This window comes from Xiphophorus maculatus, chromosome 5 (genome assembly GCF_002775205.1).
Source record: "Xiphophorus maculatus strain JP 163 A chromosome 5, X_maculatus-5.0-male, whole genome shotgun sequence".
NCBI classification, from domain to species: Eukaryota; Metazoa; Chordata; class Actinopteri; order Cyprinodontiformes; family Poeciliidae; genus Xiphophorus; species Xiphophorus maculatus.
Window position 1 is genome coordinate 7036037 of NC_036447.1, and position 224910 is coordinate 7260946.

The 224910-nt window shown below is 37.1% G+C and overlaps 11 protein-coding genes across 16 annotated transcripts in view; 5 read left to right on the plus strand and 6 right to left on the minus strand.

Moving 5' to 3' along the window:
* Positions 1 to 8618, minus strand: part of LOC102231045 (aspartate aminotransferase, cytoplasmic-like) — a 10262-nt gene extending 1644 nt beyond the window's left edge. The window contains exons 1-8 of the mRNA XM_005797463.2: positions 8395 to 8618; positions 4984 to 5165; positions 3667 to 3790; positions 2654 to 2766; positions 1559 to 1663; positions 1325 to 1475; positions 1083 to 1248; positions 238 to 380 (exon numbers count right to left, since the gene is read on the minus strand). Coding sequence (XP_005797520.1) covers positions 238 to 380; positions 1083 to 1248; positions 1325 to 1475; positions 1559 to 1663; positions 2654 to 2766; positions 3667 to 3790; positions 4984 to 5165; positions 8395 to 8503 — 1093 coding nt within the window. The 5' untranslated portion in view covers positions 8504 to 8618. The remainder of the gene's footprint in view (positions 1 to 237; positions 381 to 1082; positions 1249 to 1324; positions 1476 to 1558; positions 1664 to 2653; positions 2767 to 3666; positions 3791 to 4983; positions 5166 to 8394) is intronic.
* Positions 8619 to 49600: 40982 nt separating this feature from the next.
* LOC102231304 (homeobox protein Nkx-2.5-like) lies at positions 49601 to 53827 on the plus strand. Its single transcript, XM_005797464.2, has 2 exons — positions 49601 to 50262; positions 52777 to 53827. Exons 1-2 carry the CDS (start codon positions 49821 to 49823, stop codon positions 53427 to 53429), a joined length of 1095 nt encoding a protein of 364 aa, XP_005797521.1. The 5' UTR covers positions 49601 to 49820; the 3' UTR covers positions 53430 to 53827.
* A 16139-nt stretch (positions 53828 to 69966) lies between these two features.
* LOC102224648 (mitoferrin-2-like) lies at positions 69967 to 79967 on the minus strand. The gene is made up of 4 exons (XM_014476148.2): positions 79629 to 79967; positions 73545 to 73773; positions 73346 to 73402; positions 69967 to 72467 (listed from the first exon to the last, which is right to left on the minus strand). The coding sequence occupies exons 1-4, from the start codon at positions 79965 to 79967 to the stop codon at positions 71890 to 71892; spliced, it is 1203 nt and encodes a 400-aa protein (XP_014331634.1). The 3' UTR covers positions 69967 to 71889.
* Positions 79968 to 85650: 5683 nt separating this feature from the next.
* LOC102224913 (ectonucleoside triphosphate diphosphohydrolase 7-like) lies at positions 85651 to 101263 on the plus strand. Its single transcript, XM_023334628.1, has 14 exons — positions 85651 to 85807; positions 87766 to 87843; positions 87936 to 88118; positions 89621 to 89826; positions 91672 to 91822; positions 92833 to 92936; positions 93085 to 93144; positions 93221 to 93369; positions 93459 to 93625; positions 94429 to 94630; positions 95398 to 95517; positions 95598 to 95683; positions 96840 to 97001; positions 98929 to 101263. The coding sequence occupies exons 2-14, from the start codon at positions 87836 to 87838 to the stop codon at positions 99143 to 99145; spliced, it is 1815 nt and encodes a 604-aa protein (XP_023190396.1). The 5' UTR covers positions 85651 to 85807; positions 87766 to 87835; the 3' UTR covers positions 99146 to 101263.
* A 6929-nt stretch (positions 101264 to 108192) lies between these two features.
* LOC111608665 (CREB3 regulatory factor-like) lies at positions 108193 to 145366 on the minus strand. 6 transcript variants are annotated; one of them, XM_023334250.1, is made up of 11 exons: positions 145142 to 145366; positions 144436 to 144650; positions 134737 to 134806; positions 131658 to 131713; positions 131458 to 131574; positions 129542 to 130337; positions 124669 to 124842; positions 122437 to 122626; positions 119955 to 120028; positions 113223 to 113351; positions 108193 to 111896 (listed from the first exon to the last, which is right to left on the minus strand). In XM_023334250.1, exons 4-11 carry the CDS (start codon positions 131664 to 131666, stop codon positions 111781 to 111783), a joined length of 1605 nt encoding a protein of 534 aa, XP_023190018.1. In that variant the 5' UTR covers positions 131667 to 131713; positions 134737 to 134806; positions 144436 to 144650; positions 145142 to 145366; the 3' UTR covers positions 108193 to 111780. The 6 variants fall into 6 exon arrangements, with proteins under 6 accessions (XP_023190018.1, XP_023190013.1, XP_023190014.1 ...); XM_023334245.1 differs by having other exon boundaries at positions 131658 to 131716; XM_023334246.1 differs by lacking the exon at positions 145142 to 145366 and adding an exon at positions 144924 to 145135 and having other exon boundaries at positions 131658 to 131716.
* A 10296-nt stretch (positions 145367 to 155662) lies between these two features.
* LOC102231567 (V-type proton ATPase subunit e 2-like) lies at positions 155663 to 163649 on the minus strand. Its single transcript, XM_005797465.2, has 4 exons — positions 163441 to 163649; positions 162051 to 162098; positions 157942 to 158040; positions 155663 to 156847 (listed from the first exon to the last, which is right to left on the minus strand). Exons 1-3 carry the CDS (start codon positions 163542 to 163544, stop codon positions 157947 to 157949), a joined length of 246 nt encoding a protein of 81 aa, XP_005797522.1. The 5' UTR covers positions 163545 to 163649; the 3' UTR covers positions 155663 to 156847; positions 157942 to 157946.
* A 1487-nt stretch (positions 163650 to 165136) lies between these two features.
* LOC111608534 (B-cell receptor CD22-like) lies at positions 165137 to 176713 on the plus strand. The gene is made up of 12 exons (XM_023333312.1): positions 165137 to 165288; positions 167872 to 168216; positions 168307 to 168519; positions 168732 to 169079; positions 169165 to 169386; positions 170706 to 170975; positions 171954 to 172211; positions 173193 to 173453; positions 174530 to 174611; positions 174710 to 174782; positions 174915 to 175126; positions 175250 to 176713. Exons 1-12 carry the CDS (start codon positions 165192 to 165194, stop codon positions 175320 to 175322), a joined length of 2454 nt encoding a protein of 817 aa, XP_023189080.1. The 5' UTR covers positions 165137 to 165191; the 3' UTR covers positions 175323 to 176713.
* A 403-nt stretch (positions 176714 to 177116) lies between these two features.
* ltv1 (LTV1 ribosome biogenesis factor) lies at positions 177117 to 185613 on the plus strand. The gene is made up of 11 exons (XM_023334141.1): positions 177117 to 177302; positions 177772 to 177903; positions 178667 to 178870; positions 179743 to 179830; positions 179999 to 180131; positions 180601 to 180823; positions 181033 to 181160; positions 181244 to 181377; positions 183289 to 183341; positions 183674 to 183874; positions 185162 to 185613. The coding sequence occupies exons 1-11, from the start codon at positions 177300 to 177302 to the stop codon at positions 185270 to 185272; spliced, it is 1410 nt and encodes a 469-aa protein (XP_023189909.1). The 5' UTR covers positions 177117 to 177299; the 3' UTR covers positions 185273 to 185613.
* Positions 185465 to 197357, minus strand: LOC102225433. Its single transcript, XM_023334142.1, has 7 exons — positions 197055 to 197357; positions 191152 to 191275; positions 190868 to 191049; positions 190225 to 190382; positions 188780 to 188930; positions 188058 to 188191; positions 185465 to 187485 (listed from the first exon to the last, which is right to left on the minus strand). The coding sequence occupies exons 1-7, from the start codon at positions 197113 to 197115 to the stop codon at positions 187069 to 187071; spliced, it is 1227 nt and encodes a 408-aa protein (XP_023189910.1). The 5' UTR covers positions 197116 to 197357; the 3' UTR covers positions 185465 to 187068.
* Positions 197358 to 205790: 8433 nt separating this feature from the next.
* On the plus strand, positions 205791 to 208961 carry LOC102232086 (alpha-lactalbumin-like). Its single transcript, XM_005797467.2, has 5 exons — positions 205791 to 205979; positions 206123 to 206413; positions 208181 to 208244; positions 208645 to 208689; positions 208807 to 208961. Exons 1-5 carry the CDS (start codon positions 205799 to 205801, stop codon positions 208865 to 208867), a joined length of 642 nt encoding a protein of 213 aa, XP_005797524.1. The 5' UTR covers positions 205791 to 205798; the 3' UTR covers positions 208868 to 208961.
* A 9851-nt stretch (positions 208962 to 218812) lies between these two features.
* LOC102221702 (hepatoma-derived growth factor-related protein 2-like) lies at positions 218813 to 223936 on the minus strand. The gene is made up of 5 exons (XM_023333205.1): positions 223893 to 223936; positions 222765 to 222931; positions 220286 to 222037; positions 220128 to 220188; positions 218813 to 219273 (listed from the first exon to the last, which is right to left on the minus strand). Exons 2-5 carry the CDS (start codon positions 222922 to 222924, stop codon positions 219204 to 219206), a joined length of 2043 nt encoding a protein of 680 aa, XP_023188973.1. The 5' UTR covers positions 222925 to 222931; positions 223893 to 223936; the 3' UTR covers positions 218813 to 219203.
* Between the last annotated feature and the right edge of the window lie 974 nt (positions 223937 to 224910).

Here is a 224910-nt window from a genome sequence, read left to right on the forward strand (position 1 = left end):
GTCTCTATAGGACCTGGCTTTGCCGTGACGTGTACATTAGTGGCTGATGTTCCACACCCTTTTTAAAAACCCATTTACACACACAGAGTTATGTAAATACCTTAACGCTGATTCATGGAGTGAAGCTGTTCCAGATTTTTTGCTAGCATGTTAGTGCAGTGCACAGGTGTTGCTTATCCACACTGAGGACCAAGAAAGACGCTGTTGTGTTGGTGTGTGTGTGTTTCTTCTACTCACGGTTGAGGCCAGTAAAGCTGAACATCCCGATCTGCTGAGTGATGTGGTCCCAGGTTCCTGGAGTGCCCAGAGCTATCAGCTTGCTCTTCAGCTGATCCCTCATCAGCAGGACCCGGTCTGCCATCGTCTTCACGTTGTCCTTCCTGGAGGGACGGGGACACAAGAAAAATAAGTCAACAGAAAATTTAAAGATGACCTTCCTTGATGCTTCCTTGGACAAGTTAGGATGGGTCTGTGGGCTAAACAAAACATGCTCATTATATTTTTTGCACAGAATAATTCTTAGGCAATGAGATTTTAGTCTGCTGTTTTAGGGTGTCCTGGCTCTTTAAATCCAAATACGCTGCAGCTGGCCACGCCACCCCCCAACTCAACGTTTACATTAGAACGTGACAATAGCTGCTAACAAATAAACAACTGTACATCTTTGAAAAATCAACAAGAAAGCAGCCAGATGGATGGTAAGTCAACAACAAAATTGTTGTCTTTTCCAGCAGCCATTGTACAGTTCATACAGCGGTAAAACCAGCTAACCAAATGAGCTGGAACTCAGTTTGGGTTGCATAGGTAACTGGGCGGGTTCGACTGGGGTTGCTAGGTAACGGCAAAGTCCACACTGAATATGATTTATTGGGAGGCTTTTTCATTCTCCACACACCAAAAAACATTAACCTATTGCCAAAATATGGCTGGGTGGGTTTTCCTTAAGCAGTAGAGCCCCAAATGGACATATGTAACCTGGGAAATGTGAATTTTGGTTAAAAGGTTCCCTTTAATTCTGATTTCTATTCATGTGGAGAACAGCTGAATGTCTCAAAAACACATCAACAGTGACGCCAACGAACCATTCTGCAAACAGCTCAGGACTGTTGAGGGTCTTGCTGACGATTCGCGCTCCCTGAGACGGAGGATTGGACCAGGTCGTCCTCACAATCTTCTCCATCTGTGACAGAACGCGGGTCAGGTTCTCGTTGTCCTTGGAAACCACCGTCAGGTTCCCCACCCTCTCATCTAGGAGAACCAGGCACAAATATTAGCTTTCTAAACTTACAGATCTGAATAAATGCTGTTCATGACGTCTACTGACTGTAGAGGCCAAAGTTTTTGGAGAAAGACTGAGCGATGAAGAGTTCAAAGCCCTGCGAGACGAAGAAGCGGATCGCCCAGGCGTCTTTTTCCAGGTTACCAGAGGCAAAACCTTGGTAAGCTGAATCAAAGAACGGAAACAACTTCCTCCTCTGGAAAACAAAGAAAGAGAGGAATAATAACAGTGAAACTGCGACTTTAACATACAAACTAAATCAGCAGCTCCATGTTTTACCTTCATGACCTCTGCGATGGTCTTCCACTCCTCCTGGGTCGGGTCGGTGCCGGTCGGGTTGTGAGCACAAGCATGGAGGACGAAGATGGAGTGTTCTGGAGCTTTCTGTTCAGACAAAATTAATAAAATTTATGGTGTATTTTTGTTGCTTTTTACCGAATTTCTTGAGTTGATGTAACAATATGATAAAAGATTAAGCTGCACAAAGGTTTTATTACTGCAAAAACAAAATTCCATCAAGTTTATCTGGTGTAGTTTCTAGTGGAAATATCCTGAAATAAGGCAAAACTAACTTGCAAGTAAAGAGAGATATGAAAATTTCTTTCAGTTTTTGTTTGGGACTTGTTTTTATTGCATGAAATTAATATGATATGATTAGGCCTGTCACAATTACAAATTTTATTGAATGATAAATTGTCCCAGAAGTTTTTGCGATAAACTATAATATTGCTGTTTTGAGACCATTTTCAAATAATATAATGATAGAAATAGCACAATAACACAAAAACACATTCTGAAAGCTCGATCAACTTTAAATTCTAATGAACATTTAACACTGGAACTGGAAGAAATGTTAAAATATCCTAAATGAATAAACAAAACAACAGAAACAATCAAATTAATTATGAAGTCTCTGTAAACAAAATCATCCTTCAAAAAACGGGCTAGTTGAGACCAAAACTAGCTTTTGTCATCTAGTTTTTAATAGAAAGAGAGAAAAACATTAAATCAGGCAAATGGAAATTATTGACTTCATTGTAATTAATCATGTGATTAATTGCTTATGCAACAGGCCTAGACATGATGTGTTAAAATAGAAGCTCCTCTGCATTTATGTCTCTAAGGACTGACACAGACTGAGTTTGTACCAAATGAAAACAAAGCCGTTCACCACATTAGAAAATTCTGCAACAGTGATAATGTTAAATGTTGTGATAATAATACCAGGTGTGATATGAGCCTATTTTCAAACAAAATAATCAGTAATTATTGATATCGACTGATATGAAACGCTTGTATCGTGATATTTTTTTAACAGTGAACGGCCGTTATGATGGCAGCCGATGTGACAAACAAACGTCAGTTCCTGCTCACCTCCAAGTCATCCAGAAGTCCAGTCAGATCCAAACCCCGTTTGGCAGCATCCCAGTAGTGGTATGGACGGATGTCCTTGAACCCAGCGTCCGTGAACACACCGTTGTGATTCTCTAGATTCCAACGAGAACATAGAGAAAAGACACGACTTCCTTTAACCTACATGTTGATTGTGAAGTTATTTTAAAAACAGAGGAAGGGAAAAAAAGAGATTCAAGAGAAAAAATGCCCTCAAGAGATGGAAATTAGGTCGATATGGAAGTAGTATTATTCTGTAGTGTTATTTTGAGAATAATAAAAGTGACAATAAGAATTTTTATTTCTTCTTTATTGACTTTGACTGTGTGTCACAGCAACAGTAGCATCACAAACAAAAATACTGCTCCTGAAAAACATTCCCATTTGTATAGCATTCCATTAGTCATTAAAAGAATTGTGATTTATATCATTAAACTGCAAATTGTAGCTGCAAATAATCATATTTTCACATTTGTTTATGGTTTCATTGAACAAACAGTGGAGAAATTAGTAAAACTAACAATCCCAGCAATACGGACAGCTTTAATTAGAATTTATTATGACAATGATAAATCTGAATTATTTATCGTGATGACATATTTATCATGATAAATGATAAAACGATACGATAAATGTCCATCCTAGGAGAATAGAAACAGCCTTTATTGTACTGCAAGGGGAAAATTTGTGCGCAAAAGCAGCATCGGGTATAAATGTTCACACAAAAAAAGTTCTTAAATATATAAAAATCAAGATTGTAACAATGATAATAACAATAATAATATTAAAAATATCAGACTTGCGATCCAAGAGATGTATAAATTGCTTTTCCAAAAATTTGCATAATGTTAAAGTGTAATGAACAAGTACTAGTTCTCCTGGCAGAAAAAGACAAACCGTTCATAATGCAGAATATCAGTGCAGAAAAACAAATGTTCAGTAAAATTATTTAACAATGAGTGAACTAAATAGAGCCGATGTGTAATGAAACTCACCCCAGGTTGGTGCTGACACATAAACAGGTGTGCCTGCGTTGTTGACGCCGTTGTACCACCGGCGCAAGAAATCTGCCCCGATCCTCAAGGCTCCTGTTCCGCCCAGAGCCTGGACAGCCCCGACCTGGAAGAGGACAAAACTTAGTAAAGCAAAGCTTGGTTTCTGTTCTGAAAATCCTTTGTGTGCGCAACCACATCATGTTTAATAGCAAATGTGACCCTAAACACCCTGGAGAGAACGCTTTTATCGTGCCAGTGTTGAGAAACTCTGGATTATTGTTAACTGTGAAAGTGCAGATATGACCTGATGCGCCGGTCTGTCAGTCAAATCTCCCAGAAGAGGAAAGAGGCTAATTTTTAAACATTTACTGAGGTAGATAAGATCAGTGGATAAGATCGACTTCACATGTAAATATTGACCAACTTCTCAACATTTAGAAAATCGAAGCACCCCTAGTCTAAAGCGGCTTAAGATGCATTAATAACACTGGGTTAAAGAAATATATTTTTTGGAAGTTGTCTATGCTTTTTCAGCTGAATTAAGACTATTTTTTTTCTTTTTTTCTCTCCCCTCCAGGGGGTCTTTTTGTGGGCTCTAGTGTCCCTTATATGAAAGTAGGCTGACAGGAAAGGAGGAAGGAGAGAAGACAAGCGGCAAATGTCGCCGGGTCCGGGAATCGAACCCGTGTCGAGGACTCCAGGCCTCCAAACCTGGGTCGCGCCATCCCCTACGTCACCACACCACGCCCCGAATTAAGACTATTTTTCACCACTGAATCCAAAAATGACATCCATTTTTCTAAATCAGGCCAGGTTTTTATTCCAATTTGATTTAGAGAAATCCGATCGTGTGACTAAATTGATTACATTTTTTGATTGCATTTCCGTTAATATTTCTCACCCAAAAAATGTTTTCTAACAGAGGGTATTAGTTAAATATTACAAACTTGGATTTCTGTAACTTGAATAATAAAGACTGATAAGGGTAAGTCCATGTAAATTGGACATTACGTCTTCATTGTGTAAAATTCTCCATCTCTTTTCTGTCCTGCTGGAATCTCTCCTCCTGCTCATCACTCATTGATTCCAGATTCTCAGGAAACCGATCCACATGTGAGAACAAGTCATTCATTTTGATGCTCATGTTGCCTCCATAGTTCAGGAAGTTGGCCTGATTGAGCAAAAGCAATGTGATTTTTGGATTCAGCACATCAAAATGACCCTAAAACAGTTGAAAAACCCCAGACAGGTTTTTGGCTGTTGACCAGGACAATAGGTCAGATCAGACATTTCGTAACACAAACATATCAAACTCACCCTGTTCTCCTTGATGGCGGGATTGTCGTCTCCCAGGGCGACCTTGGAGGCAGAAGAGCGAAACTCTGGCAGGCCGAGGATGGGCAGGTACTCGTGGTTCAGGCTGTTATCCTCCACAAGCAGCCGCTCCACCTTCTTCACTACAGGCAGCACCCAGGGCTGGCAGTCATCAGTACGGTACGCTGGACGGGACACAAGCACAGTGACATTTAGGAAAGCCTCAGTTTACCTGCTTCATATTTGTCCCAACTCATGTAAAGGGCACGGAAAATGCAAAAATGCTCTCCTGGGAGGAAATCCGACACTTCTGAGATCACACCTATTTTAGTAATCTGTTACTCTGATGATTTATTGGATGAGAAAAATGGCACATTCTGAGGATTTTTAATTTTAACCCCTTAAAGCTTATTTTATAGAATATTAGAAATACATAAGAAAATACAAATTCAACTATTTTTTTTAAATAAAAAAAACCAAAACATTTTGCCACCTAATATGCAAAATCACAAACGTCTTTAGTGAAAACCTGATTATTTGTAGCAGAGGATGCATCTGCAGATAAATATTTCTAACATGAACATGTGAAAAGCTCAGCCCTTTCTACTCAACTTAACAATAAAGTTTTTGATAAATTGATTAATAATTGGATTGCAGAAGGTGCTTAATGGAACATTTTTAACTGAATTTGAACAAGATGAAGCTAAAATTATGCCACTTAAAGAGTTTTGGGTAAAAGATTTTGAAACAAAGAAGGTTTTTCCATTTTAAACTCAAAATGTATGTAATTTTTGTACAGTTTTGGTTTAATCCTGCTGCTTTGAGGGTGCTACTCTTTCAATAAATGGCTTGCTTTTGAGTCTGTATACTCCAGTTTATGACTGATTGTTAAATTAGTTGAAAGTTATTCCAATAGTGAATTAATTCTATTATTTATTTCAGCTCTAAAGTTTTCAGGATGCTTTTCATCAGGAGAAAATGGAAGCTACTGGGCTAAATGCAGGACAATCCTGGACAGAAATCTCGTAATAGGCTGCAAAAGACTTCAAAATTGAGCGAGAGTTTATCTTCATAAAGATCAACAATGTTTAACATACAGCCTTACGAGGCAGAATGACCCAGTCAAAGCACAGACCTTAATCCAACTGAGAAATACAGCTTGAAAAGTGATGCTTACAGGTGTTCTCCATCCAACCTGACAGAGCTCGAGCTATTTAAACCTCTACATGCATAGAGTTCTACAATAACTGTAAATGCATGTCACACTTTTCAGATTTTGACTTGTAAAAACTTTAAAAACCATGTTTAATTAAACCCTTACCAACTGCGCACTAAATACACTGATAGTAACGTGAGACTAAATGAAACAGGGCAAGTAACTTCTCCAAGGCTCTCATTAACTCTGTATGAACTCCTGCTGCTGCTTCATGCCGGACTGTGGAGCGGCATCAAGTATCAGGAGCAGAGGGCAAATAGACCGGAAAGGTCAGCTGCCAGTTGGTGGATCTGAATAGATTCAGGAAGAAGCACAATAAGAAAGGCCATGGGTACATCAAAGTTAAACTCAACGAGCACTTAATTTAGACTTTTGTGGTTTTATGGGAAAAATTACAAGATGTCTTAACATAAAATATGATAAATGTGAATCAGGTGACACCTGAAGGTGTTTTAAAAGCACCTTTAGGAATGATTTCAGAGTGTCTGTGTTCACCAAACCAGTCTGGTGAACACAGATGTGTTTTGGCAACAACATGAAAAAGTTCATTTAATTGGATCAGGTGATCCAGTCAGATCACAAAAGCAACAACAACAAAAAAAACCCTAATGATAGACCATACACAAAATAATATTTATGCTATCGCTAGCCCTGTCACACTAACAAAATGTGCTGGACGATAAATTGTCCCAGAAGTTATTGCAATAAACGATAATATGTTTTGAGATCATTTTCAATAACATAGTGGTAAGTCTCAACGATCAATAAACTATAATTCCTAATGAACATGTAACACTTGAACTGGAAGACATTTTAAATATCTAAAATAAATAAAGAAAACAACAGAAAAAAACAAATAAAATTGTCCATTGAAAAAAGGGTTGGTTGAGACCAAAACACCAGACTGAAGAGTTTTATCATCCAGTTTTTGGTGGAGAGAGAAAGAGAAAAATGAAAAATCATTCAAATGAAAATGACTGAGCTCACTTTAATTATTCATGCAATTAAATGATTTATCGCTTCTTATGACTGGACTAGACATCATACAAAAGATTAGAACAGATTTCATAGTTTATTGTAGGAATGTCCCAATTACTGGTGTCAAAGTTAACAGTTACATAACTGCTAAACATTTTCCATCTTTTTGGTCTCCTGCTTTAAAGTCAGATCACTATTTTCTCCATCACAGAGCTGCTGAATATAGACTGCCACACTTATCAGTCGCTTAAAAAAAATAGAAATTTGGCCTGTATGAACAAACAATGTGTACCCATGACTTTCAAAATAAAGGATTATGACTACAGTTAAGAGTGGGATGCCAATACATGTTCAGATGAGGCCTGTCAGATTAAAAGTACCTTAAAAAAACCTTGAAGCAATAATTGAACATGCTTTTCATTAAGTCCACATTTCAGTAATAAAAGTGTTTTTTATATTTTAACTTTAAGTATCATGTTTTCATTACCTGTAAGTGGAAAATCACCATAATTATCAGAAATAAAGGCTTTCAAACATCCACTTGTGGTCATAATCTATGTAAGTTGTCTCATATAGTAATAAGGTTTCTGAAATAAATTGGCTTTTCAAGAATATTCTAATTTATAAAATGGATTTGTACATGGATAAATGGTTGAATGAACATGTCGAGTTTTGCTATTTTCGTTAAACTGTTGTTAAGTTTGTTTAATTCAGTAAATAATTCATTTAAACAGCAAATGTGCAGCACTGACACGATAAAGAGTTGAATGCGTTCATGAATTAGAAAAAGTTTAGACTCATTAAGCAAATACTCTTCAGAAATATTTCTGTACTTTCTTAAACTCGGGAGACTGACTGCTGGTTTGTTGGGAAATGAACGAGTCACGAGACGAGGCTAAGAGAACGTTCTTCCAGCATTAGACAGATTCAGATTTATAATGACCTAACAGCATAACATACCGAAGAGTATATTAACTTCAGCTCAGCAGCAGCTCGCTAGCTAGTTAGCTTGTAGTGAAGGTACAGACTGTAGCTAGTTAGCTTGTAGTGAAGGTACAGACTGTTCCAAAGAAGGTCAACGCGAGGAGAAATGATGCTTATATATGCTAGCATCATCGCTCGAGCTCAATTTTGAAGTTTCTGCTCGGCTCCCTCACTGACAGCAATGCCGAGGGAGGTTATGCTAGCTTTACCGCTAGCCGACAGCTGCCTGCTCTTACCTCCAACTCCCAGATTCACCTTCTGGGGGTGGCTGTCCTCTCTGAAATCGGCAGTAAGTTTAAAGACAGCTACAGGCGGGGCCTGAGGGACGTCGCTGAACAAGGACATGGCTCAGGTTGAAGCGAATGATGCCGATAAGAGACGGGAAAAAGGTGCTTCCTGGGACGGCAATGACAGACACAAGCCGGGTTCACCTTCACCCGTCTGGTACAGGACGTAGGCGTCAATCCAACCACCAATAGGAAGGCGCGTACTTACGTAAGTCACCTGAAGCAGCCAATGAGAGCGAAGTAATACAGTCGGTTAAAGTAAACAATGCTTTAGGTTTTGTTGATACTTGCTTTGTGAATAAATAATTTTGATTAAGTTTCATATTGTCAGTTTATTGATTTAATCAATTTATTTTACTAGAAATTAAATGTACTGCTTCACATTCATTAATTAAATAAACAGTCCAGTCACATACATGTTCAAATTGAATTACCTGCATTTTGTTTCAAACTTATTTATAATACAATGCACTTTAAATGTTAACCAGTATACAGTTATACAGTCAATTATCATAGGGAGACTGCATTGAGACTTTGACCTTGTTGCAATCCATGATCTTGGGCCAGCATGTGGTGACTGCGGAAAGGAAGTGCTCCCTTCCCAGAGGAAGAAACCTCTTAAAGAACCCATAGACTCACTTATAGCTTTTAAATGTATTAATACTTATTAAAATTTGACAAACAAAACCATTTCTCACATATTAGGACCTAAAACTGTATAATGCATTGAAAAGTTTTCAAATTAGAAGCATTTTGTTGTTTTTTCTCACAAATCCCTTAAGTTTCTCTTTTATGTTTACTTGGTTTTACAGAAAAGCTAAAACTTCTGAGAAGTCCTTTTAAACTAAAGAAATATTCACCCTGCTAATATGTTAACAATTTAATGGTTTCTCGTGTTGCATGTTCATTGGAATCTGCAAGTTCTATTGATGGAAACATTTACTATATAATCCACAGTAGCCTACCTCACTGGATGGATGGATGGATGGATGGATGGATGGATGGAAGGATGGGTGGATGGATGGATGGATGGATGGATGGATGGAAGGATGGATGGATGGATGGATGAATGGAAGGATGGATGGATGGATGGATGGATGGATGTAGCAGTCTTAAATGTGACAGAAAAATAACATGTCAGAGCTGTACCACCATTTGGCCACAAGGGGTCAGTGTCAGCATAGGAAGAAACTATTGTGTTTCTTTTTTGTTTTCAAAGTAGCTATAAGATGGCACAGTTACAAACCAGTCACACTTTTAATGCTTTCTATAGTCCATTCATCAAGAGTTACTTAATGTACAAAAGGCTCTAGGATGTATGGACTTAATGTACATACATCCAAATGTCTTCTGTCTCAGGCAGGGGCACCACCAGGAATCTTGGGCCCCCTGACAAAAAATCAAATTAGGCCCCCCCACACAGCTCCTGTTACAAATTCTTGAGTCTATCTGACCAATCAAAAGCATCACAATTTTAAAGGCTTGCAACTGCCTTGCTTTCTTTGGTCCAATACTGATTGTAACACAATATTTACTGCTCATGACTTTTACATCCAACAGTCCACATACAGTGTGCAAGTAGGTAGCTTAAATTTTTTCTATTAGTTTTAGTTTACTGAAATGTCTCTCCCCACGAGCAACAGTCATAGGCAAAGTGCAAAATATACATGAAGCAATCCAGACTTCTCAAAACGTATTATGTAGTTGCATTTTATTCAAGCTTCAGTATATAACTTTAATTAAAAAATATGTTTTCTCCATATTTGTTAAAGCTGTCACCATGTGGTGACAGTTTGTTATGAGACAGATAATCTGTGAAAACAATCAATCTCCTCCACCTGCTCCCTGAGCTGCTATTACTGGCTAATGTAATGCAACGTTCTGACCAAAACAACCAATCAGAACCAGTAGGAGGGTCTTAGTGCCGTCAATCAACCTCATTCACTCACTGCTAAATGTGCTAATGGTGGAGAAACAACTTATCATTACAGGAAAATTGTTTATTTGCTGTCATTGGTGGCTTTGCTAACTATGCTAAATGGTTGATAATCTCACACAGTCTACCCTCCTCTCTTGGAGAAAAACTGGGTTATAAATCGACACTCTTGCCTTTTGCTCTCTCTCCGTCTCTCTATTTAAAAAAAAAAATTAAATCTGATTTTATACTTTTTCTTAGTAGCATAGTTTTCTACTGACTGCTGCTGAACACTGTTACAGTAAAGCGCTCCAAGCAGGAACAACCATTTCATGCAGATCCAGGGGGCTTCAGGGCAAATGTGGATGTGTGTTTTTTGGTCTGGGAGGGTAACATTTAATTTTTACTGCTAAAAACAATCTTCGAAAATACAATATGATTAATTTTGTAATTGACAGGGCCCCAATTTTTTTTATTTTATTTTTATGAACAAAAAATAAATAAATAAATTGTGGCGGGCCCCCTGCTGGTCAGGGACCCTTGGAATTGTCATAACCTTTCCCCACTTATAGGGGCCCCTGGTCTCAGGTGATCAGATAGCATTAAAATCCTGAAAGGTTGAGACAGGATTCGTTTCATTTTAGTGCAACACAAACTCTTACCAAGTATTTTTTTAAATCCAGTTTGTGGCACAAATATCTTAGCAAACTTGGAATAAGACAAAGCAAAATTACTTAAGTAACTTTTCAGTAAGATATAGAAGCTTGCTTTAAGGCACATGTCAAACTCAAGGCCCGGGGGCCAAATCCAACCGTAGCTTTTTATATGACCCTCTAGACTCATAAATATAATCGTCAAGATAACAGTGTGCTTAAATATAATTTTATCAATCAATTCAAAGCTGTTTTTATCTGTTTACTGCCAAACTGCATCAATTTCTCCAGTTTCTCTGGAATTATTGTGGAAATTCACTCAAAATTAATAAATCCTTACATTTTTTTTTTGCGCTAATCATAAATGTGAGTTTATTGCTGATTTTTTGCAAAAATTGTGAAAAACATTGGCTCTAATTGACAGTTTCTTACTTCTACTAAACAGTTGCTTCAGCCCTACTTGATGTTGAGTTATAATCCATAATGATATGGCGATTCATAAAAAATCACATTTACCATCAAACTTAAGCGCAAATATTTCTAAATTACTACCACAAACACTTTTTTATTGCAAAAACAATCATATTTTAGAAAAATCATTCTGTATTATTTAAGTTGAAGAATTTATTTATATTTTAATAGTTTAACTGGTTTTATCAATACGTTCTGGCAGAACCGGCCGTTTAAGAACATTCATGATCTTGATTTGGCCCAAAAGCAAAATGAGTTTCACACCCCTGATTTAAGGCAATAATTCCTTAATATTGATTAAAAAAATAACCAGTTCCATTGGCAGATTATTTCACTTATAATATGGGAAAAATGTCTGGTTGTAAGTGAAATAATCTGCCAGCAGAACAAGTGCTTTTAAAAAAAATTAATGTTAAGAAATTATTTACTTAAAACAAGCTCCTATATATTGCTAAAATGTTACTTGTAGGTTAGTTTTATCTTTTTTTTTCAAGTGTATTAATATATTTGCACTAGAAACTAAACCAAAAATACTTTGTAAGACTGTGTGCCTCAGCTCTGTGTTGCTAAACAGCCCTCCATTCATATCGATTAAGTCCTTGTACTATTATATAAACTGTTAGACTCAGACATAAGCACACACGCCCTCTCTCTGTTTGCTATTAATAGGTGTAGACACTTGCAGGGATGCTGTTGTTACTTGCCTTCTCTCTGTCCTGTTTCTTTTCTGCATTCGGTTGGAAAACTTTGATGTATAGCCTTGGTCTTACTTCGGTGCAGCATCCACTTCAAACCTACTTTACACGTTTTCATGGAGCGACCTCACATCTGTTAAAGGTAGGTTGGTAAATAAAGCAAATAATAATTATAAACGTCATGATTTGAAAGTTATTTTTCCTAAAATGAGAACACAGGTTCTTCACCCGTCAAACTAAACCTGATTTTGGTCAGGATAACAAATGCACTTGCACCACTTGCCACCCATCATTCTGTCATTGGCATGGATGACAAACAAGACGTCCATTTTTTTCCCTCTTCCGTCTGCCTCTCCAGACACACTCCGCTGAATCATCAACAGTGTTGGGTTTCAAAGGGCTGAGAGGCTCACGCTCCTGCATGTAGCCGATTGAGTCAATTTGTCGACATGATGGATGTTTTGTGGCCTCGGCTGCTGCTCTCCTGCAGACTGCGGGGTGTGGAAGAATCAAAAGCAATTTCGTAGATTGATTTATAATCCTGAGAACAGGTACTGAAACATTTTGGACATTTCCCAGTATATTTTGACAGTAAATCATGTTTTTTTTTAACTCTCCTAAAAAAAAAGAGAGAAAAGGTTTTTCTATGATGAAGTTGGCGAAAGCACAAAGATGTTTCCCAGAAGCTGCAACAGTAGAAGAACAAGACAACCTACATGAATTTAGTCATAACAGGCAGAAGCACATGCTTCATCCTGCAGTCTGTGTAAATGACACTGTACAAGCAGCTAAACAGGTGGAGCCATCACACTGTCTTTACTATGATTATCAAGAGTGATAAATTGCTCATTGTTTTAAGCTCCACTGCATTTCCCACTGAAAGTAATTGAAAACTAAGAGCTGTCCACACACGGAAGTGATAATAATAATTAGTTAAAGCCAAGCAGTTAGATTATCTGACTTCCAGCAGCTGGAGAAACAGGAGATGGTGCAGTTGTGAATTCTCAGTCAGCAGCTGTTATCCTGCTCCAAGGATAGGAGAGGCGGATGGTGTGTTTGAGGCAAATGCAGGGACTGGGATGTTTCCAACACATACACACACACCCGCACACCCACACACCCCCACACACACTCCCTGTCTCTCTTCAACATATTTCAGAATGCACTGGATCAGAGCTGCTTAAAAAAAGAGCTGAAGAAATGAACCGAACGGGAACGCTGGAGGGTTTTTAACCAGCCTCAACCTCAAATTTCAACATGGCCGCCTCGCATAAAACTTTGTTATACAGCTCTGGAAAAAAAATAAGAGACCACTTAAAATGATCAGCTTCTCTGATTTTACTTTTTATAAATACATGTTTGAGTAAAATGAACATTGTTCTTTTATGAACTACTGACAACATCTCTATGAAATTCCAAACAAAGATTTAGGCTTTATAAGCAGAAAATGAGAAATGGTCAAAATAATTAAAAAGAATTTTGCAGTGCTTTCAGACTTCCTATGGTGTTTTCTTGTCTTCTCTTATCTAATTCCAAAAAAGTTTAAACTGTCGGGCTTAAAACAGAAATAATGAACCAAAAGGTCCCAAGACGTCAGAACAGAAATGATGGAGGGTTTTTAACCTCAAATTACAACATGGCCGCCTCACATAAGACTTCGAAAGAGACACATCTAATTTGCACTCTAGTATGTGTATCGCAATTAATCTTTTACACAATCCTCTACTGCCTCCTTTTATGACCATGTTGACATGGATAAGTGAACTTGGGACACTTTTGGAACTCAGTTAACTTGATGTCTTTCCTACTAGATCCAACATCCTTTTGAGGTTAACAGTTTTTAAAATGTTCCCAACTGCACTTCTTTCTTGTTAAACTCTACATGCCATTTAGCTTCTTCACATCCACCTATGATGCACAACTAAAGGCTGGCCAAGAATCCTCTAGAATAACGGCTGTAGATTAATCCTCAGTAGGTTTCACGTGGGAAAATATCTAATGAGCGGTGAAAATATTCTGGTTTGGTGCGAGTGTGTGTGTGTTCAGGTGAGGTTTAATGTGAGATTCATCCTCTATATGTCTTACTGGGCAATGAGTGGTTGCCTGTAGGGGAGGTCTGGGACAGGAGAGACACTGTTTGGGGGATCAGGGAGATTCCTTGTCAGGTCAGTAATTATCAGATTTGTCTAGCCCCCAGCAAGAGCAGGATACACACACTCACACACCCCCACACATCTTAAACACCCCTGGTTCTGGCAGTGTGAGTCCGAGAGAGGAGAGCGGCCGGTGGAAAGAGCTGACAGGCAGACCCCCCGGGGAAGACGAAACCCAGAGCTCCTCTTGACAGCTGATTAGAGCTTCATTCTTCCTGCTCATGCTCAGAAATGCACGCTGGAACAGGTTCTGATGTGTTCATGTGTAAACACATCACAGGGCAGTTAAACAGGTCCACAGAATCTGCAGAAATGTGAAGAGACAAATGCACCCATTAAGAAAGCGCTTAAATCCACGGACTGCTGCATTTCTGGACACCTCTAATGTGGCTCGTCAGACTAGCATGAGGAAGCAGAAACAGGGGAGGAAACCGGCATCAATAAAGGAGATTAGATTCTGATTCATCCCACGATGGTTGGCTTGTTTTACAGTTAATCCGCTGATTAAGAAACTAAAAACATCCAGCAGGGAGATTCAGTGGACCCCAAACAAACAAACAGACAGGTGTGTTACATAGAAAAACATCACTGAACGTTAGAAGCTGAACAAAATTAGCCTGAAAATTAGTATTGCTACATGACTTGCATGAGGGAATCAACCTCAGGGCAGCGATTCCCAACCTGGGGGGCCTTGGAGCGCGCAGGGTGGGGCCTGGAGTTTAATGGCACACAGATTACTACCATGTTTTGCACATAATAAAATAATAACATTAAGATGATCAAAAGGAACAATTCAACTTTACTTCAACATATGCTACTTTTACACATACCTGCACTGTAAAACATTTGAGCCGCATTTAGTTGTGTCTCCTATCTTCTAGTCTTTACGTCAAATAAATTGATCCATTTTTAGATTTTGAACCTAAATGTGAGTTTGTGAAAGATAAACTTAGTTCTGTTAACTTTTTATTAATTTTGTCAAACCTCCAAGAGTTGAATAAACTGGAGTTTTTAGGTTAGCACTTAAAAAACTGAAAGAAGAAAAAGACAGGAGTGGGAACTATTTCCCAGAATGCTTAGCGGCTTGTTTCTGTATCCTGAGATGGAAGAGCGTTACATTGATCTGACTCTTGTGTTTTATTAAGGCAAATGTTTATTTTAAAGCTTGAGGATAATGTCCTGTTCACACTAAATGTTTCTGAGCTGAATTCATTCTGATGTTTAATAAAATTCATTATCAGATCAGAAATTTTGTTCATGCAATTTGAAACAAGAATTTTAATTATTCTAAAGTAAAATAAGTATTTATTTAACTTTGATATTGTGAGTGAAATGATAGTTTGTTAAATCAACTTAATGAACTTTAATTTCTTAATTAAAACCAAAACGATTTTCTTGTTGACTTAAATTGCATTTTCCAGGCAGCAGGTGGACTTTCATTTTCAAGTTAAAACAACTTCAAATGTTTACAGTGTGCCTCTTAAAGGGGAATTTATTAAATTTAAATCAATAAAAATACTTATAAATACATTTCATGGAGTATTTTTAAAATTTGCACACATATTGACTCTTTACACTGAGAACAACAGAAGCCTGAATCGAATATCTCCCACCTTTATGGTTATTAACATGGTACATCACAGACAGGTCATCCATTGAACACATCGACAGAAACCACACTTTCAGGAGGACAGGGCCGGCCAAAGCCTTTGTGGGGCCCGAAGCAGAGTTTCATTCGGGGCCCCATACATTAAAAACTGTGCAAACAACAAATTTTTTCAAGTAATGAAATTTCTAATTTCATTACTTGAAATGAGAAAAATTTGAATGTCTTTGCTCATACACTAAATACAAGACAAGTAATCATTTTCATATTCAAAAACCAAAACTTTTTATTGTCTATTGTGAGTCACTAAATGTTGTTGGATAAGTATCTTAAGTACATTGCAAAGCCACAAAATCTTACCACGTATTTCTGGTCTAGTTTCTAATATTTAGTATATTTGAAAGAAGACAAAACTAGCAAGAAACTTTTTTTAGCAAAATATAGAAGCTTATTTTAAGGAAATAATTCCTTAATATTTATGATAAAGCACTTGTTCCATTGGCAGATTATTTCACTTATGGGAAACATGTCTTGGTACAAGGGAAATAATCTGGCAATTTATCAATATTAAGGAATTATTTACTTCAAGCAAACTACTATATTTTATTAAGAAGTTATTTGTATTTTAGTTTTGTCTTATTTCAAGTGTACTATGATATTTAAACTAGAAACAAGACCAAAACTGTCTAGTAAGATTTTATGTTTTGAAAATTAGCAAACAATAAAATACGATTAAAACAACTGAAAGTCAAACATTTTTTATGCTTCAGCTGCCACACGTCTCATTTTAGCTGCTTGTTGACCAGAGCAGCTGATAAAGTTGCTTTCCATGGATCCTGAACACTTAAAACCAAGACAGTGGAGTTCTTGAGATGAGTTGGAGGTGAAAAGGAAATGAAACTATTCCTTCTTAATTGAGCATTTAGTGGGTATACTTCTATAACAGCTGGTCTGAACATGTTTTTAAAATAAATTCGGACCCAGAAGGTGCGTCAGGCCCTCCTGGATGTCTAAAAATGTGTTTTGCCTTTGACACCTAATGGAGCTTGGTACATCTGCAATCTGCAGGTCTTGTTTCCTCTGCTGTCAGCGCGGTAATTTACCCCGCTAAGCAGGGATCAGGACCTTTACTTACTGAAAGTGTAGGCTGAGGTTCGCGTTGTGCACTGTATCACTTAAGTTTGCATTTCCACTACCCCTGTTTTCTGACTTTGTGTCTGTGTTGAGTCTCACTGATCTCTGACAGGAAGTGATCCGTGTCGCTGCGTACACATCAACAAACAGGACCCGAGTCTGTGGGGAGCCGGAGGAACAGAAGACGGCGGCGGTTCAGGCAGGCGAGGGAGGTCAAAGGTCGATGTGGGAGGGGGCTGCTGACTGACGGACTATACAAGCAGTGTGTCTGCTGTTTGTTTGACCAGAGGCCTGTCCTGACATCAGACCTTAGAGAGGAGAGGAGAGGAAAAAAGACGAGATGGTGCTGGATTAATGGGTGGAAGCACTAAAAGATACATCTACAGCGAGTGACGATGGTATTGTAGTATTTTTCCTCCTTTTTAATATACTTTAATATACTTTATTGCAAATTCTTGTGATAGACAAGTGGTGGATGTCACAAAAAACTACATGAAGTATACCTTGGTATTCAACCCCCTTTGCTCTGATACCCATAAATAAAATATCCTTCAAGTATCAGGGCCACTCTAAGAAAATAAAACAAATAAAATTACAAGAATAAAGTCATAAAATTAGGAGAATAAAGTCTGAAACGATTACTCGGATTAATAGTGATGAATCGATTATTGAAATAATCACCAACTAATTTAGTATTAGCATTGATTAATTGTTAATTGGAGTACACAGACTCAAAAGGAAAAACAATTTCTGAAGTTTAATGTGTTTCCAGCCATTTTAGTAACTATGTTACCTTCAATTGTCATAAAAAGCTACATCCAAAACGACTAAAGAAATTTGACTTAGTAATTTAAAAACGTGACATTGGGTCTCTGTCTCTTTAAAAACGCCTCTTTCTGAAAGTCTGTATTCAGAAAGTCATCACATCGCTCTTCTATTAACCCGTTAACAACGTTTTTACCAGAATTGCACTGAGAAGTAGCTCCTATAATGAGCTGCAGTTGTTTGCTAATTGCTGCTGGCTAGTTTGAAGGAGTTGAGTGGGGAGGGCTGCTTTGTAATGCAGAACAATTCAGCTTCCAGCTACCACCTAAGTCTCTCCTCTTAGACCGACAACTATTGCAGATTTGCAAGATTTGCTAGCTTAACAGAAATTCTCAACCTGCGCTGCACGTTACGCTGCTTTTGTCAGTGCTGCCTTCAAAGAATGTGGGAAATTTCAGTACCAAAGAGCCGCACGGGATCCGCCGAAGTGGGAGCCACAGGTTCACCACCTCTGATCTATAACATACTATCTATTACATTAAGATTTTTTTCTGCAAAGAAACACAAGCCCATGTTTTTATGGTTACTGGTCTCGCTCTGCTCTCACCAGCTGGCTGCTATCATCAAAGTTCCTACAGTTCAAGATGGCTGAAGTCTGGAAACAGCCAGCTGCTGTTCCTGGATGTTCAGGGTTCCTTCTGGGAACAAACGCCTCTCACTGTAATGGATGGGAACTGACCCAAATCTGGGTGAGTTTGAAAAACGTGTTGTCCAGCTACAAAGTTGTCAGTATAAATATATGTAAAAGCACCAAATGTGTCATAATTGTTAAGAAAAATTACAAACAAACAAAAAATAACAAATCTAACAGAATTTTTGTCAAACAAGCAAAAAAAGTCAGCCATATTTTTTCTTTTGTCTATTTTTTTATTTTGGAAAACTTTAAGAACTTTCTTCCAGCTGCTTTCTTATATTATTTAGTTAAATGGTGAATAAAAGTTCAAGAAAGTTTGATTATTTCTTGACTAAAGAACAAATAAAACTTTCTTTATTCAACTTCCAACATTCTGCTGGATGAAACGGAAACTGAAGGGAAAACCAAACAATATCTAGCTTATTCCACTGAACAGTGACAGGAGGGTAAAGTTACTGGAGTAAGAGCAAAAGATTGACAAATAAAAACAGAAAAAATAATACATTGTAAAAATCTTACCAAGTGTTTTTGGTAAATATCTACACTTGAAATAAGACAATTGCACTGCTGCAATTTAAATCAAATAATTAATTAAATAGCACATTTCTCTATTATTTTCATTGACAATATCGGCAGAAATAATCCTGTAAATCCACAGTAAGACACTGTCATTTTACTGTCAATTTAACTTTTTTGACAGCAGATTACTGTTAAAGTAAATACAGTGGTGAACTAAATATAATACAAAACACTGGTGTCTGTAGCTGCCAGGATCTTACTGTACGTTTATTTCTACTGCAGTAGTAAATTACAGTGTTAGAACTGAAGAAAAATACTGGGAAAAAAATGAAGAAAAATGTTTACTCTAGAAACAAATACTGTATGGTAATTTTTCCAGCTGAAAAATTACCAGGTTCGCTTAAAATAAGGTATTATTTTAAGTCAGTAATGCCTTAACACTGATGAAAAGTACTAATTCCACAACATAACATTTGTCCTATACGGAAAACTGTTTGTATTTTCTTTGCCTAAAAGATATTTTGGAAAGAAAGAGGTGGTGGTTTATTTATTCTATCAAAAACATTATTTTAGGAAGGCAGTGACATCAAATTGTATATGGTATTGAGCATTTTTTTAGGATTTTTTTTGTATTGAATTAAATCACATTTGAAATGATTCAAATAAAAGAAAAGTCTTGATTTATTTCTTTAAAAATAAAATAGACTAATTTTTCCAGGGGTGGTCGAGGCCCCCCTGAGCCCCCTTTGTGGATGTCACTGTGAACAAATCAGCTTACATGTGGCTGTGTGTATGAAAACGTAACACTAAAAACATATAGATGTAAAACCTCTGAGGTTTGATGTAAAACTTTAATAAAGAGTCAAAAAGACAGCAAACCGCCTGCACATTCTAGAACACAGTGGACTGAAACTCCATTTTTTTATGTATAATTTACTTTCCCCTAAATATCACCAGGAAAGACATCTGCTGTCTAAAAGCTGTGGCGCCGCGGGCCAAAAGCTTGGCTCTCGCAGCGTTTTATTTACAGCACTAGCGTGTGACGGGGGATCGGCGTGGTCCGTCCCAATAACAGATTGTCAGTTTGACGCTGACGCCACACGGAGAGACACGGCAGCCTGAGTTCATCTCACTGAAACGCTGTTTACATCCGGGAAGGTCTCAGGGCCACAAATACACACACAGCACATGCAACGAAGTAAACACTCATATAATCCCTTTTTCTCTTGCTTTTTGCATGGAATGACTTAGGATTACGTTGGAGTTAAACTGTTTCTCTTTAGAATAAAAACAGATTTTATTGCTATTAATTAATCCGGCCTAAACATGATAAATGTTGAGATCCATCTTTCTGTTATGTTTTGTTTTGTCTCAGCTAATAGTTTTGAATATTTCAGTCTGCTGTGAGGACATTTGGGATTTTAAATGGTCTCTGCAGCACAATAAATCAAAACCAACATGGAGTCTATAGATAGACTTGTTTAAACATACTGTCACTACAACATGCAGATGGACACATATACACAACAAGACAACTTCCTTTCACATAATTAACAGCCCCTCCACAATAGCACCAATAATAGTTTCCCATCTCTAAGCTGGTGACAGCGGTGACCTCTCCCTGACCTTTGGTTCCTGGTCACAGGAGCGCCGAACAACTGTTCTGGATTCATTCACATAATCTAGGCAGGCTGAAGACATCTTTGAAACTGAAACAGACGACATCTGTCCTGTTTAATCAGTGTTCAGGAGAAAGGTCTCACATCATTAAGATAAGGTAGTTCTACGCTAGTTCTATGCATTATGATAAGCTAGAACTATCTACCTTATCTAGCTTATCTAGAACTAGCTAACATGTGGCTGTGTGTATGAAAACGTAACACTAAAAACATATAGATGTAAAAACTCTGAGGTGCTAGCTAACTAGATAGCTAGCAAGTTCTAAGCTAGTTCTAAGCATTAGGATATGCTAGAACTAGCTAGCTTATCTAGCTTATCTAGAACCAGCTAGATAATGTTGGAGATAGATAGTTGCAGATAGTTCTAATAAGCTAATAAGCTAGCTTATCACTTTATACTTTTACAATAGTAAAAGTACAATAGTAAAAGTAAAAAGTACAAGAAATTATTCACATCATTTGTTTAATATTTTAAAATTACATCATCAGACAGACCAAAATATAATGTGTATTTAAAAAAAATAAAATAATTTACATAAATAACATACCTATAAAATAAACTCAGGCAAAAGAAATTTTTTTCCAAAGCTGTTAATCTGATAAACTAGTTCTAAATTAGCTCATCTGGCTAGCTACTTCTAAGCTAGCTTAGAACTTTTCTAAGCATTAAAATAAGATAGAACCACCTATCTTATCTAGCTTATCTATAGCCTTTCATTTTTTTTTTTTTAATTTTATTTATTATTAGTTCTTTAAGTTAGTTTTTTTTTACAAGCAGTGAGGCAGGAAGTTTGACTTTATTTGCTATGTCAGAAAACCTCTGTTATGTCAGGATGAGGCTTTGTTTGAATTAATTATTTTATTACAACTCTTAATTACAAATATTTACGGAAAACCTTGAATATCATCATAACTATTGAAGCTAAATTTAAACAGCTTCGGGACAAAGCGATGCAGCAGACATCCTGACGTGTGTCACTGATCGCTGCTGTTTATGTTCTCACATCCCAAAACAAGCTGGAGGTGGCCCAGTCTAATCACAGCTGCGGCACGATCAGCCTCGTCTCTCCTCACTGCAGAAATCTCCACTGACAGAAACAAGGAGCCACAGATTTAATCATAAAGTAGGGCAGATTTAGTTTTGTGTGAAATAATTACTATATTCGGCTCATCTTGACTCATAGCAAACAGGCTAATCTGAAACCACAAGTGGAAATCGCTTAATATGCTTCCTGAATATGACAGAAAATCTCTTCATTCTCTTCACCTGATCTGCCTGATTATTAGATATACAAAAAAAAAAAATCTCCAGGTTTCATCATCTCTGTGCAACAAATTTAAAAAACTGCTCTGTGTTTTAGTTCTAAGTTGGTAGAGTTCCCAAAAATTGCACTAAAGTAAGAGTAGCACTGCTTCAACATATTTTTATTCAAGCAATAGTAAAATGTAAGAGAAAAAAAGTATTTGGTAAAAAAGCCACTAAAATACTGAGTAACTAATCAAATTATCAGTCATTTAAATGTTACATCATCAGATGGACCAAAATGTAAAGTTACGTGGAAACTTTAAAGAACAAGATGAAAATAATTGATATAAGTAACAAAAAAGTAACAAAATTAGACAAAAGAAAGATTTTCCTAATCAGTTTCTTTCAATAAAAAATGTACGAAACTTTAAAATCCAGACATTTTATTCAAGTAAGAGTAGAAATACTTCATAATAAAATTACTCAAGTAAAACTAAAAAGTACAGCATAGTAAAAATACTACCAAAAGTACTATTTTAAAAAACTTTACTCAAGTAATGTAATTGAGTAAATATAGTTACCCAACATTGGTTATAGTATTAAGAAATTTTATTCAAGTAAGAGTAGTGATATTTCGTAACTAAATGACTCAAGTAAAAAGTACAGCAAAGTAAAAATGTTTTTTTCTTTTTCTTAAAAGATTATTCAACTAAAGGTAACTGAGTTGATGAGAGTTATTTTTATTTTTATTTTATTTAATTTTTTTGCACCTTAAACACATTGAACTCTGATCTGGTATCAGGCCCAGATCAGAGTTTTGACTATGAGGTAAAGAGATAAACAACATTTTCTTCATTCAGTACCTTTTCTTGTGTGATTTGTGGCTTTTATTTATGTTTTTAAACTTCAGTCGTTATTTTTTCTCTTCTGTTAGGAACTGAGACACATTAAAAGAAAGAGCTCAAATAAAATCAAACATTAATGTCACCAGATGCATCTATTTACCATTCCTGTGAATCAGTTTATTAAATTTCTCTTGCGCAGCAGGAAGTGCGTGTGAAACTCTGTGTGGGGGGAATTTAATTGCTTCCGCGATCCCAGGAGCTGCAGCACAAACACCCTGGATCCTATCAACGCTGCGGCCCACCTGCTGGCCCAGAGTCTGCTGGTCCTCTGGGAAACAGGCTCTCTGTTTCACACATCCTGCAACAGCTGAGCTCTCAGGTGCTGTGGCAACAGGAAGCAGCGCCGCAGTTTCTCCTCGGCTGGTCAGTTGGTGAGGAAATGATCTGTGGTTAAGGGTCTGATTTAATTTTCATATGTGGAGTTTCCAGACGGAGATAAGTCGGTGGGAGGAGTTCGACGTCCAACTCAAGGATGATGCTGCTTCAGCAGCTGCAGGACTGAGTCCTTCCTCATCTTTCTGCTGCAGACAGAAACCTTGACTTTCTGACTTAAAGGAAAACATTTTCCTTTGAATTCATTCCACTTGCTTTTTCAACATAAACTGTAAACTTTTTTTTACTTTACATTTGCTTTATATGCAACCAAACACACACTGTAAAACATTTGAAGGTGGATTAACCTGAAAATGAAAGTCCACCTGCTGCCTTGAAAATGGAATTTATGTCGACAAGAAAATTATTTTGTCTTTGACTCAGAAATTAAAGTTCATGAAGTTGATTTAACAAGAGACAAGTTGTCTAAACATCAATTTTTAAGTTCATTAGTCTTGAATTGTGAGTTTTAACTTAATGCTGCAATTTAAATCAAATAATTAATTAAAGAGCCCACGTTTCTCTATTATTCTCACTGACAATATCAGCTACTGTAAGAAATAATCCTGTAAATCTACAGTAAGACACTGTCATTTTACTGTAAATGTAACTTATTTGTATTATATTTTTTGACAGCAGATTACTGTTAAAGTAAATACAATGGTGAACTAAATATAATGCAAACACTGGTGTGTGTAGCTGCCAGGATTTTACTGTAATTTTAGTTCTACTGCAGTAGTAAATTACAGTGTTAGAACTGAAGAAAAATACTGGAAAAAAATGAAGAAAAATGTTTACTCTAGAAAAAAATACTGTGTTGCACTATTTTAGTCACAATTCTTGAGAAAAAGGCAGAAAAAGGCATTAAATAATAGTATTCAACTGTACTTTATAATAACAATATGTTAGATTCCTGCAATACATTTACTGAAATTTCTAAGAGTATATCTTTTTATCCTCAAACTGATGCTAAATAAAGATGCTAATTATTAATTTCCTGATTTTACGAGCTTCATCATCATTCCTTCATAGCAAAATATAGTTTTTCATCCTCAGCTGCTCACAGGACTTTACAAACAGCACCGCAACTTTTCTTTTTCCAAAAAAAGATGAAACAATATATTTTTCATTCAGGATCTGAACCCAGGATGGCAAGATGCACCAGTCCTCAGAAATCTATAAATATATGAAAATTATTTCTGTAAAACCGTTTATTGTGTAATATTTCACATCCCACCATGTAAAGCTTTGGCCTTCTCTTCTTTCCCTCATGTTTTTATCTTTCATAATGGATGCTCATCCATTCTCTGCAGTTACTAAGGTGTGCACACTCATTCCCATTAGGCAGCTGGTTGGACGTGTGACCTGGTTGACCTGAACTGGATTAACCAGCTAATGTATCTGTGGCTTGATTCTGCAGGTCTAATCATAGCAGAGGTAAAGTATCTGCTTTTATCACACACACACATGCACACACAGTTGTGTTTTCATCACTTGTGGGGACTTCATGTTGACTTCCATTAAATTTCTACATCCTAACCCTTACCTTGACCTTTACCCTTAACCTAACCATCACAGACCTAACCACTAACCCAAAAACAATAATTTCCCTCGTGGGGACCAAGAAAATGTCCCCACAAGGAGCAATGGTCCCCATAACCACATTGTAGACAGAAATAGGTTCCCATAAGGATATAAAAACCTGGTACACCCACACACACACACACACACACACACCGAGGGAGAGAGAGCTTAAACCCACTGCAGCTCTTATGAATGTCAGAGTCAGTCTGCCAGGTTCTGATGCTGCAGTTTAATGTTGAGCTGAGTCTTCATGTTTTGTTGTTCCACTGAAGTGAACAGATGTGAGATGTAACGACCATGAAGCTGAATGCCAGAAGAAGGAAAACATGTCCAGATCGTTTCTGTTTTTCTCTCTAAAAGCTGTTCTGAAGCCACTTTAATGTTTAAGTTTCACTGAGAAGGAGAAAGAACCCGGTCCTCAACAGGACATGGCATTGTAGTAAAAACAAACTTTTAAAGCTTAAAGCTCAAAGCTGCCACGTGTAGCTTTTATTTAAAAGCTTTTTTTCTTTTCTTTGGGCGTGCCGTGGTGGCGGAGGGGTTAGCGCGACCCACATTCAGGCAAACGTAGCCTCGACGCGGCCGACGCGGGTTTGACTCCAGGACCCGACGACGTTTACCGCATGTCTTCCCCCCTCTCCTTCCCCCTTTCCTGTCAGCCTGCTTTGAAAAAAGGGACACTAGAGCCCACAAAAAGACCCCCTGTGGGGTTAGAAACAAAAAACTTTTTTCTTTTTTTCTTTTTACATATTTGTTAAAATTGTCACTATGTCGAGACAAAATAAAATAAATCTGTGGAAAAAAATTATGCTCCTCTACACTCTTAGAAATTTCAGTAAATTTATTGCAGAAATCTAACATAATATTATTATAAAGTTCAATCCTATTATTTGACATCTTTTTCTGCTGTTAGAATCAAAAATGATGACTATTAAAATAGTGGTGCAATACAATATTTTTTCTAGTGTTTTTCTTCATTTTGTTCAATATTTTTATTCAGTTTTACAATAATTTACAGTAATTTACTACTAATACAGTATTTCTACTGTATTTTAGTATTACCACTGTATTTACTTTAACAGCAAATTACTTAAAAATTAATTACAGTGTTGAACATGTACATTTTACTGTAATTTACTGGCAGCTAAATTCACCAGTATTTAACTTTTTCGTTTTACAGAGTCTATACTCTCTATACTATACTGTATACTGTTTTTAGGGTAATCTTCTGTCAGGTACAGAAAATGTACATTTATTGTAAAATGCCAGCGTCTGTAGCTGCCAGCATCTTGCTGTAGATCTACAGGATTATTTCTTAGACTGTACAAGCAGAAAGTCACAGCGTTCAACATTCCTCATGACCATAACAGGAAAAATCCAAACTGGAAATGCCAAATTATTTATGATTTCAAATGACTTATTTTGGTTTCCTTCCCTGTTTTATTACATTAATGTGATTTGTTTCATTGTAACGCCATGTCTAATGTTGAAATTGCGCTTTTTATCTTGTTTTGCTGCTAATTGCTCTTCTCAATTAGTTATTTTTCTGGTTAAATAAAGGTTAAACAAACAATATAAAACTTGTAAAACACATAAATAATATTTGAAATTCTGTCAAATGTTTCAGATGAAGAAATCACTTTTGTTTTTCTCTCACTGCAAAGGTGCATTTGCATGTTTTATATATTCAAACATCAGCCATTTTGAAAGATGCTAACATTGTCCAGGCATACACACACTTACACACATGATAAGTGAGATGGAGATCTGCCAGTGTCCTTACTTCTCTCCAAAGCTAATTACATGCCTAACAAGCTAATTAGTTGATTTGCTGTACTAAGTTTCAGCATCAATTTCAGCTCAGAGGAAACCCGACTCTGCGTTAACCTGACAAACACATGCTGCTTCTCAAGGGAACACAATGCATGCTTAGCACAGGCCGAGGCGCCGAGCCGCACAGTTTAACCGTTTCTTTTGATCGAGATGTTTGACTGCCTCTCATTACCATCAATCATCCATCCTTTGTCTAAACTTCATGGGCAGGGCGGCTGGGCCGGGCGAGAGGAAGGCTACACAGAGACACACAGGATGAATAACCATAGAGAGGCTAATTTACCTAAGAATAATAAACAAGCTTTATCAATGGAGCAAAACGTTTTATGAACAACAGCTAAACATCACAACGTGACATCATTTATTTGGTGGTAATACTTTATGTGACGCATAAGAATAACATGACACTCTCATAAACATGACATAACATTTATTATGAACATGAAGGAGTCTTTATGAATGTCTATGACTCTTGCCATGAAGCGTGATTGGGTAAATAATTACATTTTTGTTGCAAAGTTGCTCTAAACGTTGGTTTAAAAGTTTATTACCAGTGCCAACTTTGTGTTATTTAGTAAATTTTGACACTTTAATGGAAAAGGTCGCACTTTTAATGGACTTTCAATGCAAATTTTAAAGCAACTTTGCATTAAAAATGTCATTACTTTCTGAATGGCACTTGATGACAATAGTCATAGACATTCATCAAGACTCCTTCATGTTCATGACAGTGTCATGTCAGTCTTATGCTCATTCTGCCAAATAAAGTGTTACCTATTTGGTTAAGCATAATCCAAAGGCTGAAGCGGTGATTGTGTCTTGATGTTTTCAAGACACAATCAAGTAACTACTGTATGTTAACTTCGGTTGTTATAAAAATGCTATATATAAAAATATGACTTAAAAGAAATGTGACTTTGTAAATTTACCCTCTGAAATTGGGACTCTGTCTCTTTAAAAACTCCTGCTCTCTCTGAAACTTCACCTTGAGGAAGTCATCACAATGTGGTTCCTCTATTTACCCTTCATTAGTGTTTTTTTTCTACCAGTGTTGCACTGAGAAGTAGCTCCTATAATGAGTTCAGCTGGTGTTTGCTAATTGTTGCTGGCTAGTCTAAAGGGTCTAAAGGAGCTGAGTCTTGCACTGCTGAATGGTTGCCACGGGAAACTGAAGGATTTCTCAAACATGCATGAAAAAAATCAAAGCAACACCCCATGTTTGTTCTGCATGAGAGAATAACTATATAATATGATGTAAAGATTTTTTTTTAAAAAGTGGATTTTGCATCATACGGTTTTGCCTGGGTGGACTTTTCTACGCAGCTCCTCTATGGAGTTGCAATCTCCAAGCCAAGTTTCCAGATTATAAAGCATTCCTCCCCTCACTCAGCTCCTTCAGACTAGCAGCAGCAGTTAGCAAACACACGGTGGAACTGAACATCTGCTGAGCTCATCGTAGGAGCTACTTCTCAGTGAAACGCTGGTTAAAAAAAAACGCCGTTAAAGGGTCAATAGAGGAGCGATGTCAAAAATCTGGTCCTAGACTTCCTGAGTGCCGGACAGTAACAGGAGCTTCTTAAAGAGACAGAAGCACAATTTCAAGTCAATTTTTTTGAGTCATGTTTGAGATACACAGCAATTGTATAACAATTTTAAACATTTTAAAACTATTCTTAAAATTATTTTTTATTTGTTGGCATTTTTGATACTGTTACTTTTCTGTTGGGATGTTTTATTTTTATTTAATTTACTTATTATTATTATCATTATCATTAATTTTTCCTTTTTTATTTTTTTTTCATTTCATCGTCTTAATCTTTGGTGCAGTTTTAAGCCTGTCTTAAAGTACTATGTAGATAAATTTGACATTGGCAACAGCCAGTTATTGTCAATGTCAATCTGGTGACTTAATTGTGCTATAAATTGTCACCATGTTTCTTGAAAATGTATTCAACTCCACCTTCCTTCTCATTTTTCTCCTTATTGTGTCTTTCTCTCATCACAATCTGGATGATTGGATGGAGATTTACATGATGTGTCAGAGAAACTTAAAGGTTTTAATGGTTAAGATCCTGCTAATGTGTCTGTGGAAGTGAAAGCGAAAGGAAGTTTCCCTGAGGAACACCAATAAACATCCTCTGTTCCTCCACCCTGCTGCTGTCATGCTGGGGAATCTGAAACATGACAAACTCCCAGGCAGCAGGGGTGCAGGCAGATTGGGGTTGTGGCCACAGTGAGGCCTCTCTCACTATGGCTCTGTATCCAGGGGCCTCAGTGGTTGGAATGATCTATAGCCGGTGTCCGTCCGGCCGGCCGGGAGCGGGTCCGTCCCGTCGGAGGGCGCAGCCCGGAGAGGCCCGTGTTTAGGCTGGTTCAGGAAACAGACCCCTTCCTCCGACTAAACAGCAAAAGGCTGCTGGGAATTCAGTCTTTCGCCATGAGAGAGGTCACCGGCAGGTCAGGCGCTGCAGGGCTGGCCTGAGGCTGAATGGGGCCCCGAGCAGAATTAGATTCTGCTGACACCACAGCGCCACCCTAGTTAAATGTTTCACACCTGCTGCATTCATGGTAAAACACTGAGGAGTTAACAGTAAATTCCTTAAAGATGGCCCATTATGATTCATTGAACAGGTTACAATAGCTCTGTAGGTTATACAAAACATGTTGCACAAAATCATTCTTAGATAATGAGATTTTAACTTGCTCACTTTTGCCTGTTTTGAATTTCTTTCACAATGAGCTGTTTTAGGGCGTCCTGTCACTTTAAATCAAAATGAGCTGCTGCTGGCCACGTCCCCAACTCAACATTTACACTCGCACATGAAAATGGCTGCAAACAGATGCACCACTGTACAATTATACATCTTTGAAAAGCAGAAGTGGAGCCTCCTGCACAACAAACAAGAATGCAACAAGTGGTTTCTGGACGGTAAGTCAACAATAAAACAATGGTCTTTTCCAGCAGCCATTGTACAGTGGTAAAACGAGATGACCTAAGCTTTGCTAAGGTTGCTAGGCTAAGGGCCGTGTCTGCTGATTTGTGACATAAAGTCCAAAAATCTTTTAAACGACTCATTTTTCAGACATCAAAAAACATTTACTCATTGCCAAAAAATGATCCAAATGGAAGTACAAAAACCTGCAAAAAAGGAATTTTACATAATAGAACCCTTTTAAATCAAATATGTAACATCAATTTATTTTTATTTATCCAATAAACAGCAACTGTGATGAAGCATTTTAGATGGCAGAAGCTGTGACTATACAGCGGATGTTGGTTTATTTCTCTGATTTACTTATTAGCTGTTGCTGCCGCATCTAATCGCAAAGTAGAAGTGAGCAATTTGTTGTGTTTATGTCCATTAATGGGAAAATGTGAAAGTGTTAAATATATTTGAAACCATTTACAGTGTGCATGAGAGGTAATAAGCAATTAGCAAACACCTGGTGGAAATACTAGGGCTCATTATAGGAGCTACTTCTTAGTGAAACGCTGGTAAAAATGTTGTTAAAGGGTTAATAGAGGAAGATGAAAGCGGAGCTCCAGGAAAGGCTTTAAAGAGACAGAGGCCCAATTTCCAGGTATTAAACTACAAAGTCAAATTTCTTTTAAGTTATATTTGATATATACATAATTTTTAAAATAACTGAAGGCAACACAATTACTCGATTGTGCTATAAAATTACACCATGTACCTGGAAAACACGAAATACTGCCCCTTTAAGAATCTAACATTTTTGTGAGTTGTCTGTTTTGAGTGAATACAAAAGTCACTTCATTCTTGATAAAAAATTAGACACAAACAACAACAGAAATTTATTCTGTGGAAAATTACCACCTCACCTCTGAGCCTGCACATAAAAACAACTTCACTTAAATAAAATAAATGGTGATAAACCAGAAAAACTGAAATCTGTTGGTTAGTCTCTGCATTTTCCAAACATTTTGACGGAGCTCAGCCTGACGTTTGGATCTTTAGACATCTTTTCTCCAGCCTGTGGCAGAACTGATGTACTCATATCTGTGTGCTTTTTATATCCAGGAGCGGTGAGATGGATGCAGGCTGAGAAGCTGCAGGGAACAGTCGCGTCTTCATGTGGACGTCATTCATCAGCGCCGACAGAGGTCGTGTGAGTGGGAACTTTCCCTGCATCGTCTAAACAAGTGGGCTCCTGCAGGACAGCAGGGAGTTTTTAGAGGCCAGATCCAGATCCTCATCCTGATTTTTATCTGCGATCTGTTTGTTTTCGCTTGAAATAAATGTACAAAAAATGATTTGGGGTCACAGTAAAGGAAAGTCACATAAAAAAGGTTTGCTCTTTTAATTTTGTTCTTTAAAGAGAAAAATTATTGATGCATTAAACATCAGGAGGGGCTCAGCTCTCCATATGTTGTTTTTAAAAAAGGCAAAACATTTGTGTTTGCTTATTCGATGATCAGAATCATCCCAAAAACTTGCCAAATATTTAAAAAATATATTCAAATACTTGTGGGATTTCTGCAGTGTGAACATTTGCAGCAAAAAATATATTTACAATGTTGAAATTCAGGCTCTTGTTTTCATAAATTAAACTGAAAAAAGTGGAAAAACATGTAAAAATTAAATAAGTTACACTGTAAAAATGACTTTTAGATCATTTTAAACACTAGCCATTAAATTAAAAACATTACCAGGCATATTAATTTTAAAAGTGAAATGAATAATAATGGTTTTATTCCAGCTTTCCCTACTTTATTTAATTGAACATTTTGGTTTACTTATTGTGAATCAGAGGTTAAATTTTCACTTCATTTCATTTTTCTTTCCTGAGAAATATAATACATAAACGCCACTGTAAAACCTGACAAACTGTTCATTTAATAATAACAATGTTCCTTTGTCAGCACAGAGTTAGATTATAAAATAATATGTTTAAAAACACGGAATAATTCAGAATTAAAAACATAATTGATATGCGTTGAGTGAAATAAAAATATTTGATGCTTTGACCTGTTGCATGTGAATTACACTATAAAAATGGGGAATGAAATTAAATACATGTTATTTTCTGTTCTGTTTTATTTTAAATTACCATCATATGAACAGATCTGTACAGTGAAGAAGAAGGAGACAGAAACCTCTGACTGTAAATGTTTTAGGATTTTTTGTTTTCCATTTAAATTGTAATCAGAAATATTAATATTTATATTGTAGGTATTTAATAGATTCATTAAATACATACATGTGCCAATGGCAGAGGTGGATGGAGAACCCAAAAGTGTCCTTTAATACGATTTCAACATATTTTTACTCAAGATATTACGCAAGAGTAACATGTTTGGTAAAAGTGAGTAACTGATCAAAAATATATTTATAAATAACAAAATCGGATAAACACTAAAGTGTAAATTCTGTGGAACTTTTGGTATTTTAAGCATCAAAATGAAAATAATTCATATTAGACAAAATAAACATTTTTGAAATCAGTTTCTGATGTAATTAGTTACTCTGGCCAATCGTAACGCAGCTTTAATTGGTTAAATTGTAATATTTTGTCTTCTCAGTTTTGGTTTTAAATACAGGAGATTTTTTTATTATTATTTTATTTTAGTTTTGTATTTTTTACTTTTACTTGAGTGATTTTATTATGAAGTATTTCTGCTCTTACTTGAGTAAAACTTCTGGATTTTCTGCCCACTGAATGAAAAACAAACACGCTTAAGCAAAAATTCACCAGACACAGAGACACACCTGCAGTTTTTATTAAAGTTTACAAAGTTTCTTATCGAAAGAAAATTATTTGGAAAATTTGTATTTTGCCTGATTTATTTTATTTATTGTTACTTATACAACTTGTTGTCATTTTGGTTTTTAAAATACCAAAATTTCCACTTAACTTGATATTTTGTTCAGTCTGATGATGTAATTATTAAATATTAAATAATTGATACCTTGATCAGTTACTCACTTGAGTAAACCTTTTACCAAATATTTTTTTTACTCTTACTTGAGTGGTTTTGGCTGCTTTATCTCTAGGGATGTCTGACAGAAATGACTCCCTGCAGCGTGATTTTTCTCTTTCCATCAGATCAAGCAGCCTCTCTGGAAACTTCTACTTAAGCAACAACAAGATCATAAATCGCAGCCCCTCAACAAGATGTTTCCTCCTGGAGTAAAACAATGGAAGTGGGGGATTAGGGGCCGATGATGGTCCCTCTGCATGCAGGCATGGCCGCGCTAATATGAGCAACAGAAACAACAAAACACACATCCATCACGGCTCCGTGTTCTCCGGCGCGTTTATATACAAACCCCCCCGGTCCTAATGCTTGCGCCTTGGAGATAATTTACTTTATATGCATGCTGCAGAAGAAGAAACAGAGAAAAGGAGGAGGAGGAGGAGGGGAGGAGGAGGAGGAGGAGGAGGAGGAGGAGGAGGAGGAGGAGGAGGAGGAGAGGAGGAGAGGAGGGAGGAGGAGGAGGAGGAGGAGGAGGAGGAGGAAGAGGAGAGTCGCTCTGCTTTAATTTCCCACATAAATCCGGAATTCCTCGGGCGGTAAAAGTCGGCCGTTTGTCAGCGGAGTCCGGCGTGGCGGCTGACAGAAAACGAGAAACAGAAGTCCTATTAGGTAAACCATTCAGCGCCGCAATTTATACACAGCGGGCCGGGAGGCTTCATAAACACAGCCGGCGCGGCTGAGTCACGCCGTGGACGTGCGTGGGCTCGGTGGGGGAGAGAGAGAGAGAGAGAGAGAGAGAGAGAGAGAGAGAGAGAGAGAGAGAGAGAGAGAGAGAGAGAGAGAGAGAGAGAGAGAGAGAGAGAGAGAGAGAGAGAGAGAGAGAGAGAGAGAGAGACATCCATACACGATTAGAAATAAAATCATTAGTCAAATTGTCTGTTAGCTGTTAAACACAAACGTACAGAATCAGAAATACCAACTGAAATCTGACCAAATTAACATGCACGTTGTTACAGTTGGTTGTTTTTATCTAGTTTTGGCAGCTTGTTGCACATGTACAGCTGCTCAACTCTCAGCTGCATCGATCCAGATGAAGTTTCACAGCTGCAGTCTGGATGCAGTGGGTCCTCTGCATGAAGCATTCACTGAGCTTTTTATTTATGATTAGGGCATGAACACTTACTGGAAAAGTAATTACATTTTAAACTCTGCTCTATGTTAACCATTTTCCTCCGACAAAGACGTGCAGGTCTTTGGAAAGGGGAAGAGGTAAAGAAACTACTGCAGGAGTTTCTCAACCGAAAGTCTGATAACTTTTACTAAATTAATGCATTTAATCAGTTAAAAAAACCTCATTAGCAACTCACCAAAAGTTCAGATGACTAAACCATCCTGTGGTCAAAGTTCATTAAAGTTTGGATTTGTCACCAATTTAAAGTAGTTCATGTTGAACGGCGCCTATAAATTCTGTTATATTTTCATTTAAATGTCTAATATTTAACATCTTTGTCGTTCTGTTTTTGGAGCCTGACGTCAGGTGATAGTGGCCGCTGTTTGACCACTGACGTCACTGCTCTCGTCCAATGAACCTGCAAAGGTGGGACCGCCTGAGCACGCGCGCGAAGTAACCTTTGTGTTGACAATGAATGACTTGCTTTCAGCAGCAGCTGCTGGAGGCGCGTTTTGTTTGAGTTTTAACTTTAACGCTGCCGTGTAAAACCCGAGTCCGCCTGAAATGAGCGGTGCGGCTTTCACAGGCTTTGTGTTTGCGCAGAAAGAGCGAGATCGGCGCACAGGAATGCGCAGCTTCTCGGCCAGTTTGAATGATCTGCTCGCTCCCACGAGTGTTAACGGAAGCACAGAGGATATTTTCACAGTTTCTACATTTCTGTGTCATGGCCACTGAAAATGTGTTGATGTGATAAAGTATGAAGTCAAAACACAACAGGGTCTTTATTTTCTTGTTCATTTTCCTTTATTCATGTCTGGATAAAAAAAGATTCTAACGCAGGAAGAGCAACACAAATTTATTTCCCACAGATTTACAAATAGATGAAAAAACCTACAACATTCGAGATAGTAGTTATATATATATATATATATATATATATATATATATATATATATATATATATATATATATATATATATATATTTACAGTGAACTCAAAACAGAGCGGAAAGCTTTATTTAGTCGTTTCTGGATTTTTAAGATTAATTCACAGCAGTATTACTGTATATTGCATGAAAAACAATATGATAATGTTCTTTTTGTAGTTTCATAAATGTAAACAACAACAAATTGTGATGTTTTGCTCTGATAAGGAGTCTGTTGGTAATAACTGGTCAGCTGCGTTGAAAAGGAAATTATTCGAAGGTGGATCGACTTGAACAACAAACAAAGTAAATAAATAAATATTGTACATTTTCTGAAGAATGTAATCCTTGAAGCAGATTATTAGAAAACAATAAAATGATATTATTTATAGAGAACACACCAGACCGCCGTCAGTGGTGAGTCCACAGGCCTGCAGGTTTTACGGACTCCTCCTTTAAAAGAAAAGTTCTGCTTCAGCATATTTGCACTAAAGTAAAGGTAAACAGTCCAAGAAATCACTCAGTTAAGTTAAAAAAAAAGTTTTAATATTTACAAGTGATGTTATGAAACAAAATGTAAAAAAATAAAAAGAAGAAGAAGAAACAACATTATTACAAAATAAAACTCGCTTCCGCCACGGGGGAGATTCAGATGTTTCTGGAGCAAACGTTTATTTATTATATCCACTAATGTGCGTCACGCGTTTTTAGATAAATATGTGGTCATACAGATTAATTATAGTGATTGAGTCTGATTCTTTTGGTGCCTTATGCACTTTTTGCACGTTTGTATTGCTGTTCTAGAGAAGTAAATAAATAAATTATATACACAAAATGTTAAAAACGAACAAACAAAAACTCGAATCTCCCCTGTAATTTATTTTTCTCACATATCTATTTCAATTTAATTTGGTTTTCATGCCACTCGGTCCAGTTTAGTTCTATGAAACATCTCAGATTATGAATCCAGGCAGATAATTATAATTTAGTAATATCTACTTTGAGTAGAATTGAAGAAATTTCTTTGTAATAATCGACAGCATAAGGAGGCACGAAACTTCCCGAAGCATTTCGTACAGAACAAAACACATCAAACGAAACAAAATGATTGCTTAGTTTCATTAAATGATCAAATGTTGTCATTTTATTGACCCCATAATTCATGAAAATACTTAACTGCAAAAGAAAGTCAACAGTTTAAGAAGATGGTTTCAAAATGGTTTGATTTTCAGGTAGGAAATGGAGATAAGACTTGGGCAAAAAGGGCAACGAAACGGGGGAAACCACTTAGTGTGGGTGAAATGACCCGGAGCGAAGCGTTCAGATATGTTCAGGAAATGTTGCCCTTTATGACGAAGTGAAGAAGCTGGTGTCCTTTACGGTGATTTAACAAAAACACAAAACAAGAAGGTCACAAAGCAACACGATTAAATGACGGAACATCACGCTTTGTGTTTTAAACTGGAATCAATAAGTCTTCTTATTGTTTCACATGTTCACTGTCACTGCACGTAACAAATGTTACACACACACACACATGCACACACACACACACGCACACATGCACGCACACATGCACACACACACCCACGTCCAAATGGAGCACATTAAAAGAGGCCGGCTGAGATTATCTTCTCCTCTCTTCTCTCCAGCCAACCATTCAGAGCCGCCTGGCGCCTCCGCTGGCCTGCAAATGACAGCAGACAAGAAGGTGTAGCATTTCCTATTGTCACCTCCACCATCCATTACACACACACACACACACGCACACACACACACACACGCCCACACACACACACACACCCACACCCACACACACACACACACACACACACACGAAGAGAGGAGACTGGCTTCAAGTGTTTGTCTAACCTTTGGTTTATTTGGATGATGAGGATATTTTCCCCGTAAATAAGCTGAACAAGTTACGTAACGGGATGCGGCATTAAGTTGCGGTCAAAACCAAAGCAGGTGAGCGCAGAATAACCTGACTGAAGGAAGTGACGGTGAATTTTGCAGGTAGACCTTCATGAATGTGACCTGAGCATCAGCTGCTCATTCCAACAGAATCCTATCTGTCTTTGTACAGAATCAAATAAACCTGAAAAGAAGTGCTAAAGGGAACCTGTTGTGAAAAATTCACTATCTGTGCGTTTTTTTTGTGCTTCCATTTTTGCTTCTAAAAACAAACCAAGTTTTTTTTCGGTGTCTGGAAAATAAGTCTTATAAAAAATTAAAAAATAAAAAAACCCTCCCGATTAGCAATCCCAGACCAGCCCACCCGTCACCTAGCAACAATAGCTGAGCGCTAGCACGTTTGGTCAGCTGGTTTTCTGCCTTGTTTGGATTTAAAGTGACAGAGACCCTAAAACATTCTGAAAGTATCTCAAAAGATGCGGAACCTATCAGACTAAAATTTAATTATCTAAGAATTAGTTTATGCAAAAATATGTAATGTACATGTTTTGAATAGAGCCAGTGGCTCCAGGGCCGGCATCCATGTTTTCATTCTCTCTCTGGTGGTAACAAGCTTTCAGCATGTCAGTGTTCTTCTTAGGCCTTCTGACGAGCTGTTATTGGATCCAGGTGCGTTAACCCAGGGAGAAAACTGAAACATGCAGGATGCCGGCCCTCCAGGACCAACTTTGGGCATCCCTGCCATAGACCTATAGCCTGTTCAAGGGAGCACAGGTCACCTTTAATGTCTTGCTTGCTATTTTTTTTTATTACTTTTTTTTTGCGTAAAACAGGAAGTCCAGCAGGGCTCTGTTTTAATCAGTTTAACATGTTAACTTCATTGTATTTAATTGAAATGTTTTGCTAGCAAAACGCAAAGCAGTACATGACTGTGAAGTGGAAATTAAATGAAAAACGACTTAAATGATTTTTAAATAACAATAACAAAGTGATTAGTTCCCCACTTTTTTCACCTTTTTTATACCAGCTTCATACTCTGGAAATGTTGCCTATCTTCGTCTTGCTAAAGTTTAGGCGTCCATGAAAATAACATTTAATGTTTTCACAGAGACTCAGTCAGATTTCAGGTCTGGGCCTGTTCATCTGGTTGTTTCTCTCTTTCTGCAGGTGTAGAAGCAGATCAATAGTGCGTATGTTTTTTGTATTCTCTCACTCCTTCTTCCTCTCCTCTTATCTCTTTTTTATCTTTTCACACAAGCTCTCTTTCCCGTCTCCAGATCTATTGCATTAGAAATAAACCCAAAGCAGTTTCTAATAAAGTTTTATAAATGTCAAGTGGTGCATCACAGCGTAAGTTGTAATGTAAATATAATTGGTTTCTCGTTGGCACTCAGACATCATCTGAATGCTACAAGTAAACAAAAAACGGATTTGGGTTTAGCCTTTGACTAGGCCAGGGAGTATACTTGGAGCCAAATCGTCCCATCGCAGCTCAAGTTGTATGTTTAATATTTTTGCTCCACTCCGTCCTTAAGTCTTTTGACTTTCTTCTAGAATGATTTGTTTTTAGTTTCATCTTATCACCTTTCATCTACTAAACTACTTACATGACCCTGCTTGAGTAAAGCCTCCCCACAGCATGACCCTGCACCACCGTGTTTCCCTGTGGGCAGAGTGATCAAGGTGATGTTCTGCCTTATTATTACTATTTTTAGTTTTGCCTCTTGTAAGCCAAAAAGTTACATTTTCGTCTTAACTACTCAGAATACCTTCTTCACAGTGCTTGTTGTGTTTCCTACATGTCTGGTGGCAAAACTTAGCAGAATTTTGTCTGGATTTTGTTCAACAAAGGCTTTTCTTTTGTCAATCTTCCATAAATCATCTATTTAGACTCCGCTTTCCAGTCATTTCTGTGTTTACCAAGATAAATAGATAGAGATAGATAATGAAAGTTCAGCAGCAGCATCTCCAGATGGGACAATGGACCACTGTTTGACTCCCAACTGAATTCAGTGAAGAAAAAACAAATATTACCAAGTATTATTGTCTGGTTTCTGGTGAAAATATCTTGATAAGCTTGAAATAAGACTAAACTAACTTACAAGTAATTTTTCAGCAAGATATCGGAGCTTGTTTTTAATGAGCAGTTCTTGAATATTGATTATTTTTAAAAAGTACTAGTTCCACAGGCAGATTATTTCCTTTATGACATGGGAAAAATGTCTCGTTATAAGTTAAATAATATTACAGTGGAACTAGTACATTTTTAAAATCAAAATTAAGGAATTATTTACTTAAAATAAGCTCCTATATCTTGCTGAAACGTTACTTGTAAGTTTGTTTTGTCTCATTTCAAGTGGACTAAGATATTTACACTAGAAAATAGGCCAAAATTACCTGGTAAGATTTGATGTTTTTGCAAATCACACATTACTATTATCACCACAGTATTATCTTTCTTTAGTTAGTTATTTTTACAATTCCTTTTCAAATCTTAATCAAGCTTCCAGGATTATTTCTGATTTGACAAACCCTTGCTCTTTTGAGACTTTTGCAACTTTACCCTTTTTTGTTTAGTAAAACCACTTAGCTCGGTAAAACCCCGGGGACATTGCTTGTTTTTATGTCGGAGAGTTATTTGAACAGCCTTTCCATATAGCCCACCTTCTCCATGACACGTTCTCCCACTGACTCAGTCAGCAGTGGCTTCACTGGAGCTGAAGACAGCTGTCTGCCAAAACAAGCAGTCAGGAGAGGCTAAAAGGTTCCCTAAAGCTGCCGGATTGGGAGAAACAAAGATAAAATCAGGATCTGCTTCATTGCCAGACGTTAAGTTTACCATCACAGTCTGGTTATTTGTTTCCTGTCAACATGCATCCAGTTTGCAGAATTGTTACAATGTTAATAAGTCTCTATTGGTGACTTTTCAGAATTGAAGATGGTGTTGATGCAGGTTCTTCCAAAACCAATGAAAGCAGGAGTGTAACAAGATCTTGTCGTAAATGATCTTGTGATATTGACTCATCACAATGTTTCTTGAGTTGAATGGTGCATAGCAAACTAAAGCCAATTGAAATCGTCATGATGAAGTAGTAATAGGCGATGCACCAAAAACTCTGCAACTATCCATTTGGAAGCATTTTGTGTTTCCAATAGGAATAAAAAACAGCGGCAGAGTGAAAGACGAGACACAAACGATATGTAAAAACAGAAAGTTGTTGCTGAAAGATGTATAACAACCAGTGGCTTACCCCAGCCAATACAAATGCAGAAAAAAAAACAGTTTGAACAAATTTGATCTTTCTATCATGACACCCTTACCTAAAGGTTTTAGAAATGGTTTTCTTGTAAAAATGTCGGATTTCTTTAAAACTTTGGTTAATTTTCACTGATCTGACCTGTAGGAAGAAGAAATCACTTATTTCCAAAAACTCACTTCAATTGGAGTCAAATATATAAATTTTTTATTGTTTCATTATAACTGTGTAACACTCACGATGTGTTTACAGTCAATAGAACAGACAATAAGACCAGTGCTAGGTTCGGCTACAGGACTAGAGAAATGTGTAAGTGTATTAATGACCAAGGACCAGAAAGTACGTTTAAACTACCGGCTTATTATTTGTTGAAAAGAAAAGAAACAACAATATTACAAATGACACAAAATTTAATCCAAAATAGCTTCACTGTTTCTTTCAGAATATTTTATTTAATCCCTGTTTGAAATTTAAACCTAATGTTAGGTTTAATTAGGTTTAAACCTGGCCCTCCTAGTGTTAAAGGATACTATTTATTTAAACCTAGGTTATAGTTCTGTTCAAGTTGACACTGTCAATATATTTAGTTTACAGTTTGTTTGTTTTTAATCTTTTTAAATCTATTTTAGTCATTTAGTGTTCTTTTTAAGAAGTTAAGGTTTTTTAATTTCCCGTTTTAACCATTTCTTGTTTCTATTGTAACACAACAGACAATTTTACATTCCACACACTAACAATGGATATTGAATGTGGTTCGAGAAAATAAAAATAAAAAAACAATAAAACACAACAGAAACAATCCAGCAAAAAACCGAATAACCCGTACTTCAAATCAATGTATTTTCTCTCTGATGATCCTGAAGGGTTAATCCCGTTTCTCTGAATCCACTGCTTTTTTTCAGCAGGAAAACATGGGCAGGTCATACCAGTTTGGGTGAACTGCAATGTCCAGCAGAGGGCGCAGCTCCTGCTAGACGGCCGTTACAAAGCCGGAAGATGGGTTACGGCTCGCCATCTTGTTTCTCACTAGCGGAATCCAACTCAGCAATCGACTCGGAATTTCCCGGTCCAATTTCCAGCAGAACCTCAAAGACCTGGTTTTATAACCAACAAAGCATAACAGAAGTTCTTTTAACTTTGCTTTGTACTAAATAAAATAATATACTCGCCGATTTGGCGGCTGAACATCGTGTGTGGGGGTTGGTGGGGTGAAGAGGGGGAGAGGAGAGCATGCTTCACCCACACCAGCTCATCCGTTACTTCCACGGTTTTTAAACATAAAACAACATAAATGCGCTACTTTAGCTTTCCGTTTCAATTAAATAAAATTATCTTACAAATAACATCCTTCACAGAAAATAAAACACACTTTTTAACTCACCAAGTCCAGTTCTGTGACATATAACACTCTCGAACGCAGTCAGTTTAAAAAAATGCGGAAAGCTCCTACTCCAAAAATGGAAAAAGGTTTCCAGACAGCAGGTAGACTTTTAATCGTCGATTTTCTCTTATTTTTCTCTCTTTTACAGCACAACTTATTTAGCTTCTTCGTTCTCTCTGCTTCTTGTTTGCTCTCTCTGCTTCTTCTTCTAGCGCGAGAGAGAACGTAGCAATCCGATTGGCTGGAGCAAGTCACATGGGCTACACATCAGTGTGACCCTTCAGAATAAGAGCTTTTTCTCACACTTGACGGTTTTAGCTGCTGACAAAATAATTAAACTCTTTTTTGTACGGTTTTAAACTAAATAAAATATCATAACATGAAATACATCATTTATAATGTCTATAATTATAATTTTCCTATTTTAACTATTTTAAGACCTATTTATTTATTTATTTCCTATTTATGCATTTTATAGCTATTTCTATGAAAAGGCTTATATTTATTGAGGGCTATGTTAATCTGGGTTACAACTGGATTTTAAAAAAATCAATGTCTGTATTTTTAACGAATTTAAAAAAAACAAGCTGTTTAAACATGTAAAAATAAGTTTAGTAAGTTTAGTAAGTAAAAACTAAATAAATCTTCAGTTTTGTAAATGTGGCAACTTGTGGCAGTGTGTGCCAAAGTCAAAATGCCGAGGTATTTTTAAAAGCTGCATCAATCTTTGATTTCCATAGGTGGATCAATGGCCTCCAAAAGTTTGTAGCCTTATTTTTAATACTACTAAAAGGTTTATTTTCTGTATAATGTAGTAAAAAATTCTGGCAAACGACAACAAAATCCAAATTGTTTTATGTTCCATCCACATTTTCTCTGAAACTATAAGAGCTGCTGTCATACTTACACTTCAAATGGAGTCTCTTAAGAGTCAGCTTTATTTTGATTCCAGGATTATTGAGGCAGAGCTTGTGGAGCTTATGTTAAGCTGCTGGGTTACGCAGCAGGACAATGATTAAAAAAAATATCAGAAAGTACCGATGTGAATGGTCAACATCAGTGACGTGTGGTCAGGGGAGGCAAGTGAGGCATAATGGAAAAATATGATAAAATAATTTATATTGCTATTTTAACCCTGTGGTTTGTACTGTGAAGTATTTATTTTTTATTTAGCTTCACCAATATTGATTATTTTTTCTTCAAAATCGCTGAACTTTTGCATTTTCCCATCCCAGGTGAGGCAGCAGGAGCTGAGCCTCACCTGGGATTGCGCAACCTCTGGCTAACTGCACTGGCTGCCATTTGAGGAGAGCGTGCTAATCCTGTCTGTATGTCGCCAATAAAATGGTTAAAATACATTTAATGTATGAACTGATTTTCCATAATTTAGCTTATGCATATAATGCACAGTGTTTTTTGTCACCAAGTGTGTGTGTAATGTGTTTCGTGTGCTGAGGAGCGATCATAAACAGCAGAGAACAGATTCGAGGTGAGGCAGGCAGTTCTCCTGCCTCATGGCAGGGGGCGCTCATGATCCCAGACATTGTGACTCCACAACCACAGAGAAAGAAACAGTAACAGCGAGCTAGCCATACAGTAAAGGTGTGTAAATAACTCGAAATGCCTCCAGTTGTAGAAGTGGTAGTTCATGGTTTCATGGTGGCCAGACACATTTGTTGCCTTTAGAAACAACAGCAGACTTCACATTAGGGTGAGCAAAGACAATCAGAAATAGACTAATATTTTAATTCCAGGCTGTATATATTAAGGTGTGGTCTGTGAGTGTTTTTTAAATGGATTGAGCCTGAAACAACTAGACTCACCACTGGTCGTTTCAACAGCTTGATGACAGGAAATAGAATCCGAACCAGTTCTTAGAAATAAGGGGAAAATACTTTTTTTCCCCAGATGATTAAGTAGGTTTGGATAGTTTTTTCTTTCATAAATGAAATGATTTAAAAACTGTTTTTTGTATTCACTCAGGTTATCGTTCATTTTGAAAAAAAATAACTGATGAAAAAAAAAGAAGAAGAAATGTGTAACTGTTGTATATATTTTCTGTTTGGAGCGATCGCTCATCTGGGCGTCAGAAACCGGCGCTCAGACTGGCGTCTTTGGATTTAATGCTTATTTAAAATGACTGAAGGTGACTGTGTGCCAGTCTAAACACTACCAGGCCTTTCTCTTTTTTAACAGGGATGAGTTGATGATGATGTGGCTTGAATTGGACAGAGTCGCCGTGGAGTCTATGCAGAGACATCCACATATATCAGACTGTTTCCAGCTCCCTGGAAGGAGCTGCATGCTGGGATATTGACAACCTGCAGGCCTGCACGCTGAGACACAAAGGCAGCAGAGACCTGCATCAGCTTTTACACTCACATCTATGTTTTCTATGCTTAATGAGAGACTGTGCACAAATGAGAAATGTTTTACATTTCAAAATATGTTTCACTGCTTACATGTAACATCTGCATCTTCAATTCATCTTTGTTTGGATTTGAGTTTTGTCCTTTCAAACCTTCACAAGATGTCTTATTTGTGTAAAATGTGTAAGTTTACGTTTCAGTCATTCATTGCACAATTTTACTGCCATATCTCTGAGACTGAGAAGCAATAAATACCAGTGCAAAAGTATTCATACCCCTGGGCGAATAAATATTTTGTCGTGTTACAAACAGAAGCTTTAAGGTATTTTCTAGGGGACAGTAAAAAATTTGCTTCCATGTAGATGAACTCTGTTTAATGCTGAAGGACATTGGTTACACTGGATGCTAAAATAATTTACCATCCTTCTTCATAGTTGTATTACACATTTCAGCAGCAAAAACAGTCAAAAGAGGTTTACATCATAAAAACATCATAAACATATCTTACAGTCACCAAATGCTATCGTTAAAATTAGCGTTACACATTAAAATGTTGGTTCATTTTCCATTTATGATGTTTCAAAATCAACTCCAATCAGCTGGGTTTTTAGTCTGGATTTAAAGGAACTCAGTGTTTTGGCTGTTTTGCAGTTTTCTGGAAGTTTGTTCCAGATTTGTGGTGCATAAAAGCTGAAAGCTGCTTCTCCATGTTTGGCTCTGGTTCTGGGGATGCAGAGCAGAACCAGAACCAGAAGACGTGAGAGGTCTGGAAGGTTGCTATGACAACAGCAAATCTTTAATCTATTGTGTTGCTAAGCCGTTCAGTGATTTATAAACTAAAAACAGCATTTTAAAGTCTATTCTTTGAGCTACAGGGAACCAGTGCAGGGACTTTAGAACTGGGTGATGTGATTTAACTTCCTGGTTTTAGTCAGAACTCCAGCAGCAGCGTTCTGGATCAGCTGCAGCTGGAGGATTTTTTAGGCAGACCTGAGAAGACACTGTTGTAGTAATCGATGTGACTAAAGAGAAACGCATGTGTTACCGGTAGACTGCCGCGTTGCGATCAGATAAACCACCAGACACCAAGTTTGAATTCGGAGGCGGTTTCTGTTTATTCAACCTGACAATCGGGAGATGTTAGCGTTAGCTCATAGGATGTACTGCAGATCTCCAGCATGATCTATTGCAAAAATAATACTGTTAGCATGTTTTGATAACGCCATAAGTGAAACAATGTGTCAGTTAAACTAAAACTGGCATCATGGTCAAAATAAAATGAAACGTTTAGCACCATTAAATGTTATGAAGGTGTAATAATGACTTAAGTGAACATACACCTATCATTAGTACACGCAAAAAAATAAACCCTTGAAATATATTAATAAAAGGATTGCAGTGGATTGTGAAATGTGCCTCTTCCCAGTGAAACAAACAACAAAAGATAAGAGGAAATGAAGAACTTACATTGACAACAGTCCTGGAGGACAAAAGGAGAAAAAAGTGAGGTGGAGCAGGAGGACCAAACCCAGTCAGATATGAACAGACAAATGCATCAAAAAACACATTTTGTGTGATTATACTAATATTAACATGGACCCAGTTACACATGGATGAGTTTCTCTAGATCACACATGTCAAACTCAAATTCGGTCCACCATAGCCTTTTATGTGGCCCTCTATTCTATACTAAACACTGCGTGTGCTTAAATATTATTTTATCAATCAAATCAATGCAGTTTCACACAAAATTAACAAATCCCCACACTTTTTGAGCTAATAATTGGAAGTTTACAGCAGATTTTTCTCAAAAGTTGTCAGAAACTTTCTTACTTGTTCTAAACAGCTGCCTCAGCTATAATTGATGTCAGATTATAGTCCATGATCTATATAGCGAGTCATAAAAAGCTGCATTTACCACCATGAGCGCAAATATTTCCAAATTAGTATCACAAACACTTAGATTTTTATTGCAAAAAGTCACAAAAAGAATCACCAAATCCTGGAGGGACAGAAAAGACGTTCAATAATATTTAATTTTAAGAATTCCTTGACATTTTAACAGTTTGTGAACAGGTTTTTATCAATACATTCTGGCTCTTTAAGAGCGTTCATGATCTTGACTTGGCCCAAAACAAAAATAAGTTTGACACTGCTGGTCTAAATCTTGCTGGGACATCAGTCCTTTGACCCTGAAAATATTGTTCAGGTGATAGAAGGCCGACTTTGTAACTGTCTTTATGTGACTCTGAAGGCTCAGGTCAGAGTTCATCTCTACACCCAGATTTTGGGCCTGATTACTTGTTTTTAGCTGCAATTACTGAAGTTGAAGCCACTTCACACAAAAAACTGTTAAATGCATTAAAGTTTGCGACCAAGTATGAACAGGTTCAGGAAGTATGAATGTTTTTCTAAAAAACTGTGAATGACTGACATACACAGCTTCCTGATTCAAACATATTTCAGGTCCCAAATGTTCCCAAAAGTCCGAGAGTCGCAATCAGCTCGCTTTGACTGCAGCATTTTTGTGCATAAACACAAATGTTCCAACCTGTCAGAGTGAGATATTCTGTAAACATCTTGTTTTCTTCCCCCAAACCTCTACGCTCAATACTTTTCTTTTATGCCAAGAAGTTTGGCTTTCTGCTTCATGGCCATACAAATAATCCCCCTGATTCAGAGAGTTGGCCTTACATTTAGTGTTTTGAAAGTGAAATAGTTATTTTTAATGTCTGGAAACTGTATTATGATGAGAAAGCTTCTACTGTTTGAGCAGCTCACATTTTAGAGCTGCAGAAAAGAAGAAATGGAAAGACAATCAGTTTTAAGGGAGTTGGAGATCTCACGAGTAGAGACATGACTCCTGTTGAGCTTTGAGTAAATAAATCATGAAATCTTTTGAATGATCTAACAATCTCTTTGTACTTCTAAGTAAACTGTATTTAAGCTTTCTAAGCAAGCACAGGGTTACAGTAGAGAGGAATGATTTTCTTTTAACAGGAAGTAACCACAAATATACAGGAAGTGAGAAGTAGGGAGCATTTCCAACCAGATATAGATCAGGACAGCTACAGTCACACTCCAAAAGTTACAAAAAGGGAAAAAAATGTGTTTCAAAAATAGATTTGTACAATTCGAATATGTTTTTTACGAAGAAAGAAAAGATTTTAAAGAATTTACTCGAATTTCAAAAGTTTTCTTTGGCAAAAGAGTGATTTATCATTAAGTAGTCTAAACGTTTTAGATAATTAAATGAAAAAGTATTAATAATTTGTTAACAAGCAGCAGCAATTCCCAATGAATTAATTATCTGATCCCAACAGAACTCAGTTCAGAATCCACCGGGTCTGACCTTCCCGTGGAGCATGAAGTCAAGGCCTCTGATGGGATTTCATCCACCTGCGGAGGGAAACACGGCGCGGAGGGAGACGGAGGGGTGACAAGCAGGCGAGCAAAGAGGAAAGGGGCTGATAGGAGCAGATTAGGCCGCGCTAAAAACGTCGGTAAGTTTTCGTGGAGGAATTTTAATTGCTGCTTATCGGCCCAGTGCGGGTATTAATGCGACAGGCAAGATAAGGAGGACAGCGGGCTGCACGGCCGCTGCAGAGCGAGGCAGGCAGGGGACGCCTTCAGTCAGCTGGAGCTCAAAAAATGTTATTTTTCAGGCACACCGGATGAGTTTAAGGTTGTTTATTGGCATGTTAAGCTCTTCCCTCATGTGTTGTGCTCTGTATAAGCACTGGAAGAAAATGTCCATACAATACAGCTGGTAATAACACTGGAGGTGAGTCCAGATTCATCATGCATAAACTACGGAGTTATTTCACTTTAAAAAAAAAAAAATCTGAACTGAATTTGCTTTCAGTTTCTAAATGTATGGCAAACCTGACATTTATTATTATTATTATTATTATTATTATTATTATTATTATTATTATTATTATTATTATTATTATTATTATTATTATTATTATTATTATCATTATCAGACAGCTGCAGCTGCTCGTGTTCTCACTAAAACTAGGAAAGTAGAGAGAGCACATCACCACGTTTCTAAAGTCCCTAATTCCCGCAACTAAAAAATAAAATAGACATTAAAATATTTGTGTTTTTAAATGACTGATTTAGCACCAGAATAAATCAGATCTGTTGTTGTTGTATCAACTTTCCAGACCTCTATGTGGAGAAACAGCATTCTGTTTTTAAGCGCCAAAATACGGAACAAACTTCCAGAAAACCGTAAAACGGCTGAAACACCGAGTTCATTTAAATCAAAGTTAAAACGTCTTTGTTTAGAATTACCTATTTGAATACTATTAATAAGTGAAAAAATAATTTATTTGAGTCTTTATTTACTCTCCCGTATCATGACAATGCATTGTTCTCCTATTTTCTGTATTAGCCATAAAGTCCTTGAATCGTCTTGTTGCTGAGATGTGATGTAAATAATCTTGTATTGCTTTACCTTGCAAAACCCTTAACTTGTATGAGACTGTATGAAATAAGAGCATATTAGATTATTTTTTCTAACAGTGTGTCGGTGTCCGGTGTCAGGTTCACCGGTCAAAACCGGAACAAATTGTTATATAATTACAGAATGAGAACCAGACACAGACATCAGGGTGTGACAACAAGTTCTCTCAAAAATTACTTTTCAAAACAATAATAATAATAAAAAAAACCTTTACCACTATTTCTAAACATGACAAAGAAGCGCATTGGTTTTCTTTTTATTAAGTTAGAGCTGTTTTGAATGAATTAAATTTTAAAAAGCTACAAGCGTTGTATTTACTAATCAGCTGACTGGGTAAATTAACAAGCAAACAAAATTACGCAGCAGAAAACATATTGAGCAAAAGATGGTCTGAAAATCACATCTCAACTCAACCGTTTTAGTTTTGCATAAAAAATTACAGGCATGTTATTTGAGGGATTGTAAAGATCGTGTCATATTTAGCTGCACTTTGTTTATATTCTTTAATAAATAGAAGCGACAGATCATTTTATACATGTTGGTTTTACATCTTTTCAGTCGCACAGTGAAAATCCCAAACGTAGACATTTTACGCAAACACGTTGCCAGTAGCGGTTCGCCCTTATCATGTAAGATTCGCTACTGCTACAGTCTGAAAGTGTGTATTTATGTTTTCTTCTGTGCGTGAAAGTGTAAAAAGATAACACATTTTGAGAGAGTAAAAAGTGTTTCACAACGGGGGTTTGGATTTAGTTTCATCCCGCGCAAGGCACACTGCCCTAAATCGGTCTTCGAGGACCGACATTGGGCATCCATTAGAGGTTTCCCTGCTTTGATGTGCCTGATTCAACTGATTGGAGTTCAACAAACACCCTTTAATCAGTCATCAATTGAAATCGGCTGGACTGAAGCAAGGCAATACCTAAGACATGCAGGGCAGTGTGGCTTGAGGACCAGGGTTGGGAAACACTGGATTAAATCACCACATTCCAGCTCGAGTTACGATGTGTTGCTGTGAAAGTTTAAAATCAGATAAAGAGCTAAACTTCAACGTCTCTTCCATAAGTTCCCCCATTTTGCACATGTAAAAAAAAGTAAACAATTACAAGCAAAGGTTTTTGGGAAACCTTGGCCTTGAAGCTGCTGGAAGAGTCGCTCCTCTTCCTGAGGCCTACTGAGACATGCAGGAACCCATGTTAGCACTAAACAGTTTGCTCAGCACAAAGTGAAAGTCTAAAAGAGTTCAAAACATTTGGGGCTGTAGTAAACAAGGGAGTTTTAATGTTTCCCGGCCCAAAATGTGTGCGTAAAATGTGTCCAAATGCGCTCCCAGAAACGGCGTCTGTAACCGCGTCCAGCAGATTTTTCCATGTGGAAAATAAAACTGGGGAACGTGCGGTTACGTCACGTACTTCCCACCTTCCCAGGGTTCTTCCTCCGTCCCGCATGGACTTTCTATTTCACACACACTCCTCCCCCTCGCTCCAAAAAGAGGCAGAGACGCTCCGACACTCCTGTCCGAACTCTCCTTACAAAGCCCGACATTATATCTGTCAGAGAGGAGGGCTGCATGGACGAACCCGGCGATAATAGCCGTGATTTACCGCGATTTATGGCCATGAAGGATTCCAGAAGCTTAGCGGACCTCCAATTACCCACGCTTCCGAGGTGGATTGTTTGCTAGAGAAAGAGCGGGGACTGCAGAAAGGGAGTGCATGTTACTCGGCGGGCTTCATTTCGTCGATGCCGGAGAGCTGGAGCTGGATGACATGATGCTGCAGAGCCCGCTCACCTCCACGCCGTTTTCCGTCAAGGATATCCTCAAGCTGGAGCAGCAGCAGCAGCAGCAGCAGCAGCAGCAACAGTCCGGCTCCCTGGAGCTCCCGCACCGCGTCCACAGCCAGCAGCACTTGACTCGCTCTCCGTCCCAGCAGCAGCAGCAGCCGCAGCACTTCCAAAGCCCGCCGTCATGCATGCTGGCCGTGCCTCGGGATAGCCCGTCTTTCTCGGACAGTGAGGACAACCTGGCGTACCTCAGCGCGCTGGCGGTGCGCGATGAGGAGCGCGGGGACCCCAGCCTCTCCCCGAGCATGTACGTCCATCCCGGGCTGCAGGGAGCCAAGCTGGAGGCCGCAGAGCTGGAGGCGCAGGAGAGCAGTGAGTTTAAACCACATCCACGCGGTCCTCTGACGGAGAGGAACTTCAGTAAACAGCGTTAAAGAGTGGAATCATTTGGCTGCAAAAACTGACCCCATATTTCACTGAGGGATTGTTGCATGTTGGGCTCTACTGTCATTAACTGATGTTGGTCAACAAAACATACCCTCCTAAAATAATGGCCTAAGTAATTTTCGCCTAAAGTGATTTTAGTATATAAAAAAAATCACAACCACTTTCCTTCAAAATAAAAAAAATCACTTTTGACAACAAGAAAGAAAGAAATAATGAAAGAGAAACACTTGGGTCATTATTTTAGAAGCTGAGGAAATCTGTTAGGGCTGGGCGATATGAACTGAAAATTTTATCACGATATTTTGTCGTACTGTTGTGATAACAAAAAAATCTGATGGAAACTAGTTATTTATTTTTTTTTAGTTAACAGCATTCATAGCACCAAAGACTTAAATGCTGGTCTTGGAAAAATATTCCTATTTTGATACAAACTTCTCCAGGACGCCACAATATTAAAGAATTAACCAATCAATTGTATCTGTATAGCACATTTCAGCAACAAGGCAGCTTAAAGTGCTTTACATCGTAAAAAACATAAAAATAAAAATATCATACAGGCACTAGTGATTATATTTAGTCGAGTGCCATCATCAATACACATCAAATATGTTGGTCAATGTTCCAGTGATTGTGTTTTGTATGTGAAAATTAGTGAGTGTTTATTTAATTATATTTTCGAATTAACTCATGTTTACTGATGGTCTCGTGAATAAACTGTAGAAATCGGTAAAAATGCATAGTTTATTTAACATTAACTGAAGTTTATGTGATAACGATAAATCAACACTGTTATATTGACAAGAAAAGTTTCACGATAAATGATAAACGATATGATGAATGCAATTTATGTTAATCTGTTTAAAGCTAAATCATAATAATTAATTATGGTGGGTTTAAAAAAAAAAAAAAATGTACTCGATACTGAAAACGGATGTCCCGAAAAATATGTCTGGATTTTATTAATTTACTTAAATAATTTTAGTTTATGAATTCACCTGGGCATTGTAGTGTGAATTATCGCTTGGCATCCACCAAAAAAAAAAAAAACACAATTCTGTCAAATCTACATGGAAAAACACAGTAAATTAAACTAAGACTATTGAAAACAACAAGAAGATTCAGGGATGTTTTTCTACCTTCCCTCGCCGAGCAGCAGGTTCCGACGTTGTTCCAATAAAGAGCTATCAAATGGCGGGAGGCTGAGACGGATCCAGGGAAGTGCGCACATGTCAAACACTTTCTAGTGGTTCGGCTGCGCGGCTCTGTTATGATGTGTGGACCATAAGCCGACAATTAGTTTAAAGAGGCTTGTAGAAGAAGTGACACGGAGAAGTAGCGCTGATAAACACAGACAGGATGGATATCGACTGTTCAGCTTCGAAACGTGCAGACATTTTACTATTAAAAAAATTAGGAAAAGTCGAAGATTCATTAGGCTGAAAAAACTGTTTTAGGAGTAAAATTAAAATAAATAAATAACGCACGATTATCAACAATAGAGGAAAACATTATTGTAATAAGATAGACCAATTAATAACTAAGAATTTTTGCTTTATTTTTACATTTTTACGTTTACAGATACAAAAAAATAAATGGAATAAAAATAATGTGTTGTGGCAACCTACACTGACAAAACAGATGGTTAAAATGTAACCAATCAAATCACTTTGACAATTTATTTGGGGAATTTTAAATTTTTTTATCCCATCTCTCAATAGACATATAAATTAGTTCATGCAGGCAATTATAAAACGTTCTTGCTTAAATAAATTTGATCAATATAATTTGCTTTAATCAGGTTTGTACTTGCATGTTAAAAACAAACAATAAAGACAGAAACTCCTGGACTGGGATTAACTAATCTTAAACATTACATGTACAAGCTTGATGTGTTTGTAAATCACTTAATGCCTAAAATTGAAGGCCCTTCAGATTCAATTTTTATAGTGTATCCTTCCATTGTTGACACATGACAGATGGACAAATGTGGGATTTGTGGCAGCGTTTATCCGTAGTGGCCAATGTATGAATGTGTGTTGAATAAATTACATTCTCAAACAGTATTTCAAAAGGTCTTGCAGCCTGAGGTGAGATGTGACGTTTCACCGTGACAACGTGATGCGCTCCCGAAATCCGTTCCGAGTTCATTTGTGGTTCATTGTGGGAATTATTCCCACATTTTCTTCTTTTATGTAAATACCTATTTTATTTAAATCAGCACCAAAGTGCTGTGCAAAAACGAGAATAAATGGACGGGGAAAAGTTAAATAATGAAACTAAAACATCAGCAGAGAAGTTAATTCAATACTAACAAATAAAAATAAGTTTTTTATTATTTAAAAAGAACTTAGCTTGTTTCTCCATCTAATTTTCCACCTTATGCCAGTACAGTGCTAGAAAACAAACAATGATGTAACTCGACTCTCCCGTTTCACCCAGAGAACTGCGGCTTGGTGTCCCGGGAAGACGCAGCGGAGGGCGGGCTCGGTGAGTCGGAGAGGCCGGTGCAGAAGCAGAGGAGCCGGCGGAGACCCCGGGTCCTCTTCTCCCAGGCGCAGGTCTTCGAGTTGGAGCGGCGCTTCAAGCAGCAGCGCTACCTGTCCGCCCCGGAGCGGGAGCACCTGGCCACCACCCTGAAGCTCACCTCCAACCAGGTGAAGATCTGGTTCCAGAACCGCCGCTACAAATGCAAGCGCCAGCGGCAGGACAAGTCTCTGGAGGCGGCCGGGCAGCAGCACCACCCGCCCCCGCCGCGGCGCGTCGCCGTGCCGGTGCTGGTGCGAGACGGGAAGCCGTGTCTGGGCGGTGCGCAGAGCTACGCCGCTGCCGCCGCCGCCGCGCCCTACGGCTCCAACCCGTACAGCTATAACGGATACCCGGCTTACGCCTACAGCAGCCCGGCGTACAACAGCAACTACAGCTGCTCGTACACCAGCATCCCCGCCCTGCCGCCGTCCAGCACCCCGAACGCCTTCATGAACATGAACTTGGGAAACGTGGGCGGCCTCGGCGGCTCCCCGCAGGCCCAAACACATCAAGGGACAGCGGTCACTTCCTGCCAGGGCTCCCTGCAGGGGATCCGCGCCTGGTAGCCTCTCCGGAACAGAACAAGTGTCCTTTCTTTTTTATCAAACTTTTTCCTTTTCTTCTTTTTTTATCAACTCATTTGGTGCAAAATGTCTGAATGGCAGTATTTCCTACTCAACTGTTCGGGCCAAAGAACAAGACTTTGCGTGGAGGCTGAATGTCACTGCAAGGTGGACTTATTTTTTTTTCTTTAAAATTTTTGGTCCACGAATGTGCGCCCCTGGTTAGCGCCGCAAGGCAGAAGCGCAAAGGGGGAAATTGCGCTTGTCCTACCCTAACAGATTTTTTAAATAATTGGTATTAAAATTAAACTTTTTGTTTTTCTAGAGACGAAAGGTGTTTTGGTTCAACAGAGAATTGTTAGTCTATTCACATTTATTCAAATAAAATATTAAAGAGCCAAGGCGTTTTGATTGTGTACTGCAGCTCAGATACTCCTGCGCGCCTAAATACATAAATATTAATGTAATACAGCACGAAGGAAACAAAATGTGTCGCCTCCATAGGGTCAGAGATTTAGATGCTCGGCTGCAAATTGGAAACTGAATTTTGCACATAAACACGTTAAGAGGGGAGCTGCTGGAGGAGGCCGGGCCGCGGGGACTCTTTGTCCCTTTGCCAGGCGCCTTGAAAGGAGGAAGTGTTTCTCCATTTGAGCTCCTTAAAAGGACGCGATTAAGCACCTAAAATACCCCCGAAGAGCGAGCTGCAGCCGGGCTTGGAAAGCAGGAATAATGGCTCTTATTGGATTGCCGGACAAAGGGTGTGTGGTAGGCAGAGCCGACCACTCAGCAAAGACAAAAGCGCACCGGGGCCGTGAGATTGACGTCCTAATATTCCCATTTGAGCGACAGGCAGCGGGTTATTCTGCGCAGAGAAGGGGACACAGAGGGAAAATGTGGTCACTTTTGTTCTCCTTCAGGAGGGTTTTTCTTTCTTTCTCACTTTTTTTTTGTCAGCGCAGAAAAGCTCTGCGGAGATCCCCAGCCGAGAGGCTTCAGGGGCCGCCGGGCTGGAGGTGAAGACAGCGGGGAGGCATTTGTCTGAAAGAAGGGGGTATTATTGCTACAAGTTTCACCATTTACACCGATGAGGAAAATGGACGGGGACATTTTTGGAGAGGGGAGGAGGTTCGCGTCCTCATTATTTCAGAGGAAGGGCGCTATTTCAGGCTGCAGAGCGAAGTTATTCTTTCTCACAGGTGACTCCCACAGCAGAAATCCACGGCTCCTCAAACAGAAGTTGAGAATGAAATTTTCCCCCAAAATAAAACGCGATGAGCTGGAATGAAATAAGTGGCCAGGAAGGGAAGATGCGCGTTCAAAATAACTTTGGAAACGGTCGGCTGTTGATTTATAGACAACAGACAATTCACAAAGAATATCTCAAGACATTATACAAATAAAAACCTATTTACTTGTCCACAGATTCAAAGTCAGTTACATCAATTCGAGTTTTATCCTTTTGTTGAAAACTAAAGTTAATTCCAGTTTATTAATCCAACTGGTAAAATAATTTAAAATCCAGCTGATCTCTCGTCCTGAATGAACAGGTTTCCTCTTCAACTGTAAGTACGAATTCATTTTTTAACTTTCGGTCTTTTTTTTTTTTATTTATTTTTTATTTTTTTTGCAATATGTTTGTTGCCATGACAACAACCCCATTATGCCATATACGTTTCCAAAACGGGCGAGCGGCTGCGCATTTTACAGATCATGAAACCTGGATTTATCTTGAGTTTTAAAATAAATCCAGGTTTGAGTTTCCCTCTTACTTAGAGAAATGAGGAAAAACTGCAGTAAACCAACAGCTTTTCATTCATCCCGGAAAAAAAAAGAGTTTAAAATTGGTGCCATATAATTAGCATTTTTAATAAATTCTGTTAAATATTTCTGATTAGAACTGATGCATTTAGACACCCGAGTAGTTTTTGGATAGAAGTAGTAAACTTAAGTAAATGTTTAATAAATTCAAACAGGTATTTATGATACACCGACGGAAATTTTTTTTTAATTCTAACTATGTATATTTACTAAGATCATTTTCAATCTTTTATTTTGCCCTTTATTAATTAAAAGAGCGGAAAAAAGCGGAACTGGTTCTGATCGTAAAATCTTATTTACTCAGTCATAAACGTTTCCAATTTGCAGCATTTAAACATGTTTCTAAAATCCACATAAAGATTATTGGTAACGAAGAATTTGAGCAGTTCTAAAAATGACAAATTAATGCGTTTTATTACGCGTGTAATAATTGATTTTCTTGCATCGTTTCATTGCTGACTCATGCCGGATATAAATGGGTGGCAGCGTAAGGAATGCGCTGGATGATTTTAATCAAAATATAGCATTTGATCAAAAGTTTCACCAAACCGCCGCCTGCAGTGAGTTGCAAAAAGTAACTTTAAAATGTCAGATGTTAAAATAAATAACGCTCTGTAATATACTTAATAAAGACGTGAAGAATATAAATGGCTAATATTATGACATCCTTTGAAATGTCCTGTTTTTTACTTTGTAATTAAATGTTTCATTTTGACCAAAACTAAATGTTGCCTGAAATGTCTGGGAACAGAAAAAGCGGAAGTCACATCCTGTTCTCTGAAACGGCCTAAATTGCGGTTTTATTCCGGTGCGTTCAATTAACAGTCACTTCCACCTTGCGGCGACTCACACGCGCCCGGAGCCGGTTCTGGTCCGAACTCAGTCCCAACTCGTTCTTTTTCTAACACCTGTCCAGGTATTTGCTGAACTTATCGTCGGGGAAGACAAGCTGTCCAAAACGTTGTGTGAAAATGAGAGTGGGGGAAGCGTCAATTGCTGTTTTCTCTTCGCGTAATTGTTCCTCCAGTCTCAGATCAGCGGTTTCCCAAGGCCATTCTTGTGTAATTACAGCCACACATTCGCGTCTTAATGTGAAAAACAGCAGCTGCAAGTCTGTGGACAAACATCGCGAGAGTATCTTCGGCATCCAAGGTGGGGATTTCTTTTACATCCCCAGCAGCCAACGCGATACTCCAAGTGAAAACGCCACAGGGATATCGTATTGCTTTTAAAATATTTTTGACCGAAAATCAGTGAAAATTGCTACATATTGACAAGTGATCAGGTTTCACCTTTGAGTGTTTGTGAACTGAATGTCTCCGCGGCTCCTCCAGGTGTCTGCGCCGCGGACCAGCTGATCCGCTGTTTGGGGCTAAACAGCGGTGGAAAGGCCCTGATCTCGCCCCCTCCTCGGCTTTCTGCTGCTAATGGGGATCCATTTAGGGGTAAACACGGGGAGCCGATAAGCTGCGCGCCCAGAAGTGCTGCCGGGCCGCGGGACAGAGACTGATGGACGCAAATAAAGGCGAGACACGGAGGCGTCTGGCAGCCAAACACCATCACGTTTTAGAGCCGATAACAGCAGCGTGTGTATCTGTTGCTATACTATTTATAATTCCTTGTTATATTCAGTCAGACCCGGAATTTTTATACCCTACAGGTTTATGGGGGAAATGGATCTGTTTCTCTGTTTATTGAAATTATTTCAGATTGATTTCCTTCTTATCAAACTCTTTACCGGCCTCACAAGCAATCAACTCCTTCAACACTTTCTTTTCTTGGCAACTTTGTGAAATTTTTAAATGACAGTTTAGTGATGAGCTTCAAGATTTTGAGTTCGGAAGATCTCTTTGCCATGACTCTAATTTTCACAGTTTCTCTACCAGATTCAGAACTTTTAAACTACTACCAGTCCGAAGAATCATGCCAGTGAAGTTCAAATCACTTTAAACCCAAAGGAGTATGAATAATTATGTATTAACATTTTATTCACGCTAAATCAGCCTAAAAATTTAATGTTTTTGGACATTTCGGATCACCTGAACTATGTCTGTGTGTGGGCAGCTCCAGAAGTCCTCTCTGTTGGACAGACAATGGATGGGTTTCTAAAAAATAAAAGAAAGAAAATGGTTTACATTCATCTCCTTAGTTTAGGTGTTCAATAGTCTTGGAAACAGACTACACAATCCCTCCCTACACAAGCTTACAGGGCTTTTGCCCATTTTGGGACAAAACAATCATTGTTTTCTTTAAGCTTCCTGAAAACAATATGCGCAGCATCATTGTTCATTCGGAAGATCCACCAGTTTAACTTCCTGGAAGTTTCCAAAGGTGTTGTTTCTATATTTATACATAATATTCTCTCCTATAATGCAAATTGCAAAAGTCTTCATGCAAAACTCCAACACATCACCCTACTTCTCCTTATAATGTAATAATATATATATAATATATAATAATGGTTATTGTGGCCAAACTGTTCAGTTTTGGTTTCATCAGGCCGCAGGACCTTTCTGCAGATAAGAAGAACTATGATCGCTTGTGTTTTTGGAAACTGCTCATAAAAACCGTCTCACTATAGATAAAAACACTTTTACCAGTTTCAGCTTCACAAGGTCTCTTACTTTTGTCCTGGTATTAATATTTTCCATCATTTTTGAAGTAATTTTTGAGATTGTAATATACATACATCCATATATCAATATATATAGAAAGAGTTGCATAGAAGTATATATATATTTGTATTTTTTTATTTTTAAATATTTATTTTTTAAAGTATTTTAAAATATAGATTTTTTAAAATTATTTAAAAAATAAAAAAACATGTTTTTATTATAAATATATATATATATATAAATATTTATTTTAATTTTATTGTAATTTTTATTACACATTTTTATTTTTCTCTTAATTAATTTCTCCTTTTTTGTCTTGCAGCATTTTTATTTAACTGACTCATACGCAGGTTTTTTTGCAACACATTTTACAAATCTAAAAAACAAAACAAAACGCACAACAGCGCACCGAACAATTTTTCCGAACAAAACACCCAATTAAGTTTTCTTCAGTGACTAGACTTATGTCATACCAAACACAGAGAGAAACCCGGCAAATCATTTTGATCTCCTTTAACTCCACATCATCTTACAATAACTAATACTTTCAGCTGCATCAGTAGGAGTTATTGTTCTTGCTGAACTATAATCATAGAAATTGGTGTTAACTCGCTGTGGCACGGGATGCTTTAAAAGCCCTTACACACTTGAGAGGTCTTACTAAGTGTATCATTTGCTGCAGAAAGGCTGATTTGTTTACTTTTCAGCAGCCGCCCCCTGACACACAAATCTCAGACGAACACACACATTTTCACACACCAGTTATCACTTTGCATTCAGCTGGCTTTGTATGCCTGTTGTAGTTCACAAAGACTTTCCACATAGATTCAGGCCCAGAACTGAAAATCCCACTGTCTTGCTGACACAACTCAGGAAAAATGTTTAACTTTAACAATATTTTCCTAATATTTACATCAAGATTAAGAACGTTTTCCTGGTCATATAATTTTCATCGCTCTGAATCTTACATCTAACGGCTGCAATGTGAGAAAATACCAGAGGATTAGCCAAAACGGGGGCAGCAAGCTCAGTTTCATTTGGGCCAGATCAAAAGTCTGAATGTTCTTAAAGGGCCAGAGAGTACTGATAAAACCCAATAAACTGTTAAAATACTAATAAATAGCTGTTTGTTTCAGCATTCAATAAGTGCTTCTTAAAATTAAATCATATTGAACATCTTTTCTCACTAATCAGTCCATCCAGGAGTTTGATTGTTTTTGGGTTTTTTGCAATCAAAATCACAAATTTTGTGATTTAGAAATATTTGTAAGGAATTTTTGCAATATTTGCGCTAATGTGTGAGGTTAAAAGTGACTCTATTACTTGCCTTAGCAATCATGGACCACCAGGCTTAAGCAGCAGTCACTTAAGCTCAATGATTTTGAGAAAAAAATTGCAGTAAAATCAGAAAAAATGTGGAGATTTGTTGATTTTGTGAGTTTTGAGGATTCGTGACAAACTGGAAGGATTTATTGAAGTAATTTGGAGTCTAGAGGGCCTCATAGAAAGCTGCAGCGGGCCAGATTTGGCCCCCGGGCCTCGAGTTTGACACATGTGAGCCAAAATGATTGTGATAAAGATTGATTTCCTTAAAAAACAAGAATTCATTTCCCATGCATAGAGTAAGTGCGATGCAAACTCTATCCAAACAGCACTCTGCATGATCTCAGTAATGCAGTGCAGTCACGTATCAGCCAAGTATGAGTCACCAAGCAGCTCCAGCTCACTGTTCAGAGGTTGTATTTGTATTACCATGGTAAAAGTGTCTCGTTGTGGAAATCTGTTAGCCTGCTGTATGAAGTAAGTGCTGAGATCACGGCTCTCTTTATCAGTTTGGACCGTGTTCCTCGGCTCACTTAATGCTCTGCAGCTGGGCGGGTTTCCGTCTGAGCTGCACTCAAACGGCTCGGACCATTACTTAGTTTGTAAGCGAGACTCCCGCCATCAGTGGTCAATGAGCTGCAACAGGCTGCTGCTCTGAGAGCTGACAGGCCCGGACAGGCAGCGTTCAAACACAGAAACACAGAGAGGTGCTGAAATGCTGCTCCCTGTGAAACAACCAGCACAAAAGCACACAATCTCACCAGGTTTGGCCTAATTTCTATTGCAAATATCTTAGTAAACTTAAAACAAGTCAGAACTAACTTAAAAATATATTTTCAGCAACAAATATGTGCTTGTTTTAAGTCCTAAATTTTGATGAAAAAGTACTGGCTCCATTGGCAGATTATTTCACTTGTAACAAGATATTTTCCCCATGATTTTAGTGAAATAATCTGCCATTGGAGCTAATACTCCTTCATCAATTTTAAGGAATCATTGACTTAAAACAAGTTTCTATATCTTGAGAAGTTACTTTTGAGTAAGTTTTCTCTTATTCAAGTGTACTGAGATATTTGGACTATAAATTAGACCTAGATACTTGCTAAGACCAACCAATTCAGCTGCAGTAACAGCAATATTTTTTTTTTTGCTGATGACATATTAATTTATGCAGTCATATGAAATAAAGTTTTCATAGGAAGATTTTTGCAGAGCTGAAACTGGGTCTCCGATGGAAGAACGCTAAATTCTGAGTTTCACCCAATTCCATTTTAATTTTTTTCATGTTAGTAATTGAAACATAAATAAACAGAACAAAGTGGAATAGTTCTGTTTCTTTCTGTTAGTTGGTTAGTTAGGTTGTTAGTCGCAGTTAGAAAGAAAACCAGAAATCTGGTAAGTAAATCTATAAACCATCTGCATTCTGGATGATACACAAGACATGAGGTCATGTCGCAAACACTGAACCCATATAAGCATAAAAGTATTTTTTTTTCTTGCAAAAATTACAATTGATGTTAATTTTAATAAATACATAGATATTGGTGAGATTTTTTGGTCAGTTGGTTAGTTTGACAAAAAAAAGCTAAATAAAACTAAAGGTAGGTTACAAAGAGAAAAAGCAGAGTATGAACGTAGCATTTAAAGAGGCAGTATTATGTACTTTATAGCACAATCACATAGCCATGTTAATTTCCGTTGTAAAAGAAATGCTATATATATCAAATATGACAAAAAAAATGTAAGTCTGTAATTTAATGTCTTGAAATTGAGTCTATGTCTCTTTAAGAAGCTCCTATTCTTTCTGTTCTCCTCTATCAGCAAAGGTTTTAACCAGCGTTTCCCTGAGAAGTAGCTCCTATAATGAGTACAGCAGATGCACAACGCCAGCAGGTGTTTGCTAATTGCTGGTGGCTAGTCTGAAGGAGCTGAGTGGGAGAGCCTCAGGAGAGGGCTGCTCTTAGGTGGAAGCTCAGAAACGTGGAAACTGCAGCTATGAGGAGGTGCTGTGCCTTGAAGGCGGGACTAAGTCCATCCAGGCATTTTAACTTCTGAAACATGCATGAAAGATCAAGGCAACACTCCAGGTATGTTTTGGATGAGGGAATAACTTTATAATGTGATATAAAGCAAAAAACTAAAATTAAATTAAATTTCACATAATGCTGTACCTTTTAGCTTGGTTTTAGCTTAATGAAAAACAATCCGATGGAATACATTTTGTTAAATCTTTCCAATATTTGTGGAAAATAAAAAGTATTGCTTTGAAAATTAAAAGTAGTATAAAAACATCGCACCTTATAATAATAACAGCAAGCTCTATTTGCAGAAATTCTATAAAGATACCAATAAAACTAGATGCAACAACTACTAGAGTTAGCTTTTGTTGCAGCCTTCATATAAAATACAACTAATTTCTATCCGATTTTCGGTTTAAAGACTTTCAGGGTCACATGTGACTGTAGCTTACCGAGCCTTGGCTGAAAAGGATGAAGCTATTCTGCAAGAATGCGACGGCTGAACTTGAACTTTTGTTTAGCAGCAGTAAATCTTGATGACATTGACCTTTTAGCAACTGGCTGGATGGAGATTTCAGGATGAAGGAGGCAAAAGCAGCTACACTGTTTACTTTCTAAACACATAAACCCCAGGAACTTTATTTGTCACGATTGAGTTTTGTACATCTACAGGCTGAATTTTTTCAGTTTTTCTTTGCAAAACATCCAAATCTCATTCAAGCTGGATGAAGAACATGAACAACAGTTTTTGAGTCTCACAAGGATTTAGGTCTGGACTTTAACTGGGCCATTCTAACTACATGTTTTTAGTCACAAATTTGTGATAATTACATAATTATAGAATTTTATAGTTGCATATTATATTATATAATATCATTATATAACTTATTAAATTAACCATGTTTATTAAATAGATTTAATTTATTAAATAAATGTCATATTTCATAAATTATATTACCAGATATTTTCTTGAGTCAAGGATTTAAGTTGTTCTAAAAGCAAAACAAGTAAATATAACTTGATAATAATGCAGACGTGTGCTTGTGCCAGAGCCCTTAAAAAGCCCACCCTGCCATTTTCTGGCAATAACACAATGGTTCTTAGGGGTCTGGAAAATGATTTGTTTCAAAAATATTTCTGGAACGTAAAGTCACAAATCAGCAGGCACTGCCCGTTACCTAGCAACGCCAGCCACACCCAGCCTGTCGTCTAGCAACCCAAGCTGAGTTCCAGCTGCTGGAAAAGTCAAGCGCTTTGTTGTTGACTTGTAACCAAGTGTAACTGGACCCTTTCTGCGTTGTGCTGGTTTAATTAAGCCCTGAAACGGTTTTTCTCTGGAATCGGTGGTTTTGTTGGTTTATTCTGACGAGAGCAACAAACAGAAAACAACCGTGTTTTGGGCCTCCAAGTCCTACACCAGGACATTAAGGCTACGTTCACACTGCAGTGACCCAATTCCGAATTAATTTTTTTTTGCCGTGTTCGTTCACACTTCCAAATATATGCGACCTGTATGTGTTTTCCAGCGTGAACTGCAAACAAAAGAATGTGTCCCGCACAAACAGTAGAGGGCACAATAACGTCACACATACAGAGCCAGCTATGAAAGAAGAAGTGCTGAGTGTTTGCGGAAGTAAACATGGATTATTAGTGGAGCACAGCTTAAGATTCTAAAGTTGTTGTCCGACCTGAGCAGCATATTAACAACTGAATCCTCATTATGGTCCGTCGTAGTTGCTGTTTTTCTACCCGCTTGCGCAGAATAGTGACGTTTGTGGAGTATCAGTGACGTACAGGTCAGATGAATGCGACCTGGACAGCAGGTCACATTTAAATTGGATACGTATCGGATATCCAAGTGGCCTGGGTTGCATTAGAATAAAACCAGATCTGTGCTGTTCAGACTGTCATGAAAAGATCAGATGCAGGTCGCAGAACGTAAACCCTCACCCCTAAAAAACACAGAGTCAGGTCACTTCAAGCTGCATTGTGAATGCAGCCTCAGAAACCGCTTGCTGCAATCTTGTTGATTGTGCAGAAGGCTCCACTTTTGCTTTTCAAAGATGCATGGTAGTATAATTCCACATAAATTAGCAGCAATTTTCATGTGAGAGTAAATGTTGAGTTGGGGGCGTGGCCAGCTGGAGATTTAAAGAGACAAGACGCCCTGAAGCGGCTCATTCTGAATGGAGCTCAAAGTATTCAGAACTGAGCAGACTAAAATCTCATTATCTGAGAACGATTTTGTGCAAAAAAAATTTAATGAGTATGTTTTGTATAGACCATAGACCTAACCTAACCTGTTTAAAGAAACACAATAGGTCACCTTTAAACTTAATCCATCAGAAACTTTATCTCTGTCCTGTTTGCTGTGCACCTCGGTCTTCGTGATGCTGTTTCCTGACCAACATTTTCTAATAAACATCTGAGCGTCTGTAATGTTACCTGTTTATTATTTAGTGTGTCAAACTCAAGGCCTGCGGGCCAAATCCAGCCCATTGTAGCTTTTTATGAGGCCCTCTGGACTCTAAATTACATCAATAAGTTTTTCACAAATCCTCAAAATTCACACAAAATCAAAAGATCCCCACATTTTTTTCTGATTTTTATTGCGGATTTCTTTCAAAATTAGGCAAAAACAAGGGGTTTAAGTGACTGCTACCTCAACCTTACTTGATGTTAAGTTATAGTCTGGGACCGATATGACAATTGACTCACACATTGTCACAAAAATTGTAAAAAGTCAATACAAATATTCTTAAATTGGCACCACAAAATCACAAAAACAATCAAAATCCTGGCTGGACTGATTAGTGTGAAAAATGTTCAGTATTATTTCATGTCAAGAAACACTTATTGAATGCTGAAACAAACAGCTATTTATTGATATTTTAACAGTTTAACATGTTTTATCAATGCATTCTGGCACAACCGGCCCTTTAAGAACATTCAGATTTTTATTTGGCCCAAAACAAAACTGAGTTTGCCACTCCTGATTTAGCGGCGTCAGTCTGAAGGAGGCTGGAAATAAAACACAATGATTTCCATTTACAAAAGGCTGTTCGTTTATTTTTGGGAGGGCGGTTTGCGTCTCCCTTTAGAACAGCGTTGGACCTGATCTGCACCAAGATTTGACTGTAAGCTCTGGATTATCAATCTAATACAAAGATATAAAGTGAGGAGCTTATCTGCAGCCAACTGCTAAGCATCAGTGGAGAAAGCTTTGAGCTGATCTCCATGATCACAGCCTGTGGGAGTCGAGCTCCACAATGAGATATCCACCAATCTGAAAAACTGACACATGCAAAACCTTTATAGAAGTGCTCTGTGGAGGCTGCACAGTGTCTTCTCTGTCTCAGGCCTTAGACGTGTAATGCACATTGACGTCAGCTTAATAGATTTTGTAATGAATGGGGATGTTTGGAAATGTGTTTTTTAACTCGTTTCCCGTGTGCCGAGGTGGAAGATGGGAGGAAGGCTGGCCAACGGAGCGGCTTCAGCTCGTCCATCAGCTCCAGAAATCTAAATATTTATCCTGTGATCCACATTTATCCATTCACTGGTACCGCTTTCTGGGGCTAAAACATTATGTTTCTGGGAAGATACACAACCACACCATGTTTATCCAGTGCTACCCACTGAGATTTGTCCTAAACTGTCACTGCGTACAATAACACCCATAAATTGTGGTGTGTGTGTGCGTGTGTGTCTGACTAAAAATCGTTAATACGCGTCTTGCAAAAGCTGGGAAATTCTGGAGTCAGAAATATAAATGAGAAAAAGTGGCATAACCTTAAAGGTTCACTGTAAAACATTTGAGCCGCATTTAGTTGGGTCTACTATCTCCTAGTCTTTAAGTCAAATAAATTTAAAGTTTTCGATTTTGAACCTAAATGCGAGTTTGTGAAAGATAAACTTAAAGCACTAAGTTGTGTTAACTTTTTATTAATTTAGTCAAACCTCCAAGAGTTGAAGAAACTAGAGTTTTAGGTTAGCATTTAAAAAACTGAAAGAAGAAAAAGACAGGAGTGGGAACTATTTCCCAGAATGCTTAGCGGCTTGTTTCTGTATCCTGAGATGGAAGAGCGTTACATTGATCTGACTCTTGTGTTTTATTAAGGCAAAAGTTTATTTTAAAGCTTGAGGATAATGTCCTGTTCACACTAAATGTTTCTGGGCTGAATTCATTCTGATGTTTAATAAAATTCATCATCAGATCAGAAATTTTGTTCATGCGACAGCCAAACTCGCAAGCAAAAATTTTGAAATTATTTGCAGATGAGAAATGGTCAAAATAACAAAAAAGATACAGCGCTTTCAGACCTCAAATAATGCAAAGAAAACAAGTTGATATTCATTTAGAAACAACAATACAGATGTTTTAACTAAGGAAGAGTTCAGAGATCAATATTTGGTGGAAAAACCAGGAAGTTTTCAACACGGTTTAGCGCAGTGGACTCTTCTTTTTTTCCAGAGCTGTATTTTCAAACAGATTTATACAAAACATGCCAAACTTGTAGAAGGTGAAGTGTGTGTTTGGTCCAAAGCTCAACATGTTTTGTCTTTATGAACTAAACATAGACAAACCTTTTGTCTAGTTTATCAACTCAGGGGGTTTCAGAATGTGATTAGGGTCTCTTTTCACCTCGTTTGTCTTTGTACTGCAGTGATACACGCTTGCATGGAGTTGACCTTGGCTCTGACCAGGCACGCCGCCATGTGCCTCCAAGACAAGGCCGTGACCTTCCTTGTTGAGGCGTTTCCGTCCAACTGAATGGATACCCTCACATTCATGTCACTGCCACTGAGCAGCAGCAGAGAGGAGGGGAAGCAGAGCAGGGCGGTAAATTGAGCTGACAGACGTGAAAAGATTACATTTCTTCTTGTAGGCCACAGGCAATCACAACAAACACGAGGCGCCAGGAGGAAACGGGACCTGACGTAGAGACAAGATGGAGGCCGTGCTAATCCACTCCAACTTCAACCAAATAACTGAAAATCAACCTTTTATTGAGGCATCTTAATATAGAAACTTAAACGATCGTGGCCATTTTTGGGACTAAAATCAAGTCAATTAAGTTTAATTTGAAATTGCATGTTTTGTTTGCATTCATGCTAACGGTTTGTTAGTTGAAAGACTGGTGGAGATGGAAATGGATTTTCTGCTGCAGTGAAACTAAATTACAAGCAAAAGTGGGCAGAGGACACAAACATTTTACTCAAGTACGTGTAGCACAACTTCAACATATTTTCCTCAAGTAAAAGTAAAAAGTACCATCCAAGAAATCACTCAAAAGTAAAAAAGTATTTAGTAAAACGTTTACTCAAGCACTGAGTTACTGATCCACTTATCAGTTATTTAATATTTTTAAAGTACATCATCGGATGGACCAAAACATGAAGTTAAATGGAAATGTTGATATTTTAAGAACCAAAATTACAGCAATTTATAAAAGTCACAAAAAATAGTAAAATCAGGCAAAAGAAAAATTTTCCAAATCAGTTTCTTTCAATGAAAAACTTCAGAAACTTTAAATTGCAGGTGTGTGTGTCTGTCTGGTGAATTTTTAGTTAAAACATGTTTGTTGTCTTTCAGTGGGTAGAAAATCCAGACATTTTACTCAAGTAAGAGTAGAAATACTTTATAATAAAATTATTCAAGTAGAATAAAAAGTATAGCGTAGTAAAAAAACTCCTGAAAGTACAATAAAAAAAAAAAAAAGTTACTCAAGTAAATGTAACTAGTAACCCAAATCTGATTACATGTGCTATGTCTACGGGTCGACTAAATGTTTAGTTTACAGAGTAATAGTTCTTAATGTTTGTTTCCTTTGTTATTTTTTAATTTTTTTTATTATCTATAACATTGTAGAGCCCAAAGACGTATCCCAACCTGTTCAAGGAAGCATAAGCGAAATAACATGTTATTCTGTCACATTTAAACCGAAATGCCAGTAAATCGGTAACTTTGATCAAGAAAAAAAAGAAAAAACAAAGAAGCAGTAGATGCAGATAATGCATGCTTGGAGCAGCAGAATGAGTAAATATGGTCAGTGTGTCCTAAAGCAGCTTCAGCCTGCAGCAGGACGGCTGTGTTAGCGTCTCCTCTGACAGGCTGGGGGCCGACAGCACAAAGCCACAGACAAAGCTCTTAATGCACAATGGAAGCCCACTTCAAGAATTCTGGTTCAAGCACTGAACCCTGAGGAATTCCAAGATTATAGGGGAAATGTTTCACATAAACAAACTGGGGCTGCACTGCTGCCTTTGAGCAAGAAAGGTCTGGGTTTGAATCCTGGCATGTTTCCTGTGAGCATCTGCAATTATTTTGGATTTATTGATATAGTAACAACAAAGATACTTTACTTCAGCTCACCAAGCCGACGGTTTAATTCAGGGGTGTTAAAAGTGTGGCCAAGGGGCCATTTATGGCACATGAAATGACCTTGTTCGGCCCTGACCACAAATCAATAATGATAAAACTTTGGCCAACAAAATAGGAAACAACTAAATGATGTTTTTGCTTTTAATAAGATAACAGTTTGAAGCTCTTCTTATGCTTTGGATCTTTAATGATAAATTGATTTCATAAAAATGCTGTTTGTTGAGCAGGTAAAACGAAAAAGAAAAAAAAAAAGTCAATTTGATGAATCACCGTTTATATACCACTCATTTAGATGAATCCTGTAATTTTGAAAAACTGAAGATCAATCAGGACAAGACGCTATTTCTAAAGCCACTTTACTTGTTTTTTCCCCCAATCATTTATTATAAACAGTCCAATGAAATCATCAGCAGCAGATCAATGACGCTTATTAGTTTGGTTAAAGAAAAAAAGACAAACTAATAAAATCTACTAACTAGAACTAATGTAGTTTTCTCTTTTGAGAGGCTTTTATATTCTAACATATTATAATTTAAGATCAACTAAATGCATCTAAATCAGAGACGTGTGCCTTTGTTAACCATGTTCACTTTGAATGATTGCCTTCTGTTTCCAGTGAGGCGAAATGCATTGAAGTTCAAGCACTGTCACCAAACAAACTATTTGTTAGGGAGGAAAGTTTAGGCAGCTGCAGAGCCTTGTGGTCCTGAAGGACAGAATGGTGGATGATTCTCAAAATGCTGTGACAGCGTTCTCTGATAAACATCTAAAATAAAAACATCTACCATAGTAAAAAGTAATAATATGAAATGTGAGAATATAAAATAACCCGTATCAACTGTATGAGGATACAAAAAAGACAAAAATGCATGCACAAATTGGAATGTATGGTGGATTTTCTCTGATTAAAGGTATAATATGTAACTTTTATTAAAAAAATATGTTTTTTATATGTTTGTCAAAACTGCCACCATGTCATAAAAGTGTAATAAATAATCTGTGAAAAGATCGATCTCCTCCGCTTCATCCCTGGGCTGCTGCTGCCGTCTGAAGAGATGCAAAAACAACCAATCAGAGCCAGGAGGAGGGTCTTAACGCTGTCACTCATTCTCATGTACTCGCTACTAAATGAGGCAGAAAGACATTTAAAGGAAAACTGTTTATCTGCCATCATCAATGTTAATGCTAACTAGCCTGAGCATTAGCAGGCTAAGCTAGCTGCAGTGTAGCAAACAGCGAGCGGGGCAGGGAGAATGAGCCTGATTTGATTGACAGCGCTAAGACCCGCCTCCTGGCTCTGATTGGTTGTTTCTTGTTGTCACTGGGCAAACTGGAAAAAGGCAGAAGCTCAATTTTTTCACAGATTAAGTTTCTCATAACATGCTACCACAACATGGTGACAGTTTTAACAAATGAAGCAACATATTTTTTATTAAAGTTACATACTGCATGAGAGCATAAAGTTATTTAAATACGTTTGGTTCCTCACGTGTGCATCAATCTTTTAAATAAAACACGCACATATATATTTTCTATTGGCATTTGCAGAGATACATAAATTGTACACAAGTAAGAGTAACATTACTTCAACGTAATTTTACTCAAATAAAAGTAAAAAGCCGTCCAAGAAATTACTCGAGTAAAAAAAGTATCCAGTGAAAAGTCTACTCAAGTACTGAGTAACTGATCAAATTATCAATAATTTAATGTTTAAAAATTACATCATCAGATGGACCAAATATAAAGTTGTGTAAATTTTGGTATTCTAAAGAACAAAAATGACAATTCATACAAGTAAACAAAACTAACAAAATCAGGCAAAATGACATCTTTCCAAATCAGTTTCTTTCAATAGAAAAACTGATGAAACTTTAACAAAACCTGCAGCTGTGTCTCTGTGTCTGCTGGATTTTTGGTTAAAATAAGTTTGTTTTTCATTCAGTGGGTAGAAAATCCAGAAATTTTACTCAAGCAAGAATAGAAATACTTCATAATAAAAATACTCAAGTAAGGTAAAAAGTACAAAGTAGTAAAAAATACTCTTAAAAGTAAAGGTTTTTGTTTCTTAAAGTTACTCAAGTAAATGTAGTGAGTTACTACCCAACTCTCGGCATCTGAGGAAACATTTCTTAAGAGAAAAATGCAACAGACTCTTTTTCCCCTTTTTCCTATAAACTACGAAAGTTCTAGATACTTTTACATCACTTCTTCAACATCCTGCTGGAGTTAGTGTTCCTAAATTAAGTGTTAAAGCAGCCGACGGGAGGTTAAAATAACAACCGTCTGCTAGATAAAAGCTCTTATCGGGTATTTGTGGCTGGTTGTGCTGCGTCTTGCTGAAAGGAGAGAAGGTGAGGAAAGAAAGACAAGCAGACACATTTCTGGTCTCTCAGCGCTTGGCCAGCCAGCACCAAGAGAAGACCCTGCTTCTGCGAGGAGCTGCCTTTAGCACGTTTATTTACAATTCACAAAAAGCAGGTGTCTCTTTCAAACACTGTTCAAGCATTTCATAGTAAGTAAGTGTGTTCAACCGTCAAACTACTTCCTGTCCTTTACTAGCTCTCAGTCTTTGGCTTTCCAGGATTTCAAACTCGGCTCGCCACACATACAGGCTTTCATTCAAGGTGCAAAGCTCTGAATATTTACAGCACATCGTACAAATTTAGATTTCTCTTCAAAATAAGAGTTTCGGGGAGATTGAAATATCTTTAAATACTTTTCTACATCTTATCTCCAGTTTATGGCTTCAAAACAAGAACATGTTTAGTTGTGCGTTGGCTGTATTGCGGCTAGCTGAAGGCGTGTATCAGTAATTTCCTGGTCCTGTGAGCGTTTTGTTATCGGAGCGTCTGTACTAAGTCAAATAAAATATTTGCCTGTAAGTGCTACTGTAGTGTAAGTACAAAATACTGACAAAAATAAAGACTCTCATCACCTTTTTTGTGGGATATACATAAAAAAAGTGTTTAAAATTCACTTAGGAAGAATGCAATACGCCGGACCGAATGGATCCTGAAGACAGAGAGAAAATTTTTCAAAGACAGGTAAGAATGGGCCAGCGTATCGACAAATATCAAACCTAAAAGATTAAACAGCATCATGGTTTAAACCGGGGATCTGCGCCTTTCACAGTGGCTCTTAACCCCAATTAATGTATTTAAATAAAGATACAACAAATGCAGCTTTTCAGAGTTTTTTTGGATGAACTAATTCACTAAATATCCAGAAAAGAAGGACTTCAAATCAACCAGTAACAAGTTTCAGGTCAATTTCCGTTTTTTAAAAGTAATTTATTGGTTTGTAAAGTAGTATTTTGTTGTTTTCTCTTTTTTGGTAATGCTAACTTACCAACATTTTTTCAGAATCAGGTGTAAAGTCTAAAATTGTTCCACGAACAAGAATTTTGACTTCAATTTCAATCTCAGCATAGAGATATTAGGTATAACTATATAGACTGTAGAAGAAATAAATTATTATATATTATTTTACAAACAAAAAAATGATTTGTTTACATATTAAATGCAAAATGTCTTTTTTTTACAGCTTTGGCTTAATTACTGCTCCGACAGTGTTAATCTTTAAGAAAATGGTTTTGTTTTTGAGTGAATACTTTACTGATTACTAAACTAGTTGACGATTTGAATCGTTTCAGCCCTAATAAATGTATTATAAATTTACTAAATTATATTATTTAATCAGGACTAAGCATTTATATCATGTCTGTTAAAACCGTGATACCATGAAACCAAGCGTCTCTCGCCGGCCCATGCCTTTTGCCAGTGATCATTTCTCTCTGTTGGCTCCACACTGATGTCTTCTGATGTTTTCATTTCTTTGCTCTGAACAGTTTGACTTCCAGTCACCTGCTAATAACATTCGGAAATGTGCAAAAACGGGGCAAACTCAAATGATCTCCTAAAGCTTCTGTGTTTTCATAGGTCCTTTCTGTTGCATCTGTGCAACACTGCGCCCTCTGGTGGTCAGAAAATAGCTGCACCTTTTCCATCCTATACATGTGCATGATGTTTTTTTTCCCCCCCTAAAAAGCCAGTTAGGAGATGCTCATCAAGATGAAAGCTGGAATAAAACACAGCTGGAGTCACAACTTCCTGCTTCCTCCAGGCGCCGAGTTGAACTCAGAGCCCATAAAGGTCAACTTGCCTTCCCTGGATTTTCATATGAACTACACATTATTTCTGTAAACAAAATAAAGTTGACTTTTTTGCGCCAAGAACCTTAACCCGCCTTCTTTTGTGAACCGAATGTAATGCTGAGAATTTATTAGCAACACCAGATCTGGTTCATTTGTCTCCGTCCCGATCGCCACGCAGCCTCTTTTCGTGCTGCCGCTTCGTGATGATGTACTTGAAGAACTCGTAGACCGACCAGCTGATGGCGGTGGAAGGCATCTGGTAGATGACTCTGGCCTGGACGCCTTTAAAGAACGCCGGCACTCCTCCGGTCCGGTACACAGTCCGGAACGCCTCGCTCAGACCGGAGATGTAGCGGCTCTCCGGACCCGAGGCCGCCGCTGCCGTTGCGGCCGCTCCAGCCTGGATCACATGGACGGCTTGAGCTTCCTGCGTGTTGAGGAGCGTCTTACAGACGTCGAGGGGAGTGGTTGCCGCGGCGGCCAGGGCGCCGGCGAGAGCGCCCGACACGACATGCGAGGACGGGTTGTACTGTCTGTGGGGGTTCAGCAGCTCCTGCAGATACTCGTAGGTCATGAAGTGCAGCGCCTGGAACGGCACATTCATGGTCAGCTGCGTGGTGTAGCTGCGGTAGAAGGCCGCCGGACCCTCCTGTCTCAGCAGAGAGCCCATGCAGTCCAGGACGCCGCGGTAGGGCGAGTTGAACATTTGCATCCGCTGCTTTACAACTGAGGAGGGACGATGAAAATACAAGATTTATAAGATTCTTCGGGCCAGGAAGGAAAGAGAAACACAAGCGCTACACACTCTGTCTCATTACAAACACACTTTAACACGTTAGTTTGATTTTATGTGACAGACAAAAAATTACACAGAATGAAAACAACAGACTTACAATTTTTTAAAAATTAAAATAAATAAATAAACTAAGGGTGCACCAATTCCAGTTTTCTGGCCAATCGTTGATCTTTACAGAGCATAACCTGCCGATTTTCCAACTTTTGTCTGAAATGTTGCTAAATACAGCAATAAAGTTGTTGAGTTGGATACAGTGGGATGAACATTGTTAACTGCTAATGTGCAGACATGACCTGCATGCTGGTCTGTCAGTCAAACCGCTCTAATAGGAGAGCAGAAGAAGAAAGCGTCTGATTTTTAGACCTTTGCTGAGGTAAATAAAATCAGCATCACATGTAAATATCAGCCAATCATTGATTTCCCAAAATTAAGGAAATCAGTGCACCCATACTAATACTGTGTGCTTAGACCTTCTTTTACTTTTAGTTTGATGCTGATCTTAAGGATGGCCAGCAGACGGCGCCACTAGTCATTCTTAAGCAGAGTCAGCTGATACAGAAACAAAGATGGCGGAAAGGCAATTCCAGAACAGAAAAAAGAAATGGTTCAAACAATACCACTGAGAATTAGGGCCATTGTAGGTAGAAAAGAAAATTTTAAAAAATGGAAATTTTAGCCACAGATTCTCTGTAATCTTCTAGAAGAAACGCAGAAATATTAAAAGTTTCTAAAGTTGAAGAGACACTTTTGAACAGTGTGTGTGTGTATCATGTAAACAAAAGGTAAAGAGGCTGAAAAGGGTTTTTACCTTCAGCTGGGTTCATGATGGCATCATGTAGGACAGTAGCTGCACAACCTGCTACACCTACAAATCACAAACAAATAAGATATGCATCTCCCTCCACCGCCTACAGTATATAGTTCACTGTTTTACCTCTAATATTGAGCTTGAATTGGGAATAATATCTGAAATTAAAGTAAAAATTTTACTTTCTGAATAATCTCACCGTTTGCAAAGTGGCTGTTCGTGCCCGGATGAATTGCGTCGCTGAGTGAAAACTTTATTTTCTCATAGCAAGCGAAGTAAAGAGCGTGTGCAGGTCCGGCCCCCACGGCCAGCACGTTGACCCCCCTGATGGGGCGCCACAGCCCCTCCGTCCGTACGATCTGCCGCAGGGCATCCATCACGTTCCGGTAGCGCGCCCCCGGCTCCGGGTGCAAACTCTGCATACGGGTCTGCAGAAAACACAATGAAACAACAATTTAACTGTTGCTTTAGGGAAACTACTGCTGTTTTTAAATGTACTTACAGATCCGTTCAATAAGTAGTAGAATATTATTGGAAAGTCCACTCATTTCAGGAACTTTATCAATAGATCGAGGATTTCCAGACTTTTTTTAATGTTAATTATGTTTTTCTGCTACAGTTAAAGAAAACATGACATTTAAAATTAGGTTACAGATGAATAAAAAAATAAAATATTATCTTTAACGTTATTTTCAAAGGGTGCTTTAAATCTGACAAATGAACCTCACATGTTAGCATATTCTAATTTCTTGAATATGACTGCATTCAGACTTTTTTTAGTCTAACTGCTTTAGAGATTAATAATGCGTAAAATATTTCAGAAGCACTGATCTTTTTACTCCTAAAACAGAGACCAAGACCAAAAAAAACAGGGCCAGAGTGCCGACCCTCCTACAAAACACCCATAATTATCTGAATTATGGGTATTTAATAATTCCAATTATTACATTTGAATTACTCAAATTTAATATTTGAATTAACACAGACTGATATAATCATTAAGCACATTTATTGTGAAATGTTATCATTTAATTTAATCATTTGAAAGGCATATTTAATGGCATATTTATTGGTACATTTATTTCATATTACATTCACATTTTATTACTTTAAGAATATTGTTATTTATTCATTTTTTTCCTCCTCTTTTGGGCCTAAATAAACCTCAGCGGTCACATCATGATGAATCTGAAAATCAACCAAACTGCTTCACATTATGTCTGTACATTTATGTTCATACCAACACTGCTTTAAAGTACTGCGTAAAGAAGAATCTGATTTTGACTCTGATAAAAGTTTGAATCTGTACAATGCCGCCCCTTGCTGGCCTGACTTGCGTATCTCTTTTTAGAAGAAGATTTGAAGCAGTTGGGATTGTTGCATAGATTCAGACTGAATCTTTAATCAGTAAAAAAAAATATCAAAAAATAATTGAACCTTCATCAGATTTTCTTTTGCATCTACCTTTATTTCCGCTTTTTCGTTTTGATTCTTACATGAACTTTAGGGTTAGTTGAGCTGGAACCCCCAAAGAAAACACACGTTCTGATGGTCTAAACCAGGGGTCTCAAACTCCAGTCCTCGAGGGCCACAGTCCTGCAACTTTTAGATGTGCCTCAGCTGCACCACACCTGAACAGAATAATTAGGCCATTAAGGCTCTGGAAAACTGATCTACACAAGGAGGAGGTCATTAACCCATTTCATTCCAGTGTTTTGCACCTGTGGCACATCTAAAAACTGCAGGACTGCGGCCCTCGAGGACTGGAGTTTGAGACCCCTGATCTAAAAGCACAAAAGGTTAAAGTCCTGACCTAAAAACATACTGAGCTGTTTCATGTGTTGAAACATTTTGGAAACGTCATCACTAATCAGCGACTTCTGCTATCAAACCAGTGACCTGTGAGTTATTTCTGTTTCACAGGTAGCAACTTAACCAGGTCAAAGCTCTCTGGTTGGTATTTATATTCCAGGCTGAAATATGAAATATGCTGCCTTGTGTTTCTTTATGGTGGATGCACACTTCAAACAGTCCTTGTGATTGTTAAAAAAAAATCAACTGATCATTTCTTTGCAAGAAAGGCATCAAATCTGGATTGCAGGAGACTTTTACATACACACCCTGCAGCGACTTTCAGAGCTGACGTTCAATTACGTGAAATTGAACGGCTGCTAGATGTGACTAGCAGGTGTATCAGTAAAGGAAGCGAAGTGTTCAGACTGACACATCTCAGATTGGAATGTATTCAGATGTCATCACACTGGTTTCCTCGTTACTGCTTAATCTTTGCAGCAGAAATACTACAAATGTTCTTCAAACACGGTACAAAAGGTTTCTATCCTCCTTCAACGTTAATGGGTTGCTTACAACTGTATGGAGTAGCAAGAAACACTGCAGGCTTATTCATCAGTCATTATTGTATGCTACCAATTACTTTGTACCAATTTCTCACACTAGTGTAGGGCTGAAACGATTAATCAAATTAATCGATTGAAAGAATGATCAACTAATTTAGTAATTGATTCATTTGTATACTGGAGTACACAGACTCAAAGAAGGCCATCTTCTAAAAATAAAACATATTCAGAGCAGGATTAAAGGCTTCACACACACACACACACATATACATACACACACAGTTTGTACATATGTTTCAGCCAAAACTCAAAGTGGCAAAAATGTATCTTCACCCAGTTCAGAATTACTAAAAGAATGCCATGCTATTGCATTCTAGGAAATAAAGTGTTTATTTTCTTATTGTAAAAAGGAACTGATTTATTTACTGATTTGAATTCTTTAATGTGTCTATAATATTGCATAAAAATCCTTCAGTGGTTCCATAAAATATTTGTAGAATGCACCATTTTTAAAAATGATTACTCCTCAAAAATAATGGCTGGAATAATCAATAACTAAACCAATAGTTTGCTGCAGCTTTATGCTAATGCAGTGTTAAGTTCACTATTGAGTAGCTGTTCTCAAATAGAGTGTTTATCAGCATATTTTGATCTATAAAATATAGATCTGTGATTCTACAGAAAAGAAAAAAAGCGTGTAAAGTATAGTTGATGTGAGAAAATTAGTAACCTGTTACTGCCAGAATTATCAACAAGTCATACAAAAACTGAGCATTAGCAACAGGAAGAAACATTCATACATGTTTTAGGTTGTCACAACATTATAGCAGGTCTGTTAACCAAATTAAACCATGTTGGTGCAGTCTGTTAAAGCTGACCTGAAAAAAATGCAAAATATCTTTTAGTGTGAAAGAAAAACATGCCAGCAGCATCCTGAGCATTCATGGGTGCTCAGGATCCATGTATTTCTGAACATTAATGATCAGAAATTGATTAAAGCATCCTTTCTTTCTGCAAATATTGACTAAAAATGTTTAACTTCTCTAAGATTTCAAAAGAGGACATAAAAACATTAGTGAATTATCTGTTATATAATTCAAAGTTTAGTGGAAGCACATTTAGAAGCTAATTCACAGAAATACTTCTGTCCTAATCAGTTTCCCGCATTATGAACTTTAACCTATTAACACTAGTTCAGTTCATCACCGTTTGGCAGACAGGTTTATGAACAATCAGATCAAGGTCTGAACTCTGAACCGTTGCAACACCCAGATTACAGCACATTTTTTCTCTGACATTTTGTCCTACATTTGCTGATGATAGTGGGATCCTCGTCATTATAAATTGCTTACCAACTGGAAAAACAGTGAAAATGTAGGAAAACGGGTATGAATCACACACCTCCCATGTGAGCAGTGGAAATAATCAGATCTGTGTTTGTTTTCCCACTGCATCTCTTCTAAGAACAGCTGAAAAGCATGTGAGGACTGACGTGGATTTCCACCACAACAAATTATTGCATACTTCCTTTACATAAGTAACAAAATAAAAACAAAACTTGGAGATTCAGGACATGTTTTGTCACCTGTTGCAAAGTGTTTCACCTCTTAGTTTCACCGCTGATATTCAGACAAACAAACTACAAGCTTTTGTAGACAATAAAAAAGATGCAGTAAAAGTTCAAACTTACTAATATTATTCATAAAAAGTGTAATTCTACACATGTAACATACTCTGAAGAAGCAGTCTAAATAAAATGCTACTCAAAATATTAATTTTAAATCACTTTAATGAGATTAATTAGTACTAAGATCAGTAGGCTACTCATATTAGCAAGTAGTTAACTCAGGTGCTTCCTTATAAAAGAAAGTGGCCAATAAATGTTCAAACAAAACTTTAAATAAAGATTAATCAAATTATTTCAGAAATTTAAAAAAGCCTCTAAAGCACAATATTTTTGTTTCACCCAGTCTCACAGTTAAGTATAATCTGAGTTAATCTAGTCAACAATTTAGGCAAAGTAACAAACAGCTTAAACATTCAATAAAGCTAATTACTTAACCAAACCTCTTCACCAACACAATGATCTTCTATGATGCATTTCAAACAAACTGAAGGCATGAGGAAACTGATAAAATTAGAAAAAGACAATTAACTACAGCTAAATTCCCAGTTAAGTGCAGGGTGTTCCAGAGACAGCGTAAGACAACATGAAACTAAAACCCTAAAAAGAAGCAGCCACGGCCAACAGGAAGCTACTTTGTGGAGTTTTACAGTAAACACTTCCAACTGATTTCCTTAAACTGTAAAGACGTTAAAAAGAAGATTATTAGGGAGGATCCTCATCCTGCTTCAATGTTAAAATAACTTTTACGTCTCATTTAAAGTTTCAGTCACAGAAAAATGTTTATAATTTCTGCTGTTTTTTCACCCAACTATTTTTTTCAGCTTACAAATGAAAGTTGATAAACAGTTTGAATGATTTTTGCACTATGCGGTTTAATGGCGTCTACATGGACATTTTCAGCATTTTTAAGTATTTTTCTTTTAGACTTTTAGTGGACAAAAAAAAAAACATAATAAGGTACTATAGCAGAAAAATAAATTAGAGAGCATTTAAGAGAGACCAGTTTCTACAGATTTGTGAATCATAAAATTGGTGCACCAATGCACATCGATCAATAGATACTGTAAATATTGGGGAAACAAGTCTGAGGCAATTCAGCCAAAAACAAATAGTAACATTAAGATAACTTGATTGTCAATACATTTGTAGAGAAGAAAACTTTGTTTTTCTGTACAATAACCAACATTAAACAGCTGCCCGTCACTTCCAACACTAATATCATGTGTTTTAAGTCAAAAAGATCATTTTATTTATGCACCCACAAGAAAAAGAAGGCATGTTTACTTTTTTGCAAAAAAAAAAAAAAAAAAAATTTAACTAAGGTTGACAGAGATAGCAGGATCAATTTGGAGGAATTGCAGAGTGGCCTGAATCACCTCTAGTACATTTGTCACCTAAGCATCAAGTTGCTTCAAATGTAATCATTGAACATAAATCAACTCAATGTCTAAACATGCTGGGCAATGGACAGAGATGGTCTAAGTGCTGTTTTAAGTTATATAAATTGCTTGAAGAAGTAATTAATGAAATTTCCCTTTTCATTTTCTCACAAGCTGTTTAAAATAATTGGAAATCAACAGACTTAAATAATCAAATTATGACTAATTTCGGAGATTTTATTCAGCTGGAGTCTCCATTGTGTATAGAGGCTGCTTATTCAATCCCAGTTACCCAATACAACCTCTGTCTATCTCGTCACATTGGACTTTCCAGATTAGCTAAGGGGTGTTCATAATCTGATCGGTTTCAATAGGCTCCAGCCTGAGAAATAAAACCGAAACCAAATTCCCCAGGTTATTAATGTACTTACATGAATTTCACTTGATAATAATTAAATGGCAAAAAGCTGTATTTCACTTAAAATGCCGTATGCATGTGCATAGTGAGCAATTTGATTTCAAGCAGGCTTTAGAGAGGCTGATATAAGATTTAAAACTGGAGATGGAACAAAAACATTACATACATGTTGGAGGACAGACACATTTAGTGACTGCTAATGATCATTTAGGGTCATAAACTACAACAATTAGCATTTTTACCGCGTACTAATTGTTAAAATTGCTTTTAAAATATACATTTCTTCTCCCGTGTTTCGTTTTATATGTAATACGGTTAGCTGACCTCTGTTAGCAAGGTTGTATAGGTTAGCTTAGAAGCTAACTAACAACTACGCAGGCTTGTTTTGGGGCCTACGCTGTCTCCCGCTTTACGCAACCGGGGGGACTGCGCCCACATGACATAACGAACTCCCCAAAAAGTTTCAAAATACATTATATTTTATAAATAATTGTTGTGATACCTTGACGCAGTCGACGGGATACATAAGACAGTGCTCCATGATTCCAGCCACAGCTCCAGCCAGCATATGTGTGCTGCTAGCTGCTCCTTGAGGCAGTCCTTCATAGTCTACTTCTGGCTCAACGGAGGCCGAGGGCTCGGGAGTTGCACGGTGCAACATGGAGACAAAATCCGGCTCCCCCGTCATTCTCGGCGTAAAGGACCCGACAAAGCCCCCCGTGGCATCCAAGACGCTGTTGCCAAAAATCCCAAACCCCGTCGCGGCTATAGTGCCCGTGACCCGCCTTTCAACAGCCGGCGATTCCAGGGTCGAGGAGGGAACAAACCCGTCCGCTTCCATTACGCAGGCGAACGTGTTAAGTCCGTTAGACGTGTTTGTACCGAGAACACCGGAGGGCCTACTGTTGATGTAATGTTCCCGGTTGTTCACCTCCTCGTCCCCCCAGCCGGCGGTTAAGGCGGACACTTGGCAGTAGCTGAGAAGATCCGGGAATTAGAATGTTGATGGGCGTGGCCAGCCCCGAAAACGAATCTTATTGGGTACGGTTGCTGTCAAGATTTACATAACTCAATTCGATTGGGTAAGTAGGCGGGGCTTTAAAAAGTGGGCGTTGACGGTTTTGTAACGGCGGGATGTCACGGTTTTTGGATGTCCCATTACATTGAATCCTTCCTTTGAGTTAAAGAAAATCATTAAAGGAGGAGAAGTGACAAATATCAGACGACTGCAAGCTTTCAGAAATGGAGAAAGAGTGGATAGCACTTCTGTGCTATTAGAGTTTAAAGGAAAAGAAAAACCAGATAAAATAATGATTGGTTATTTGAGTTTCAGTGTTAGGAATTATATTCCTCCACCGATGAGATGCTACAAATGTCAGAGATATGGACATATAGCAAAAATATGTAATGGGAAGCAAAGATGTGGTAGGTGTGGAGGAGAACATTCTTATGGGGAATGTGGAGAGAAGCCGATAAGATGTTGCAACTGTGGAGGAGATCATACTGCAGCATATGCAGGGTGTATGGTGAGAAAAGAAGCAGTAGAAGTTCAAAAACTAAAAACAGAGAAGAGAATGTCATATGCAGAAGCAGTAAAGGAGGTGAAAAGTGCAGGGGTAAGTCAAAGAGCTAAATTAGAAAAGAAGACGATAGGTAAAGATCAAAATAATGTCACGCTAGAAAAACTGATCCCGTTCTTAGCCTACATTATAAATTGTTCAGAACAAGCGAGGACTAAAACTGAAAAAATTAAAATCATAGTGAAAGCAGCAGTAAGATTCTTTAATGTTACAGACTTATCATGGGAAAGAATTCAGGATGAACTCAGACAAGGAGAGGGATCAGGTGAAAATGAAGCAAATCAAATAGTCATATAATTTTAATATTACAATGGAACGCTAGAAGTCTAATTGCTAATGGTCAAGAGTTTAAAGGTTTTATTAATAGATTAAAGGAGAAACCAGATGTAATTTGCATTCAAGAAACTTGGTTAAAACAAACATTACAGTTTAGTATTAGTGGGTATTCAACTATAAGAAGAGACAGAGGAAATGGAAATGGAGGAGGATGTGCTATATGTATAAAAGAAAAGATAAAATTTATTAAGATTCAATTGGACACGGAATTAGAGCTTAATGGAGTTAAAGTGTGGACAAAAAATGGAAGTATAGAAATTATAAATTATTATAATCCTTGTAAAAAAATAGATAAAGCAAAGTTAGAAAATATAATTAAACACAGGGGAGAGAAGCTAATATGGTGTGGGGATTTTAATGCACACAGCACTTTATGGGGTGAGAAAGATGATTATAATGGGGGAATTTTAGAAGGAATAATTGAGGAAAAAGAATTGGTAGTATTAAATAATGGGGAAGGAACTCGGTTGGATGTGATTAGTGGTAAGGAATCTGCTATTGATCTCACTCTAGTATCACAAGGTCTGGCAGATAGTTGTAAATGGAAAATAAATAAAAATAGTACAATAGGCAGTGATCATTATCCAATATTTATTGAAGTTGAGTTAGATATGGAAAAAGAACAGGTAAATACTCAAGGAAGATGGAGGTTTAAAGACGCTGATTGGAGGAAATATGAAGATATGAGTGAGAATAGATTGATAAATATAGATATAAATAAATCAATAAACGAATTAAATTTAGAAGTTAGTAAGAGTATTATTGAAGTAGCAAAAGAAGCAATCCCAAAAGGTAAAGGGATTAAAAAGAAAAGAATAGTCCCCTGGTGGAATATAGAATGTACAATGGCAATTAAAGCAAGGAATAAGGCTTTTAAAACACTTAAAAAAGATGTTAGTTTCCAAAACTTAATTAGTTATAAGAGGAAACAAGCAGAAGTCAGGAGGAAGATTAGAAATGCGAAAAAGTTTTATTGGAGTAAATATTGTGAATCATTAGGAAAAACTACAGCATTAGATAGAGTATGGAATACAATTAAGAAAATGTCAGGAAAGTCAAAGGAATATAAATTCTCAATACTGAAAAATAATGGAAATATGATTATAGAAGATAAAGATAAGGTAGAGTTGTTAGTAAAAGTTTTAGCTAAAGTGCATAGTAATGAAAATCTTAGTAAAGAAGAGAAAGAAGGAAGAGAATTAACGATGAGAAAATATAATGAAAGGATAAATGAGGAAATGGTTGATAATGATACTATAAATATGAAGTTTTCAATGACAGAGTTAAAAAAAGCATTAAAGAATACAAAAAATTCAACACCAGGGGAGGACCAAATAAATTATGTTATGCTTAAAAACTTAAATGAAAGGAGTAAATTAGTTTTACTAAAACTATATAATAAAATATGGGAAGAAGGAACTTTGCCAGATAAGTGGAAAGAATCAATTATTATTCCTATATGTAAACCAGGTAAGGATCCTCAGTTAACTGAAAGTTACAGGCCAATAGCGTTAACATCTTGTGTCGGAAAAGTAATGGAGAGAATGGTGAATAATAGATTAATTTACTTCTTAGAATCGAGAGAAAAAATAAAAAAATATCAATATGGCTTCAGGAAAGGAAGAAGTACAACAGATCCTATGGTACAGCTTGAACATGAAATCAGAAAAGCACAGGTGAATAAAGAGGTTTTAATGGCAGTGTTCTTGGATATTGAGAAGGCATATGACATGTTATGGAAGGAAGGTTTACTGATTAAAATTAGACAAATAGGGCTACGCGGTAAAATTTATAATTGGATTAAAGATTTTTTAACTGATAGAAATATGAGTTAAAATAGGAAATGAAGTAAGTTCAAAATGTTTAACTGAAAATGGCACTCCTCAAGGTAGTATTATAAGTCCAATGTTATTTATAATAATGATTAATGATATTTTTAGTAAAATCGAAGGTAAGTTTGGAATGACTTTATTTGCGGATGATGGTCTTATTTGGAAACGGGGAAGAAATATAAAATTTCTAAATGATAAAATGCAAGAAGCGTTAGGTAAAGTAGAAGATTGGGCGCTAGAATGGGGATTTCGAATTTCAAGTTCAAAATCTAAATTTGTTAACTTTACTAATAGGAAGGTAGGCACTCCAGATAAAATTAAAAATGTATGATAAAGAAGTAGAAAGGGTAGATAAATTCAAATATTTAGGTTTATGGTTTGATAAAAAGCTTACATGGAAAATACATATTAGTAAAATAATAGAGAGAAGTAAAAAAATATTAAATATCATGAGGTGTTTAAGAGGTAAAGAATGGGGAGCAGGTAGGAAAACTTTGAAGATATTATATATTGGACTTATTAGATCGGTAATAGATTATGGATGTGTGGTATATAATTCTGCCTCAAGTACCTTATTAAAAGAAATAGATAAACTACAGTATCAAGCGTTAAGAATTTGCTGTGGAGCAATGAAGACAACACCAGTGTCAGCACTACAGGTAGAAATGGGGGAAATGCCATTGGAGTTAAGAAGGAAACAATTAGGAGTAGGATTTTGGGCAAACGTAAAAGGGCATAAAAAAAGTTATCCTATAAATAATATATTACAACCATGCCAAGAAAGTGTTAAGAATGTAAATGTAAATAGTTTTGGATGGATAATAAATAAAGAAATAAAGGAAATAGGATTAGATCAATGTTTAATTAGCCCGGTAGTGGATTTTTCATGTAATCCGCCATGGATACAAAAAGAAATGAAAGTTGATTTAACATTGTTGGAAGAAGGAAGACAAACAGTAGAAGGAGAGGTGGAAAGATACGTAAGAAGGGAATATGGAGAATACTTACAAATATATACAGATGCATCAAAAATGGTAAATGATAGAGTAGGGATAGCATTTATAATTCCAGATTTAAACATCATGGAAAATAAATGATTAACGGATAGTTTGAATGTATACACAGGAGAGTTACTGGCTATTTCAATGGCGTTAAAATGGAGTGAAGAATTAAGTGAAAAGAAAGTGTTAATTTGTTCCGATTCAAGTAGTGCATTAATAAGTATTATGGAACAAGAGTCGGAAGCAAGACAAGACATATTGATAGATATAAATAAATCAATACATAAAATGGGGATAAATAGATCTACTGTTAAATTTATTTGGATTCCGGCGCATATTGGAATAGTTGGAAATGAATTAGCAGATACATTTGCAAAGAGTGCGAGTAAGAGAAGTGAAATTGAATTGAAAGTTAAGTATAGTAAAAATGAGATAAAGAGTATAAGTAAAATATATTACAAGAAGAAGTGGCAGGAACAATGGGAGGGTGAAAAGAAAGCAAGGTTTTATTATAGTATTCAAAAAAAAGTGGGGGAGTGTAGAAAGGAAAATAGGAATAAACAAGAGGAAGATATTATATCTAGGTTAAGATTTGGACATGTAGGGTTAAATAGTACTTTGAAAATAATAAATAAACATAGTACGGGGTTATGTAATTTTTGTGGAAAGTTGGAAACAGTTATACATATTTTTATGGAATGTAATAAATATAATCTAGAAAGAGAGGAATTAGTAGAAGAGTTAAATAGGAATAAAGTTAAATTAAATATTAGAGATCTGCTACAAAAATCTTCTGGAGATGTGGTTTTTAATTCCGTATTTAGGTTTCTTAGAAAAACAGGTCTAATAGGGAGATTATAGGGTTTAGGCATCTGGTTCATACTCCAGTCCAGAAGGTGGCGGTAATGCACCTGAAAGTTGTTTGCCAACCGCCATAAAACAAAAAGAAGAAGAAGAAGAATCCTTCCTTGTTGCCTGAGCAGAACTATGAAACTGTAGTTGAAGTTGGAGGCGATGCAGCACCGCCCATGTAAATCTTCCCATGTAAAACATCTTCAAGAATATAGCATGCAAAATTATTCCAAACAGAATAACTACTTAATAGAAAAATTAATAAAATACTTACACAGATAAAATTATTTTACTTTTATGTCAAATTTCTGACCTGGAATGCTGTTATGTTCTGTTGATAGTGTGTTCCCTGCAGGAAGCTCATGGGTGGCGCACTGCCTCCAGCATCTGTTGCTGAAGCACAGGATCATACAACTTGTATTTCAAAATGCTAAATAACAGTACCGCTATGTCATTTCTCTTGTAGAGTGGAGTTCTTTAAAGACAAAGGCAGACCATTTGGCCTTGGGCTTCTTGCTGACTAGCCATTAGCTTTAGCATCTGTGATCAACTAATCTGCACTTACACGTATTGGTGATCTTAAGAAAGTTATCTACAGCAGATAGGATATCTGCTTTTAACCTTTTAGCAGAGTCTCACTCCAAAAATTATGATCTATCCCTTTAATAACGTGTGTAGTTTAGGGACCAAGAGAAATCGTGAGTGATATCGATTGCCGACCAAAACACAGACAAATCCACAGCTAAAAATCCCACAGTTAAAAACCTAAATATAACATTATATTAAAATTATATAATAAAATACTTTAACAAAAACAGTACGCCGAAATACAGTAAAAAATAATCCTGTCATATCCTCAGGTCTGAATATTACTGCAGTACCTGAAGGCACCACAAGGATTGGATGACGTAGCCAACGGGTCATTTCGGTCATTTCCTCCTCCTCTCTTCGTCGTGTTCCTTTAAAACCATCTCCGAGAAGGAAGAGGGTTGAATTTTACCTTTTGTAATCCCATTCTGGAACATGCGGCATATTTTATTGCTGGAATTGACTGTCATTGGCAAGAGGAGGCTCCTTTAGGTAGGTTAATACCACGGTTACCGATAGCATACAGACACCGTTCACAACAGTTGTTTATAAACGCATTGCTAGCCGGCAGGGATGTTACTCAGTTTATAAAGCTGTACAAGTATAACAGAGTGAATAAGTTCTACTTTCTCCCTTTAAAGGCTTCAATCCGTTTTGACTGACACCTGATTTGTCTTTATGCAACAGTTGTCACGATATAAGGCGTCTTTATGAGCAGAGCTAATACTAGAATAGCAACACTCTAAGAAAGCCATGCTGCGCTAACACAAACAGAAATTACCGGCAGTACGCATATAGCTTATTTTGGGAGTTAATAACCTGATTTTGTTAGAGATAGAGCATTGAACAGTTAGTATCTCAACTTTAAACTAATAAAACATTTCACTCCGCTAATTGATTTGATTTGACTAATAAGGGAAACGTGTCACAGTCCAGAATGTACTTTGTTCAGTCAGGTATGTCTATACTGTACTTTAAAATGTATTCATAACCCTTTAACTCAATGTTTTGTTATATAACATTTTTACTATTGTACTTATACTTACTAAATATTTAAGATTTACTATCATTTACTATTATAAGATACACGTGTTTCAAATCTTAATAAGTAAAAAGCGTGATGTAAATTTGAAAAGAAATATTCCAGTGGCCATCAGAAATCACCTAAATAGATTAAATCTGTACATGAATATCTGTATAAATCCAGGTCTCAGAGGTTTGTTTGAGAACATTAATGCGTAAATAGCATCTTCAACACCAAGAAGCACAGCAGAAAGTTCAAGGAGAAAGTTGATCAACATATTCTGTATTTATTTATTCTTCATTAAAAAATTTCCCAGATGTTCAAGTTTCTATTTAATTAAAGTTTTATTTTATCTTCAATACATCATTAATATACAGTTGTTTTAAATTGGTTTTATATGTTTATTTTCAGTGGTGTAAGTTTAGTGGGATTAATGAGGGATTATTGTATTCAACTAAAACAGCTTTTGAAAATCTTCCCATTTAAACTGGGATAATTAATCAGAGAAAAAAACCAATAGGATAACTTTTAGTCATGCACCTGGCTTAATAGGAGAGTGGAACAAGGAAGAAATTATACTGTTTGCCACAGGCTATGGAGAAGAGTGTTTTCCAACTCTGGTCCTCAGGCAGACTGACCTGCATGTTTTAGATGTTTGCCTGCTTTAACACACCTGATTGCAGCCTAAAACATGCAATGTAGTGTGCCTTAAGGACCAGGGTTGAGAAACACTTCTGTAGACACAGCTGACATGTCTAACAGTCTCTGGTCAGATTGGTTTACATGTGTGAACATGAAGGTGGTTGTAGTATCATGTTGCAAAGAAGCAGCAGAGGCAGAAAAGCTGATCAGAGTTGTATTGAAACACTGGGCAGACCTGGAAGAAAACCTGTTAGAGGTGAATAAATACCTCAAACAGCAGGACAACAAATACACTGAGAGGTACAGTGGAATGGATCAGATGGCATATTGAAATTTTAGAATAACACAAAGTCCCAAAATCCCAGTCTCTAGATCTACAAAAAAGTTACTTGTATGTTAGTAAACTTGAAATAAGACAAAATTAAGATGTTCACACTACAAGGTAGACCAGAAATACTTAGGATTTTGTGTTTTTGCAGTGAATGTAGGTAAACTACATAAAATCCCAGGGTTTCGCCCAGTGTATTATAAGCTCAGGGTGCGAATACTTCTGTGTAGTATTGCATTTAACACATTTATTACAAGATGTGCTTTGTGAGCTATAGTTTATAGATGAACCATGATGGTGGAAAGGAGACATGACTCAGTGCTCAACAAGATTTCATAAAGTGAACATAACAAAACGTTCTGGCTTTTTTGTCTGTTTTCTGTCTATTTGCATTCAGATTAAACTTCATGAGATGAATACTTTCTTAGTTGAGTCTTGCTTTTCTTTCCTCAACAGGATCCCAGTCCGACTGCAGCCACCATGAGGTGACGATTGTGACATCTTGTGCTTCACCTCACTGGGACACATGGCAAGGTAATAAACTAATAAGTTTTGAGATGTGGCGTTTATATTTTACTTTTTTAATTCGGCTGAAGCTCAGTTTTTGTTGCTTTCCGTTTCTGCAGGATCACGCTGTCCTGCTTGCCAGCCTCCTGGTACTGCAGCGTGTCCTTGCTGTCTCTGAACTGTGCTACCAAGCAGAGGCTTCTCTTCCTGCTGCTGCTGTTCATCACCTCCGTTCTCCTGCTGGCGACCTACCAGAGGCAGCTGTGGGGCCCCCAGCGCCGGCCAGGGGCCCGAGTCAACAAGTGAGTGGAAATTGTGGAATTAAGGAGATGAGGGAACTGAAAAAATGCTGCCTTTGAGTTCTGCTCTTGGTAGAAAATTTTAGCCTTTGAGTGGTTTCAGAAATCTGTATTTGTCTGAAAGCAGTAGCTCTACATGTTCTATGCTATTTAGGCTTTTCTAGTATAAATGTGCAGCTGCAGAGTGAGAGACTTTAAGTTTTGTTAGTTTATCAGACTGTTTGAGTGGCGATAAAAAGCAGAAGCATCTGTTTGTTTCTCATCATTCTACATAAATAGATTACTTCCAGTACCTCAGATGTTTCCCATCTGCTGTTTTCTCACACCTTGTACAGAATGTTCAGAAAAGAAACATTCACATCGACGTTGAGTAACTGGACTTCAGAAGGAGTTGAAATACACTCGGACTGAAACAATTAATTTAATCAATTGTGATGAGTGGATTATTGAAATAACCGTCAACCAATTTAGTAATTATTTAATTAACTGGAGTTTGCAGACTTAAAAAAAGGCAATTTGCTTAAAGAACAAAACCTCAGAGCAGTAATTAAGCCAACGCTACATAAAAAATATATACATTTTGCATTGAAGATTAATAAAAAACCCAGAACTCCTCAAGTAGCATAGTCTTAACTTCACCTGGTTCAAATTCTGTAAAAACAAAATAATCTCCTATTAAGCACTTTTTCCTATCCAATTATTAATCAGTTAATCTAAAAAATAATCAACTGATGCTGGTGATGGTCAGTCAAGCAGAAAAGGCTGAACTTTTCACATAATGTTAGTATTTTTAGCTGCAGATGCATCCTTTGCTACAAATGATCAAGCGTTCATTAAAGGAGTGCTGCTATTGCATTTAAGGCAATGATATTTTCATTTTCTGATTTAGAAAGGAATTCAATTATTAATTTATTTGAATCTTTTAATGTACTTCTAATACTGAATTTAAAAAGTCTAATCGGTGAATAAGAAATCTATTGTTTTTTTTCATTAGATTGTCAAAATAGTCGATTTACTAAAATAATTGTTAGTTAAAATAGATATAATGTCAGCACTGCAAAACACAAAATCTTACCAAATATTTTTGGTCTAGTTTCTTGTGCAAATATCTTAGTATTCTATTCTAAACTTAAAATACGACAACACTAACTTACAAGTAACTTTTTAGCAACATATAGGAGCTTAGTTTAAGTAAATAATTTCCTAATACTGATGAAAAAGTTCTAGTTCCATTGGCAGATTATTTAACTTATAACGAGTCATTTCCCCATGTTATGAGTTAATTTAATTTAAGTTTTGTTATAAGTTAAGAACTTTTTCATCAATATTAAGGAATTATTAACTTAAAATAAGTCTCTATCTTGCTGAAACTTAACTTTTAAGTTAGTTTGTCTCATTTCAAGTGTAATAAAATATTTGCACTAGAAGCTAGACCAAAAATACTTGGCAAAATGTTGTGTTTTTCCAGTGTGTGAATGTCTCATCATGTTTGGCTTTTCCTTCAGGTACCTCTCCCTTGAAGAGTCCATGGAGGCCACTGATATCCTCAACTCTGCTCTGAATTATGGGATTGTGGTGGACTGCGGCAGCAGCGGGTCCAGGGTGTTTGTGTACTACTGGCCCCCACACAACGGGAACCCCCACACCCTGCTGGACATCAGGCAGATGAGGGACAGCGGCAGTAAACCTGTTGTCAAAAAGATTAAACCTGGTGAGCTTCATTACTTCCATACTTTACTTCCTTCCTTATTGTCTCTTGTGTTTGATTGTAAAAGTTTCTGATTTGAATCTGTACCAGATTAGAATAGAGTTGTGCATCAATCCACAACACTGGGATTATCTGTTTTTGTCCGAGTGTTTCAGTGCCAACCGAGGGATTAGATTAATTTATTTTATCCACAGTTGTTGCAGCTACAGGCTGTGTCACACTTTATCTCTATCTGGACATCAAGTTCTGAATAAAGCTGTATAATTTTGTTGTCATCTAAAACTAAACAAAACAAGGTGAAACATCCTGTCTGGTTGCACAGCATCCAAAAGCGTCCACTACAGTTAGAAGAGGACAAAGCTAGCACAGATAAGAAAGAACAATATCTGTCAAATTTAAAGTGCTGCTGCCGTTAATAAGGAAGAGACTCTTCTATTAAAGAAATATACATACAAAGTACACTTCACAAGTTATATTAAAGTAGAAAAGGCAAATTTCCTACTAGATCACAAAATGACCAGGCTAAAGAAACAAGTCGGACTTTGATCTTGAGAACTCCTGAATGCACTAGAGATGCACCGATCCACTTTTTCCACTTCTAATACCGATACATACAGATCTGGTAAAAATTCAGAACCCACTGCACTGAACCCCATTGAAAACCTCCTGGTTTTTCCACCAAATACTGATTTCTGAACTCTTCTTGAGTTAAAACATTAGTTTTATTGTTTCCAAATGAATATCAACTTGTTTTCTTTGCATTATTTGAGGTCTGAAAGTGCTGTATCTTTTTTGTTATTTTGACCATTTCTCCTTTTCTGCAAATAAATACTAAATTTATGTTCATAGAATAAAAGAACAAGCTTAATTTTACTCAAACATAAACCTATAAAAAGTAAAATCAGAGAAAGTGATCATTTTAAGTGGTCTCTTAATTTTTTCCAGTGCTGTGTATCTGAGGTCTCGTATCGGCTGATACCGATTCACAGAAAAACAGTTCTGAACTGACTTAGTGAACTGACTTAGAGCTAGAGGTGCACCAATTTATCGGCCTGCCGGTTTATTGGCGTTTTTGGAGGCCGGTTTACACGTGAAGCTGAACTTATCCACCGATGTTATCTACCTGTGCAAAGGTCTAAATATCAACCTCTGTCCTCTTTTCCTCTGGTGAGGAAGGTTTGACTGACAGGTCGGCCCACCAGATCATGTCTGCATGTTTTCAGCTATCAATTGTCACCCAACTGTTGAAAACTCTGCCACTTGCTTGCTATATTTAGCAGCATTTCAGACAAATGCAATAGGGAGGAGGAAGGTGTATGGATTTCAGACCATAAAATAATCAGTATTGGTTAAAATTGGAATTGGCAGGTCAGGCTTTTTAAAGATCTGTAACCAGCAATCGGCCAGGAAATTGTATAATCAGTGTTTCTCTACTTAACATGTTTCTTTTTTTTTTAAAACACAGACATAAAATGACCTGAATAACAAAGTTTTTGATAACTGCTCTAGAATTTAAATACACCAATATCTTCAAAAGCTTGGTCCAACATGAAAAAAAAGCAACAAAAACACCCACAACTTTTATTGGTTCAGTCAGTGCAATTAGAAGTATAACATCCAGTGTTTACCCCAGTGTATTACAAGCCTTTAAAATTTTCTGTCAACTTTAAACATTTTTTTAACTTAAAAACACGGCGGACCGCTGAATGAACGACTGCCGGGCTTAGCAAGTTTTCTGGGGGAAACCTTGACATACAAAGAGCACACAAAATAATGAACAAAGTTAGAATTTAGATGTTTTTTTGTTGTTGTTGTTGTTTTAAAATGTGTGCTTTTTTCCTCCCTCAGGTATTTCCACTCTGGCAAACACACCATCAAAAGCCAGTGACTACCTGGAGCCTCTCCTCAGCTTTGCTGCTGCTCACGTCCCAAAAAGCAAACATAAAGAGACGCCGCTCTACATCCTCTGCACTGCTGGCATGCGGCTGCTGCCTGACAGGTAGAGAGAGTGATGATTTCTTATCAAACCTGACCTAGATAACTGAATAAATAAGTAAAAATATTTTAAATACAGTTTGTGATATGCAAAAAATTTACTGTGTTTATATAAAGAAAGGGTTCCTAGTTTTTGAGATTGTTCTCAAAACCCAGAATTATTTACTGTTTTGTCCTGCTATATGAATGTATAATTATCACAGTGACAAAATGCAGATTTATTTTTAATCTTAACTAGGTTAGGGCTGCAACTAACTATTATTTTAGTGGGTCAAACAATTAATCGAGTAATCAGATTAAAAAAAAATTCTGCACATTTTTTATCGAAACACTTAAGCATATTTTATGCAATATGAAAAATGCATAAGAAAATGCAAATAAAGAAGTAATTAGATTCCCTTTCTAGATAGGAAAGTAAAAGGCTTACTGCCTAAAATGTAATAAAATATTTCTTTAGTTCACATTTGATCATTTATAGGAATGGATGCATCTGCAACAAAACAATACTTTTATCATTCACATGTGAAATGACTTAGATTTTGTTCTGCTTGACTTAACATCAGTACAGTGTAAGGCTGATCTGTTTGTTTTTTCAATTAATAATTGGTTTGTAAAAGGTGCTTAGCAGAAGATTTTTTTAACAGATTTTGAACCAGATGAAGCTAAAACTGAGGAGTTTTGGGTTTAACACATTTTTCAGTAGGTTTCCAAACATGGATATATTTTGATAATAAAAAAATATAATATATTTTGTTCAGTTTTGGCTTGATTGCTGCTCTGAGTGTGTTGTTCTTTCAGCAAATAGACTCAGTGTACTCCAGTTAACAATTAATCGACTACTAAATTAGTTGACAATTATTTCAACAATTGATTAATCACGATTAAAACAAATAATCGTGTCAGCCAGCACTTAGTTTATAACAAAAATCTGTTTTCTTACTATCTTTATTTGCTAATATTCCATCTCTTGAAACCGACAGTGTTTAATCCAACGCTGTGCCTTTCCATGTGTAGCCAGCAGGCGGCCATCTTGGAGGATCTAGTCATGGACGTTCCTCTGGAGTTTGACTTCCTGTTTTCCCGTTCACACGCTGAGGTCATCTCTGGGAAACAGGAAGGTACGGTGCCATGTTTGTTCACATCTTAGCAGACAGAGAAACAGTTGAAGGTACATGTTGCTCTGTGTAAACTTCTGTGTATTCACTAACTGTGTTTTATTTTTCTCATCATGATGATGACATGTTCCTGTCGCCTTGACGACATTAGGAGTGTACGCCTGGATTGGCATTAATTTTGTCCTTGGTCGTTTTGATCATCCTGATGAGGGTGAGTTGGAGATAGTAATGTAATCAGATGGAGATGATTGATTTTTATAAAAATCTAAAAATCTTCTTTCAATCAGAGGATGCAACAGTTGAGGTGACAACTGGGTCGGAAAACCAGCCGCCAATCAGCAGGCGCCGAACAGTGGGCATCATGGATATGGGCGGAGCCTCGCTTCAGATCGCCTATGAGGTGCCCGGTGCCATCACCTTCAGCTCGCCACAAGAAGTAAGGAAAAGCAGAAGCTGGACCGGTCCAACCCAGACGTTTGGGTCCTGTGTCCTGTGATTCAGTTTGACGCTCCCCGTGTTTTCCAGGAGGAGGCAGGAAAGAGCGTTCTCGCTGAGTTTAACCTCGGCTGCGATGTTGAGCAAACGCAGCATGTTTACAGAGTTTATGTCACCACATTCCTGGGCTTCGGAGGCAACATGGCCAGGCAGCGCTACGAGGACCAGCTGGCCAACAGCACAATTTCCAAAAACAGGTGAGAGACAAAAAGGTGTTTATTTGTTACCACAAAGAAACTTCCTTTGTGCTGTTTGATAAAATTAGTATCAATGTTAAGAGAGCAGGAAATCACTGAGGAGTTGCTTTTACTTCACCTTCCATTAAATGAGCTAGTTTTTAGCCTTGCTTCAAGAAAATTTAGTGTTTCAGCAGTTCTGCTGTTTTCTGGAAGTTGTTCCACATTAGAAGAGCATAAAAACTGAATTCTGCTTCTTCATGTTTGGTTCTATACCCTATAATCTGCTCTATGGGGTGTAGAGCAGGTTACCAAAATACCACTCACGTCTGGGTCTAATCTGCTCTACACCCCATAGAGCAGATTAGACCCAGAAGTGAGTGGTTTTTGGTGCTAAATCATTTAGTGATTTATAAACAAGCAAAAGTTATTTATGCTTCATCTTCCTGGTTTTAGTCAGGACACAGGCAGCAGGGCTCTGGGTCAGCTGCAGCTGGAGGATTGATTTGTTAGGCAGACCTGAGAAGACATTGTTGCAGTAATTAATGCGTTTAAATATAAACGCTCGGATGAGTTTCTCTAGATCTTGCTGAGACATTAGTTCTTTAATCCTGGAAATGTTCTGCAGGATATAGAAGGCTGACTTTGTAACTGTCTTTATGTGGCTCCGAAGGTTCAGATCTGAGTTCATCACTATGCTTAGATTTTCAACTTGATTTTCACTGTAATAAAGAAAGCTGTAATCTTCTTTAGATAATAGCTTCTCTTTTGTTTCTGAAATATTCAGCTTCCAGGTCAGGTAATGCTTCCATGTTCCTGTTCAGGTTTCTGACCACAGAGACGGGCCTGAGTGAGGAGAAGCCCTACCTGGACCCCTGTCTTCCAGTTAGCATGTCTGATACCATCACCCGGGGCAACCACACCGTGTACCTGCGGGGCCGGGGGGACTGGAGTCGGTGTCAGGAGGCTGTACGACCCTTCCTGGGCCTCCACAACGGCACCATGTCTCCACAGGGGATCTACCAGGTACTACTGTTCAATGTATACGGCACATAACATTTGTGTGTTTGGGTTGTGAGACGTTAAAGGGACAGTGTAATGTAAAATCGACTTTTTTTGAGCTTTACATTATGTTAAAAAATTTTTATGCATGTTTGAGAAATCCTTTAATCTCCCATGGGAACCACTGTTTGTAGAAATGCTGAATTTTTCCTCAAGTCTCCAGCTGGGTTTCCGCCTCACAGTCCATTCCTCCATTGCACCTTCTGATCCTGAAGACTAGCGGCAGCAGCAATTAGCAAATCGTCTCTTTGCAGAGACGGTGGCCCGTCTCTAAACTGTCAATTTGCAAAGTAACAATTCTTTTAAGTCATATTATAACAAGTGAAGGTAACAATTACTTGGCTGTGCCATAGATTGGAAATTTGTGCCTGGAAAATACATAATACTGCCCCTTTAATGCAGGATTTTTACTCAAGGTTTGGAAAAGTATAAAGGCTGGTTTAATTATTTTTTTCTGAAATTTTGTGGCAAAATATTTATATATACAGACTGTATTTACAAAAGTACTGTCTGAAGATCGATCTGTCTAAAAGTATTCTCATAAATTTATGGAAAAATTGTGACTTTTTTGTTGCTTTTTGGAAAATATGAAACTTTAAGATGAAAAATATGCATAAAATCTGTTAAAGATCCCTCAGTTTGTGTTTCTTTCCTCTCACTGAGCAGTCTGTTCTGCTCTGTTCCTGGAGCAGAAATACCCGGTGGCTAACTGTTAGCACTTTGCTCTGCAGGCTCCCATCAACTTCAGCAACAGTGAGTTTTACGGTTTCTCTGAGTTCTTCTACTGCATGGAGGACGTGCTGAGGATCGGCGGACAGTATAACAGCGACAAATATGCTCAGGCTGCAAAGGTACTGAAACACAGAAGCTAAATAATCAAGGAGTACATTGGATTATTTGGCTGAATATCTATTTTTATTATTTTTAACAGGAGTACTGCACCACCAAGTGGTCAACCTTGAAACAGCGTCTCGACAATCAGCTTTTCTCCCAGCAGGCAGACATCAGCAGGCTGAAGTAAGCAGCTGACTCAGTCTCATCTGTCAGTGTGTTTTCTGTCACGTTTTCGCTCTGATGCAATTAATCTTTGTTACACTGGGAAAACAAAACACTGAAACCTTAAAAAACAGTTCAGAACTGTCAAGAATTGGGTTTTGGACCAACACCATCCCGTGTTGGTCCATACCCAACATGGGATGAATGCTAATGCTAATTAGCATGGCCACCAGTGACGTTAGGCTGCGCAGCTGCAGCAAACTGGCAATCTTAAGCTTTTGTGGGGCAGGATGTGGGCAGCGCCTACATGAGCGTGATCGTTGGTGAGAGCTGGGTTACAGTGCGGCTCAGTAAACATTTTTTAGATTAGCATTGCACTTTGGTATAAAGTTTAGCAACAAGTCCAAACTCTTCCTAACCGTTGAACATCAACATCCTGGGCTCCAGGTTTGAACCAAGATTATTATGATTAAATAAAACTAACCAAATAACAAAAACTAAAATTTAGAAAACATTTTTGTTAACTGAAATAACTAAAAATGGCAATTAATGGGAAGAAACTATAACTGTAACTATATTGTGCGTTTCTAAAGCTAACTAAAACATACTGAAATTAAAGGTAGAATTGAGTATAATATTCTTTGTTTTTGTGTTTATTAATGTTTTTAACACTCTTTTGAACTGATGTGAAATAGATTTTTTTTTTTCACACACAATCAGTTTAACTCAGCTGTTGACAAATTCCGGCACTCGATGCTCCTCCTGGTGGCGCTTACGCTAGCCGGCAAACAGTTGGAAGAAAGAAACACCGGTCAGTTGGTTGTTCAACAATAATTAAAAATATTTTTTGAAAATAGTATCTTCTGTTGAGTATTCAAAACCCAGTCTTTGTAAACATAATCACAATACTTTTGACCTTACTGAATTTTGCACCCACAAATTAACCAGAGTATGTAAAAACTAAAACTACTGCTGTTACTAACAACTAAAACTAAAACTAAACAATATGTAACTAATAAAAAGTGAAAAATACACTCCAAAAACTAAATAAAACAAACTGTATTAGACAGATAAAAAGTCAAAACAAAATAAAATTAAACTATAATGTAAAACCTAACGATGTTAAAACCCAGGTTTGACTTTACAGTTGTGGTTCTGCTCTCCTCCTCTTCCTCAGGTATCAGTGCTTCAAGTCAGCCTGGATGTATGAAGTCCTGCACTCCGGTTTCCGTTTCCCCTCCGACTACGCCAGCCTGAAAACGGCGCAGCTCGTTTACGACAAGGAGGTGCAGTGGACTCTGGGGGCCATCTTGTTCAAGACGCGCTTCCTGCCTCTCAGGTAGCTAAGTGGGAGCTGCTGCCTTCGTTACAGCGGATGCAGGCCGTCTCTTCACATCTGTCTGTTTGTTCGATACCGCTGAACCCCTTTCCGATCCAATACTGAATAAAATTGAAGCTGGTATTGACGATAACGATCCGATACCGATACTTTGTGCAAAAACGCTTAAATTTTCTGTCAAATAAAAAAAAAGAAGCTGTAGTTCAAATAGGGCTGTTTTAGGCGATTATTTTAGTTATTGAGTATTCTTTTGATTAATCGAGTAATCAAATAAAACATTTTAAAAAGTAAAATATTGGGAAATTCTACCATAACAGCAGTATTAATATCGGATATCAACATCAGCCCAATTTTTATATTTGCGCATCTTTTTTACTTTGTTTTTTTTACTTTTCTGTTGCATAGAGAATTAACCTATAACAACGACGACTCACTTTTTAAGTTAACCTGGACAAAAATGATGCAAAAACTATGAAATTATATTAAATTTAATAATGAAGCAGCAGACTCACTAAGACACCTATAAAAAATGTCTATAAACCAGTTTTTAGTTTATGGATGTTTATTGATCCCCAAAAAATGATAAAAACTTTGACATTATCATCAATCCATTAAATCCCCACCGAACAAACTGTAATATTGGACGTTATGCTGTTAGCACTTAGCAACAACCCAGAGGTGGAAGTGAGAGCGCTGCGCAACATAATCAAACACCAGGCTGGAACATGTTGCGTTAAATAATAAAACATAATTCAATGAAGCTTCAAGGCAGATAATTTTAATAATGGAGGTACTAGAATCATTTGAGGAATCGTTAGTCCTAAATTCAAAAACAACATAGTGCATCACTCTAATGTCCATCCATCCATCCATCCATCCATCTTCTTCCGCTTATCCGAGGTCGGGTCGCGGGGGTAGCAGCTTCAGAAGGGAGGCCCAGACTTCCCTCTCCCCAGCCACTTCTTCTAGCTCCTCCGGGGGAATCCCGAGGCGTTCCCAGGCCAGCTGAGAGACATAGTCCCTCCAGCGTGTCCTGGGTCTTCCCCGGGGCCTCCTCCCGGTGGGAAGTGCCCGGAACGCCTCACCAGGGAGGCGTCCAGGAGGCATCCTGACCAGATGCCGGAGCCACCTCAACTGGCTCCTCTCGATGTGAAGGAGCAGCGGCTCTACTCTGAGTCCCTCCCGGATGACTGAGCTTCTCACCCTATCTCTAAGGGAGAGCCCAGCCACCCTACGGAGAAAACCCATTTCGGCCGCTTGTATCCGCGATCTCGTTCTTTCAGTCATGACCCAAAGCTCATGACCATAGATGAGGGTGGGAACGTAGATCGACTAGTAAATCGAGAGCTTCACTTTTTGGCTCAGCTCTCTCTTCACCACGACGGACCGGTACAACGCCCGCTTGACAGCAGACGCTGCGCCAATCCGCCTGTCGATCTCCCGCTCCCTTCTTCCCTCATTTGTGAACAAGATCCCGAGATACTTAAACTCCTCCACCTGGGGCAGGACATCCCCCTTGACCCGGAGAAGGCACTCTACCCTTTTCCGGCTCAAGACCATGGCCTCGGATTTGGAGGCACTGATCCCCATCCCGGCTGCTTCACACTCTAATGTGTTTATTTTAAACTCAGATAGCAGCCTCATTTGCTACAGCTACGCTATTTTAACAACAGCAGAAAGTCATACAAAATATGTGAAAATGTAGCAAACTAAAATAAAATGTGTAAAGTAATAACATAAAATAAATCCTTGTTTAATTATTAAGAACTGAGCTTGGGCTTTACATCCGTACACATTACACACTTACTAGGCGGAAGAAAAAGTAGTTCCCACATTATCTCAAATGACTGAAGTATTGAAAGTCTTGACACTTAGATTTGAGAATCGATCAAGGTATGGATATTTCAGTATGGATATGTCTGTGCAGGGATCTGCAGCAGGAGTCGCTGCGGCAGGGCCACCCCGGCTGGCTGCGGCCCTCTTTCGTCTACAACCACCACCTGTTCTCGCTCTGCCTCCTGGTGGTGGTTCTGGCCATCCTGCTCTACATCCTGCGCCTGCGGAGGATCCACCAACGGGAGCTGCGGCAGGTGGAGGTGCTGGATCTCCTCTGGGTCGAAGAGGGAGAGGCGCTGCTGCCCTGAGAGAGACTCGGCGCGCCGCAGCGCTCTGAACTCAGTGTGAGTGTCGAGGAAAATGTGACGGGACTGTCTTTGCCCAAAACCCAATGAGCCAAGAGACCAAACTCACCTGGATATTCAGATTTTTGATTGTGCAGCTGTGCAGATGTTGTCCAGGTTCACTTTTTCTCCTGCATGAACAGAATCACCTGAACGGCTGAATCAGAGTCACATTTTAGAGATTTTTCCTCTTTCTGATCCTCATATTCATTTCAAAAACAGGACAAGTATTTATAAACTGGGTTTTGGTACAATCTCAGTATTAATGACTCCTTAACAAGATAGACATTTCTGGTCAGAAGTTTACATCCTCTCGTCTGCATTTTAGTCTTTAATTAATTTAAGAAATTAAGTGAACATGTTTGATTTAGTTGTTTTCCTCTTATTCAAACAGGCTTAAACATAAACACACCTTCCCACTGGTTAAATGTTCTTTAGCGATAAACAACATGTTTCTATATTCATCACAGGCTTCTGGTGTAATTATGGCTGCACATTTGGTCACTCTTCTTGGTAAGATTTTGTGTTTTTGCAGTTTCTAGTCAAATATCTTAATACACTTGAAATTAAACAAAACTAACTTACAAGTAACTTTTCACCAAGATGTAGGAGCTGAAAACTAAGAATTTAGGTAAGTAAAGTCCTTGTTCTATTGGCAGATTATTTCACTATTACTATTATTTCAAGGCAAAACTGTCTTGTTATAAGTAAAGTAATCTGCCAATAGACTCAGTATCTCTTTCCCAATGTTAAGAAATTATTTACTTAAAACAAGCCTCTGTGTGTTGCTGAATAGTTACTTGTGAGTTAGTTTCGTTTTATTTCAATTGTATTAAGGTATTTGCACTAGAAACTACCCAAAAATACTTTGTGTTTTTGCAGTGTAGAGCTCATTTTATCTTAATTAGTTCACTTTTTAATTATAGTTTGTGGATTTTCTATCTTAACCTGCTTTATCCATTCCTAAATATGTTCTGATTTATGTTTGGTGTCAGTTTTATGTTGGAACAACCAGCTGGACCAGACTTTAACTCATCCGATCCAGACTGACCATGAACTGGTGCTGGCTGAAACGAATTCCGTCCTCCAGGACCAAAACCATCAAAGTTAAATGTCTTTTAATTTAGTTTTATTTCATAAAAAATATAAAAAGATGTCATGGAAGAAAGAAAGTATGTAAGCTTTCGGGTCAAATTTGCATAAATACATTTGGAAGCATCATACTAGTGCATTACACATGGTTGACTAAATAATAAAGAAGCAAAACTTTCTCTAGTTTATTTTAAATCAGCAACTTAATGGTTGAAGTTTGGACACAATTTAATGAGTTTGAACCTTCATAAAAAGAAGTGTGGTCCAATAGAAACCTCTCAATGGCTACTAATGGTGTCCAGTTTTCAAACAAAATGACAATTAATTCAAAGTAGTTGCAATTGTTGTTGAGGTTGTTTATCATTCTATCACCAGTAAACAGCTGAAATAAATCATCTAAAGTCCAAAATGAACGACATTCATGCTTGGTATTGGGTGTATGTAAACTTCTGACCACAGCTCATTCATTCACCAGATTCAGTTCTGACTCTTTTACCATTGTCTTTATAGTTTTAACCACCAGAGTTGGTTAAAATGTCAACGAGGGTCGGTCATGTTGTGTTCAGTCACAAACGGATTTTATTTTTCATTTAGGAAGACAGAGCTATTCTAACTAGTATTACTGTTGTCTTATTTTGACCAAGAAATGTGATCATCATTCCTTCAATGCAACGATTTCAAACAGATTTTCTTCTGAGAGCCAAATGAAGCAGCTGCAGCCGTCAGTCTGCAACCTCCGTTTCATTTTCCTCCATTCCAGCAGAAAAAACGACGAGGCTTTGGAAACGTAAACCAGATTTCCTGGAAAGAAAGAAATCCTGCAGCAACAAAACGACCCCTGATACTTGAATGACCTTTCAAAGCCATCTTCCTCCTCCTCTTCCTCCATTTCATTTAGAATAAAGTCTGACTCCAGAAACAAAATATATTCTTGTTCTATTGGCAGATTTCACTTATAACAATGCAAAACTGTCTTATTAGTGAAATAATCTGCCAATGGAATAATGACTTTGGCCCCAATTTTAAGGAATTATTTACTTAAACTTCTATAACTTGCTGAAAGGTTACTTGTAAGTTAGTTTCGTCTTATTTCAAGTGTACTAAGATATTTGCACTAGAAACTAGACAGAAAAACTTGGTAATATTTTATGTTTTTGCAGTGAACTGGTGCTTTTGGTAGGGAACTTGTCTGTGGCACAACAGGAAGCACTTTCAACATTTTGTTTTGTTTAAATAAGGAAACCAAGCCTAACCCTCAGGAAAGAATGTTTTCTTCTCCAGTCTCCACATTGACTGCATTTTGTGTGTGTTTTGATATAAAGTGAGTGTTTCTTGTCTTGATGGATGATGTAAATATGTAATCAGAAACGCTTCCTGATAAGTTCTGTAATGTGTTGACCACACAGTGGCAGAACGGCGTTTTCCTTCTGCCATCTAGAAATAATCTGGTTGTTTCCTCTCGGAAACGCGGGAATGATTCATCCAGATGATGATCCTGTTGTTCCAGAGTCAGTGTTTGGCTAAAGGACGGCGAGAAACAGAAACTGTTCTGTAATCTGACTCTTTGTTTTGGGAGAGTTGTCTTTTTTTCATGTCCAACACCGTCATGATGGGGATTTTCTGGTTCATCTGCTTCTTTATTCTCAGAAATTTGTGAGAAAAAACTGGAAATTTTCTGAGACTCAAAAGTCAAAAATTAAATAAAAAAAATTCTCTAAAATCTTTGACTTTTCAAACTCAGAAAAGCCCAAAGTTTTTTCTAGAACATTCTTCATTTTCCCTCCTCCCAAAGGACTGGTCTTTATTCTCAACTGCACATTGTGCCGTTTCAGACTGTAAGGAGGAAGCGTTTCTTTTTTAATGTTTTTAATTGAGGTAACATAAATGTGAATTTAAACAGGTCCAATCCAATAAAAAGAGGAGAAACTTGTGTTGTGTTACTGTGTTTGCTGAATTATTCCACAGGATAATTTGGATTTGGTAGAAAAAATCAAATTTTTTAACATTCATTTATGTAAAATGTAAGCAATAAAATGTTTTGAATTCATCATCAAAACATTGATCACAGGTCTTAAATTTAGTCATGACAGAATTATTTAATATAATGTATTCTACGTAGTTTTTTGTTTGTTTGTTTTTTAAAGGATTCTACAGTACTCGGGATTTGTATATTTTCCCCTCAGAAATAAATTCTATTATTTTTCCCACACTTGCTATGAAAAGAAACAATAACATAATTTATTTTTCTCCTCAAGGGCAGAACCAAGACTGTTCCACTATCCAATAGATATTTTTTATGTCCCACATTTAAAAAAAAACCCCAACTAAACAGAGGAACGATTTTTACTATTTGTAATTAAAATATTAGGCGGGTGCAGTACCCCACAACACCTGCAGGAGGTGCTCCTCTGCGCTCTTGAGCGCCAGATGAATATTTTAATCCCGATTCCTGAAATATGAAGCAGTTCTTCTTCATCACTCTCACCTCTCGGTTTCACACATTGAAACTCCTAAAAATAAATTAGCAAGTCAAGAAGAATTTCTTTTTTTCATCCCACATTCAGGTGCTTCTCAAATTATCACTAAAAAGTAATTAGATTCAAACTCTAACACGTAATACAGACTTTAATTAAACACAAAGGAAAAACCCAACTCCAGATTTTTATTTTAAAAATATACTTTAATACAACAGCTGCATATAAATATTAAAATATACATTATACAGGTGTGCAGTACACTCACATAAAACAAGAACAAAAAATATTAGGCTTCTATTTGTACGGCACATTTTTTTTTCCTTTCAACCATTTTCTTAAAGGTTATTTACTGATGAACAAGTTGTACATAAAGGTGGGTTAATGTGTTAGCAGGTCCAATGTGTTACTGGAATATTGTATTACTGGTTACAGACAGACAGAGGTCGCAGGGTGTAATGTCAAACAGGGGGTTGCTGTACAGTATATGACATAGTGGAATGTAAGTTTTATTCTCGGTTTTCCTTCCCTCCCACCGTTCAGTGTGTTTTCAGACGGATACAACAACCAAACAGCTTTGGGATGATTCGCTCTCTGCAGGACACTCGCAGCTAGCCGTCACACGGTCCATCTGGACAGAAACCACTGACTTGGTTCTGGTTAAAGCCACGAGGCGCCTCTGCTGCCTGCACAGTAATCAGCAGGACGAGCGCCTGCGTTTTCAACACTCAGGCCTCAAATTAGCACAAACTCACAAGCAGCTGCTTCTGAGAAAGATGAAAGAAAGGTGTAAGGATGTCTGAAAGACTGAAAAAATAAAGAAGCTATTAGTTAAGCGGAAAAGCATCTGGATACTGCTTTACGACACATTTCTCCTGGTTTTGAATCTTTCTTCATGGCTCTGGGTGTATTAGGGACATTGTCAACAGAAAAAAAAGGTTGTATTTCTAAGCTAAAAATCTCAAATTTTGAGATTGTCCTCAAAAGTTTTATGGAAAAAACAATGAAATTTCACCAAAAGTCAGTTTTGCAACAAAAATCTCTAGAAAAACAAGAGGATTTCTGAGCTCTAAAAGGTGAAAATTTGCTAGAAAAGAACTCAGAAATTTTGAGATTAATCTCAGAAATTTGCAAGACAAAACTTGTAAATGTCTGAGATTCAGAGGTCAAAAGATTATGACTTTTGGAAATTTTCAGTTTCAAAAGTTGAAATTTGTTAGACTTTTGAAAGAAAACAATTTTTGTGCAAATTACCAGTTTTCTGCTTTGCAAATTTTCAACTATTCAAACTCAGACATGTCAAAAATTTTTCCTAGGAAATTTACGGCTACTTTTTGTTTTCTATCTACAATGGGCCTAACACACCGTCATACTTTCTCTCATTAACTTGGATTGTTTCCGGTAGAATTTAAACAGGACCAATCAGAAGAAGAAGTTATGATCAATGATGTTGATTTAATGTTGTATAGTTATATTGGAGGAACTGGATGAAGTCGTTCAGTCCGTGTTGGCCACGCTTCCAAATATTGAATTAATTAATATTAATTAATTATGAACAGTCATCTTGTTCAGCTCAACGCTTCCCTCTATGCAGTGGAGGATGGTTGTTTATACCGCAGGCGCATTACATTAGCCACTGGGTAAAATTTAAAACTTTCACCTGAGTTAATAGTAACAGTAAGAAAATGTTTAAAGTGTCAAAGCTCCGATCTGACTTCAGAAAGACATAGAAACAGATGCCAAGCCTTTCAGGGTAATGACCAGAAACAGAGATGAAACTCAGCAGTCGCCATGAGGAGCCGTGGGTCTAAGCTGACAGCGTTGCGGCCACCATCGCAGCAGGTGGCAGCATCGCTCCTCCACAGCTGTCAGAGCAGAGGCGATGCTGAGGATTAAAAGGTTCCTACTCAAAGGCCGAGCCTGAGCGTGGGGGGGCGGCTCCTTTGAAACCAGAGAAGCCTAAGCGTCTGTGAAAATGAGAGCGCAGGAGCAGAGTGGGGACAGCCACCCGGAGGTCAGTGGCGTCCCACCAGTGTAAACTTACTGATATGTCTATTCAGCCCACTGGCTCTACTGGTGCTAAAAACCCGCCGTGCCATCAGTCCAACCAGAGGTGAGCTAAGGACTTTTTTTAGGTGATTTTCTGTTAAAAGGTTATAAACAAGTAATAGATTTTGTTCGCTTAGGGACCAAAATAGCTAAATTTGTTACATTTTCAGCTGGTGTGGTTCCAAAACCAACTGAAAAACCTGTATCCCTCCTTGCCTGTGGGGGCGCTGCCACAAAAACCACTGGAAGAAAACTTCAAAAGAAGACACCGAGTGCAACTTCCTTCTTCACAAAGTGTAAACAAAAATGGAGTAGAGGTGGTAGGATTTCTGTTTTCTCTTTAGCAAAAGATCATGAAACATTTCTCCCACCAGCACTAAACTCTCTCGTTTGTTTTGGTTGTATTTACCCAGAATGCCCTGTGCTGCTGTTCGCTTCCTGCTTTTGGAACGGTCTCTGGTTCCGCTAAGCATTCACATGTGCTTTCAAAGCGCATCAGAGTTCACTTCAGTCGAACCGAGACTGAGGTTTGTAGGAGCAGAGTTCGCTTTTTTGGTCCGATTGATCGTTCACACCTCCCCAAGGGAACCGAACTTTCTACACAAATGAACTGGAATTTGATTAAAGAGGATTAAACATGGCTGCTGTGAATGCGTAGTAGATCACTGTCTTGGCGTTTTTATTTGTAAATCCAAACTAGAGGATGAAAAATGCCAATCTCAATAATTTCAGAGCAGCAACATTCACATTGGAAGAGAGGAAGAGGAGTATCTACATGAAAAACAGAGGTTGGAGGTGGTGCGACACCAATAATCTTCCTGTGTGAAACACTGAACTCATAAAGCTTCTCCTGTAAAAGTAAGAAATTAGTAGAAAAGTAAGGAATTGTAAAAATATAAAATAGCCTCTTCTAAAACTCCTGCACTATTGTCGTCTGACTAGAAACATTTTACACTGCAAAATCAAAAAATCTTACCAAGTATTTCTGTCTAGTTTCCAGTGCAAATGTCTATTGCACATGAAATAAGACAAAACTAACTTACAAGTAACTTTTCGGAACAACATAGGAGCTTGTTTTAAGTAAATAATTCTTGAATATTGATGAAAAGGTTTTAGTTCCACTGGCAGATTATTTCACTTGAAACAAAAATCTTTTGTTATACGTGAAATAATCTGCAGTAGAACTTTATCAATATTAAAGAACTTAAAACAAGCTCCTATATTGTGCTAAAAGGTTACTTGTAAGTTAGTTTTGTCTTATTTTAAATGTTCTAAGATATTTGCACTACGAACTAGACAGAAATACTTGGTAAGATTTTATTTTTTTCAGTGTACATGTGTTTTGTTCATGTTTCACACAGGAAGATCACTGGTGGTACACCGCCTCCTACTCCATTTCCTGTGTATATAAACACTGGGATCTCGCTAAATAACCATCCAATGGGAACATGATGATGGTTTAAATAGTACAAAAAAAAAAAGTTATTTTCTTGAACCGCCATGATGTTTTTGAGACTGGACAAAAACTCTCATACTAGCCGTTAGCTTTAGCTTTCAGGACATACTAACATGGATTTTTACAAAATGAAGTTATTTCGTTCAGATGCTTATTACTTAGAGAAACACTCAGTGGCAGGCTTGCTTTCTTTTACTTTGTTTGCTGTAATTCCTCAACTCAGGTCATCTATTGGATAATCACACACTGACAGTAACAACAAAACAGGTTTCCTCACCTATGACCTTAGTTCAATTTCTATGCAAATATAAACAAATGTAGGAGTAATTTCAACAGCTCTACACTCTCCATCGCCTCAACATTTTTAGGAGATGTAACTCGGACTCGATTTTCCCATGCATGTGAGAATCTGATTTTTCCAAACTGTTTACATCTCTCTGTCCCTGCCCGACAGTGGCATCCAACAAGGAAGCAGGAACTGTCCAGTTTCTGCAGAGTCACAGTCCATATAAGGTCTGAGCTGCAGCGTGAGCCTGTGGCTCAGATGTGAGCATCAGGAAAGTGTTGTGCTTTTTTTTTTACTTTCTTTCCTTTTCAGTCACACATAAACAGGAACATTTCAGGGAAAGTAGCTGAGGAATGTGAGCGGAGACAAGAGGCCTCGCCAACTGAGGCTCCTCCCCGTTAAAGGGATATTCAAAGTTACAAAACGGCCAGCGAGACAAAAACCCTCCGCATGATGATGACTTCAGATGCACAAAATCTGCTGCCGTGTTTACTGTTGACACTGTAAAACATTTGAAGTTGGTTTAACTTGAAAATGAAAGTCCACCTGCTGCCTTGAAAATGCAATTTAAGTCGAGAAAATTGTTTTTGTTTTAACTCTGAAATTAAGGTTCCTGAAGTTGAATTAACAACAAGAGACAAGTTGTCTAAACATTGTTTTTTAAGATCATTAATCTTGAATTGTGAGTTTTAACGTAATGTTGGTATTTAAACCAAATAATTATTTCACAATATGAAAGGAACTGTCCTCACCTAGTTAAAGAGCCACATTTCTCTATTATTTTACTCACATTATCACTTTAAAATAACAACTTATTTTACTTTAGAATAATTTAAATTCTTGTTTCAAATTGCATGAACAAAATTTCTGATCTGATGATGAATTTTATTAAACATCAGAATGAATTCAGCTCAGAAACATTTAGTGTGAACAGGACATTATCCTCAAGCTTTAAAATAAACATTTGCCTTAATAAAACACAAAAGTCAGATCAATGTAACGCTCTTCCACCTCAGGATACAGAAACAAGCCGCTAAGCATTCTGGGAAATAGTTCCCACTCCTGTCTTTTTCCTATTTCAGTTTTTTAAGTGCTAACCTAAAATCTCTAGTTTATTCAACTCTTGAAGGTTTGACGAAATTAATAAAACGTTAACACAACTTAAGTTTATCTTTCACATACTCACATTTAGGTTCAAAATCTAAAACTGGATGAATGTATTTGACGTAAAGAGTAAAAGATAGTAGACACAACTAAATGCAGATCAAATGTTTTACAGTGTACATCTTGAGTTAAGTTATTATTACTTTGTTTAGTTTTTGGCACATAAATATAAATGCACGCAGCAGATGGATTTTTGTGTTGCAGCTGTGGAGCAATGAAGTCATCAGGAGAAACTGGAACCTGAAACTTAAAACTCCAGGAGGCTGAGCAGCACTTTAAAACTCTGCCATAAATACAGATGTTTTAGTAAATATTAGGGACATAATAAGAAAAAATAAAAACAATAAAATTCCAAGAACTTATAATATTATGAGGATATAATTGTATGAGAACAAGGTTGAATAAAGTTAATGTATTAATAAAGTCATAATGTTACGACGTCATTATTATATTATTTCGGTTTTATTCTCATAATATTATAACTTTTTTATCACTCAACTGCGACTTTATTCTCATGTTAGTTTATTCTCAAAATATTGCTACTTTAGCCTTGTAATTTTATTACAGAAACAACCATCCAGTTACCATGTCAACTTGAATGTCCTGCATATCAAATATAACTTTGAAATTTGACTCTCTGATCATAATATTCCATTCAAGGAAAAAAAAATAACTCGCATGAATAAAAAATAAAAAACAAATCCGTTAGATCTAGATGGTCCTTATTTGCATTTTGGGCCTTTCATACAACGCCGTTTTCTACAGAAACAGTAATGAACTTCACCACCACAGCTTTCTCATGACCAACATCAAGCTCTGCAGGAGGGGAAATGTTTCTGTATGCTTTTCGGTCAGGAGGGGAACGCATTGAGTTGGAACACAGCAGCTTTGGAGCGATGCATATGCGGGGAAAAAGCAGGAAGAAAACGTCTTTCCTAACCTTTCCCAGAGGTGATGTTACTGAGACTGTAGGTTTCATTAAATATTTTTGCTTTACTTGTTTGGCTGGCATGCGATGAGACACCAGACATTCCTTCTCCTTTCCCAGAAGCATTAAGCGTGGCACGGCAGTCGTAGGTGAGTTTTGTAACGCTTACAGAAATCAGGATCAGCTGTAATAACACAGGCCCCTGTGGCTTTAAGCTCCAGGCACTTCAGATAGGCATTATTATGCAAGCAAGCCGCCACCAACAGCGCCTGCTTGCAGGACAAAAACCCAGTCAGCAGTTACTGTCTCATGCTTCCATGCTAGATTTGCATTTCTGTAATTTTTTTTTTTCATCATATAGTAGCACCATACTGAGACAAACCCAAACTGTCTTTTCCTTGGAAGCAGCAGGCACCTTCAAGTCTTTGAATTAATATCTGTTTTTGCAGAAAGGTGCCAAAAAGTTGTTTTTTTTTCTCTTTTCGAGGATTTAAAACCCTCCTCAAAGGTGCTTATTTGCTCTTACCACAGTGCAATTCAAAGGATTATTGACTATCTTTTCTTTTTGTTGTGTGTCCAATAATTTTTAGAGAGCTTGGACAGGTTGGTCTACAGCTTCAGCAAAGACCACAGACAAAGGCAGATTTCAAAAATCCTCAAGAGCAGCACCCACTTAGTGGGCTGCCGCGTCGTCAAGATAACAACAGAATCGAAACATTGACAAAAACAAACAAAAAAATAGACTTATTTGCTGTCTAGATCTACAAGTGTTTTCTCTATTGGTCATTGCAATTCAGGAAGTTGCGCTACATAACCAGGCCAGGGGTTGAGCAGAGGGCGAGGGGAGGCAGTGAGTAGACTTTTTCCCTTTTGTGGGTTTCAATGAAGCCACTGCAGATAAACCGGAGAAGCATCAGGCTCCACAGTGGCAGCTACAGCAAATATACGATGGAGAATTAGCCAGGCTAATAAAATACATAATTATTAGAATAAAGTTACAGACGGTCAAAAATGCTCAAGAATCAATTTTAATAGAAATATGAAATAAGTTCATACTTCTTTCTGCTGCCTTTGTTTTAAATTTATTTTCTTTGTATTTAATTTATTCAGTATATTTTATACTGAATAAACAGTATAAAAGAATACTGTTTATTCTTCGTTCAGTAAAGAGAAACTCAAAATGCGTTTTAGTTGTACGTCTTTGTTCCTCCTATTTGGAAATAAACTAAACATCGCACTACGCGTCCGCTCGGCCACCGTACTTATTTTAAATGATTCTTTGGTGTTTTTTTTATTTAATAAGAAGACACGCAGCTAAGCTAACCTGAAACAGGTAATTTAAGTTACAGAATTTTGTGCACAAACTTATTTTAGTGCAAATATAAACTGATGGAAGTTGTTTTAAATAAATGTTATATTTGATTGTCGTTTCTTCTTATTAGTCACATAATTTAAACAGAATCACAAAACTAGTAAAAAAAAAAAATATATTTCTGAATTAAAAATCGTGTTTGAATTCAAGGTAACCCCAAAAATTTTAATCGAATTGAATCGAATCGATCGCTGGAAACTGAAAGATTTTCATCTCTAGTTGTAATATTATAAGAAAAAAATGGTAAAACAATAAATTTAAAATAATTTGAGAATAAGGTTGTAACACTAGGAATAAAGTAGACATTTTATGAGAACTTCTACGAAAGATAAAATTAAAAAAAAATTATACTTTGGTACAATAAGAAAATACTTAATCTTTTAACAGCAGCGTCAAATTATTATCAGCAGCAGGACATTAAACGATTCTTTAAACAGAAACAGAAGAAACAAACATCTTTAATAACAACTTTATTCTGGTAATATTGCATCTAGGGGTTGGTGATGTTATATTTTATGGAACTATTGTGATAATAATAAAAAAGATGGTAAAATATTATTTATTACTTATTCTTTAGGTAACTGGAAGGGACAGAATTGATGGCGCCACAAATACTGCTCTTTAAAAAATATTCCTATTTCAAATAAATTTCTGATTTTTATTACTAAAATGCACAAGGAGGCTTCAATTAATTATATTTTTGAATTTACTGATATTTGTTTATGCTGTTGTGGAAATAACAAACAGGGGAGAAAATAATAAAAAATAACATGTCAGTTTTTTTTTAGCATCAACTGAAATTTATCGAGACCAACAGTAAATCAAAATTTGTAAACGATACGATAAATGCCTAGCCCTAGTTGCATCTTTATTATTTTAATGTTTTGACTTTATTAAAAAATTACTTATTGTAGAAATATGACAACAGTCAAAGTATTTTGATAGTTTTTTGTGATGGGTTGACGCGGCGGGTCTGTGAGCGGTTGTGATGTTTCAGCATTTGGGTAGTTACAGTCGTCTTTGGTCTGCTTAAATTAAGGTGCCGTTGTCACTTTCGTTTTTAGCTCTGCTTTCGTTTTGATGCAGTGGAGATGAACTGAAAAAAAAGTGATTTTGGGGAGACGAGGGTTTATTAAAGCTCCAGAGGTTTCTTTAACAAACGGACCTCTGTTTCCGGGTCCCTCAAATGATTTCATCGGAGCTCAGAGGAATGAGAAAACACATCCATCCACTTCTGTGTTTTCTGAAACCGGGCTCCTCTCACTTCCTGGTTTCTGAGCTTCCTGTGTTCCCCTCCCTTGCCCTCGGCTCACTCACCCGCCAACAACTATGACTATCTACAAAACAGTGCAATGTCTATTCATAGGCACAATGGGATACAAATACAGCACAGGGAGGGAAACAGAAGCACTATACACTCTCATGCAGTATGTTACACATACACACACACACACACACACACACACACACACACACACACACACACACACACACACACACACACACACACACACACACACACACACACACAGACGGACAGGACACAGTAAAGACATCAGCAGCAGTTCTAGCCTGGTGGTGTTTGCGGTGCAGCCTGCAGCGACAGGGTGCTGCTGTTGAAGGAGAGCAGGGTGGAAACAAACTCCCGTGTTGGTTTCTTCTTTCCCAGCCTCTTCTCCGCTCTGCTCTCACTCCGATGTGAGAGCTGAGGAGGTGCTTGGCCAGGTGGGTGCTGGGATGGGAGGACGTGGAGAAAAAAAACACAGGTGCTGGGTAGTTTAACCCGCCGACTCATCTCCGCCCTGCAGCGACTCCTTACGCTGGTTCTGACCGCTCGCGCTGGCATCCAGAATCCTTTGCACAAAGTCTTTGGTCCGCCCAGCAACTAGGGGACCTGCATGTGCCAGATGACATCAATTAAAGTAAGCAAGAAGGAAAGAAGATGAACAACAGAATTAGGGCTACAGCGATTAATCTGATTAATTGATTATTGAAATAATGGTCAAGTAATTTAGCAATCGATTAATCGTTAGTAAACTCTAAAAAAGGCCATTTGCTAAAAAAAACAACACTCCTAGAACTCTAATTAAGCAAAAATATGTATGTTACATTTAAAAGAAACGGAAAAAAACGGTGGCTGCCAAAACGATTAATCAGATTAATCGTGATGAATCAATTAATGAAGTAATTCTCAGCTAATGTAGTAATCAATTAATCATTAACTGATAAAAGGCTATTTGCTGAAAGAATAATATGCTCAAAGCTGCAAGTAAGCCAAAAAAAATTACATTTTGCATTTAAAAGTAAAAAAAACAAACAAAAAAACTTGAAATAATTAATTGTGATGAATCGATTAACAAAATATTTAATAATTGGTTAATCATTAATAAACTCTACAAAAGGCCATTTACTGGTAGAATTACTGTCAGAACTCAACTTAGGCCAAAAAATTACAATACAAATTCAAAATACAAAAAATACTCTTAAATGAGTAATCAGAATAATCGTGATGAATCAACTAATGAAATAATCATCAACTAAACTCGCAATTGATAAATCGTTAACTAAAACAAATAAAATCTAAAAAAGCCATTTGCTGAAAGAACAATGGCCTCAGACCTCTAATCGAGCTAAAAAAATTTACATTATATAAATAAAACAATCAGATTAATCCAGATGAATTGATTATAGAGATTATCGTCAACTAATTTAGGAATCGTTAATCCTTAACTGATGGATATAAACTAAGTATGGGCAATTTGATGTACCCAAAAGCTGTAATTAACCCAAATTGTACAAAAATATATACACTTTGCATTAAAGATAAAAAAAAAATACTTGCGCACCTTAAGTGGCATAAATTTTGCTTCATCTGATTCAAACTCTGTAGAAATAATAATCACCAGATCAGCTCTACACTGTATTTATTTTATGTTAAGCAGAAATGGTTGAACTTTCCAAATGCTGATGTTAAAAGTATTTCTTTAGCTACAGATGAAATCTTTGCTACAATGATGAAGCGAATGCTAAAGGAATAATATGTTATTGCATTTTAGGCAATAAAATGTTTATTTTGTTATCTAAAAAAGGACTGAATTATTAGTTTATTTACATCTTTTACATCTAAAATGCAAAACGTGCCAATTTTTTATTGTTAATTGCAACCCTAACCAGAATCTAAGAAAGCGATGATGAATCTGGGAACATTTCAGCGTCTCACCGCTGGACTCTTTAAGGATGTCTTCGAGACGTTGGGTCATTCCACGTTCGTCTCCATCTTCCTCCTCACTGCTTTCCACCCGCTGTCGGATCACCTCCTTGATCCGTAGCAGGGCTCCCAAGAGGTTTTCTGAAACATGGAAATACAAGCTACAAAGGTGAGCAAAGGTCAAATTTTGAAGATGAGTTTCTTAGGGTGTTTTCACTCCTGATAGTCTGGTGGAGTCGGTTGGATTAGGGAGCAAAACTGCAAATATTTGTTACATTTTCAGGTGGTGCAGTTCGCTTATGCATCAAGCAATCCAAACCAAGTGAAGAACCTGTTCACCTCCTCACCTGGTGGTGGTGCTGCACTTAGAACTACTGAAGGAAATGACACAAAAACCCCAGAAGAAGACAAGATTCTTCTTCTTCTTCTTCTTCTTCTTCATAAAATGCGGTCAGTAGGGTTTCTCTTTTTGTCAATGGTAAAAACTTCGACCACGGTTCGGTTTTAGTGAACTTTGGCACTGTTTGAATGCATATGTGAATACCAAGCAGATGGCTCCAAAAGCCGGAAACGGACCGTAGCGCAAGGCATTGTGGGTAAATACAACCAAAACAAACGTAAGAGTCTAACGCTAGCAGGAGAAAGGGCTTGTGATTTTTTACCAAAGCCAAAAGAGAAATCCTGCAACTGCTAAAATTTTACAGCATTCCATTTATGTTACATTTTGTGAAGAAGGAAGTTTTGCTCAGTGTCTTCTTCTGAGGTTTCTGTGCCGTTTTGTTCACTGGTTCTTGGTGCAGCGCCACCACAGGCAAGGAGGTGGACAGGTTTTTTAATTAGTTTGAATCGTTTGACACGGTGTAGTGTGGAAGCAAACCACTCCAGCTGAAAATGTAACAAATGTTGCCATTTTGTTTTTGTCACCAATTGAACCGAGTCTACCGGTGAAAAAACTCTTTATCAGAAACTTTCTACTACACAATCACATGAAATTCACATGAAGCCTGAAATCTTTATGAATTAATTATTCTGCCCAGAATCCCGAGCACAAAGACAATGATCAGCAGATCTTCTAACGTTAAGCAGCAGTCGAAACTCTTTTCCACTTTAAGCTCGCCAAGAAACCTGCAGAAACTGCCGCCTGGCATGGAAGAAGCATTTGAAATAAAACAGATCCTTTTTTTGAAGAAATCTTTGGGTCGTTTTGTGAAACTGACGGGGGGCAGAGTGACCTGGAGCTGACTTCATCAGACACCAGAGCAGATTACAGCAGAAGAGTTATTCTGTTGTGGAAGATCCTGGATTGGGAAATGCTGGCAGCTTTCTGGAAAATCTCGGATAAAGGTCAATTTCGAAACCGCAACCCGTTTGTGACCATAGAAACAATTTGTAACATTATTGAACAGTGTAATGACAAATTTTCTGTCTTCAATCCTTTCTGTGACCTTTGGTATCTCTGTCCAATAGACTGAACATATTTTTTCTAAAAATTATAATATTTTACAAAACATTTTTAATACTTTAGACAATTTTTTTTTAAATGAAACTTGTTCTTGTTTTTAGTTTATATTTTATTAGTTCATTTAAATGTTATCAAATTTCTTAATTATTTGTACTATTTCTGTGTTTTTCGTTTTACTTTGTTTTATTAAGTGAGATCACCTCTATAAAATAAAAATTTATAAAATTTTCAGTGCAATCAACATTTCTCTTGTGCAAAAATTGTAGGTTTTTTATGTGTTTTTTTATTATGCATTAATATGCATGTTTATTTGTCAAACATGCCTATTTTTTAAACTACACTGTCATTTTTCAAAAATGTTTTTATGAGCTTGAGCAACACCACAGACACAGAAAATCTTAGTAAGTATTTTTGTCGAGTTTCTAGTGGAAATATCTTAGTACCTTTTAAATAAGACAAACTAACATACAAGTAACTTTTCAGCAAGATAAAGGAATTTGTTTTAAGTAAATAAATCTTTAAAAATCTAAAAGATTACTAATTTCGCTGTCAGATCATTTAACTTATAAGAAAACATTTTCCCCCACATTGTAAGTGAAAAGTCTGCGAGTGAAATTTAAATTTTTTAATAATATTCAATAAATATTGACTTAAAACAATAAGGAGCTTCTGTAAGCTCCTTTATCTCTGAAAAGTTACTTGTATGCAAGTCTTGTCTTATTTAAACTGTATAAGATTTTTGCTGTAGAAATAAGACAAAAAAACTTTGTAAGATTTTGTGTTTTCACTGTGAACATCATGTTGTTCTCCACTGAGCAGCGGTGTCAAACTCATTTTCGTTTTGGGCCAAATCAAGATCATGAATGCTCTAAAAGGGCCTGTTATGCCAGAATGTATTGATAAAAACCCATACACAAATTGTTAAAATATCAATTAATTCTGAAAATTAAATAATATTATTGAACATCTTTCCAGTCCCTCCAGGATTCGGTGATTCTTTTTGTAATAAAAATCAAAGTGTTTGTGGTACTAATTTGGAAATATTTGCAATATTTGTGCTTATTTATAACGATAAATGCGACTTTTTGTTACTCGCTGTGTAGATTATGGTCTATAATCTGACATCAATTAAGACTGAGGCACACATAATCTGCAAATTATGTATTAGCGCAAAAAAGTGGGGATTTGTTGATTTTGTGTGAATTTCCATGATAATTCTCAAAAAAACTGGAGGGACTGATTGATATAATTTGGCAGTAAACAGATAAAAACTACATTGATTTGATTGAAAACATAATATTTAAGCACATTTAGTGTTTAGTCTAGAATCTAGAGGGCCACATAAAAAGCTACGGCGGGCCGGATTTGGCCCACAGGCCTTGAGTTTGACACATGTGCTGTAGAGAAACAAGGCAGTGTAGAAAGATGCTGACACATGAAAGATGTAACAGGAGCGCATGCAGCAGTGCAGCTATTGACATCTGGCTGCTCCACAAATCACATTTAGAAGCTGCATCTAATCCCCCGCCGGAGCGGGAAGAGCCTCGCAGCACCAAACTGGATTCTCTCTAATTAGTCAGCTGAGTGTCTCCCCGTCTGGACAACAAAGGTTCGGCTTTCACTCACGCACAGTTTCTCTGCATCAGCTTCTTTTCTGTGCGTCTACAAAACCACGGGCCATGGTTTAACTCTGCTGCTGACGGGGTGAAACATAAGCACCGCCTGCGATTCTGACTTCGCCTTCTGTCAGGTCACCTGACCTGAGTAAACATCTTCTGCCAGGCTGCGCTTTTTCCACATGGATGGGATAAAATTTCTGTAACCTGCTTGTCTTTGCTGGAAAGTTTAAGTATTTATGACACTGAATCACACAGTGAGTTTGTAAGTTTCTGGGTACTGATGTCTTTTGGTGTTAAGTCTGCAGAGATGCAGAAGAGGAGCATCCAGAGCAAAACCACTGGGCTGAGAAACGGTTTCTTCCCTTCAGCCGTCAGACTCGAGCTGAAATTAATTCAGCTTCACCTCATAAATTATTTACACACAGTTTTTAATATACATCTCTATATATATATCACATAAATTATTTTATTATGTATTTTTATTTTTTATTAGTGTGGTAGATTTCTTAATATTGGACCTGTGTCCGGATTTTGCACAACAAACAAAGTTGAAATGCAAAAACTGAAATCTTAATAAGATAAAATATCTTAAATTAAGTTGATTTTTTTTTGTTTGTCTTGGTAAGATATTTTTCTTACTATAAATTGTTGCTGTTACAATTTTTTTGTCTTATTTTAAGAAAAACATGCCATGTTTTTCTACTTTTTTCTTATTTTTGAAAGATGACTTTTTGCAGTGTGATATGGCAATAAAAAAAAATCCTGGAATATGAAGATATAGATAATGCACTGTTGAAACATTGCCAAGCATTTTTGGCTTAGTTTCTAGTGTAGATATCTTGGTACACTTAAAATAAGACAAAACCAACTCACAAGTAACGTTTAGAAAGATTGTTTTAAATCAATAATGACTTAAAATTGATTTAAAAACTACTAGTTTTCCACTGGCAGAATATTTCATAGATAAATATTGCTGTCAATTGATAAACATTTTTTATGAATCACTATGCCTAAATTTGTATGTTTGAAATATAAATATAGACACAGTTGTGGTTTCTGCAGTAATGGTGAAAGCTCCTCCTCCAGTCGAACTGTAAATTAAAAAGCAGGTCTAACGGGGCTTTATTTTAACTTTTTATCACATATTTTTGTAGCAGACAGCAGGTAATGTTGTCTCCCTATACTCAAAATCAACTGAGGGAAACTTACTCCACTATACATGCATACAAGTAGAAGCAAACCTGTTCTGACTGATAAGATATATTTTATTGTCCAGTTCTTGGGTGACCCAAGAACTGGTTCCGCCCTGGTCAACTGCCCTTATCGAAAACCGCAACTGTATTCACGTTCTCCAAAAATGTTTTATTGTCTGAAGATTCTCAGTTTTCCAGGTTTTTACGTCCCACTCACTTCTGAAACGATGGTTTCGGCCCTGCCGGAGAGCTAAGGGAAGCAAAGTAGCATGTGAGGTTTAGCTGTGTTTGTTTAGGCCTTTTACCAAAAATAACTATTTCATAAAGCCGAAACTAAAGCAAAGAAACGCTGGACAAAGATCAGGAATGAGTGGAATGCTGAAAAATTTGAGGAAGAAGAAACCTAAGGAAGTAGAAAAGTGGTTATGCTGTAAAAAAAAAAAAAAAAAGGCTTAACCGAACGAGCTAAAGAGGAGCAGGAGGAGGACTCAGGCGGGAAACTTGGCAGAGGAGAGGTGTTGATTAGCAGGAAGGAGGTGAAGTCACACTTCTCAGGTTTTTCCTCACTCTGTGTGTTTACATGCTCCGCAGTGGCCCTGTTACTATCAGCTTTCTGCTCTGGTTGGACTTCCTAAACGGGGCATTTTTTAAAGCAGATGGCTTCTCTGCGCCTTTTATTTCATTACTACAGCGACGGATTCTTCGCATATGTTAGCCGAGCTACCGCTCATCATCTGTTGCATGTCAGAGGATCACCGTGGATAAAAGCTGTTAGGCTTTGTAGAGACGTCTGTGTGCCTCCCTCTGCATTATTGTAGCAACACAGAGTGAAGGATTATGGGTATGCACTCAGGAGGCTGTAAAAAGTCTCAGGATTCAGCTCAGAAACATATTTATCAGCAGTGATGTTAGAGGATGGCTAAAGTCTTGCTTCGAATTTCACAGTTGTGCTCAAAATAGTTCAGTGTTGTTAACCAATCACTCTGCGGTTGTGGTGAATTATTTACAACCTGCAATAACAGAACCAGCAGACCCAACAGTAAGCTGCTCATTCAGCGTCACAGAATCAATAACTGATGGTACGAAGGAAATTTATTTTCCTGTTTGTCTGTTCTGCTTATGAATAAACAGGCTGCTCTATGTCGTCTAAGATTATACACTGTAAAACATTTGAAGGTGGTTTAACTTGAAAATGAAAGTCCACCTGCTGCCTTGAAAATGCAATTTAACTCGACAAGAGCACATATTTATCTACTATTTTACTCACATTATCAAGTGAAAATAACAACTTATTTTACTTTAGAATAATTTAAATTCTTGTTTCAAATTGCATGAACAAAATTTCTGACCTGATGATGAATTTTATTAAACATCACAATGAATTCAGCTCTAAACATTTAGTGTGAACAGGACATTATCCTCAAGCTTTAAAATAAACTTTCGCCTTAATAAAACACAAGAGTCAGATCAATATAACGCTCTTCCACCTCAGGATGCAGAAACAAGCCGCTAAGCATTCTGGGAAATAGTTCCCACTTCTGTATTTTTCTTTTTTCAGTTTTTTTAACCTAAAAACTCTAGTTTATTCAACTCTTGGAGGTTTAACAAAATTAATAAAAAGTTAACACAACTTATTGTTCTTATCTCAATGTGATACAGTAGGAACTCAGGTACTTCCCGTTTCTGTTCCCTCTGTCTGCAGCTCTTTTTTCAGCCATAACAACTGTTTAATCCATTGTTAACATGCCATAATGTGGTTTTCCAAGCCGCCTTTAAATGCAACATAAGCTCTATGATCAGGTGTTTGTTAGAATCATGGCAGCAAACCAGAAAAAGGTAAAAAACTTTGCACAGTTTTTCCCCCAGTCTAACAACCGGCCCTTTGAGGACATTCATGATCTTGATTTATTTGTTTATTTGTGTATTTAAGGATCTCCATTAGTCTCTACCGTAGTATTTTTCCTGGGGTTCACATCAACATTACTATAAAAATCCTTTACAAACATTCCTAAAAAGACATAAAGGTATTTCTTAAGACACAAAGGAAGTTGAATTAAACATAAAATTTAAACCAACTAGTTCAATAACTTACAAATATTACAAAAAGACATGAGAAAAATCCTATTTTCAACCACATCAGAACTTAAAATATACTGAAAGATGTGACCCAAAATGAAAATGAGTTTGACTAAAGTCCTAAAGGTTTCAGGGTTTAAAAAAAAAAAAAAAAACACTTAAAAAAACAACAACAGCTTACTATATACTTTCTGCAGAGGAAGAATCAATGGGATAAAGTTTTCTTCATGTTTTATTTAGAACAGTGCCTGCAGGGTTTCTGCTGGGTTTCTGTGTGGAGTTTTAAGTTTTACTCGCTACTATTTTGAACACAGATATAGATTTTTTAAGACGTTTAAAAGGTTCCTTTAGGCTCAGCAGAAAACATCAGCAGTAAAGTGGCCACTTTGCTCACCGTACTCCTGGTTGAGCCCCCACAGCTTGATCTTGTTGGCTTCATGCTGGGCCTTCTTCTTCAGCCGGCAGGCCCTGAAACCCAGGAAAATAAGACCGTCATCCACTGGAACCGCCAACTCCGCTACAGGCTTTCCTTTCATCGCATGATCCCATTACCGAGCAACTGGTGGGATTTAGCAGAAGAAGCAAACTAAACAATGAGGAGTTCCTTAACCCTGCATTGTTCTTCTGACTCGCCGTCCTCAGGAGGGGATATCAGAGCGTTTGAAGATGAGACTAAAACAAACAGTTCACAAAGCAGATTGAACAGCCTCATGGGGATGATTCTCCTCAGAAAGCTGAGCGTTTCCTCCCGTCTTGCAGCTATGACTCAGTTAAATCAACCTGCAGATCAGAGCTGCTGATAGCTCAGGATTCCTGGAGCTTTAATATTTATACTTCTGTATTTACAGAGAGGAAGTTTATATGAGCTTCCTGTATGAACAATAGTAATTAAATGAAAAAAAATATTATGTTTTATTTACATATTTGCTAAAACTGTCTCTCTGTCGTGATGGTACGGTACGATACAGATGATCTGTGGAAAGATTGAGATCCTCTGCCTTCTTCCAGTGCCAATTAGAAACAACCAATCAGAGCCAGGAGGCGGGTCTTAGATGAGGCGACAAAATAAAAAATGTGAAATGATCATGACTCTGACACTTGGTTGAGAATATGAGCATTTAGTGAGTTAAAAAGTGGAGCAATCACAACACAATCAGCATTAACAGCCAATATGTTGCTCTTCGTGTTATTTTCAAGTTCTGCTTTTCACATTTTACAACTTTACTCAAATGAATTTGCTTTGTTCTTGTCATTTTTGGTATTTTGGTTTATTTCTGAAGAGGACCCCAAACTTGAACACTCACGACCCTAAGGGAGGCCCCTACCCCAACTTTGAGAACCCCTGTTTTAAGCAATGACAATATCAATTTGGCCACTAAAAGGAGTGAGCATACTAAGAGTTATAGTTAATATTTTCCTGAGGACTAAGTGAATGCATCAAGCATTTTTTGCTTTGAAGTAACTGGGAAAGAGCACCAGAGGGAAGGACTGCAAGCGGTCAGGATTATGTTGCTGTGACCCTTGACCTCAGATCAGTCAGCCACAATATGAATTCACAAAAAGACAAGATTCTTCCCAAATGAAATATCTACATGTTCACATAAAACATAGGCCCTCTGACATATTAAAGGAAAAGAGAAACAAAAACACTTTCCGTCTTAAGACAGGGTGTTTGTGTTTGTGTAAGATAAGCCTAAAATCCTCTTCATTATTACCGTCCCAGATTCTGAATTTTGCCCCTCCCTTACTGCAGAAATGAACTTCCCATGACCCGGCTGTCTCTTCTTGTCTGTAACTCTGGGCTTAGTTTATTTCCTTTCATGCTTCATCTCTCCATCGTTTCTTCTTCCCCTGACATTTTTCATGATGATATCAACATCTGGCTTGCTTAAATCTCAACATATTTAGGCTTCAGAAGAAATATGACTGACATCTTTTCCATTTCTGTTGGAAAAACTACATTTTGAGTCATTGTGAACAGAAGAAAAACTGCCTTAACAAGCCTAAATAAAGAGTTTGCACACTTTTATCCACAGTAAAAGTTACTCAGTAGGTGAGTCGACTTTTTACCAAATACTTTTTGACTCTTACTTGAGTAATTTCTTTGACAGCAACTTTTTACTTTACTTCAGTAAATATATGTTGAAGCAGTGCTACTCTTACTTGGTACAATTTTTCAGATTATCCAAAATTTGTACTCAAGTAAGAGTAATACTACTTCAGTATATTTTTACAATGGTAAAAGTAAAAAGTAGCCTTCCAAGAAATCACTCAAGTAAGAGTACAAAAGCATTTGGTAAAAAGTCGACTCACCTACTGATCAAATTATCAACCATTTAATATTTAAAAATTACAGAATCAGACAAATCAAAATATAAAGTTTAGTGAAAATTGTGGTATTTAAGGGCAAAAATAACAATAATTCATATAAAAAAAAACAACAAAATCAGGCAAAATAAGTTTTTTTCCAAATCATTTTCTTTCAATAAAAAACTTATTAAACTTTAATAAAAACTGCAGGTTTGTGTCTCTGTCTGGTGTCTGCTCCACCCACTGGGAACTCAAAACTCTCACTCATGCTTTAGCAGGGGTGTCAAACTCCAGTCCTCGAGGGCCGCTGTCCTGCAGTTTTTAGATGTGTCACAGGTACAAAACACTGGAATGAAATGGCTTAATTTCCTCCTCCTTGTGTAGATCAGTTCTCCAGAGCCTTAATGACCTAATTATTATATTCAGGTGGTGCAGCAGAGGCACATCTAAAAGTTGCAGGACAGCGGCCCTCGAGGACTGGAGTTTCACACCTGTGCTTTAGAGAAATAAACAAAAACGTCAGAAGTAACTCTCCACAGACGACGTTACACTGAGGATCGTCTTACCTGGACGCCAGCTTGTTCTTCTCCTTGCGGGATCGCGCTCGGGCCACGGCGGGCAGGTCGTTGACCGGGCCCATGCCCTTAATGGCAGCGTTGAGCTTCTGCAGCTGCTCTCCGATGTTGTGCAGCTTCTGAGGGTTGGGCGTCAGGTCGCTGGCGTCTGTTTTTCGCGCTTTGCGGCGCCCTTTCTTGCCTGAACAAGGAACATTGGAATCAACTCATGGCCTGATTGTTAAAGCATCAAAATCTTTCTTCCTGATGAAATGATAATACAATACACATCCTCTGATGTTTCAAAGGGTTAGGTTAATATAGAATAACATTAGGTAATTTCTCTTAGCAGTTTGCAAAGAAACTTTTTGGCTTCCTTGAACAAGTTAGTATAGGTCTATGGGCTTTACAAAACATGTTCATTACATTTTTTGCCCAAAATAATTCTTAGATAATGAGGTTTTACTCTCCATTCTGTCTATTCTGAGGTGTTCTGGGGTGTCTTATCACTTTAAATGCAAATAAGCTGCTGCTTGCCACGCAACACTACTCAACGTTTACATTCACACATGACAATGGCTGCAAACCATACATCTTTGAAAAGCAGAAGTGGAGCCTCCTGCACAATCAACAAAAATGCAGCAAGTGGTTTCTAAATGGTAAGTCAACAACAAAACACTTGTCTTTTCCAGCAGCCATTGTACTCCACATACAGTGGTAAAACCAGCTGACCAAATGTAATGGAGCTCCACTGAGGTTGCTAGGTGACGGCAAAGTGCTTGTCGATTATGACTCAACAATCGGGAAGTTTTTGAAACTGTTCATTTTCCCCAACACCAAAAATATTAACGTATTGCCAAAAACTGGCTGTTTTTTTTTAAGTGGTTGGGCAGTTTTTAGAAGCAGTAGAGATCCAAATGGAAGAATAAAAATGTGAATTTTACAAAACATTACTCTTCATAGTAAAGTAATGAGGTCCTTTGAAGTGTGGTGTTTTAAAAAAAATATTTTTGGATTTTTATTAATTTAAACTACACTCAAATATTTGAATATTATCATTTTTTGTGATCAACATGGTGCCATTTTCCAGACATTTTAAACCAACTATCCATAAAATCATATCTGCAAATATGTAGGCTTACCTGTTAATGTTCTGTAATTTGCCTGAGTAAAAGATATTTTTTATCTTTTGTTCTGAGATTGGGCACCAAAACTGGCTCCAGCCCAGGAGCCCTTATTCTTCTAAATCCGGCCCTGATGGTAGCTGTAAAAACATCCCTGAACTTCAGCCATTAGCAGGCTGTGACTTCAGTGAGCTAAATTAGATTAATGGCCTGTATTGTGCTTGAGATCACGGACTGCTAAGCTAATGCTCTGCAACAGTTGGGTCTGATGTAAGACTCACTTATCAGTGAGTACTAAAATATTCAAAGCTTGACATAAAAGTTGCATGTAGGACACAGGCTGAATGTGAGAAGGAGGAACTGGGGTGATTACAGCTGTCAGTGTAAAGACTCCTGCTGCTCTCTTTTAGTGAAGCTTAAACTCACAGTTCTGGTTTCACCTCTGTAATTACATCTGCAATTACCAGCTGATTAACCAGTTATTTCATCACAATTCATAACTGGCTCCCAGTTTGACACACAAAATCCCAGTGGTGCTCACAGAAAATATTTAGAGGTGACCTGGTCTGGTTACCTCTATGAAAAGAGACATAAACCCCCCCCAAAATTATATTTTTATTTATTTATTATTTGTATTTTTATTTATAAAATTATATTTATATATAATTATATATAATTCTATACATAATTGTAAATATACAAATATATAATACTTAATTTGATCAATTTATTTATTTATTGAGTTTCACATTTTTGTTTTGATTGAAGACAATGACCCTGTATTCCTTTCTATGCCCTAAAAATAGTCACTTTCCCAAAATACCAAAAATAATGGCCGGAGTTACTAAGTAATGTTTTATATTTTTTCCCAAAAGTGAATTTAGCAGGGGGGAAAAAATCACCCTCTTTATTTTCTTTGTCCTAAAGATAATATAGGCAAAAACAAACAAAAAAAAACTCTTGTCAAAAAGTGACTTAGGTCATTGCTTTAGGACGATGAATGAATGAATCCCAGTGGCTGGTCAACATTTTTCACGAGGGGGCCTTGGGCCCCCCATGGCCTCCTCTTGGGGTCGCCACTGTTGTATCCTTTTTTCCCCTTCTCCTAAATGTTGCTCACCCTCGCGGCGGTACAGCGTGCTGGGTAGCGTGCTGGAGCTCCAGGACAGAGACCAGTGGACGTTGCTGCCCAGCTTCTTCTTCGTGGCCGACTCCCGGGAGCGTCTGTACTCCCAGAAACAGCGACGCTTAGCCGGGCGCTCGCCTGGTTGCCTCGCTGGCTTGGGCTCCACCTCTGGAAAAACACACAAAAACAGGAGGCAGAATTAGAACAGAGACTTTCGTTTTTTCCCAATTTACTCTGACCTCTTCTTGAATTCAAAGATTCTATCTATTCCTAAGTGCAACCTTGTAGAACTAACCACATTCTTCAGTGTGTAAGTTGTTACTGAGGGGAACAACTTAAGGTTTACTTATATGAGAAATGTGTAGAAAAAGGAAAGTCATCAGTTCTCAACATGTCATACTAACTTATGCAGCCAATGATACATTAAATCCATTTTCCACAATCTAATGGTTAATTGTAAGAAATGTAGTAATGACCAGCAGAATTAGGGAAGTACCTAGATACATTTACTCAATTACATTTACTTGAGAACATTTTATGTGTAGGAGTATTTTTACTATGCTGTACTTTTAACTTTTACTTGAGTAATTTTATTATGAAGCATTTCTACTCTTACTTGAGTAAAATTTCTGGATTTTCTACCCACTGAATGAAAATCAAAAAATGTTTTAACCAAAAACTCACCAGACACAGAGACACAGCTGCAGTTTTTTTTGTTTGTTTCTTTACAGTTTCAAGTTTTTTATTGAAAGAAACTGATTTGGAAAAATATTTTGCCTGATTTTGTTATTTTTGCTACTTATAGGAATTATTATCATTTCTGTTCTTAAAATACCAAAATTTCCACTAAACTTTATATTTTGGTCTGTCTGGTGATGTAATTTATAAATATTATATTCATAATTTGATGAGTTACTCAGTACTTGAGTAAACTTTTTTGCCAAATACGTTTTTATTCTTACTTGAGTAATTTCTTGGACAGCTACTCTATACTTTTACTTGAGTAAAAATATGTTGAATTAGTGCTACTCTTACTCCAGTACAGTTTTTGAGTACGACTGACCTCTGATGACTACCAATAAATTATAGCTACCACTGGAATGTACTTCAGTAATTTCTGTAGCATGTGTGCACAGTGTTATAATATTACACACTCTCTATCGATCCATAACTTAAGTGTTGCTAGATGTTTGCATCAGATAAGTGGCCCCTCACTTGAGGCTTTAACCTCAAGTTGAATTATTAACCCAAATTTAAAAAAAAGAGAACAAATAATAACAAGAGCATGCAAAATATCTAAGCCTGTCAAGGATCATCAGAATTTCAATTATTCTAAAGTAAAATAAGTATTTATTTTAACTTGATATCAAAGTAAAATAACAGAGAAATGTAGCTCTTTAACTCGGTGAGGGCCGTTTTTTTCTTGCATATTGTGAAATAATTATTTGGTTTAAATTGCAGCATTAAGTTAAAACTCACCAGTCAAGATTAATGAACTTAAAAACCAACGTTTAAACAACTTGTCTCTTGTTGTTAAATTGACTTCATGAACTTTAATTTCTGAGTTAAAACCAAAACTATTTTGTTGCATTTTCAAGGCAGCACTTTCATTTCCAAGTTAAACCACCTGCAAATGTTTTACAGTGTGTTTTGCTTTCAACTGGAATTGTACCATTCTGATTTTGTGAAACCTGTTGAAAAGAAACAAAATATCTTAAGTCAGTGGTTCCTTTTTTTGAGTGATCAGAGAAACAGTGATGAAACCGTCCCGATGCTGAATCCGACCCCCGAGCTTTTCTATTAATAGTAAATGTCACTCTCTCTATAGAAGTGGAAAACATTGACAGCCATATATAAGACAATTATTAGAAGAACAACCTAAAAAATCTGAGCCCTAATCATAACTGACAGGTTTTTAAGTTTATATTCCTGCCTGTATGAAATCATGCTGGGAGCCTTAATCCACCAACACAGGCTTCATGTCCAAATGAAAAGCTAGCACCAGCAGAAAGCACATATACTGTTTCATGGACAGACGTCACTGTAGATTAGCCTCAGGCATCCAAAGCCACAAATAATAGCTTCATAAATAAAATAAATCCGCCACCGGGACAACAAAAGGAGATGCTTCTCCACACCCCAATAAAATCCTGCTTTGATGAAGATGTTCTAGTGAGAGCAAATCTGATTTGCACAAACAAAACACGAAGTCTGAGCGTTTTTCCATTAGCCAAGTGCTTCCAGATAAACACACACACACACACACGCAGGCATGCCCGCACACACACACAGCTTATGTAACATAATGTCATCTGGTCCAGTCTGCAGATAACACCATTGTCTACATGTTCACATTCTCCCCTCAGCTCAATCTTTCCATCCCACACAGACATATTCTGCCCTTCCACTCTTCCCTCAACCTCCTAAATTCACAAACTCAACCACCCATTACAGACAAGATTATCTGGATAAATAGACACCAACTCTGCGGAGAAGAAAAATGGAGAAATTTGACTCCAGCTGTGGTTTGGGATCAAGATACATCCCTTTGTTACCTTTCAGTAGGAGGCCTAAGAGTTGTTTATTTATGGGAGGAGGAGGGATGGTAATCGGAAGGAGACTGAAAAAATAAAACAAAATCTACTCTGAAGATCTAAACATATATATGTGTAATATAACATATGAAATAGATTTGTTATATATAATCTCTTCATTATAAATTTAAAATCTGCAGCAGTGGTCTATCTCCAGCAGCTGATAGCAGCCAAGCAGCTAATATAAGCTAGCATAAACTAGCTAAGCCCTACCACCAGGCTTAGCTAGTTTTCTGTGGGGAACCCTGTGTATTACAGATACATATAACATAAATATGTAATATAGCATATCAGAAATATATGTTATATTTAATTTGTTTAGTTTAAATTTAAAATCTGCAGCAGTGGTCTGTCTCCGGAAGCTGCTAGCTGCCAGAAGCTAATATAAACTACCGGTAGCATAAACCATCGGGCTTAGCTACAGTAGTTTTCTGTGGGAAACTCTGCATATTACATGTTTATTCAATAAATCAATAAAAAAACATTTTAAATGTCAAATATAATTAAAAACACTTACTGTTTGCAGGTTAGTGATACAAATCACATGGATATCATAATATTTGTACAAAATATGATAAAACTTTAAACCCATTTCACCCACCGCTAGCTGCTAAGCAAAACATTTCTTCAAAAAACACTTCAGGTCAACTAATGAATCCTAATGAATGCATGCTCTTCGTTAGCAAGTTAACTACCTGATGTTTGTAGGTTAAATTTCACACAGGTATACAGTACAGACCAAAAGTTTGGACACACCTTCTAATTCAATGGGTTTTCTTTATTTTCATGACTATTTATAAGGCAAGAAATCCCACTTATTAACCTGACAGGGCACACCTATGAAGTGAAAACCATTTCAGGTGACGACCTCTTGAAGCTCATCAAGAAAATGCAGAGTGTGTGCAAAGCAGTAATCACAGCAAAAGGTTGCTACTTTGAAGAAACTAGAATATAAGGGGTATTTTCAGTTGTTTTACACTTTTTTGTTTAGTGCATATTTCCACATGTGTTATTCATAGTTTTGATGCCTTCAGTGTGAATCTACAATGTCAATAGTCATAAAAATAAAGGAAACTCATTGAATTAAAAGGTGTGTCCAAACTTTTGGTCTGTACTGTAGATACAGTAAATCTCCTGATATGTAAAATGAACCAACCCAGAGATGCTCCCTGGTAATTTATTTATTATTATATAATTTATTTCTTAATTTATCATCTGGTATGGACACCAGATGAAACAAGACATTTATGCACTATATAAAAAAAATACATGACTTTATTAAATCACTTTTTTCACATTAAACCAGATTAAATATTTCCTGTTTCAGACCAGTTAAGATTACTATAATTATTTATATTTGCTAAATACAAGAAGTTTAGATTTTTTTCTGAAAATATTGGAACATGCATTTATTTCCGGTGAAACAGAGCTGCTGTAAATACTGTTTGGTTGTAAGATCTCCCTCCTTATCATGTTGATGCTGCTTTTCAGATGTGGAACATTGTGCAGGTCTGCTCTTGTTGCACGTTCGGGTTCTGGTTTATTGGCACCAGAACAGTTAGCAAGTCACAAAGATTACTGTGTGTCTCAGTCCCGCCAATTGCAGAAGTAGATATCACAGTTTGAAACTGGTTCACATTCTGGAAAACAAAGTCTACTCTGCAAATACACAAAATCTTACTGATGTCATTGCTTTGGATTACATGTCTATATTGCCAGGCCTTTTTCAGGTTTATTCTCGATAATGAGACCTCTGGTCCAACCACGATCTCACATTATTCTGGTGCAAAGATTTGCACTTTTGTAGGATTGCAGTGGGACAAAGATGAGCAACAACGTCACTGCAAAAACTTGAAAATAGTCAAAACTAACTTACAAGTAACTTTTTAGTAAGAAATGGGAGCTTGCTTTAAGTAATTAATTCCTTATAATTGGTAAAAAGTACTAGTTTTGCTGGCAGATTATTTTTCTTATAACATGACATTTTTCCTGTAAGTGAAACAATCTTCCAGCAGAACTAGTACTTCTTATCAATATTCAGAAATGACTGACTAAAATAAGCTCTTATTTCAAGTGTAGTAAGATTTTAGCATTAGACACTAAATATTAATATACTTTGTAAGATTATTTGATTTGAAAACTCACAGTTTTTATTGCTTGTTTTATAATTGCTTGTTTCATCATTTATATTTATTATAAACACTTTGACTGAACTGGGCTGCACAAATAAATAAACTTGACTTTGCCACGCAGACCGTAAAGCCAAAACTCACCACACTCAGTTTCTGAGGAGCTCGAAAGTTCAGCCTCTACCGCCGTTTCCTCCGCCCCTTCCTCCTCCTCCTCCTCCTCTTCTTCCTCCTCCTCTTCTTCCTCCTCCTCCTCATCATCCTCCTCCTCATCCTCCAGCTCTGTGTTCGCCTGGCTGTCCTCGCTGCCCTGCACCTCCTGCTGAACCTCAGCCTCCTTCGCCTCCTCCGGCGGAGCGCTGAGCGCCGGCCTGGCCGCCTTCTCCCCTCCCTGGCTCAGAGAGTAGTTGTGTTCCTCGCTGCAGTGCTCCAGCGCCAGCCCTGATCCGGCTGCCGCCGCTTCCTGTTCTTGCCCCTCCTCTTCCTCAGGTGCCACCTGATATACCTCCACCGTACACTCCCTCGACACCTCTTGGTCGCGTTCGTCTCCCATCCCCATTCCGGCGGCGCACAGCTCCCTCTGTGTTGCCACCGTAATGGAACCACGCGGCGACTTCATCCCCGTCACCGTGACCTGGACTTCCTGGGTTATGGGAGGGGCCGCGCAGCCATCCCTCCTCTTCTTCCACTCCTCCTCCTCCTCCTCCTCCCGACTCCTCCCCCAGCGGCCCATCAAGATGGCGTCCTCGGAGCACGCCAGCAGCTCCCCGCCAACTCCGAGGCCCAGCTTGGTGTAGCGGGCCATCTCGTCCAGCGCGGACACGTCCCAGCGCTCCGGATGCTGGTCCTCGCCAAAACCGCCGTCATCCACCAGGTCGCTCAGCAACTCGAAGGGCCGTTTCCTTGGCGACGCTGGGGAGCCCAGCATCAGGAGCACGCTCTACAGCGGGCAAGCAGGAGACATTTATTTAGACGGACAAAGTACTCCAGTACTTTAGTAAAAGTATTGATACTCAAGGTCAATTGTTGCTCTACCACAAGTAAAAGTTGCCCGGTCAAAAGTTCACACTGCAAAAACTCAAAATGTCACCAAGTATTTTTCTCTAGTTTCTAGTGCAAATATCTTAGAACATTTGGAGTAAGACAAAACTAACTTATAAGTAACCTTTCAGCTAAATACAAGAGCTTATTTTAAGTCAATAATTCCTTGACATTGATGAAAAAGTTCTAGTTTCACTGCAAATTATTTCATGTATAAAATGGAAAAAATATCTTGTTGACAGTAAAATAATCTGCCAGTGTATCTGGCACTTTTTATCAATATTAAGAAATTATTGACTTTAAACAAGCTCCTATTTCTTGCTTAAGAGTGTAAGCAGTAAATAAGTATTTTCACTTATAACAACTGAAAATACACTATTTTACTTAGACAAATAAGATATATGAACTTATTTTAAGAAAGATATTTTTAAATTAAGAAAACGTTACTTGAAATTAAATTTCTTGAAAGCAGCAAACATACAGCTCTGGAAAACATTAAGAGATCACCAAAAATGATCTGTTTCTCTGATTTTACTTTTTATAGGTTTATATTTGAGTAAAATTAACTTTGTTCTTTTATTCTATGAACGACTGACAACATGTCTCTAAAATTCCAAGCAAAAATTTAGTATCTATTTGCAGAAAATGAGAAATGGTCAAAATAACAAAAAAGATGCATCGCTTTCAGACCTCAAATAATCCAAAGAAAACAAGTTTATATTCATTTAGAAGCAACAATACTAATGTTTTAACTCAGGAAGAGTTCAGAAATCAATATTTGGTGGAAAAACCAGGAGGTTTTAAATGGGCTTTCAATGGATAAAACTTAACTTCATGTTAAAATGTTAATTTGATAGTGGGATTCTTATTTTTTAAGCCAGATTTAGTTTGAATTATGGTACAAATTCTAAACTAAATAGTTTATTTCACAACTCAAAGAGAATCGATAAGTGATATCAATGATGGAATCAGTATCGCTAAATTCCCATCAATTCCCATTCCCCATCCTGGTCTCCTACCTGATCATACTCAGTCCTGCCCCCTTGTGGCGACATGGCCAGCGGGCAGGTGCTCAGCAGGCCCCTGTGGCCCCCGTAGGCCTCGCCAAATGCAGGCTCCATCCCATTCATACCCGGCTGCAAGCGGAGAAGCGCAAGAAGGTGAGAAACTCACATGTAGGCCAAGCGCAGCGAAACCGTGAGGGACGGAGAGGCTTTACCTGAGGCATGCCCGAGGCAGGAAGGTGTCAGGATGTGGACACGTCAGATCAGGCAACTTCTGCAGCAAAAACAAAACTCAGTTTTTATTTCAAAGACGAACTTGAATCGCTAACAGCTCTTCTGTGTGTTTCCACGCTGCAAAAACACAAAACCTGACAATGTGGGGTTTTTTTTAGAATAAACATCTTAATACACTTCAAATAACAAAACTAACAGATGTTCTGCAAGATGAAGTGGCTTGTACACTGTAAAACATGTGAAGGTGGTTTAACTAGAAAATGAAAGTCCACCTGCTGCCTTGAAAATGCAGTTTAACTCAACAAGAAAATAGTTTTGGTTTCAACTCAGAAATTAAAGTTCATGAAGTTGATTTAACAACAAGAGACAAGTTATCTAAACATTGTTTTTTAAGTTAATTAATCTTGACTGGTGAGTTTTAGCTTAATGCTGCAATTTAAACCAAATAATAATTTCACATTATGCAAGAAAAAGCTGCCCTCACCTAGTTAAAAAGGTTAAAAACATTTTTGTTTGCTGTTGCCTCCTCTTAGAATGTGTAATTTTTATTTATTTATCTACTTATTCTTATTTCTAAAACTTTTTAGAGGTAATCTAAACCCTGTCTAATTTTAATCTATTTGATGTGTTTATTTCTTGTTTTCATCTTCTTTATAAGAGATATATCAGTGATTTGCGGTCAGAGGAGGTAGCTGAGGCGGTCATCATGGAAAAATAACAATGATAAAATCATTTATATCGCTATTTTCACCCTGTGGTTTGTACTATAAAGTATGTATTTTTCATTTAGCATAACCAACTCTGATTATTTTTTCTTCAAAATCACTGAATTTTCGCATTTTCCCATTTAAATGCTCAGAAGCGCAGCAGGTGAGGCAGCAGCGAGCTGAGCCTCACCTGGGATCGCGCAACCTCTCGCTAACTGCCTTTCTATGGGAGCATGCTAGTCCTGTCTGCACGTCGCCAATAAAATGGTTAAAAACACTTAATATATAAACTGATTTTATGTATATAATGTACAGTGTTTATTTTGTCACCAACTGTGTGTGTAACGTGTTTCGTGTGCTGAGGAGCGATCATAAACGGCAGAGAACAGATTCGAGGCGAGGCAGGCAGTTCTCTTGCCTCATGGCAGGGGGCGCTCATGATCCCGGACATTGTGACTCCACAAACGCAGAGTAAGAGACAGTAACAGCAAGCTATGGACGGCATGTAAAAGAATTGTGTTTTTGCCCTCCAGCGTTGTCCGCATGCACGAAATTTTCTTATGTAAACAATAACATGCAGGGGTCTATATTTGTATATCTGTATATCTGATTTGTATATATATTTGTATATCTGTATATCTGATTTGTATATATATTTGTATATCTGATTATGATTAAGTCAGTGCCTCACCAGCATTGCACCTCAGCGCACGTCCCTGTCACAAATATATATATTATTGCTGCAAAGTTATTTAGAAGTTAGTTTTTTATTTAAAGTGTACTAATATTTGCACTAGAAATTATAAATACTTGGTAGGATTGTCTGTTTTTGCATAAGAAAAAGAAGTTTTTACCAGAAAAAACCATTTAAATTTAACTGAACTGGTGGAGTTTTGTTGTGGAAAATATTTCATACTTGTTGAATCTTGTCTCAGTCGTCTCCCACTTTACCACCTCAATGTTTTTATTTGTTTCTATTATGCTACAGTGTTTTACATTGCTCACATTTTTAAAGTTGGCTGCTGTTAGTAAAATGATGAATGGGATAAATGGTCTTGACCATATTTGGCAGTAGTAATGTGATATAATGTGATAATATTAGATCTTAAACGGGACGTATTGTGAAAAAGTTCATGTTGTTGTTATTCCGTTTCAGTTTCTACTGCTTCTAAAAACAGCCCAACCGGTTTTAAAAAAAAAACACTCCGCTGTTTTCTGCCAATAAGTTAATGTTTTTTGGTGTCTGGAAAATTTCTTCCTTGTGTAAAATTTGTGGGTACAGAGACGTGCAGACGGGTAGCGTCTGCAGACTCAGTCCTCTCTCTCTGCAGAGCAAAAGGAAACGTGGCTCATTTTCCGCGAAGATAGAAAAGATCAGACAAAGTCCCAAAAATTAAGAAAATTGGGCAATATTTATCAATTCGCCCTCCGTAACCAAATTTTAAAAAATGAAGATAAAAGTTGGTTTAAATTTAAATTTAAAGGACAGCACGTCAAGCAACCTTACATGTTCAAAACTAAGCAATCATTGGTTTGTACGTAGGTTAATTTGCAAACCCAGACCTTTATGAAAGGACACACACACAGAAAATAGCTGAATTACTGTGACTATAAACAATAAAACTATATTAGAAAAAGCTAATTCTCCAAAATAAAGCAGGTTGATCTGATTTCTCTGTGTTTTTAAATCCCATTGAGAATGTCCATTTATTCAGATCACTAAAGCTGAGGTAATAATAAATTTTGGATGCAATTTTGCACACAATAAAAGGTAACACTTTATTTGAAGTGGTATGTATAAGACTGACATAACAGTGTCATGAACACAAAGGAGTCTCCATGAATGTTTACGACTGTTGTCATGAAGTGTCATTCGGTAAATAATGACACTTTAATACAAAGTTTAATTAAAAGTTTAATTAAAAGTGTCAACTTTGCATTATTTAGTAAATAATGACACTTTTAAAGCAATGTTGCATTAAAACTTGCATCAAAAGTTCATTAAAAGTGTCAGCAGTCATAAAAATTCAAACTCCTTCATCTTCATGTCAGTCTTATTTATGCAGACTTCATCAAATAAATGTTATCCAACACAATTTAAAAAGCTTTACAGTCTGAAGGAGGCATAGGGGGCGTTTTGTTCTGGGGTTTTTCAAAAGCAGCCACTTTTCTGCAGAAGGAAACGTGACCCTTAAAGCATCAGTGGATGTAATTTACACAAACACAACGGCTTTACACATAGCAGAGGCAAATATTTTACAGTAAAAAAGATAAAGACTAATTAATTTCCAGAGAAAACGTCACAAAGTCACAAAGTCGAGACGAGCGACAGAAGTTAGGAAATGTTTCTTACCTTAGGTAGAGAAGGTGAAAAAGTGGAGCCCTTTCTTCACATTTCGTATCCCCAAAAATCTTGTTACAGTCTGAAGAAACAAAAGAAACAGGAAGCTGTGAGTCTCCTTCAATTTACAGTCACATGTTTGCTTTGTTTGATCAACCAAACGACAAATTATCAGAGGATTTTAACGTGTTCAGCAGCAAACCGTTCTGAGATGAATGTGATTCAGTAGCAGGAACAATTTTTCACTGTTTGGCATTATTTCGCTGCACTGCTCTCCTTTTTAAAGTCTGTGCAGCCACCAAAGCTAAAACTGCTGATTTTCGTGACCTGTTTCTCTTTTTTCTATTAATACATCAATTTATTCGACATAAACCAGCTTCCTGCTACCGCTGCTAGAAATGTAGGACATGTCACTTCCTGTCAACAGAGAGCTTTCCAAACAATTGCAGAAGCTTTTATGGGGCAAGCAAAGGTTAAATTTGATTATGCAGCATATATGGAGGATTACCACAGAACATTTCTTACTTCTGCATGAACAGATGTTCTGACACGAGCTGCAACAAAGAATAACTTTGATGTCACTTTGTTAAATATTACACAACCTGCAGAGGTGGAATGGAAATCTAAGCACCTGGAAACAGGAGAAAACAGTAAATCTAAAATAAAAACACAAACTAAATGATTCATGAAGGCAAAATCTTAGCAAAACTCACACCAGCTTATAGATTTATGGCCAACGTTTAGCAGCGGTGCAAACGTTTTTTTCACACATATTCTGAACACATTCATAAGTCTTATAGGACACTTGCATCAAATTCATGTGAAAGCTTAATATTTATAACTGGGGTGTTAAAATTGTGGCCCAGGGGCCATTTTGTGCACCTTGGATTGATTTTGTGCGCCCCCCCCCCCCCCCAACTGCAATACAACTATGATGCATTTTTTATTTGTAATCAGGGTGAAATTATTACCAAATTAATTAAAATAAAAAATGTTAACTGCAACACAACTTATTTGTCTTTTCAAAACCAAGCTTTAACATTTAGTAAAACCGCGTTTATCCAGAGACGTTTACTAAAAAGCCGAATTTGCTGCTCCCACATCAGCTTTTATTTTTTCTATTTTTTTAGGTAAGATACGGTAATTTTATTTAAAAAACACATTTTCAGGAAAAAGGCATTTCAAATGCCTTATATTAAGTAAAGGAAATACAAACAAAAAAACTGAAGAAAAACAAAAGAAAAAGAAAAGTAATCCACAATTTATAAACTAGGAGTTTCTCTTGATAAATTCCTATTAGTTTATAAATATCATATTTATACACTATATATTTGTGAGAGCCAGAGAGGAATAATATTTATAAGCCAACTTACTCAAATTTGGCTGAGCAGAGCAGGCGTCTTGAAATCCTGTTCTTATTACTGAAAATAAATTTGTTAAATCAAGCCCAAAAGAAACTAAAAACTAGATGCCTTTAATTTAAAACAGCAAATTTATTTTCTGTAAAGTATTTTTTAACTGCAAATGCATCGTTAAATGATCAACCATACACTAAAGGAATGGTTCCCAAAGATATTCTTCTGGCCCCCTATGTATTACAATAAAATCCTCCCCCAAAAAAGAAAAAAAAATCAACTGGGCGCACACATCGTTCAGCCAGACATAAACCTAAACACATATTTTGTTTTCAAACTCCATTGAATTGATTTCACACTTCAGGTTGCAACAAAACAAACTACAAACCATCTTTACAGTGAAACACTTTTGTGTAACTGTTTTCTTTTTCATTCATCCATACCGCTTCCCGTCCCTCCTGCAATGGCACTGCGACCCCCTAGGGGGCGCGCCCCACACTTTGGGAACCACTGCACTAAAGGAATGCTATTTTATAGCATTTTAGGCAATAAAAAGTTTATTTTCTTATTTTAAAAGGAATGTATTCTATTGTTTAGATATTTTTTATGTATTTATAGTATTTAAAAAAAAAAAAAAAAAAGCTTAAATAAAAAATCTGTGCCCATTTTCTATCTCATTTTCCTTTAACAAGAGGCCATTTTGAAGCAAAGCATTTGGTAGCTGCACATTTTCAGGAGGTAGTGATAACTAAAAAGAAGATACTGATTTGAAGTACAACTACCCTCTTTTTTAAAGCAATCGATCGGCTAATCATAATGATAAACGGGTTTAAGATGGTGGATTAGTACAGTTTTACTTGTTCTAGTTATATCACTGTACTGAAATAAAGTGCAGCTGATCATTTTGTACAAAGACAAAAGCAGAGTGAGAGGGCTTTTTAAACATAAAGCTCATTCTTTAAGCTCTTTGTGACTGAATTTGAATATGTCAGTGACTGTACTCTAAAATTAGAGCACAGCAACTGAATCTGCAACGTTTACCGAATACATTTGTCGAACTGTCAGAACCTTTCGCCGTGACTTCAGATCTCTTCAGAGGAAAATATCCTGAGTTGTGAAACAGGAAGTGGAAAGAAAACATTATCCTTAAAGTCTAAACATCAGCTTTTCTGCAGCTAATCAGTCAAGATGGAGTGAGAGGTAGCTTAGCTAACAAATCCCTACTGAAAACAGGCTAATACAAAAACTAATTGTTATGAAAAGTAGACTTTTATTTACTTTAGAAACTGAGTTTGAAATGACAATATTCCCCGATACTGTGCACAACTCTAATCAGATTATCTTGATCAGATACTTTGAGTAAAAATACCTGCAAACAAAGTTCTAACAAAACCTTGGCAACAAAATTGAGAATGTGACACAAAGATTATATTGTAAATATAAAAATCCCTACTATATAAGCTGTAATTTTAAGTTAACATGCTTAATGTTCAGAATATGATTAAATACTAACAATTATTTTACTAATCAATTATTCTATCCATTATTCTGACAATTAATAGGATTAAGTAATTAGCACATTCTGCAGATTTTTTTAACTACTTAAGCTTATTTTATACCATATTAGAAATGCATCAAAAGAACATTAAAATGTTCTAATACATATATATATATATATATATATATATATATATATATATATATATATATATATATATATATATATATATATATATATATATATATATACAGTATATATATATATATATACTGTATATATATAAAGCACAGTTTTGGCCTAATTGCTGCTCTTACTGTGTTGTTCTTTCAGCAATTGGCTTTTTGTGGGTCTATATTTGTAATTGATTATTTACAATTAATCAATTACAAATTAGTTGACAATCATTTCAATAATCGATTAATCCTGATTAATAATGATTAATGATGATTAATGCAATTAATTGCCTCAGCCTTATTACATGTGTTCAGTCAGTTGACTGGCAGTGCACAGCAACATATGAGAGTAAGTTATTTAACTTCCCTTTGGGATTAATTAAGTATTTCTTCATTTTAATTTGTTACTTCAAGTTCCAAACAGCCAAAAAAAAAAGCCCAGATATTCTAATACTTTCTGCAGCTTGTTATTGGAACGACTTCAGCTGTAGCTACTTGGAAACCTCAACTTTTTTATAACGATGCAGATAAAGAGTCAATGTCTACTGGAAACAAAGAACAAAAACACTATGATGAGCCTAAATGTTGTAGTTTATAGAAAACATAAAACGGCTCACTGTAAACAGCAAAAAAAACAACAACTAGTCATCCACATATTGTTATGATGATGCAGAGAGGTTTCCAGAGAGTTTTTACTGCTTTCTCATTTACAACTGAATACAGGGATTTTGGCTGAGGTTCAGAAAAAAATGTTAAACCGAATCGTTTGAAAAACTGCGTTTTGACTCCCAACCCCATCACACTCGACCAACGACATCTTTAGAAAAGAAGAGACGAGGCAAAGCTGCAAGCACTGATCAGCCTGAGACGCTTACAAATGGCAACATGATGAAATACAGGGTAACATCTATGCACACACACACCCACACACCCATACACACACACACACACAGCAGAAACAATGCTGGCATACTGTTGGAAAACTGCAGAAAAGCCAAAGCATGCAACTCAAACAGACCCTTGCTCAGTGATTTGAGAACAATGCCAGAATATGTTCCCTTCGCATTGACCTCAGGAGCACAGGAATGAGGAAATGAAGATCTGCCTGGCAGTTGTGAGAAGCCACTTGGAAAACTGGTATTTGGCTCATAAAGCATGCCAGCTACCAACCCACTGCAACACAAACAGTCGCCGGACGCATAAAGTGAAGTCTGAACTCAATAAGGAGTATAATGATCCCCGCAAAACTACGAACGTTAAGAGACATACCTCTCTAGCACGGAGAAGAGGCGATTCAACCCGCAAAGTGCTGCAGGTTTGTGGAAGAGTTAGTGCCGTGTGCATATTCATGCCAGCGGTCTTGCTTGTGCACACAACACGACCGGCTTAAATGCCAGTTTAAACTGCTTCCTTCTCTACTTAGGAAAAACATGACAAATGTCTCCACAACTCAGGTATCAGGAATCCCGTTAGTAATCACATAAAACGTAAAATTATGGCACAAAAAAACACACAAAGGAGTTCAGCAACATGTTAAGATGCTTTTTTAGTAAAATAAAATCTCAGATTTTAGGGCTGCTACAAACTATTGTTCTAAAAATCAATTATTCTACAGATTATTCTGACGATTAATCAAATAAAAAGCTTGCAGATTTTCCATTTAACCACTGAAGTCTTTTTATACAATATTAGAAATACATTAAAATATGGAAGTAAACAAGTAATTCAATTCCATCAACAATCAATTAATCGTTTCTGCCCTACACTCATGTTCCTTCCTGACTCTTCTGTGTTTCTGTTCAGACTAGGGCTGGACAATAAATACATTTTATTGATTAATCAAATGTTTGTTTTTATTTTTGGAAAATCTGGATTTTTTTTTTCACCAATGCATTTCTTATTTAGTTCAAAGTTCAGAGTGATGTCAGCACACCAAAAAGATATCATCCTATTTGACCAAAGTCTTTTACAGTTTCTATTTATTTGGACTTTGAATTTAGGTCAACTCTGAATTCAAAGGGTCAAGCTAAGATTTCTTCTTTTAATAAAAATAAAGTCATGATGTTGCAAAAATATAGTTGTAGGAACACGAGAATAAAGCCAGAAATTTTATTTTTGGTATTTTATGAAAAGTACCAAAAGGTTAATTACTCGAGCTTTTTAATAATTAAAACTACTTTTTTTTTTTTTAAGACAGTCTTCTGGTAGAATGGCGTCTTTATTCTGCTAATATTATGACTATATTCTCTTAATTAAACAAATATTCTTGTTTCAGGTACAAATATTCTGTTGTCCAACTTGCAGAAAAGAAAGTAAAAGTAAAAAACACTTTTCAAAATATCTTCTGTCATTTGTAATTTCTTTTTTAGAAAAAAAGCAAGAAAAAAAATTAAAATGGTTGGAAAAAATCAGAGATTTTCTTTTTAATCCATATTGCTCAGCATTATTTCAGGCTCCTGCTGAGTTACGAAGCAGGTATTGCTGCAACTACTGGCTTCATTTTGCAAGTGTTGGCTCAACATCGGACTCGGTCCAAAGGTCCCACAGCTAATAAACCCACTCTGACAGGTGGATTTTACAGCAGCACCACAGGGAAACCAAACAGAAGCCATTAAGCTCCAAACACCGTAAGTTTCAAACCAGCAACTACCATCACTGTAAAGATGGACCGAAGATTTGTTTTGTTCTTTGTAAACAAGAATCCGCCAGCAAACAAAATGCCCTGAGCACTGCAGGGTTTGTGACCAGATATATATTCACAAGGCAAACAAGAGTGCTAACATTTACAGTGTGGAGCGACACGGCTCATATGGTGCAGTTCATGCATGACGGCGGCCATTTTGTCCTTTATGTCTGTCTATGGAGGGGGGCTACACTGTTTCAGAGGGAGGTAGGAGTAAAAACACCAGCTTTAAAGTAAAACAGAACATGTTTACCACAACCTAAGACATAACTGACTATCGGGCTGAAACCATTAATTGGATTCATTGTGATTAATCGATTATTGAGATAATCGTCAACTAATTTAGTAACTGATTAATTGCTAACTGGAGCATACAAACTCAAAAACAGAACAAATTACTGAAAGAACAATGCAGTAAGAGCAGTAATTTAGCCCAAAATTGTACAAAAAAGTTAAAAATTAAATGTATATACGTGTGTCTGGAATGCACAATTCAATTCAAACAAACATGGGACAGAAATCTAGAATAAGATCAGAGCTCCTGCTTGGAATTTGACTTCAGTTAATCAATCAAGTTTGTTTGTTTTGCCCGTTTCAGCAACGAGGCAGTTCAAAATGCTTCACATCACAAAAACACACAAATGTAATGTTAGCAAAATGGAAAAAATGTAACTTCAGGCTTTTCTTCGTCCACTAATCAATCCACACATCCATCTATGTTTCTATTCATGCCTATCATCAATTTGTTTTCACATTCATATGTCCATCCATTCAATAATCCATCCATCTTTCATTCCTACTTATAAATGTTGAATTTTTGCCCATACTGTATATGTTTTTACTCTTTATTCTGTTTTTATGTACATATTACACTTGTGTGAGTCTGTTTGCTGTTATTGTCTGACACTTTGCTGCTCAGAAATTTCCCCAAAGTGGAACAATAAAGGATATGTCAATTCTACTTTACTTCTTTGACTTTACAGGTTGTGATTTAACAGTTTTCACATAAAAAGCCTGAGGAAATTTGAGGCTTAAGACTTTGGAAAGTCTGTAAAATATGCAGAAATCCTGAAAGATGTAGAAAGATGGTAGTTTTTAACATCTATATTTAAACTGGAGCATTTTAATACTTTCTGTCAATATTAGAGTGCCCAGAGATTATACTGAAGTAAGAGTAGAACTTCTTGTTTTAACTTTAACAAGATAAAGTTAAACAAGAAATTACTCGTTAGAGTAAAAAAAAAAGTTTTTTTTAAAAAGCTGCTCAAGTACTGAAAAAATAAATAATGTAACATTTAAAAATGACATCAGATGGACCAAAATACAAAGTTATGTGGAAATTTTGGTATTTTAAAGTCCAAAATGAAAATAATTCACACAGATAATATTATTCTTAAGTAGCGAAATCAGGCATAAGAAACATTTTTCCAAATCAATTTCTTTCACTATGAAACTTACAAAACTTTAACAAAAACTGCAAATATGTGTCTATGGATGAATTTTTGAAGTTAAAACAGGCTTGTTCTTCACAGTGGGAGAAATTTTACTCAAGTAAGAGTAACGATACTTCATAATGAAACTACTTAAGTAAAAGTAAAAAGTACAGCATAGTAAAAATACTCGTACAAGAAGATTTTGCCCAAAAAGTTACCCAAGAAAATCAATCATTTAAATCAATCATTTCTTAATTAGTATTTAATTTAATTCAGCAAAACTTAAGATACAGAAACATGTTTATGAGTTTCTAGGTAGCATTGATAACATATATATAAACAACTACTAACTTGTTTTTTTCTTTAAATAATGGCATTTTTTATGCACTAAGCACAACCTGTCTGCAAACCTAGCGGTAAATTTAGATTATGAGGAAGAATCAAAATTCAGTCGCTGGAATAAAGAATCAATCATAACTCAAGCATGATCCTGAACCACGGATGGCTGCGCACGAAATAAGACGAGCAGCAGCAGATTCAGAGAGGCTGGGATGGAACACCATGGCCGAAAGCTGCGATGAGGAGGCGGGGAAGCGAACCGGGGAGACACCGTGCGGTCTGTCAGTCAATCTGGGAAACCCGTTTAAACCCAAATTAAAGCTTTAAAAAAATCAATCAGGACACCAATCAAACCACAGATGTGCGTCTGAGTTCTCCATTTCTGTCGTAATTGCATGAATGAATGCAAAAAAGGAAAAGTAGGTTAAATAAACGACCCCCGCCTCCGTCAGTGTCCTTGGAGCTCCGTTTCCCACGGAGGGATGGAAGTGGCTCTCTGTCCGTTCAGAGCGCATCTTCTGAACGGACCCCGATCGGATGCAAAAACATTTCTATGAGGGGAAACAAATTGGGTTTAAGGGGTGGAGATCGGGTGCCGGTTGGTGGGCTATCTGGTCTGGAACACGCGGTTGTGTCCGCGCAGCTGGATGAAACTGCAGCGGGGAGGGAGCTCTGGTGGCCGGCGGAGAACATCCAGAAACGCACAGCCTCTCTTCCACTGTACACACACACGCTGCCCCAATAACCCTCTTTATGCATATTCAGTTTTTTTTTTTTTTAAAAAAGATAAAAATGAGCGAATATGTTCTCACCAGCAGCTGCTGCTGCGCTCCGCGGCGCGGAGAGACGATCCGGCAGTCATCCTTTCAGCGCACAGACAACAATAAAAAATGGGGCGCAGCTGGCAGTGCCACCGGATGTCCGATATTAATGAGGATGAGAATCAAACCTCCGCGTTTTTAACTCCCCCGGCCGCCATCAAGCGTTGGGTTTTTAACCAATCTGCCTCACACTTTTGCAAAACCTTGAAAAACACAGTCTAATCGCTGTTTATATCCACCTGCAGCTGCGTTTCCCGATAGTAGCTGGTCAAAACAAGTTGGACTCGGTGTGAAATGTTGCTTTAAAATCCGAACCGACTCATGGCTCCGTGATGCGCAGGGAGGATTTTGAATAGAAAGTGCGTTCCTACTATCATCAGAGAGAGCGATTTCCTCTTTAAATCATTCATGTTTAAATGCTGCGCTGCTGCCCTGCAGCTATAACGGTCTTGAGTTTGAACCTGGGGTTATTCTCCATGTTCTCCCTGTGTATGTATGTGTTCTCTCAGGGTACTCCTACTTCCTCATGAGGTTAACTGGTTTCTCTAAATTGGTCCTTCTTAGGTACTGTGTGTTTGTGGTTAACCCTTCCTCTAACCCAATGACAGTTGGCATAAAAAGTGGGTATGCACCATAGGGGTGCTGCACTAGAGGGGGCGCCAAGATATGGGGGGAAATTCTTGCTAGCTAGCAGTTCCTGTATTTGGCAGCTATCTGTGCATGTGCAAATGATATTATCAGTGTATGGCAGTAGTTTCCTTTGTTTTTGAAAACCAGAACATTCAATTGACCTATTAGCCTATCCAATAAAAACGTGATACTCCCAAAGGGGGGAAAGAATTTACATCCATGATCAGCAGTTTTGTTTCGAAAGATTATCAATTAAATCAATCAATTTCATTTATATAGCACATTTGAGCATTGTGAAAACATAACAAACAGATCATATAGTCAACAGTTGTAAAAAAAAATATTAAGAGACATTAAATCCTGTAAAGTGCAATCATCAATACACATCAAATATGTTGGTCAAATTTCCGTTTATTGTGGTACAAAAGCAGCTATGAACAAGGTGCGTTTTAAATTTAAATTTAAGTTAGCTCTGTGTTTCATCTGTTTTGCAGTTTTCTGGAAGTTTTTCCAGATTTGAGGTGCATAGCACACAAAATCTACACTCTGAAAGTTCTGGTGCTCTTATGGCTCAAAGGCCAAGCTGCTTATTTCACCTTGAACAAATATATTTATGAAAAGTAGCTAAACACCATGTTCTAACTGGAAGGTCATATTTTAATACAGCCTCATTTGTTCTCTCCTTAATGTGAATTAAAATCCTTGAGTTAAACTTTTGTTCAACTACTTTTTTTTGTTGTTGCTTGTATCAAACATACAGCATAACGATGCTTTACCTTCGCGGAGGTAAACCCCGTCCGAGTTGCCAGGCTCCTGAAGACCGTGGGTAAAATGTCTGCCACGGCCTCTCCAGATGATCCCACCCCGCACCATCCGCGGAGGGGAGACGGGGATCGCGATCAGACGGCAGCTGCGACCGCTAAAGCCTCAGAAATCCCCTTCCTCCTACGGCCACATGCAGGAAGTTGGTTCGCAGCCGGACAGAGCTGGCCTACATCGCGGATAAACAGGACAGGAAAGACGGTTGTAGGACCGTGTAACACCCCCCTCTCCTCCCTAATTCACCCCACCTCCTCCTGTTTCTCCCTCTCTTTCATTGGTGCAGATAAAAGCCTGTCGTTTTATAGACGACAGTCTGGGGAGAATAAAGACTCACCTATTTAATACAGCTTTAATTAAAACAAAACAAAAAAAAAATGTTCCCACTCGCTGTACTTGCAGGGAGCCCACTGCGTGTTTGACTTGCTGTCGCCCGTTTACTCACCAAACAAATCGCAAAGTGACTTTCTGCTGCAGTTCCGCGATTTAAAACACACTTTATATCCAAACAGAGAATGAGAAATAAACATAAGGAGGGCGTGGGGCTGTCACTGTTAGGAACTGACGCAGCAGCAGCAGCAGCTGCTGCCCGGGCTGGAGGCAGCGCCGCGTTTCGGGCTGCGGCGGACCGGGGAAGCGATAGGAAGGAGCGGAGCGACTGACCTGCTAGCAGCTGGAAGGGTGTCAGCTGTAAAAACAGCTGCAGTCCTCCGCGTCTCTCCGGCCTGACCCAAGTTTACAATAAATACTTTATGTCGAGCGTCAAAACAAGACGTTGGAAGCGCTAAACTTCCGGGAGAGATGTCAAAATAAAAGTCTCGAAGCGCGTTACTGTTAGGTTAACGAGGCAGTTAAGTAATTATGTGCATTTTAGTTGTTGTAAAAATGCAATGATATGAGGGCGAGTAAAATATATATATTTGTTCGCTTTTATTTTGTTTAAGAAAAAAATAAAGAGATACAACAGTGGCGACCCCAAGCGGGGGGCATAGGAGGGCCATGATCCCTTCTTGAAAAATGTTGGCCTCTCCACTGGCCCTGAGATTTATGTTCAGGTCATAGAAAGGCATACAGAGTAACTAATTCAATAAAGACATAAATATAAAACCTAATAAATAAATCCTGATAAATAAATAAATCTGTGAAATTTATTAAAGGGATAATATCATATATTTTCTAGGTATATAGTCCCATTTAGCACAAATAAGTAATAATGTGAACTTCAGTTATAAAAAAAATATAAGGCTGGGAGGGTGAGAAAAAATTAAGAGTTGTTTTGTTTTTATTTTGGGGGGAAAAAATCAAAGGATACAACAGTGGCACCCCCAAGAAGGAGCCCTGAGTGGCCATGACCCCCGTCTTGAAAAATGTTGGCCACTCCATTGGTCCCGCCTCCCCCACCAAATTCATGTTCAGGCCATATTAAGGCATACAGAATCATGTTCCTCAAGACATAAATGTATATAATATAAGTCTATAAAATTAGAAATGTATTAAATGGGCAGTATTATGTACTTTCTAGGCATAAAGTGCCATTTTACAGCACAATCAAGCAACTTCAGTTGTTATAAAAATTCTGTACATCAAATAAGACTTTAAAAATGATTTTGTAATTCTACACTTTGAAATTGGGCCTCTGTCTCTTTAAAAACCGCTGTTCTTACTGGAACTCTGACTTCAGGAAGTCATCACAACATCGCTCCTCCATTAACCCTTTAACAGCGATTTTACCAGTGTTGCACTGAGAGTTAGCTAATATACTGAGCTCTACTAGGTATTTGCTTATTGCTGCTGGCAGGTCTGAAGGAGTTGAGTCATATGAACTACACTTACCAGGTAATTTTAGGTTAGTTTCTATTGCAAATATCTTGGTACACGTGAAATAGGACAAACCTGATTCAAAGGAACTTTTCAGCAAGATATAGGAACTTGTTTTAAGTTAATGATCCATTAATACTGATGAAAAATACTTCAATTGGAAGATTATTTCACTAATTACAGGACATTTTTTTTATGTTATAAGTGAAATACTCTGCCAATGGAGCAAGTACTTGAACAAATGCAGGCTTAACACACTTTTAATTTCATTATAAACTTTTTAATTTCATTATAAACTTTTTAATTTCATTATAAACTGTTCCTGCCTGTGTTTTAGGTTTATTGGTTACGTTATGATTTTTTTTAAAGAAGATGTATCCCAACTTTTAATAATTTTAGAACATAGTTGTGAATTTTTGAGTTGCTTTTTAAGTCAAAACAGACTTGGGAAACTGTAATCCTGCAGTTTTATACATAATTATAAGTTATATATTTAATTTTAAATTGCGTCAAACTTTAACCTGAATCAGTGAATGAATTAATAAATGACGTCTCCGTTACCATGGCATTGATCAAAGCTCAAAGATTTTTTGTTCTTTTTTTGTCATGAACGCATGAAACTCAACTTCCGGTTTCAGCGATTCACTGGTTCTAACTTGACTTCCAACTCGGCCCGTGAAAACGGATATGGTTTACATCTACGACACGGAATCGTCACGAGGGCGGGGTCACACGACCCGTGTTTGAGGACACCGAGAGCGGCGAGGCTGCGAACCCGGTGACCTCAGCCGGGCCCGGGGCTGCTTCCGAGCCCGGTCCCGCCGGAACTACTTCACCTCCAGACCCGCGTCGTGTTCACAAGAGCAGCAGAGGCGGCAGGCATAACAACAACTAATCTAACAAGTGTTTGCGGGTAACTTTTTTGAGGGTTTTATGAAAAATTAAGAGTTTGTCCTTCATCCCAAAGAAATCCAGGATGGGAAATAAATTATTCTAAAAGAAATATTTGCTCTGAATGATGAGCTGTGTGACCAGAGGTGGGTAGAGTACCCAAAACTTGTACTCAACTACTTCAACACATTTTTACTCAAGTAAAAGTAAACAGTAGCCATCAAAGAAATTACTCAAATAAGAGTAAAAAAAAAAGTATTTGGTAAAAAGGCTCCTCAAGTACTGAGTGACTGATCAAAAAATAAACTCAAAAAATACAAAGTTATGTGAAAAGTTTGATATTTTAATTGACAAAATGACAAAAATTCATGTAGATTACATAATTACAAAGTAACCAAACCAGGCAAAAGAATTCAAATAAGTTTCTTTGAATGTAAAACTTACAAAACTTTAACAAAACCTGCTGACATGTATTTATGTGGTGATTTGTTTAAGTTAAAACTTGATTCAATAAAGTTACTCAAAGTGGCTGGAGTATCTCTAATTTTACTCAAGTAGAGAAATAAAATTACTTATGTAAAAGTACAAATTGTAGCATAGTAAAAATACTCCTAAAGTAATGTTTTTTCAAAAAATGTACCCAAGTAAATGTAATTAGTTAATTATCTTAAATTACTATTTAATTTAAACTTAAGATGCAGCAACATTTTTATGCGCTTCTGTTTAAAATAGTATTGATAACATATTTTTACTCAAGTGAAAGTAAAAAGTAGCCTTCCAAGAAATTATTCAAGAAAGAGAAACAAATATTTGGTAAGAACTTTTTATAAATATAACTGGTGACTTTTCAGTCATTTTATATTAAAAATGACATCATCAGACGGACCAACATATAAAGCTAAATGAAAATTTTGGTATTTTAAGGATCAAAATGACAATAATTCATAGAAGCAACAACAAATAAAATCAGGTAAACATGTGGCAACATGATTAAAAATAAACGTTTTGACATGCAAAATGAAATGGATGGAGTAAAATTTACACTGCAGCGGAGCGTGGTGGCAGCATCATGCTGTTGGAAAACTGATGGGAAAATAAAACTGAACTCTGAGCGATCATGGAAGAAAACCGGTCAGAGTCTGCAGAGGACATCTGTTAATTTCTAAACCTCAATCCAACTTACAAGCAGCAACACGACAACAAAGACCAGGAAGCAACTGAACCAGAACTATTAACAGTAGATACCAGCGAAGCAAGACAAAAAGCTAATTACAGAGACTCAGGAAGATCCGGAGAGATGAATCACACTGAATGAACAGCAGCTGCAAGGAATGAAAGACCAAAGAGCGAAAGAAAATAGAGGGAAATATCTCCCTATACACTGCAAAAACACAAATAAAAATTATCTGCATATATTTGAGTGTACTAGAAATAAGACAAAACAAACTTGGAAGTAACGTTTCAGCAGTTTGTTTTAAGCCAATAATTCCTTATTACTGATGAAAAAATCTTAGTTCCACTAGCAAATTATTTAACTTATAACATGGGAAAAATGGCTTATTATTAGTGGAACAAATAAATATATTTAAAATCAATTTAAAGAAATTATTAACTATATCTTAAAAGTTACTTGTAAGTTTGTTTTGTCTTATTTCAAGTGAGCTGATAACATTTGCAGTAGAAACTAGACAACAACAAAAAATACTTGGTAGGATTTTTTTTTTTTGCAGTGAAACATGAAAGCAGGAATCAGTTAAAACATTTGCACCAGAAAGTAAAACCTGTAAATTAAATTACTGGGTTGTGCTTTTTGGAATTTTTCAGATAATTTTTTATAGCGCTTTTTAAAATAGTCTTCTTCTGGTTATATTTTTCTTTAGATAATTTACTGCTTTTTCTTGTTGTTGTTTATCTGGGATTTTTTAAGCGCTTTGATCAGCTCTGGTTTTTAAACATAAGCTTTATAAATAAAGGTAATTTGATCATGACTGGCCTGTAATGCAGGGAGACACAACTTGTTTTTCTGAGTCGTTGCACATCATGAGAAAGACTTAAAAGTGAATACCAAGACCTCGCTAACGAGTTTTATCTGTACTGATTAGTGAAAACGACAGTTGATCATGGAAAAAACAGCAATAACCCAAAACATTCTGTTGCAACAGACACACAGAAATCAAATCATGTTTTTCTGGGATAGAGTCTTTATCAGGCGTCTTTACATGCAGCCACCCAATCCTCATTCTGATATGCACTAGCATTCATTTATCTAGTTTATTTTTTAACATATTTGGAATCAAGAAAGGAGAAGAGGTTGTATTTTATTTTTATTTAGGTACATCACCTCTTGAAACAAGTTCTGCATTACTTGATGTTGTTTATTAATATAAAAAATATTGTTAAAGTGAAATAAGTGGGTTGTGTGTAGCTATTAATTTGCATTACAAAGGAATTTGTTTATCAATGCATGAACAAAAAGACAGAAAATGGACTAAAGCTTGTAACTGCAGCCTTGTATGATGAGATGTTCCCCATATAAGGTATAGCCGGTGTTATATAGGTCAGCTCATATGGCTGCTTGCATAAAGATTGTTAAATCTTGATGCATTCTCAGAGGAAAGTGGGTTGGCAGGGTGGGAGGGCACATTAAGACCCCATTCTCTGAATAATTCTAGGTTGTTAGTGTTTATGTGACTGTTACTGGAGACCCATATGTCCAGAACCAGGCTGTTAGGAAGCAGAATTATGTGGTGTCCTTATTATTGTATTGTTTAAAGGGGCGGTATTAAGTATTTTTCAGGCACAGATTGCAATTTTAAAGCTCAACAAGCAGCAGTAGACTGAAAAATTCACAGTGGAGGAAGGAAAGATATCGCAGGTCATTTATATCAATTACCTGTATAACAACAGATAATAAATTGTTTAATTATCTGTAGCACCACCACTATTACCTATGTTATCACTCATCTATACAATTACTACTATATTGGCATTGTACTGTACCATAGTTTAAGTTTTTCTTATACATTATTTTACTAAGGAAATATCGCAGCTTCTTTTTAAATAATTACATTTATACATTTTAAACTTGTACATATGTTTTAATTTGTTTTACTTTTGTGTGTTGCAGATTTCTGCCCAGATTTCTTGAAAATGAAATCTAGAGCTCAATGGGGTTTTACCTGGTTAAAAAATAAAATAATAATAAAAACATAAAAATACATGATGTATAACTCAGATGTTTAATTCATGTTTTTCATTATGAGTTGTTTATTGCAATTTTGTTCTTTGCCCCTTTTGCAGGGTTAAACAAAGACTATCATTGAGGTAACTTTATTACCTTCAGTTGTTATAAAAATGCTGTATATATCAAACATGACTTAAAACAAATTTGACTTTGCAATTTAAAATTGAAATTGGGCCTCTGTCTCTTTAAGAAGCTTCTACTCTGACAGCTTCAAGGAGGAGCTTCTTTGAAATATTCGACTCTTTTTGAGAGAAAGAGCTTAGGCCCCTCCCATATCTCCCATAGTAACCCTGTGGTTGCTATGGGAGCAGCCCCGTGGTTGCTATGGGAGAGTCAAGAATTCCTCAAACATGAAGAATCAAAGCAGCACTCCGTGTATGTTTTTGAAGGAATAACCTTAAAACATGATATAAAGCTAAAAAAGTCAATTTTACATAAGATCCCCTCCAGCTTTCCCTTTAATTCATCAGCTGAACAGTTTCTGATGTTCTTAAAGCGCCTGTATGAGGAGACATTTTGAAAACGAAATAGATTTCAGAGACCAGTTAGTGAGAATCCATTAAAAAAAAACATTCATTGCATTCTGTTCAGTCTTTGACACCCAGCTCCTTCTGCCAAAATAAATCGCTTTACAAGCTTTTTAATTCCTAAATGGGACTGGAGGAACGGGGATTCATATTTTCATAAAGTGCTGCAGCTTCTCTCTATAAAAATTACTGCACCTCAGATACGAGCTGAATAAACAGAGTGAATCATTTCTGCGTTTTATTTGTATCATGTAGAAAAATCTGGACAAATTAGTCAACCTTGTTCTTGAACCTCAAGGTAATTTAACCAAACTACAGCATTAAAACAAGCAATCCAACGTCAACAGACACAAAACAGGAATGTTACTTTTTCTTTTATTTAAATCCTAAAAATAATTGATACGTAGACAAAATAGACATATAATTTTTTTATTATTGCTTCCTTGAAGGACAAAATGTAAACTTTTTGAAAATGCTTTTTCAAACATCAAATGTCTCAAATCAACTTATTTCCATTACACTGCAAAAACAAAAAATCTCACCAAGTGTTTTTAGTCTAGTTTCTAGTGAAAATATCTTACTTAACTTGAAATAAGAAAAAACTAACTTATAAGTAAACCTTCAAAACGCTTTAGGAGCTTGTTGTAAATTCATTTCCTAATTTTGATGAAAATGTACTTGTTTTATTGGCAGATTATTTCACTTATGACAAAAAGTTTTGCTTGTTACAAATAAAATAATCTGCCAATGCAACTAGTACTTTTTTGTCAATATTACGGAATAATTTATTTAAAACAAGCTTGCTTGAAAAGTTACTTGCAAGCAAAACATAAAAAGTAAATTTTTAAAATTTTTGTTGTTGCATCATTGAAGAATAAATTTTAAACCTCTACAAATCAAATCTTTAATACCACAGTATAAAACCTACCAAACTCAAACATGTCTGCATACACTTATATGTTCATTTGGTTGTAAATTAAATTATTTTACACTTTGTCATTTCTTTCACAGCATTTGTTCATTTAGTTTTCTTCTGTTTAGCTTTTTCCCCTTTAGATAATTCATTGTTTTTGTTGTTTATCTTGTATTTTTGTAAGCGCTTTGGTCAACTCTAGTTGTTTTAAATAAGCTTTATAAATAATCTGATCATGACTTTGGTCTGTAATGCAGGATGATACATGTTGTTTTAAGGGTTTTGTTATTGCATCCTTGAAGGATAAAATTTTAACTTTTTGAAACTACTTTTTAAAACATTGAATATCACGAATCATAAAAACAGCTGTTATTAGCTTGGAAAAGACATTATTTAAATTTTTGTTATTGCATCCTTGAAGGATATATTTTGAAACTATTTTATAAAACATTGAGGGTCGCAGATCAACTTGTTTCCATTATAAAAGCAGCTCTTATTAGCTGGAAAAACACATTTTTTAAAGTTTCTGTTATTGCATCCTTGAAGAATATATTTTGAAACTACTTTATGAAACCTTGAGAGTCACAGATCAACTTGTTTTCATATAAAAGCAGCTGTTATTAGAAGGAAAAACTAGAAAAACTGTAATATAATGACTCAATTGTACGAGACAAAATTCTTTATTGGGCTATTTCACCAACAATGCCACCAATTGACTTCACAATAACACAAGGCTACATACATATCATACATATCCCATTTCCATCAACATTTAGATTTGCGATTTGTTGGATTTTAGTTGCCATGGAGACTCTTAGCACATGATAAAAATCTATCTCTTTTTGATACTGCCAGGAGCATTTAACAGCTGAGTAGTGGGCAGTCATCACCAAAGCTGGAGAGAAGCATCGGAAAAGGAAGAAATCCCACATAGTTGACAAATGGTTAGGGTCCATTCGCTGTCAGAGCGCTTGGAGGGATTTCGCTGAAGTCTTGGCTGTTCCCTCTGTCAGTTCAGCGAGTTTAGCTGGGTGAGAACGATGCCATTTGGTCTCCTGTGATTCACCGACAATGAAAATGTGACTCTGTCCGTCTGTATGCAAACTGTTGGGTGATGAGTGGGGTTGGGAACGTAATGAGAAGAGAAGAGAGACAAAGTCCCCCCCAAAAAATTAAGCCAGAGCCGCTTTGTCACTTTCAACAAAACGATGTCCTTCGAGCAAATGAGACGCCGCTTTATGAGATCTGCTGGAGCGAAACTAAAAACTAACAAATGCATCTTTACAGGAGTAAAAGGGCAGCTTCCCTTATGTCCTTTTTTCATGCATGCCACATTATAGTCACCTATTAACTCGTTGTACGTGTGCAACCACCACCACAGCTACAGCAAAGGGCTGGGGCAAAGATACAACGCAATTTGGTCTTTCTAAAAAGTAGCTGTATTTTGATTTGGTTTCTTTTTGGCTGAAGCAAAGTGGTTTTGGAGAGGCGGACGGGGAGGGACGTGGCAGCGAGGGAGGGAGGGGTGTTTGAGACCGGGACATGGGGAGTGGAGGCGGGACACGTAGCTGTGGTCGTGGTTGGCAGATGACACGCTTAAAGCTTCAACAGGAGGCAGGTGAATCCAAAAAATGTTCAACAGGTCAGAGGAACGGAGGTAAAATGAAGAGAAAGGGAAGAATGTGGACAGATCAGGCTTGATGCCCCCTCCAGGGGGCGCTGTGGCATAAATATGCATTCAATAAGATAAATTTAGGTCTGCAGCTAACAATTATTTTAGTTTTCATTTAATCCATTGATTGTTCTAACAATTAATCAAATTAAGAAATTGGCACTTTCTGTAGATTTGTTATTGAATCCTTTTCTAATATTAGAAATACATTAAAAAATGCAAATAAGGAATTTATTTTTTTAAGTAAGAAAATAAACATGTTACTGTCTAAAATGCAACAAAAGCATTCCTTTAGTGTATGCTTGATTATTTGTAAGAAAAGATGCATCTGGAGCTAAAAAATACTGTTAACATCTCAGCCTTTTCCTCTTCTTGAGAGTCTTGAGAAAACGGAGCATCTTCAGTCAGAGGTGTCTTCAGATTCGCTGTACTACAGACTGCTACAAGAGATCTTCCTGATAACAGCCATCACCATCTACAATAACTCTTGAAGAATCTGAATTAATGAGCTACAACATTATTTAATTTCCCTTTGGGATTAATTAAGTATTTTTTTAATTGAATTTGAATTTAAATTGAACTGACTTACCAATATAGTGTACGGCTGATTATTTTTTTAATTAATTGATTAAAAATTGGGTAACAAAAGGTGTTTAATAGGAGATTTGTTTTGCAGAATTCGAACTAGATGAAGCTAGAAATATGCCACTTAAGGAGTTTTGGGTAAAACATCTTCAATAAAATATTTTTTTGTAAAATGTATATATTTTTTGTACAGTTTTTAACTGCTCTGACTGTTGCTCTTTCAGCAAATGGCCTTTTTTGAGTCTCAAAGCTTGATGATTAATCAATTACTAAATTAGTTGATTTCAATAATTAGTTCAAAATTGTTTCGGCCGTATGATGAATGCTCCTAAAGAGTGCGCCAATAAATTAATGCTACTACAGTATTTTACCCGTCACTGCATTGTTAAACTGGCAGATTATGACTCACGGCTGGAGAAACTTTCATTATTGGTGCCGTTCATCTCCAATATTAAACATCACACCTTAGCAACACCAGCACCGACCCGATACCTCTGACACACACATATCTGCATTTCATTTCACTGGCGCAGGAAGGAGAAAAACACTCTGGGATTCCTGTGTAGCAAACACAGTCTGATCACCACACAAGCCAGGCTGCAGTGACTTTTTCTTAAAAATGTGAAAAATCCACTTCATGAATGCCACAGCTAGATCTCAGTGCCACTTAACACAAACTAAGGATAACAAATTTACACAACTTCCAGTCAAATATTGGAAATATATTGAAGGTTTAGTTAAAGGTCCATGACACAGCATATCTCCATGAGGCCTGAGAAAGAGCACAACGCTATGCTCTGAAAAAAGGCTGATTAGAAGCCAATTTTAAAACTCCAGACTTGTCTAGCTTCCTGCACGAAATAGCTGTGCAAACAGTAGTTTGTGTGTGTAATGGAATAATTGGCAGAGATTTAGCTTGGTAGCATTTCTACTTATGTTCTCTGCTGTTGTTTGTGTTGTTATTGTTGATTTAAACAGCCATGTTATCTGCACAGAAAGAGGGAACTGCCTACTTCCTGGACCAACACCTGGAATGGGATTCACACCAGCCCTGTTTAGTTCGCTTTAATTGAACTCTAGTTTGTTTGCCTGGACAGTCCAGTTCGTTTGGGAAGGTGTGACTGTGCAATCAAACTCTGACACGGACAAAAAAAAAGCGAACTGTGATTCAGACCAAAAAAAAAACAAAAACTCTGGTCCGCCAAAAAACTTGGGTCTCGGTTTGGTTGAAGTGAATTCTGGTGAGGTTTGAATCCATATGTGCACACCAAGTGGACCAAAGACTGCTCCAAAAGCAGGAAGCAGACTAAAGTATGGGGATTTCTGGGAAAATACAACCTAAACAAACAAGCAAGTCCAGCGCTAGTGGGAGAAATAGCTCATGGTCTTTTACCAAAAACAAAAGAGGAACTCTACAACAATTAAAATCTCATTCGTGTTTACATTTCATAAAGAAGTGAAGTTGCATTCATATGTTTTCATGTTGTTTCCTTCAGTAGTTCTTAGGGCAGCGCCACCACAGGTGAGGAGGGGAACAGGTTTTTCAAAGACAGTGCAGTGTGAAAGCAAACCACACCAGCTGAAAAAATAACGAATGTTGCAATTTTGGTCCAGAATTGAACCGAGTGTGCCTGACTATCAGCTGTGAAAACACCCCTAAAGTGGCATTTTTGGGTCATTAAATAAAAACTTCTTATTCAGAATAAAATCACAAGAGATAAAGTCTATGTAACCTCATACTAAAAGTTTTTAAAAATTGCCAAAACCAATCAATTAATCCACCATAACTTAAATGAGAAAACTAGCAGAAACTGCTAAGACCAGATGGCAAACTGCAGACCAACAAGCAGCAAATTCTCCACAACCATGTCTCTGCAGTAGAACCAGACGTTTGTCTTTCCGTAGGCAGGAAATAAGCGTAGCGCTTAATCAAAGGAATCCAAGAGGATAAGGGCTGAATTGGGCGGTGAGGTCACCATGGCAACGTGGACCTCCATGGTGTGGAGCACGGAAAAGAATGTGGGAGGAAGTTTTCGTTTTGAAAATGGAGGGAATCGCTCTCTGCTCGCAGTTTTTGGGAGACTCTTGCGTCAGCAGTTACAAACTCTGCATGCTCACCCCGACTCAAACACACACACACACACACACACACACACACACACACACACACACACACACACACACACACACACACACTAAGAGTTACATCACAGATAATACCAGTTATATAACAAGACCCAATGGACTCTGTGTTGATTACTACAAGCTCACATAAGTGTCCTTGTCCCGAAATAAATACACACTGAAATGCAGGTTTGCCCGACGAGAGAGCAAAACACAATCCAAAATGCAAACAAATGCAAAACTAAAAGATTGCACATTTTCAAAAGGTAAAAATCTAATGTGTTTTCGTTTTAGTCTGAGCACAGCACAAAAAAGAAAAACACATTATCTCTGCTTAATTTTTAGAATACACATCCTATAATATTCTTCAAATCTTAGAGCCCAGAGGCTGCAGTGTAATCTAAATATCCTCCAAGTTTATAGAGAAAGCTCATGTTAATTTTCGAGTTGCAAAATGCTTAAAGTCAAGATTTGTATGAATCTTATAATGTTGCAGACCAAGACGTGAGGCTGTGCTGGGAATCAGAAGTGATGGTGAAATTAAGTCCAGCAGATCAGCAGGTGGGAATTACAAGAGGCGTCACGTCACGGAGTCCTGGAAGAAAGAGACAAAAAGGTGTCAAAATGAGCGACAACATGAAAATAACATCATTCTTACAGAAACTAGTACTAATTATTAATTTAGGATAATTAACTATTAATTAACTAATAATTAATAACTATTACTATTAGTTAATCATTAATAATAATAATTCATGTTAATTATTATAATATTAATAATCAATATAGTAATATTATTATTATTAAAAATATTAATAATCTGAAAAAAGTAGAGATTTTTGTTCAAAATCTCTACTTTCAATTTCTCGAATCTTTTCTGGTTTGTTGGTGTGAAAAGTGCAAGTTACAAAAATGAGACTACTAAATACAAAAAAAGAGAAAGTGTTAACTGTCAACTATTAGCCGGAGGAGCTAATCTGCACTAGGGCCGGACAATAAATCAAAAACAATATCTCAATAGAGACATGATCAATATCAATAGATAATATGTCTGATAGTCTTGTCAATAATTTAGCTGAGCTCCCATCCAGAACCGCACTGCGTTCTGGGGGATTACGGCAGAGGAAAGACTTTAGATGCTAAATCTGTCACGGCCAGCTAAACTAGGTTGGTGGAATCAATCTACTAACTCACTCACTGACTCTTTGGTTACCTAGCAACAACTTGTTGAGTAACTGGCGCAGCAGTAGTTTAAGGTTTTTTCCTCATAACTGCTTAACAATAAAAAACAATGGTGTGGAGTAAAAAACTGTGGATAAAACAGAAAAGGTCATGTCACTAATTGACAGTATTTCAGATATTTAAAACAAAACACGAATCAATAATTATCGATATGGACTAATACAAAACATTTATGTCGTGACATGTTTTTCAGCCATATCGTCCAGCCGTAATATGTGTATAAGATATATTAAACCAAACCAAATATATGGGTTTGTAATATATTTCCTTTCAGTGTGAAATATACAGTTTAAGACTCTTAATTTGAAGTGAGAAAGGAAGTAGTGTGCTTCTTGAGTTGCCGGTTGAGCATGTGGTTGTTTTCTAAATTACAATAAAAAGCTGGTGGACCCAGACCAAGTGTTGCTGCTGCTGAGACCGAGATCACATGTTGCCCATTGGACTCACCTGGTTTACTCCCAGTAGTACTGCAGATACCATATAGTTTCATTCTTCAGCTGAGGACCAAACAGTGGGTTGGCCTGGGCCAAAATGGCTATTAACCAACTGAGAAAAGAAAGAGAGATCATCAGCGTAATGTAGTATTCAAAATGTTTTTGTTTCCAAACCAGAGTCCAATTGTATAATGAATGATAGGATAAACATTTTATGCTACCAATGAGTTTGATGGTAAAGTTTCCTTCTATGGTGCAAAAAGTGGGGGACAAAAAGGTGGTCACTTCAGCCTGCAACAACTTCAGAAAGAGCGCCAAGCTAACAATTAACATCTTAACTTTCTATTATTGGTTTTTATTTTCATGTAAATTATGTGCTACATTTATGAGTAGCTTGATCTGCTATTGGTATATGCAAAGAGAGGTTCAACCAAGTACTAAGTGAATAGAAATTATACTTTTCAGAAGCCTGACATTTCATCTTAAATTATGGGGTGGTGGGTTGTTAATTTTTTATATTATTCAAATTTTCGGAGAAAATGAATTTTGGGCTTCCTTAATCTGTTATCCATAATCATCAAAATTACAAGAAATAAAGGAGTGAAATATATTTCACCCAGTAGTAATGAATCTATATAATATGCAAGTTTTACTTTCTGAAATTAGTGATAAAACTAATTTCAGAAAGTTTTACCACTGAATATTGTGGTACCACTTTTTCACAATATTCAGTTATTTTTTCTATATAAATATAGAAATATAATATCAGGTATTATTAGATCAGGAAATTAATTTTTTTTCTTCATATGTTAAGATATAAAAGCCCATTCCTCTTGCTGGGGATGTTTATGCAATTCGGTGGAGCAAAAGTAATCTTGCTAGTACAGACAGACCTTATTCTCATTATTTAAACTTCATCCATGTAACTTAATAACCAATAAAAATTTTTTTTACCTTGGCTGGCAGGATTTTTAAGTCCCTTGAACTTAGAAAAAACATCTGTTTTATTATTTTATGCAATTACAGCGTCACAAACCCAGAAACCATATTAACTTCATGTTAACTTTCTAACTGTAATGTCTACTTTACTCCAAGAGGTGGCGTGCTCATCTGTAGGTATAGGAGAATTAGGTGATGCGACATTGAATCTTACAAGACCACTCTAGACCTACAGCTGTTACAATGACGATGGTAAAACACAACAATTTTATTTATATACATGGAAATATTAGAAAACGTTTTATTTTTAATCAATACAGGGTTTAGCGTTAGCCACATTCATCCTCTGTTGGTCCCATGATTTCTGCTCCATACTGAGATGGTTTGGATGGTTAATGATTTGTTAGACCCATCAGATCATTAAACACAGTGGAAACACTTTCTTTCACATTTTCTTTCACATTAAGCTTTTTTCCCCCCCATTAACTGACATTATGTCATTTAGAAAACCTTTGAATTCAGCAGCAGATGCTCACCGGACGCTAATGCCCCAAATGCTAAAGGTCACAGAGTAATGAAAGCAAAGGTGAGAAAGAGCGGAAAGAAAAAAAAACAGACATATCACAACTTACCTTGTTATTACAATATTTTCCAAAATGATTACCATCTGGGGATGCAAGTTATCGATTAATGAGTTTAGCTAAAGTTAACTGATTTTATCAATCGACTAATGATTAACTGAAAAGCTGCCATTTTCTTAAAAACCTGAGTTTTCTTTTGTATTAATAGGTGCCGTCATTCCACAACATGAAGGACATTTTTCATAATATGCTGAACTAAAAAAAACCTCATTAATATTATTTTGTGTTAGCTGTATTTAATACTGACTGAATAAACAGAAAGTTGTGGTTTTCTTGCATTATTAAACTCAGACATACTTATAAAAAAATAAAACAGAAATCTCTCAGGTTGCCAAATATAAAAATAATGGATGAAAAGTATAAAATATGTGGACAAAAGTCATTTCACATGAACAGAGAGGTGTTGATAAAAGCCCCTGATTATTGGCATCATGTTTTTAATCCACCATGTTACAATTATTATACAAAATACCGTCAGCTTTGTAGCATATCAATAATCTTTGAATGAGAACTTGATGTTGCGCTGCATGCAGTACGGCTGAATGAGAGCTAACAAGGGGAAACTTACGGAGCATCTAGTGTTTATATTTCAAAACCGCATAAAGTGCATTTTGCATCCTACACTGAACTCTGTCTGGATCGTTTCTCCTTCCCGTTCTAGTATGACTCCATCTTTAGTTCAATATAATCAACTGACTCTGGTTCAGGGTGCCCAGCAGCGCCCTCTGCTGGATGGCAGCCAGATTACATAACTAAAATAAAAGGTCTAAGCGATTATTAGTTAATAGATTGGAGCGAAATGTAATCAAATAAACCATTAAACAACCGTTAATCAGAAGTCCATTGACTGTTTGCGTCTCTATCACCATTGCAATATTTTCTAATACCTTACAGCACATGTGTCAAACTCAAGCCCCGGGGGCCCCAGGGGCCACATCTGGCCCACCATAGCTTTTTATGTGGCCCTCTAAACTCCAAATTACATCAAGAAATCCTTCCAGCTTTTCACAAATCTGCAAAATTCACACAAAATCAACAAATCTAAATTTTTTTCTTATTTTACTGCAAATTTTCTCAAAAATTGTTAAAAAATATTGATTTTAAGTAACTGCTGCCTCAGCCTTACTTGATGGGAAGTTATAGTCCATAGCTGATATGGCAGCAAGCGATAAAAAGTCACATTTAACATCATACGTTGGCGCAAATGCCATAACATTTTTTAAAATGGCACCACAATCTTGATTGCAAAAATACCACTAAAACAGGTTTTATCAATATATTCTGGCACAACCAGCCCTTTAAGAAGAGTCAGACATTTGATATGGCCCGAACTGAAAATGAGTTTGACACGCCTGCCTTACAGCATTTAACTAAACTCCCCACAAGAGACATGTGGAAGATCTGCACCATCTTGATGCAGATGCTGAATGATCTGATCTTCCTCAGAAATTACAGTCAGCTCTGTCTGTCCTCATGGACGGCTTCGCCAGCCCAGTTTGTTGTCCACAGAGGTATTTATATTCCTCCCCTACGTCCTCTGGATTATTTCTCATGATGTTAGTAATCCAAAGACGTCTCTGTTGTTTTGCTCACATTCAACATGATCTAATGTTCCCACATCATGTCACATTTCATTCACCATCCTTTGGCTTGCAGGGTTATTTTTCTTATTTTATCCAAGTAAAGCTAAAACTATTTTAAACCAATTGTCTTTATTTAGACTGTACGAACCCACATGCACCTGCTGTTTTCTTCACGCTACAGAGCTCCCTCTAGTGGCGGAAAGATAAGATTGCAAGCAGCTCATATTCATTGGCCAAATGGTTTGAAGTGAACCAAATGTTTTGTTGATTTTAACATTTTTATTTTTTCCTATCTTTGACATACTAAAAAGAAATTAAAACTAAAAGTTTAAGTGGAATGTATCCTGAATGATTGTGACCTTCTTGCAACTATCAACATTTTGTTGACTTCTTTTTCTCTCCTTTTGCTTTCTGGGAAGGGAGCCGTGGGGCTCTGAGTTTTTTGGAGATACTTGACCACAACTCCGAAATGTAGATATTCTACTTGTTTAGACATTTTCTAACTTTAGACTTACGATAAGGTAAGTCAAGATTATTGTATAACGCATGTCAGTAATAAGGCAGTTCAAAGTGCTTCACACCTGATTATGAAACAGCAATAAATTACATTTTGTCAAATGCTATCATCAAAATAATCAAACAAATGTAATAATCAAATATACTGATCAGTGTTCCAGTTATTATGAATCAAAGGCAACTCTAGCAGGCAGGTTTTTAGCTTTGATTTAACTACGCTACCATAGTTGGCCATTCAAAATTAGGTCAAATTTAGCCAATTAAGCTCTTTGGAAAACATTAATGAACATCAGACCACTCAGCATATTTGTGTCCCTGTGTAAGCTTTTGGCTGTCATGCCTGATCATGTATATAAAAGTGATGTTTTAAAAAATATATATAACAACACAAATGATTAAATCAGAGCCCAGTAAACTCTCAAGAACAAAACATTTGTACTCACAACAAGTAGCAGCAGACGGCTGTGAGGATGAGGCTGGTGACGATCACGCTGTAAAAAAATAAAAACATGAACTTCATGCTTCTTTCCAGCATTATTAATAAATGTGTTGCAGGCAGATTTAATATTACAAGCATTTATTATACATCATCACTTCTGAACCAAACCAATTATGTCATAAAATGATTAACAAATTGATGAAACTTTATAACGATAAAGTATATAAGCTGAAACTGTGGATTAATTTTTGTTTATAAAAACATATTTCTATGGAAGCCTTTTTCAGCCACTCTGATAAAAAATATCTCTCATTATATTGAGATACTATTTCAATATAGGGATAGATATTATTTTCTCAACAGCTACACCTAGTGTTTTAGAGAGGAACTGCAGCAAGGGTGACTTGTCTCATGTAGCGGAATTAGCGCTACTATATGGAGGATCAAACCTGCCATCATTAAGAAGAAATACATAATTTTACTTATGGCAGGATTGGTTCTCCATACAATAGGTGGTACACAAAAATCACTTCATCTGAATTTTTTTCAGATGAAACTGAATTTTTGTCAAAGTGAATGAAATGGTAAACATTTTCAAACACTAGTTAGTTTTGACCAAAACAATCCAGCAAACATCCAAAACAATAAAATAAAAAATTCCCTAGAAAATTATTTAAGCCTCACCAGAAAAGAACAAAACCTGACAGAAAAGTTGTCAAGTCATTTGAGAACAGCTGAAAATAATTCTCACAATCTGAGAATTGAAGAATTTTTGTAACATATTTCCAGAAACACATCAAACAATTAATGCAAAATTGAATGAATAAGTGTGTAAACTTATGCAACTGAAAAAAAATTAATCTCGTTTTATTTATTTATTTATAAATTTATCTAACAGCTTTGTGCAAAACAGGTCGCATTAAATGTATAACATTTATTTGGAATATTGTTGTCATGGTGTTAATATTTTAAACAAACAAAAAAGATAGGTATTTAAACACACTTTTGATAGTCAGCTTAAATAAATGAAACTCCAACAGGAAGCAGTAATAAATGAATGTTTTCATTAATGTTGGCATGATTTGACCGCTGAACGCAGAGATGACGGTGCTGGGACAGTGTGTGTGTGTGTGTGTGTGTGTGTGTGTGTGTGTGTGTGTGTGTGTGTGTGTGTGTGTGTGTGTGTGTGTGTGTGTGTGTGTGGATGCAGGGATGATGACGCCAGGCCTCTTATCACCATTCAAGCAAAACTCTCATTCATTTCTAAACACACTAACACAGCAAAATCACATTTTCTGGAAAAAACTATTTTGATAAAACGACTGCAGGCGTCCTAGTGTTTAAAATTAAAGATAATTTATTGTAGGATGCAGCCAATTGGAGAAGCCACCTACCCGCGGTTGGGTCCTTTCGGCACTAAAAATGGAGCCACGACCCCCACCAGCGCCCACAGCGTGGTGAAGCAGATCATCGGTAGGGCCAGAGAGTGAGAAGCCATGGCTGCAGTCGGGAAAAGCCGCACAAATGGGGAAATATTATCGGTTTGTCTTCGAAAAGAAGCGCATCAATGGCTACAGTCAGTCCGTTGCAATGCTCCCGCCCACTCCCGGTGAAGTGGCGTGTGATTGGTCCAAAGCCCAAAGACGGCTGTGTTTGATTGGTGGAGCTCGCTGCCTTTCAGTATTACAGCAGATGGCGTTAACTAGAGCTCTGCTCCCAAAGATTAATATTGTTTGTGTTATTGTAGTGTCTGGTGATAATGTTAGAGCAGAAAACCATACATTTTCTGATTAAATATAGGATAAATATGATTAGGAAAAAACATTTAGAAACGGATGTTATTAATATTCTTTTTAATTTAAAAAAAGGACATATTTTTAGGTTTGGAAATAAATATAATTTATTTATTTACTTATTTATGTATTTTCCTATACTGTAGAGCTTCTTTAAGTGTCCAAAAAAGGGTTATGAAAATTTAGACATCATTAATAGCACAATTTTCTTTGCAGCATCAATTATTTCATTGAGCAATAAGAAAATTTAAAATCAAAATACATTTTTGTTCTCCACTTAGAAGTTTAAAACAGAAGAATAATTTGGTTTAGTTACAAAATAATAAAATTAAAACAAATAAAATGTTTAAATAAATACATAACTATTTATTTAAGTAAATGTCTATTTATTTGAATAGATATTTATTTATTTAAATAAATAGACATTTATTTAAATATTTATTTATTTAGTTAGTTTGTAAAGCATTTTTAAGTGTCCGAAAAAGGGCTTTAAAAACTTTATTCGCCATTAATAGCACCATTTTCTTTCCAGCATCAATTATTTTATTGAGCAATAAGCAAATTTAAAATCAAAATACTTTTTTTTTCTTCACTTAGAAGTTTAAAACAAAACGATGTCTTAGTTTTATTGCAAAACCTGCTTTTGAAATACAAGTACACATTTTATTGGTTTTTAACTTTGTTCAGAATCAAAATCTAGACCTTATTTAAATTTTCTTAATAACTTGAAGGTTTTCTAGGTCATTATTTTGGTCACCTCATCTTCATAGATTCTCAAATGGATTCATGTTAGATATTTGACTGGGCCAATCTCACAGTTTTACTTTCTTCTCTGAAACCAGAGTTTGCGTAACTGTCTATTTATAGCTTTTGCGGTAGTTGGCAGTTGTGTTATTATGCTGCAGTTTTCACCAAACTGCACCATGTAGACAATAAGACAACAATGAATTTTAAGTACAAATGGCCAAGTGAGTTGTAAACATAGTTTAAAAAGTTTTCAAACCCCAAAAATCTGGTTGAATCTTCAAATCACAATCTGTCATTCTCAACCCTGCTTGTTTATGTTCTAGTGTGACATAAAACCAGTAAGATTTTCCAAACTTGTGCTGCTACATACAGTTTACATTCAGTCCAAAGAAGTTAATTTGTAGAAAGCATCTGCAGGAATCATTTCTTCATTTTTTTAGAGCGGGGCGGGAGGGATTTACTGTCATGTCTTCATCCATGCATATTAATAATGTAAAGAGGAACAAAAGACAGATTGCATGTTTAAGTCTCAGCCGTAAGATCTGCCACAGATACTTTGTAGAAAATAAAAGTGGCAAAGGTTACCAGGAAGTCGCATCAGATAAATGTGGCCAACACGCGGATGTGACTGGAAGAGGAGAAAAGCAGCCATGAATTTATCTACAGCAGCGAGTCTTTTTCTCATCGTTCTCTTCTGTGAAGGTAATGTGTCTCTACATTTTAATTAAAGTGATTTTTCAACAGCACTGGACTCCTAGAAGTCTGTCCTGTTTAACCTGAGATGCAGTGACTGAACTAATTCAGTTATCATTGTTCTAAATGAAACTGAATCATAAAAACAGCCATTTTATGATGCAATTTTGTTATTGAAACTCATATTACAACTTCACCTGCTTAATATTGTATTACTGAGATATTAGCAAGTAGGAGTTGCAGATAAAATCTTTACATTAGTGGTAAAATAACAAAGTGAAAACAATCAGTGTGTTGGAAAGTGTGGGTTGTATGAAGACAACAAGCTGTACTCAAGATGAATGCTTGTTCAAATAAACTTTTTAAAATATCTAAAGGAATTACCTGCTATGCAAAATGTGCTTACTGTTGAAACAATGTTAAAAAATGTTAGGTCTTCCAATTAATTTTTAGGTTTTTACCAGGTTTAAACTTAATCTGACGTGCTGATAAAGTGATATGCTAATTGTATTGTTGTCATTGTGGAAAACAAAGAGGATGTAAACAGTTTAGGAAAGACTGTTGACAGTTTTTCCATAATCACAACTTTAAGTTAAGTGGGCTGAGAGTGAGACTCTTACAGTAGGAATTAAACTACAAAGGACTGAAATAACTCAGGTTTAATGGATGCGAAAAATGTAAAATAATTTTAAAAAGATCGATTTTAGTTTGAAAAGTGTTGGTAGTTTTAAAAGCAACAAAATTTCAGCCTCTGGTCGACATTAACTCTTCATCTTTTTTTCTTTGTGTCTAAAATCAAAATGAAAAAAGATACAAATGAATTTTGTGCTTTTTGTAAAGAAATAGAAATTACTTTTCACATGTTTCTTGAACGTAAAGGATTTGCATCATTGCTTATCCGGCTGGAAGATGTTTTTAGCAAAAACGGAGTCCATTGGTCTGAAGAGTTTTTTATGCAGCTCTGGAAAAAATCAACTGGACGGCCACCATTATACACACATTACACACAACTACACACCATTGTTTATTGGGATAACAGTGTCTGTAACTATAATCTGCATTTAACCTAAATATGAACACTTTTTCCATTCAGTAGTTAATATTTACCCATATTCATATTTCACGTTAAGGCATATATCTTTACATAAGTATAGAGTTTTCCCCTGCAGGAATGGATAATAACAAAACTGCACTTTTTAGGGGAATTAAGCAGATTATTTTGAGAGAAATCAGATGTTTTGAGTGCAACAATTACACATTAATGCTCTCAGATATACAGCTCTGGAAAAAATGAAGAGTCCGCTGCACTGAACCGCATTGAAAACATCCTGGTTATTCCACCAATTATTGATTTCTGAACTCTTCCTGAGTTAAAACATTAGTGTTGTTGTTTCTAAATGAATATCAATTTGTTTTATTTGGATTATTTGAGGTTTGTAAGCACTGCGACTTTTTTGGTATTTTGACCAAATAAATATAAAATTTCTTTCTTGGAATTTCAGAGACATGTTGTCAGCAGTTCATAGAATAAAAGAACAAAGTTAATTTTACTCAAACATAAACCTATAAAGAGTAAAATCAGAGAAATAGATCATTTTAAGTGTCTCTTAATGTTTTCCAGTGCTGTATTTGGTGCAGTTTATACAAAAATGGAAGCTAGTAAGTGGAAAATATTACATTTTCTTTTTGGACTAACAAAATATTACATTTATAGTAGTAGAAGAAATAAATTAAACAGTGTTCCTGGGGGAAATGTTGACACTATGTTTGTTTTTACTGTAAAAATCAAAGTAAAAGCTAAATTTCTGTTTTTCTTAATGATGAATAACCTGACTGAGTTTTTCTCTTTGTGGTGTTTTAATAATATTGTTTGTTTTGTGATTGATGGAAACTTAGTTTTTAACTCTGTGTTTATGTGAATGTTAGGGTAAACTCTGTCAAAATATATATTTATTGAAAAATAACTGATTTGTTAAAATCAAAATCTAATATTCCTTTCCTTCTCTCTTTCTTTAGTCATTATACCTAATCGTTTTAGTTCATGGTGGTCTTGCTCAATCCTGTGCAAATTTACTACATGAATACATTTAGTATAAAAACCAATAAAGACCTCAGTGATGGCGGTAATGTTTGCTAGTTTCCTTTTTACATTATTCCGGCGCCTGCAGAGCAACCAAGCAGAGCAGACGTGGTTAACTCCCTTGTGTTTCTTAAAGCTGTGCTTATATTTAGTAACTGAAAATAAAAAGATAGTTTACTTCTGCTTCTTATATTTAAATTTTATTTTTTTGTATAAATTATATCATAGCCCTGCATTCTCTCTCTGTTGTGTGATGAAACCAAGATTTATGTTCGGTTAGCTAGATGGTCAGTACTTTGTACTACTAAGAGTTAAAATATAAAATTAAGAACATACAGAAGATTTATTCTGTTTAATAAGAACAAGAAGCTCTGAACAAACTTAAGTTAATTGTTTAAAATGATCTTCTTTTGAGGGGAGTCATACTAGAATAAGCAAGACAGTTTCATATCCTTAAATATGTTTCTATATAACATGTAGATATATATATAATATGTTGTTCTGTCTTTCAGAGGTACAGAGTAAGTGGAATGTGAACTGCAACTCCCAGAACATCTGTGCCTTAAAAGGATCTACAGTGAGAATGCACTGCGACTATAGTCACCCATACCGGCAGGATGGCACAACTATCAGCGTCAAACAAACATTTTGGTTTACTAAGACTGATAAGGACCCTTTAGATTTGAATACACAGGAGGAGTATGCGGGTCGCGTGGAAAACAGCTGCATTTCAGAAGATTGCACTTTGACAATTAGAGACGTGAAAGAGAGCGACTCGGCTGCGTACAAGTTTAGGTTCGTTACAAACAAATCAGGTGGAAGTTACACTGGTCCAAAGGTCGTGTTGTCTGTCAGAGGTTTGTACTTCCACGTGATAAATACTAATTTACTAGCAACATCTTTGTGTGTTTTTTTTTGTTAAAAAATCTTATTTTCTCTCCACACAGATTCAAATCCAAATCTAACTGTCAAGAAGAAGAATTACTATAATTTAGAGTGTTCCAGTTCATGTGTTTTACCTGATGACTCTACATATGTGTGGTACAAAAATGGACAAAATATCCACATAGGGAAGTATTTCTCTAAGACTTGGGCGAGCAACACAGACAGCATATCCTGCGCTCTGAAAGGACATGAGGATTTCCCGTCTCCTTCATTCTGTGAGTTTATTCCAACATCTTTCTCTAACACAACTTCATTTCCTGTCACAGTCTCTGCTGAGATGTCAGACTTCTCTTTCATTTTCATGCTTAATTTGAGTTATGGAGAGTTACAGTTTGATGACTTTACTCATGTTTTACACCAATGTTCAACTTATGGTAATAAATTTATGAAAATTGTCACAGTGTATGAAAAAATGTTTCTCTTTCAGGTATCAGGAACTATTACTGCGAACAAGTGACTTACAGTCATGGAAGAATCTGTGCATTGAAAGGTTCTTCAGTGAGCTTTAATTCCAGTTACATTTCTTCATATTCTACCACATCGTTCTGGTTCAGTCCTGAACGCAGCACAGAATGGAATGATATCTCACAACCTGAAGATCTTAAACTAGACTCTAAATATTTGGGTCGAGTGCGTGTCACTAACATAAAACAAAAGTCCACCCTGACAATTAATAACTTAATGGAAAATGATTCAGCAGAGTATCGATTCATATTCAAAAAATACTCGTTAAGCTGGGGGAGTGATTTACACGGAACAACTCTGACTGTCACAGGTACTGAAGATCCTACAGTTTATTAGCTCCTCATCCTGAGAGAACATGATTTATAACTGATGTAGTTCTTTATGTTATATTCCAGGTCTACAGGTGGAAGTGACAAGAATTTCAGCCAACCAGGATTCACCATATGCAGAACTGAAATGTCACAGCAGATGCACTCCAGCTGGTTATAATTACAGATGGTTCAGGAACGGACAGGACATTCGTCATAACAAATCTACCTATATAGTGTTGATTAATACGACAGACAAAATCTCCTGTGCTTTATCATCGTTTAAGGAACTCAGAGCTCCTGAAGTGTGTGAGTTGACTAAAATACATAATAACTGAGTCATTTTAAGAATTTTAAATCATTATCACTTCTGATTTTAAAATTATTCAGCAATGAAAGCCGACAGGATTGTCACAAGATCACGACAAGACAGGAAGTTAATAAAAAGAAAGCACAGCTAGTAGCAACGGCCTCCAGTGTTTGGATGTGTAGTCAGAGCTCAGAGTGGTGGGATTGTGATGTGATGTTCTTCACTGACAGACTTAGTTCATCAGAACTGATTGATTGATTGATTGATCAGTTCATCATTATACTTTTCAGCCATTGTTTACGTTCGGCCTGGATTTACCAACACTGACTTCTTCTAGTGCAGAACTATGACACGTCTCAGGTCAATGATGTAAAAGTCGGATAAAATACGACCTAACGCTCAGACTGATTTTTTGGGGGGTGAAAAGGTTGAAATTAGGCCGTTCTCAGATTGCCATAGAATTTGGGTCGCATTCGCTTGCTGTGTGTATCGCCTGATATGAAAGGAGTGGAATATAAATAAATTAGTGATTCAATAAAATGTAGGCTAATGTTGAGATGCTATGCTTTAATGGGCCAACATAATGTTTGTTCCTCTAAATATAATTTATTTTGGGATGTACGCCCAGTACCTCCTGCAAATTATGCTTCCACCCCTGGAATCAGTTGCAGATCTTGTACAAGCTGAAGCTCCACCTTCTGCAACCGCCCACGGCCGGGCTGTACCTCCCGGTCCAACAGTCCATATCAAAAAACGCTACTGGCTGGGACATTCTCAGACTCATAAGCTTCTGCTATTTTCCTGTAAAAGTAAAGATTATTATTTTGGCCACAGACATCAATTTTAGTTTCATCAGACTGCAGGACACGCCTCCAAAAGTTAAGATCTTTGTCCCCGAGTGCATTTAAAGACTGTGAACTGGCTTTTTAAGTTGCTTTTGGCATGACGGCGTTTTCCTATCTGAGTGGCCTTTCAGGCCAGGACTCGTTTCATTGTGGATAATAACAGATTTACCAGCTTCAGCCACCAGCTTTACGTTTGGTCTGGGATTGTCATACAGAACCCGTCTTCTTCCTGAACGATGTGATGGCTGGACATTCTCAGGATCTTTATAACTGAATTAAATTGTTTGGAGAGAAAGGATGATTTAGACATGTTGCCTTAACTACACTGAACTACAGTTTCCCAATAGCACTCTTAGTATGCATGAACTTCTGAATTTGGACAAACTAATTAACAGTCTCCCAAAGCTGCAGACACAGGCCAAGATCAAATTCTACCATAATGTAACAGATTGTTATTTCCTTATTTCTTCCAGATGCTCCAGTTTCAACCTCTGTGTCAGCCGATTTCACTGATGACATAGTTGAAGGCAACCAAGTGTTTCTAAAGTGTAGCAGTAATGCTAATCCGCCTGCTAACTACACTTGGTACAAGAAGACTCAATCGTCAACTGTTCAACTTCACGGAAAAGATTCAGAGGTTTACCTGCATGAAATCCAGACGTCTGACTCTGGGAAATATTTCTGTGTAGCCAACAACCAGTTGGGGGAAAGCATATCTGAGTACCTTAATATTGATGTGAAATGTAAGTAAAGTAGCTAGTTTGACAAATATTTTGTCAAGATTGTGAATTAATTTAACCCAGAGAAAATGTGTTGCTCTCTCAACCATGCCCTTCTGATTTATTCAAGTTGTACACATCCTTTCCAGGTTGTTGTTCAAATACCGTCTATGTTTTGGCAGAACTTATGGAAGCTAATATTCAACAAGATCATAACGCACTATAACTGGCACAATATGCTCTAAAACAGGGTTTTACAAAGTGTGGGGTGTGTCCCCGCTGGGGGGCGCCAGAACTCAAAGTAACTGCAAACATTTAGCCAACTTCTCCAAGCCTATAAACCGTTCATTCATCCAGCCACCGGGGGCGCTGTTATACTGATGCTGTCTGTGTATGTCTTAACTTTTACTTCTCTAAACCCTATTGAAAATTTTATATGGCGTTACCAAAATTCAGCGGTGAGTTTCTTGACATTCAATTTTTTGGATCCTTTTGTTGCTAATTTTACTGCTAGTATCAGGCTTTAGGCCCCATTTTATCCGGAGTTATTTTTTTATTAGTCTGTGTATAAAACTAGCTAAGATTCTGAAATAGGACTGCTGATTATTTTCAGCTAATGTTTTAAGAATCCTTAACCATTTGGCTAAACTGCCCATTTATTTATTTTTATGGTGTTTTGAGATCTTTTGAAAGGCCAATGCCTGAGGATGATTGTTTCTGTGATTGGTATAATTTTGTCTGTATGTAATTATGTGGTTATTTGTTTATACCTTCAATACTTTTTGCATTTTAAATGAAATTATTGCGTTGCCTGTTCATTCGCCACAAGCTTCAATAACGAATATAATGCACAGCATCAGTGAACATGAAGAAAAGGAAACAGTTGTTGATTTTTTTTAGCTCTCCTAAACTTTGAAAACTCTTGTTCTAGAAACCTAGAACAACAGTGAAGGCAAATCTCTTGACACATTGTTCAAAGTTTCTTCTTTTCATTTTTCTTAGATGCTCCAAAACGTGCAGATGTTTCCCTGAGTCACGTAGAGATAGTGGAGGGTGATTCAGTACATCTGACCTGCAGCAGTGATGGAAACCCAACACCTTCCTACAGTTGGTACAAAGACAACCAAGAGATGCTTCAAGGACAAGGAGGCATGTATCAGTTCACTTCTGTCACGTCTGAGGACAGCGGGACGTATTGCTGCGAGGTTGGGAACATATATGGACGGATGAACTCTTCATCTGTTCTTATAAATGTGGAGTGTAAGTACACAATTAGTTCTGTCTGAATATTTGTCAAAACCTTCACAGAAGAGCCAAACTTGTACGATGGATGGTTATACCAAACCCCAAACAACCAGCAGCATTTTAAAGGTGACCTATAATCCTTCCTTGTACAGGTTAGGATAGATTTACAGATTGTACAAAACATATTCATTACATTTTTTGCACAAAATCCTTCTTAGATAATGAGATCTTAGTTCTGCCTATTTTGAGCTCCCTTCACAATGAGCTGTTTTAGAGGCTCTTGTCATTTTAAATCCAAATAAGCTGCTGGTGGCCACGCCCCCCAACTCAGCGTTTACATTCGTATGTGAAAATGACTAAAAGCATAAGTAGAGCCTCCTGCACAACCAAAAGGAATGCAGCATACCATTGTTGAATGGTATGTCAACAACAGAGAACTTTTCTTTTCCAGCAGCCATTGTACAGTGCATACAGCAAAACTCCCCCCAAAAAACAAAAAAAGAAACAGTTGAAGAAACATGCTGGAGCTCAGCTTGGGTTGCTAGCTAACAGGTGTGGTTGCTAGGTAATGTCACAGTGCCCATTGATTGTGACACAAAAAACAATAATTTATTGTCAAAACCTACTGGGTGTGTTTTTTTTAAGAGTTTGGGTTGCTTTTAGAAGCAGTTGAAACCCAAATAGATATACGAAAATAGATGCAAAAAGTGAATTTTGTATAATAAATCCCCTTTAAATTTGATCTTTAGATAATTATTTATATGCAGCCTTGTCACAAAGATCCAACTATTATACTAAATTGCATCTAACATGCAATGAAGTACTCCAAATTTGAAAATATGAATGGTATGCTTGTAGATTTTTGCTTACATTTTTGCACAAATAGACAAACTGAGTTACACATGCGTAACCGCTCTTCTTAAATATCATTTTTAAGCAAGTCTGCTGGGAGACGTTGTCTAAACATGACATGTTTTCTTGATCATTCTCCATCAGATCCTCCAAGGCTTCCCTCTGTGTCTGTGAATCCTCCCGGTGACGTAGCAGCAGGTAGTTCAGTGAATCTGTCCTGCACCAGTGTCGCTAACCCTGCAGCTACGTACACCTGGTACAAAGAGCATTCAACTTCCCCAGCAGCAGATGGACAGACGTTTACCATTGTGGACATCAGAGGTGAACATGGTGGAAATTATTACTGTCAAGCCAGAAATAGCAGGGGGAACCATAACTCCACCGTACATCTGATTGTGGTTTCAAGTAAGCTATTGTCATTTTTAAAAATAAATATATTATCCCTTTCAGGTATTAGCTTTGTGTTTTTTCCTAAAACTTTTTTGATTTTCTTAAGACATAAAAAAGGTAAGAATTTATTTTTTTAGGTGATCAATTGTAATTTTCTCCAAATATAAAGTTGTTGTTTGAAAAATACATCAGTAGTATTGTTCTTTAGGGGTTATCTGATGTCACAATATTTTTTTTACCTGCAAGAGTCGTCTACAGTAGAAGGAGGGACAGTGTGGGTTGGCATGTTTTTTTGTCAGTCGGCCATATTGGATTTAACAAAAATAATTTCTTGCATTTGCAGCTGATGGCCAGTAGTTGATAGTGTATTTTATGATGCATTAGTGTTCACTTCAGTGGTCTGTGTGCGTAGTTTCTTATATTCTTTATTGCTATTTATTGCAATGTGGCTGTCAAGGTTGTAAAAATAATCAATATTTTTTACATAATTAACACTAAAAATAACTTCTTTAAAGATGCTCATGTGCATCTACATCATGGTGTCAAGCCTGTTTTCATTTTGGGTCGTATCGACATCACGAATATCCTAAAAAGGATCGGTTGTGGCAGAATGCCTTGGTAAAACATTAACAAACTGTTAAAATACTAATAAATAGCAATTTCTACATTCAATTAGTATATATAATATTGAAAATCTTTTCTTAATTTGTCAGTATAGAGAAGAAACTGCTTTGATTTGAGAGGCTTGTCTCTACTTGTATAGAGATTGTATTCATTCTGGTTCATGTTTGCCATTTGCTTTATTGTATTAGTTGGCGTCCTTCCTGTGTTTAAATTACCCTTTCTGCTACTTGTCCTTTATCATATTCATACTGTTAGTTGGCAGGAAGTTTGTGCTTTTTGTGTTACCTGCAAAAACAGGAAGGTCTAATAATTGCTTTGTTCATTTATTGTATGATTTCTAACTTTAAACTCCCTTTATTGGGTTTTAAAAACAAGACTGAATTAATTTCTTTAGCTGCCTGGCTCTGTGACTATTTAAGGTATTCAGTAAATGTTTTTTTCTTCTTGTTTTTGTTCCCTTATTTCAGGTTCTGCTTCATCTGCTGTTGCTGGGTTAATCACGATTCTACTCCTGATTGGTTTATTTTTGTCTGCCTTCATCATTTTTAGGTGATTTAAATACTTTACTGCTGTTTTTATACTCTATGTGGAATGTTATGTCATTCATTCTTTTCCTTATTTTTTTCTTGACTGTTTTATATTTGTAGAAAAAAGAAGGTTGTACGGCAAATTCACCAGAGCAGAGAGGGAGCAGAAGATAACGAGACAAAGAGATTGGGTGTTAGTCTTCCTTCATCTAAACACTTTGAACTGTGTTTTCCTCTCGTCTAATGGGAGAATGTGATTCTGCAGGGCAGTTTAGGAGGCTGGAGTTAAGTTTCTCTTCTGAATCCAGCATTTGCTCTTTTGCAGAACTTGGGCCGACATATGGGGAGTTCATCAACTGCAGGACTTGGAAATTCAGTAGATCAAGGCGACGTTTGCTATGCCAGCGTACTTTTCTCTAAAAATCAAGAGGAATCTCTTTACTCCAACTTTGTGCCAGCTGAACCCAAAACATCTCAAAACGAGGAAAAGGAGGAAGACGTGGAGTATTCAGCGATCATGATCAAGAACACACCTTTGTAAGTTCAGAACATTATTTCCTTTATATGTTCTTACACTTAATCCAGTTAAAGTAAGTAAAGATTTTAAGCTTTTAATGATAATATCTGATACTTACAAAGTGTGTTTTTATCTCTTTGCAGTAAGAAAAGTTATGATGCTTCAGAGGAATCATCTGCACTGTACAGCACAGTCTGCAAAGTCAACAGATTATAAACAACAGCAATTCTTGTTGAATACTTTTAAAAAAATATATAATACTTTATGCATTGATCAGAAAGCAAACATGAAAGTAGTTCATTCAAAAACACACGGGATGGGATGGCTGCATTAACAATGTGCTAATGAATCTTTTATGCATTAAAATATGTGCGATATTTCATATTTTACTGATCTAATACAAAGTAAATACAGGCCTTGTATTTCCGATGCCAATATTTATACCAATACTTATTACTGAAGTATGTTATATATCATATATCATCAAACTTCTGACTTTTAGGTGTCTTTGTGGTTTTTCCTTTGAATTATTTTTGTTAAAACCTTGGAGTTTATAGGTGTACATTTTATCTAAATACTTTAATAGCATATTTAGATGATAAACAGAAATAAAATAAAAATAAAACTAATTTATGTCCATTTCAGTAAACTAAAGGAACACAAAAAAAATCATCATTTAAGGGTAAATCAAAGCGAAATATTTTCTTAGATGTTAGAAATGGAGAAACTATAATACAAAAATAACATTTCATGAGTGAATATGAAACTAAAGTACTGATCTTGTCATGTTAGCATCCATCCAAATGAACAGTTGTCAATTTAAACAGAGCTAAAATGCACAATATCAATTATGATAGAAATATATACAAAACATGGCACAATTACACATAAAACCCTGTGTATAATTACATTTGTCTAAAATAAATGTTAAAGTATAATACTTGTAAAGAAAAAGCAGAGCTTATCCTTTCCTTTATGAGAAACACAAAGGACCGTTCACTTCCTGTTTCATAAAAAAAACATGTTAAAATTGATTATATGCAAAGATGTGTGGATTGTATGGTTGTTTTATGCATTTGTTGTTCCATAGTGTAATTTTGTGGTTGTTATCCTTGTATTTATTATTTGCTTTAACATCAACCTGCCAATGGGACTAGAGATGGAAATTAGCCACTTGGCTATATGTCATTGTTCACTAATATGTATTGTCCCATTTAAAAATAAACTTGAACTTAAATTAACTGAGTTGATTACGTGTGACTACCTAAGTCACTATTTCTGTTGAAACGCAACACAATACAAGAATAATATGTATATCTTTACTTTATTATTATTTTTATATGTACACGTTACCTGATTGGGTTTAAAGATAATATGGATGATTGATTGTTTGTTTAGTTGCTTATGGTATAGTAAATTGACTTTTTCAGAGAAGGGGAAGACATACAAGACTTTTTTCATTCAAAACCTTTGTGTCAATGTGTGACATGTTCATTTTGAACTATAAATGACTGAAATAAAACAAATAAATAGATAATGAATTTCCTGAACTACACTGATTATTACTAGCTTCACTCTTCTTGGCTGATACTTTAAAGTGACTTGTTTTTTTTCTTTTTTTATTGACCTATCAAATAAACGTATTTTTATTACGTAATTATTGTCCCTAAATCTTTAATTTACCATGACAACTACATGTTTGTTTAGAACTTTGGGGGTCACACAAAATCTCAATGAAACTGGCTATAAGATACATTTTCTCTAAGATATACAGAACTAATCTTGAAAATAAGTTGTGGCGAACAAAGAAAGAAAGAAGCAGTCCTTACTTTATATCAGCTGGTGGCGATAACGCTCAAATACGTCGCTTGCTAGCAGCCACTAAGTAGAGGAAGAACAGGAAGCAGCGTGGTGAAGATGGGTCCAGATTGGATCAGCTGGAGTGAAGGGCCCGCCTTCTGGAACACTCTGCACCAATCAGCGCCAAGAATGACCGCAACGTCCCGCCCACTTCCTCCGTGTGTCTGCTCTAATGTAACACGAGTTATGAGGTTTCAGCGTTGATAAATCCTTACCGTAGCTTCTATATTTTGAGAATTACATTGTTTAAAGGGTGTTTTACGGGTGTTTGGGAGCTTTTGGCATTGCTAACTTTGATCCGCGGAAGAAAATCGTGACAGTGTTAGGAACAAAATGGTAAGAGGACATTTCCAGACTAAGCTAATAGCATTAGCTAACAACAACTACTCGGATTATAGTTGTAATAACTGGAAATATCCAATTTACTATATATTTAGTGTAATGATGTTTTATAATTAAATCTCAAAACTGTTGCTACTTTTGCGTAAAGGAAAGAAATCTGCTGTTTGATTGCTGTTTCTTTGCGCTTTCCATTTATTGTTTACTTTAAAATATTGAATAGGCCTGATGTGACATTATGGAAATTGGGGATTTCATGTCCTATTATTCTATAATAATTATGAATGGTGTCTCTTTTTGGACTTCTTTTAATTTTTTAATGTTTTTTTGCAACAAAATGTGATTCTTGTTTATTTTTTAAGCATCTCATTTTAAAAGCTCTGATTTTGGAAAATTTGATGTCTGAATGGCTCGGGAAAGAAGATTGTTCATGTTCCTTTGTTTTTTATGCATTTTATTTATCCAGCCTCATCGAAAGAAGAAATCATTTATTGAAAAGAAGAAAGCGGTGACCTTTCACCTCGTCCACAGAAGTCAGAGGGACCCTCTGGCTGCAGATGAGAAAGCGCCACAGCATGTCCTCCTGCCTGCTGCAAAGGTAAACATTCACAGCCCTGACTCTGGTTCTGGTTCCGGTTCTTTTATGGAGTTCCCAATGGAACTCATTGAACTTTTCCGATCATAATACAATTTAAGCACTTTGACAGTAGAGTTACACCCACACAGTCGTACTCTGATGGGTAAAGTGTTTGGTAACTTGGGTCTCTTGTCCAAGTCCACATCAATACACTGCAAAAACACAAAATCTTACCAAGTATTTTTTTTTCTAGTTTCTACACTTGAAATAAGACAACACTAACTTACAAGTAACTTTTCAGCAAGATATAGGACATTGTTTTAAATAAGTAATTCCTTAATATTGATATTTTTTTAAAACTACTAGTTCCTCTGGCAGATTATTTCACTTATAGTTTATTTTATCCATGTTATAAATGATGTTTATTAGAAGCAACATAGAACTTTGCAGCAGAATTGCTAACAACTTGTTCTCAATGTATAGGAATATTTGTCAGTAGTATAAATTGATATTTGAACTCCTTATGCAAAACCAGCAACAAACTGACTTAAATACAAGGTTATTGTCTCTTTACTGAAACTCCATATTGCTGAAAAACAACTTTGTTTCTTCAACACTATGTTCCTTACAAAACCACCAGTACCCAAAGTTAAGACATGCTTTCTTTTCACAATAAAAGCATATAAGCAGAAATGTTCAGCTGTACTGTTTGTTAAACGTAGCAGTTAGATTTTCACAGCTGATTCTGGAAATGCTGAAGTGACACCCTGGCTGTGTTTCCCAGGCGGATGCAGAAAAGAGGCGTGAAGAGCAGAGAGACTTTGGTGTTTTCTTCGATGATGATTACAACTACCTGCAGCACCTGAAGGAGGCGTCTGGGCCCTCGGAGCTGGTAGCCGCCGGACCCTCACACTTCAACAGAGGGGCCTCTGATTTCAGAGATGAAGAGAAGGAAAACGAGGTGGAAACTGTGAGCAAGGACATTCCTGTGAGTTTGTGTTTTAATTTTTGTCTGTCACACCTGGAGTTATTTCTTGTCAAGATAAACCGATCACAAATTTTTCAACAGATTTTCAACCCTCAAGCTTTTTCTTAAAGCTTTGATACTTTAAAGCTTTAAGTATCAAAGCTTAAAGATTTCACTTTAATGAAAACTCAAATGGATTAAACCTGGGAACTCTGCTGTACCATTCAGTGGTTCTGCTGTGTGTTGAAATTCTTCTCTCAAAGCCTGAAAAATCACTGAGATTTCAAGACATGTAGTGAAAATAAATGTCCTATTTAGAGAGCTTCTCTGATTCCATTATTTAACACCAGTCTTTTCCACTCAGAAACACCAAAGTGATGTTCTGTCTGTTAGGTTTGATGTGTTTACTGACCAGGAAAAGATTGGAATTCTGACTTTCTAACTGGCCAGGTATCTCGCTGCATCTCTAGACCAGTTTATTATTACAAAATAGGAATGGTTAAAACACCAGGTGGTAAATTAACCATGTGGGATTTAAAGTTTTTTTTCTAGGCAACAAAAAACCCAGCTAAAATAAATGTTGTATGTTTACATCCTATTTTTAAAGGATATTGATCCTTTAAAGATTTACATTTTAAAGAAGTAAATGTCGTCATTGTATGAAAATATGCAATGAGGAAAATTCTTTTGCGAAAAATATTAGTAAAGTATGTAGTTTAACTAGAAATTATTTGTTGTGTCTTGTTGTTTTTTCTTTGACGTTGCTTGTGCTTGGTCTAATATTGCTGCTTCTGGTAAAGTTGCGTGGATTTTATGTTTTTTTGTTTAAACAAATAAACAATAAATCAAGAAATAACCAAACTAGTCTGATCCCTGTTTGGTTTGACGAACAGGAAGCTACGATCCACCTGCCGTCTTCGGTGTTCGCCTCGGAGTTTGAGGAAGATGTGGGACTTCTGAACAAAGCCGCCCCTGTTTCTGGTAATTCACTCAAAATAGACCAGATAATTCTCTTAAATATTGTTAAACAAACATGTTCTTTGTTTCTGTGGAAAAAATAAATGTGCTCTCTAGATTCTAGTTCTGTTATTTTGAGTGTTTTCTTACATAAACCTAATTGTTTTCACTGTGTGCTGTGTTTTCGTCCAGGACCCCGCCTGGACATGGATCCAGATATTGTAGCTGCTTTAGACGAAGACTTTGACTACGACGACCCCGACAACATGCTGGAGGATGACTTCATCCTGAAAGCAAACCGCACAGAAGGAGCTGTGCATGCAGAGTAAGACAGAAAATATAAAAAACAAACGAGAAATCTGCAGAAATAGGTACCTGATTCTAGAATATTCAAAATGTGTGGAAGCCCTGGAAAAGATGTGGCTTTGGTTATTCAGTCATGTTAGGTTTTTAGTATATTTGTGCTATATTAGCAATAGCAATATATTTAGAAGAAATTTTATCTATGTTTTAATCTTTTTTCCTTTCAAAAGAATTATAAATGACAGTAAATAAATTTAAAAATGTTTTTTTTTTCATACATTCCTTCTGTGGCTTAACCTAAATTCAAAGTCAAGACGTAAAAAGTCAAGATTCCTGGCTAACATCACTCTGAACTATGCAAATCCAAATTTTCCAAAATTAAATCTTGAAAAACAGAAAATTTGATTAATAGATAAAATCAATTTATCGCTCAACTCTACTTTCAGTACAAATATATCTTTTTAAACTTTCTGTTTGTGTGATTCCAACAGAGGATCCGATGATGATGATGAGTGGGAGGACACAGACGAGGAAGGCGACTTTGACTCTGATGGCGGTTTCTCAGGTGACGAGCACCTGGAGGGCGGCGGCCATGATGGAGAGTTTCTGTTCATGAACGAGGAGACAAAGAGTCGCTTCACAGAGTATTCGCTGACTTCGTCTGTTATGAGGAGGAACGAGCAGCTCAGCCTGCTGGACGACCGCTTTGAAAAGGTCAGAGGTCACTACCGCTACACTGAGCACTGTTAGCAAACTAGTCAAATAATTGGGTCATTAGCAGGACTTTGGAGAACTTCTCCGCATACAAAGGAGGTTCATCTAAAAGTCTGATGTTTAACATCGGGTGACTTTTCCAGAGTAAAAAGAGAAGTTATTAATCTGCTAATGAACCACGTTTATGATCCGGCGTTTTTGTTTTTCAGTTTTATCAACAGTTTGATGACGATGAGATCGGGGCTCTGGACAACGCCGAGCTGGAGGGCTTCATCGAACCGGACAGCGCCCGCCTGGAGGAAGTCATCAAGGATTACTTCAAGCAGAAAGCAAAAGAGTGAGATTCTTTCCTAGCCTCTTGTCGTTGATTCCTGTTACCGAATTTGTTTTTGTAGCAGCTTTATTGTGTTTTTGGGTCAGCTCTCTGAGGCCTGACGATTTGGGTCCAAAAGAACTTCCTGTTTTGAATGAGGAGGAAGATGAGGATGAAGAGGAGATGGAGACGGTTGTTTGTGAGGCTCCTCAGGAGAAGTGGGACTGTGAAACCATCATCAGTAAGTCTTTGTTCACGGTGGCTACCAGGAGAGGCACTTAACTTTTGATTCACATTTAGTAGCTTGAACTTTTCTAAATTATGTCACATTACAACCAAAAACTAATATAATTTAACTTAATGGTTCAACATAAAGTGGCACATAATTAAGATGGGAAATAAAAGCGATGCATAATTTTCAAAACTTTTCTACAAATAGAAAATTAAGATGTGCCTTTGCTGATGTGCTAAACTCTGATAACCTTTAAAAAATCTAAATAAGTTTAAGTCCTCTCATTGGTAAATAGAGACCACTTGTGTGTAATTTAACCTCAGAATAAATCTAGGTGTATAAGTCGGTCACTCATGTTGGAGAACATCGGTGACAGTGGCGTCCCCAAGAGGGGGACCAAAGGGGCCATGGCCCCTTTTTGAAAACTGCTGGCCACACCACTGGGCCTCCACAGAATTATTTTCATGTTATAAAGAGGCATGCAGTCATCTTCTTCAATTAAGACACATACTTAAAAGCTAATAAATACATTTTTATTTTTTTACTTTTTTAGTTGTGACCCGCTAAAATTGTTACCTGTCTGCTCTGGCCACCAGGATGAAAATGAAAAATAAGCACATCAGTTGAGACCAAAATAAAAGTTGGTCTCAACTTTAAGGGGACAATAATGTCCCCTTAAAATACCTCAGAGCCTGGAAAAGGTTCCTGTGGTGCAAATATCTTGAAATTAAAAACTTACCAGAGTGTTACAGTTTGACAGTGTTGTAGTCAAGACCAACTAACCCAAGACCAAGACTTTTAGGGTCCGAGACCAAGTAAAGACCAAGACCGAGGGAAGTAGAGACCAAGACCAGCGCCCCACGGTACATGACACAATAAAATGTGAAATATGATCAAAATTGCTTCTCAAATTGATTTGAAAGATTCACATTCCCATAAAAAACATCTAGATATTAAATACTTAGAGCTGAAATAAATTTAACCAATATTAAAAGCAGAACAAACTGTTTGTTCTGCGTTGCTTCCATCTCTGTGCTACAATTCCTTATGATTTATGCAGCGCAATTCTATTACTGACGATTAGACAGACATCTTCTGCCACTGCGCATGTCTGGAGCGCCGCGTGCGAGTGAAAGGTGGGGATGGGGAGAGTAACAAACAGGTAATTGGTAAGTCACGTTATTGCTTGGATTCTAGTCGGTGCGTTTTGCATGCAGTAAATACAAAGATGTTACTAATAAACTGGACAGTATGTTGTAAGTTTAGTGATATTTCCACAGTTGCAGTCTTGACTGGTCTTAAAATAAAATCCTGAGACCAAGACCAAGACCGGTCTGTACTACAACACTGTTAATTGAGGAAGAAATATTGTCTTAATTTATGTAACCCTACAACGTACCACTAGATGTCACTAAATCCTGGAAAATACAACATTAAATTCAGTCAGAAGTGAACAAACATCTACATTATTTTACCACCTGTGGTTTTTTTTTTCTAAATTAAGCATATTCATATGACAAGGGAGAATGTAATAACATCTTTGTTCACAAACGTCTGAGGCAAACGAAGGCCTAAATTATTTATTTTTACTAGAAATTTTCTTACCAAATGTTTGAAATGCATTTTTTCACAGCAACACTGTAAAATATCAATTGTTTGAAGATATAAAGTGAATAAAAGACAATATTTAGAGGATTTAGATGGATAAGGTCCAATCAGCCTCATATCTGTTTCCTTATTAGCATCAGTGATGAATTTGACTCTCGAATCTTATGAAGCTCCATCATCTCCATTGACGAGAGGAAACACCTTCATCCTTGACATTAATTAAATTAACAGTCAACAACTGAGATAAAATATTGAAACTACAAAGAAATGCTGCTTTAGTTTAAATGTTAACCACATATTCTTGTTTTTCAGGTACGTACTCCAACTTGTTCAACAGACCTAAAGTCATTGAAGAACCAGCAAAGGTATCAAAAATACAATCATTTACACACATTAAGTAAGATGCACACATGAACCAGAAATAGTGAGTTAATTTTCCTATATGTGGTGTGCTTTGACCTGTCAGGTTTAAATATCCCAGAACATAACTTATTTGTTTTGATAAGTTGTACAGTTGCAAGAGTTGCCAACTGCTGTGGTGCTGCTTGGTTTGCTACATTTTACTGGTTTCCCGTCCTAAAATTGAGAACTTGTTTAGCAGCAAACTAAATTGAACTAATTATGAGTTTGTTTAATTAAGCAGAGTCAAATATCCGAGGTCGACTAATCAGACAGAAACCTTCTTGTCTGTCTGCAGCCAAAGGCGATCCGTGTGTCCGGTAAGACGGGCATCCCTCTGGACGTCCTGCCCTCCAGGGGCCTCACAGCCAAGCAAGCGGAGCGCATGACGAGAATCAACGACTCGGATCTGCCGCGCGTGTCGACGCAGGCCCGAAACAAAGAGGAGAGCAAAGAGGAGAGGAGGGCGAGGAAGCAGGCCATCAAAGACGAGCGGAAGGTGAGGAAACCTCGAAGAGCCTCTGGTTTGGCTTTGTTTGTCGTTTGTTGAGTCGGATAAGCGTGATCGTCAAAGATCGTTGAGCTAACGTAAGGATTTCCATCGTCAAAAAGCAGATTCGTGTACCTGTTACCATGGTAACACATGCAGAGTTTTCTTAAAGCTCAAAGAAAGGCAAAAACTGAGCTGTTTTATTCTGAGATACCACTCAAAGATCATCTTCTGCAGAGAAAGATTACTCTAAAGTTTTTTTCCTGTTTTAATCTCCAGTTTCTACATTACAGCTAGAAACCATTATGTCTGGAAAAAAAAAAAAAAAGATGATTTCCTCAGGAATGTTTCTCCAAACTGCTAAAAATCACAATCTGGATGGCAGAAAGTGAACAGACTTATTTACAGTATTTCTGCTGGGTTGAATCATTTCCATCTTTGTATTATTTGTATTATTATAAAAAGAAAAAGAAACCCTGAAAGCTGCTGCTTTGTCAGGCGATACCTGCAACATTTTAACAACTAAATGTTATATATTTAGTATTGTGGCTTCAATTGTTCCTCTTATGGCATCCAAAGCTGTTTTACACTAGAACATTGAACCATAGGTTGATTTACTGGGAACCAACGTTTTACCACTTGGGATCAATCTTCATTGTTGGTTAGTTGCAGTTTTACTATCAATTATTTTCATAATCGATTTATTCTGATGATTTATCAGATAAAAAAGTGGCACATCTTGCATATTTATTTAACCACTTAAAGATTTTTATATAATGTTAGAAATACAATAAAAGTGCAAATAATTAAATTCTCTTTTCAAGTTGCTTAAAATGCAATAACGTAGCATTCCTTTAACATACGGTTGATGCAAAGAATGCATCTGCAGCTGAAAAATACTTCTATGTGAAAAGCTGAACCTTTTCTGCTTTCCTTATTTATTTTGTACAATTTTGGTTTAGTTGCTATTTTTGCAGATTGCCTTTGAGTCTCTAGATTCCAGTTAAGGATTCACAATCATTTCAGCCACATATAAAGTCAGATTTGCCAAAGAAACCCAGATATATCTTGAAGTTCCAGACAAGTTTATCGATAAGCAAAGATGGGTCAAAGCAATATTTTCATTACAGCTAATGCATCTTTAGCCACGATTTATTTATTTTAAGGGCACCACTTGTTTATTTTGCTTGACAAAAGGTGAACAGAGACACTCCCTGCCAGATGAGAAAACACTGCAACAGAAGCTCAACATTTGGATATACTTTGAATATTCTTTTTTTTTTTTTTTTTTTTTAGGAGAGGAGAGTGGAGAAGAAAGCGAACAAGTTGGCGTTCAAGGAGGAGAAAGTGCGACAGGAGAAGCAAATGTTGAACTTAAGGACAAACATTCAGGGCCTGAAGCTGTAGCTGCCGACCGACCGCTGACGTTCTGCACGAACGTTTCACCTGGTGGCCTTTCCAGTGGACAGCTTCCTCTCTTCAGTGAAACTGAGAAGCTCGGATAACAGGACGGCGTTGACCTACGGAGTATCTGGGTGACTGCAAAGCCAAAACAAATAATCCTCCTCCCCCCCAAAAAAAGAAGAAGCAAGCAACTGGTTGAATGCATAAAACAGGTTCCACAGGAGGAACGGGTGTTTTATTTGCGTCAAAAACTGGACTGCTCTGGGAATGTTAATGAGTTATTTAACCGAGCAGCCATCCAGTGTCTTGTATATCTCTATTAAAAAACATTATGTAGAAAATAATCGCTTTCTGCATTTTTCTGACAGTTTAACAATCGCCTGCCTTCACAAACTGCAAAAAGATGGCAATAAAAAGCACTTTAAAAATATATACAAATACTTTATTGTGGGCAATAAAAGAATCCATTTTGACAACTTGTAATAAATCTGGCAACATGGAGGTTAAAGGACTACAACCCAACAAAAAGAGATAAATGATGCAAAATTGGTGACGATAATATACAAAATTTAAGCAAATATGAATACATAAAATCACAAAAATCACCAATTCTTCATGAAGTCATTTATGGTTTATAAACTAAAGATCTAAAATGTTTTTCTTTGTGGAGTTGACCTGCCTTCATAGCAGGGAGATTCTGGTTGTGCAACATGTTGACCTTCCTCCATCTCATGCAAACAAGGATGGAAGAAAACCTGTTCTACAAAAGCAGGAGACTGCAGTCACTTTGAGCGCAGTGAGGATAAAATTAACATTCAATCATTTATTAAAATACTAACTTAAGATAGCAGCTCTAGAAAAAAGAGAAACAATCCTTCAGTGGCGTCACGTAAACGTCTATAAAAAACTTCTGGAGCCAGTTTTACAAGTCGAATAGTTTCCATCGCAGTCATCTTGGGTGCGACTGTTTCACATGCCGACTGCCGTTTAGTTTGATCAGGTAATAAAACATTAAATAAGGTTAAAGTTTAACTTTTGGCAGATTAATCAGCGCTAATAGTCGAAACCTGTCACTGAAGATTGAGTGGCCATGAGCCGCCTCTCTAATCAGAATAATCCCTAAAGAAAGATGCTTTAAAGCTGCAGTATACAACTTTTACTAAATGGTTTTTACATATTAAAACTGTCAGCATGTGGGAGAATCTGTGAAAAGATTTACAATTCCTTGTCAAAAATAACCAATCAGAGCCAGGAGGAGGGTCTTAGCGCTGTCAATCATCCTCGTGGTAATGGCAAAGAAATCACTCACTGTTACAGGAAACTTTGGTTATCCAAAGTCATTGCTTCCCATGCCAACTAGCCTAAGCATTCACAATAGGTTTTACTGCACACAGCCATGATTGACAGCGCTAAGACCCGCCTCCTAGCTCTGATTGGCTGTTTGTAGTAAGTACTGTGGGAAGGTAGAGGAGCTTTTTTTTTCACAGATCATCTGTCTCATACTTTACTGTCAAGACAAATATGTAAAGTTTTTTTATTATTATTATAAGTTGCTTAGTGCAACTTTAGCATCTATTGCACCTGTTAATATGCTTCAGGAAGCATCCAGAAAGGCAGCGTCCTCAACCTGATGCGTCTCCACTATGAGGTCATGGATGGAAAAATGTATTTCCTTCCTGTCACTTTAAGAGTGCTTCGATGTCCCAAACATCGGTGTCCCTTTATATTCCCTGAGGTACATGTGAGGCTTGCTGTTGAAGCACCAACTAAAAAGGAAAGAATCCCAGAAGCGGTTCCTTTTAGTTCCCATGGTAACCAATGACCGGCTCTCCGTCGCCCAGGTCCGTCTGCGAGTATGCATGTGGCCGGTCATACGGCGAGCTTTCCTCTTCCGTGGAAGATAAGGAAACGCACTCCGTCTTCACGGAGCCGTCTGGAGAGTCGTCGTCCGTCCCGTTTGCCCCCGACACGAAACTCTCCAGGTCCAGGTTCGGGATGCTCTCCTCCAAATAGCCTCCATCCGCGTAGTTTCCGTTGGTCCGACAGTCGTAATCACCGGCGCCGTCGTCCGGTTCCGGTTGCTCACAGAAGTTCTCGTCCTCTGAGACGAGCGAAGTCGTCTCGACAGGCGGAGAGACGACGGAGACTGGACTGTTCTCTGGATTCACATGCGGGGTAAAGAAACTCTGCCGTTCACCGTTTCCCTCTGAATTCTCCTGTTAAGAATTGGAAACAAGCAAGCAGTCAGCTGGACGGCATGAATCAGGGACAATGTAGGAAAAAATACATTTCCCCCAGAAATCTCTGAAATTTTTTTGATTAATCTCAAGATTTTTTTTAGAAAAAGACAAAAAAATAACAAAAATTTTGAGATTCATCTCATATTTTCTAGAAATACTTGGAAATTTCTGAGTTTGAAAAGTAAAAAAATTTTAGAAAAAAAACTAAAATTTTGAGATCTCAGAAACTTTCTGGAAAAAAACATGGAAATTTCTGAGTTTGAAAATTCCAAAGATGTTTTGAAATTAAGTTAAACATCTGAGATATTTCTAGCAAATTTTTTAACTTTTCAAACTCAGAAATTTCATTTTTTTCTATAGAATTTGAGAATTTTTCCCCCCATAAACTTAGGAAAATTACTTTTGTTTGTTTTTCTTAGAAAATTTCTAAGATTAGTCTCAACATGTCAGTTTTTTTGGTGGAAATTTACTCTTTTTCTAGGTACATTGGATCCAATATGCTGGGAGGTTTGCCACAAGAAAAGAAAAATGTTGATTCCTCCGATTACCCGGATTTTTGGCATTGGTATCTTCGTGGTCCAGGCCTCCACCTTACAGACGACGGCTACTGCTACGATGATTATGATGAGAAAAATGGACCCCAAAATGATGGCGAACATTACCAGTCCATCAACTTCTGCACCTAAAATACAAGCAGGGATAGTGATCAGGTTAGGGAAAATGCCTTTCTGTTTGAATTTTAAAACATGTCTGTTGGTTATTTTATTTCAATTTAATCAAGATCAGTCTTTTTATTCAAATTGGTTTCAATAAGTTTACAATCTGACAATAATTTAGTAATTGATTATTCTGTGACTTATTCTGATGATTAATTAGATTTTTTAAAAATGGTCACAGTCTGCAGATTTTTCATTTAGCCACTAGAGCTTATTTAATATATTTACAAATAAATTTAAAAAATCATCAATCCAAGCTCTAATTAAGGCAAACGTAAGTCTTTGATAGATTTTGGAGTTAGAGATATGGATTCCATTTGATCAATAATATATAGTTTGATATCAGAATCATTAGACAAATATGTGAATAATTAGAGCAAAATGTAAGATTTCTATATGGCGGCCATTTTGAATTTGAAGTAAATGCCTTTTGAAAAGAGGAATATCTGAGGAGTATCTGTGCTAAACATGGTGTCTGTTTCACCACTGGAAACCTGTCATGGTATGATCCATGTTTTAATGCAACCTTTTCTTTATTTCCAGTAGATACTTACCTTGTTTTTCAGAGCAGTATTCCTTCGTCTCTTTGAACTCTATTTGGTTAACACGCAACGGTTCAAACCACAGGGAGCCCTTTAAGGTGACGCACTCCACCGTCACGTCGAGTTTGCAGGTTTCGTCTGATGCTCTGCATGTCTCTGTAAACTGAAATCACATAATTGTCACAAGTATTAGTGTTTGGTATCCCAGAAGTCCTATTTGGATGAATTAAGTGAATACAAACTGAGCTCTAACAAGCTGCAATATTGTGCAAATACACAATATTGTGCAAATACAGTCTGCATGGCTAAATCTTAACAGGTTCCTCCTCTCCAATTCTGTGAAGCTGAAGCTCAGTCTAGTTCACATGTAGACAGATAATTAGGAAAACAAATACATTTTTATGTGATTTGGCATTTTATCCACAAAAAAAACCTTAGTTTAATGTCCATAAAAACAATTATTTATAAAAACTCTCAAAAAGGAGATTTGAGCAAACATTTTGTTTGTGTGTACACATGGGAAAATGGAGATTTAGGTTCCCATGCGTTATCATCTGCAACCAACAACTCACCACATATTTCCTTTCATATGATTCCCAATCGATGTTTGTATGTTTTATTAACTTTATACTCTAAAATCCAATTTAAAAGTAGTTCAACTTTTAAATGAACTTGCTGATGCCATGTTTAATTACTAACAGGAAGTGGAGGTTGTTAGAAGCAATCTGATTGGCTGACAGGTTTTAGCTTTGCGCTACACTGCCCCCTATAGGCAGTGCAGCACAAATTTGCTCAGGGGCGAATTTGTGCGAGTTTATTTGGATAAAAGCTTTTTTGAAATGAGTCCTGTGTGTAAAATATTTTTTTAAAACGATATGGCGAACATATTTGTTTCTATAAAGACTCGGCTTGGTGTGTGCAAAGCCTTAGACAGCAGATTTAAACTCAAAGAACCAGAAGGTGCTTTCCAATCTCCTCTGCTCATAAATCTGTTATCCAACATCCAAACTTTGCCATTTATGAAGCTCAACTTAGTCACCACCCTATAAAATACTGGACTAACAAACCAATAAAATACATGTCTCCCATTTAAAGGTGGTTGCATATTTAATTCTCTCAAAAGCTTGTGATAACTAACATTTTAAATGAGCTACACATATTATCTAAGTGGTGCAGTTTCAACAGAGATCAGATGCAACACACTAGCATGGAAAGATGATTTCTTTTGCGGTGATTACATTGCGAAACTGATATAAAATCACTCCAAACTTTGAGAAAATTTGAGACAATGACAGATTTTAAACATAGGAACAGAAATGTTAGCGTCAACTTGAGGATGAAGAGAGATCAGGATTACAGCCTGGTGTTTTACAGCTATCAAATATTAGCGTGCAATCTTTTCACTGTAAAAAAAAACAAAACTAAAGGAACACAGTTTACAATGGTAGCTTACTTACAGTGTTTTCAGATGATGAAACACTGTAATCGAGAGCAGCGTTACTGTTTGGTGAGACAGTCCTCTTCAATTCGTCGTAGAAATGGAGGGGATTTGGGAACTTCACAGAAGCCCCCTCTTCGGTCTTGTGTACCTTCACATCAGGAAAATCCAACGAACCTAAAAGAAGGTTATTTAAACCGTTTATTTGACTGGCTCCTTTCACCTGAAATCCAAGTCAAGCATCCTGCGAGAGCATCAGGAAGCTGGCTGGAAACCAGTGCAAACACCACAATCCAGCTCCAGTCAAGCTTCAGCGCCATGCAACCGTATTCATAACCTTCATTTATTCCTCCCACAAAAACGTGTTTGTGTGTTAAACTAACGCAAAGTGGCTTACAGTAAAGAAATAGAAGGAAATAAAAAACATGGTTTTTACTCGCTAAATTAATTATTTAGTTGGAGACCGTGTGGTTTATAAATGAATGAATAATACGGTGAAATATGACTCTGAAAATATAAAATGTATATTTTTTACAACTGTGAAAGGCCAAATAACCCAAATTATTGCACTTAATTTTTTTGTTTGTGCAGTTTTACAAATGGCACCCCATAAAAGTCTGCTAAATGCTGAGTCGCTGAGCATGCTGAATGATTTTACTTACATTTCTTATCAACTGATTTTAAATGGTTGAAGGAGAAGGACTGTGACCGAACGGCTTCAGACTGTTCGCCTCCTTGGAAGGCTGTTACGTCAACAACCATGAAAGACAGGTAGCGTTCCTTAGAGCCGAACACAAACTGGCGGAGGTCGTAGTGGTGGTCTCTTGTATTTGCTTCAAAAGACCTTCGATCAAAGCAAGAAAACAAAACAATCGTTTAATTTCATTAATATTGCTCTAAATCAAAGAGAGAAAGAACAGTAGGGTGAGCAACAGCAGATACTTACCCTACAGCGCTAGATCCAGTGATATTTACTCGGAAAATGGTTTGAGGTTGATGTTTACTGTAATCCCAGCTAACTGTGGTATTCAGGTTTATGCAATTCACCATCACATTTGATGGAGGTGGAACTGCAAAGAAGAAAAGCAAATAAGAGTTGTAATACTCTGAAAGACGATTATCTTATAGACTTCTGTTTTTTGGCAAATATAGGTATTTCATATTCTACTCGTCCTCTGGTGCATTAAACGGAGTTAAGTAAACCAGAACTTCAACAATAAGCTCTATTCAAAATATTGTAAATAAAACTATTTCCATAATTAAACCAAAACGACTCAGAACTGGCCTAAAAGTCCTCCTCCACGCCTGTGGGGGCGCCACAACAAAACCCACTGAAGGAAACGAAACAAAGATGATAAAAGAGCAACATCCTTCTTCGCAAAATGTAAACAAAAATGGAGTGGTGTCTGATTTTAGAGGCTGTAAGATTTCTATTTTGTCTTTGGTAAAACACCACAATCCATTTCTCACTCTAGAGTTTAACTTCTGTGTTTGTTTTTGTTGTATTTACCCAGAATGCCCTGCGCTATAGTCTACTTCCTGCTTTTGGAGCCATCTCCAGTCTGCTTCAACCAAACCCAGACCTATGTTTTTAGCCGGACCAGAACTTGGTTTTTTTTGGTCCAAATCAGAGTTGGATTGCAGAATCACACCAAACATCCTAGACAAACAAACTAGAGTTTGATTAAAGCGAACTAAACAGGGCTGGTGTGAACACACCCTTAGGAAACATGAGGTTGTACCCAAATTCAAAGGCGAAACCCCCACTTAACATTCTGTCATACCTGCTCAGAAAAAGATCTGCATAGTTCAAACAGCAAAACTCGGAGCCATCAGGGTTATAATTTTCAAAAACAAGTCAGACTGCTGCCCAAAGCTATAATAGAGTTTTACGCAACACATACGGTAACACTTTGTACTGCATCCAGGATCTGAAGGCCTTGAGGTGACAGATGACAGCAACTGGTTTACTGCTGTTCAGCATTCCAGTTACCGTTTCTCACTGCCAGAGCAGGAATCCAGTGCGGGCGATTCGGCAGATGGGAAAAAATCATCACAGACCAAATCTAATGCCCCGTTTTTCAGAAAAACCTCCGTTTATAACGAGTTTTTAGTTAAAGTGGAAATCAGTTTTTTATTTCTCCTGTCAGAAAATGACCACAGCCGGACAGGAAACCTGCAACAATGGTAATAAAAAATGTATTTAAAAAATGTAGGGCTGAAGCGATTAATCGTGATGAATCGATTTTTGAAATAATCAACTAACTTAGCTATTAATCCGTAGCTAAACTATGTAATTTCCAAAAAGAACAACATATTGAGATTTGTAATTAAACCAAAACTGTAAAAAAATAAATATATATGCACATTTTAAATTAAAGATGAAAAAGAAAGTACTCAACACTACTGATGAGGCCAGTTTTAGTAAAGAAAATCTTTTATGCCCCTTTTTGCTATCCAATAATCGGTTAATCCAAAAAGTAAACAGATCGGTCGTACACTGCATTGATGTTAAGTCGAGCAATATTATTGTATTTTGGGAATTGTTTTTTTAATGAATTGATTTGTTTATTTTCATCTTTTAATGTATTGTACTGTAAAAAAAAAAAAAAAGTTTAAGTGGTTAAATAAAAAAGAAATCTGCAAAATGTGTCAAATTTTTTCCAGTTGTCAGAATGATTGATTACTATTGATTGATCAATAGATGAGGACGGCTGGTGATGCCAGTTGTTCTCTGGATCGAAGCAGAACCATTAGCAGAGAAACAGCTACATCCTTTCCTCCCATTTAACATAATTAGCATTTAAACCAACAACTAAGAAAACAAAAATCATGGCTGTGTTTTTTGTTTCGTTTGTTTGTGATCGGCTCCATGGCAACATCTATGAATACATCAACCACTTTATTGGTGAGTTTTTAACTTTGGTAGTGAATTACTTTCAAAATATTTTTAACCTATGCACGCTTTATGTTTTTGTTGATTTTCTATTGGCTACTTGATTAGGCCTGTCATGGTAATAAATTTAGCTTGACAATAAATTGTGTCAGAATTTATTGCTATAAACGATAATATAATGTATTATACTGATAATAGCATAATAATAAAATAACACATTCTCAAAGATCAATAAATTTTAAATTATAATGAATATTTAATACTGAAACTGGAAGATAAAGGAAGAAAACAACAGAAACAACAAATAAACTTAATTATAAAGTCTGTAAACAAAATTAGTCCTCAAAACAAAAGTGCTAGTTGAGTCCAAAGCACCAGACTGAAGACGTTAATCATCCCATTTTTGATAGAAAGAGAAAAACTATAAATCAGGCAAATGGAAATGATTGAGCTCATTTTAATTTATCGTTCGATTAACTGATTTCAGATACTTTAATTTCCTTCTGCTTAAATAATTACCAAGTCATTTAACAAAAGTTAAATAATCTTTAAGATCATTCTGAGTTGTTTATTGAAAGAGTTTGCAACAGCAACTAAAATGTTTTTGACCTTTGCTTTACAAACTGGTGTGTTTATAGTTTTACAATTCTTCAGTTGCAGGTTAAACTCCACAGATCAAACGAGATGATAAGAAAGTTAAGAAACTCGCTGATAGCAACAACAACCGGCCTCAGTCGACCGGTTAGTCAAGTTCCAAAAGGTGTCGCAAAAATACAAAAACGCTTTAAAACGAGGAAATGGAAAAGGCAACAGATGGGCTCTGAGAAACAATCCAGGAATATACATGAAACTTCAACTTGTACCAACATGCAATCAGATAACAGCCCACAGCAAAAGAAGAGAAATTTATCCAAACAGTGACTTGCTAAAGTTTTTACACCCCACATTGTAGTGCAAAGACAAATATTTAGAGTAATTTTTGTGATCTATAAACACAAATAATTAAGTAGAAGTACTATTCCTACTTTGAATCGGTCTAAGACTAATTTTTAATCTATAATATTTGATAAGAACTAACATTGTATTTTATTGTTTTATGTTATTTTATTGATTTTAGCTGTTGTATTTTATACATTTATTGATTGATTAGTATTTGATGATTTTGTTCAGCACTTTGGTCCATTTGCATACATAGAAACCAGAAGTTTACATACACTGTATTTTTTTCCACACTGACAAACTTTTCCCATTTTAGGTCAATTAAGATTACCAACAGCAGCAAATTTTATTATTTTCTTTAAAGTCAAAAGCTTAAATACGCCTTTAAACAATTTGGGACATTTGATGCCAGGTGTTTGGAAGCTTATTCATAACATTTGAGTTAATTAGAGACAAACCTGTGGATGTAATTTAAACACACGGCTTCTTTCTGTAACATCAATGGAAAGAAAAAATAAATCAGCCAACATACCATGAAGAGAATTGTGGTGTTTTTTTATATAAAGTATATAAACTTCTGGTTTCAGATGCGACGTTTATAGATAAAATTGACTCGACAAATTACTTCCCGTTTGCAGAGAGACAGAAACATTAGTTTTGGACCGCCGGCCTATCCTGAACTCTTTGTAGACCAACTGGTTTTCTTCCCATCAACTCTGACCGGCTGAAGAAAAACAGCCTGGCAGCATGATGCTGTTACCGCCAAACTTTTTTCATTTATCTATTTTTAACAAACAGCAGGTGAGAACCTGAAAAAAAATAAAAATAAAACAATTCCTGCCCCACTGACATGCAATTTTAAATAACTGATCTAAAGCTTCCTTGCTGCTCTCATCAACCTACAAACATTTAAATCTCCCCACATGATGAACTCTGAAATTATTCCCACATTGAAATACACTTAAACCTCACATTCTCTTCCTTACATGTACAGTTATTCATATATTTTATATTATATTAACAATAAAATGTTTGGTCTTTGAGACACCCATCCTGTAAAACATATGAATGAGATTTTTAAAGCTGATTTATATCTGTACTTTGTTTAGACTCATTTAATCCAGTCCAAAACATTTTCTGAATATTGAGTGGAAGTTGATGGTTTTACAGTTTTGAATTCAGTAAGTCGGGCTCGTTTCCGGTGAGAGTTGGACTCCGCCAGGGCTGCCCTTTGTCACCGATTCTGTCCACTTTCATGGACAGAATTTCTAGGCGCAGCCAAGGTGTTGAGAGGATCCGATTTGGTGGCCTTAGGATCTCATCTCTGCTTTTTGCAGACGATGTGGTCCTTTTGGCTTCATCGGGTCGTGATCTGCAGCTCTCGCTGGAGCGGTTCGCAGCCGAGTGTGAAGCGGCTGGGATGTGGATCAGTGCCTCCAAATCCGAGGCCATGGTCTTGAGCCGGAAAAGGGTAGAGTGCCTTCTCCGGGTCAGGGGGGGGTGTCCTGCCCCAAGTGGAGGAGTTCAAGTATCTCGGGATCTTGTTCACAAATGAGGGAAGAAGGGAGCGGGAGATCGACAGGCGGATTGGCGCAGCGTCTGCCGTCAAGTGGGAGCTGTACCGGTCCGTCGTGGTGAAGAGAGAGCTGAGCCAAAAAGCGAAGCTCTCGATTTACCGGTCGATCTACGTCCCCACCCTCATCTATGGTCATGAGCTTTGGGTCATGACCGAAAGAACGAGATCACGGATACAAGCGGCCGAAATGGGTTTTCTCCGTAGGGTGGCTGGGCTCTCCCTTAGAGATAGGGTGAGAAGCTCAGTCATCCGGGAGGGACTCAGAGTAGAGCCGCTGCTCCTTCACATCGAGAGGAGCCAGTTGAGGTGCATCTGGTCAGGATGCCTCCTGGACGCCTCCCTGGTGAGGTGTTCCGGGCACGTCCCACCGGGAGGAGGCCCCAGGGAAGACCCAGAACACGCTGGAGGGACTATGTCTCTCGGCTGGCCTGGGAATGCCTCGGGATTCCCCCGGAAGAGCTGGAACAAGTGGCCGGGGAGAGGGAAGTCTGGGCCTCCCTTCTGAAGCTGCTACCCCCGCGACCCGACCTCGGATAAGCGGAGGAAGATGGATGGATGGATGGATGGGTGGGTGGATGGATGGATATTTACAAACGGTACATACTCCAGTTTTAGGGAAGTAAAAAAAACACAGATTTGTTGTGAATTAAACTATAAATAAACTAAATTGATATTGAATTTAAATTACTTAAGCAGACTTCTCAATCTGCTTTTTAGCCGGTGGAAAAGTACAAGCTGTAGTGGAGCTGCATTCAAGCAGATTGGGCAAGAGTTCGAAGAAGAAGAACAAAAAAGTATTTCCGCACCTTCTGTCAAACAGGTCAGCCCTGATTACTTTCAGGTGACAACATCTCACAGAATTGTCCCTTTTCAGCCTTGTACAACAAAACAAAGGTCATGATTCACAACCTCTTCAACTGAACATATGAGACATTTACCTAAATATCAAAAAACATACATTTTTTTAGGATTTGCATCAAGTTTTCAGATTTAATTTTAAAGACCTTAGTCAAGTTAATTTGTATTATTTATATTTTTTGTGTCATTTTTTCAGAACAAAAGACGGGAAATTCACTTGTTTTGTTAAAGTAAACAAAATAAGTGAATTTGTTGGCTAGGATTTCTATGGATATTCATTCTTTTCATTCGGGATTTTCCTTGTTCATTTTATCAACCACTTTGAAATAGAAACGAGATATTAAAACATCAAAGAAACAATCCTTTCCTTATCAGTTCGTGTATGTTAGTTGTTTTAGGGTAGCTACATCTTTACAATATTTTTCTCCAATATTAGATATATTGCAGTCATTTTCTATTTTTCATTTTTAATTCATATATATATCTTTATGCATTGTCTGTAAACTAGCTACAAAACCTTATTTCAGCTAAAGAAACGTCAATATTTTTGTTTTAAAAACTGTCAAGGAAACCTTCTTACCGGCGCCAGAAAAATGCCCGCAGATGAGAATCAGGGCCGTGAACGCACCATTCGTCAGCATGTCTGAGGCCTTTGAAAGGGTTCTGATGAACGATCAGTTTGGACTTCCTCCTCAGCGACCGGCTGCCAGAATTAAACGAATTAAACCTCAGCTTCCACACATTTGGCAAAAAGCATTAAAAGCCTCGACAACTGCGTGATTTGACATCAGATCTATTTTTCCCTTTAAGTCGATTTCCTCTCAAACGTCCCGTCAGTGGAAATGAGTCAGAGCTCCGACTAGTCCTCAGGCGTGTGTAGTAAAAACACTGATGGCTCATTAACCTGTAAAACACCTTGACTGACGTCACGGGGTGGGTCTTTCCAAACGTCTGTTATGCACTATCGCCGTCTAGTGGTAGAAGTCAGAATCTCAATCAAAAAACTAAATAAATCTGAAAAGGTTGAACAAAAGGGTTTGACCTACTACTAAAGGACTTTGTGACTTTTTTTTTTCTTTAGAATAAATGCATTAATAAAATGTTTCAGTCTGACTTTAAACACCTTAATGATGCTTAAACCATGTTTCCATTGCGTTTTGGGACAATATTATGTAAAATCCACTTTTGTTTTTTAGCTTTTCATCAATTTATGTTATTGCCTCAACAAAAACATTCACTAGCGATTCGATTCCTTTGAACAGCTCCTGAAGGGTAGGACTCGAATCTCAGTAAGAGAGAACTGTTCTTTGCTTATTATGACTTTGCTTACTAAAAATGCTCTGCTCGCACCACAACAGCTATTGTTATTTTTATTTAATTAAAAATGGTTTATTCGGAAAATAAATACAATTTATAGAACTGGGTGGATAACTTTTATATGTAAAGGTGCAGAAGAGGATTTTAATTTCTGCCACAGCAAGTTAAGTCTAGTTACAAATAGACCTAAAATGTTAACAACTTAACTTATTCTTTGATTTCCATGTGTTTGACATCATTGGAAAGGTTAGACTCTTTCAGAAACTGTAAATAACTCAAAACGCACCGGGTTGTTCATTGTTTTATCGTGAAACAGTGCTTCAGACCAATTTCTCGCGTTAGCTCAGATGTTTCTGAGACTTTTCTTACCACAATGCGTCTGTAAAACACACATGCTGCGGAGGTCCCAAGGTTACTATTATGTCATTTTCCTATCGTTTACTCCACGTGACTGAGGTTTAAGACAAGCCACGCCCTTTTGTCTCACCAGGCTTTCCAGTTACTGTGATGAAGGGCAGACAAAACAAAGATAATCCCATCACTGGGCAGTTGCTCCGCTGCATGTGTAAGCATGTGAGCAGCTGCTTAACCTCTGGTCCCTCCCACCACAGCTGGACAGAAACCCGCTCATCTCATCCTTAACTCAGCGCAGCTTTCTCTGCAGACACATATCCTGCTGCTGCAAACGGCCGTTCTCCATCCATACATCCATCCATTTTCCCCCTCCAGTAGCAGCTGACCATGATCCGGATGCTGCTGGACAGCAGCTGGATGAGGTTTGGACCAGCAGGCGATGGGCTGGACGACTGGGAGACGGGACGGCTTCCAACACAGGAGCAGCAGGTGTGTGAAGTTACATCATAACTGGATAATTATTATAATAACAATACAGTGCAGCATTTTAAAGTTCACTGCAAAAACACAAAATATTACCAAGTATTTTTAGTCTAGTTTCTAGTTTAAGTATCTTAGTACACTTGAAATTAGACAAAAATAACTTGGGTAGAGTAGCCAAACATTTTACTAAAGTATGAGTAGAGCTACTTCAACACATTTTACTCAAGTAAAAGTAAAAAGTCTACTCAACTGCTGAGTAACTGATGAAATTATCAATTATTTAATATTTAAAAATTACATCATCAGATGATCCAGAATATAACGTTAAGTGGAAATTTTGGTATTTTAAGAACCACAATGACAATAAATCATATAAGTAGCAAAAAATAACAAAATCAGGCAAAATATTATTTTTTCCAGATCAGTTTCTATAAATAAAAAAACTTATGAAACTTTAACAAAAACTGTTAAAGTCATTAAATGATTGATAATTTGGTAATTTACTCAGTACTTGAGTAAACTTTTTACCAAATACTTTTTTACTCTTACTTAAGGAATTTCTTGCGTGGCTACTTTTTACTTTTACCTGAGTAAAAATATGCTAAAGCAGAAATACTCTTACTCGAGTAACATTTTTAGATACCCTGAGCGTAAGTGATTACTGGGAGGGAATTTAGAGACACTGAAGTAAACAACAGCCATGCTGTTCTGTAGCAGCTGGAAGGTTGAAAGATCAGCCTCATGTGTGGATCAAATGTAAATTCAGCTTTTGTCTTATCTGCTGATGCGGCTTTAAGTCAAGACAAAATCCAACCACTCTTTCCCAGCTGGCAAATCCCCAGAAACCTTCGGTTTTAGGCCACTAACGTCGTGCACGCATTCGAATCTGGAATCCACACAAATAGGATTTAATAGCGTCTTACTACTGAAAACAAAACAACATGTCTTCTAACTTCTACAGAGGGGAAAGTAATCAATTTGAAATAACAGAAAATGCTGATTTTGGTCAGCTGTGTTACACACAATTAACCCAACATATGACATGATGTCATAAAGAAATTCATCTGTAGAGAAAAAACAAAAACATAACAGAAAACAAACAGTCTCTCTGGACCTTCTAGAATAACTTTGGGTAAAAATGAGAAAGAATTAAATCATGTTTTTAAATACAGTTACAATAACAAATGCAGATTGCAGCAGGTTTTCAGTTTTTAATGGAGTAATTGCATAGAAAAAACATGGTACTTTTAGTATTAGTACTATTAAAAGTACCAGTAACTTTGCACTTTCTTTCTGAGTTTTGTAGTTTTTAAACTGGAACAAATTAAAGACGCTCAAGCTAGTGAAAAATTACATGAATATGTTTTATTTTCGTTCTGTCATTTTATTCTATTCTGATTTTATATTTGCACACTTTGGTGCAGCTTCAACCTGTTCTTAAAGCAAGAACAAAACCTTGACATAGACAATTATTTGCATCTGTTATTATAATTTTACATATTTAATCAATTAATTGTCAATTAAATACATATTTCAACATTGAATTTAACGTTTATTTCATGGTTCATTTTAATTAATGATTTAATGGTGTTTTTATTTAATTTTGTCCCTTTTGGCCCTCTGTAGTTGTAATGCAGATTATAAAGGTTCTAATCATTTTGTTCAGGTTTTAAAAGCAGAAATCCAGTGAAATTATTACTTGTTTTCATGTGTTACTTTTCAGATACCATCCTCTATGGTGTAATGTAAGAAAATCAGGTTTTTAAATCTGTATCTTTCTTGCTGATCTTCAGATCATCACCTGGCCTGATGTGGAGTTAGAAGAGGACAGAGGCTCAGAGCTGGCGTTGTACATTTGTCTCCCGATCGTCTCCGTTTTCCTGCTGGCTCTCCTGGCTGGTCTGATCTACAAACGCTGTTTCCGTCACAAACTTACCCTGGCCAACATAATTGCCCTGGACGTCCAGGACGCAGACGCCAACGCAGAGTTTCTAGCCTCCCTGACCAGGAACGCCGAGCGCCACACTAGCACCAGTTCTGACGGATCGGACGGCGTCTTCATTATGGTTTATCTGCCGCCGCCGTACGAGGAAACGCTCACCAAAATCACCCGAGCCGCCAGCCTGGCCAGCTCCAGAGACGTAGAGGCGATGAAGATAGAAAACCTGGAGGCCCTGCTGGGCCCTGAGCTGAAACATAACATCCAGACTGTGTGATGAGATATTAAAGTTGGATCTCATTCACTTTTATTTAATCAAAAACATATAATTTTGACACATTTGTTAAAACTGTCACCATGTTGTGATAGTTTGTTATGAGACAGATAATCTGTGAAAAGATCGATCTTCTTCTCTTCCCCAAGCTACTGCTGTCTTAAGAAATGGAAAAGCAACCAATCAGAGCCAGGAGGCGGGTCTTAGAGCTGTCAATCATCCTCATGTTCTCACTGCTAAATATACTAATGACAGAGAAACAACTCACTGTTACAGGAAAACTGCCTTAGCATTCACAAAACAAGTTATGCTAGCTCTAGTGTAGCAGAGAGCAACGGGGGTGGATGAGCAGCGCCACATGAGATTGTGATTAACAGCGCTTAGACCCTCCTCCTGACATTGATTGGTTGTTTCTCCTACTTTAGCTGCTATTTTTGTCTTAAGGAGTAGAAAAACAACCAATCAGAGCCAGGAGGTGGGTCTTAGAGCTGTCAATCAACCTCATGAATGCGCTGCTAAACTTGCTAATGGAGAAGAAACAATTTACAGTTACAGAAAAACAGTGAGTATGCTAACTAGCCTTAGCCTTCACAACAGGCTCTTCTAGCTGCAGTAAGGGGGATGATGGGGAGAAAAGAGGTGCGAGCACAGAGGGTGATTGACAGCGCTAAGACCCACCTCCTGTCTGATTAGTTCTTTCTAGTTAGCTCTGGGAGAACATGGAGGAGCTTGATTTTTTTCACAGATTTTCTTTCTCATACCAAACTGTCATGACATGGGGACAATTTTAAATAAATATGTAACAAAATGCATTTTGTACAAAAGTTACAAAATGCAGCTTTAACTTCACAATTAAAAAACAACTTTAGAACAACATGAAATCAGACACTAAGGCTCTGGAAAATATTTATCTGTTTTGTTTAAGAGCTGCTTAACACTAAATATTCAATATTAAATGTAGTTTTGTAGTATCAGAAAAATGGTCAGGGAAATTTGTTGCTACTGGAAACGAAAGAAACAGACAAAGTTACAGACAAGCAGGAGATGCTCATCCTACCACATCAAGTTGTTTTTCTAAATGTGTAAATATGAATTGTGTGAAAATGTTTATATGGATATTTTATGAGTTCTAATCTCAAAGGTGTCTTAATGAATAATAAATATGTAGAAATCTCTGCAGTGATCTGCCTTTTTGTGTGGGAAATTATAAAAATAATTTTCTTTTCAGTTCAGGCATGACGGGAGAGAAATCATAAACATTTGGATTAAAATCCTCTTATTCTTGCTAAGTTTTACTGTAAGCCAATAAATCTCCACATGAACAATATGTGACATTGATTATGTAACAAAATAAGCTAAAATGCAGAACCGCAGTGCCACAAAATTAATGCAACCTTACAAAATTTGTAAAATTAAAAAACGAACACAGATCCCCAGCATAATGCAACCACCACCATGCTTTCATACCATCTCCACCCCTACTCAAGCAGCCTTTAGTTCTTTGTTTGCAGGTCAGTTCTGTTTGTGTTCAGTTAGAGTTCAGTTGACCTCAGTTAAATTGGGCCCAAATTTGTTACTTATACTTTGACTAATTCTTGCATTAAATCTTTGTTAACTATTTTTGGAAGAATTAAATTTAAACTGTTTCTACTTTGAATACTTTTCTGTCCTCGTTTGAGTCTGGTCCCTCACAAGGCAGGTGGATACATTTTAGGATAGATTGAATTTAGTTGTGAAGGAAAGAAACTGTAGGGGAATTAAACATGCCTAGTGAAGCTACTGCCACAACTAGTTATTAAATTTTTTTTTTCATCTGGAAAGCTTCTTCCCTTCATAGATTGTAATAAAAAGCAGCTTTCTTGTGTTTACCCATGTTATGTTGACTGATATTAAAAATTGTTTGATCTGAAACATTTAAATGAGACAAAACCCAAAAACAGATTAAATCTATTATTTGAAAAACATAAACTGGGAGGTTTACAGAGATATTCGACTGGGAGCTGTGGACTGATTTCTGTAACAATTTCTGTAAAAGGTTTCCAATATGTCTGGTAAAAATAAGGGTCTATAAAAACAAAAATAACTATTATTCTTGTACTTTGTTATTTAATACTTTCTAATGCTCATTCCAATCATATTTTTAGTTGTTGCTACTGTTTCAGATTCGTCCAGTTTGTCACGTATGAACGTCAGGGCCTCAGATGATGGGAAAAACTTTTTTCTAAGCTCTGGTTGGAGCAACTGCGCCATCTAGTGTCCAGTATTATTATCACACTTTTGAGTAATGACATTTCAGTCTAAATAAGAGAAATGTCCCATTCACCTCTGAATAATTTATGGATGGTTGGGTACTTCAGCATTGGAAAATATCTTTGAAATGGACTTATCAGTAGTAATCTCTCCAGAAAAGAAAAATAGTTTATGTTGGACAAAATAAACAGACATGTAATCCTGATATAATAATTTATTATAGTTTTTCAGTTTCATCCTCAAAATAACTTGTTTAATCTATTTCTCTGTAAATTAACTTAGTGTGGTGTGTCAAAACTTGACAACTTTTATAAATCTCTAAAAATAATTTCTGGAATGTATTTTTTAAAACTTTTGGAGTTTTAATTTCACAGATAAACTGTGCTGTTCATTTCAGAATCCTATGCATTTAATTCTTTCATATGCACAATTTTTTATTGTCACTAATTGTAATCTTCGCTTGCAAAACTTTCTGCTTGCTTGTAGGGAACAAAAGACGTGAAATCCTGCTTTCAGACTGAAAATGTGTGCTCTTGGATCATGGCATAAAAATTGCCCCATACTAAAAAATATCCACCAATGAAGTCAGAAATTTACAAGTTATTTCTAGAACATTTATGAGATTGATCTAAAGGTTTCTGAGCTTTTTGGTGGAAATTTATAACTCCTTTTCTTTTCTATCTACAATGACCCTAATTAGCTGTTTCTGCAGTTATTAAATAAATAAAATATTAGATATCTTTGACGTACTTCAATGTATTAATGTCTTTTTATCGCTCTGTAAACCACATCACATTTTCTGTCTGTGTTTGAAATCTTCCTGGCTATAGTTATAGGAACGCTGCATTGCTTTTACATTAAGCTGCAAACCTATATAGGTTTATGTTTACTTAGTTGGTTGCACATTATAATCCAGTTTCAACATGTGGTTTTCCTGGGTTCACATCTAGCATGACCTGCCAGCTGTATTTTGTTTCAAACGAGGTACACCTTAACTTCATTCTTTTCTCTTGCACCATAATTTTGCTCTCCTCTCTAACAGAGGAGCACAGGCAGACATTTTGAAAATGTGATTAAAGTAGTAGAAACACTTCTGCTCCAACTGAAACAGCTGCTTTGTTTTTGTTTCTTTTGTTCTGTTTCTGTCTGACTTAACATGATAGCTGCACTCAGGATGTTCTCACATTTAGTACACTCTGTCCTTTACTTTTCTATGATGACTTGCTTATCTAGCCAGGTTCTCTCTTTCTCTTATATATGTGATCAATTTTGACCCATAAATGAGAATAGATTGATTTAAGGACAGTTGTAGTCTACTGTACATAAATTTAATTATGGGCATCCACATGTTTTTAATTGTGGTCTGTTAAAAAAAGTGGGCACAGGTTTGCATTTCTTGTGAATGTTGTCTCTCATTTGTTGTGTGCATTTGTAATGTGCACAAAATTTTGTCTAATGCCAAAGGGACAAGATTTTGCAATTACGGTGTTTCCATTAAATAAGAAACACAAAAATCACATGTGAATAAGTTTATTAATGCGGTAAGTCATTAGAAATCATGACCACCATCATCCTACTTCTTCCTGTCGTTTTCTCTTTTCTGCCAATAGTGACATCCAGCTGTTGATCATGTGACTTGTGTGATGGAAAAAAAATGTTTGCATTGCAAATCACACAAATTTTGATACAGCAAAGGAAAAAAATCACCTGACCTATTGCAAAAACCTTCTCTCAAAATTGATGTGTCTCAATTAAGCAATTTATTTATTGTCACAATTCCAATTTGCACAATTATACAGTCTGTGGAAACCCAGCTTATGAACATTTGAAAAAAATTCTCTGCTAAAATCTACGCCATATGGTGAGCAGAAACCATTTTCCACCTCATCACATAACCGGATCTCAGGGAAGGATGATCCTAACGATACCTCCGGTGTCCTGAAATCCACCCACTGATTGGTTTGCCCTGAAACCTGCAGACATTCTGAACCAAACTGTTTCTGTTCAGAAAGTTTCGATGGTTATGTCTGGAAAAAACCACACCCAGGTTTCCCTTGTAACAGTAATAACACATGACACTGACGTAAAAACAAATAAAACTATCACTAATTTTGTTCCTCTAACGTTACTTGCAGGGTAGGAAATCATATACGGCTGTTTTAACACATGATAACCCTCTGTTGGTTTGTTTTCTGGACAGACTGCAACAAAACCTTTCTTTTGCCACAATACTGTTCTATATTTATTTTTCAGACGTCTGGCGCTCTGAATGATCAGGGATTAATTATGCTGTTTTTTTTTATTTTTACTGTTGTTCTTCCTTTGGAGACTGTTTAAACCTGATAGTTGTGCTCAGGATGTTATTTCATTCTGTTCGCCCACTCTATGTTCATGGAAATTATAAATGCCTCATGGTGACGTGGGGAAGATAAATCGTTTCATCTTACCAGGTCTTCAGTCTCCTTTCAACTGGATCAGATGTGACCTAAAAATGAGAAAAGATAGTTTCATGTGGATGTATCAGTTTCTTCCCCAAGCCTCTTTGGTGATCTAAAACTCAAAATAGCTGTGAGATTTTACATCACCATTGAGAGCTTAGGGAGAGGCCTTTATTCAGGAGGACAATGGGTGTCCCGTGATTCTTTGCTGTCAATGATCCCTACAAGACATATAAGCACCATGACACACAGGCTCAGAGTCAGAGAAGATGTTTCGTGTCAAGATAAAGACTCTTGCGCTTTTTGCTTTTGTTGTGCTGGGATGCAGCCTGGCCGGAGCTCGAAATGTGACCAAATGTGAACTGAGGCAGCAGCTGATAGTGGCATTCAAGTCCCTACCAAACAATGTAACGGTGAACGGACTGACTGAAGAAGTCTTCTTAGCCAAGGGTTGGTACCCGATTTTGTTTCTAGATAAAAAACAAATAATTGTAGGCAAAGTTAAATCATAATGGTGTTTGCTTGTTGTTGAAAAATGATTTGAGAAAACTGAACAGTCAAATCAATTACTGATTTCATTTTAAACTTTTCAGTGGTCTGCCACGCGGAGCGTCTTTCAGGCTTTGACACCAATGCCGTGACCAAACTGAGCCATGGGACGGGAAAAGAAAGTCAGGAGAATCCAAGTGAGAGCAAATCATCTGAATCTAAGGAGGAGGACAAGAATAAAGGGAAGGGAAAAGGCCAGGAGAACAGCAAGTCCTCCGAAAGCAACGAGGATGATGTGAATGTGACCCTTTACGGCCTTTTCCAACTCCCCGGGAATTTGGTCTGCAGCAGCACCAACAGCACCTCACTCAACATCTGTGGTATCAACTGCAACAGTAAGTACACGGTTATTGTGTAACTAACCCACAAATCAACTGTTTTTTGCTAACAAAATTTTTTTCAAAAATTGTGTTGGGGGGGCAGGGTTACATTTTCAGTAATCCACACCTTAAAATGTTTATCCAAAATCAACGTTTTTTGCTGACAAACTGTCTGAACAGGTTGTTTAGGGTTCTGTCTTTGTGTTTATGTACAAATGTTGACATTTTTGTGTAAATTTGTTCAGTTTTGCATTATTTTGCCTAAAACCGTATCAGTGCTGGTTTGGTCAAAGTAGGCCAAAGTAAGCTAGCACTGATATCGCCTAAGCAGTTAATTCTCCTATTATTTTAAACTGACCAACTTTACACAGCTTCCTTAGGGATATAAAACATCTCACTCAAACATCAAAGTCTTTTCAACACAGAAAAACACAGCTACATTTCTCACTTGTTGTATTTCTGACAAAAAGTTGCTTGCTAAATACAGCCATAGCCACGCCCCTCAGTGTATCTTGGCTCCACCCACTTCTGTGTATTTTTTCAATGATTGTGTGGGTGTGGGGTTATGTTTTCATGTGGAACCCCCAAATCTACTTTTTTTTTACTGACAGGGTTCTATCTTTAAATTTCTGTGCAAATTTGTTGAGTTCATATTATGTTGCCTAAAAATGTTTCATTTTGTCAAACGTAAGCTGTTTAAAACGGTACTGTTTTATGTCATGCAGCTCTGAATTCAGATTTAAAACCATCTCAAACATAAAACAGCACAAAAAAAGTTTAGATTTGCCACTTGTTGGTTTTTTGGATTTAAAAAAAAGTCGCTACTATTGAGGAAATTAAAGTTGCCTAAACTCATGGAATATATAAATAAAGGTTTAAATAAGACTCGGAACTCCATCTTTTCATGGTCAAACGAGAAGAGATTTTTAATGCACATCTGCGGAACCAAAATATCCAAAACACATTGTTACAGTAGTCCCAAAGTCTCTTCTCTTCTACTTCTGATATCAGCTTTTTATAGAGTCCCAGCTCTACTGGTGTGTATTGGGAAGCCTCGATCAATGGCGTTGCTTTCCTCCATTTACGTAGTTCATTTGGCTCCGTCTTACACTGAGTGTGTATTGGAAGTTCTTTGGGAATATTCAGACCTATTGACCCCCAACATCTGCTCCGTTTCAAAAGTGCTAAACAAGCCACTCCATCACTCATATGTTATTCTTATCGGTCTAAACAGCTTTCCTCCCATCACATTTCGGTCCAATTTTATGCTTTGCAAGCAAGAAAAGGGAAAGGACTTCCAAGTTATTCAGGTCAAACTGACCTTTAACGGCGCCAAATTTCCTCAGTAAAAAACAACTCCATAAAGAGTATTTCCGCTCTTCGGATTGACCCAGTCCATTTGACACAATACATTTCTTTTAGGTTAAAACATAACTTAGTGCGAACCAACCAAACAACATAATTTTTACCTAATAATATAATTATATTCCTCTACACTACAAAGTTCATAGCAATAGTACCACAGCCCCCCTCTGCTCATCCCCACACTTGGCACTTGGCCACGCCCGTCTGCGTGTCTTGGCTCCGCCCACTTTTCCTGGAATTTTTTCTTTTCAATAATTATCTGGGGCAGGGTTAGAGTTACATGTTAAGCTACTCATTGCTTAGGTGTCACATGTAGAGTAATATGAGGACTGTTAACATTTTTTTACTGTTTTCCTCAAGTCTTTTTGTTCTGTCATCTTAAACAGGAAATACTGTTTTTGTGTTTTTTTTTCTTAGAACTAACTGATGACGACATCTCTGATGACATCACCTGTGTGGTGACGCTCATCAATGAGCTTGTGTAAGTTTTTATTTGTTTATTTTTATTTTGTATGTTGTACCAAAGTGGGACATCAAGTTCCTGATGGTAAACTGTGTATTCTTAAATATTTTCATGATGGTGGTTGAGTTATATGAAGTACGGCAAAAAAGTGTCTGTCCCCTTACAGATTTCTTCTGTTTTTGGTTTTTTTTGCCACAATATATCATCAGAGAAATCGTGATGTTTCCACTGGATTGCATATTGTTGGGATGGATGATCTAAATTATTAGATTGTGACAATAAAAGCAAAAAACAGAAGAAATCTGTAGGGGAATAAATACCTTTTTAACAGAACTAAACAATGTTAAAATTAAGCAGTTCGAGGAAGAATCAATACAAAATGACAAATATATTTGTTATTTTTTACTTTCTTCAACAGAACAAAAGGCTTCATGGCAAAGAACTCAAAGGAGCTTTGGAACGCGTAAGTCTAATTTATGAAAATGTTTCACTCTTGTTAGTTTTTTATATTTTTTTTGACAGCTTGATTAACAAATGACAATATGTGCTTTATTGAGTGATCCCCTCTGTTTGCTTGCAGTGTCAAGGAACTCATAGGTGGCGACTGCCAGAAACTGGACCATTACTTCAGTGAATGCTGAGAAACTTTGTTTCACCCTAACATCTCAATAGAATGAACGGTCTTTCTTTACCAAATTATTGAGCATTATAAATGAATAAAAAATATGAAGCATGTGCCATGTGTTGTGATGTGGTTTACAGAGCGATAAAAAGACATTAATACATTGAAGTACGTAAAAGATATTTAATATTTTATTTATTTAATAACTGCTGAAACAGCTAATTAGGGTCATTGGAGATAGAAAAGAAAAGGAGTTATAAATTTCCACCAAAAAGCTCAGAAAACTTTAGATCAATCTCATAAATGTTCTAGAAATAACTTGTAAATTTCTAACTTCGTTGGTGGATATTTTTTAGTATGGGGCAATTTTTCTGCCATAATCCAAGAGCATACATTTTTAGTCTGAAAGCAGGATTTCACGTCTTTTGTTCCCTACAAGCAAGCAGAAAGTTTTGCAAGCAAAGATTACAATTAGTGACAATAAAAAATTGTACATATGAAAGAATTAAAGGCATGGGATTCTAAAATGAACAGCACAGTTTATCTGTGAAATTAAAACTCCAAAAGTTTTAAAAAATACATTCCAAAAATTATTTTTAGAGATTTATAAAAGTTGTCAAGTTTTGACACACCACACTTAGTTAATTTACAGAGAAATTGATTAAACGAGTTATTTTGAGGATGAAACTGGAAAACTAATTATTATATCAGGATTACATGTCTGTTTATTTTGTCCAACATAAACTATTTTTCTTTTCTGGAGAGATGACTATTGATAAGTTCATTTCAAAGATATTTTCCAATGCTGAAGTACCCAACCATCCATAAATTATTCAGAGGTGAATGGGACATTTCTCTTATTTAGACTGAAATGTCATTACTCAAAAGTGTGATAATAATACTGGACTCTAGATGGCGCAGTTGCTCCAACCAGAGTTTAGAAAAAAGTTTTTCCCATCATCTGAGGCCCTGACGTTCATACATGACAAACTGGACGAATCTGAAACAGTAGCAACAACTAAAAATATGATTGGAATGAGCATTAGAACGTATTAAATAAAACAGTACAAGAATAATAGTTAATTTTGTTTTTTATAGACCCTTATTTGTACCAGACATATTGGAAACCTTTTACAGAAATTGTTACAGAAATCAGTCCATAGCTCCCAGTCGAATATTTCTGTAAAACTCCCGGTTTATGTTTTTCAAATAATAGATTTAATCTGTTTTTGGGTTTTGTCTAATTTAAATGTTTTAGATCAAACAATTTTTTAATATCAGTCAAATATAACATGGGTAAACACAAGAAAGCTGCTTTTTAATTACAATTTATGAAGGGAAGAAGCTTTCCAAATGAAAAAAAAAATTTAATAACTAGTTGTGGCAGTAGCTTCACTATGAATATTTAATTTCCCTACAGTTTCTTTCCTTCACAACTAAATTCAATCTATCCTAAAATGTATCCACCTGCCTTGTGAGGGACCAGACTCAAACGAGGACAGAAAGGTGTTCAAAGTAGAAATAGTTTAAATTTAATTCTTCCAAAATTAGTTAACAAAGATTTAATGCAAGAATAAGTCAAAGTATAAGTAACAAATTTGGGCCCAATTTAACTGAGGTCAACTGAACTCTAACTGAACACAAACAGAACTGACCTGCAAACAAAGAACAAAAGGCTGCTTGAATAGGGGTGGAGTAATCTAAATCTACCACATGATGGAGGCACAACAACAAACGAACAAACAAATACAAAATTAACTAAAGCATCTTATGAAACAAATAAAGCAAAACTAACTTTAACTTAGCACAAACAATAATAAGTGAATATTTAAGTGACAAAATTAACTAATTAAAATCAACTTGAAACAACAAAGTCTCCCCTCTTCAGTCTTTCAGAAAATCAAATGGTTTCTTGCAAGTTTCCTCCTCCAGCTGGTCTGTAATTGCATCACCTCAAACAAAAGAACAAGTGTAAGTAAACCATTCAGACAGACATTAACTAAATTGTGCACCCAATAGAAAATAGATGTTTAAATGAAATAACGTAAACTGACTATAAGCTGTAACTAATATAAAGACAAAATAAATACTAATACGATGTAAAGACCCAACGCTGAGAAAAGAGCAACTCTTTTAAAGGTAACGTAGGTTGAATTTATTCAACTGAGAGTAGGCTGATTCATTCAGCTGAGAGTAGGTTGACTTAGTTCAACTAAGGATAAATATAGGCTGAATCTATTCAACTGAGAGTAGTGCATGAGATTTTTAATTAATTACTAAGGTTTTTTAAGAGTTTTAAGGTAGAGATTAATCATGGGAGGATCTTTCTCGAGAAATCAGAAACATTACACCCCAGTTGGACCGTTGGCAGATTATATGTCAAGACAGGTCCGGTGCTCCAGTTTGTGTCACAGTGGCATTATAAATTTGGATTTCCAGAAAATGGGTCTCTAGAACCAGATGACATTGAGAAACTAGAAGTAGCCTTGGTCAGACAGAGAGATAAACTCAAAAGCAGGAAGAAAATTCCAGGTCATTTAGATGCAACTATACAAGCACACACAGATATATTCACTCTCTGGAAGAAATAGAGCAAAACATTACAACAACAGTCAAAGCTCCAGTTGGTACAAAAAAATAGGATTTAAGAAAAAGCAGCAGTCAGCAACCTCACCACATATTCCTGCACCAACACCACAAGCAGATACAACACCATTTCCAGAGTCAGAAAAGAATAAAAAGACTAAAACATCTTGTTTTTCTGTTACATGCGGAGCGACTGAGGCCTTGCATCCAACGGCACCATCAGCACCGTTACAGGCTCAACTCTACCGTACTTTGCCTGAACTCCATTCTCCACCACCATATGACATTCAGAGCCTAAAGCAAAAGAAGAAGAAAACAACCCCACTAGGACTCTGGGACCCTCACAGCCTCAAGGATGACTCCTATCAGTGGCCAGTGATCATCCCACAAGTCCAAGGACTGCCTCCTCCCGCCGTAGTTCCTCAGGTCCAAGACTTGGGACCTGGAGCAGCTGGTGGCAGAGAATTACAGGACATTAAAGAGGACTCTGAACCAGAACCAGTGCCAGAAGACACTGCACCCCCCAAGAAGACACACAGTGCCTCAAAGGAAGGAGAACCAAGCACGATCCCAAAAAGAATCACCAGAAGCACCAAAGACGGGAATAAACATGTCACTACCGCCCCAATGATCGAGGTGGCGGGTCCACAAAGACCACAGCTAGTGTTCAGAGTGTGGGAACCCAACATCCTCCTGGGACTGGCTAGACAACACATGCTAGTTCCTGAGAAAGGTGGAAAAGCTGTTTATGATGCCCTGGTGGAAATGGCTGCCACGACCAGACCAACTTTGTTTGAACTCAAAGAAATTCTCATCGCCATCTATGGAATTATAGTTGTTTCCCTCCTTGGAAATTCTTTAGCAATAAATTACAGACTACACCACCCAGACTATAATAATGCAGCCAACAACTACTACACTGCTGTGATCATCGGACTTGAAAACCCCCTGATTCAAGCAATGCCTATTAATCCACAGTACAGCGTCATCAAAGACTGTGTTCAAAGACCAAATGAGAAACCAAATGAATACTACCAGCACCTTCTTGAAGTGTTCAAAGTTCACTCTGGCATCAAAGAACCCAACAACTGGGCAGATGCTGGAAGACCAGGACCCTTTGAGACCATCCTATGCCAAGCCTTCTTGGAGGGTCTCCATGAAGACATCAGGGGTGCTGAGAAGCAGTCTTACATTGGTTGGAATGACCAATGCAGAATGGTTACCCTGAGACAACATGCAAACCATGCTTATAAGAATCATCAAGAGAAAGAAAGAAAGTCCAAAAAGAGAAAAGATAAACTCATGGAAGATGCTCAAGTGACCCTCCTGCAAGCAGCAACCAGTTCTATGAACATTTCCCCTTCCCCTAGGTTCCAGCAGCAACAAAGAAAGAGCCACCCCCAGGTCAATATGCCCATCAGTCAACAGGATCCCCTGGTACATGTTTCATCTGCGGAGCCACAGACCACTGGGCTAGAGCCTGCCCCACCAAAAGGCTCCAGGGAAGCCTCGGGCCGGCTACAATCATTCAGGCAGAGGAGGATACTCTACCTGACTACCCTCGGTGCCGCTGGAGCAACAGTCCAGTCAGCCTCCAGCTCAACAAACCGCAAGTATATGCACACATATACCATATGATGTCCAAACTTATATGAAAATTTCCTCAAATGCTCATCAGGTGTTATGCATGCTCACAGTGCAAATTGCAGGACATAACATTGATTTTTTTGGTTGACTCTGGAGCTACTCAATCCTTAATAATGAAAAAATGTCTCCCACAAGCTCCTCTGTCAGGGAAAACCGTTCACTCAACTGGTGCATCAAGAACAACTATCCCTGAACCAGTTACAAAACCACCCACAGTGATGGACCCTTTTGATGGATCCATGCACTCACATCAATTTTTGCTGTCCAGTAAGTGTCCTATTAACTTACTGGCCACAGATCTAATTCTAAAAATGTTCCATCAAATTGAATGCTCTCCACAAGGCCTCAGAGTCTGTAAACAGCCTGAGACAGTAACATCATTCCTGAACATATCTACACTACTCTACATTTTTGAGTGGTTAGTGTAGGCAAACTGAATATCTTCAGTTCAAAGGTCGTTCCTATACATTCACCAGGCTCAAATAACCCACCATTTTTCACCTGGCTCTCAATGATAATCTGACAGGTTTTACACTACCAGACACATGCTCGCTGTTGCAATATGTTGATGATCTACAACCCCTGGCAAAAAGTATGGAATCACCAGTCTTGGATGAGCACTCATTCAGACATTTCATGCTGTAAAACAAACTCAGATCAAAAACATGATACAATATTAAGGTCGTTCCAAAGTGCAACTTGTTGGCTTTCAGGAACACTCAAAGAAATGAAAAGAAACTATTGTGGGAGTCAGTGAATGATACTTTTATTGACCAAGCACAGGGAAATAAATATGGAATCACTCAATTCTGAGGAAAAAAGTGTGGAATCACTCAAATTGGAGGTAGAAAAGAAAGGACACACCCAGTCTATTTCCTTTCCCTAAATGGACACCTGCCCCAGATTAGATGTGCCCGTTAGTGTGCAGTTCAAAACACCTGCAGTCATGACACCTTGGAGGGCTGCTGGACGAAGTGGAGTGGTGAGAACCATGGCTCCAACAAGAGAAATGTCCCTTGAAACAAAAGAGAGGATTGTGAAACTTCTTGAGGAAGGTAACCCTTCACGCATGGTTGCTAAAGATGTGGGCTGTTCACAGTCAGCTGTATCCAAGATATGGACCAAATACAAACAGCATGGAATGGTTGTTAAAGCCAAGCGTACTGGTAGACCAAGAAAGACATCAAAGCGTCAAGACAAACAACTTAAGGCCATTTGTCTTGAAAACCGAAAAAGTACAACTAAACAGATGAAGCATAAATGGGAGGAAGTTGGAGTCAATGTATGTGACCGAACCGTAAGAAATCGCCTAAAGGAGATGGGATTTCAATACAGGAAAGCTAAACGAAAACCAGCATTGACACCTAAACATAAAAGAACGAGACTCCAATGGGCTAAGGAGAGGCAATCATGGACTGTGGATGACTGGATGAAAGTTGTCTTCAGTGATGAGTCAAGAATCTGCATTGGACAAGGTGATGATGCTGGAACTTTTGTTTGGTGCCGTTCCAGTGAGATTTATGAAGAGGCCTGCCTGAAGAAAACAACCAAATTTCCACAGTCCTTGATGATATGGGGCTGCATGTCAGGCAAAGGCACTGGGGAGATTACTGTGGTTAATTCTTCTATCAATGCACAAGTTTACATTGACATTTTGGACAGTTTTCTCATCCCTTCAATTGAACAGATGTTTGGTGATGATGAAATAATTTTCCAAGATGACAATGCATCGTGCCATCGGGCAAAAACAGTGAAGGCATTCCTTGAAGAAAGACACATTCAGTCGATGTCATGGCCTGCAAATAGTCCAGATCTCAACCCAATTGAAAACCTGTGGTGGAGATTGAAAAAAATGGTCCACAAGAAGGGTCCAACCAGCAAAGCTGATCTGGCAACTGCTATCAAAGAGAGTTGGCACCAAATTGATGCAGAATACTGTTTGTCACTCATCAAGTCCATGCCTCACAGACTGAAAGCTGTTATAAAAGCCAAAGGTGGTGCAACTAAATACTAGTGATGTATTTTGAATGGTCTTTTGTTTATGCGTTTTTCATGATTCCATACTTTTTTCCTCAGAATTGAGTGATTCCATATTTATTTCCCTGTGTTTGGTCAATTAAAGTATCATTCACTGACTTCCACAATGTTTTCTCTTCATTTCTTTGAGTGTTCCTGAAGGCCAACGAGTTGCACTTTGGAACGACCTTAATATTGTATCATGTTTTTGATCTGAGTTTGTTTTACAGCATGAAATGTCTGAATGAGTGCTCATCCAAGACTGGTGATTCCATACTTTTTGCCAGGGGTTGTACTTCTAGCAGCACCCACTGAAGAAGAGTGTAGGGAACAGAGCTTGAGGCTCCTGATTTCCCTAGCACAAAATGGCCATAAGGCCTCCAAAACAAAATTGCAGTTTGTACAAGCCACTGTAACATTTCTGGGATACATGATCCCTCGTGAAGGTAGGGCCATTGCTGAGAGCAGAGTGAAAGCTATTGTCTCTTTGCCATTGCCTGAGACTAAGAAACAACTGATGTCCTTCTTAGGACTCTGTGGCTACTGTAGGCATTTCATTCCGAGTTATGCTGAGTTTGAGAAACCATTAAGAGAAGTGTGCCATGAAAAAGGGTTTCAAATGAGCTCAAGGGTTACATGGACGTCTGAAGCATTGACATCATTTGAAGCGCTGAAAAAACAACTGCAATGTGCTCTCACTGGGTATTCCTGGTCCATCTTGTCCGTTTATACAGACAGTGGATGAGCGAGGAGGTTGCATGACTTCTGTTTTGCTCCAAAAACATGGTGACAGATTGAAACCAGTCGCCTATTTTTCATTCAAATTGGATGCAGTTGCAGCAGGTCTACCACACTGTTTGCGTGCAGTGGCGGCCGCTGAAAAAGCTGTAGTTGCATCCAGGGACATTGTGGGATATTCGGATCTGACCCTACTCATTCCCCACGCGGTTACATTAATTTTAAATGAACAAAAAACAGCTCACCTGTCCACAGCAAGGTGGCTGAGGTACCATTCAGCATTATTGGATATGCCAAACATCACTATCAAACGTTGCAACATTCTGAACCCATCAACTCTATTGCCCACACCCGAGGAAGGCCAACCTCATGACTGTGTGGCAGAACTATACGTCCTCTGTTCTCCCCGGTCCGATCTGAAGCAGGAACCCCTGCCAGATACTGATTTAGAGTTCACAAAGAGTTCTTTGTGGATGGCTCTACATTCAGAGATCCACTCACAGGTGCCATTAATAGTGGCTATGCTGTGGTTACCCCAAGGGAGGTGCTAGAAGAAAACCCGCTTCGCCACTACTTTGCACAAGCAGCAGAACTAGTGGCCCTCACGAGAGCATGCATTTTAGCCTCTGAAAAAACTGCTAACATCTACACTGACTCCTGTTTATGCATTTGGTGTAGTCCATGATTTTGGTGCACTGTGGAAACAACGTTTATTTTTAAGATCAGACAAAACCCCCATTTTATGGCATCTAGTGGCTGACTTACTAGATGCCATAATATTGCCCTCTGCTCTAGCCATTGTGAAATGTGTTGCTCACACAAATGCTTCTGACCCAATTTCAACAGGAAATGCCAGAGCTGACAAAGCAGCCAAAGCAGCTTCTCTATTACCCCTGCCAACATCTCAGCAGCTCTCCCTGCAAACCACAAGGGGAGAAACTGACCTGTCACTCTCTGACCTCCAAAGTTTTGCCTCACCAGTTGAAAAACAACACTGAAAGACAGCTGGAGCCAAATTTATTGATTCTGTTTGGATAGGTCCGAATGGTAATCCATGTCTTCCTCATCATTTTTTCAGGCTATTCTGTGTATTGACACATAGAGATGACCATGTGTCAAAGGGAGGTATGTTAAGAGAAATGGATCGCAACTGGTACACCCAAAAGTTTTCCAAAGTAGCAGATGAATACCGCTCAAATTGCTTAATTTGTGCTGAAAACAATGTCTCAAAAGGCATAAAACTGCAAGGTCAAGGTGCTCACCCACAGGTAACACCACATTTTTAACATCTAATGATTGATTTCATTGAATTAACCCCTGTTGAAAAGAAAAAATACTATTTGGTCATTGTTGATATGTTCTCCAAATGGGCTGAAGCATTTCCTGTCCAGTATGCAACAGCACAGACTGTGGCAAAAATTCTACTGAGAGACATCATGTGCAGATGGGGTGCCCCTAGGAAAATTTCCAGTGACAATAGTGCACATTTTGCAAATCAAATCCTCACACACATCTCAGAGATGGTCAACATCAACCTGGTGAAACACTGTTCCTATCACCCACAGAGTGGAGGAGCTGTGGAAAGAGAAAATGGGACCTTAAAGAATAAACTATTAAAAATATGTGAATAAACTGGCCTGAACTGGGTACAAGCATTACCCCTAGGACTTATGTAGATGCGCATGCGCCGCCGTCAGAGAAATAACCTCAGTCCTTTTGAAATCCTTTTTGCAGGTCCACCAAATATGAAAATGGGCCCACCCAACCACCCAGGAGAAGTTACCACACTTTGTGATGAAAAAATGCTTAACTACTGTGTTTCTCTTACAGAACAACTGAAAATCATCAGGCCGGTCTCCTGCAACTTTTAGATGCATCTCTACTTCAACACACCTGAGACAAATAATGAGGTCGTTAGCAGGACTCTGGAGAACTTGACTGCACTTAGGAGGTGAGTCAAGTATTGGATTCAAGTGTATTGGATCAGGGAGACATCTAAGAGTTGCAGGACACTGGCCCTCGAGGACCAGGATTGCCCACCCCTGGGCTAGAGAGTTTCTGCAGAACCAGTCAGAGGGGTCCCTGCAGCAACTGCAGCAGGCTGATAGAGACTAATGCCTCACCATACATACCACAGCAAGGCACCAGTATTTGTTAACAGATAAGAACAGATAGTTTAGATAATTATAGTGTGATGGAATAAGCCCTGAGTCTTAACAAGTTTCTCTATGGAATATCACCAGCTCAGAGTTTTAAGAAATTGATGCACCTCCTGGATATTCTGGTTTGACAATGTTCTTGTTATGCAAAATTGTTCCATTAGCAAACCTGATTTTTGGAAACTCACATATTTGAACAAGATGTTTATCATCCAAGGAGTTAACTGACCCTCCAGTGTGGTTATGTGACTGCATGAAAATTGTTCAACTGAAACTGGAGTGACCATATTGTGTAACATGAGTTCTATATATTGTGAGGACTTGCAGCTCCAAATCAGAACTCAGAGCAGCTCTTTGCTGTGTTGTTCTCCGTCTGCAAACGAAACAAAGCTTTGCTCTTTGCCATTTGCCAGAGTCTCAGCCTGATCTGTTATCACACAGATTTTGTCCACACTTGTACCAGTGATGTTGTTATATATGCATGTTTGTTGATGTGGGTTCTCAGTTTTGTTGTTTTCTCTTTTTCTGCAGGTGTAGAGGCAGACTTTCATGGTATTGATTTGTGTTGTCTCTATGCATCTCTCTTCTACTCCTATCTTCTTTCCCTTTAAACATTTTCTCCACCTTTCTTTCTTTTTTCCTTTCTGTAATGTTCTGCTTGTGAAGGTAAGTCTGTTAGACACTCAGACCATAACTCATGATTCACATGTCCTCCATCTGTTCCTTTCCAAATGGATGTCTTCATGTTTTTTTCACTGTTATTTCAAAGATCTTTGATGGTAAATTGTAAAAGAAGATAAAAACTTGACAACAGAGAACAATTTTTAGCATTTTTATTACAGACCTAAAATGTTACACTTTGGATGAATATCACCAGGTCCTATTGGTGTATCTAAAACGTTATCAGTCACCAAATAGATGATAGATATTATAAGAACTGTTTATAGATAGTCAGATAGATAGTTACACTTTTTCACCTTTATTACAGAGACTGCTATAAATCAGAAGTTATTTAAATCACTAGGTTTAAAAACATCTACAGTAAGCCCTAAATCTAACAAAACCTTTTTTGTTATCTTTAAGAAAAGGATTGATGAAAAGGTATTGCTGTTATAGTCAACAAAAACAAGAAAACAATGCTTCAATTCAGTGATCTACAACCCACAGTGGAAGTAAACCTGGTGGAAGAAAATGTGCCTTCAGAGACACTTAGGAGCAATCTTGAAGGGATGTTCCTGCTTCATCGTCACAGTGGTGAGAACGGGACCTCCGAAGATACCTGTGCAATTAAAAACAGACATCTTAAAAACTATTCAAAAAGCAGAACAAATACTGTAGATTATTAACAGCTAGCCTTTTGTTTTTTGAATGTAACAAAAATAAAGGTAGATATAGAATATAGAAAGCATTCAAAATCATCCAATAATTCTGCAGCAGTCCTTGTTAGCATAACTAATCTGACTGAGAAAGCATAACCTGACTAATTTTGAAAAAGTCCAACAAAGTGGGCGGAGCCAAGAGATGCAGTGGGCAGAGCCAAGGGACACAGCGGAGTGTGGTCCAGTTTGGGGTTGATCGGAGAGGGGAAGCAGGGTGTGGTCAGGACAACAGAAGCAGTGTTGCCAACTTAGCAACTTTGTCACTATATTTAGCATTTTTTTCAGAACCTGAAGTGACTTTGCTTTTTTAAACTGGTATTAACTAATCTAGTGACATTTTATTAGTGTCGTTGGAGATTTTAATGCCAACAACATTTTGCAGCACCGCTGCAACCCAACTTTCCTGACCAAGCAATGACTGCTGCCATCAGCCCCTCCCGCTTCCTGTTCTGCAGTATACAAATAGTCAGAGCGGAGGACAGCCATTGCACGCTATGTCCGCACTGTAACGACATCGATTAATGCTCGAATAATGCTAATCTGGAACTGATTAATGCTCAGTTCCAGATGAGTCAGGAACTGAATGAGACATGTGTCTGAATGAGATGTACCAAGTATTACCGCTGGTACAACTGCAAATTTTAACATAGATACAAAATCAATGACTAAGTGTATTAGTGTACTGAAAGACTATTGCACTAATAAACTAAGGAACAAAAAAAATTACACATGGATGTACTGTATTTTGGCTTACCCATCAAAGAATGCCTTCAAGAAACACTCAATGTCATCCGTTATGTCATCATTGGTGAAGTCTTATAAGGAGAAGAAGAACAATTTATAACATTAACATCTTTAGTGGGTAGTGAGTTGATTCTTTGTTTTTTATTTGTTTTGGTGTAATAAACTCACCTGTGCAGGATTTCTGGCAGAGATTTCTGGACAAATTGTTACCGGAATCACAGAAATAGCCATCACTCAGCTGGAAGATACCATAAGAGGCAGAGGCTGCAGTTGTCTTAGGAGACTTTTCTTTGCCCTTTCCTTTTCTTTCCCCTGAGGGGTCTCTTCTATTGTCATGGGCTCCACGCTTCCGTCTGTTGTTTCCAGGAGCTGCAGTTGAATTTGAGGGCACTATTTCAGTTGTCTCATGGCTGTCTTCATTGCTCATGTCCTCACTTTCACTGCTGTCATGTCCCCTCTTTCTCTCATGAGACTTTCCTTTGCCCTTTCCTCTTCTTTCCCCTGAGGGGTCTCTTCTATTGTCACGGGCTCCACGCTTTTGTCTGTTGTTTCCAGGAGCTGCAGTTGAATTTGAGGGCACTTTTTCAGTTGTCTCATGGCTGTCTTCATTGCTCATGTCCTCACTTTCGCTGCTATCATGCTTCTTCTCTTTCTTATGAGACTTTCCTTTATCTCTTCTTTCCCCTGAGGGGTCTCTTCTATTGTCACGGGCTCCACGCTTTTGTCTGTTGTTTCCAGGAGCTGCAGTTGAATTTGAGGGCACTTTTTCAGTTGTCTCATGGCTGTCTTCATTGCTCATGTCCTCACTTTCGCTGCTATCATGCTTCTTCTCTTTCTTATGAGACTTTCCTTTGCCACTTCTTTCCCCTGAGGGGTCTCTTCTATTGTCACGGGCTCCACGCTTTTGTCTGTTGTTTCCAGGAGCTGCAGTTGAATTTGAGGGCACTTTTTCAGTTGTCTCATGGCTGTCTTCATTGCTCATGTCCTCACTTTCGCTGCTATCATGCTTCTTCTCTTTCTTATGAGACTTTCCTTTATCTCTTCTTTCCCCTGAGGGGTCTCTTCTATTGTCACGGGCTCCACGCTTTTGTCTGTTGTTTCCAGGAGCTGCAGTTGAATTTGAGGGCACTTTTTCAGTTGTCTCATGGCTGTCTTCATTGCTCATGTCCTCACTTTCGCTGCTATCATGCTTCTTCTCTTTCTTATGAGACTTTCCTTTGCCACTTCTTTCCCCTGAGGGGTCTCTTCTATTGTCACGGGCTCCACGCTTTTGTCTGTTGTTTCCAGGAGCTGCAGTTGAATTTGAGGGCACTTTTTCAGTTGTCTCATGGCTGTCTTCATTGCTCATGTCCTCACTTTCGCTGCTATCATGCTTCTTCTCTTTCTTATGAGACTTTCCTTTATCTCTTCTTTCCCCTGAGGGGTCTCTTCTATTGTTATGGGCTCCACGCTTTTGTCTGTTGTTTCCAGGAGCTGCAGTTGAATTTGAGGGCACTTCTTCAGTTGTCTCATGGCTGTCTTCATTGCTCATGTCCTTACTTTCGCTGCTATCATGCTTCTTCTTTTTCTCATGAGAGTTGTCCTTGCCCTTTCCCCTTGAGTAGTTCCTTCTCCTTTCATGAGCTCCCCGCTTTCTTCGGTTGCCCAGTACTGAAGTTGAGTTTGAGACCTCTTCATCTTCCTCACTGATCTCAAAGCTATCTTCATCGCTCTTGTGCTCATTGTGTTTCTCCATGTTTCTTTCCTGAATCATGTTTTCCTCATAACTATCTGTCTCCTCTGAGTGGTGCCTTCCTCTGGAAGAGGCTTCTCTCTTGTGTCTGCTGCCAGATGTGACATTTGAAGTCAGAGGATGGCGAAAGCCCTCCGTCTTTACCAGGCTGGTGTTCAAATTAGATCTCCTGTTGACCTCACAGATAACTAGAGCAAACCAGTTATGCAAGGTGAGGAAGACAGCACACAAAGACAAAAGGGAAAAAAAAGCAGATCAGAAGGACGGTATTTAACATAACTTTTCCAGCCCCTTTCAGATCACTCTTTTGTTTTGTGAAATACACACACACACAGACCAGAGGCAACTCATGATCTTCCATTGTCTGTTTGATCTGAGAAATACATTCTTTAGTGGAAACCCAAGTATACTGCAACATGTAGATGGCATAAAACAACTTTTCTTGTATTTAATTGTCTGCAGTAATTTGCCAGTGTTATGATTGTGACATACAAACAAGGAAGTCAAGAATTTTTGGTTCTCCAGTCACAGAAAGCACATCATATAAAGGTTGACAGATAGACTTTGTAAAAGGAAAAATAGTGTGGGTTTGTGGATGTGTGTTTACAGAAGAACAATGATCTGAAAGGGGCAATTGTTACATAATATATTTTTTGTTTGGCTAAAAGTGTTGTGGTTACTAAATGTCATGTCACTGTTTGGTGGGAAATATGAAGAAAGCTAACATGTCTTGCATAAATTGCAGATCTGTTTCCCAAAAGTAAGAGAATCCTATTAAAACAGTTTTATGTGGAACTGAGAAAGCTTCTTATCATAGCTTTTTCAAATGCCATTTTTTCCTAAATCTGTTTTTCCAAGTGATTTTCGCTATGGATAAAATAAGTTACTCTCATGAAATATAACTATATAACTTACTTTCTGCCAGAATTTCTTCTGTAACTTGTTCTGGTCCTCTGGTCTTGTTGATTGCCTCTGCAAGTTTGTCCTTCAGCTCGCATTTGGAGACAATGCGACTGTCAGAAAGGTTGGGCAGCAGTGCTGCCAGAACCAGCAGCGCCAGCAAACCCAGCTTCATGTCACCTCTAATAGAAAAAATAAAGGTTGTTTGTAAGGACAAGAAGCGACACCATCACTTCTTGTGACTGAGTTTAAATTTAAACAAACAAGCATTGTGAGAATAGCATAAAATACTTTATGCATTCAGGGAAAAAACATTGGGAAAATAAAGCATCAATACTCTTTTAAAAATATGACAAGTTTTCAAAAGGTTCTGGCTTATTATAAGCAATTATTTTTCATGCATTACCAAGAAGAAATATGGCTAAAAGTTATATTTAGCTCAACATTTTGTTGTATTTTATGTGTTGGGACGTACCCTGTTTAATATATAATATAAAAATACAACTATAATCCTGAGACCCAGAAAAAAAAAGGTTTTTGAAATTTTTTTTTTTTTCACTACATGACTCTTTGGAGTGAAAAAACATCACTACAATTGAAAAAGTTTCAAAACATGTTATTATTTATTTATTACAGTATGTCCTTTGGAGAGGACATCGGGACTCTCTTGTGGCAAATATGAACACATTTTGAGGCCCAGGATGTCCTCTCTAAGGACCAACATGATTTAACACAGTGGCATGTATGGTTTCAGAGTTATGAACAAAAAAACCTATGTCCTCCACAGAGGACAAAAATGTATTGCTGGGTCTCAGGAGGTTATATTACGTTTTATGTCTTTGTTTTAAAAGCATCAGGAACAGATCATTAAGAAAACATATATAATGTGATAAAATATAATATAAGGGATCGGTAGAATGTCCATACAGTACAAGTAATAATCTAGAAATATCCTTTACTGATCGACAGCAGGTAAATTCAAGTATTGCAGGCACGATTAATGGTAAATGGCAGCATGCACACAAAGGTAAAAAACATAAAAACAACCCATGAATAATAGAGACGAGACAGGAAGGGCAAGTTCACAATGTAAGAATAATAATACAGTGCAGTTATTAATAATAAAAAGAGAAGATTTCTTACTTTTTTATTTCTGCAGGTAGACCTGTATTCAGATGATGAATCCAGAGAATGAGAAACTTGTTGTATGTTGTTGCTTTTTATAGGATCAATGCAAGTTGACCAACCTGTTTTACCACCTTCAAATTATTTGCATTGCCTCCCTGAAGGTAGGATGTTTTAAAAGGGGAATGAAAAAATGAAAACAATGCTATCTTTAATGATATGAAAAAAATGATATTAACTACTTTAAGTCTCTCATGAATGCTGCAATCTGCTGGGGGGGGGGGGGGGGTTGTTCAAAAGTTAATTTTCAGGATTTTTAATTATTCAAGTATCCTAACCCAATGCTGTTTGGTTTGCAAAGTACACACCAAAATAGTTTGAACGCATGTTTGAAACCTGTTTAAAATATTCCTTAAACCTTTTTAGAAACCTTCTCTTAAAGACAGACCTTTGCTCTGTCTTTTTCTGCATATTCTCGACATTTTTGACACATTTGAAGTCGGAATGCAATGAGCTACATGGACGATTCACATTGTCTTTTATGTATTGCTTTTAAATATGTTTTTGTGAATATAGTTTTATATTATCTACTATAGCTTGTCTTAGTTCTCTGATTTATGTCATACTTTTTCTGTTTTACTTTAGAAAAATATGCTCTGCACCATTGTGCAATGATCAGTCCGACAACTGCTTGACACGAGACAAGAAAAATGTTTTGTATTAATGCAAATCTATTTTTATCTGAGTCAGAAAGCAGAAAATGAAACTGGTTTGATGGGATTTTTTATTTTTTTGCTGTGTCATGTGAAGGCCTTTGTCTCACAGCTAACGAGCGTCACAAATCTTTAAAGTTTGAGCTGTAATAGTCTGTAATCTAAAGTGTCTAATTGATAAAGGAGCAAATTATCTTACATAATCTAGGATTAGCTTCTAGGAACAAATCAGACGCTGTGTACTATTGTGTCAGTTATGTTTATACAGGGATTAGATTTCTTTTTTCTGTTCATGATGTCTGAGAAGTGCACCCAAAAGTACA

Excerpts from the sequence above, each read along its gene's own strand:
- LOC102231304 (XM_005797464.2), top strand. The coding sequence starts at position 49,821 with ATGTTACTCGGCGGGCTTCATTTCGTCGATGCCGGAGAGCTGGAGCTG. Across the intron at positions 50,263-52,776 it reads GCTGGAGGCGCAGGAGAGCA|AGAACTGCGGCTTGGTGTCC; the intron begins GTGAGTTTAAAC and ends CGTTTCACCCAG.
- LOC102224648 (XM_014476148.2), bottom strand. The coding sequence starts at position 79,967 with ATGGAAGCGGACGGGTTTGTTCCCTCCTCGACCCTGGAATCGCCGGCT. Across the intron at positions 73,403-73,544 it reads GAACAGCCACTTTGCAAACG|GTGTAGCAGGTTGTGCAGCT; the intron begins GTGAGATTATTC and ends TGTGATTTGTAG. Across the intron at positions 72,468-73,345 it reads CATCATGAACCCAGCTGAAG|TTGTAAAGCAGCGGATGCAA; the intron begins GTAAAAACCCTT and ends GTCCCTCCTCAG.
- LOC102224913 (XM_023334628.1), top strand. Across the intron at positions 93,145-93,220 it reads TTTTGATCATCCTGATGAGG|AGGATGCAACAGTTGAGGTG; the intron begins GTGAGTTGGAGA and ends TCTTTCAATCAG. Across the intron at positions 93,370-93,458 it reads CCTTCAGCTCGCCACAAGAA|GAGGAGGCAGGAAAGAGCGT; the intron begins GTAAGGAAAAGC and ends CGTGTTTTCCAG.
- LOC111608665 (XM_023334248.1), bottom strand. Across the intron at positions 122,627-124,668 it reads CACGCTGTACCGCCGCGAGG|GCAAGAAAGGGCGCCGCAAA; the intron begins GTGAGCAACATT and ends TTCCTTGTTCAG. Across the intron at positions 120,029-122,436 it reads AAGAACAAGCTGGCGTCCAG|GGCCTGCCGGCTGAAGAAGA; the intron begins GTAAGACGATCC and ends CCTGGGTTTCAG.
- LOC102231567 (XM_005797465.2), bottom strand. The coding sequence starts at position 163,544 with ATGGCTTCTCACTCTCTGGCCCTACCGATGATCTGCTTCACCACGCTG. Across the intron at positions 162,099-163,440 it reads CCGAAAGGACCCAACCGCGG|CGTGATCGTCACCAGCCTCA; the intron begins GTAGGTGGCTTC and ends ATTTTTTTACAG. Across the intron at positions 158,041-162,050 it reads GCCGTCTGCTGCTACTTGTT|TTGGTTAATAGCCATTTTGG; the intron begins GTGAGTACAAAT and ends TTCTTTTCTCAG.
- LOC111608534 (XM_023333312.1), top strand. The coding sequence starts at position 165,192 with ATGTGGCCAACACGCGGATGTGACTGGAAGAGGAGAAAAGCAGCCATG. Across the intron at positions 169,080-169,164 it reads AACAACTCTGACTGTCACAG|GTCTACAGGTGGAAGTGACA; the intron begins GTACTGAAGATC and ends GTTATATTCCAG. Across the intron at positions 175,127-175,249 it reads ATGATCAAGAACACACCTTT|TAAGAAAAGTTATGATGCTT; the intron begins GTAAGTTCAGAA and ends ATCTCTTTGCAG.
- ltv1 (XM_023334141.1), top strand. Across the intron at positions 178,871-179,742 it reads CTGTGAGCAAGGACATTCCT|GAAGCTACGATCCACCTGCC; the intron begins GTGAGTTTGTGT and ends TTTGACGAACAG. Across the intron at positions 180,824-181,032 it reads TGGACGACCGCTTTGAAAAG|TTTTATCAACAGTTTGATGA; the intron begins GTCAGAGGTCAC and ends TTTGTTTTTCAG.
- LOC102225433 (XM_023334142.1), bottom strand. The coding sequence starts at position 197,115 with ATGCTGACGAATGGTGCGTTCACGGCCCTGATTCTCATCTGCGGGCAT. Across the intron at positions 191,050-191,151 it reads ACTGGATCTAGCGCTGTAGG|GTCTTTTGAAGCAAATACAA; the intron begins GTAAGTATCTGC and ends CTTTGATCGAAG. Across the intron at positions 188,931-190,224 it reads TTTCATCATCTGAAAACACT|TTTACAGAGACATGCAGAGC; the intron begins GTAAGTAAGCTA and ends ATGTGATTTCAG.
- LOC102232086 (XM_005797467.2), top strand. The coding sequence starts at position 205,799 with ATGTTTCGTGTCAAGATAAAGACTCTTGCGCTTTTTGCTTTTGTTGTG. Across the intron at positions 206,414-208,180 it reads CTGTGGTATCAACTGCAACA|AACTAACTGATGACGACATC; the intron begins GTAAGTACACGG and ends TTTTTTTCTTAG. Across the intron at positions 208,690-208,806 it reads TCAAAGGAGCTTTGGAACGC|TGTCAAGGAACTCATAGGTG; the intron begins GTAAGTCTAATT and ends GTTTGCTTGCAG.
- LOC102221702 (XM_023333205.1), bottom strand. The coding sequence starts at position 222,924 with ATGAAGCTGGGTTTGCTGGCGCTGCTGGTTCTGGCAGCACTGCTGCCC. Across the intron at positions 220,189-220,285 it reads CTGCCAGAAATCCTGCACAG|ACTTCACCAATGATGACATA; the intron begins GTGAGTTTATTA and ends TCTCCTTATAAG. Across the intron at positions 219,274-220,127 it reads TTGAAGGCATTCTTTGATGG|GTATCTTCGGAGGTCCCGTT; the intron begins GTAAGCCAAAAT and ends TTAATTGCACAG.